At 43.6% G+C, this 243,793-nt stretch overlaps 3 protein-coding genes, 3 non-coding genes and 1 pseudogene across 17 annotated transcripts; 4 read left to right on the forward strand and 3 right to left on the reverse strand.

The window, feature by feature from the left end:
* The first annotated feature begins 65,309 nt into the window (after positions 1-65,309).
* CHD9 (chromodomain helicase DNA binding protein 9) lies at positions 65,310-178,575 on the forward strand. Of its 10 annotated transcripts, XM_036011814.1 has the most exons (40): positions 65,311-65,451; positions 81,511-83,127; positions 101,603-101,934; positions 112,125-112,236; positions 115,877-116,023; positions 116,865-116,933; positions 117,017-117,072; positions 117,798-117,915; positions 120,372-120,458; positions 120,665-120,802; positions 123,036-123,157; positions 126,287-126,530; positions 130,547-130,723; positions 132,379-132,522; positions 132,663-132,918; positions 134,014-134,224; positions 135,489-135,684; positions 138,088-138,255; positions 139,137-139,316; positions 140,987-141,097; positions 142,389-142,585; positions 143,033-143,232; positions 144,807-144,966; positions 145,405-145,494; positions 147,436-147,539; positions 148,027-148,144; positions 149,007-149,064; positions 151,855-151,897; positions 152,997-153,216; positions 155,698-155,900; positions 158,048-158,953; positions 160,108-160,271; positions 161,022-161,294; positions 162,035-162,203; positions 164,272-164,411; positions 164,690-164,911; positions 168,415-168,543; positions 171,241-171,345; positions 173,117-173,291; positions 177,083-178,575. In XM_036011814.1, exons 2-40 carry the CDS (start codon positions 81,673-81,675, stop codon positions 177,133-177,135), a joined length of 8,052 nt encoding a protein of 2,683 aa, XP_035867707.1. In that variant the 5' UTR covers positions 65,311-65,451; positions 81,511-81,672; the 3' UTR covers positions 177,136-178,575. The 10 variants fall into 10 exon arrangements, with proteins under 10 accessions (XP_035867704.1, XP_035867706.1, XP_028357525.1 ...); XM_036011811.1 differs by lacking the exon at positions 177,083-178,575 and having other exon boundaries at positions 65,310-65,451; positions 173,117-176,619; XM_036011813.1 differs by lacking the exon at positions 177,083-178,575 and having other exon boundaries at positions 65,310-65,451; positions 161,022-161,246; positions 173,117-176,619.
* LOC114488462 lies at positions 83,630-83,747 on the forward strand. Its single transcript, XR_003683779.1, has one exon. It is a non-coding gene; the product is annotated as a U5 spliceosomal RNA (small nuclear RNA).
* LOC114488097 lies at positions 86,852-87,507 on the reverse strand (annotated as a pseudogene).
* On the forward strand, positions 131,674-131,811 carry LOC114488483. Its single transcript, XR_003683799.1, has one exon. It is a non-coding gene; the product is annotated as a small nucleolar RNA SNORA42/SNORA80 family (small nucleolar RNA).
* A 2,933-nt stretch (positions 178,576-181,508) lies between the features above and the next one.
* On the forward strand, positions 181,509-239,866 carry RBL2 (RB transcriptional corepressor like 2). Of its 2 annotated transcripts, XM_036011817.1 has the most exons (23): positions 181,688-181,924; positions 184,131-184,261; positions 186,674-186,874; positions 188,104-188,168; positions 191,412-191,540; positions 194,176-194,336; positions 194,425-194,489; positions 195,599-195,776; positions 198,834-199,000; positions 201,001-201,110; positions 201,793-201,896; positions 204,000-204,137; positions 205,098-205,262; positions 205,947-206,064; positions 207,226-207,495; positions 207,700-207,980; positions 208,068-208,244; positions 211,597-211,668; positions 212,260-212,359; positions 212,944-213,152; positions 213,695-213,859; positions 218,490-218,661; positions 239,695-239,866. In XM_036011817.1, exons 1-22 carry the CDS (start codon positions 181,688-181,690, stop codon positions 218,658-218,660), a joined length of 3,414 nt encoding a protein of 1,137 aa, XP_035867710.1. In that variant the 3' UTR covers position 218,661; positions 239,695-239,866. The 2 variants fall into 2 exon arrangements, with proteins under 2 accessions (XP_028357632.1, XP_035867710.1); XM_028501831.2 differs by lacking the exon at positions 239,695-239,866 and having other exon boundaries at positions 181,509-181,924; positions 218,490-220,109.
* On the reverse strand, positions 219,979-229,331 carry LOC114488134 (AKT interacting protein). 2 transcript variants are annotated; one of them, XM_028501775.2, is made up of 10 exons: positions 229,173-229,331; positions 226,679-226,794; positions 225,091-225,296; positions 222,804-222,868; positions 222,626-222,726; positions 222,095-222,183; positions 221,920-222,018; positions 221,718-221,825; positions 220,937-220,997; positions 219,979-220,765 (listed from the first exon to the last, which is right to left on the reverse strand). In XM_028501775.2, exons 2-10 carry the CDS (start codon positions 226,718-226,720, stop codon positions 220,658-220,660), a joined length of 879 nt encoding a protein of 292 aa, XP_028357576.1. In that variant the 5' UTR covers positions 226,721-226,794; positions 229,173-229,331; the 3' UTR covers positions 219,979-220,657. The 2 variants fall into 2 exon arrangements, with proteins under 2 accessions (XP_028357576.1, XP_028357577.1); XM_028501776.2 differs by having other exon boundaries at positions 229,198-229,323.
* LOC114488489 lies at positions 223,988-224,156 on the reverse strand. Its single transcript, XR_003683804.1, has one exon.
* Positions 239,867-243,793: the final 3,927 nt, after the last annotated feature.

Genomic DNA, 243,793 nt, shown 5'->3' on the forward strand with positions numbered 1-243,793 from the left:
GCCTGAGCCGGGACAGCCCTGAGCAGCTTCTCGCCAGACACAGCCCTGTTGTGCAGGGTGAATTTCCACTAGGGGAGGAGGAGGGAGAAAAACAGAATTGTCTTTAAAAAAACTGAAAGCAGTTACCAGGGCTTGGCCTAGCCCCAGTGAGCTGTAGAAAGAGGCCGCAAACTTCCTGATCCCCAGCTGCAAGCCCAGGCGGGTTTCCTGGCTGGAGGCGAGTGCGCCACCCCCAGGGAGAGCCGGGCTGTGGGCCAGCCCAGGGGGCCCCACAACCCCCGCTTTGCAGGCTGTGCTGGAGCCGAATTAAACTTTGTAGCCAGTGTTCGGGTTGGGTCACTGACTGCTTGCCTTCCCTTCTTTCCTCCTCTTGACCCCCGTTGCCCTGCGGTCTCAGAACAAACCTATTCACTTTCTGGGGGTGATGGCTAAAAAAAAGGGTGCCTTCCAATAGCTTGCTGCCTCTCTCCTCCTCTCCCTCTCTCCCCCACCTTCCACCTCCCCCCACCCACCACCACAGTAAAAGTAAAATGCACCCCCCTCCTTCCCCCCCAGAGCATCGCCCAACCTGCAGCGGGAAGACTCCCAGCTGACCAGGTGCCTATCTCTCCGCAGGCAGGTGTGTTCGAGTGATCAGAGAGAAAGGGTCTCCTGAAGGAGGCAACGAAGGCTCTGCCACCTGAGGCTGCCTTTGGGGGAGATGGATTTTAAGCTGTTTATTAAGAAGCAAGGCTCAAGCCCTGGCTGGCGTAGCTCAGTGGATTGAGCGCCGACTGGGAACCAAAGTGTCCCAAGTTCGATTCCCAGCCAGGGTACATTCCTGGGTTGCAGGCCATAACCCCCAGCAACTGCACATTGATGTTTCTCTCTCTCTCTCTCTCTCTCTCTCTCTCTCTCTCTCTCTCTCTCTCTCTCCCTTCCCTCCCTAAAAATAAATAAATAAAATCTTAAAAAAAAAAAAGAAGCAAGGCTCAGAGAGAACTTTTCACCCCCCTCCCCCTTCCCTGCTCCAGAGATTCCGGCAGGGGAACCTAGTTCAGGAAGATCTCCGGATGCCGGCCGCCCCAGCCTAATTGGAGTGAAGCACAGTAAATGCAGGGTTTCAGCCCGGGGCCTGTTGGCTAGACAGCCCTGGGTCCCATTGTTTCTGAGTCGGCTAGCAAGAGCCGTCCTGCCCAGGTACATCCCCCTCTCCCTCCACTACCTGCAAACTGCCCACCCTCACTTCTGCACTCTGATGCCCTGGCCCATCCCCCCACTCCCACCCTTCCCTTCTGTCCAGAGAAGGTCTCACACACCCAGCGTGGCCTCCCTGTCTTCGAGATTTTTCACGGGATGATCCTGCCTACGTGAATGCGCATGCATTAAACTCCGATTGTCTCCCGGTAACTTGGTGGTGCGCCCAGTCCGGAATAAATTAGAAGGTGAGGAGGAAAAGTATGAATACGTGCTCGCCCTCCCCCGCCCCCAGTCCCCACCACACTCGGGCTGTCCTGGGAGCCGAACTTCCCTTTCTTCTTAGGAAAGACCCTTGACCCCACCACCTGGCCCAGGACTCCGCTATGGCGGAGAGCCCAGAGGTCCAGAGCTGCACCACTGGGGGCCCAAATGCTCCAAGAAGAGCCCCAGGCTGGGCTGACCACACTCAGGCAAAGTCCCCGAACCCCTCAGCACCTCCACTTCCTCATCTGTAAAATGGGGGTGGTCGTGGTGGTTGCACTGACCCCGTGTAGAGGTCCCCGTGGGAGGCCGGGCATGGGGGACAGGCAGGACCCACGGCCTCTTCTCCCACGGGTGTTCTCCAGCCCCGCACCCACTCCCCCCCCACCCCCTCAGGCTCAGACCCCCAGGCCTGTTCAGACTGCTGTCTCACTCATCCTTTATTTGCAAACATGTCTGCTGAATTTCCAGTGAAAATGCTTTTGAGTGGAATTAAAAACAAAACCCAGGCTGTGGGGTGTGGGGTGTGGGGGGCGGGGGGAAGCAGGGAGAAAGGCTGACAGATGTGTGAGTCAACAGCACAAGATTTCCGAAGGCTGGATTCAGAGCTCAGATGCTGGAGGGTTCGGAGTGACAGGTTTTTGATACAAGGAGAGACATGAAGATGAGCAGAGGGACGTTTTTGTGGGGATTCGAAAACCCCAGGAACACGGGGGCTGCCTCCCCACTTCCCGCCAGCCCCTTGGGGCTCCACTCACTGAATAACCAAGGCCTGTCACCTCCCAGCGACACGGTCACAGCCGACCCTGCTTGTCCCCGTCATTCATTACTAACTCTCCAAGTTCAGTATCCCGTTACTCATGCAAACCGTGGGGCGAGCTACAGTACACACAGCCTCCCCGTTAGGGACCTGGGCTATTCAGCCAGCTTTTGAGAAGAAGAGAAAAGCCACACACCCAGATGGGCAATAAGACCACAGAGCTTTCATGGTTCAGACAGGGAGGCCAGCGGGGGTGCCCACTGGACAGTCACAGCCCAGGAGCCAGCTGTCCCTGGGCCCAGGACAGTGTCCTTCCAGGGCTGGTCCACATCCGGACGCTGCGGGCAACCCCAGGATGGGCGGGCTTCTCCGGTCCTCTTGCTCCGAGAGCTGGGGAAGAGGGTCCCTTGTGGCCTCACCCATGGAACAAGGCCTCGGAGGGAAGGGCACTTCTGGGGGACGGGGATTTCTCTCTCTCCTCCTTCTCTTCAGAGCTGCTCAGGATGGGGCTCGTCTCCGACTCCAGGGGCCAAAGGCAGTTCCAGGAGCGAGGGGGAGGGTCCGGCTCAAGAAAGAAGCATCTCAGCTCTGAGGCTCGGCGGCCCCATCCTGCAGGCGGGTGTCTTTGCCGTCCACCGCCTCAGCGCCCGCCTCCAGGTGTGGCTCTGCTCCCGGGGGCTGCTCTCCGGGTTCCTGGGGCTCCCCCGCCACCGCCACCGTGGCAGTCTTGCTGGTGTGGCATCCCATCTCAGCTGGACGCGGTGGGCTGAGGGTCCTGGGGTGTTCCCAGAGGAGCAGGGTGTGTGCGGCTGGCCCTCCGGGACCGGAGTTAAATAACTTCCTTGGAGCACTGTCCAAAGAGACCCGGCTCGGTCTCTATGGTCACAGGGGGACGCCAAGTCCAATTTGCATAAAGAGCACCGGACACCCCATCCGCGGGGTGGGCAGGGCCTGGAGGGCTGCCCTTCCGGGTCAGCCGGGCTAGCTCCACGCTCCCCTCATTCCACAGAAAGGATTCCCTTTTGTGTAACCTTTAACTTTTTTTACAGGTGACAACCCGCCACCTAGCTACCTGTAAACACCAGCCCTTTTCTTTGCAGGTAAAGAAAGCCCCGTTACTATGCAACTGGTTGTGGCTGCTTCCCCTGTCCAGGGTCACATTCAGTTCCTGGACTTACAGAGCCCCAGGGTGGAGCCTGTCCCCAACCCTGGAATGTCAACTCCACCCAGGGAGTCCTAAAACCGTGGACGCCAGGGGTTACCCAAACACGTAGGTAACTAAAAGAACTAGCAGATACTGCGTGCTACTCTGTGTCAAGTGCAATGTCTGCTCGCGATCTTGTTGACCCCTCACGACAAACTGGACTGAATCCTCACTCAGCAGACGGAGACACTGAGGCACAGGGACTCAGTAGTTTATTTAAGGTAGTTCCTAACAGTCAGGAAATAGCAGAGCTGGGGTTCGAACCCAAGTCTGTTGTGCGGATCCCACTCTCTCTCGGCAACTATGCTAATCTCATCTCCTTTAAAGGTCCGGTCACACAGTCTCCACATACCACCACAGGTGCCTTCCGTGGGGCAGACCTGTCATTGCTCTTTCCGTCTGAGGCCGGTGGTGGGTCAAGGTTTTCAACGTTGTACATGAAGAATCTCTCATGCAAATGCCTCTTGAGCAAAGCCTGCAGCTTGTGCACAGCAGTCAAAGCTGACATCAGCCCTGGCAGCATGGCTCAGTTGGTTAGAGCACCGTCCCGACATGCCAAGGTTGTGGGTTCAATCCCCAGTCAGGGCACATATGAGGGTCAACCAGTGAATACATGAATAAATGGAACAACAGGTTGATGTCTCTCTCTCTCTCTCCCTTCCTCCCTTCCTCCCTTCCTCCCTCCAATGAGAAAATAATCTTTTTTAAAAATGACATCAACTCCTGTCCACTTCTGAGGGTGGTGCGTGAGAGCCTGCCACCTCACATAAGACCCTCATTTCCTCCTCACAGCCAAACAGTCCTACGAGGAAGCAGCATTGATTCCACTTTAGAGTCGACCTCACAGAGTCCACAGTGGTTTGCCCTATGGTCAGCTGCCCAAGGCCACTGCCTGGCAAGCAGCCAGTTCGGGGTGCTGTCCCCCAGGCCTGTGACCCCCAGGCTGCCCCTCCCGTCCCGCTGCCACTGCCTGTGGCGAAGGCGGTCTCTGCTCCTGCAGTGCTCTGCAGGAGTGAGGCACGACCCTCCTAAAAGTGGCCTTTCTCCCAGTGGACTTGCCAAACGAGCTGGCAAAGCAACAATGAAGTGTTACGAGGCTGTTAATTTGCCCCTCCCAGATGAACACCAAAGTACACTCTGGGGGTGTCAGCGCACCTTCCAATTAAAAAGCCCTAATTGAAGCAAATCCTCATCTGGCTGTTGGGAGCCTAGGGCAACCGTCCTCCTGTGAAGCTTCCAGCTCGGTCACGCTTATCCCGGGGCTGCCCCAGAGGCAGGCGGCGGGAGCCCACGGATCCGGTGAGCCCCTCAGGCCGGGCCTGCCTCGGGTTGGAGGTGTGGCCGATGGGCAGCCTCACCCTGCCTGGGACCCGAAACAGAATCCTCAGGGCCCAGTGCAAGGTTAACACACGAGCCCCTTCTTCCAACAGTATTAAGAACAGCAAGATGATAACATCAGGCTTTGCAACGAAGCACAGTGCCCAGGGAGCCAGCCCCGCCCACAGCACACCTGTTCCTCCACTCTCTCCGAGGTAGATTCGCTTCTGCCGAGGGCTGTTCTCAGCCAGAGGGCCAGAGCGGGAGCGGGCTCAGCCCAGGTCAGGGTGCCCTGAGCATGGAATGAGGCCGGAAGAAAGACAAGGAAAGAGAAACGAGGGGAGGTGGACAACCCAAAGAGGATGAAACCTCAAAAACATTTGCAGCGTGAAGCAGCTTCCTTAGAGCTCGGACTACCTGCAAACCACAGCCCACGAAAGCCCGTCCATGTAAAAGCCCACGGAGGAACACCGCCAACAATACCATGTGTCGGCGAGGCCGCAGGGTGCCGGGAACTCTGCTGGTGGGAGTGCACCCTGGTGGAGCCTCTTGGGAAAAGGAGTTTGGCAGCTTCCTGTCAAGTTACACTTACACCATTATATACCATCACATTATATACGTGTATATACCATACACTTGTACCATCGAATCATTCATCCGCTCGGGCTGCCATTGCAAAACACCGCGGACCAGCGGGCTTCACACAATGGGCTTCCTACGTCTTCACAGCTCTGGAGGCTGCAAGTCCATGTTCAAGGGGCTGGAACACTGGGCTCCTGCGGAGCGCTCTCTTCCCGGTCTGCAGAGGGCCGCCTTCCTGAAGCCTTTCTCCTCTGTGCTCACAAAGAAAGAGAGCTCTCCCTCTGGAATCCATCTCTTCGCTTAAGGACGCCGGTTCTGTACGATCAGGGCCCCGTCATTCTGACCTCATTTAACCTCCATTACCGCCTCCAGAGCCCTGTCTTTGAATGCAGTTCCACGGGGGACTGGGGCTTCTACATGTCCGTGTTGGGGCTCGGGGGAGGGAAACACAGGCAGTCCATCACCTCACCCAAGGGAACGGCAAACCCATGTCTGCACAAAAACCTCCACGTGACTCTTCAGAGCAGCTCTGCCAATCATCAAACACTGGAAACCACCCCCTGTGCGTGGAGAAGTAGACTGTGGTGCACCCACTCGGAGGGATACCACTCAGCAATAAGAAGGAACAAACTATCGATACATGCAACATGCATGATGGATTGCAAAGACATTAGGTGGAGGGGGGGCGGGGGAGCCAGTCTCCAAAGGTTACGTACTGTCGGATTTCATTTATGTGACCTTCTCCAAAAGACAAAACCCTAAGGATGGAGAACGAAATGTTAGCTAAAGGTGGGTGTTGGCGCTCTGCATTCTAATAGAGGCGGGGCTACACCAATCCGTGCGTGTGCTGAAACGCACAGGCCCGTACGCCGAAATATTAAGAAGTCAAATTTACTGTGTGCTCGTGTAAGAAAAGTTTTTCAAATTCTAAAGATCAGTCAAACACAAATATAAATAAAAGCTGTTTGCCAGGAGCCTGGGGGCTTATTCTGCCATCTGGTCCTGGCTTTTAAGCTCATTCAAAAAGGCTTTCTCTCCTGCGTCTCACGCAAACAAACAAACAAACAGGCGCACCTGCCCCTCATTTAGCTCAGCAGCTGTTTCTCCAGCCATGTGGTACGAGGTTCCATTTTGGGTGTTGTGCGGTTTTCCAGAATCTTCCTGAATCGCAGCGAAGGAGGCCTGGACATGGAGACAGAGAGGGCTGGGTGCAGAGGGTCACCTGATAGCGAGGGTTGTAGGGCACGACAGAGGCCAGCCCCGAGGGGCCCCACAGAAAGAGAGTTGGGCGCATAAGCACGCTGACCTCACTCTCCTCCCTCCCCCTGGTGTCTCCGGGGCTGCCACTGGCCAAACCCAATATGAAGCCAGGGGACCCAGAAGGTGTCACTCCATCCCATCAGCCTCCCAAGATGCAGAAGAGGAAAGAGGGGAGCGGACATGCAGAGGCAAACAAGGCTTCTCCCACAGTCCACGTGGGTCCTGACCTCAGGAGCACAAAACGTGTTGGGGACGGCAAATCCTCCCAGGGAGTTCAACCATGAGGCAGAATGAAGTAAGTGCTTTTTAAAAAGACATTATTTATTATTTGAGGAAGAGAGGCAAGGGAGGCATCGATTTGTTGTTCCTCTTATTGGTGCATTCATTGGTTGATTCTTGTACCCGCCCTGACCGGGGATTGAACCTGCAACCTTGGCGTACCGGGACGATGCTCTCACCAGCTGAGCTGCCGTGCAAGCCAGCGCTGGACGTTCTTTGTAATATAGGGAAATGGTCACAGTGAAAAGGGCTTCCTTGAGCTGGACCCAGAAGGATGAGCAGGGTACTGGCTGGCAGAGGAGAGAAGGACATCATGGCTACAATGAAGACATGTACGTCTCTTTCTAGCAGTTCAGTTGAATTCACCATCCGTGTATGGAGAGGCAGCTGGTGGTTGTGGTTAGAAGCAAGTGTTTCAGCATGAGAGGTGCTGGGGATGGAATAGAGCCATGCCCTGTCGTCCTTGGGGAATGCGTTCCAAGACGTTAGCAGGTGCCTGAGACTGTGGATGCTATAGAACCCTGTAAGTGCTCTGCTTTTTCCTATATGTAGGAATGTGTTCTGGAATGTGTTCTCTCCCTCTCTCTCTCTCTCCCTCTCTCTCCTTCTCCCTCTCTCTCCTTCTCTCCCTCTCTCTCTCTCCCTCTCTCTCTCTCCTTCCCTCTCTCCTTCTCTCCCTCTCTCTCTCCTTCTCTCCCTCTCTCTCTCCTTCTCTCCCTCTCTCTCCCCCCCCTCTCTCTCTCTCCCTCTCCCTCTCTCCTTCTCTCTTTCTCTTTCATAACTAAGATAGCTACTGAGTGCTATGGCAGGTAACAGACACCATGGATACAGTGGACAAAGGGAGTGTTCCTGCCCCAGGCAGATGTTGCAAGGTTTCATCGCACCCCATTCGAATAACATGCAATTTAAAACTTATGGATCGCCCTGGCCGGCGTGGCTCAGTGGGTTGGGTGTCGCCTGTGAACTGAAAGGTCACCGTTTCAATTCCCAGTCAGGGCACCTGCCTGGTTGCGGGCCAGGTCCCCCGGCAGGGGGTGTACACAAGAGGAAACTGATGATGTTTCTCTCTCACATCGATGTTTCTCTTCCTCTCTCGCTTCCTCCCTCTCTAAAAATAAACACATGAAATGTTTTTAAAAATAAAATGGAAGTTATGGGTTGTTTATTTCTGGAGTTTTCCGTGTAATGCTTTTGGAACACCGTTGGCTGCAGGCACTTGAAACTGCAGATAGTGAAACCTCTCATAAGGGGGAGATACTATGATAACTCTCCAGCGTGCACGCTGTGTGGCCTGCAGCAAGTTGCTTCACATCGCTGACTCTTGGTGTCCTGGACTTTTAGGAAGAGCTGATGAAACAGTGTATGATGAGGTCTGCCCAGAAAAAGTCCAGCCACTGTTGATATAACCAGAACGGTTTGTGCAGCATCGATGTCACCTGGCAGCCGAGGAGAGGGGACTGGCATGCGCACGTGTGAACAGTGATGACTTCACTGTACCAGTCAGTGGGGGCGGTAGACACTGTTGAGTGAGCATGTGTCCTGTGTGGCCGTCACATTCAGAATGACTGAGTGAGTAAAAGGACGAAACAAATCTGCATCAAATGTTGCGTTAAGCTTTCCACATTCCTCCGTGGAAACTATTCAGCTGACTCCGAAGGCCGCCGCTGTGGGCAACTGATGATTGGCAGCTTCATCACAACAACATGCCCGCTCATGCATCATGTCTCACGCAGGGTGTTTTGGCGAAACGTCAAATCACCCAGGTGACTTCTGGCTTTTCCAAAAACTAAAATCACCTTTTTATTTATTACTTATTTATTTATTTTTAGAGATGGAAGGGAGGGGGGGAGAGAGAGAGAGAAGAGAGAGAGAGAAAGAGAGAGAGAAAAACATCAATGTGTGGTTGCTGGGGGCTGGGGCCTGCAACTCAGGCATGTGACCTGACTGGGAATTGAACCTGCGACACTTTGGTTCGCAGCCCGCGCTCAATCCACTGAGCCACGCCAGCCAGGGCTTTAAAATCACCTTTTGAAAAGGAAGAGATTTCAGACGGTCAATGAGATTCAGGAAAATACAACAGGGCAGCTGATGGTGACTGGGAGAACTGGATAAGGTCCCAAGGTGCCTGCTTTGAAAGGGACTGAGGCGTCATTGTCCTGTGTGCGATGTTTCTTGTGTCTTTTTCAGTGAGTGTCTCTGCTTTTCATATTATGTGGCTGGATGCCTGGTGGACAGAGACCTTGCGTGTGAGACAGACATCCTGCTAGGACAGCACACAACATGGGCAGGGGTTGCGGATACACTTCATGACCATAAACCAACCAGACGTACTTCTGCCGTTCATAGATACACTGGGACCCCAAACGTCAAGTTGCCGTTCCATCCACAGGGCCAGCCTCACACAACCGAGCGCCCCTCCTGGGATGGGCCCCCCCCCCCTCTTTCCCTCTGGTCTCTTTGGCTTCCTGCCTCCTTCCTTTGCTACCCTTCCCCCTGCCAGGGTCCTGACACCACCCGGCCCGTGGCACCCCCCTTTCTAGCTCCACCCACTTTGGACAATAGAGTATTCTCATGCTTCCTAATGGAGCATCACTCTAGAAGCTCATTCAGCCCTTTCCCACAGAAAACAGGTTACCTCTCATAACACAAAGATGAACTTATTTTTTAAAATCCTCCCTTTGAAGGAAAGGAGGGGAAGAACAAACACGCAAAGTGAGGACGTCTTGCTCATCCTGTCCCGTCTCTAAGCCACAGTGTCCTGTACATAGTAGTTGCTCAATACGCAGTAGTAAAGGGCTCAGAGGCAGATGTCATGCAGTCGGGCCATCCAGGGTCAAGTGCTGGCCACACCTCGCTCTTTCACCTAGGACAGATTACATAAGCGTGACGCGTCTCAGTGTCTTCACCAATAAAATGGGAAAGACAGCAGTGCCCATCCCATAGGATGGCTGTGAGGATTAGACTGAATAATCAGCCTCCAATTATTAGTGCCTGGCACATTACTAATACTCATTAGCGCCAATTAGTGATGGCACTACTTCGGCCTGTCAAACACTACGCTGCTGTCCCTCAAGGAGGTCGCCCATGGCGAACCCAGGGAGAAACAGACGCGTTTCCAAACTGCCGTTTCCAAAACACGGTGTGCTCAGTGGAGCGAGCAAAATGCGGGGAGAGCTCAGAGGACAGAGTCCTTAGGAAGCTTTACCCTCGTCAGGTGACGCCTGACGTCAGAACCCCGGGAGGCTGTAACCCAGGACTTTGTCCAGGTGTGCTCTGGGGCACAGTGGGGTGGGGCGGCAGGAGGGAGCTCCAGCTGTGGCTGGGATGAGGGCAGCCTGAAAGGGACTTGGAGACACTGGGAAGTGACAGAATGGGAAGTGCCCCTTGCCACGGAGCTATCAGCATTTCTCTGACCTGTTCACCTGCACCAGGGCACCAGCCTGCCATGAGTCGGCTGGGGCTGGCCCGTCTCGCGCACACACAGACACACACAGACGTGCTGCCCTTTACCCTTCCGGGCACTGCCCACAGGTGATCCTCCTCTTCCTCCTCCTCTGCCCTTGTTTGACCAGATTACACCAGCACGGAGAGACCAACAGTGAAGTAGGCGCACACACAGGTGGTGGGAGGGAGGGTTGGCACGGGCCTCATTGCACACAGTGTCTCTAATCTGTCCACTGGTCCTGTTATCGAAGTCATCCCCGAGATAAACCTTCAGGGTGAAAGGAAGGCACTTCCCTGTGTAACTTTGCAAAACCTTATCACGTCACAAGGCCACTCTGCCTTTGGCGGACTATAAATGGATATTTTTGAAGATTTTACTTTTTTTTTTTTAGAGAGAGGGGAAAGGAAGGAGAAAGAGAGGGAGAGAAACATGTACAAGAGAAACATACATCAGCTGCCTCTCCCACGCCTCCAGCTGGGGACCTGGCCTGCAGCCCAGGCCAGTGCCCCAACCAGGAACCAAACGGGCGCCCTTTCGGTCTGCAGGCCGGCGTTCAAGGCACTGAGCAGCACCAGTCAGAGCTAAGTTGATTTTTTAAAAAAACCATAAATTCTGTATGTATCCTGTGAAGAGCTCAATTGCATTGCATTGCATTTGAGTATGTGTTAAGTGTTCATTTGCTACATTAAATGTGAATACGACAGAAGCACACACATGGGTTGTTTTGTTTCTCATTGTATCCCTTGTTTGTAGAAAAGTGTCTGGGTCATAGTAGCTACTCAGTTAACGTTTGTTATACAAAAAAACAAAATGTAAATACTTGAAAGAGTCCACTATTTTTGTAACAATATTGTGGCATGTCTTCATTAAAAAAATAAAAACAGAATTTTTTTAAAAAAAACAACAACACTGAAAGCCTCGGGAAAAGGTGGGGGGTCGAGGGGTCCCACGGCCCAGAACAAGCATGACAGTGGGACCCCCCCCCGGACATTGCACTTCATCGTCGCCTGAATCTTTATTAGCTAACATGGGTTCTCGACTCCTCAGCTGAAGGCAGTTCTAACACCCCTCCCCCACCCACCCGCCACAGCGACCGGGGAGGGGCTCCTGGCGTTTAGTGGCGAGGAGTAAGGGATGCTAAAGGTGGTGCGGTGCCAGGAGCGCCCCAGCCCAATGAAAGTCGGTGTTGACCAGGTGAGAAGCGTTACCCGGGTTGCCAGACCCTAAGGGACCCGACTGCGTCTCCAGACTCTACACAAGTTCTGACCCGCGTGTTGAATAGAGGTCAGCCAGAGACGGGAGGGCACACGGTAGGAGGGTGGGGGTGGGGTGGGGGGCAGGGAGGGAGGGGCAAGGGGAAAAGGCTGCTGGTAGGGGAAACGCCTCCCTCACTTGAGAGACACCCAGTCCCTTGAGTGCTCTCGTGTTCCCTGCGTATTTCAAAGAAAGGCTGTGCCAGCTTGGAGTGCGCTGAAAACTTGAGGGTGAGAGGAAAAGGCCAGCCAGGAAAATCCCAGGGTGGATCCCAGGCCGGGATCAGGGCCTTGGTTGCCCCTCCGTGCCCCCTAGAGAAAGCAGCACGTTCAGGTCCCAGCGCCCTCCAGAAGGTGAAGGTGTTCCCGCCCGGCTGGGATTTGCGCCCCGGGCTCCTAGCTTGCTGGAAAACCACCCACGTGGGAAGCCGAGGCTGCCTTTGCGCCCGGGACTGAGCGCTCACCTCCCGGCCCCCGACGCCGCACGGCCGCCCCGTGGCCACTAGGTGGCGATGCGCTCCAGCGGGCACCTCTCGGCGCAGGGAGAGACGACAGCGGAGCGCAGCGACACATAGAACCTGAGCGTCGGGATTCCGGGGACTGGAGGGCAGCGCCAGCAGCCAAGGTAGGATCCCTGAGCCCCGGGCGTTTCCCTTGAACTTGGTTGGGGTGGGCAGCGTGGCGGCCGCCGAGCCCAGCGTGCGGTCGGCCGTGGTAACGAGAAAAGTCGGAGCGGCCACACGTGCTGTTGCGGAGCGGGACCCGGAGACCGCAGTCTGCAAGCTGGGCCTAGGGGCAGAGCGAACACCAGGTCGCTCCACACAAACATCCTCTGGAAAGCATGCCCAAAGCGCCAGGCGGCAAGTCCTGGAGGGAGAAAAGAGCTCCTGGCGCCCGGAGCGACTCCAGCCGAGTGCTGAGAAGGTCCACGGCTCCATTTCTCAAACTTGGCTGCACACGGGAATCGCAGGGGGATTCTTTTCCAAAGTCTGAAGCCCCAGAAACTCAGATGGAAGTGGTTTGGGTCTAGGCCTGGGCATCTGGGTAGGTGAACGCTTCCAAGCAATTCCCAGGAGCAGCCAAGGGTGAGGATCCTTCATGGAAAGGGGTTGGAGAAAACCCCAGGACCTTTTGTGGCAGCCCAGAATGCTGATTCTTCGTCTTTTCTTCTTCTTCTGTAATGGGCCTTTTAAGCAGGAAATACCTCCGCCGTCTCTGAGCTGTCAAACCCCAGATAACAAACCAACACCCTCCCTCCCAACACGGCTGGTTTGAAAGGGTTGAACTTGAAAGTGGGCAGACAGCAGACAGACACCGATGTGGGATAACAGAAAATACTCATGGCGGAGCGTGTGGCGGGCTGTCTCCTTACCCCGATCATTTTGGTTAATGTTGCTGGGCAGCCGGAGCGAGGGCCTTTATTACTAATAAAGGGGACCCTGTATATTTCTATTACAGCCAAGTGGTGACCAGCATGGGCTATGTGTCCCCAGCGCCAGCCCTTCCTTTTCTGACCCTCCCAGAACTCACTGAGCCACCCTAGCCTCAGTTTCCTCATCTGCAAAATGGGTACGATAGCACCAGCTTCTTGGAATCGGTGTGGGAATGGGTAACAATAGAAGTTAATGTCTGCTAAGGGCGTACCTGTGCCAGGCGCGGGGCTAGATGCTTTCTATGTATCGTCACCTTGACTCCTCACCATCACCTACCAGGCGGGACTGTAATTACTGCGCTGGGGCCTCCCTCCGAGAAGCCAGGGAACTTGCTCAGGGTTGCATAATGCCAAGAGGCAGAACCTGTGTTTGAACCCAGGCAGCCTGACTCCAGAGCCACCACGTTCAGAAGCACCATCATCTGCTGTTTCTCTTGTTGGCTGAGGGGCCGCAGAGAGCGCTTAGCACAGGGCAGGCTCCTGGGGGGGGGGGGGGTGTCCTCCACAAACACCAACTCTCACGGCCGCCGGCGAAGCAGGTTCCCCAGACCGACTCATCTGTTCATTGTCCACGTGCTGGTCATTGAGCGCCCACTGTGTGCCAGGCAGCCTGCCAGGTGCTAGAGGTAAAGTGGTAAGCAAAGGACAGAAGCAAAGGCAAACCAGCACTCACTCTCCCGTGAACGGGAAACACCAGAAGAAGGTGCAGAGGGTCCTCGTTATCCATGGATTCTGTGTTTACAAATTCTCTGACTTGCTGAGATGTATCTGTACCCCCCAGATTAGTATCGGCAGCACTTTCACAGTCATGCGTGGGTGTGCACTGAGTGGCAGCCAATTCGAGTCACCCGACACGCATGTCCCCAGCTGAGGTTCGAAGGAGATGACACTCTGCCTTCTCTCTCAGACTGCACCAGGCCTTGCAGTCTCTTCAGTGCCCTAGTTCTCACTCTTCGGGGGCTTTTTGGTGATTTGGTTGTTTGAAATCACTCTCAGGCACAGGGCTGTCCAGGGTCTCTCTGCACAGGAAGGCAGTGATGTGCCTTACGTGGGAATCCGTGTCAGGGGAGTTTTGTTCAGGCAGGAGTGGTAGTTCGGTTGGCCGCGAGTTCAGTGTGAACGAAGGAACAATATATATTAAGTAAGACGTCTTGAAACAGAAACACACATGAAACAAGGTTAGGTATTGATCCGTTGATGAAAACATGACCCGAGACTTGCAGGAATCTAACCCTGTATTTTCCCGAAGAGCGATGAATGGTTCATTCATTATTTGCTAACTCCGTGTTCACGTCTGCTCTCTAGAGCAGAACTGCCGCGAATAATGAGAGGCACCTGTGATTAGACTGTGTGCACAATGAAAGAATGGAGTCTAAAGATGGAGAGGTTTCCAGAAGGGGTCTGCCTTGGGTGGAGGGGCCAGAAAGACCAGCCAGGAGCAGCCAGGCCAGGGTAGGATGAGGAAGGTGTGTCTCAAGAAGAAAAAGCAGCATGTGCAAAGGCCCGGAGGTAGCCAAAAGCGTAGCAAGGTCAGGTAACCGAAGGAGCATATGTGCAGGGAGTGTGGGGGGAGCAGAGGCGCAGTCATACAGTAACATTCTGGAGGGAGTGGCCGGGGCCGGGTGGCACTGGTGTTTTGTGGGCAGCTCTCATTTCATCCAATTAGCCCAGTAACCCTGGCAGGCTGGGCAGGATCCTTTCCGCCTTTGACAGATGAAGCAACTGATGCTCCATGCACTTAAATGACTTCCCGCCGGCTGCTGGTAGGCAGCCACCTTCCCCTCCCGTCTTCGTCGAGTGTTTTGGGTGTTGATCAGAGGTCTCTCAGGACATGGTCCTGGGCTGGAGGTTTGGTTCGGTTTGGTGGTTCTGGGGAAGAATGCGTAACTAAGCTCCTGCAGACGGACGCCCTCAAGCATAGATGGAATCCCCCGGACTTCGGGCAAAGTGCGGAGAAAATTTCTCGTGTCCTTTTAACAATAAACATATTCCTGGTAAAAACATGAATGTCTCAGTGAAAGGGTCCTCCAGTCCTCCGTACCTGCAGGGGGCAGGACTGATGCGGGTGGTCACAGGGAAGGCAGAAAAAGGAAATGTGAAGGTTTGATCCAAAGCACCCCCCTCCCCCGCAGTCCTAGGTGGCGCTGGGCCTCCCCATCCATGGAGCAGCCGGGTCCCAATCTGCCTCTTGTCCCTGCGCAATAATGATCTTGATCGGGAGCCAGCAAACGTTTTTCCGTAAGGGGCCAAATAGGAGATATTTTGAGCTTTGCGGACCATATGGTTTCAGCTGTAAATATTCAAAGCTGCCGTTGTAGAGTAAAAGCGGCCGGAGACATATGGAAACAAGTGAGTGTAGCTGCGTTCCAATAAAACTTTATTTAGGGATCCTGATATTTGGATTTCGTATCATTTTTCTGGGTCACAAAATGTTGTTCTTCTTTCAGTTTTTTTTTTTTCAACTGTTTAAAAATATAAACACTGTTCTTAGCTCATAGGCTGTGTAAAAGCAGGCATTGGGCTGGCTGCGGACTGTGGTTTGCTGACTTGATCTAGAATTGTGGGACCCAAGGGCCAGAAAACTACAAAAGAAAAGTCTACCTGGTTGGTCACCTGGTTCTTCAAACCCTATTGAAGCCGCCCAGCCATTGGTCGAATGCCCCAAGAACATGGAACCGGCTCACGGGGCATCTCATTCCATCGTCAGAACTTTAAACTATGCCCTAGTTGGGGGTTCCCCAAAAGCAGATCGTGAGGCAAGGATTTGGGTGCCAGGAACTTATTTGGGAGGTGATCCCAGAAAGCTCAGTGAGAATGACGTGAATCCAGGAAGAGAGGAAAGCCAGTAAAAACCGCGTTGAGTGAGCTACCAGTCCCTCTGAGGACCCTCAGAGAGACTGGGTGTCCCCCAAAGAGGCAAGGCCGCTGGGCTATTTCCTGGCCTCCTGGCCCTCCCTCGAGGGAGGGTCGCTCACCACACACAGGCACTCCTGATCTGTTCTGCACGCCGTCTGCAGTAAACACTCCGGGGCCAGGACGTGCCTTCAGACAGACAGAGGCAGCCGGCCCATCTGGAAACTGGAGGTGACCCCGGGGGTCACTGATGAGCGCCTGTGGGCTACCTAGTGTTTCTGTTTCTGACGGCTTTCTAGTGTGCCGCGTCACTGGGGGCTTTTTGAGGTGCTTGCTATGGCATAGAGTCCTGCACAGGACAGGTATTCCCTTTTATTTTTTTTAAGTTTCTTTTTAAGGTTTTATTTGTTTTTAGAGAGAGGTGAAGGGAGGGAGAAATAGACAGAGAGAAACATCAGTGTGTGGTTGCCTCAATGTGTGGTTGCCTCTCGTGTGCCCCAAACTGGGGACCTGGACTGCAACCCAGGCCTGTGCCCTGACTGGGAATTGAACCTGTGACCCTTTGGTTCCCAGGCCGACACTCCATCCACTGAGCCACACCCGCCAGGCCAGGCATTCCCTTTTCAAACCTTCTCTTTGATGCCCCTGCCCCGGCCCCCTGCTGCTCTCTCCCCAGCTCAGGGCTCCAGCCACACTGGCCTTTCACTTCCTTGAACTTGCCAGACTCTTCCTTCTGGCCACAGTCGACAGAAGGAGTCTCAGCGAAGCACTAGAATGTTCTCAGAAGACTTGCTTGTCTTCCTCTTTATAGGAAAGACAGCAGTCCTCCAACACAGGGCATTGGACCGACAGCAGGAGCTAAAATTCAGTAACATTGTTTTTGCTTTATGTTCATTTGCACGGTTTTCACCTTTCCGTTGGCAAGCATTACTGGCTTTGCACTCACAATAATGATATTAAGGTTTTTTTGGAAAAAAAAATTTATACAACTAATGTGTGTATTTAAAATACCATATGATTTCATTTATATGTGGACTCTGAAGAACAATATAAATGAACAAACAAGACAGAAACAGACTCACAGACACCGAGAACAGACTGACAGTTGCCAGAGGCAGGCAATAGGTTTTCTTAGGCTCCGCCAAGGAATAAATGCCAATCAGCCACAAAATTAGGCAGTATAGAGCTTTTTATTGGTCTTTGCGCTCCTGGGCGAGGTGGGCCCCCCCCCCCCCAAAAGCTGCGCCGGGTGGGGAATATGGCGGGTTTTATTCCGGTCAGCCCTCTTCCTGGGAGCTGGGGATTGGTCCCCTCCGAACAAAGAGGCAACATATCATTGGTGGGTCTCCTCGCGCCCTGGTTTGACGTCAGCCAGCCGTCTCTTCCGGGTTGTAGGTCAGATGCTATGTTTGTTTTGGCCGCCATGATGGATTGTAGTCCAGCCGCCATGTTGCCCTACCCCACCCATCCTGACAGCAGGGGGGTGGGGGTGGGGGTGGGGGTGGGGTGGGGAGCTGGGCAGAAAATGTGAAGGGATTAAGATGTATAAATTCGTAGTTACAAAATAGTCACAAGGTGAGGAGTCCTGGCCAGGTAGCTCAGAGCATTGTCCCGATACGCCAAGGTTGAGGGTTCGATCCCCAGTCGGGGCACATACAAGAATCAACCAATTGAGTACGTCAATAGGCGGAACAACAAATAGGTGTTTCTCTTTCTCTCTCTGTCTCTCTCTCTCTCAAAAAATAGTCATGGGGATGTAAAGTACAGCATAGAGAATATATCTGATAATATTGTAATAATCCTGTGTGGTGGGTATTGGGAGTGCTCAGGGGACCCCTTTGTAAAGTATATAATTGTGTAGCCACTATGCTATGTGCCTGGAACGGGTAGAGAATCTTACCGAATGCCAACTGTAATTGGAAAATAAAATTTAAAAAATGATGTGTCTCCTTAGAGAAAAATGTTAAACAGCGGAATGAGGATATAATAAAAAATAATAGTCACCACGCTTATTTGAGCACTAACTGTATGCTGGGTGCTGTTCTAAGCACTTTCCACGTGTCATTTAATTACTTCTCACCACAACCACGTAGGTCAGGCGCTCTTGGAGGTAGGTCCTGTCATCACCCGAGAGAACAGGCGTAAGGAAGTGGATCGCCTAACTTGCCCAAACGTACTAGCTGGTACGAATGGACGGAACCAGAAAAGGAACCCAGGTGGTCCTGCTCCAGAGTTCGTGCTCTTGATGGCAGGATCACACTGTTGCTCATAAATGTGAAAAAGGGGAAAAAGAGGTGAAGGTGATATTTGAGTTAGAGGAAAACTGCTTTAAGAGGTTCTTCATTTTTTTTTTATCTAGCCAAAATGTCCCCCTGGATCTCCTGCCTATTGATCGCCTGGCTTTCTTGTGCAGCCCCAGAGAACAAATCCCTTCCCTGGCCCCCGCTGCAGCCCCTTGGGTAGCTGATGTCGGGAACCGCTGTCCCACACGGATCTACGGATCTTCCCCGCTCTGCTCTGGATTAAACAACGCCAGCTCGGTCTCTGTCACATGTTCTTGGCATCTTCCCCCAAGCGTTTCTTTCTTTCTTCCTTGCTCTTTTTTATTCAACAGAACTTCAGAAGTTATTTTTGTTGCTGTAGCTTTTTTTTTTTTTTTTTGCTCGCAGGCCTCCCACAGCTCATTCTGGGCTCAGGGTAAATGGCTGTGGTTGGAGTGATTGACGTGGCAAAGAGCAGCTAGATAGTGATGTCCAGAGGGAGGCTGGTGACAGAGAGCGAACCCTTCACAGCCAGCTTCACGGGGCTGGAGGCTGGCAATGCTCACGCGTGGCTGGCTGGGGAGGCTGGGGACGGGGCTCCTTTAATGCACGTGTTGCTAATCAGACTAGAAGGGACAGGCTAACCAAATTCACAGGAGCCCGGTGAGGAAGCCAGACCACAGATATATTAAATCACGAAAGGAGAAGCCCTGCAAAGCAGCCTGGAAACTTTTATGTCAGCTCGTCAGCATATTCTTGCCCCCCTGCAGCAAAGGCCACATGGAAAGCCAGGTTCTAGTTAGAAGGTTGGTATTCATGGAATCTAAACAAGGTGAGCAAAAGGAATGATTTTTAGTAGTCAGGATGGGCTAGGACTTTTGTAGCCTCTGAGGGATCCAAGGGTCCAGAAAGGCAGCAGCATGCTGGTGTAATTCCCCATCTCTGTCCTCCTGGCAGACATGACTAACCCATTACCACGCCTTGGCCTTCCTGCTGCTCCCTGGACTAACTTTGTTGTCCTTACTGACTGGAGTAGCTCAGTTGGTTGGGCGTCATCCCACAAAGGAAAGGGTCACTGGTTCAATTCCCAGTCAGGGCACATGCCTGGGTTGCGAGTTTACTCCCCGGGGAAGCAACCAATTCATGTTTCTTTTATTTTTTTTTTAAGTATTTGTTTAATCAATCATGCTATCACAGTTTTCCCAACTTTCTCCCTTTATTCCTCCTCCTCCCTGCCCCTCCTTAGTTCATGTCCATGGGTTGTACATATAAGTTCTTTGAGTCCTCTGTTTCCTATACCATTTTGTATCCCCCCCCCCCCATGTTTCTCTCTCACACGGATGTTTCTCTCCCTCTCTTTCTCCCTCCCTCTTTCTCTCTAAAAATAGAAAAATAAAATCTTGAAAAATTAAATAAAGGAGTATTCTGGGAAGCTCTGGCCAGCCTCTGAGCTGCCTGTAGGACTCCGTGGTCCAGAGCCCCCTCTGCTCTGGACGCGGTGGGACCCGAGGCTGACTCTTAAAGACCTGCCCTTCCGTACTGCTTTTCTCTGAGCCCCTCTCTCCCTAATATCCCTTTTGCTGATGTTAATACAATTGGCTGGGTTTTTGGTGTTTTTTTTTTTAATTCATTGTGAAGTCTTGATTTGATTTCCAGGCCTTCCTCTTCCTGCTCTGTCCAGGAGCACATCCTGTCCTGGCCTTAAGAACTTCTGCAGATCAATAATCACAGACACCGTGTGTGCATTCCACCGATACGTCTCCCCACGTCGTGGGGTGCCTGGGCGTGCACCTCCCCGTAACAACTTCTTGCAACCAAGAAGCAGTGTGCCGGGATGTTGGGTTTCATTTCTTTACGGAATTGGCTGCATCACACTTGTACACGGTTACTACCAGTATCATTCAGGTATCCCTGGGGCCTGATGCCTGCGGCCTGGGGGACCAGGGCCAGGACAGGAAGCTTCAGATACTAGACCCAACAAGTCATTGAGTGTGCTGCTTATGAGCATGGGTTATGCTTAACTAAAGAGCTGGGAGTCTTGTTATTTTGGAGCAAGCAGACATTTTGGCTGTCTTAAAAAACGACATTTTGTATGTGGCCTCTCTTCCCACCTGTATAAAGAACCTTGACTTCCTACAAAGAAGATCAAATGCCTGCAGAGAATCCGTGGCCCCTGAGGCCACTGAGGGAGGCCCCCTTTGAGCTTCTCAAGAGGAAAAGTGGGCTCTGCTCTCAGGGGTCTGCCCAGTCGGACAGGGGAGATGCGGTTCTCACGCCGGGAAGGCTGCCGGTCTCGTAAGCGAGGCCCAGTCTCTAACCTCAGGGGGCCTGACGGAGGAGAGACGTACCCTCTGGTACCCTCGGACCAAGGACCAAGATGGGGTCCTTGGTGTGAACTGTCTTCCTCCCAGAAAGTATAGCTGGATGTGCTGATTCTCCGCACTCCGTCAGCAGGCTGGGAGGGGGGCCGGCTTCATTCACAACTGTTCCACCTGTGCAAATGCAAATCGGAGAGAGAGGGGGCTGAGGGGCAACCCAGGAATTCATTTGTTTTCAATAGAGTGGTTTCTTTTCTTTTCTTTTTTTTAACAAGTTAGATTTACAGAAAAGTTGAAACGATAGTAGAGTTCCCATACACCCCACACTGAGTTTCTCCTGTTATTAACACATGCATTTGTTATGATTAACCAACCAATATATTGATGCTGTATTAGTAACTAAAGCCCACCATTTATTCAGATTTCCTCAGTGTTACCCAGTGTCATTTCTTCTGTTCTAGGACCCCATCCAGGATAGCCCATCACATTATTTGTCATGTCTCCCTAGGGTCCTGTTGGCTGTACCAGTGTACCCAAGTTTTCTTGTGGGTTTTTTTTTTAAGATTTTATATATTTATTTTTAGAGACAGGGGAAGAGAAGGACAGAGGGAAAGAAACATCAATGTGTGGTTGCCTCTTGTGTGCCCCCTCCTGGGGACCTGGCCCACAACCCAGGCATGTGCCCTGATTGGGAAGCAAACCAGCAACCCTTTGGTTAGCAGGCTGGCATTCAGTCCACTGAGCCACACCAGCCAGGGCCCGAATTCTCTTGTTTTGGGTGACCTTGACAGTTCTGAGGAAGAGTCAGGTGCGTTAGAGAACGCCCCACTATTGGAATTTGTCTGCTGTTACGCTCAGGGTTGGCCTGGGGTTATGAGTTTTGGAGAGGCCAATCACGGAAGGAAGGTGCCACTTTCATCACATCGTATCAAGCGTACGTGATGTCAACGTGACTTGCCGCTGTTGACACTGACCTTGATCACCTGACCGAGGTGGTGTTTGTCAGATTTTCCCACCGTAACGTCACTGTATTCCCAGTTCCATACTGTTCTCTTGGAAGGAAGTCAGTATGTACAGCCCACACTTGAGGGAGTGGAGATTTTTATTCCCCCTCCTTTTGGGTAGAGTATTTAGGTAATTTATTTGGGATTCTTCTGCATGGGAGATGTGGCTTTTCTCTTTCTCCTATTTATTATTTTTTCTTCTTATTCATAATAGTATAGACTCATGGATTTTATTTTAGACTCTGGGTTATAATCCAATACCACTTTATTTTTTTATTAAATATATTTTATTCATTATGCTATTACAGTTGTCCCATTTTCCCCCTTCACTCCCCTTCCCCCTGCCTACCCCTTCCCACCTACATTCCCCCCCCTTTAGTTCATGTCCATGTGTCATAAGTTCTTTGGCTTCTACATTTCCCACACCATTCCTGCCCTCCTCCTGTCTATTTCTACCTATTGTCCATGCTACTTATTCTCTATATCTTTTCCCCCCTCTCCTCCTCCCACTTCCCTGTTGCTAACCCTCCATGTGATCTCCATTTCTGTGGTTCCGCTCCTGTTCCCTTTGTTTGCTTAGTTTGCTTTTGTGTTAGTGTGGTTGTTGCTAACTGAGTTTGATGTCTTTTTTTACTGTTCATATTTTTTATCTTCTTTTTCTTAGATAAGTCCCTTTAACATTTCATATAATAAGGGCTTGGTGATGATAAACTCCTTTAACTTGGCCTTATCTGAGAAGCACTTTATCTGCCCTTCCATGCTAAATGAAAGCTTTGCTGGATATGGCAATCTGGGATGTAGGTCCTTGCTTTTCATGACTTGGAATACTTCTTTCTAGCCCCTTCTTGCCTGCAAGGTCTCTTTTGAGAAATCAGCTGACATTCCGATGGGAACTCCTTTGTAGGTAACTATCCCCTTATTTCTTGCTGCTTCTAGGATTCTCTCCTTCATTTTTACCTTGGTTAATGTGATTATGATGTGCCTTGGCGTGTTCCTCCTTGGGTCCAACCTCTTTGGGACTCTCTGAGCTTCTTGGACTTCCTGGAAGTCTATTTCCTTTGCCATATTGGGGAAGTTCTCTTTTATTATTTGTTCAAATAATTTTTCTACATGTTGCTCTTCCTCTTCTCCTTCTGGTACCCCTATCATTCGGATGTTGTATCATTTAAAGATGTCCTGGAGGTTCCTAAGCCTCTCCTCATTGTTTTGAATTCTTATTTCTTCATTCTTTTCTGGTTGCTTATTTTTTCCTTCCTTCTGGTCCACTCCATTGATGTGAGACTCAGCTTTAATTCCATCACTATTGGTTCCCTGTGCATTTTTCTTCATTTCACTTATTGTAGACTTCATTTGTTCATCTAATTTGTGACCAAAATCAACCAATTCTGTGAGCATCCTGATCACCAGTGCTTTGAACTGTGCATCTGATAGGTTGGCTGTCTCTAGGTTGCTTAAAAAAACTGGTTGTGGGGCTTCAATTCTGTTTGAGCCATCTCCCCCCCCCCCCCCCCCCCCCCCGCCCCCTGCCTCGGTCTGGTCCCGCCTGATATGTACGAGGGGCGGAGCCTTAGGTGTTCACCAGGGCGGGGCACCGCAGTCGCTGGGTTGTGACGTTGTACGTGGGGGCGGGGTCCGAGAGGGAACAGTGGCGCCCACTCGGCTCTGCCCAGGACTCCAGTCCCCCTTGCCGCTTCCCATAAGCAAATTGGGCCCCTCTGGTGCTGGCTCCTGGGCAGGTGAGTTTGTGCACTCTCTCGGACTCTGTGGGCTTCCCCAAGGAGCCTCCTGTGAGGCTGAATCTCCCAACCTCAACTCCCACAGGTGTTTTCAGTCGGAGCCTTTAGGCCTTGTTTCCGGTGCTGGGTCCCTGCCTTGTGCAGTCTGTGTTGCTGCCCGTTTTCACTTAGTTTGCGTGAGAATTTGTGGCTGTGGACAGCCAGCTGCCTTGCGCGCCTCCCTGGGCCTGCTCCTTGCCTCCCGTGCCCAGGGTCTGCCACCGGTCGGTCAGCTGCCCCTGTGCTTATGGGGTCCCCCAACTGCGGTCTGCACCCTGCGGGCCTGCGTCTTGCCAGCCACTGATTTTTCCTGCCGGGACCCCTCGACCCCTCTCTGTAGGCCTCCAATGCCGCCCCTCCTTATCGGACGGATGTATGGTAGTCAGACTTCCACTCGGTTCATTCCTCTCTGTTCTGGTGGTTTTTTGTTTGTAAATTCTCGTTGTCCTTAGTTTTGGTTGCGCGAGGAGGTCCAGGGCGACCACCTATGCCACCATCTTGGCCGGAAGTCCGCTTTATTTTTTTTTATTGCTCGAAGTATTCCAGCTTTGGCCGCTGGGAATGAGATTTGTTTTAAACTAGTTCCTGAGGCACTTCTTATATGTGAGAGCCACGTCGGCTGGGCTCACGTCCCGGCTCCACCCGTTCCTGGCCGCCGTGTGTCCTTGACAAGTTGCTGAACCACGTGGGCCTCCGTTTTCTCAGCTGGAGAGGGAGCTGGTGTTGCCGCCTAACACTTAGGGTCACCGAATGCAATGCACATAATACACCCCCTAGAAATAGAAGTTGTTATTGCTCATCTGGATCCGGTTCCAGAAGGTTGACAGTCAAGACTGAGTTTGCCTTTACGCTCTGTACCGTCCCAGATGACAGGCTTCCGTGGCCGATGTTTCTGGCCCGTGTCACCCACCACTCCCTGGTCTCCTCCTCTCCCCTGCCGACCCAGCATGCTCTCCCAACTCCTGCCGCTCCGTCACACCGCACTCTAGCCACACAAACGACCCCCTGGGGTGCCCGCCCCCGGTTCACAAATGTGCGCACCCTCATTTCCTCAACCCCCTGAAACACCACTTCCTCTGCGACGTCGCCCAGCAGCCGAGCAAGAAAGAGCAAGAAGTCTCCTGTGCCCTGAGCGGCCAGAGCCCCCGCCCTGCCCACCCTCACCTGACGGCCCTTATCACTGCAGACCCTGCGACAAGCAAGGTGCACTGTCCCCTGCCCCGCAACTCTCCTTGTCTTGGTTCATCACTCCATCCCTCCTTCCTGCACTCGCTCGGCTCCCCACACCCAGCTGTGGTCTCGTTTGCACCTGCGGTGAGTCGCAGCAAGACAAAGGAAGTCGGGGAAAGGCCATATCCTGGGTGCTGACGGGGCCTAACTGGATAGCCTGTGGGGGCGGAGCCCCCCCGAGGTCAAGAGGGTAACCCTGAGTCACTTCCATGTGAGTGTGTGTGTGTTTATAGAAATATATGCGTATTTATGTATTTGATTATGGTAAAATGTACATGGCGCACAATTTATCATTTTGACCATTTTTAAATGCTCAGCGGTGTAAGCAGGCGTCTGCATGGTTGTACGAGCAACCGTCACGGCCATCATTGCCAGACTTTTCATCTTCCTGAAGTGAAACTCCGTGTCCACTGCACAGTGGGTTTCAATGTTTTGTTCATTTCCATTTCCACCCCGTTCCCTCCTTCCCATAGCCTCTGGCCACAGTCGTCCTACTTCCTGTCTCTATGATTTTGACTTCTCTGGGTACCACCGTATGTGGCATTGTACAATATTTGTCTTTTTGTGACTGGCGTATTTCACTTAGTATATTGTCTTTCAGGTTCACCTGTGTTGTAGCATGTGTCAGGATGTCCCTCCTTTTTCAGGTTAAGTAATAGTCTATTGTATTCATGTACAGCATTTAGTTTATTCATTCATCTGTTGATAGACACTTGGGTTGCTCCCACCTTTGGCTATTGTAACTAACACTGCTATGAACGTGGGTGTACAAATGTCCCTGCTTTTAATTTTGGGGCATATATACCCAGAGTAGAATTACTGGATCATAAGATAATTCTATATTTTATATCTTGAGCAATTGCCATATCGTTTTCCACTGTGGTTGCCCCGTTTGACATTCCCACCAGCAATGTGCAAAGGTTTCCATCTCCCCACATCCTTGCCCACGCTTGTTTTCTGCGTTTGTTTAGTAACAACCATTCTGATAGGATGGCGTTGTGATTGATTTGCATATTCCTAGTAACTAGTGATGGTGAGCATCTTTCATGTGCTTAGTGGCTAATTGTATATCTTCTTTGGAGAAATATCTATCAAGTTCTTTTGCCCATTTTTTTTAATTGAATTGAGTTGTTTCGTCTTTTGATGTTGAGTTGTCGGAATTCTTTATATCTTCTGGGTATTAATTGCTTATCAGATGTATGCGTTGCAAATAGAATCTTTCGTTCTGCCTTTCACTCTGTTGATATGTCCTTGGATACACAAAAGGTTTGGGGTTTTTTTTTTAATTTTGATGAAGTTCAATTTATCTAGTTTTTTTTTTCTTTTGTTACCTGTGCTTTTGATGTCCTATCCAAGAGATCATTGCCAAGTCCAGTGTCATGAGCATTTGTTTCTTTTATGTTTTCTGTGACAGGAGTTTACAGTTTTAGATCTTATGTGTAGGTCGTGGATCCAATGTAGGTCATGTTTGCATATGGTTTAAAGTCAGGGCCAGCTTCATTCTTCTGCACAGGGGTACCCGGTTTTCCCAGCGCCGTTTGTTGAAAGCACTGTCCTTTCCTTACGGAGTGGCTCTGGCGCCCTGTTGAAAGCCACCTGACAACACGTGCAAAGGCCTCCTTCCAGGCTGTCCCCCCTCTTCCGTTGGTCTACACGTCTGTCTGCCTACCAAAAGCACCCTGTTTTGATAACTCTACCTTTGTAGTAAGTTTGAAATAAGAAAGCGTGAGTCCTCCCACTTGGTTCTTCTTTTTCGATTGTTTTGGGTCGTGGGGTTTCTCGAAATGTCATATGAATTTTAGCATAGGTTTTTCTATACCTGCAAAAAAATATATAATTGGGATGGAGATGGCATTGAATCAGTAGATCACTATGAATAGTACCAACATCTTCATATTAAGTCTTCTAGTCCATGAACATGGGGTATCTTTCCATTTATTTGTATCTTCGAAAATTTCTCTCAGTGATGTTTTGCAACTTTCCATGTTCGAGTGTTGCATCTCCTTGTTTACATGTATTCCTAAGTATGTTATTCCTCTTTGCCATCTTCCACTTTTTGGAACTCCTGCTATATTGAAAAAAAAAACAACAAAATATATATAACAAGACAAAAGAAATACAAAAATCAGATACTAGAATGTTGGTCAAGTTATGCTATATGACCCTCTCAGCATTTCTTGGGGACAGCATATGTAAACATGAATAGGATTAAATGGTGTCAAAAGCCTGACTTTCAGTCCCCTCATGAATGTGAGGTCCCCTTGTCCACTCACCCCCACTAGGATGGGGGGACAGGGCCTGGTGATCTCTCTCACGGGGGTAAGAGGGGGAATAGCATACTATTCCCTCTGGTGGGTGCTGCTGAGGGCTCCAGCAAAAGCCCGAAGGCCACAAAGGCCCAATCAAAGCATCTCCCTGGACTGTGATGCTGAGAACATCAGAGCCCTTTGAAGCCTCAGGTGAGAAGACCTCAGAGCCCAGGGTCATGGAGACGTTCCCTCTTGAGCAGAAACGGTCACCCAGAGGTGCAGATGAAAGAGAACAGCCAGCGGACCCTCCGCCAGTCTCGCCAACCCCGCGGGGATGCTGCTGGCTGTGTTTCAGGCCCGCATCAGTCTCAGTCTGAGGAGCTGCGTGAGGACAGACGGTGACGCGTGCAGAGTGTGAGGTTGCAGCCCGTGCTGGGCATTTCCCTCGACCCCTTGGATGGCTCCTAAAGGGCATGCCCCTCCCCCATCATTCACCTGACTTAGGCCTTTCTTGGCCTACCAGTGAAACTCTGTTCTTTTGCAGGCATTGGGTTTATTTTGCTTCTTTTTTTTTTTGGCCTGTGGGGACACACACACAGTTCTGGATCACTCCAAATGTCTGCAGAGTTCATAGGCTGCAGTGTCTGCAGACACACTCTGCCTCCTTTTCTCTCTTCTTCCCTCCCCTTCCTCCTCCTCCCTGATAAAGCCTGTTGCTGTCTTGTCGCCAGCCGGAAGCCCCCTCTGTCACCGGGCCACCGTTCCACTCCAGCTGCTGCTCCTGCAGGTCCCAGCCAACTCCTATTTCCATAGCAACTGAAACTCACTTTTCCATCCTGCGTTTCCACTTTGGAAAGGAAACCCATAATAGTCTTTGAAAAGGAAAAAAAAAAACCCTGAGCTACATCTGGCACAAGCCAACTCAGACTATGGAGGATTCTCCCGGCTCCCCTGAACCCCCAAAGACACTCCCTTACTCCCCTCTGCCCACCCCCATTCCTCTAACACCCCCTGGCTCCCGGCCCACCAGCGGGTTGGAGGAGAAGTCTCTGGGGGGGGGGGGGCCCTCTCTCTTTAAATTAATGCCGGATGACCTTGTGCTCTGCCACCCCAAGCACAGGAGGCAGTTAGAGGCTCGGTCCCGTCCCATCAGGTGATGCTCGCCTGCATCACCAGGGGTGTCTATTTATTTATCGTCCTCCTGCCCAGAGAGGCCAGAAGTGGCCTGAATATGTCATTGTGTCATCTCTGAGGATGAGTCTCCCTGTCTGGGACACACAGGCAGTGGGACTCTGAGGTTGTTTCAGCACAGTTGGGTGACTGTGGCTTGGTCTGGTGGCCTGGACGGCCTCACACACACGGAAGCCAGGAAGCGTGAGGAGAGGGGGCCTGGGAAAGTTCTCCCATTTCCCAGCCCCAAAGACTGTTCTTACTGACCTGGCCCCTCCTGGGCATCTGAAATGCCACCCCTGGCTGAGATGCCATTGGACTTACAGGCCGCTTGCTGTTAAAAATGGAAAGTGCAGCGTGCTATGTTGGGTCGGCTTGCACACTTCTACCCCTAGCACAGTGCCCTGCCCATAGTAGGTGCTCAAGGAGCGTGTGTTGGGTTGAATTCGTCGTGTCTTCACATCCAGGGGTTCAACACCTAACTTTCTAATCTGGCCAGAAACACTGCCAGACGTGAACTTTGGATGGGCACGTCTGGGCAAAAAGGGATTGAAAAAAAATTATTATTAAGCACTTAAAAAAAAATCATCCTACTGCCCGGAACCCGGCCCGCACCGCCAGGGGAAGGGATGACCGAGGGCCGCACACACACGACGCGCGGATGAGTTTCTAGGAGAGCAGTTGTTCCTGCGGCTGCTGCGCAGAGCCCACTGTGTGTCAGGGAAAGGAGTGTCGTCAGACACCTCGAGGAGGAGGCACTGTTTGTCTAAACACGGGTCTTTATCGACACCCAGCTCCCCCCACCCACTCCTGCTGCCCGTGCGAGCCGGGCGTTCTGAGTTCCCCGCGATGTGTTTCTGAACGCGACGTGGGGGAGGAGCCCCCGCGGTCGGCTCGGCTCTGGCTATGAAAAATACAAGCTGCGTTTGACTGAATGACAAAAAGAAATCTGTTGAGCCAGGAAGCGTAGTAAATACCGTGACTCTGTGCAAATGTGCACAGCCCAAACAGCTTTTTCCAGTCTGGAAAAAAAAGGAAGAGATTTGTCTGTGCAAACCCAGCCAAGTCTCCACCCCTCCTCCCGTTCCACCGCTCCACCCCCCACCTCCTGGCAAGGCCTCCCACCCGGCCCCAGACGTGCAGTCATCAGCTTTCATCCTTTGTGACTCGCTCTGCCCCAGGAAATCACTTTGCCCGGGCTCTGGGGAGCTCCGGCCACCGGCCCCTCCCCAGCATCTCTGAGGGACCGACTGACTCACTGGGTTTGCCAGTCCTCGCAGACCTCGGGCAGACTGGGCTCCCGGCAGAACTGTGCAGGGGGACAAAGCTAGTGTCCTGTGTCTTCTCTTCCCTTGCTCACCCCCTGCTTTCTCCTCCCTTTCTGTCGGTCCCCTTTTGCTCTGAAAGAACTTTGATCTCCTCCCTGCTTTCCTAAAGCAGTGTTTGGAGGGAAGACTTGCAGAAGGTCAGTGTGTCACAGTATCTGCTCCAGGCCAGAACAGCGGGTGGAGGTGGGATGGGAAATCTCCCAGTGACTCCGAGAAACCGGGCCCTGGACAACCTTTGGTGGGTCCAGTTTCTACATGGGAGGGTCTTTCAGCAAATGTCTGGGTCTGCGTCTTGTCTGGAAGATGCATTTGCATAGCAACGATGCTGTTTTTTCTTCAAGGGTAAAAGTTTAGGGGGGATCAGAGCAGGGGGCAGCCAACAGTCGCCACTGGAGCACAACACAGAGGGGGCATAGTCCGCCTTGCAGGTCAGCGTATTGGAAAGGACACTGGGACTGAGACGGGGAGCAAGGCTTTGAACCCTGGCTCCTGTGAGTAGGGAGAGCAGCGGCTGTGTTATTCATCACCATGGCAACAGTGCCCGGCACAAGCCTGCCAGCAGCAGGTGCTCTGTTCGCGTTTGCTGCGTCAGTGAATGAATGAATGAATGAATGAGCCCATAACCTTGGATGCTTTTCCTTTTTGACCCTCAGTTTCCTCCTCTGTGAAAAAAAAAATAATATAACCTGGCTGGCATAGCTCAGTGGATTGAGCGTGGGCTGCAAACCAAAATGTCGCAGGTTCGATTCCCAGTCAGGGCACATGCCTGGGTTGCAGGCCACGGACCCAGCAACCGCACATTGATGTTTCTCTCTCTCTCTCTCTCCTCTCTCCTCTCTCTATCTCCCTCCCTTCCCTCTCTAAAAATAAATAAATACAATCTTTAAAAATAATAATATAAAAATACCCCAACACTCTGCCTAGTTCACTGGGCCAGTGTATGTGTGTGTGTATATGTGTGTTTGAGAGAGAGAGAGAGAGCACGGGCATAATTATGGATGTTCTTTGTCCTCTGTCAATTATAATTTAAAAGTCAGTTGGTCTTGGGTTCTATGCTTCGCCCTAGTGTTCGTGTCCTTTATCAGGAGGAAGGACTGTATTTCACAGTGTCCCCTGAATACTTAGTCCTCCCTCCCATATTCTGAGCTCCCTGAGGACGGAAGAGCATTGGCAACGCTTTTATAACTGAGCAGTTTAAATCTGAGAACGGTGGTTTTTAAGGGTCTCAGCCTTGACTTAGTGGCAACTGCCCCATGGGTCCTGTTAAGATACAACATTCAGGTACGTAAATGTGAGGACCTACTTGGCTTTATTCAGCAGCTCATGAACTGGGCAGCATCCCCTCTAGAAAAGCAGAAAGGAGCTCGCAGAACCTGTAGAAAATGGAAGGCTTTTGCAGGCAGAAGAGGGAGCACAAAGGAAGTTTCCAACCAAGCGTGGGTCGTTCTGGGCAAGGTCACCTCCCTCTGGGGGAAGGGCTGGGGTCTGTCATGCAGGTGCCCTCCCTAGGGCTGGCCAGGTAACTCCAGATGGACCAGCTGAAGGTCACATTCCCGAGGCAGCTGAAACTGCAGTTTAGGTCTCCACTTGCTGATGTGGGGCTTCGCACAGGGGGCTTCGCACAGGGGGCTCCGTGTTGGGCCGGTTCTTTCTTTGTTAACAGTTCCACCCTCGGTTCCAGAGCTCCCCTGGAGTCCGCCGCAGGATGGAACTTGCCGTAGCTCAAACTGCAGATTTTCATCCAATGCCGCAGGGAATGCTGCCACCTCCACATCTTTGTCCGTGCTGTTTCCTCTGCCCGAAACACTCAACTTCTCCTTCTCCGTCTCCAGTTCCCACTCGTCCTCCAGACCTGAGGTCTCCCTCCTTCCAGAGCAGGTTTTCCCCCCACCCTTCCCCTGCCCACCCCTCGATGCCCACTTCCCCTCTCCGAGCGCGTGCTTATCACAGAATTGCAGTTTGCCATTCACTCCCTGCGCCCCTCCTAGCCCGTGGGCCCCCCGAAGGTATGGGGTGTTTGTTGTCCATGGATGGAAGCTCAGAGCCTGTCCCAGTGCCAGATACTGAGGAGGGGCTCAATAAATATCCATTGATTCAGTGGAGAGCGGCAGTCAGTGTGCTGGGAAGAGGGGAGAGAGAGGCTGGAATCGTAAAGGGTCTCTTAGGAGACTGTCGTATTTACTGGAGTATAGAAACCATACTTCTCCTTCTACCAAAACGGCTTGCCACAAACTGAGCGCACAAATGACACACACACCCGAAGGTTCACGCTCACACTGGCCTGGTGGCAGCTGCCTGGGCAAGGCACTTTCTCTTCCTCTGAAAGGTCTCCTGCTGTGGTCCCCCCCTGCTTGCCTTTCCCATTCCCCATCTCTCTCTCTCTCCCTCTCTCTCTCTCTCTCTCTCTCTCTCTCTCTCTCTCTCTCTCTCTCTCTCTCTCTCTCTCTCTCTCTCGCGAGCTGCGAGAGGAAAGGAATCCAGCTGGCAGAGCCCAGGTAGAATGCTAGAGCAAATGAGTCGATTATCATACCTTGGCCTGAAACCTCCCTTCGTCTCTGTCCGCACTCTATGGCACGACTGGAAGGAAACTCGACTTATTTTTTATTATGTACAATTCAGGAAAGCACCCGGACTTTTAAAAATAGCTGAGCGCGTGGCTCTGCCAGCGCGTCAGGGTCCTGCCAAGGGAATGTGTTTTTTGGCAAATCACTCCCGACTCTTTGCCTTGGTTTCCCTCTTATCTCTCTCCCTCACACCGAGATGAGGAACAGAAGCTGCCTTCGAAGCACAGTATGTTTTGGGGGCAGCAAAAAACAAAAAGAGCTACTTCGCTGCACAGAGTTACTGGTCACGATTTTGTTGAGTGTGAAAGAAAAGCGGAGCCCCGGCCTGGTAGCTCCCTTGGTTCGAGCGTCACCGGGGGTGCGTGAGTTCGATCCCCAGCCAGGGCACAGAGAAGCATCAGCGGGTGGATGCAGGAATGGGTGGAACACCAGATCGGTGCACCCTTCTCTCTCTCTCTCTCCCCTTCTCCCTCTCCCTCTCCATCTTTCTCTAAAGTCAATTTTTTAAAAAAATGTAAAAGAAAAGAACAGGTGACTTGATTCTTGGATGGGCAGGTGAATTTTAAGTTGTTGGGAAAAACTTCTGAGCCGGCCACACGAACTGGCATTGGAGAAGAGGAGAGTTTCTGAAGGGCATGGGAGGGCGGTCGGTAAGGGCCCCGCTGGCAGCCGGCATGGCGAGATAAAACGGCAGAAGCCTGCGAGTGGTGTCCGAGCCCGGGAGCAGCACGCAGCCCTGGCTCCCCAAAGACCTGCACGCTGGGACCTCCCGTGGCCTCCCGGCCCGGCCCCGACCCCATCAGGGCTGCAAACGGGGGTGCCCGGCTGAACTCGGACTGCTAGACCAATTTGACTTAGCACATCACATCGGCCTTGGCGCTATTTTTCATTTAAATCTGTCCCCACATTGAGAGACCTCATGGATGTTTCTGACCTGCACTTACTTGGAAACATGGGTGATCTGGCAACCCCGGGGTCCCATTCTTCCCCGACAGTAGCCAGACGGCAGCGAGTTGGCTGCTGCCCCATTTGGGGAGGACTTGCCGTCTCCGGCTCCCACCGCTGCCTACCAACCTTTGCTCCTCGGGCTGAGGGCTGAGACCAGTGTCCACTGCCTTCTGTCACCTTACACACCCCCTCAGGCCGTTTGTGTTACCTGCTGGGCCCCTGAAGGTGCCTGTAGGTCTGTAGCCTCTACCTGCGTGAGGACCCTCTGTCCCCCAGGCCCCTGATGGTGCGTCAGACCGCCTTTCCTTCCTGCCCCCAGGTGCTGCTGAGGTGTCCAGTAGTTCAGGGCTGAGGGCTGGGCTCCTCCTGCCTGTAAGGGTACGTGGGTGAGATCATGAAGAAATACTCGGCCACGGGCTAAGGGGCAGGCACAGACCTGTTCCTCCCTTTCCAGATAGCACCTTCCCACGTCAGCAGTAACCTTCTGGGAATCATGCCCATGACTCTCCCTTTTTTCCTATTCTATGCGTGACTTTCAAGAAGGACATGGCAGCCTGCTAAAGGGAGCAGTGACCCTGTCGCAGGCCTCCTGCGGGATGCGTGCTTGGGGGGACCGGGCTTTCCTGCGATTTGTTCTCACACCTGGTGAGCTTTGATCTCCCAGGTTGCCGAGGTGCCTTCTCCTAAGGAAGGAACCGGGCCTCGCTTAGACCCAATCATGGAAATCACGGTTCTCCTTGCCCTTCTTTCATAAACAAGGAAATTGGAACAGAGCTACGAGAGGCTTTTTTCATGCACTTTAGGAAAGAATGAGCAATGGAAAAAGGAAATTGAGAGCTTTGGGGAGTTTATAGCTGAGGAGCAATTGAGTTTGAAATAGGAGCTGGGAATCCATATGTCGGGGAGGAAAGAGAAGAAAAGAACAGCCACACGCCCAGAGCTTCAAGGGGAGAGGAGGAAATAGTTATGGGAAAGGGGGCAGGGAAGCCCACGTGGGTCTCCCTTTATCAGACCCACATGTTCAGGCAACAGTTCTCAGGATGCCCGTGAAAGGGTCCAGAGCCTGCTGAGCTACACTCAGTGTTTTCTTAACCACCAAGGAGCTCATGAAGCTGGTGGCTGGGAGCTTTCCACTGTGCACTCAGTAACTTCCTGAGGCCCTTCGAGGGTCTGTGCCAGTGAGGCTTGGCTGCCTCCAGGCAAGACTTGGAAGTGGGCAGGACTGGCTCACCAGGTACCCATCCCTGCCTGTCAGCTCTCCGTCCAGCAGCAGGGGCTGCCTAGCCTGCTTCTGCTGCCCCTTGCACCTGACTCACCCGGGATGCGGGAGTTGGGAGACACAGGTTACACTCTCAAGTCTCCCTGGCAGAAAGGACTTCGCATCTCTGGTCCTCAGTTTTACCCTCTTTAAAATGGGGGGAAACCATTTGTGACGTGCACCTAAGAGATGCGTCAAGGGCTTTGCGGTGAATAAAGCACAAAACATGTTTTCAACATTGTTCAGCACACTTTTAAAAGTCACTGTGGGAACTTTCAAACATACGCTCGAGTAGACAAAATAAACCCTACACGCTCATAACCTGGCCTCACCAGTGATCGACTCGTGGCCAATCTTATTTCCTCTCCCTCTCCGCCCACTTTTCCCCTCCCCGTGTTATTTAGAAGCAAATCCCAGATAACTGTGTTGTTTTATCCCATTCTCAAACTTGTATGGCTGACTGGCTCACTTAATTGAAACTTTCCTGGTCCTCAGATGCCCCTGGTCCCCCTTCCAGAGCGTCACATCCACCATCCCCACCATGCATCACCATGCGTGTGCTGCCCCAAAACCGTTATTCCTGCAAAACTGTCATGACTGGTAGCGGCTCGGGTTCTAAGCCCTGTGGGGCCTGAACTGTATTTGCTTTCTACCGGAATCCAGTATCCTCAGAGAAAAGAGTGAGACTCTAACAGGGGGACTCTGACACATCAGTCCCTAGAAGGAGGGGACGATGCTGGGCCATTTTGAGCCCCCCCACCCCGGCCCTTGGCATGGAGTGTAAGCCCCGTAAGAGTTGGCAGAGCTCCTCTTCCTATTGGTGTTTTTCCTCCAGGCGGAGGGCACCTGGGGCAGAGAAGGGCGCCCTCCCTCGGCCTTGGGCTGCAGGGGAATGGGGCGCTTCACTCTCAGTGGACGCTCTGCTGCGGGCTGCAGTGTGCAGTGGACCTATGAGTGTGAGGTTCCAGGTCCTTCCCAAGCCCTCTCGGAGTGGGTTCAAATCCCACCTCCACTGCTGACATCGCCTAGCTTCTGTCTGCCTCCGGTTCTTCTCCTCATCTATCATGTGGGGGGTCGCAATTCTTACCTCGTAGTTCTTGGAAATACTGAGACAATGCCCTGTCCATTAGGATTTTCTTAGTTGCAAGGGATGGAAAGTCCAGCCTAAGATGCCTTTGATTAAAAAAAGAATTTGAGGTCTCACCTTAAGCTCCAATGTCTAGGGGTCCAGGGGTGAGAGGGTTCTGTACCCAACTTCCAATGTGCTCAGGAAGGGGGAGGAGCTCCATTATCACCAAGGAATTCTCTGAGACACCAGCTGGGTGTTCTGTGATTCAACACAATTCTGCCGGTATCTACCCAGAGGAAGTGTCAGATCGTACAGGTTAAGGGCTCAGTCCCACAACACTGCCCCCACCCCCTACACACACACACATACACACACACACAGAGTTCACAACCCAATTGCAAGTTCAGGTCGTCACCTGTGCATCTGACCGCATCAGCTACAAATCGGAGGATGCCACGATCCCACCTTCGGTTGGATTAATTTGCTAGCATCACTCACAGAACTCAGAAACACTTCGCCTACTAGATTACTGGTTTGTTATGAAAGGATCTAGCAGGAACAGCCCGATGAAAGTGATGCAGAGGGCAGGGTGTGGGGAAAGAGGGGAGCGTCCGCACCTTCCCACACCTCCATGTGTTCAACGCAGAAGCTCTCTGAAGCCCTTTGCTTTGTGTTTGTATGGAGGAGGCTCTGCTATGGAGCGTGATTGTTGACATCATTGACTTTGGCCATGGACCTCAATCTCCAGCCCCTCTCCCCTCCCTGGAGGTCGGGGGGTGGGACTAAAAGCTCCAGCCCTCTAATCACGTGATTAGTTCTCTAGGAAACCAGCCTCATCCTTTGGTGCTTTCCAAAATTTATCTTACTACCATAAGGAGGATTTGGGGAGCTTGAAACCAGGAACTGTGGACGAACATCAAATGTATATTTCTTACTATAAATCACAGTATCATAGGTAGACATGGCTGGGTTCAAGGTTCAGATGTCAAAATTGGAACTTGGTTTCTCTCCATCTTTTGGGTTTCAACTGTACTTTGGGGGTTCAGGTGGGAACAAGATAACAGCGTCAGTTTTAGCCCCTGTAGCCTTTCAGGGTGTCCAGACAGAATGTCGTTCTCAGAAGGCCTAGCAGATGTCTCAGAGACCCTACCCTGGTCACATGACCCCCCACCCCCGCAACGGCCATGGTCAAGAACAGTGAGGGGCACTCCTGTGCATCCTCTGTTGTCACTGATCTGCCTGGACTGAGGGGTCAGGGAAGGGCCGGTTCCTTAGAGGGACACTGCAGAGGGTCTGGGGCAGGGTCACTGAAATGAAGGTGGAACAGTGCTGGCGACAGAACTAATGATGCCCGCTCTACATGTTTAGTACGTCTGTGGGGCCGTTATTGATGCTCATGAAGTGGTAATTCCCTTTCTGTCTCACGGAGGACTTTTTTATTCCTTTTCAAATCAGTTGTATGTCCTTAACCTCATAATAGCCCTGGAAGACAGAGTACAGGTATTATGCTCCCATTTGACAGATGCAGAAATCAGCTCCCAGAGGCGGGGAGGACTTTGCCCCCAGCTACACAGCAGAGGAATGTGGGTTTGGCCTCTCGGCCCCCAGAGACGCGCTGGCTCGGACTTTCCTGGCCAGCACGCTGGAACTGGGAACCGGGTTGCGTGGGGCGTGGGTTCACGGCCTGACGTGGGGTCTGAATCCGCTGCCGGGGCTTGTCCCAGAGTAAACCGTCTAGCCCGGCAGCAGCCGGGGCGGGTCCGGCTCTCACTGCCGGTGGCCTGGCAGGTGGCAGGGGAAAGAGCTGGCACATCGGCCAAGACCTTGCCGCCCCAGGAACACCCTTGTGACTGATCGATTCCCTTTGCACCGAGAAGCCGGGTACATGATTTGGTGTTCCTCTTCCCAGAAAACATCCCAGTGCAAAAAAAAAAGGGGGGGGGGGAGGGCAGAGGGAGGAGGCAGTGTTAGTTGTAGGGCTGACTTTTCCCAAAGGACATTGGTCCCAGAGCCAAGGGTGTCCTCTGCCAAGATGGAAAGAGAGCAGAATCCTTGGGTCGGATGGGGGTGGTTTGGCCGGAGTGGGAGTGTTGGGATCGCCAAAGAGCTTTCCAAAAAACAGCACCCCGCCGCCACCACATCCAGGTTCCGAACACGGTGACAAAAAGGCCCGGGAACGGCAGAGAGTCGGAGCGCCCCCTGAACGGTGGCTGGAGCTAGCTGGCGTGGAGGCCGGCGCTCAGTGTGAGAACAGAAGTTGGCTTCCCACCCGGGCTGGAAGGCCGGAGGGGAGCAGGTCCCCCTGGACAGCCTTCCCACGGTTTCCAATCAGATAAGTCATCCCATCGCCATGGGCAGTGAGAGTAAAAGACAAAAGGCGTGTTTGGGGAAAGTCCCTCCTCATGGAAACCAGAAGCTGGGAAAACACGTGACCTTGGCAAGTTACTCCCCATCTCTCTCGGGCAGCAGCCTCTCCTCGGGTAAAATGGGCAGAATAACAGTGGCTCCCTCCCGGGGAGGCGGCGGGGATTCCAGGGGATGCTGGGTGTGCCGGCTCTGGCACGTAGGAATCGCTCAGGAAAAGCTGCCCGCCTCTCCGAGCACAGTCCGCGTTCGTGGCAGGTGGCCTCGCTTTTCCCTGCAGCACGAAGCCCAGGCCCCCGGGTCATGCTGTGTTTGTGTGCCTATGGCTGTTTCTCTCCAGCTGTAAAAATTCATGAGGGGGAGGGGGGTGGGGGGAGGGCAGCGGCTTCTCGGTTCTTGGCTTCTTCCCAGGTTGTGTTCTCCCCCTGGGGGGCAGGGGGGGATGGCAGACATCCTCTTCACAGCGGGGAGCGCCACCTCCCCACCCCCCATGCCCTGTTCCAGCAGAGCCTGGCTCAAAGTTCAAAGCCGAGGTGGCTTTGTTGAGTAATTCGGTGACACTGCCTGCCTGCCTGCCATCGAAGGGTGTCTCACTCCCACACACCCATTTGCTGAGCATCTGCCACCCCGTGTTTTGCGGTGTGGAGGCTGGGAACAGGCACGCCGCCCCAACTGACCGCGGCGAGGCTGTGCTTCCTTCCTCCCCGCGCGGCTGCCCTTGGGCTCTCCGGCTCACACTCGCCGCCCCCCCCCACCCCCTTCTCGGTGAGGTTTCAGATCCGCTCAGCTCCCAGGCTGGTTGGCGCTGACTACATCTGGATTCACACCAACCCCTTCCTCCTGGGGGTTCAGAGTGTTCTTGGAAGGAAGCCTGGGAAGGGAAAGGCCTTCCCCAGCATTCCCCATCCAGCGGTTGGCTGACAGCAGTGCGCCGGGCTGCCAAGAGCTGTGGAGTCAGGCAGCTCTGAGTTCAAATCCCTGCGTGACCTTGGGCAAGCTGCTCTCCCTGCTTCGGTTTCCTCATCTGTGAAAAATGCGACAGTCGCGGGATCCTGCCCCACGGGGTTGCTGCCAGGGTTCCAGGAGACGCTAACTGTGGGACACTCACCCCAAGTGGACACACGGGATGTGCTTAAGAAATGGCAGACCTTGACCGTCCGCGGGGCATCCCACCTTCCTGTGGGTACGCTCAGGGGGTGGAGGCTGAGCACCACTTCCTCTGGCCCACCCACCTCCCAGCTTCAACCCCTGTGGTCGTGACTCTAGCGCCACACACTGATGGGGTTGCAGGTGGGCTCCTCTTGGGTCAGGACTCGGTCTCATTTGTCTTGAAACTGCCGTGCTTAGTGTGGTGCCTGGCAAAGCACTCAATGTTTGGAGTCAGTAAGTGACAAGCAAGGGAGTGTCTGGCAGGTAGCGTCTGTTCCAGAACTTTCTGAACTCTATCTAAGCTGTTCTTTCTGCCCCCTTTTTTCCTCCCTTCCTCCCTCCCTCCCTCCCTTCCTTCCTCCCTCCCTTCCTTCCTTCCTTCCTTCCTCCTTCCTTCCCTCCCTCCCTCCCTTCCTTCCTTCCTTCCTGTCTCCCTCCTCCTCTCCCCCTCCTTCCTGCCTTTTTTTGACCTTCCTTCATCAGACCTCCCTTTCTTTTCTGTAAATGGAAATAGCTTCCTTCTTTCCCTTCCTTGTACTATCCAAGCTGCCAGAGCATCCCTTGAGAGCCCTTCACCCAGCCTGAGAGCTGCAATTCCTCTTTCAAATTGAGTCTGTCCCCTGACTCATTCATTAAAATGCATAGGGCATGTGACCAAACTGCATAATGAGCCTCTCCCGAGGAAGGCTCCCAGGCAGGGAGATGCTGCCAACTGCAAAGGCAAATACTTCCCCCACAGCTGCAGCTCAGGCTCATTGGCCGGCGTGCCCTTGGAAGGCTGGTGCGCCCCCCCCCCCCCTCCAGTAAATCAGCCAAGCCCTGGAGAGCTGCAGCCTGGCTCGGGCTGTGCAGTACTGGAAGCCGCGTTGCTTTGGAGAGTCCAACCCGTGACCTTTTTGCAACCTTCCCCCAACCCTGCTTCATGTAGTTGTTCATCTATTGAAATACACTATCTGAGAATATTTTTATAAACATTCAAACACACAAAAAAGCAAACCCTTTCGATAACTCCCCAGTACTGCGACCCCTACCCTTCTTGCCAGGGAGCTCTTTACCTTCCAGTGGCCTTCCAGTGAGCCCCACCCCCAGTGAAAGTGATTTGTGGGCCCAAACACCCTTTTGCCCTTCTGAACACTCTTTAGGCCCGTTCTCAACAAAACAGTCAACATGCATCTCAGATCCTTTCTCAGCCCCCTTCCTAGCAACCTCCCCCCGGCCATGTGTAACTCCCACTCACCCAGGCCACCCCCATTTGAACCTCCTCCCTGCAAAAGAGCCCTACCATCCACACTTGGGAAGCAAACAGATGAGCCGGGTCCTTCCCTGATTAGAAATGTAGGTTTCACTGTTTTCCAGAGGCATCTGCACTTTAATATTGGAGTCTGGAAGGGCGACAAGGGTGTCAAAACCCAGTGATTCTCACGGTGGCCTCTGATGCATGACTAACACACGAAGGTCGCCTGTACTGCACATCAGGGTGGGAGCCTCTCAGAACCTGCTCATTTGTACCGTGCGGGAAACAGCCTGTTCCGCTAGCTGTGCGGCCCTGGGGAAATCCCTACTTCCCCCAACCACATGGACCCACCTGCAGAATGGGACTAACACTAGAACCTCCCTCCCTCCCTGGGTTGCTGTGACGCTCGAATGGAATTATCTGTGTAAAGCCTTCAGCACTGTGCCTGGCACAGAGTGAAGATGTAATTAGTGTACGTAATTATCATCGTCGTCGTCATTATTTTTACTCTAATCTGTAGTGCTCCGTTCATTCAAGGGTGTCTTTATGGAGCACCTACTGTGTGCCAGGCACTATCCTTGGTTGCGGGAGTCGGGCAGTGCAGGCATCCGGCCCTCCCGGGGCTGGTGTTCTCTCACGAATGTGCTGCAGCTTTCGGTCTGGGGAGCACCGTGTTCCCCATCCTGTCCTGTGGTCCTCACTGATGCCTTGAAGTCGAGCAAAGGCAGTAAGATTGTCCCGACTGCATAGATAGAAAGCTGAGGTTAGAGAATGCAGCCAGAAACTGCTCAGCTGTGACCCCATCTGGGGCGTTTCTGACTCACTTTGTGCAGGCACCAGTGATTGTTTGGGCGTGGGGGTGGAGGCATGTCAGGGGGTGGAGCCCTGACCCCCAACCCCCACCCGCAGGAGCACAGGGAGAGCTGGGACTCCCCTCCACGTGCCTCTCAGAGGCCCAGTTGGTTCTGTCCACCATGGCCACCCACTGGGCCTCACCAAGCGTTCCTCTGCCTGGTGGTGCCCACCTCAGGGGCCTGCAGACCCCGGCCATGGTGGCAGGCAGCTCTGCTGTCCAGCAGCACTCCCCCTGGACTCCCCACAGAGCAGGGGAGAGGACGCCTAGGACGAGTGGCCCAGTGACCGAACTTCTCTGGGTGGCACCCAGAACTCCCAGCAAGAGCGGAATTCTCCGCTCACACCCAGCATCACCCCAGTCGGGCGGGGCAGGGCAGGGCGGGGCTGGTCCTGAGAACACCACACGCAGGAAGGAGCTGGAGGTCTGTCTGGGCGAAGTGGCCAGGGCAGGCCTGGCAAAGAGCCCAGCGAGAGGGCCCTGGGGCCAGCCCTGCACAGAGAGACCCACGATCGGAGCGGGGCTCCGCCACGGGCATTACCCCCGACCTCAGTCGGTGGCAACTCCCCGTTACCCAATGACCGCAGGTTTCGAACCTGCACAGCGACACGTGACTGATGGAGTGGTCTCTATCAGCTTTGCCCCAGCCTCGAGGGAACGCACACGCAGCCTCACCCTCCCCAGCATCTTTCACTGCCCTCCCTCGCGACACGCCCACCCCCGTGCCCAGAGGAGGGTTGCGTTGTATTTCTTGTTGAATCCAAGTATGCGAGGTTATTCATAGTCTTTGATTCATGACATTCTTTCCTCTTAGCTGACTTCGCACAACATGCATCCGGTTTTTTTTTTTTTTTTAATCTGTTTACTTTTTTTTTAAAGATTTTATTTATTTATTTTTAGGGAAGGGAGGGAAGGAGAGAGAGAGAGAGAGAGAGAGTGAGAGAAACATCAATGTGCGGTTGCTGGGGGTTATGGCCTGCAACCCAGGAATGTACCCTGGCTGGGAATCTAACCTGGGACACTTTGGTTCCCAGCCCGCGCTCAATCCACTGAGCTATGCCAGCCAGGTCTTTGTTTACTTGTTTATTAATAATGTAGTAAATGCTTATGAGCCTCCCACTCAATTCTTCTCCCGTGGTCCTGCCTTTCCCGTCAATTTGCCTCTCTCACTCCATCTTGAATCTCAAGTTTACCATTCCTTTGCTTTTCTAAAAAAAAAAATTGTATTTAACGTTTTTCTAAAGGGTATATTGTTTAGATTTTCCTTGCTTTTACCTTACTTAAGAGACCATCCTGCTGCCTGTAGCCTTCTGGAATGTTCTTTTTTCTCATGCTATTGTGTGGGGAGCATCCATCCACACCAGAGCACAGAGCCATGGTCCCTTGGCTTTCACCATGATGGTCCAGTCCCCTCCACTGTGTTCCACGAGTATTTATGCCTTTTCCTGTCAATGAGCATCTGAGTCGTGGCCGGCTTCCCACCGTTCTGCACGTGCTGAGCTGGGCACTCTTGCACGTGTCTCCTGGAACACAGCATGAACGTAACAATCTATTCATTTATTTTTGAAGATTTTATTGATTTATTTTTAGAGAGAGGGGAAGGGAGGGAGAAAGAAAGGGGGAGAAACATCAGTGTGTGGTTGCCTCTTAACTGCCCCCTACTGGGGCTCTGGCCTGCAACCCAGGCATGTGCCCTGACTGGGAATCAAACCTGCAACCCTTTGATTCGCAGGCCCGCACTCAATCCACGGAGCCACACCAGCCAGGGCCAAGCGTAGCAATTTATAATCCTGCCAACAACAAACATACAGGTCCTGTTGGTCCACACGACCTCCCGCACCTGGCATTGTGAGACTTTTTCATCGTTTTCCAACTGAAAGGTTATTAAATTGTGCCTCACTATGGTCTGTTCCTTTAAGTTGGCTCTCCAGTATGGTTTACAAGGGTCACCGGAGCAGTGGGGTCCCCCTGCACGTGACTGCCAAGTCTCTTCCAGTTGGAACCGCGTCATTGCCTTTTTCAGCTCTGGGTCCCCAATACCCAACACCGTGCTGGATGCCTCATCATTCTCATCACTCATCATAATAACAATCACAATAAAGAATATTTATTGAGTGCTTACTAAGTGCCAGGTGCTATGCTAACTAACACCTTTACTTTTTATTGGCTCATTTAATCATTCCGGAAACCCTGTAAGGCAGCTCTGTGTTACCCCCATGTAATAGATGGGAAACTGATCTCAAGTATCTTTCCCACAACCACACACGTAGTAAATGGGGGAGCCAGGATCTGAACCCTGGTCCCTGACACCCAAGCCCTTAACCACTGTACTCTAGGTGTCTAATAAATCCCGGTAGGAGGTACCTTTGCCCTCCCATAACCAGGGGCAGGGTCAAATGTCGTGATACTTTTACCTTTCAGCATCTTTGATATATGTTTAAAATGCACCTACATTTTGGTTATAAACAAAGCTTAGAAGATTTCTAAAACTTTGCTGTAGTCAAATGGTAATTCATGTTATGTATGGTGGGTTATAATGTCTTAGTAATCATTATACAGACTTGAGAACTCTCATTGTGAGAGAAATCCAACCTACAAATTGTTCTCAAATGTCACGAGATGTTTATGAGTTCCTTCTTTGCTGACAATCTCTTTAATCCTGCTCTTTTTTTCTCTTATCACACTTATTTCTAACATAACCATATAATTTACTTAATATTGAGTCTATTACTCACTCAGAAGGGCAGGAATATTTGTCTGCTAAATTCTATCTGTGTCTTTGATTGGTTTAGCACTTATGTATTCCTAGTGCCTAGAATTGTGCCTGGCACAAGGAAGCAGCTCAACAAACGTTTGTTGAGTGGATGGAATAAATGTATGCTTCCAGGAAGGGAGGAAGGAAAGGAGGGAGGGAGAGAGGAAGGAAGGAAGATGGAAGGAAGGGAGGAAGGGAGGAAGGAAGGAAGGGAGGAAGGAGGGATGGAAGGAAAGAGGGAAGGAAAGAGGGAAGGAAGGGAAGGAAGGAAGGAAGGGAATGAACCAGTGAATACTAAGTTGAACAGTTAATGAAGATTGAGTGTGTTATTTTAATTTCCTGGTTTCCTCTTGCATTTTGAAGCCCACTGTTTTTACAGGTTTCAGGTTTCAGACATTTCTGTGGGGCTGAGGGTTTGTGTCTGTGTGCCTCAAGTATGGAGCTCTCCCAAGGGTCCAAAGCAGTGTTTTGCTGCCTTTCTGTGTCTCCTAAAAACCAACATCAACAACGAGCAGCCTGCCTCCGATAAGACGGGCAATGAGGTGGGAGGCATTTCAAAACAAAGCAGAACACTCCTGGCAGCTTGCACGCAGCAATTTTTCTAGAGCCTGCGTCAGTGTCCAGGTCCAACACACCCGATGACAGATGCCAAACATCTGACGAGTGGAACCGGCCCGAGCTCTCCTGGCTGTTATTATTTCCAAGCCGGGGTGCACGAGGTAGAGGCAGGAATCAGGAACCGTGTCTCCTAGTCAAGCGTCTGGCTCCGATCTCAGAGCTGGGCCAAACGAGTAATTATAGCTTCCCTCTGCGGTGCACCGGGCGGGAGGCTGGTTTAGTGAAGGAAGCCTGCTGTCTGTCTGCAGCCTGGCTCTGACTCATGGAGCCAGGGAGTCCCAGAAGCGCTACCCGCAGAGGGCGGTGAGCAGCTGGGAGGTGGGCGGCCAGGGTGGCCTGCGAGCGGGGGCCAGAGCCCTGAGGTTCAGGAAACTCCCTGCTTGGCCTGGAGGAACCTGCAGCTGGAGCCAGAGGAAGTGAGGCTCAGACCAGCAGCTGCCGTTTGAGCCACTGCAGCCACGGCCGCACCCTTGCAAGGAGGCCCCTGCCGCTGTGCAGAGATGTGGAATAAACTGGGTTAGCCACTTTTGTATTCGAAATGAACTGGGGGGAAAAGAAACACGAACTGACTCGACTAGGGATGGCTGTGTTTGGTATGATGCACCAGTGGCTTTGGTTTCTGGGGGTGGGGGGATGGGCTGGATTAAAGGAGTGAGGAGCGATCTGTTCATTTGATTTCCCCGAATGTGCGTGTGGGTGGGTGGGGGGCAGGCAGCAGGGAGGCTAATTAGGTCTTTCCAGCCACAGAGACAGTTTGACCTGGGCGGGGCTTCAGCTACACCGAGGGTGATGGCCAGCTCCGGAGTGCATTTGTATTCCACCTTAGGTCACGGGAGGTCATTTTATCCTTCCTCTGTCTCCGGCAGCTTCTTCCCTTGACAGTCTGCCAGACGGAGACGACTTGACCTCCTCCAGGCCTTGTGGGCCAGGAGATTCCGGTTCCCACCCCTTCCCTTCTCGCTGAGTCACCCACCTCCCGGTCAGGTGATCCTCCCCTGGGCCCTTCTGAGAGCACCTTGACCTATATTCCGGAATCTCCATTTCAGCCGACTCGAATTGTCTGGGGAGAGGGCCGGCCAGGCCGGCCGGTATGGGGGTGCTGCGCGGTGCTGCTGGCACCCCAGGCAGTGGGAGGGGGTGCTCCCCTTCTGAGAGCAACCCCAGACAGGCCTGGAAATGGAAAGTTAGGAGGCTGGAGGCTGCGTGTGGGGTGGGGGAGGGAGGAGGTGGCGAGTTGAGTCAGCTGGGAAAGCTGACAGCCACTGAGAGACACACGCTTCCCCCCCCCCACCCCTCCAGGCTCCGCGGCTCCGAGCCAGGCCCTGACTGAGCAGGCTGCTGGGGACAGTGGTGAAGGGCAGATGCAACCCTGCCTCCAGGGCTGGGTGATATTGCTGCCCACAGGAAAAGGCGAGGCGAGGAAGCCTGCTAATCATGGGATGAATCTAGATGACTCACCGGGATCATCCCAAGCCCAGGACCTCCCTCGAGCCCCAAGGAACAAGTTCCTAGCCCCACAGTGTCCACAGGACGGCCTCTGCTTAGGCTGTCCACGGGTTCTTTGTGGGGCTGCTGCCTACCCAGTCTGAGACCCCTGGCTGTGGGGGTAACGGGGGTGCAGGGGGGAAGAGAGCAAAAAGGGAGGTGTTTGAAATTCAATTTTCAGCCTCGTCCTCGGGCTTCAAGCCTGTAAACAGTGACACGAACTGAAGATCACCCTGCTGTCGAGTCAGGCAGGGCTCTGAACTCGGGGTCCGCCATCGAAGCCCAGCTTCGCCAGCTAATGGCTCTGGGTCCTTGGCCAGTCACTGTAAGCCTCGGCTCCCAATCTGTCTAATGGGGATTTTATTTTGTTTTTGTTTTGTTTTGTTTTTTTTAGATTTTATTTATTTATTTCTAGAGACAGGGGAAGGGGAGGGGAAAGAAAAAGAAACATCCTTGTGCGGTTGCCTCCTGCACACCCCTAACTGAGGACCTAGCCCACAACCCAGGCATGTGCCCTGACTGGGAATTGAACCAGCAACCCTTCAGTTCGCAGGCTGGCACTCAGTCTACTGAGCCCCACCAGCCAGGGCTGTCTTATGGGCATTTTAATAAAGCCACCCTACATCAGATGGTCTGAACATTAGATCAGGTGGTAATGGGTAAAAATATTACATTAATTATATTTAATTACATGTGGCTACAGGGTATCTTTTCTGTAGATTGTTAAATACCTCCTCCTATCTGAGAAGATTACTTTATCTGTGGAATGTCCCAAACACGGAAGTGCCCGCCTCTGGGTGTGTGTCTAAATGGGAAGAGAAAACTGTAGCCTCTGGCTACGTCCTGGTCTACCAAGTCTAAGGAGGCCCCACACAGCATATTTACACACCTGCTGCCCACAGGTTACTTGTGCACCCTCTTAGTTCTTTCCCTGAAGAAAAGTGGGGGAGGGAGGGAGAGAAACATCCACGCATGAGAGACACAGCCATCAGCTGCTCTCACACGCCCCAACCAGGGACTTGGCTGGCAACCCAGGCACACTCCTTGACTCAGAATCGAACCTGTGACCCCTCACTTCACAGGCTGGTGCTCAGTCCACTGAGCCACACCAGCCAGGGCAAGTCCAGGTTTCAAATCAGAAGGTGATAACCTCATGAGGTTAACTGTCTGGTGCAAGTGAGATGCGTGGAAGGGAAGCAGGGAGAAAGACAGGAAGGAAGAAGGACATAAGGGACCTTTAGGGGCAGAGCTGGATTGATCAGGAAACTAAGTAGGTTTAAGCCTCTGAGCCCTTCTCTTGCGAGCATCTCTTCCAAGGCCTGGCACCTAATTTGTGGTTCACGTATTCCCCCAGTATTGTGTTCACTCTGGGCCCTCCACACGGAGGTCTGCTCCTGTCCCGGAAGTTCTTGGGAGAGACTCACCCTTGTTCTTGTGAAGATGCAGAAGCACAAAAGAAATGCAGGTGGTGTGGGGAATGTGGCATTTGCATAAATTTGCAGGAAGATCTGCTTGTAGGCCAGGCCAGGCTAAGGCCGCAAGGAATGGGGTGTAGAAAGAAGGTGGAGCTCAGGGAAGTGCAGGATTATTATGCCGATTGCAAATGACTTCCGGAATCCACTCTGGCCCTGGGACTCTTCCATTTTTCGAGTTTCAGTCTGGTCCTACAGCACAGAGCAGTGGAAACGCAGGGGCCTGGGATCTGGAACGCTCTCACACGCCCTGGCCCGTCCTCCCTAATCCTCTTTTCTGTTGTTGTTTTTTCCTTATTTTAGTTTCAGTTTTTTAAAACTGAGTTTAGGAGGGGAGAGAGAGAGAGAGAGACATTGATTTCTAGTTGTGCATCCTAAAGCAATGGAGACACACGGCCAGGCCTTTTTTTCAATTTTGGCTTTTAACCTTTAATACCTAACATTATGATTTAAGAAATGTCCCTCTACCCTGGCTGGCGTAACTCAGTGGATTGAGCACGGGCTGTGAACCAAAGTGTCCCAGGTTTGATTCCCAGTCAGGGCACATACCTGGGTTGCAGGCCATGACCCCCAGCAACTGCACATTGATGTTTCTCTCTCTCTCTCTTTCTCCCTCCCTTCCCTCTCTAAAAATAAACAAATAAAATCTTAAAAAAAAAATTTCCCCCTGAACCAGGAATAGAGTGCCAATTACATAAAAATATATATGTAAAAAAAAGAGATTCTCTATTTTCCTGGGGGGCGGGCAATGACTTACAGAATATTTCAGTGTTGTGTTTTACTTATCATTAAACTGTTGGTCATCTCATTTATTAGCTCTGTAACTTACATACTTAAATGAAACATTGTTAGGGAACCACTAGTTGGGTGGCTTTGGTGGAGTTAATTAACCTCTTTGGGCCTACATTTCTCTACATTGAAGATAATGGTAGGTGATTTCAGAGCACTGCACTTGAACTGCGCACCCCCCCCTCCACCACAGTAGTCCCACAGTCCAGTTTCTAATAATAGCCATTGTTATGTTAATAGGAGAAATTTACATGGTGCTTATGGATGAGAACACTGAGGTACAGAGGTGTTACCTGATTTCCCCGTCATCCCGGCAGTAGGTGGCAGAGCTGTGAGTCAAGGCCAAAGCGTCTGGCTCCAGCATCCCCTTTTCTCCATCACTGAGCTCTTAATAAATGAATACATATTTTGTAAATTAATAGGCTGTTTTTAGAGTGGCTTGGATTTATAGAAATAACTGAGCAGATCATACAGAGAGCTTGAGGGATGAAGCAAATCAACAAATGAAGTATCTTCCGATTGAGAGAGACCATGGTTCGTTATCCAAGGTGCGTGGGAAGAGAATGCATCCATTGCCATCTCTGTGTGCCCGGCATGTTATAGAGGTTATTCCATTCCATTTCCATAACACCTGGCTAAGCAGGTAGCATTAACCCCATTTTGCAGTGAGGACACCAAGGCTCAGAGAGGCCAGAGGACTTGCCCTGGGCCATGCAACAAGTGAAGGGTTGAATGTTCCTGTATGTCTGATCCTAAAGATCCCAGTTGCCACTCTGAAAAATAGCATAATGAGCATCAAATTGTGATTTGTCTTATAATTATTATTTTTAAAGATTTTATTTATTTATTTTTAGAGAGGGAAGGGAGGGAGAAAGAGAGAGAGAGAGAAACATCAATGTGTGGCTGCTGGAGGCCGTGGCCTGCAACCCAGGCATGTACCTTAACTGGAAATCGAACCTGCAATGCTTTGGTTCGCAGCCCGCGCTCAATCCACTGAGCTACAACAGCCAGGCTGTCTTATAATTATTAATCTAACATTTGTCTCTGGTACCTTATAGCTTTAAAATGTTTTGTACGCACTCTTCTCTGTTGGGACTGACTGGAGCCCAGGAAGGTAGGGAGGCAGCAATTCTGTTCTGTTTGACAGAGGCGGCTACTCGGGTTTACAAAGTGAAGATCATGTGATAAGTATTGATGTAGAATCAGGACTGAAACACACAGGCTGGTTTCCCCTTCTCGTTAAGCATCTCTCCTTGTCGAACCACCTCACTGAACTCTGACTCTTGCTAAACCCACATAGAGGAAATACTTGGTAACCAGTCCTCCAGGGGCTGCCCCTCTTTCCAGGAGTTGGCCAAGAGACTTTTTCCAAAAATCTGAACCTCGCCTGCATGGAAGTCCTTGTCCTCCACATTTGGCATTTTGTCTGACCTGTTGCCTGAGCCTGGAGGAAAGGGTTAATTAACTGTGATGTTTTCTTTCCTCCCCGTGTCTTTCACCAACACAAGGGAGAGCTGGCCTCGTCCTGTGGGAGCAGACTGGGTCCAATTCTGATGGCATCGCATGGCCGACGTCGGAAACCCACGTTATTTATGATGGTGGCTAGGCAGGGAGCCCCGCTCACACTCAGCTCTCGGGCCACTGTAGAGTAGACTTTCTCTGGAGCAAGCAAATGACCTCTGGCGTTTCCCCTTCCTCCACAGCCTCTCCTGGAGGCACCCAACTCATGAGCCCAAAGTAGAGTTCTTTTCTTTTTTCACTGTTCTTCTTATTTTGAAGAAAAATTTCAAACCTGCAGAATGGGTGCAAGAATGTGACAATGAACTCTGTTTTCTCTACTCCCTTGAATTGAGAAGGGCTGACAGGGTTTAAAATCGTACTTGACTTTGTTTCTCTTTAAAATGGGACTTTTGTTTGAGTAGGAAGGACACTTGTTTGGTTCAAAATTCCAAAGGGTATTCAGTGAGGAGTCTCCCCCAAACTTTGCCCCACTACAGTGCCCCTTTTTTTTAGAAGAAAGCAACGATTCAGTTGGCATGGGTTCTCTTTCAGACATTTTTTCTGTGTATACAAGGGAATATAGTTGTGCGTGTGTGTGACTGTTTTACTTTTCTCCCCTCATTGGGGCATATTCTATTATCCCACACCTTGGTTTTCTTATTTGGCATAATTCTAATTTAGATCTTTAGACCCTGATTTCATCACATTCCATGGTATGGGTGTTCCATACCTTGACGAATTAGGCCTCCCAGATGGCCATATAGGTTGTTTCCAAACTTTTGTCATGACTGACATTCTGCAGTAAGGACGCTCGTACACATGCTGTTTGATAGGCTAGCTCGCAGCTTTTACTGGAGACCAGAAATGAGACTCTACTATGCGATTGTGTCCAGGAAGTTTCCTAAGTGCAGGTGCTTCGAAGGTGGGGCATTCCTCGCCTCGGTGATGCAGGCAGAAGGATGGCCCATTGGAGTGTGGCTGATGGGGTGAAATTATGGGTGTGATCATGTGTGGTTTTAATGTCAACACTTCACCTAAAATGTCATAGGGTGTGCTTGAGTGCGATACTGGTATGTTACAGAATTACATGCTTATGATCTTGTAGTAAAATATTTTATAATAAAATAGGGGTGTTATTTGTGCCAGATCCTGTATATAGTTCCTTTGATCTGGGGGTTGGTAACCTAATCTTTCATCCTCTGGGTCTGAACATTTTACTGGTGATATTTCTGACCACAGTGGTGACAAGAACTTTCCTAGGTAGGTTATTTTCCGGTGCTGAAATGGGCTGGCTGTTTCTTAGTGTCCCCTGTGCCCACCTCTGCTCAGCAGGTGGCTGGTTCATGCACTACAGAGAGCACAGGTGTTGGCACCATGAATCTGAACGTGTCTGGGATCCATTAGTCAATTTTGTGTTCCGACCTTGGCGCCAGGTTAGAGAATGCTCGAACTAGAAGTTCAGGCCTCATAATGTTTGTATTTGGGAAATAAATCAAAGTTTCCCAAGGGTACTATTTGATGAATTCAAAGAACTATAACAAAAAAAAAAAAAAAAAAAGTAGAAATACCACCGCCTGCACCACTAAAACACCGATAAACAGCTCTTTCTCAAAGGCCAGCTGGAAGGCAGAGCTGCAGGATTAAGGAGCCAGGGGCAGCCTCTGCTTCTTTTTCAAACTAGGTCTTGTAGCACGAGCTTTCGGGGGATGATTACAGGCTTGAACTCCGTCCTTGTTAGCTCAGAGGGAAAGTGGAAGGGTTTTTCATCCAAAGTTGCAATGGCTACACCCCCCCCACCCCCACCACACACACATACACACACACACAACTTCAGATAAAGAACCAAATTCAATCACTGTTAGCTCAGAGGAAAAGAAGAAAGGATTGCACTCTAGTTGAAGACACAACTCCCCCACTACACATACACACACACCACCACACCATATAATTTACATATGGTGTGGTTATACTGTAGCATTTTGGAAAAAAAAAAAAGAAAGAAAGAAAAACCTTGTTATGCAGCATCCTGCTTCCCAGATGGGCTATAACCCGACATCTATTCTAGATTTAAAAGAAGACAAAGAAGAATGTATCTCATCCTTGAAAATACAGGGGTGAGCCAAAGCAGGTTAGTAATAAAAACAAATAACACAAGAATAAACTCTGTGTTTTGTGTACTTGCAACTGGAGACCTACTTTTGCCCACCCCTGTATTCAGGAAAGGATATTATGTATATTCATTCCAAAAGATACTTATAGATAAAGGAAAGGTGACATCAACCCTTCTGAGTTCCTTCCCAGCTGTAAAATATGTAGTCATTCTTATTACCAAGAACTTCTACTTTGTGAACTAAAGTACCTATCTCTACTTTGTGAGTGAGATAAAGTTCACTTATAAGCCCTGGCCAGCGTGGCTGTTAATCGCTGAAGGAACTGTCGCCCTGAGGCTTGGGTACAGATTTATTTATTTTATATTTATTTCTTTTTAGAGAGAGGGGACGGGAGGAGAAAGAGAGGGACAGAAACATTGATGTGAGAAGTTGCCTCTAGTACCTGCTGCGACCAGGGACCGTACCCGCAACCCCCGCAAGTGCCCTGACTGGGAATCCCACCAGCGCCGTTTCCCTTTGTGGACTGACACCCAGCCGCCTGAGCCACACCAGTCAGGGCCAAGTTCATTTATGTAACAAAACTTCATTGAGTGTCTACCATGGACCAGGCGCTGCCCCAGCACTGAAGATGTGGTGGACAGACAGAAATCCTTTTCCCAGGGAGCTTATGTTCCAGTAAAGGCAGAGGAAAATGAAGACAGAACACAGCAGTACATCATGATACTAAGTAATATCAAGAAAAATAAAGCAGGGAGCACAACTGGGAGCAAAGAGGGCCATCCTCAGCCTCATGGAGAAGGTAGTATTTGAACAAAGTCCTGGAGGAAGGGAGGCGATTTAATGGTGGCCCTTCAGGTAAAGGAAATAAACCTCCCCTTTTTGTATAAGGAGGGTAAGACTTTTTTTCTTTAATCGCCAAATGTTCTTTTCACCAACTAATCAGGAGCCCTAAACTTCTATTATTGGTAACACACACATCTAGGTTAAAATGCCAAAATAAAAATATACAGTTACCAACTCTGAAAGCCTTTTTGTGCATCTGTTTATCTGGTATTTCTGGGAGTCCCCAGGAGTGAGGAGAGGAAGGTGTGAGGGGATGGAAGAGTGAGGGGGGAGCATGCACATGAGGGACTAGGGGGGTCTGGGGAGCCCCGCTGCCAAGAGCAGGAGTGAACCTCGCTTAAGCTTCGCTCTCGTTTCTCCCACCTGCCCGTGGGGTCCGGTCCTGGGGATGGTCCAGCGGCTCTCAGCCCACTCCTCTTAACCTTAGTGCTGAGTGTCCGGGGACACAGGCCACAGGCTGCCGTGGTGTTTATAATGCATCTTCTCGGGGCTCCCTGTGTTTTGGAGCAGTGCTGGAGACCACAGTACTGAGGGGGTCACGGGGAAGCCATTCTGGGGCTTGTGGCTCTGCCAGTCTCTAGTTCACTTAACAGCCCTCAGAAAAGTGGACGACTCAGGACACTCGGGAAGTTTCCTCTTTAATCCCTGCAGGAGAGCAGCATTATTTGGGATGGCATTCACCTCATCTTTTGAAATTCCACAGCTGCTCCCCCCGCCTCCACATCTGTATACTTAGTTTGTTTGCCTTCGTTCCTATAAGTTCAGTTCTTGGAAATGCTTCTAGGGACATACACGTTTTAGACCATGTGTCACAGACTCAGAGGCAGACAGGGAGCCGACACTCACTAATAGACACAAGCAGGTGGGGACCGGGTCGCGCACAAGAGCGCCTGCCCCCACTCACCTCCTGGAAGCCTTACCTACTGGGGATGAGAGTTCAGCGCTGCTAGAATTTCTCGCCTTTTGATCGAAGCTGGAAATCCACGCTTCTCGGCAGACTCTTCTGGTTTTTAAATGTTGGCCACTACTTCAAGACAGGTGGATATAGCGTGTAGGCCCGTTTGTGATTTCTGACGTGGACAGGTAAGTTGGTTCGTTATGGAACACGATAGTTGGAAAGGGAGGCAAAGGAAGGACATCTGGTCAACCTGACAGTTTGAGAAGGTAAATATTTTAGGAAGCTGGCCTCTGCCAGGTTGATCCCTTTGCCAAGGTTCTGCCTCCTACATTTAACCAATGGGTTATTCTGGAAAACACTAGCAACATTTGTCTAGTCCTGGTGGAGCGGTGAGAAACGTACTACACTGAGAGGTCACGGGCCTCCCTGATTCCCCTGCTCCCTGGGCAACCGCGTATGCGTCATTCAGCCCCTCGGGGTTGCATTCCCTTATCTGCGGAATGAGGGGCTGGACTTCAGGGGGTTTCAAAATGTGCCTCTCCAGGCTCAGGAAATCTCGTCCCAGATACCTTTGAGGGGCGGGGCAGGGCGGGATCCCAGGGTTTACAGAAAGGCAGCTCAGCCTTTTGTTCTGTTTTCTCGCCCTCTCTGGAGCTTCTGCTTTTCTGTTTTAGGCCTTGACCTTCTGCCAAAAAAAAAAAAAAAAAGAATTCTATTTGAAGAAAGAGTTTCCCCACTTTCAAAAAGTTTCAAAATCTTCAAATTAGTTTATCAGCTCTGGTGTTATTGTGGAGGTTTGCAAACTCGAGGAAACCTACAGTTAATCTGAGTAACAGTCTTTGCTGCCTTTTGCCTGCTGATGTTCATCTGGTTAGAATTGCAGCGAGTTCCAACCTCGGGCATAAATCAAATCAACAAGTAGCCAGCAAATATCATGGGAAGACTCTGACACGTGGACCAGTTCAATAGCTTGTTTGGGGGGATTTTCTTTCTACGTTTTGGTGAACAGATGTGGGCCTTTTGTGATATTGTATTGCTCATATACAATACACTGTAGTTGTATTTGCTGCTTTGAGACCTTTCCTGGTTCATATGCTTTGAGAAATTATATTAACATTTCACCACTTGTACAAATCTGAAAATCACTCAGCTGACTTGTAAAATTAGTTTTAACTTATCGATAAACTAGTCTGTGCTGACTTTATGTATATCATACCTAAGCTTCAGATTACCAACCCTGCAAAGGAGGTCTCTGTCTTTACATATATTTCACTAACAAATAAGGAAAGTAAGGCTAGGGGAGGTTAAAGACTTACCTGGGCCACATAGGATGCTAACCCTGACCTGGCTAGTGTTCTCAACCAGATACCGTCTAAGGCAGCTTCTAGCCTTGGGAAGTTAGGAGGCAGGAATTCTACTGTTTTAAGTTGTCCTACCATCCACTGCAAAACCGCTTTCGCCTTTCTGGATCTTCTTCTCTATTGACAGCCTTGATTGGAAACTTGTTAACTCACAGTTACTTGAGCGTGTTGCCCTAATCTTGACTGATAGAGGGTCTCTGAATTTCAGTAGCCCCTTCCATGCCCTGGACATCTTGGGTGGGAAGTGAAAGCACTTTAGATCTGGGGGTGTGGAAACAGACTTTGGGGAATGAATAAATGGACTTTTCCCCGTTCCGTCTGCACGTGGCTTAGCTGTCACCCCTGCTGCAAAGGAAATTGCTTTGCCTGTGTGCTGACCTACCTACTGTCTGGTCTGATGGATTTAGTTTCCTGAGCGGTGGGTACATGCCAGGAGTGTGTTAAAAAGCAAGTCTTGATTGTGGACAGTTCTTCGTTCAGCACTTTGCTGGGCATATAGGATAGCTAGGTCAATATTTCTCGTTACTGTAACCAGTAGATTTTTTGTTTGTTTCTTTGTTTGTTTATTAATTAAAAGTTCTCCTACAAGCCTTGGCTGGTGTGGCTCACAGTTGGTTAGAGTGTCATCTTGTAACCGAAGGGTTGCAGGTTCGATTCCCAGTCCAACTGCATGCAGGAGGCAACTGAAGATGTTTCTCTTTCACATTGCTGTTCCTCTCTCTTTCCCCTCTCCTCTCTCTAAAAGCAATGGAAAAAGGTCTTTGGGTGAGGATAAAAAAATATAAAATAAGTTCACCTACAAGACAGAAAACCAGTCATTTTCTTTCTTTTTTTAAAGATCTTATTAATTTATTTTTAGAGAGAGAGGAAGAGAAGGAGAGAAACATGGACATGTGAGAGAGAAACATTGATCAGTTGCCTCCTGCATGTGCCCCAACCAGGGACTGAGTCTACATCCCTGACTGGGAATCAAACCAGTGACTCTTTGCCTTGTGGGATGATGCTCAACCAACTGAGCCACACCAGTCAGAGCAAGACCAGTAATTTTCTTTTGCACACTATAACATTTTCAGAGAATATTTGTGAACATTATATAAGAAACAACAACAATGTGAGACGGGTGGCCTAGGTATTAGGATTCTCATTCCATAGGCAAGAAAAATTGCTGATCGTTTATTCACTTGGCAAGTGGTAGAACCTGGACTATAACTCCGGTGTTTCCACCTCTCACCCTGTGTCTTCTCCATTTTACTATAATCATAGTCATTTAGCTTTTCTAACTGAGGGGGAACCAATTGACTTTCAGCATGAACCTTGTTTTTGTTAACATTTCTGATGGTGATTTTATTTTATTTTATTTATTTTTAGACAGAAGAGAAGGGAGGGAGAAAGGGAAAGAAACATCGATGTGTGACTGCCTCTCGTGTGCTTCCTACTGGGGACTTGGCTGGCAACCCAGGCCTGTGCCCTGACTGGGAATCAAACCAGCAACTGTTTGGTTCAGCACTCTGTCCACTGAGCCACACCAGCCAGGGCTCTGATGATGATTTTGAAAAAATGAAGAAAAAAAACCACTTATTAATGGCATGGTTTGAAAAAAATATCAATAACCATTATTTTTCCTTATAAAAACATAGAGGTCCTAATTATAAGTAAGGCCTTAAAGCTTAGAGTTTGTCATAACTGAGAAGACAGAAGATGTTTCTGAACTCACCACAACTGTGGCCTCTGTTTCCCGCAGGGCAGATGGAATTTGTATTCTACCCTCTTCTGGGTGCATTGTTTTTTTTTGTCTGCTTTGCAGCTCAGATACTTTGATTGATTGTCTCTAACTTCCACACCTAAATAAAAGGGTTTGTTGATGACTTTTTGTTTTTTAAACTAAGGAAGAAAGAAGTGTGCTGGAACTTTCCCCCTTTTAGTTTGAGGTTTTTCCTGGAACTTTCCCCCTTTTAGTTTGAGGTTTTTCTGAACAGGTACCTAACAGATGAACCTAGTTGCTTGGATGTGTTTTCTTATTCCTGAGAGGTTACTTTTTCATCTGGTGTGTGCATACTTCTGCCCTTTTGTGATAAAGAAGCAGATATGTAGATGCCACAAGAGGCATCTGAAGAATGCTTTGGGTTGTCCTAGACCAAGAGGATGTAGGAAGGACTCACCTAGAAGATAAGAACTTGACTTATCTTCTGTATTCTCGCAGTATTCTGTTCCCGGTCGCTTACAGCAGTACTCACCTGCCTTGGCTGCACAAGCAATTACACAAAGGTCTTCGAAAACAAACTGATGCCTGAGACCCATGGCCCCTCAGTCAGGACGGGATCCAAGCAAAGGGGATTTTTAAGTTTCCCAGGTGACTCTAACATCCAGGAAGGCTTGAGCATCTCTGATAGAGGCTTCCAGTGCCTTGTGCAAAACCAGGTGGGCTAACCCCCAATAGCAGCAGTTCTTTCTGCCAAACATTGCAGGTGTGGTGGGTGAACAGTTCATTCAGTGTAAGATACACATGCGTTAGACACCAGTGTGCTAGGGCTGGGGCTATTTCCAGGATCAAGACTGAGCCTGTGCATGCCTCCAGATGCTTTCTTTCTAATGTGAGGAGACAAATAATAGCACACAAACAGGCCTGTGCTGAGGGTTACGAAGGAAATAAACAAAGGGGTCAAGTAAGGCCTCTCTGAGGGGCCGGTTTTTGCAAGATTCGCAAGAGCGAATCAATGGTAAGGCAGCAGGACTAGAAGGCAAACAGGTCTGGAGACAGGGCAGTGGTTGGTGTGTTTGAGGAAGAGAAGAGACTGCAGTCACTTTCATTTATCTAGAAATAGGAGGGGCAGAGAGTGAGGCAAGAACGAGTCTCCTGACGCCTCGAGTGGTTTCCACAAATTACTCAGTACGTTCTTGCCAAGGAGTGCACCCTCAACAGCAAAAAAGAAAAACACAGAAGTAGCCACCAGCGTGCCGGACAAAACGGGCTCCACAAGATTTGCCCAAATTGCTGACAATTTGAGAAAAAGTCAGGCAGTCCTATGTGACACTGAAATAAACCATGAAAAGGGGGAAAAAATCAATTACCTATTTGATCTGCAGAAGACTTGGCCTAATTCTTTAGTCTTTGATTGTGTTACCAACCATCCCTTGAACAGAGCCTATCGGTGTGGCAGAGCTGACCTCGTTTTGGAAGGCATTCAGGTCTCTGACGTGCTGTTCCTGGGGTGTCCACCTAACCAAACTTTCTGGAAGGTGGAATGTTCCTCAGACATCTAAAATGCTGGAGAAATCGCATCTGTGCCTGGGGGAGACCTAAACATTTCTGTGACTTCTTGTTTTCAGAAACACCGACCCAGCTCCTTTCCTTGTTGTCATGTAAGACTTCTTCTACTTAAATTGTGCAAAGTCACTAACTGCTTAACATCTAATGGCAACCAGAGCAGCGGGGGGTTGGTGGGGGATGGGGTGGGGGCTATACTGATTTATTTTCAGTGAAACTGTCTAAGGTCCCTAAGCTCTTAAATTAAAAAAAAAATTTTAAATCATATAACCTGGAATTAATTTTCTGGGTTTGGCATGTTGTTACTCATCCTCTATAAAACAAACTATGGGGCTCAGGTCAAAGAAAAAAAAACTATAATCAGCATGCATTCTCAACCAAAATGTCTGAGTATTCCAATAACTCCCTAAATGCATTTAAGTTAGGGGCTATGTCCTGCTAAAATGGGAATGCTTTAAGAGATGACCTTAATAAGAAATTAAGTGCTTTGAAGCAGTCCATATCAGGCAAGGAAAAACTCACCCAGTTATTTTGTGAAAAATGGAAGACTATGGCAGTAGCTAGAGTATTTGTCTTATTTCTGACAACAATATATGGGTAGTATGAGCTCTTCCGCAGACATCAGTGGGGAGTGTGAAACCTGGGCGGTGGGAAGATGGTGGCCAAATCAGAGTCCTGCCCGTAACTAACGAGGAAAAAACAGGTCAAGAGATATAGAGGAAACCTGGTGCAATTTTCTTTTTTGAAGCTTAACCAGGACAAGATGGATTTAAATCGCACCAGGATGGATTCCTTCTTGAAATAAGAGGCCCCTAATGCCTAGAACACAAACGGGTTGATTAGAAAAATACGTGTCTACAGTTTTCCATCAGTTCGTAGGCTATGTGGCATCGATGGCATTTGAAAGCACCACAGTTACACTGCCTGCAAATTAAGGTTATTACCAAAATTAATAAAAAATAATTAGAGGGTATTTACGTCACAAAATACTTTGTTATGAGGCGAAAGGCCTCTGTCTGTCCTGTTCATCGTTGTGTTCCCAGAATCTAGCACTTTACCTGACTCATCACAGATACTCTTAAATATTCGTGAATGAATTTGTTCTTTCAACAGCCGCCACACTTCCTGCATTTGATCCCTCCAGACTTGATTTAGAAGTGACTTCCCCAGCAGCGCTTACATGATGCAAAGAGAAGCAGAGGCAGAAAGAGAGGGGATGAGATGCCCAGGGAAGTCTTTTCGAGGTAAACAACGAAAACCTCTTTTTCCTGAAGACCTCTTCAAGATTAGGACGAGCAACTGTTGATAAAAGCGGACCAGTGGGAGATCTGAACTGTCAAGCAGGATGGCGCTTTGAAGTACATTCCTGGCTAAACGCGGGGGATAAACTAGATACAACTTAGAGGCCCTAAGATCTGTCCCTGATTAAACAGGCCTAAGAGTGAGAGTCTGAGAGAGACGGCTGCCTGGCTGAACAGATCCTCTGGCTGTGGTTAAGACCAGCGGCCTCTAGATTTGAAAACAGCGCTGAACATGCTTTTAAATGATCTTTGAGGCGCTTTAAGCCACAGATGAAAGCCTGCCTAGCTCTCGTTGCTATTCGCTTGAACAAGAGCCTAGAAAGGAAGGCTGAAGAGCTTTCTAGTGATCTCCTTCACTCCTGTTCTAAAAAAGAACCTGTGTTCTTCACCGAGTTACTAGACCGAATCACGTACGCAGCTTGCGAATATTGCCTGTCATTCTGTGGGCGTGCCTTTCTCTGCACTGCCCTGAGGGTGTCCTTGGATGCACAAAAGGGTTTTTGTTTTGATGTTCAATTTATCTATTTTTTTCCTTCGGTTGCTTGAGTAAACGTTTTTAATTTTAATGAAGTCCTACTCATTTCCATTTTTTTTCTTTTTTTTAAACATATTTTATTGATTATGCTATTACATTTCCCCCCTTCATTCCTCTCCACCCTGCACACCCTCTCCTACCCACATTCTCCCCCCCCTTTAGTTCATGTCCATGCATAAGTTCTTTAGCTTCTACATTTCCCATACTATTCTTGCCCTCCCCCTATTTTCTCCCTACCATCTATGCTATTTATTCTCCATGCCTTCCCCCTCCCCCCACTCCCCTGTTGCTAACCCTCCATGTGATCTCCATTTCTGTGCTTCTGTTCCTGTTCTAGTTGTTTGCTTAGTTTCTTTTTGTTTTTGTTTTAAGTGCGGTTGTTAATAATTGTGAGTTTGTTGTCGTTTTACTATGCTGTTTTTTATTGTCTTTTTCTTAGATAAGTCTCTTTAACATTTCATAAAATAAGGGCTTGGTGATGATGAACTCCTTGAACTTGACCTTATCTAAAAAGCACTTTATCTGCCCTCCCATGCTAAATGAAAGCTTTGCTGGATAGAGCAATCTGGGATGTAGGTCCTTGCCTTTCATGACTTGGAATACTTCTTTCCAGCCCCTTCTTGCCTGCAAGGTCTCTTTTGAGAAATCAGCTGACAATCTGATGGGACTCCTTTGTAGGTTACTGTCTCTTTGTCTCTTGCTGCTTCTAAGATTCTCTCCTTCATTTTTACCTTGGCTAATGTAATTATGATGTGCCTTGGCGTGTTCCTCCTTGGGTCCAACTTCTTTGGGACTCTCTGAGCTTCCTGGACGTCTATTTCCTTTGCCAGATTGGGGAAGTTCTCCTTTATTATTTGTTCAAATAACTTTTCTACTTGTTGATCTTCCTCTTCTTCTGGTGCCCCTATCATTTGGATGTTGTATCATTTAAAGATGTCCTGGAGGTTCCTAAGCCTCTCCTCATTTGTTTGAATTCTTGTTTCTTCATTCTTTTCTGGTTGTTTTTTTTTTTCCTTCTGGTCCACTCCATTGATGTGAGACTCAGCTTTAATTTCATCACTATTGGTTCCCTGTGCATTTTTCATTTCACTTATTGTAGACTTCATTTGTTCATCTAATTTGTGACCAAAATCAACCAATTCTGTGAGCGTCCTGATCACCAGTGCTTTGAACTGTGCATCTGATAGGTTGGCTGTCTCTAGGTTGCTTTAAAAAACTGGTTGTGGGGCTTCAATTCTGTTTGAGCCATCTTCCCCCCCCCCCCCTTCGGTCTGGTCGGGCCTGTTATGTATGAGGGGCGGAGCCTTAGGTGTTCACCAGGGCGGGGCACCGCAGTCGCTGGGTTGTGACGCTGTACGTGGGAGCGGTTCGAGAGGGAACAGAGGCACTTGGTCCGCTCTCCATGGGACATTAGTCCCTTCCGCTGCTTCCTCCGAGCAAACTGGGCCCCTCTGGTGCCAATTCCCATGTGAGTGGGCTTGTGCACGCTGTGGGACCCTCCGAGGACCTCTCCTGAGAGGCTGGGAGTCCCTCCCTGCTCCTCAACCCCCACGGGTGTCCTCAATCAGTGCCCGAGGCTCTGCTTCCCAGCGCTGGGATCCCTGGGTTGCGCGCAGTGCCTTGCTTCACAATCGCCGCTTCGCCGGGTCTGCCGGTTGCCACCCCTTCGCCAGGGTCCGCCCGCTGCGGTCTTGCGCGCCCCGGATGCCTCAAGCGCCCCGTCCCGGCACTGTCTGCTCTCCGCACCGGACTGCCCGACTCCGCCCCTCCTACCGGTCTGTATGAACGCGTTCATTTTCTTGGTTGTCCGACTTCCATTCAGATCAGTTTTCTGTCAGTTTTGGTTATTCTGTTTCTAAATTGTCGTCGTCTCTGTCTTGGGCGTGCGAGGAGGCCTCATGTGTCTCCCTACGCCTCCATCTTGGCCGGAAGTCCTCCATTTGGTTACATTGTGTCACACCGAAGAAACCGTTGCCTAACCCAAGATCCGGAAGACTTACTCCCACGTGTTCACCTTAGAGTTTTACCGTTTTACCTCTTACATTTAGGTCTAATTTGTTTTGACTCATTGTGCATGGCATGGTGTAGAAGCACTTGTATATCCAGTTGTCTTTCTTGATTTAATTGTCTTGGTACACTTGTAGGAAATCATTTGACCCCAAATCGAGGTTTATTTCTGGATCTTCCTCAGTTGACTTCCAGTGCTCTAGGCATGCCTGTCCGTATGCCCATACTACGCTGTTTTGATTTCTGTAGTGTTGTAGTAAGTGTCGAAGTCAGGGACTGTGAATTCTCCGACCTTCTTCTCTTTCAAGGTTATTTTGACCATTATGTGGGCATCATGTCTGCAGGACTCACGGAGGTAGCGTTTAATCCTTTGTTTTACAGTTTTAAGATCTTGATTGTACCAGTTTGCCCCCAAAGTAAACAAGTATCAGAGCATTGGTTCATATTTCTCAAACTTGTAAAATGCCAAGCTTGAGGTATACATTTTAAGATACTGCTTTTCTGGTGACCTCAATCAAAATGCCTTTTACAGGGAATTTCTCTCTACAAGGTGCCAGATGAAATACTAAAAGGTTGCTTGATATACATGGAGCTGGAAACTAAGGCTGACGGCAGGGATATAGCATAATGGTTAAGACTTACAGGCTTTAGGTCCAATCAGTTCTAGGTTTGAATCCCATCTCTGCCACTGAATGGTTGTGTAACCAGGGTGTGACTCGGGACCCTTTTCACCTATAAAATGGAAAAAATAATCCCTGTCTCATTCAGTAGTTGTGAAGGTAAAATGAAATGCCGCATACAGGCCCTTAACACAGTGCCTGGGACTAGGCAGATTTCAGTAAATGGTGCCTATTGGATATGCTCGCAAGTGCTGTATTCAGGGTGTGGAGAGCCAGTCTCTCTCATAGCACAGGCTTCCTAGGGACCTGGTGAGCACTGGTGTCACTTGGCTATGGACACTGTTGACCGATGGAAAATTAGGTCAGTGTTGCTAGATTCTGATGCTGATGATGTAGAATCTTGTCAATTTAAATTTCAAAGAGTAGTGTTGGCTGTAAATTCTGGGATTTAGAGTCATCCTTTCCAGTAGCTTCTCAAGAAAGGCACATACCCAGAAAACTGTTACCAAGACTATCACTAAGCTTTAATAAGGGAAAACTGGTCACTGAGAGGTCAAAAGAAATATTGTAGAAACTCATCTCCTTAACACATAGGAGAACCCCACAGAAAGTCTTTACTTAAAACCTGAGAGTCTATCCCTGGCTGGTGTAGCTCAATGGATAGAGCATGTGCCTGCGAAGCAAAGGGTTATTGGTTCGATTACCCGTCAGGGCATATGTCTGGGTTGCAGGCCAGGCCCCCAGTGGGGGTGCGCAGGAGGCAACCACACATTGATGTTTCCCTCCCTCTCTTTTTCCTTCCCTTTCCTTTTCTCTAAAAATAAAATCTTAAAAATAAAAAAACCTGAGAGTCTAAACTAATAAAAGTTTATCTGTATCTAAGTTTATAGTAGAATAGAAACATCAAGAAAAAAATAGGAAAGAAGGTTGTTCGGTAGAAAACTGGACAAGTGTCAGCCCAGTAGTGATGAAAGAGATGCACGCAAACAAACAAACAAAAATGAAAGCCAGATATAAGTTTAAAATAATGAAAACAGCCTTCTAGAGGCCATTGATTATGGAGGACAAATAGATCTACATATTTTTGAGGGCATTCATTGATCATAATAGAACACAACAGTGTTGATAAGATGATGATGATGATTCTTTTTTTTTTTTTTTAAGATTTTATTTATTTATTTTTAGAGAGGGAAGGGAGGTAGATAGAGAGGGAGAGAGAAACATCAATGTGTAGTTGCTGGGGGTCATGGCCTGCAACCCAAGCATGTACCCTGACTGGGAATCGAACCTGCGACACTTTGGTTTGCAGCCCGTGCTCAATCCACTCAGCTATGCCAGCCAGGGCTTATGATGATGATGATTCTTAATCACCAAGTTTAAGTAATTTTCAAAGGGCTGTATTTAAAAAAAAAAACAACATTATTTTTGGGGGGGAGAAAAGTGTCCCCTAAAGTAGCTCAAGATTTCATTTTTATGAGGTAGCTTCTTCTCCTAGGGTGCCAGGTAAATAAGATGTTTCTGGCCTTCATTTTGACTCAACAGGTTAAATTTGCAAACAGCATTTAAGTAAGTAGTGCAGGGGGTTATTTCTGTACATTCTTACCCTAGTGTGTGGTTGTTACTAAGTATTCTTGGGGAGGATCAAAGCTGCAATTGTAACTTCTCTCTCTGCTGGGTTTCATCCTAGCCCTTTCTCTATCTCTGTTAAGAGCTGTGCCATCTACTCTGGTGGGGAACAGAAAAAATGAAATTACTCGGCAACTGACTCCCGTTCCGTTCTGGCCAGGCATCACCCAGCACAGGAACACTGCCCTAGGCTTCTTCCGGTAGAACAACATTCAGGAGATTTCTGTCGAGAGTACAGGTGAATGTTAAATATCAGCCATGCGAAGGTTTGACACGGTCAAGTTTCAGTCAAACTTAAGGTAGGCTGATTGAGGTTCCAACATTTCGTTATTGTCTTTTTCTTGTTTCTGTCTCTCATGCTTATGTGGATTTTCAAGTTTTAATTAAGTCCTAAAGCCAGCTGAGGGTCTGAAGGACAGACCCATAAAATTTTAGAGCTGGAAGGCTTTTTAGAAAATGTGTCCTGTCTCTTCATTTTACAGAAGGGAAAAACCGAGGCTTTGGCACACGCTAGGATTTAATGTAGGTCACCCAGTTGATTAGTAGTGACGGAGGGAGAGGGAGGCCAGGTGTCCCCACGCCTTCAGAGGACAGTGGTTTTCCAGTATGCCCCCTGCTCCCAGACCAGAATCGCCCTCTTCCTCGTTTTGTCTCTTTTCGTTGGTCCTTTCTCTGCCTTCATAGCTGTGCAATTTAGAACATGGGAAGGACGAGGTTTCGGCCCCCGGTCTCCAGCACTTGAACTGCCAGCGGTCTCTAGGTCAGGACTTGGGGGCTGGGTCTCCCCAGTAGCCTGGTAACTGTGCCCGGCAGGTGCTGGGCGCCTACACTGAATACCCGCATCACCGTGGCAGCAGTGTCCCCACTCTCGATTTCACAGCACGGGCGAGTCACGAAGGTCCCCGAGCGATAGGACAACGTGGGGTCGAATCTACGGCTGTTTGAAAAGGGAGGCTGTGAACCCCCTCGTGGTTCCTCGGCAGACACGGGCTCGCGGGATGATGATGCCCAGCACGTGAATGACCTCGAGATTGGTGCCCATCCCGCCGCGGGCCAGCTCGGGCCGGGGCGTGCCCGCCGGGCCTGACGTGGCGGCGGGGCCACGGGCTGGGGAGAGGCCGCCGCGAGGGCGCGGCCTGACGTGGCGGCCACGGCGGGGCGGCGAGGGGAGCCAGGCTGCTGCACTGCCCCGAACTCCGGCCAGAGGGCGCCCGGCCCCTACATTTCCCCGCCCCGAGGCCGCCGGGGTTCCCGGAGTAACCGCTCCGGCGATTGGGTCCGCGGAGCGGCGGGGCCATGTTGGAGCTGGGCGGCGACCCCGCCTCTCGCCACCCTCCGCCTCGTGTCGGGCCAGGTCGTGATGGGTGGGGAGCGGCGAAGAGGATCCTCCCTCCCCAGTCGCCCGACTCGACCAGAACGCAGGCGGGAGCTGCAGCGGTCAAGGCCGCCCCTCGGGGTGCCGGCCAATCAGAGGCAAGGGCACAAATATGCAAATGAGGCGCCGGTGCAGCCGAAGTGCCGTTCGCGGAGGCTGGTGGGGTCGCCGGGGGAGTGCACTGGGCCAATCAGGAGGGTGCGTGGCGGCGCGGGGGAGGCGGTGCCCCTTCACTCCTCCCTCCTCTCCCTCCCGGCCCCGCGCTGACAGGGGGGCCTGGCCGCGCCGCCGGTAAGTGCCACCGCCGCCGGTCGCTGCCACCCGCCGCCCCAGGCGAGGGGAGGAAGTCCGGGGGTACCGCGGGGCAGCGGGCGCTGCTCAACTGGTGGGGAGAGGCGGGGGCGGGTTCTGTCAGCCGGGTGGTCGCGGGAGGCCGCCCCCGCCCGGCCAGCCGCGCGTGTCAGTCTCGGTCGAGGCGGGGGGCGGCGGGGGCGCCTCAGTCATGGCGAAGCCCGACAGCCGGCGGGCGGCGGTGAGTACGTGCCGCCGTCGCTCGGTCGGGGTGGGGGGTGGAGGGTCGGGGCAGGCCGGGCCGCGCGGCCGGACCGGAGGGGCCCGCGCCCGGGGACGGGAGGGCGCGCCGGGAGGCCGAGGAGGGGGCGATGCCCGCACGTGCGGCCCAGCCAGCCCGCGGCCCGCCCCGCGCCTGTCATGGCTGCGGGCTGCTGCCCCCGCCCCGCAGCCCGCAGCCCCTGGGGTCGGGACCCGGCCGCCGCGCCTGTTGCGTCGGGAGGAGGTGAGGACAGAGGGTGGGCAGGGTTCCCCTTCCCCGCCCCGCGTGAGGTCGGGGCCTCCCGTCTGCCCGCGTCTCTCCGGAAAGCCGGGCTTCCCTCCATCCTGCAGGCGCTCTTCCCCCCGCCCGCCTGCTTTCTCGCCTCCGTGACTCATGACAGGGCGTCCCGGGCGAGCGCCGGGTGCCCTGGAGCCCGGGGACGCCCCCGGCGCTTTCCCAGGCCCGGCGTCCGGGGTGACGACCTCGCTGCCTGCCCCGGCGATCCTTCGCCCTGCGGGCCTCCCCACGTCTGCAGCCGGGCCGGACCCCGGACCCCGGACCCCGCCGCTGCTGCCGCCGCCGCGCTCTCGGCCTCCGGGAGCGGGACGTGATGGGTGGTTCCAGGGCTCTCTTCGCGGACATCCATCCCCAGGCCAGCGACCCGGAAAGCCTGGGTGTCTCATTGGCCTGTCGCAGTCGCCAGCTCAGTGCTTTGTGTTTGTTCCTTTTTTTTTTTTTTTTTTTTGGTTTGGTTTTGCTTTTTTTTTTTCCCCCTTTAAGAAAAATAAAACTTTTCAGAACAAAGTAGACAAGAACTTTAAAAACAAACAAACAAACAAACTCTGAGCCTGGGATTTGACACTAATGTGACTTTCATTTATGTGAACTACTCGTAACTACCTCAGAATTCCCCCGCATTAAATAAAGTTTATCGTCGTTAGCAAAACCACGATGACAATTTAGTTTTTCGGTTTTGCATGCCACCGTTCACCTTTTTCTGAACTCACATCTCCAGTTCTGTTTGACCAGCCACGGTCTCAGACTGAAAAGAGGGTTTGTCTTGTTTTAATGTTACTCCACTCAACTCTGCACGACTGTACGAGGACTTTTTTGGAGAACCACTAGTTCTACAAACACAGGCATGCGTGCAAGGTGAACTTTCCACATTGGGGAGGGGGGTTGTGTGGTGTTCGTGTGCAGAAGGATGAACATAGTGTGTCTTATTTTCTGTTGGATTTACAGAACTTGGAGCTAAATGTGACTTTTTCCTAATGGCAGGCAGCAAGAGCATATGACAGATAACTGATGAGCATTTTTAAGTGAAAACTGTCTATTTGTCCAAGCAGGTTTAGCCTTTGTTTATCTTTCAAGGCTTTTCTGTTTCTGCTCCTATTGCTTTGATACCTCCCATTAAATTTCTATTGTGTGTTACAAAGTATTGGTCTTAGACCTTGGGAAGTTTCGTATGAATTACAGATCATGGAATACAGTCATGTAATGCTTTGGGAACAAAAAGTTGCTCCCAGATTTGGTTCTAGTATCTTCGTCATTCTTGGAAAGTTTTTAGGAGAGTGGCTATTGTCCAGGGAAAAAACAAAAACCTTGTTATTGATTAACTAGAAGATGATGATGTCCTAAGGACATAGGAAATAGCATTAGAAAAAAAAACACTGCTGGTGCAACCAGGAAAGCAAGAGTGTCTAACCCCCGGCCCAACACAAAATTGCAAATTTACTTAAAACACGAGACATTTTTGTGTGATTACGCGTCACAATGTATTTAATGTATGGCCCAAAACAACTGTTCTTCTGGTGTGGCCCAGAGACACCAATGAGTTGGACACCCCTGCTGAAAGCCTTCTTGGAAAGGGTGCTTTTGGGGGGCTGGGGCAACTTTCTCCTTACCCCTTTAGTTCTTGCGGCCACCCAAATAATTCAAACAGGATACAGCAGATTAACATAAGAAAGTCAGGTTCTAATATCACATGGGGAAGTCACATAATCATGAAAATTTCCAAAGACAGTGAGGCAAATATAATTTTGGACAAGGCAGAAGGGGGAGGAAGCATCTGGGATTTCAAAGGGGAAATGGGCAATTCACAGGTAGCCCAGAAAGTGGCAAACACATTCTTTTTCTAGGCAACTCAAACAATGGGACAGAGAGGAATCTAACGATCAGATTTTTGCAGGGATCTTTCCTCTACCCATACTTAATTCATATGTGCTAAAGTGAATATGCGAAGGGTTTATGCTAAGGTTCCCTTCCTGAGGGTTTGTTTTTTTTTTAAATCCGAACCTCTTAAAGAAGGAAAGGGGGGAGGTAAAAAACTGTATCTGAATTTGTTATATTTGTTTTCAGTTCTAAATAATGTGCATGCCGGGGTGGCATTTCCTAGGGAGATTCTCCTGCCCCCCACTCCTGCACTGTAGCTGTAGTCAGGTTTCTTAACCTCTGTGAACCTTAGTTTTTTTCCAGTTTTGCAATTCATTGTTTCTCAGTATTCCATGAAATAATAGCCTCTGAAATACCAAAAAAAAAAAAATTGTATCTGGATTGAAGTGTAAGAAAAGGCAGAGGTTTTGAAACAAATAGTGGTGTAGATACATAGTTGGCCTAGCTTGAAAAGACCATTTCTAAGAGCATAATCTCAAGTGGCAGTTATGGATAAAGATAGAAAACAGTGTTGTCAATGGAAAAAGCCCATGACAAGATGAGATTAATGGAATTATAAGTATCTAGAAACTTTTAAATGCAAACCCCTTATCTAATGTAACTGAATGTTTTCCATAAGGCTTGAACTAGACCTTGGCACTTCTTCACCTATGAAAACAAGTTACAACTGAAGGGAAGATTTTAATGTAGACATTCAAGAGGCAGGAACTGAAGTAGCACTACAGCTTTAGTAGGGAAATCTATCGAAGCTTCTATCAATCGTAAAATAAAAACTTTGATATGTGTGAACACTTTAGATTTTCTAAAGGGTTAAATGTGTTAATCACTCATGTAAATAGTAGAAGGAAAAGATGAAATCTTGGAGAAGTTTAGATACTATAAAGGAAAAATAAAGAAAACTGAAATTAATAGATGCACTGGGGAGATTTCATCAGGTATCTACAGAGAATAAAGAACAGGTAAGGATGAAAACTTGATGCGTGCTTACAGTGAATATGAATTGTGAAAAAATAATTAGAAGAGGATGTCGGAAACGTTTGAAAACGTGAAAAACTCAAGATAGGTGTTCTGAGAGATTTATGGATAACTGAGGAGACGGAATGATTTTTTTTGTAACCTTTTAAATGTTTTGTAGCTGTTGTGGTCTTGACATGATTAACATGTCTTAACACAGTATAGATTTCTTACTTGATAGATTTGGCTTTTTTACTTATTTTGTAAATACATGTTACCACATACCAGTTTTATAGCTATGTTATGATACTTTGTGTCAGTTTACTTTCTTATTTGGACTTCACTCCCCTATATTCCACCTCTCTGAATTTTACCAGTCTGGAAATACTCAGGTCAAATTTTATCTCGTGAAGAAGATCATCTCTAATCATTGTAACCTTTAAGGATTTCTCCTTCCTGTGAGATCATAGCATTATTACTTGTCTCACTTATTTGGCATGTAGAACTTCATGACATTCCTATATTGTATTGCCTTAAAGTTTGCAGGAACACTCTTTGCTCTCCCTTAAAGCAGGTTACAAGTGATAATAGGAGACCTAGAGAAGGGGAAGCTACTTTCAGGTATAATTCATTCTCTGGACTACAGGTTATTCATATCCATTCATTCATTAAACGGTTTATTAGGTGATTCCTTTGTTTATTAGTCAATTTATTATATGTAATATAACATTTTAAAGTGAACCCTGCCTGTGTAGAATCTACAGTCTAATAATGGAAATTGGTAATGAACAAGTAAATAAACAGATGTAAAATTACAACTTGTGATGAATTCAATAAAGAAAGATAACAGGGTGTTGTGAGAGAGAAAAATGGGCAGAATTTTAGACTGTGATAAGCAAAGGCCTTTGTCAGGTGGTGCTATTTATGTCAAGGCCACGAAGAAGCTGCCAGACAGGGAAAGCTTTCTGGAAGAGACAAAAATATGTATGAAGGCAAGCAGTGCTTGTTATATTGGAAGAAATGAAAGAAGACCAGTGTGGCAAGACCTTAATAATAGAGGAAAAGCATGGAAGATGAAATGAGATAGGCAAGGAACGGACTATACAGGGCACTGGAGGACATGTTAAAGACTTGGGTTTTACTAACGAAGGACATTGCAGTCATTGAAGGTTTTGAAGCAAAAGGAGTAATGCTTTCGATTTAAATTTTGAAAGTATCACTTGGAGTTTGGTTTGGAGAAAGCAAGAGTGAAGGCAAAGACATTGTACTACTACAGTTGAAGTAAGACATGATGCTAGCTGGAACTAGGGTAGCATGTGTACAGGTGATGGAAAGGGATATGTGTCTGTCAGTGTAATTTGATTTGCTATAGAGAGAAAGAAGAGATCGGAATGGTAGTGGAATGACAATTTCATGACGGATTGCATGTTAAAGGAAAGGTGTCAAAAATGACCTTCAGGTTCCTCGCTTGAGGAACTAGACAGAGGGTGATTTACTGAGATGAAGAAAATGGGAAATAATTTTTGGCAAGAAAGCAAGTTTTGAACACCATCCCCAGACAAGTGCTTCAGAAGGCGGGGACTGCTTGTATTTGAGTGATAGGTGCCTCAGTATAACACCATTCTGTGTGTGTAACACCATTCTATGGCATACTACTCATTGTGTGCGTTTTGAGAGGGAGAAGCAAGTTTCCTATTTATGTTAGAAGAATTGGTAACTGAAATGGTGTTATCTGTTTACACTGCATTTCAGTTTTTGAAAGTTTGTGCATATTAATATGGATTATATGAGACACGAAGGTTTGAGATAAAATTAACTTGAATGTAGTGGTAGATGGGTTTACATATTGTTTGGGTGGTAATGCAGAATACAAAAGTCTTACAGTTTTGATGTTCTCAGAAAAGCAGCACCCTTTGTAGTCATTAGCTTGTAGGCAGCCAGATATTAAATTTATCATTTTTAATGAGATTTCTGATGCTTATGAGTAAAAATTATAGCTCAGGTCATTAGTAGCTATTATTTATCTATTAACTACAGATACAGATGTTTGTTATAATTTGGCATTATTAGCTGAAGTTAACTGAATGTTAAGGCTTTTAATTATACTTAAAAGACTTTTTTTAAACTAGTACTTTTAAACATTGTTATTGTAACAAAGGGGCATGGTTTGAAATCAGAAAAAAGAAAAGATTATTTTTCTTGTCTAGTGGTCATTTCAGTTTAATTTACCTGACTAAGCAGCAGCAGTATAAAACATTAAATTTTATTCTATTGGAAATCAATGGCTATGATTCTGAAAGATAACTGCTAATATATCTTATTAGTTCCTTTTATATAAGGAGAAGGAAATAACGGTTGGGATAATGATTGGGTGCCATATTTTGCATAAAGTTTGTCTTATTTTAAAGTTTTGCACTTTATCACAGTTTGAGAAAATTAAAAATAATTTTCCCCCTATGGAGGAATGGACTAGAATTCAATTTATTTCTTGTTTTTTTAAAGATTTTATTTATTTCTTTTTAGAGAGAGGGGAAGGGAGGGAGAAAGAAAGGGAGAGAAACATCAATGTGTGGTTGCCTCTTGTGCGCCCCCTACTGGGGATCTGGCCCAAAACCCAGACATGTGCCCTAGGCTGGGAATCCAGTGGAGGACCCTTTGCTTCACTGTCTGGTGCTCAGTCCACTGAGCCACACCAGCCAAGGCTTAGTCTATTCCTATATGTGTATTTTCCAGTTATGTTATCTTTGCAGTGTTTGTCTTTAAAAAGGCAATTAATTTTTTTCTTTTATTTCTGGAACTGTGCAACTTTACCTAAAACAAATCTGGTATTAGGAAATATTTTATTTCAGAGGATGCATAATTTAGTGAATTCACTGAATACCTAATATAGAATTACTCTTAGTACTTTTGTTTGGTAAACATGTTGAAATCAGTAGTATACAGAGTTTACTTATGTCCTTTCAGACACCAGTCTATATTTTTTACCAATATTTTCATGAGTGACATATACTCTAAACTGTGATTTATAAATATTTACTTAGTCATAGGCTTTATTTTATTCTAGTTTTTAAAATTTTAAGTTATAATGAATATTCAGAAACATAAACTGTAAGAATATAGCTGTCTGACTTATTACAAAATAAACACATCTCTGAATCCCCACCACCCAGGTCAAGAACTAGAATGTAGTTATTATTGGCACCCCAGAAGACCTCCACATCGTCCTTTCCAGTGATTATGTTATTTCAGCCTTCCCAGAGGTAAGCATTATGCTGCCTCCTAAAACCAGACAGTAGTTTTCCTGTTTTCGAATTTTATGGAAATGGGATCATGTATGTGCTCTTTATATTATGTGTGATACTAATATGTGTTTTTTCACTCAGGACTAATTCATTCTCATTGCTGTTAACTCTAAGGTGTGATGGACATGTTTTCAGTTTTGAGTTGTTATGAATAATACTAATGTGAACGTTCCTGTACTTGGGGTTTTTGTTTGTTTGTTTAGATTTTATTAATTTACTCCTTTAGAAAGAGGGGAAGAGAGGGAGAAAGGGAGGGAAACATCAATATGTGATTGCCTTTTGAGCACCCCCTACTGGGGACCTGGCCTAAAACCCAGGCATGTGCCCTGACTGGGAATTGAATCTGTGAGCCTTTGGTTTGCAGGCTGGCACTCAGTCCACTGAGCCACACCAGTCAGGGCTCCTGTACTTGTTTTTTGGTGCACATGTGTACACATTCTTGTGGAGTGTGTACTAATACAGGTGGAAAAGCTGGCCATAAGGTTTGCATATGTTCAACTTCAGCAATAATACCATATAGTTCTCTAAATTTGTTCCAATATACACTTCTTTTATCAGTGTATAAGAATGCCAGTTCCTCCATTCAATTCAACTCATTCACGTAATTCATTCAATTACATGGTTTGATTAAAATACCACTATATTTGAAAAATCTTGTGCTCTTATCCTTTTTTATTTTTAGAGACAGGAGAAAGGGGGTAGAGAGAGAGGGAGAGAAGCATTGGTGTGAGAGAAACATCCATCCTTTGCCTCTCCTACATGCCCTAGCAGAGGACTGAACTTGCCCTGATGGAGGACCTAACTGGCAACCCGGGCATTTGCCCTGACTAAGAATCAAACTGTTGTTACCATTCAGCTTGTGGGATGATGACCACCCAACTGAGCCACACTGGTCAGGGCCTATGCTCTGATTCTTAATTTTTAAAATGGAAAATTTGATGATAGCTAGATATTTCTACATGGATAAGACAAAGATTTTCAGTCCAAAGATGAGTACCCATGTTGTTTGTGTGTGTTGGATTACAGCACATCAGAATAAAACATAGTTTTATATTCTCAAAGTTATAGTCAAATAAGAGACACTGTATTTTCTTGATCCTTAAAAATGTTTGGTTTTTTAAAATAGAGTGAATAGTACACTATTTCAGAGGGTATGTTTTGGGAAGAACAAAAAAATGCATTTCTGTAACTTCATCAAAGACATCTTGAAGGAGATAGGTGCTTTTGGTCAGAGAATTCCAGGAGGGCAGTGAGATGCTACATGGTCTCATTAAAGTAGTGGGGAAATTGGGCTTGGTATCTTTATTTTATACCAGTAGTAAGAAAAAAATAAAGGAGTAAATTAATAGTATTCGAAGGAAAATGGAATTGGTTTGTCAAGTTCTTGAATATGAAATCACATTTTAGAAAATATGTTCAGGAAGATGCGTCAATATTTGACTGAATTTGAAATGCTAAATAAGTTGATTTGATAGGAATGAAATTGCTGCATAGAAACTGGTATCTATTAAACCATTTTAAATAAGAACATCAAGGAAAGCTGTAGGAAAGAAAGTCCAAGATAGTGTAGTGTCGTAGAAGCTAAGAATATCTGGAAGGCAAGGGGTTATTTGAATTGAGTTCAGAAAACATTTAAACAGCTTTATGATATTATGGGCCAAGCAGGGTGGTAGGTGGTACCTGAGATGAGTCAGTCAGTGGCCTTTTCCTTTTAAGCACTCAAAGGCTAAATAGTATATGATAGATGGGGATGCATAGACAATTTGGGGCTTCATACACAAGATAGTATTTGGGTTTAGCTTCTGCTTTGCTTAGTGATGGCAAGTGTTTCTTAGTGGTCAAAGATGGATCGAGAACATTTAGATTTGTCTAGAAGGTCATTAGTCATATTCAAAAGTATGGTTGCAGTGATTTTATGGGGTCAGAAACTAAAGTACAAGAGGCTAACAGACAAGTGAGTATTTGGAAAATGGAGGTAGTGGATCACTTATTTTCAATATTTGTCATTGATTGGAAGGATAGAAATAAAATGATTTTGTTTGTAGTTTTGTTCAGGTAGGGGAGGTCTGCCGATGCCTAAAGGTAGGAAGGAAGCAGGCAATTGCAAAGGGATGATTGAGAGAGATGGAATGTGTGTGGGTCTAAGTCCTTTCAAAGGGTAGATGGAATGGTATTAAAAAGTGAAAGACTGATCTTTGAAGAAAATTCATGCCTCCTCTTCTATGAAAAGCTAGAAGAAAAAGGGATAGATGCAAGGACAGATACATGGATTCTGCAAAGATGATTGGTGAAATTTCAAGTGGAAAACCTCGGAAGACTGAGGCGAAATTGTCCTTGGGTAAGAATGGGTAAGTTAGGATTGAAGGCCTTAGGAGAAAAAGGAAAATAACTAAAAAGAGATAGCCTAGAATCATGGGGAAATTAATTTAAACATTTCTAAACAAAAGCAAGGACAACACTGAAGGTCAAGGTTAACATTAACCTTGGATTAAGGTACTAGGCATATAATAAATGTTACAAGCATTCAGAAAATGTTAATTGAATTGGATTGAGGCCTGGGAGGTAAAATTATAATGGTGATGCAAATACTGTATGGTAGGCTGAGTGAGAGGAAAGGGTTGGAGATGATTAGCAAAAGAACCTGACTGAGGAGCTGAGCAGTGATGTGAGGGCTTAAATGAATGACTGCAGGCTCTTAGGAAGTCAGAAAATAGGTAAGTCTGAGAGGGAAAGCTACATTTATTAAGCACCTAACTATAATGTAGGAACTTCCGATGTATTGGGTTAGTCCAAAAGTTTTTTTCCTGTAAAATGGCTTTAGTAGCATTTAGTTGTATCTAACTTCATTTGAAACTATTTTGTTAGATTGTATTGTGACCACTGTTCCATTAGCACACATTGTTAAAAAACTTAGCAAGATTGGTGAATCTTTGTGTATCCATTTTAATATTGAAGATGGAAGAAAAGAAACAACATTTTTGGCATATTATGCTTTATTATTTCAAGAAAAGTAAAAATGCAACTGAAATGCAAAAAAAGATTTGTGCAGTGTATGCAGAAGTCTCTGTGACTGATGGAACCTGTCAAAAGTGGTTTGCAAAGTTTTGGGCTGGAGATTTCTCACTGGACAATGCCCCACGGTCAGGTAAACCAGCTGAAGTTGATAGCGATCAAATCAAGACACTGAGAACAATAAACATTCTACCAAGTGGGAGAGCCTACATACTCAAAAAATCCAAATCAATACAGTTATTGGTGAAAATGAAAAATGTGTCTTTCATTTTATGGAGAAAACTAAGTAGACTTTTTGGCCAACCCAATATTTCTAAACACTGCAAGAACCCTTCAAGTTAAATGGTGATAATCAAGCTGGTCTCAGTTTTTAGTGTATTTCAAACTATGGAAATTTTCACATTTAGATCAATTTCCTGTTTTTCATATTAATTGAAATTTACTTTGCTTCAGAACAGATATTTATACTTAATTTAGTTATGCCTGTAATTTATGTTTAGGACTGTTTCAATTAAACAACTTGACCTGATTCAGTAGCAACTAGGAAACTTGTAATCCGCTTTCAATATCAGCCCAAAATTAATTGTTCTCAAACATTTTTTACCAAGAATAGAGGTGACACTGTGTTTTAAAGATTTTCCTTTCTGTGAGATTCAAAGTAACAAGTTAAGTGTGAATGCCAACAATATGTAAGTAATTGAATTTAGTAAATGGCTTATCTGCATAGGGAGGTGTTAATAAAAGCATTAGATGGTTGCTAGATGAGTAGTTTTGATTTCTTAAAACCAAGGAATCCTTTGTTTTTTAAAAATCCTATTTGAAAGCTCAATTTGTAAAATAAGAATATTCCAGGTGGAATCTTTGATTGGGGAGGAAATGGGGATGGGGAGGTCTAAAGCCCTCTTCCTTCCCTAGCAATGCAAGAAGCACAATTTGCAAACAGTGTTTACACAGTGCTTGATATAGATTATGTACAGTAGTTGTATAGTCTCAGTACTGTTACAATCTCCATTTCACTGGTGAAGAAACTGGGCTTCAAAATGATTAAGTGATTTATGTAAGATTACATAGTTAATAAGTGATAAAGCCAGGATTCCAACTTACCCTGTCTGTTTTCAGAGCCTGTACTTTTCTCTGCTGTGCTTTTAGGGCCCTTTGTAGGGTGATTTGTCAATGGAAGCAGGGTTCTTTGACTGAAGGATGATGGAATTAAACTTTAAGTTGTGTCACTGAGCCTTTCTGTATCTGTGTTTGTGTGTGTGCATGTGTGTGAGAAAATATAGCATAAAATTTACTATTAACGTTTTAAAGTGTACAGGTCAGTGGGGGCATTCTTAAAGTAACAACAATGAAATACTGCTTAAGAATGCTTTGGAATCTAAACTTTTGGAGTAACTGTTAAAGATCGAGAGGTTTGGTTTTGTTTTATATTATGACATTTTTTAGTTCCTGGAAGCATTTGAGTACTTAGTATGTGCCAGAAATTATACCAGTAGATGTTAGAGATACAACAATGAATAAGAATCCGTCACTGCACTCATCGCAGTCAGGAGGGAGAACAGATACGTAGACCAAGAATGATAACACGGTGTCAAAGTGTGGAATACAAAAACGATTGCTTAACAGTCTGAGGGGCGTGTGTGTGTACAGGCTTCCAGGAGATGGTAGAGCTTTGGAGCTTAAGTGTAATCTCAAAGACAGTACTTTGTCAAATGAAGGAAGGCTGGTGGTGGGAAGTGATGTTGTAAGCATAGAGGACTTCCTGTACATATTAATGGAGATGTGAGAAAAATGGATGAATTTAGAAAAGGCCTCGCTGAGAAAGTTACTTTTAAGGAAAGCACTGAATGAAATGAAGGAAAAAAGCAAAAATCTTGGGGAAGGAGCACACCTGGCTTTCTGTGTGTGTGGGGGGGGTAAGTTGTAACAAAATTTGTCATTTTAACCATTAAGTGTACAATTCAATGGTATTTCCATTCACAGTGTTATACAATCATCACCACCACTCTCTGTTTTGAAAATTTCTAAATTTTTTCATCACCCAAACTCTACTTATTATATAACTTTCTATCTTCTCTTCCTAGTCCCTAGTAAACTCTAATCTTTTTGTCTCTATGAATTTGCCTATTCTAGATATATCATACAAGAGAAATTGTACAGTATTTTTCATTTTGTGTGCTTGTACTCAGCATAATTTCTTCCAGGTTCATCCTAAGTTGTAGCATTGTAGCTTGTATCATCAGAACTGCATCTCCTCTTTAGGGTTAGATAACCCATTTTATGTATGTACCAGATTTGGTTTACTCATCTGTTGATAAACACTTGGATTATTTTCAACTATTGGCTATTGTGAATGAGTGTGTTCATTCACATAAATATCTGGGTCCCTGTTTTTAATTTTTGGGGGGTATATAGTGTATACCTAGACATAGAATTGCTGGGTTACCTGGTAATTCTATGTTTAACTTTTTGAGGAATCATCACTTTCCCACAGTGGCTGTACCATTTTACGTTTCTTCAGTAGTGTGTAAGGGTTTCAGTTTCTGAATATCCTCTCCAATGCTTGTTATTTTTCATTTTTTATAGCACCCCCATCAGGTAACAAGTGGACATCTCATTGTGATTTTGGTTGTGTTTCCCTAATAACTGATAATGAGTTTCATGTGTTTTTTGACCATTTTTCTATATCTTCTTTGGAGAAATGTGTATTAAAGTCTTTTGTCCATTTTAAAATTGGGTTGTTTGTCTTTATACTAATAAATTGTGGGAGTTCTTTATAAATTCTGGATATTAAACCTTTATCAAATATGATTTGCATATATTTTTCTCCCATTTCCCATGTTGTCTTTTCACACTCTTGATAGTGTCTTTGATGTACAACTTTTTAATTTTTGTGCATTCTAATTTATGTTTTTCTTACGTCCCCATGCTTTTGGTGTTGTGTGTAAGGAACCATTGCCTAATCCAGTCATAAAGATTTGTCCCTGTGTTTTCTTCTACGAGTTTGTAAGGGTTAGGTTTGGTCACTTAGATTGCATGTGTATTTTATGATGAGCTTTTTCATTTCTACAAAAGCATCATTGCGGTTTTGATTAGAACTGCACTGACTCTGTAGATAGCTTTTGATATTATTGTTGTCTAACAGGATTAAGTCTTCCAACGCGTGTACACAGAATGTAATGACTTTCATTTATTTAGATGTACTATAATTCCTTTCAGCAGTGTTTGTTGCCATACGTGTCCATACCTTACTTGTCCTTCATTAAATTTATTTCTAAATATGTTATTCTTTTAATACTATTGTAAGTGAATTGTTTTCTTTTTTCTTTTTTTTAAAGATTTTATTTAGTTTGAGAGAGAGAGAGAGAGAGAGAGAGAGAGAGAGAGAGAAACATCAATGTGGTTGCTGGGGGCCATGGCCTGCAACCCAGGCATGTACCCTGACTGGGAATCGAACCTGCGACACTTTGGTTCACAGGCCACATTCAATCCACTGAGCTACGCCAGCCGGGGCTCGTGAATTGTTTTCTTAATTTCCTTTTTGGAATGTTGATTGCTTTCTTACAGAAGTACAGCTGATTTTTCCACATAGATTTGTATCCTGTAATTTTGATGAATTTATTTATTAGCTCTAACAGTTTATGTGTGTGTGTTTGTAGTTTTCTAAAAGATCTGTTATCTTTTAATAGCGAGAGTTGTACTTCTTCCTTTCAAATTTGGATGCTTTCCCTATTTTTTTTCCTGCTAGATCTTCTAGTACTATACTGAATGAATTAGTGAAAGTGCCTTTTTCCTGATCTTGAGGAAAAAGCTTTCATTCTTTTACCATTGAGTTTGATGTTAGCTGGAAGTTGTTCATACATGGGCTTTATCATGCTGAGAAAGTTCCTTTCTATTCTTTTATTGAGTGGTTTTATCAGGAAGGGTGTTTGATTTTGTCCTGCTTTTTCTGCATCTAAAGATGTTCCAAAAAGGTATTTCATTAATTATGGAATAAAAATTTGAAGTGGTATAATGTAATGGTTTAATTGGCAACACTTTTTCTTCGTGTCATATCGATTATTTGATGTTCCTTATATTTGGCCTATTAGATTTGATAACTTCCATTGTATTTCTTTTGATTTTCCTTTTGATAATCATTGTTATATGAAAACAGACATTGCTTTCCTAAATAATTCTTAGATATACATAGATGTTCTCTAGTCTGGAGTCTGAAGAGGAATAAAAGATGTGCTTCAGCCCTGGCTGGTGTGGCTCAGTGGATTTAGTGGGGGCCTGCTAACTAAAGGGTTGTCAGTTGGATTCCCAGTCAGGGCACATGCCTGGGTTGTGGGCCAGGTCCTCAGTAGGGGGCCCTCAAGAGGCAACCACACATGGATGTTTCTTTCTTTCTTTCTCCCTCCCTTCCCCTCTTTCTAAAATAAATGCATAAAATCTTTTATTATTATTATTATTTATTTATTTATTTTTAGAGAGAGGGGAAGGGAAGGAGAAAGAGAGGAAGAGAAACATTATGTGTGGTTGCCTCTCACGTGCCCCCACTGGGGACCTGGCCTGCAACCCAGACATGTGCGCTGACTGGGAATTGAACTGGCGACCCTTTGGTTCACAGCCCATGCTCAATCCACTGAGCCACACCAGCCAGGGCAAATGCATAAAATCCTTAAAAAAAAAGGTATGCTTCAGAGAAGTGATTTAGCCCACCTTTTTTTTTTTTTTTTTTAAGCTACTACTTTGTTTAGCTCGGACTGCATAGCCTCCATCTGCTTTGTCTCACAATTATAAACTCTGGAAAAATTCTTTTCTTTTTTTGTGTATTTCATGTTTTCTAAAATCACATTTGTTAAAGCTCTTTGATACCATTGTGATTGATAATAAATTCATTTCTAGGTAAAATTAATATAGATTTTGATAGTTTTTACTTCTTAGAATTTTTCAAAAGTATTTCTCCATTTAAATAGTGAACAGACATTTTGTTTAGGAAATTTATACTTCCTAATATAGACTCAAAAATAGGGAGTTATGAAAAAGAGTCTTAGGCCTTTGCTATTTTTTGAGTAAACTAATGTGGTAGACGAGCAATAACCTTCATTTGTTGTTTTCTATGCAAGACAGTGGGGAGCAAAACCCTAAATGCCTTTGTTAAAAATGTTTGGAGTGATACCAGCCTGGAACAAAATTGGTTAGCCATTTTATATTAGCAAGTAACCTATTAGATCCTTCCGACACATAGTGTATATGTGTGTATGTATCAATGTACTTATTTTTTCTCTTGAGACTATCATAAGACTAGTTTATTACTTAACTCGATCTTCTGTTTGTTTTTACCTCACTTGATTGTCATTACACATTTATTTGCATTGTTTAGTAACTATAATAAACACATGTTCACTCCAAATGATTCAGTTGTGAGGGGGGCATTTAGGGGCAGTGTCATGAATATAACTAGTGACAGGAAGGTGTTTGGTTTTGCTATGTGGATGTCTAAATTAGTTGGCTGTTAGGAAGGCTGATATTTCATGGTGGGTGAGCAAGAAGACCATGGTAGCAATATGTAGGGACATTCCAATATACCACGTGTTCGTCTCTTTGCCAATTTATTAGATTGCTAACTTTAAAAAGATATTATTTATTTATTTTTAGAGACGGGGCAATAGAGGGAGAGAAACATCAATGTAAGAGAGACATCAGTTGGTTGCCTCTTGCATATGCCCCGACTGGGGTCTGAACCTGCAACCCAGGCATGTGCCCCAACTGGGAATCAAACTGACAACTTTATGCTTTGTGGAATGGTGCCCAACCAACTGAGCCATGCTGGTCAGGGCTAGATGGCTAACTCTGGTTTCCTTGGGGTCAGCTAATCATGACCCCATGCAGTTTTTCTTCTTGAATCATTTTTGCATGCCCTGTGGAATGATAGACTTACCTGCTCAAGAGGTCTAGAGCAAAAGATTACAATGCTAATCTGAGAGGATCTCATGTCAGCTTTCTTAAAAAGACATAACTCTGAAGTATGATACATTTATATTTTATACATACTAGAGCTGCTGGGTAGTCACGGCCATTTCATGGTGTGGCATGAACCTGACATACCATTCTCAAGTTAAGTTTACATTCTGTTGTAGTATATGAACTTCAAAATAAAGTAGTGTGAATTATTTTAAACACATATAGCCATGTCCCCTGCACCAGCATTTTTTTCATTGTAGAAAATATTAATGAGCTATTTACAATAAATTATGCTACCAGGCAATGCTGTGCACTGAAATTTTGTTTTGCAAATCATATATAAACTTTATAGAACTTTAATGAGTACTCATTATTAAACTTCAATTGATTTTGTTCTTATTTTTCTAGGATTCCGACACTTCATGACGTCATTGTCTAGAGCGAAATGAACATAGACCTGTTTTGGATTAGTTGATGACCTTTGGAAATGATCCTATGATATCTACTACAGAGAAGCTAAATATACTTCATTTGGAGTGAACAGTCCAGATTGTTACTGAGTTTTTCAAGATGACAGATCCAATGATGGACTTTTTTGATGATGCCAATCTTTTTAGTGAGACTTTAGAGGGTTTGTCAGATGATGCATTTGTACAGCCGGGACCTGTTTCACTAGTCGATGAATTGAACTTGGGTGCAGAATTTGAACCTTTGCACATAGACTCATTGAACCATGTTCAAGGTACTCCAACACATCAGAAAATGACTGATTATGAACAGATAAATCAATTTGATTCAATGAAATTTCATCAAGTTAATCAGTGTTTTGGTAGCCCAGCGGAACATGTGTTATCTCCACACTCTCAGTTTAATTGTTCTCCCATCCACCCCCAAAACCAACCCAATGGTTTATTTCCAGATGTAGCAGATGGCAGTCCAATGTGGGGCCATCACACAGCTTCTAGCATTACAAATCAAAATGGGTCTCCTTTTCACCAACAAGGACATTCTCACTCTATGCATCAAAACAAAAGCTTTGTGGCACACCATGACTTTGCCTTATTTCAGGCCAATGAACAACACACACAGTGTACTTCACTGCGCTCACAGCAAAACAGAAATAATCTTAACCCAGGGCAAAATTCTCTTAGCCAGTCCAAAAATTTCATGGATGTTAATGTTTCTGGTCCACACAGAGTCACTGTCAACCACCCACCACAGATTACCAATGCATCTACTTCACAACAGTCTCTTTTGATGCAACAGTTTCCTCAAACATCAAATCCTCCAGCACACTTTGTCAAGTGTAACAATCGGCAAGAAGGAAATTTTAACGGACCTTCTCCAAATATGACTTCCTGTTCTGTCAGTAATTCACAACAGTTTTCTTCACATTATTCCTTTTCTAGTAATCATATATCACCGAATAGTCTTCAGTCCTCTGCAGTTCTTGCACCCAATCACACAAATCAGACTCTATCTGATTTTACTGGAAGTAACTCCTTTTCACCTCATAGGGGAATTAAGCAAGAATCTACTCAGCATATGCTAAATCCCAATACATCATTGAATTCAAGTAATTTCCAAATGTTGCATTCATCACATCCTCAGGGTAATTACAGCAATTCAAAATTATCTCCTGTGCACATGAACTTCCCGGATCCTGTTGACTCAGGAACTCAAATGGGCCACTTCAATGATCATGTGGAAACGAATGGCTTCTCATCTTTAGAAGAGAATTTACTTCATCAAGTGGAGTCCCAAACTGAGCCATTCACAGGACTTGACCCAGAAGATCTCCTTCAAGAGGGTCTCCTTCCCCAGTTTGATGAGACAACATTTGGGCAAGATAATTCAAGTCATGTTTTAGATCATGACCTTGATCGGCACTTTACTTCACATCTTGTAACAAGGCCTTCTGATGTGGCTCAAACTCAGTTTCATACTCAGGCTCGGAGTTGGCATTCATCACTTTCTAATCATCAACATTTACATGACAGAAATCGCCTATGTTTACAGCGACAGGTATGTAGCTCTTATTTTGGTAATTTTGGGTAGGGTGGGCTTTTGCTCACTGAAATTATGAGACATAAAATTGGTCAAACTCAGTACTATTAAATGAGTATGCATGGTTTGATGTAGATTTCTGTTGCTTAAATAGTCTTTGAAAGTGATTCATTTTGTACTCAAAGCAATGGACTCTGTGTTTTAAAAATTACAAGTTTTTTTTAAGATTTTTTAAAATTAATTTTTAGAGAGGGAAGGGAGGGAGAAAGAGAGAGAGAGAGAGAGAAACATCAATGTGCGGTTGCTAGGGGCAGTGGCCTGCAACCCAGACATGTGTCCTGACTGGGAATCGAACCTGTGGTGCCTGGTTCGCAGCCCATCCTCAGTCCACTGAGCTACGCCAGCCAGGGCAGGAAATTATAAGTTTTTAAGACCTTTTGAAACTTGAATTTATGATTGTCTTTAACAAAAAGATTATAAAACAAATGAAAACTTAATCATAATTAAAATGAAAACAATATACTCTGGTTTCTCTTCAGATTATATAAATCTTTTGCCTTTTACTAAAGATTTCCATGGAGAGAAACAAAAAGAAAGAAGAAAACAATAGATTGAGAACATTTTATTGCATACATGATGGACATAGGGTTAATATTCCTATAAAAAGCTCATGCAAACTTAGAAGATCTCAGTTGATAACTAGATAGAGCATATAAGCTGAAATTCACAAAAGAAATTGAATTAGTATACAACATACAGAATAATACGCACCTTTAATAATTGCAGCATGGTTTTATTTTCACCTTATAGAAAAAATATTTTAAATGTAAATGCTGAATGTTGGCAAATTTATGGTGAAATTGGAACTTAGACAGAAAGCAATTTGGCAGTGTATTTGAGTACAAAATACTTTATTACAATAATCCAAACACAGCAAAAGTAATATACACAAAGGTACTTGTCTTAAAGGGACAACTGATAACAGCATAATCTATTATTATATCCATATTAGATTTTAATTAGGCTTTAAAAAAGTTGAAGACTAACACTGAGAATGTTAGTAATAAGAAAAGAAAACAATTCAAAATTAAAATCACAGTGAAGTGGTTAAGAGTGAAGGCTCTGATACCATACTACTTGGGTTAGAATCTTGGCTCCTTATTACTTAGTAACTGTGTCACTTTTTTTTTTTTTAATTTTTTTAAAGATTTTATTTATTTTTAGAGAGGGAAGGGGGGGAGGGAGAGAGAGAGCGAGAGAGAAGAGAGAGACAGAGAGAAACATCAATGTGAGGTTGCTGGGGGTTATGGCCTGCAACCCAGGAATGTACCCTGGCTGGGAATCGAACCTGGGACACTGTAACTGTGTCACTTTTAGCCATTTATATAATTTCTGTGTCACTTGCTTCGTCTTTAAATGTGGAATAATAATAGGATCTAATGGGGCTTTGGTAAGTTATAACATGTAACATTGCTTAGAACTGTGTCTAGTATATAGTAAACAATAAATGTTTTTCATTGTATTTTTTTATGCCCATGAAAGTATGCATGCAAAAAAATATCAAAAGGAAGTAGATTGTTTTAGCATAGTGAAATTACACTTTCCTTTCCTTTGTGTTCTATTGTTTTTCTCATGAGAATATGTTATTTATATACTATAAAACTGTATTTAATATAATATTTTATCATTTTCCTGAGATCTTTTTAAATTAAGGATTTAAGGTACTTCAATACCTTGGTTACCTATGAGAATTGGTGAACAATGAAATATGCCACAGTTATTTAGGGACCATTTTCTCATTTCAAAGCCTTGAAGTATTTGAAAAAGATAAAATCTTTATCCTTTCCTTTGGGTTGAAATATTGAAATACCATATTTCAAATGGTATTTTTCTTTACATTTTAAAAAAGGTTTAGATAGATTTTAAGATACTTAAAAGGTACTTGTAAACCCTTTCTCTCCCCTTTTGTGGCCTGAGTAGAATATTATGATTTTGCTCCCTCTGCTGGAAGAGAATCAAGCATCTTAGTTGGACACTGGGAAAAAACTCTACTGATCTGAGGCTAGCGTCATCTGTTCACACTATTTATGTAGATTTCTGACTAATTTGACTTATCAATTTGTATAGCATATAATTGAAGTTAATAAATTTGAAATTTATTAACTTCTTTTTTAATTTTAATTTTTATTGAATTTATTGGGTGATAACTGATTGACAAAACTATACAGGTTTCAGGTGCACAGTTCTATAACACATCATCTATACACTGTATGGTGTGATCATCACCCCAATACTAACTTCTCTGTCAATTTTATTTTTCTAAGACCTTGTCATCATTTAAATTGTTTTTATTCATGTTTTTTAAAACATATTCTGGCTTTAAAAAGAAGACTCCCTCTAATCAATTTGGAATGAATGGAGGATAATTATAAATAACTAAGGTAGTCCTTAATACTAGCACAGATAGTAGTAACTGAGAAAAATTCTCTTCAGACCCATCATAAGCAACCTTTCACAAGTCATCTTATTCTGTACTGATAGATTCATGAGGCTTTAATTAAATCTCACCTTTTTGTTTCAGAGTTTATTACATATTCAAAATTCTGATAAAGGGCAATCGGTTTGGAATACTTTTCTGACTTACTGAAAGTCTGTTCTCAAGTTTTCTATTATTTGTATTAAGAGTGGTATTTGGGAGTTGCTGATTATAGCATTGAAGAGGAGAAATGAATTGGTAGAGAAGGTAGGGGATTATTAATTACAATTATGATGATTGTGGATTGCATATAGGCTTTACATGCACTGAATTATTGGTTATATATCCTAAATATGTATAATTCAAATGATTTAATGTGTATAATGTATGACACATTTTGGCAGAGCATATAAGTTTTTTGCTGATGTCAGTTTTGGCATGTTTTGGATGGTAATGGATACTATGTAGCCCAAATGTTATGTCAGTGAGTTATTGTATAATTATGGTGTTTCCCTATGTTCTATGCTGGGTGGAGGGGGGAACACCTTTTTTAGGTTAAAAAAACTCTTAATTGCAGCAATTTCATTTCAGATTAAATTAATATCATTAAATAATGTATAGAAGTTAAGAGATTAAAAATAATAAACCGGCAGCATTTTTGGTTTATCAGCATTTAAAAAATGATATATTTGGTATAGCCAAAACAATATACAGGGTGGGGCTAAAGTGGGTTTACAGTTGTTTTTATAGAAAATAATACAGTAATTAATAAAAATAATACAAAAAGCTGTTTGGGGCACTCACAACTGTAAACCTACTTTAGCCACACCCTGTATTCTTTAGTCTATTGTTTGAAAATTCATGAGGGCACACTATTTAGACTTTGAGAAAATTTCAGTTAGAATTTTGATTATGTAAAGAATATTTCTAAACCTTGCTATTTCTTATTCCCCAGTGGAGGTGGGGTAGTTGTGGATATAATAATTTCAGTATCTTAGAGTACCTTGAAATCTGTCATCAATCATAATAATAGTGACTATTGCTGAGAACATTTCTTACATAATTGACTCTAGAATTTTAGCACTTAAAAAAGAAAAAAACAGTGAGATGATACAAGTGTTTATAATGTAAGTAGTTAACAAACATAGAACAGAGAAAATATTAGATTATTTTTAAAGCAAAGGAATTTTGAGAGACTAATAGTATAAACTTTTCATTGGTCGCTTATTAAAATACTCTCCACTATTTCATATTGCAGAATTTTTTTTTTCACTTTTCCAACAAGTATTTATTGTTAGTTTAGCCATGATTCAGGATCCTAGGGCACGATGTACCCAAGTCTTCCTTCACCTCCCTAGGAGAAGGATGGCAGACAGAGAACAGGTGGGGAGCAGCCAGTTCAGATCTTCCCAGGAAACATGCCTTCTGCCCAGCGGTCATCCCAGGCCGACACCCAGGATATGGGGCAAAGGGACTTGTACACACACTGGTACCGTTTGCACGTGGAAACATCAACCTCTTCAGCAGTCACTGCCTTTCACAGAGGTGGGAGTCCCAGTTGTTCTGCCAGCCGTTCCTGGTCTGGTTCTGGTTGGGGAAGCAGCTGTCAAAAGGGGCGGTCTGGTAGCTCTTGATTTTGGTCTTGATGTCTTCTGCCATGTTGCTGACTACTACAGATGCCCTGGAAGCTGCTTGCAGCTCAGTGTGACCCTCAGCCCAAAATTTTTCATTTTTATTTTGCTTGTGAAATATCATGGAGCACTGTAATCTCAATGTTTATAAATTAAATTTAATGTACAAATTCTATAGCTGTGAAAAATATTATGTGGGATAGCTGAAATAGCAATCAAAACAGGAAATAGATTTGAAGAATTCAAAATAAAACACCCTGGAAATAGAATTCGGGGGTAGACATAATTATTTTTAAGAAGTTTCGGAATTCTTAGTTGTCTAAGCCAAAACACAAAATAGAAATTCTGTACAGGAATTAACTTTTTAGTTGCTTTTTCTTTTTCAGTTAAAGAGGACTAGTTTTTGGTTTTGGCATTTTTGTCAAATCTTCTAGATTAAAATATTCTATCCGAACTGGGAAGTGTATGGAACATGACTGGTTCTAATGATCTTCATGAAATTGTGTACTACTATATTGCAGAAGAGTTGAGCTCTACACTGCCTGCCAGCAATCCAAGTAACAGAAACGCTGGTTGTTAACAGTAGCTTTAAGGCTATTGACCTGTAACATGCATACTTAAAAGTGAGAAGTGGACAGGAAGTGAGTGCCAGGGGTGGGTAAGGGGCATCAATTGATGAGAAATTTGTGGGTTAGTACGGTATGTGAAGAGCATGACATTCAAGCCGGACTTCCAAGTAGGTCTAACAAAATTCTGTTATCTTTGATTGATGAAGTGTACTCCCAGGCTCCTTAGGAACCCTCAGTCACTTACTTATCATTATAATTTCTGAAATTGAAAATAATGCATTGGGGCTACTCAGCCATCAAACTTTATTCCTATAATGGTAACATGAATATAAAGTTGCTTTGGAATACTTGTATGGGTGATCCGGTTTCTTTGGGAAATTGGACTGAAATTATTTTAATACAATAAGGTATGGGTAATATGTGGAAAAATATAGTAAGCACATAGGAGGCTTGGACTGCAGTTTTCAGTTTAATAAAATCTGGTAATTTGCTGTAGTCAACTATGCAAATAATACCTTGCACATTATGCAAGTAACACCTACAAATTATGCAAGAACACCCTTTTAAGTGAGGTTTTTCCTACATGAATAGGTATATGTTTGTATATCTGAAAACAGTACAAATTTACTTTGACCATGTAATGAAATCACAGTTTTAGAACTGGACAAAATTTTACTCTATCCTCATATATAAAAAGCAGAAACAGTGTTAGAGAGGTCATGACCTACTTGCTGTCACATAAGTTGTTAGCAGATTCCTTTTGTAGTTTAAACTCTGCAGTAGTGTTTAAGGGTGATCAGAAGTGAGAGTAATACCACACTATAGTCAGACACATTTAATGTGCTCTGTTGTAAAATACAGTTATAACTGGTTGCCTTCAAATTGAGAAATACTTTTTCAAAAGTTCTTTTTTTTTTTTTGCATGTGTAGCTTTCAATGTCTTAAGGTTTTAACTGTACCTTTAGGGTTCAAAAATAAATAATTATGTTTGTCAAATTTAAGTTTAGACTGTGTATATGTGAATGATTGAATTTTATATAACATCTGTGTTTTGGAAATGTTGCATTTTATTGCTTTTACTTGTTCAGTATACTAAATGTCAATCAGGTGTAAGATTATGCTGGGCACTGAGGTTGCAAAATGAGTAAAATGAGATCCTTAGCCTTTGAAGAACTCAGATTGAAAATTGTCCTACTTCCCCATTGGTCTATATTAGAATTTCAGTGCTGTTCTCTTTGCATTTCCAGTACAATTTCAATTGACAGAGGTTTCCAGCACTTTCACTTAGCCCTCCAGCTTAGTAATTTTGAATGAGTGATTGACAAACAAAAACTTAATTTCCTTGACCCACCTATTTAAAGAAGGTGTTCTCAGTTTCTGGATTAGTTCTTCGTTTCATAATGTTTTGGTAGTCTGTAACTATTTGATTCTTCATATACGCATATTATATTTGTACATATAATATACAACTAAGGTTCAATTGCTTTTGTAAATGGCAGAGCCAAGAAAGAGGGTCTTTTCTTCTGAGCTTCTAATCTACTTAAATTTATTACAAACTAAATCTGTTGTCTGGGTCATTTCTGAGATGGATTTTATTGATTGATTTTCCCCCCTCAGTGTTGGTCAATATTTTTCTGATTTTTTTTTTTTTTTTTGCATGCTAGAAAATTTTTGAATGGATGGCAGACATTGTGAATTTTACCTTGTTGAGTGATGAAAAGTTTTATATTCTTATAAATATTCTTGGGTTTTGTTTTGGAACACAGTTCAGTTACTTGGAAATTGGTTTATCTTTATAGATCTGTTTTTAAGCTTAGTTAGGCTGGACTAGAGCAGTGTATAGTCTAGGGCTAATTTTCCCTCAGTACTGACACAATAGCCATGTGAGTTCTGTCCAGTGCCTTGTGAAATACAAGAAGATGGAAAGGAACAAACTATTCCTGGCCCTAGTGAGATCTTGGCCGCTTTCAGGTGTCTTTTTCTGGGCCTTGGGTAATTTCTTTACAAAGTGGTAGTGTTGATCAGTTACTTATCTAAAGTGTGCAGAGGGGACCTTCTGAAGATCTCTGAAGGTCTTTCCTGTGAAGCTCCCTCCTCTCTAACTGTTCCCTGCAAAGTAGCGTCCTTGGCTTCCCTGGATTTCCAGCTCTGTCTCTTCGACTCGGGTGCTGTGAGATTTCCACCTGGGTTTCTGCTCTCCCTGTTCTGCAGCTTAGAAACACTCCTCGTGTCAGCATGCTCATTTGTTTCCTTCCTTTCAGGATCACTGTCATGGGTTGCCCGAAGTCCAATGTCTAAAAACTATTGTTTTGTGTTTTGCCTGATTTTTCAGTTGTTTCAAGGATAAGGGTAAATCTAGTTCCTATTAATCTATCTTGGCCTTATTTGAAGAGTTATAACCCTGTGTTAATGACTGCATAGTAATTTTTAATGCAGAATACCATAATTTATTTAACCGGTTTATTATTTTGAGGTACTGTGGTAAACATTCTTTGCAAATAAATTATGTACCCATCATTAGACATATTCTTAGAAAATCAAGGTAAATGCACAAACTTTCCTTTGAAGATTTGTACAGTTATGAATAACAATAAAAGTACAAATAGCCCATAAATATTCAGCAGTTATACTCTTGTTTATGGCTTTACATATATTTCCTCATTTAATCTTCAGAACAACTTTGAGGTAGATCTTACTATCTATACTTTTTACCATAAGGACTTGAAGAATAAGATGGTTCAATAGCTTGCTCAGGGTTATACAACTAGTAAATGTCAGAGCAAGGATTCAGGAATAAGCAGTGGGACTCTGGAGCCCTCATTGCCCTCACTACCTTGCCTGAGAGCAGCTATTTTCAAGCCGGTGTGCTGTAAGAATGTTTACAACGTGCAGCACCTGACTGTTCAGTCAGGGGCACTGACCTCTTTTCCCTTAGATTGTCAGATTAAAAAGACAATAGCCAACACACCAATGCCTGTCTGGAGTCAAAATTAAACCACATTGGGAACCACATTAAGCCACATTTAGTCACATTGGGAAAAAATATATTTTTTTGTGTGTGCCCCAGAACTTTTGTAATTAGTTTATGTGTGCCACGAGATGAAAAGGGTTGAAAATTGCTGCCTTCAAGTATGGAAATATTGAAAATGGAAGTGACCTATAGCCATGTATCAGTTACTTATTGCTGTTGTAACAATTTATCACAAATTCTGTGTCTTCAAATAACACGGTTTTATTATCTTACAGTCCTGGAAGTCAGAGATCTGAAATGGATTTCACTGGGCCAACATCAGGGTGTTGGCAGGGCTGTGTTCCTTTTGAGAAGGTCCAGGGGAGAATTCCTTGCTTTTGCCAGTTCATGGAGGCTGCCCACATAGTGTGGCTTGTGGCCCCTTCTGGCTCCACCTCCAGCAGTAGCTGACGTCTGTCTCTTGCTGTGTGACTCGGCCCTGCCTCCCTCTTTTAGCTTCACCTCCAGTGACGGTTCGTATGGAGTCCTTCTCTCACTGCGTGACTGGGCTCTGCCTTTTCCCTCCCACTTACAAGGACCCTTGAGATTACATTGCGCCCAAGGACAATCTAGGGTGATCTCCTCCTATTTTAAGGCCAGCTGATTAACAACCTTAATTCTATCTGCAGTCTGAATTCCCTTTGCCGTGTAATTTAACACGCACGGATTTGGGGGATTAGGAAATGGATATGTCTGGGGCTGTTATTCTGCCTACTACAAGCCATGAGGCCAATTAGAAGATATTTAACTAAAGAATTAATTAACAAAGACCTATTTTATGATTTTTTGACCTCACATTATAAAAAACATGTTTGAGTGTCTTTTAGCAGAAAAATAATTTCTGCTCACTCTCTTCTCTCTGCTTCTGCTAAGAATTATCTAGTGGTCTAGTGTAAAATGATTCAAATTGGGCTATTTGAAACTTATGATTTCAGATTTTTAAATAATATATGAGTATACTTAAATTATTTAAATAAACTCAATAATTTTTTTAAAAAACAACAACATTTTCACTTATTCTACAGTTATTTAGTAAGCCCCAACCCTAGTCCAGGCATTGTGCTGGCTACTTTTTATATGTTATCACATTTTATCCTCATAATAATCTTATGATGTTACTGGTAGCATCTTAATTTATAAATGAAAAAACTGGACTCAAGGTACAGTAGCTTATAAGTCACAGACCTAAGACTTGAACACAGATTTGAGAAAAGGCATTGAGAAAAGATTTTTTAAAAAGTCATGATTTTGTTACATAATCCAATATTTTTTCTTGTTTTAATAACTATTTAAATAATATTGATTATAAAATAATTTTATATAATTTCAAATTAAATCTATAAGTCATCTCAGATATTGGAATATTACAGGAATCAGTACATTTAAAAAATCAGATAATCTGATTTCAAAAGTGCTAATTATGTTTCATTTTGTAAAAATGCTATGGACTTTGCTGCACTATATCATGTGCCTTCAGCACTTTCTTAATGTTACTCATGTGGTTGTATCACTTACTGAATTGAGACATAATGACTCAAAAGCTGAATTCATGAGTTTCTGTCATCAGACAAATGAGCTGTTTATGAAGGAGAGGAATTAGGTAGTTTTCATCTTTGTGTTTGGCATTAGTCATTTGTTTCTCAGTTCCAGTTTTGGACAAAATAACTCTTTTGGAAGTCAGCTTTCAGATGTGAGTCTCTTTGATTAAAGTGGGGAGAGCACTGGATTTGGAGTCAGGAGAACTGGGTTCAAGTCCTAAACCTGTCATCTACTGTCATAGTAGTCTTAGGCAAGTTCCCTTCGTCTTAGGCAGTTTTCCCTTCTGTATTATATGTCTATATTGCTGACATGCTGATTAATAAATATGATAATGAGCAATGAATTTAAGAGGGCTTTGTAAATTGTAGTCAGTTCGTTGTTTAATAATAAGTTTTTACTCTATGGTTTTGTTTTTCAAGTTTTAGAACTAGAAGGAGCTTTAACCATTAATCAAGTTTTAAAAAGTTAACAGTTGTAGAGGCCTGGATATAAAGTCTACATAGCTTTTTAGTGACATACTCTAAAAGAGATTACCTAATCTTATTTCATTTTTTAAATTCTTTTTTAAAAATCTTTTAAAAATATTTATTTTTAGAGAGAGGGGAAAGAAGGGAGAAAGAGAGGGAGAGAAACATCAGTCTGTGTTTGCCTCTCGCGTGCCCCATACTGGGGACCTGGACTGCAACCTAGGCATGTGCCCTGACTGGGAATTGAACCTGTGACCCTTTGGTTTGCAGGCTGGCACTCAATCCACTAAGCTACACCAACCAGGGCTTAATTCTTTTCTTACATAACTGTTCTTAACTCATTTTTAAGCAAGCTTGCCCAAACATTTGTGAGTCCCAGGAAAAGAGTACACATGGAAGCTCTTATACTCTGTGTCAAAGTATTTAAATGTATAATATATGAAGTCAGTAAACTTAAATATGTTCTATTCTTCTTCCTTGGCAAAGAGAAATACTGGCTTGAATTTAGAATTCTTAGACTTTCTGGAATTCCACATCCAGAGCATGGCAGAAGTGGGCCATTCTACACTCTCTTTCATCCCCGGTTCTACCCTGCACCTCCAGGGGTCTCATGAATGCATCTGAACTTCTCAGCCTACATACCCAAGCATCACCTTTTCTTCCCCATCTCTCTGGCCTAAGCGTGCATATACAGGCAATATGTGTTCCTTGCCGGACATGGACTTCCTTGAGAGAAAAACCTAGGGAATAGACCCTGGCAGCTTCTGCAAGTGAAGGTGAGACAGTTTTAGGTAGAGAGCTCTTGTGTACCTGGAGCGTCTGCTAAGAGAAGGGAGGGATAGTATACCCTTTTATCACCAGGGAATGGTGTGGCAAAGAAACTAGACCCTCTAAATTGTGCAGCCCAAAGAAGGGACCCCTCTTACCTGATCTAAAGGAAGCTGCTTTCTTCTTAAGCAGTGGCACAGATGTGTGAAGTTAGTTGGTAAGAACTGGTAATTTAGCGAGGGGTGTAGGTAGCCTGTCAGTGATGAGAAGAATGATTTTTCTGTCTGTTGAAGTCATTATCATTATCTAATCAATTAGATTCTGTTTCTACCAGTTCAAATACTGTTGATCTATGAAATACTTTAGGAGTTTGTGGGTGACTGTGTAGTTTAAAATAGTCTTGAAAACAAAGCTGAGTTCTTGGGATTCCAGACTTGAAAGTGAAAAGGACCTGCTAATGGGTATTGTGTGTTGCAGTCAATGAGTTGTTAGTTACTATGGCAGTTGATCAGGACAAGCTATTTTATTCTGTGTTTTTAATGAAAAATATTCAGTATCTACAAAATGAAATAAAATAATAGTAAATAAGTGTCCTTTTACTTCAATAGTTGTTAACCTTTTGCCATATTTGCTTTATTTTTATGTATAGATGAATACATAGGTTTTGTTGTTTTTGGCTGTATGATTTGAAGGTAAATTGCAGTTATCATGAGAACTTACCTCTAAATGCTTCATCATAGATCTTGTAAGACTGAGGAGATTCTTTTAACCACTATTCACCCAAGATAATATTTCTACATATCATCTAAAATCTAATTCATATAGTAGCTCCTCTTTATCCATAGTTTCACTTTCTACAAGTTTCAGTTACCTGCAGTCAACCTTGGTCCAAAAATATTAAATAGAAAACTCCAGAAATAAGTACTGTATTTTGCCATGTATAACACACACATTTTTGCCCAAATTTTTGAGGGAAGATTGAGGGTGTGCATTATACATGAGTGGTACTAATTCTGTACCTATATAAATATTTTCATTTATTTATTCTTATGAGTTAGAACTGTAACTCTAGAAAGCAATAATCCTATCTGTATGCAGAATACCCTGGAATATGATAATTTGTTTTGTTTCTAAATATAAATAAATAAATAATTGCATTAACAAATTAAAATGAAAGCCTTTTTTCCCCCCGAAAGTTTGGGCCAAAAACATGGGTGCGCATTATACATGGCAAAATCCGGTAGTCCCTACGTTTCGGATTGCACACCATTTAGACCAATGCTATCAAATCCCTCTCGGGCTCACTCTGTCCCACCTGGGACGTGCATCACCCTGTGTCCAGCAAAGGTGGAACCCAAGCAAATGCTGAAACTGGGATTAGAACCCAGGGCTGGCTGACTCCAAAGCCCATTTCCTTAATCACATGATTATGTTGTGAATAGCTTTCAGTGCCATGGGTAATTTAGGAACTGCTGAATTCAGTATATTTAGTGTTGTCAGTCAGTAGTGAACTTGGGTGAGGTTTTGTGGTTGTAAAAATACACTTTTATTTGGACTCAAAAGATGAGCTTTTGAACAATACAGCATTGAAAAAGCCACGCAAACCAATATAAAATAGTTTAATATTTCATATTTTTATATCACATATGGCCTTTTTATAAATAGCCATTATGAATTCAGATATGTTTATTGAAGTCACTTGGCAACCTTAAATCTAAAAATCTGATCCTGTTACTTCTCTATACAGAATCATTTATTGATTCCCTAATTCCTTCAGTGTAAAGTCCAGATATCTTAGCATGATTTATGACACTTGATAACCCATTGCCTTTCAGTCTTTATTGTTTGTCATTCTTCCAACATGCATCTAGTTTTCTTGTCATGCTAATCATCACTTCCTCTGTAAATATTTCAGTTTACGTATCTGATACACAATGATGTTGTATTTAAGCAATTGCAAAATTAGTTTGTCACCTAGAAATTACAGTAATTCCTTTATAATCAGATATCCAGTCAAAGTTAAAATTTCCTTAGTAGCTTAATAAATGTATTTTTACAGTTAATATTTTCAGGTCAATATCAAAAGAATGGCCAGATATTACAATGGATTGATAAGTATTTTAAGTGTTCCTTTTTTTTCCTCCTCTTTAAGTCTCTTAAGACACTTAGTCTTAAGTCTCTTTTAATCTGTAGTTCCCCTTCCTTGTTTTGTTTCTTATAAATTTTTTGCTAAAGAAACTAAGTCATTTGTAGAGTTGCTCACATTCTGGATGTTGTGGATTATATTCCCATGGTATCTTCTAACAAGTTCTTTTCTTTGTGTTTCCTATAAGTTATATAATAAATTTTTATTTTAAAAAATATAGAACCTTTATGAATATCTACTATTTTCCTGCACTGCTCTGTGGGTGATTAAGATAAAGGCAATACTTTTCATAGTATTACCTTTTTAATGTAAAATTCAAGATTTATGACACTAAAAAAATGAAGGTCCTGGTTGTCTCCAAGTAGAAAGCTGAGTCCTGCATGCATCACAAGGTGAAAGTAAGCCTTTTACAGTGGCAGTTTACAGATGTGAAGAAAGTGAAGTAAAACGATTGTTTCACTTTTATCAAAAACTGTGAAAGCAAATCTAAGGGTGAACCTCAGAAGACTGACAGATTATAATATGCTCTTGGATCAATTTTTGCCCCTTATTTCTCTTTAAAAGCAAGTCTTTATTGGTAACTTGTGGAGAAAAAAATTACGTGCAATAAATAAAAACCAAAAGAAATCACCACACTAATGTTTCAGACAATCCTGAAATTAACTACAAATTTATTATTTTTGCAAGGTTGGTTTGATAAGAGTTTTTAAGTATGTAATTATTCTTCCTGAGGAGATTAAAAACTAGCACACTGGCTTACTATCAACAATCTAAGGGAACTACAATGCCTTATGAGTTAGTTTTCTAATACCACATTAGGATGAGGTGCTTTGCTTTTGACTGCAGAGAGTTGAACCCTTTCCCTTTAACACTCTTTCTTGACACTCGTCTCATACATTCTCGTAGTGTCTTTTGTTTTCCATCATTGCCCTCCTCTTCGTCTGGAAGCTCCTTCAACTTGGTGTTTGGGGGTTTCACTAGTGGTTCTTCCTGCCACTTCACATCGCAAGCTCAAGGCACGCTGTTTCTCTTCTGTTTTATACTCTCTTCCAATGCAGCCTCCATCTACTTGGTCCTAGGCCTGAAGCCCAAGAGTCCCGTCTCCTGAGAAAGGTTGGAAGATTTTTGGCTACAATGCAGTTTAAACTATGTTGCTGAAAATTCCTTGTTCCATGTTTTATTCTTACTAAGGAATTATATCTGTTGGATCATTTGAGACCTTTTATTCCTTAATATTGTATATTTTTTCCCCAATGGAGGAACCTATGCTCTATAGTGGTTGTGATCATTCTATCCTTTGTTTTGGAAGTTTATAATTTCCACTTAAGTCCACATATGGGTGATTCAATAATTTTAAGTATTTGTATAAAAGTATTTAAAATAGATGATTCCTTAATGTGCATGGGTGGGGGTAGTATATGGGAAAATTATTTCACCAAGAGGGAAGAGAATTGAATCCCCACTCAGATTTTAACACTTAATTTCTTGCCAGAATTTCTTTGCTCCCTTCTCTCATGAAGAGAAAGAGGAAAGCAGGTGGTATGAAAACTTTCTAATTTTGTAAAAGTTAACATTTATAAGGACTAGATGCCATTCCTTTTCATTCTGTTCTGTTTCACTTTTATTTTAATTTTTTTGTTTGTTTTTTAAAAAGATTTTTTATTTATTTTTGGATGGGAAGGGAGAGAAAGAAAGGAAGAGAAACATCAATGTCTGGTGGCCTCTCATGTGTCCTGCACTGGGGACCCCCCAGCCTGCAAACCAGGCCTGTGCCCTGACTGGGAATTGAACTGGCAACTCATTGGTTTGCAGTCTGGCACTCAATCCACTGAGCCTCACCAGCCAAGTCCTGTTTCACTTTTTAATGCTAGTCTGGATCCACTAAATATATATCACGTCTTGCTATTAGGTCATGACCTGTGGTTTAAAAACACTTATATACCATAAATCCTTGAGTTTCCTCAATATTGTAATATGTCCAGGTCTTCCATATATCCCTCATGGTTGCTATCAAAATAATTAATACATCACGATACCATCTTTACATTTTGCTATAATTTCTTTTCCTTAGAAATTTTGGACATGATATTAATATATGTGCTTTTGCCTTCTTTTGTATTTTTTTCTTATTTAGCATATTATTTGGCATATAGGTTTTTTGGGACTAAGGCCTTGCCTTTATTTTTCATTTTTAAAAAAACTGGCATTTTGAGCCTGACAAACTTACAGAAAAATCAAAAGTGAAATAAAGAAATTCTCTCACTTTGCAAAAAAATTGGAGAGGAGAGTGCAAGGCTTACAGTCCATCGTCCCCAAAGATATTAATATATATTTTCTATGGATAGGGAGAATATTTCCCTACATAACTGCAGTGTAATCATAACAAGTGGGAAATTCAGCAGGACTGTTGTGACTGAAAGGAGGAAAACAAAACTAAACACAACTAAGTAGCTTTGACAGAATTTGATGATTGCTTATATAGAAGGAAAAAGGAGAAAGAAATGTAACATTGAAAAAACCTTTTTGTATGTATGTGTGAATTGGGAAATGATCTTCATGTAAAATGTCTATAGTTACTTAACTCCTCATTGTTGATGTTCTGTGGGAACATAGTGTTAAAATACTGTGTTCTAATGGAAGAAATATTTGATCATAGATTATTGTCTACTGTTAAGATTTAATGTCAGATAATTAGGGTTTTGAGTCAGCTGATAGAATCTATTGGAAAGCCTTACAGAAGTGAGGTATTTTAGAAATCGTCCTATATTCTGTGGATAGTGTCGGTGAGTTAAGGGTTTTGAATGAGAACAGCTCAGAAATCCACATCTTAAATTTCTGGCCTACCCAGGTTCCAGTCCCAAATTTCCAGTTACTAAAGCTCTCCATTTCAAACTCAATGTAAAAAGAATTAAACTTGTCATGCACCCATACACACCCTATGTCAACTAGATTTCCTATTTCTTTTCCCTTCTGTGCCGATACTTATTCCAGAAACCAAATATTGACTCTTCCTGTTCTTCAGCCATACCCCTCCATATCTAGTTGATTTCTACATCTTGGAAAGGGAAAAATCTTAAATTTCATCCGAGCTTTATTGATAGTATCTCTGCAATTTGAGAAAGTTACTTTCTTTTGTGTTCAAATTACTCCTTGTAAATTATGGTATTTGAACCAAATATGATATAATGTTTAAGAGCATGCTTTCCATAATAAGACTCTCTGCCCTTTTTTTTTCTTCTCTCATATGAGGACATGTTCATTGATTTTTTTTTTTAATAGAAAGAGGAAGAGAGAGAGAAACATTGATGTGAGACAGAAACATTTATTGGTGGCCTCCTGCACAAGCCGCACACGGGGATCAAACCCACAACCTAGGCTTGTGCCCTTAGGCGACTTAGGTGTACAGGACAAAGCTCCAGCCCGCTGAGCCACACCAGCCAGGGCATGTTACTTCGTTTTGGGATCTTTGATGCCTAAAAAGAAAGAAATATTTTAAGGATTCTTTGATAAGAGGTATCAGATGACTTGCCATGACCAAATGAAAAAATAGTATTAATGAAAGAGGTAAACTTATTATGAAGCAGTGAAAATTACGTTTTGGCAATTTAAGGGCACTGCTCCCTAAAGTCTCATTTTTATGAAAGAAAAAGTTGTGGACTTGCTACTTATTTACTTTTAGCAAGGAACTAAAGCTAAAATTTTATCTGAAAAAATCAGCTGTTCCATTAAAATAAGAATTGAGGAGTAAAGGTCAGAAAGATTTTATGGGATTTTTATTTTAGGAAAATTAATGTATTCAGGTTTAAGGAAAATTTTAAGTGTAGTTAGTAATTCCTTATAGCAGCTCTCATGTATTCATTTAAAACCTGTTTTCAGAATTTAAATGAAAAGAGTTTAATTTCTTTTAAAATTAACACTGTTAGCTTATTCTTAGAAGAATCATAAGAGACCTTATCTAATTTCTTAAAGAGAAGTCACTTGTTTTGTGTTCATTTGCATGACCTGCTCTTTAACCCTTCACTCACCTTCAGCTATTTTTATATTTTGAATATTTTAGAGTATCATGGGGGAAAGTGTTGTTCTCCAGTAAAAATTGAGTTGGATTTGGTTTTTTAATACTAATAGCTACATAAAGCCATTTTCCCAGCATTTTAGTTTTCAGGTGATTTTTAAAAGTTAGGTTTTTAATGTATATTTTTAAACACTTGGCTGCAGGAAATGGCAGAGTGAGGGTTAATGTGCTACATGGAGGGAAGAACAGTCCATTGGGGGTTAAATTGCAGAGTCTAATGGAATAATAACTGGTAGCACCATCTGCTGGCCTACTTCCGCAGAAGGAGTCAGTATTTTTAACGACATCTCTAATATTCATGCTGATGCATTTTGATGCTTTGTGCATTCATTTCTTTCTCTGCTTTGTTGGAATCTGGCTATCTGCTTATAGCTGTTGAGGGAACTCAGCTCTTTACGAGGAGTTTACAGCCTTTTTCATATCTAAATAGGATGAACAGTGGAGATAAACTTGCCAAGGCAGAAATGTGTTGATCAATCACAATGTGTGTTTGTGGAGGGTTGTGCATCTCTTGGTTGCAGCTTGCTAAATAGGCCATTTAGGAATCTTCTTTCAATGCTTTTTTCTTGAGCACTGCCTGGGGTGGTGAAAAAGCAGAGGGCAAGCCTTTGTCTGACGCCAAAAATGTCTTCAGTGAAGAGGCCAAGAGGAAGGGTAAGTGAAAGCCTGAATGAGTGGGAGGAGGAGGGGTTCTTTGGGCTAAAAGGCTAATGGGATTGAATAACCTTCCTTATTACTGGCTGCTGCTGCGGGAGTCGTACTGCATCGCCATCTTGAGCTTGTTGCTGTTTTCTCGAGTCTTGGTTATTTGTTATAGCCTGTAGGCCTTAAGGTGGCATTTTAGTGAGCGATTCTAAACCCTCCTTCCTTTCCCAGTGCTGCAGCACTGCTCTGAAACCTTTGATGAGGCAGGTATAGAAAAGATATCCAGTGGAGCACACTGGAATCAGCATGAAAATGTGTTTGGAAATTCCTGGTGGTTTTTTCCTTTGCTATATTCAGAGGCATGTTTACGGGTAAGAACATAACAAAACTGTGATCTAAGTATATGTGGATGAATGCGTGTTTGAAAAGGGTATTCTTTTAAAAATGCTGTTGATCTGCTTCCTGTGATACTGCTAAAATATTAATAATTTTAACGGAAAACTATAAAACTTGTTTTTTTTTTTCAGAATTGCTTGAGCAAAATAATTATGATATAGAAAGAAATACATTTAACTCTTTCACAGAAAAACTAAAACTTTCTCTAATTTTAACTATGGGAATGTCTGTTTACTAACTAGCTATGTTGCTGCATAGATTGCACATTAAAATGATTTTGGTGAGTTCAGGTTCTAGTTCTAGTTTCTTGTAAAGCAGGGGCTTTATTATTCTAAAAATCATAAACTATAAGGAGTAGTCATTCTATATTAAAATTGCTATTTTAAATGTATTGATAATTTTCAGAGTTCTGGAGTGAAGAAGAAAGAAAAGACCTTTTTTTAATTCCAAATACTTACAGGATAAAATCTGAATCAGTTGTATTTACAGGGCAAAATTTGAATCAACTAACTAATCAAGAGTGCTATGAAAATATCAGTGAATCTATATAATCCTTCTTTAAACTTCATTTTTAAAGGCAGTATTTGAGCTTTTTATTTTATACCTACGCTAATTTCTAGACTAGCAAAAATGTTTTGATTTTAAATTTGTCACACTCATGTATTGGTCATATATTTTGCTTCTTTAAGCCTAATTTAAAAATTTCAGATGTTTATGTTAATTGTTTTTTATGTAATCTGGTATGTTGTATAAATAATATCTTGGTTTCTCTAGCCTCCATCTTCCAAGAAGAATGATGGTTCTGGGACATATACTAAGTTGCAGAATACCCAGGTGAGGATCATGTCTGAGAAGAAGCAGAGAAAGAAGGTGGAATCAGAAAGCAAGCAAGAAAAAGCCAACCGTATAATATCAGAGGCCATAGCCAAAGCAAAGGAGCGTGGGGAGCGCAATATTCCACGAGTCATGAGCCCTGAGAACTTTCCTAGTGCTTCAGTTGAAGGAAGAGAGGAGAAGAGAGGTCGAAGGATGAAAGCTAAGCCAAAGGACAAAGAGAGCAAAAAAACAAGAACTTCTTCTAAGTTAAAAGAGAAGACAAAAATTGGGTAAGTTGTTGGAATCAAGTTTAATTCCTTTGATTTGTATGTGATGTGTTTTTTCCCACTTTGGAGTTTTCAGTTGTTAGACACTATGTACACTCTGTTTCTTTTTTGAATGAATTAGGTAATATTCCAGGATCTACTAAATTTTACCATCCTGTGAACATAGCTTTTTTTTTACACTAATATTAGTAAAAAGGAATTTAAAAGGAAAGTGTGTGTGTGTACACATACACACACATATAAATAAATAAGTAAAACAGAAAAAGAAACTAACAAAACCAAACCACACATATTGCTGTTCCAGTTTTAAGTGTACTTTACAGAATGTGCATTACATTTTTTTTATAAGATTTTTTAAATGCTTAGTTGTACTCCACTGGGCACCTTATACTTTGGAAACATGAGTTATAATATTTTCTCATAACCTTGGACTAAATGGAATGGCAAGAAAACTGAGACTTATAAGCAGCCCTTTGCTCTTAAGAGTCTTTCTGATTTAATTCATGTGATAAAGAGGCCAGGTGAGGATTGATGGTCCAAGAGAATTATAAGGACAAAGAATTGCCCTAGGAGGATACATTAACCCTAGGTGTTTTTATTTGACAAATCATCTACTACATTTAAAAAAATAAAATGTTATGTTATTTGTTCTGTATGAAGTTTGTTTTGCATGCAAGGATAAAAATAACCTAAGGCCAGTATAGTTTAGAATTGTTTTTATAAGAAAATTTGGTCATTTTGCAAGCTTTGTATGAAATATTAGGGAAAGTATTTACTTCTCTTTTTTTCCATACAAGAAAGGACCCAATAAAGGAAGAGTTCCCCATAATGAAAATCTTCATTTGCTTAAGCAGTTATTAATACATTATGTAGATATTAAGAACTAAAACAGTTTTATAAAATAAATTAATTCTCAGCATTTTAAATACAACCACTAAACTGAATTATATTGTTAGGTCCTGATACCTTTCAGTCCAAACCATTAAATAACATGGTCTTTCTTGTAATAATAGAGCAATAATTAATATTATTGATTTTATATTTTATTTGTAGGCAGCTAAAATGAAATTTGAAAGATAACTTTTTACTTCTTTTATATTTAAAGGTTTTGTTATGAAAATATCTTATTTTCCAATATTATATCTAATTTTAATTTATGAAACCCCGTATTTAACCTTTTACTATATTGAAAGGTAACATAATTAAAGTCAGAGATATAGACAAAGTAGTGTACTTTTAAAAGGGTATTTAAAAGCAACATATAAAACAAGAGGAAATTTGTAGTAAACTTTTTCAAGTTTAAATCTGAGGGTTGGGAGGATAGCTAGAGACAAAAGAAAGCAGAAGTGAATTGGGTTCAAGAAAATAATTAATGTACATAAGGGAAAGTAGAAATAATTGAAATTATAGTAGAGAAACATGGATTTTTGAAAGATGTAAATTGATATGGGAAGGAAGAGTAAATTATTACAGTCATATCTGATTCATTCTGTGATGTGTGTAGTTTTGCTAGAAATAGATTGTTAACAGTGAATTATTTTAATATTGCCCAGCATTGATCAATTTAGCATTTGTTCCAGAAACAGCATTCTTGAGAAAATGAGGTGAAAATTGTACTGGAAAGATAACATATTAATATTATTGACAATACATGTAATATATATGGGAAGATACTGAACAGTTGCTAAAAACTATTGTTCAAGGGCATAGGACTTTCTGAGAGAGGACTTTATAAATTGTAGGCAGGTAAGTACAATTGAACTTGCCTATATGTTGTTATTAGGCTGTTAGAATAAAACAGTTCATTCATCATCTTTATCAGGCAAAGGTTATCATTTTGGAGGAAAATGTAGTATACTTGGAATTGAAATTAATATACAATCTAGAGTTGCTGTATTAGTTGAAATATTTTATGTCTGTGCTTTCCAGTAAGCCACAATTTAAATTTCGAATTTGACAAGTTTTTAATTTTTGTGTGAAGAGTCATCATTTAAATAGCTTAGTTCCATCATTTTAATTAGTAGCATTTTGTGATGTAGTAAACATTTTCTTGTAAAATTTTGGATGAATTGGGCTGTTGCTAATCTCAAATAATTGATATCAGGTGAAATTGAAGGGAATAAATTCTGAAATTTAGCCATCAATAATAATGTGAAACATAAATTTTAAAAGTAACTAAATTTCTAAACAACAAATTATGGTTGGTACACAGTCAGAGTTGGTATTTAATTAACCATATATTTGATTTGATGTACTCTAGAAAGACTAATCTGAAGACAACCACTACTGCCTCTGTCACTTAAAGATGAATGTCTTAACCGTTCAGGGAGCAGAGTGCCCTTTTCAGAGTGCTTCGGTCTAGTCGCGTGTAATCCTTACAGCAGTTCTGCGAGTTAGATCGGGCATGCAGTATGGTAATGTGGTTAAATGCTTTGACTTTGGAGCCAGTTACATTTGTCCAGTTGTGTTGCCTACAAGAATTGTGATCCTGGACAAATACTTAACCTCCTTAACCTTTAGTTTTTTGTAAATGAAAATGGGGATAATGATACAACTTGCCTTGTAGTATTATTTTTGAGGATAAAATTATTTAGTAACATTTAAAGCAAACAGAACAGTACCTGTAATGCATTTAATAAATGTTAGCTATTGTTATTTCCTGAAAACAATACATAGCATATAGCTGTTTAAGGAAAAACCCAGGGCCAGGAGCCACACCCCTTCTTCTAGCCTAAACTCTCACTTCTCTGCCTAGGTTCTCTTTTCATTAAAGCTCTGTTCCTAAATAAAATTAGTTTTAAAAATCAGACAAACAAATACAGTTGTTACTTGTTAAGAGGGATAGTAAGTTAACTTTTTTCTTTTTTTAAGATTTATTTTTAGAGAGAGGGGAAGGGAGGGAGAAAGAGAAGGGGAGAAACATCATGTGAGAGAAAAACATTGATCCCTTGCTTCTCAGATGTGCCTTGACTGGGATGCAACCCGCAACACAGGCACGTGTCCTGACTGGGAGTCCAGCTGGCGACCTTTCGCCTTGCAGGATGATACCCAGCCACCTGAGCCACACCAGTCAGGACGATAGGTTAACTTATTAGTGGCTTCTTTTTTATATGAGATTGCCTGTGTCTGTCAAGTTAGTTGGAGTAGCATTTAGAACAGGTAAATTTTGTTTGAAATATACCTGGAGTTTGAAAGGATTGCCCATGGTTATGTAGAGAGGGTTGTGGGTTGAAATAGAAGTGGCAGGTGTAAAGTAAAGAGGTAGGACAGGAAACAACTCTTTTCTACTTTAATGTTTTCATGATATGGCAGTCAGGTTCTTATAAGCTGCCTTTCAAGTGGAATAGCAGGAATTTATTAAGTAATAGTAGGTACATAATAGATGCTCCATGAACAGAAGGGAATGAATTTTATGGAATGAATGCATAAATAAAGGAGTGGAAGTTTAAGTATTAAAAGATAACAAATGGTTGAATTTGATTTGTTAAATCAAAAACAAATGCCCAGCTAAGCCTTCACGAAACCACAGGGACATAACTATGGTTTAGTGATAGTAGAAAGTTCTAAAATAACATTTATTTCAAGAGTTCTAGTAGAATTTTCTTAAAGCTCTCTTCAGTTTTAGATTATGTAATAGAATATTACATGATGAAACATTTTTAAATATATGGTTTGTAACTTTGACAGTTAAATTATGTTTCCATGTTGTCAGTTAGAATTTACTTTTTTGTGTTATAGATTATCAGACATAGGTGGAATATTTTTGATTCTTAATGTTCTTGAGTCCCCATAAATGTAATCAGTAACAATCCTTCATGATTAACATTTTTGTGAATTTATTGATAATTATTATATTTGTTATAGGAATGCTAGTTATTAGGTGCTAGAAGTAGCTTTTAAAGCAGAAACATCTAAATGAGGAAATACTTATCAAACTCAAGTAGAAATTAAGGATGTCATATTATAAAGAAAAACAATGAAACATTGAATCATCTCAAAATTATATTGTACCCTTTCTTTTTTTCTTTTTTTTTAAGATTTTATTTATTTATTTTTAGAGAGGAAGGGAGGGAGAAAGGGAGAGAGAGAGAAACATCAATGTGCCTGCAATGTGCCGTGGCCTGAAACCCAGGCATGTGCCCTGACTGGGAATCGAACCTGCCATGCTTTGGTTCGCAGCCCATGCTCAATCCACTGAGCTATGCCAGCCAGAGCCCCTTTCTTGCCATAGTCTTTTTGAGCCCCCAAGAGGGAAGAAGGAAAATAACACTTGTTAATTAGCTACCATCATATATGCACATATATCTGTGTATTTCTTAAATGAAACTAACATGTATGTTCACATGCATATCTATAGAGGGGCATTTAGTCTAAATAAAATATCAGGAAAATAATGTAAATAAATAAAATCTGAGGGAAAAATAAGATGAATTCAGAAATTGGAAATGATTACTTTAGTTCGTGTTAATAAAGTGATAAATGGGATCCTGGTTGCAAGTACTCAGGATAACAGGAATTGAGTATCTATTAGGATACACTGTACATGTAGTAATTACTTAATCATTTCTTGGCATATGATAAAAAAGCAGTTTGAAAAATGTATGTATGAATTTGTTATGTATTTTTAATTATTAATAATATGCCATTAGTAGTCTGTATAAGTTCTATAATTTTTAAATTCCCAGCAGACAAAATGTTTCATCAATTTCATTCCTAACATTTAAACTTAAACTCAGTGAAAATCTGAAACAGCGGAGAGAGGGAATAAGGTGACTAAATGGCAATGGGAAAAAATATAATAAAGATGATATATTTAAAAACATATAAAAAGAAGGAAAATCTGAAACATTCATCTACAGAAAGTATTTACACATACATTATTAATATAAATTTAAGATGTTTATAGTTCTGTTTTCAAGATGCATATGTTTACATAAATTATATTTGTAAGGTTTATCATTAGCAAACAATGTGCTTTATTTTTTTGAATCTAAGATGCCATTGATTATAAGACAATTATTTTATGTGTTACCAATAAGGAAAAAATATTGGCAATTAAAACCATGTTATATTGTTGATTATTAGATGAATTTTGATATTGTAGGTGTTAATATGTGGAAAAATGTATATCTTAGAAGGATGAGGTGTGAAGGACTTGATTTTAATGTTCCTATTTGTCAGTAATTTTTAACATAAACACCATTTTCTTTTTTTAAGGAAGAAATGTTTTTAAGAATAAAAATTAAACTTAATATTGAATGTCAACTGTAATGGAAAAAATAAAATTAAATAAACTTTAAAAATAAAAATTAAAAAATAATTAAACTGCTGATAAATATATTGACTGTGATTAATCCTCAGTAACTTTATATGAAATAACTAAGTAAATTCAACTTTTTGGAAAAAATGATGTCTACCCTTAAACAGGACGTAATTTATTATCCAAGCTACCAAAAACTTACAATATAAAGTTAATTTCACAAATTTAAGGTTAACTACAATACAGAGCTTTTTTAAAGCTTGGTTGCTTTTTCCAGATGAGTTGAAGCTGGAGTCTGAGTTGAACCTGAAGCAAGAGTAATCGTACCAAATTAAATGTTTCTTTAAAAAAAAGTTTTAATTTGGTAACTTCCAAAATAGTCCCAGTATTTTTCACTTGGCTTGCAAACAAAGAAATTATAATGTGCATATATTTTTGCTTGTTCCTTCACTTATGATCAATTGGATGCATTAATTACAACAAATGGACTCATTGGATAAGATTCATTGTTTGTCCAATTATTGCAGTGAGACAATCAACAGGGGGCAATTACAGAATGACAGTGTAAAGTGCAGCTTGTTATACAGACTTTACTAATATCGCGGGCAGGAGTTAGATGAGTGCATAAATTACATTTGAAAATCAAATACCAATATCAAGTATAAACATAGAGGTTGTCTGGTGCCTTAGACTTATCAAATGAATTCACATTTCAAATTTATAGTTAGTTTGAAATTGTTCTTTGCTGTATGAAACAAGGCATGTTTTGAAATTTAGTTATTTTTAGTAGCTTGAACTTGTTTTGTTGAAGTTTGCCAACATATCCCTTCAATGTTTCAACAAACCAAAACTTGCATGAAGCCTTTATTATTAATATAGTCTGTATTGCATTTTTGCTTTACTTTGGTGATATTTCTAGGAATAGCAAACCAGTGGTTTATTTCAAGAATAAATCTATGAAATTTTAGTTTCATTTATAATGAAAGTGTATTAGAATTAATGTAGTAAACTTCATGATCCATGATGGAAGAATGGAGTGTATTTTGGTAATTTGGTATTTTTACCCACATGTTTGTTGGTTTCTTTACTTTTGGATCATCTGATTTCCTTCAGTTAACATTTATGGCTATCATCTGTTGTTGTACAGGCAATAGAGATTTCTGGTTGTTCAAAAGTCAGGTAAACTTTCACCTTAATTTACTAAAAGATAATATAGTTTCATATTTTTCTTTATTCATTCAACCATATTTATTGATATCAGTGTCTATTGCCTGGTTTAACTATAGTGTCATTTTAAAATTAGTAGGATTTTAAATGCAGTATACAGATTATCTGTCATAGAAAAGTACACTTGGAACTTGTATCATCTTATTAACTAATTTCACCGAAATAAATTTAATTTATTTAAAAATAAGTAAATACAATAGACAAAAATAAAGTCAGTAAGATATGTTAGAAATAGTAGACTAGGAATAAAGAGACCATATTGTCTTTTACTAAACTGGTGACTTTGATAGTTTATTTTGTCTTTTAGAGAGGAAGTGTTCTACTAGTTTAGTGGCACTAATACCTGCCTTGCCTGTTTCAGAGTTTTTCTTAGGATCAACTGAGATAATGTAGGCAAAAGCACTTTGATATTTTAAGTGTTCTATAAGTAATAGTTTTATTATCCTGAATGTTTGTTCTTTAGAATATTCTACACTAACTGTCCTGAGAAAATTGTTCTAAAATCTGATGGTGTATCAGAATCTGTTAGGGAATTTTTTAGAAGTCTGATTGGGTCTTACCTGCTAGGTGACCTGAAAATTGGAAACAGGAATGTGGCCTTGGAGTAGTCTGGAGCCAGCTTGGTTCCAGCAGGCTCCAGGAAGATCAACCAATCCCACACAGAAAGGAAAAAAAAAATAGAATAGATTGGATTAAATCTCCTAGGGACCATATATAGAGAGGGAAGAAGGCTGGAGACAGATCTTTGAGAAATACCAAAGTTTAAATGTTGTCACTGATTGAATCCTGCTGAAAACCAACATACTAAGAGAAGGTGGAGAAAGGAGCTAAAGAAGTTTTAGCAAGAACCAGAAAAATAAATATAGTGTCATGGAGCTAAGAGTTCAGAGAAGGAAAAGGGGATTAGTTATTTTATGTTACTAAATAAAAATTTAAATTTCCTTTGGGTTTAGCATTACAAAAGTCATTTGTGTCCTTAGACCTAAAGAGTTTTAGGTTTTGGAGAGAGGTATTGATTTCTGTCTCTATTCTTAATATCAATGTGACTTTGACCAAGTTATTTAACTCTCTAAGCTTTAATTTCCTCTCACATAAAATATTATTTGCCTTTCAGATTGTAAGAACATCATGTGAGATGATTGTATGTAAAGTCCAGATTATAGTGAGTTGAGAAATGAAACTAAAACAGTTAGTAAACTTTTTTGACAACTATGGATGAGAGGAAGGGAGAACAAGATCATGTGGTATCTAATAATAGATATGGCCTCAAGGGAGATTTTCATTTTAAGAAGGAAACCAGGGTATGGACAGGACCAGAAGAGGGAAGAAATGGCCAATGAAAGATGTCAGAGGGAATGGAGCCGTAACTGTGGTTGATTTCTTGATATCATTTCATTATATCTTTTTGTACTTTTATTTCCTGCTTCCAACATGAGCTATATTTTTACCCTTTATTTACTTTGCTCACATACTCAGAAGGGTGCAGGTGAGGCACCAAATAAGAATTAATCTGTTGAAGGTGGTAATTATACCAACACAACAATAACCTGTGAATAAATCATTTTTTCTTTGCTCACGTGTAATCATCTAGTCAGTAACCAAGTCCTACTTGTTCTGCTTCCAAAATAAAAAATTGTGTCTTTTTTTTAGTACTTCACCATGGGCCCAGCATGCACTCTTTGTCACTCACTTTAATTGTCCTTTGTTTGGTCCCTGGTTTTCCTGCCTTGCGTTTCACTTCCTTCTAGGCGCATTGCTCTCTTGCTTAAAAGATTCTTTCCCCTCCCCCAGTTCTATTGAGAAATAATTGACATATAACATTGTGTTAGTTTAAGGTGTACAACATTTGATATATGTATGTATTGTGAAATTATTACCATCATAAGTTTAGTAAACATTTATCATGTCATGTAGTTAAAAATTTGTTCTTGTCATGAGGATTTTTAAGATTTACTGCCTTAGCAACTTACAAATATATAGTATAGTATCGTTAACTATAGTTTCACCCCCAGAACTTCCTCTTTTAAAATCTCATATTTTTCACTTGCCTTATTTTTTTTTAAACTCTTTCCATGTTATCTCAGTGCCATTTATTATTGTGGTCATATAACAGATTCTTCTTAAATTCTTGCTCTGTGGAGCTTAAAAGCTAGCCTTCAAGCAAAACGTTAACTCCTTGCGTGTCATTCAAGGCCTTCCGTGATCTTCACCCTGTGCTGATGATCATCTCTGTTTTCTTCCTCATGCAGTACTCTCTCTGTGTTCCTGGCATGCTGTCTCCTGCATATTCCCAGTCTTCTCTGGTACCCGTACCTGGGATGTACCCTGTCCCTTTTCTTACTGCCTGTTGAACTCCTTTGGACTCCTTTTTATCATTCAGATCTCAGACGGCAGACTTCTCCTTTTCTCTAAAGCCTCCTTTACTCCTCAGTAAACATGAGCACTTCTTCCTTTATGTTTACATTACATTCAGTGCTGAGCTCCATTTTAGCATTTTAACTGTGATTGTATTCTAACAATAAGGTTAGGAACCATGTCCACTTTCTCTTCAAATTCTAGAACCGAGGAAAGTGCCTGGAATATAATAATTAGACATATAGTGATCATTAGTTGAGAAGTTCCTATATGCCATGACTTTCCTAAGATGTGCTATGCATTATCGCCTTTAATTCTCCACAGTGCAGGTAGCTGCTATAATACCCTATTTTCCAGGCAAGGGAACTAAGGCTGAAAGATATCAAGTAATTTACCCAGTGTCTCACAGAAGGTAAACGGTGGAATCAGGTTTTAAGTCTTTGTACCATGTAATTTCAAGCCACTGTCTTAACTTCCAGGTTCTCCCACATAAGTAAATAATTGCTGAAAATTCTAAGTTTTCAGTGTTTGGAATATAGATAATCTAAAAGAGAATTTCCCTGATTAGCTATTAGCATGGTTTGTGAATAGCATGGTACTTTAAGATCATGTCCTCTCATCTGTTGAACCACATTAGGAAATGTGGGAGCTCTGAACTTCTACCTCTGATCAGGACCAAAAAATGAGAAAAACTCTTGTTCTTTTAGACATTTGTATGTCATGTGTATGTATTATGTGTAAATATCAATGTACGTATATATACATGTACACGTATATTAGAAAGACAAACAAGCAAATTGTTAATATAGAAAAAATAAAAGAACTTACTCCTTAGGAATTTATAGTACATCTAGGATAAGCCTTAATGTAAGTGAAATTTAAAGAACAGCTAGTTTTTAAAGTGTTTTATGTAAGGGAAAAATTACTATGGGGAAGAGGTGGGATTCGAGGACATTTAAGTGTAATTTGAATTTAGCAAGAGGTGGAAGGGATAAACCCTCATTTGAAATCTACAAGATAAAAAAATAAATGAATTATTTTCATTATTAATTTATATGAACTGACATTTCCTCCCTTGAAAAATAATCTTGAGCCTAAGAAAGGAGTGATAGAACTTGACCATCTTTCTTATGCTTAGAAGCACATCAGTTCAACATTAATTAGTGTTTGCTCCAGTAGAGCACAGTTTTTGTCTTGAAAATGTCATTATGGTTTTCATGATAATTATCACCTTTGGTTGAACATTTAAGTGAGATAAAATGACATAATGCTTATTATGGTGATCTTAATTTGACTAAAAATGAAAAAATGTGGAAAGATCTTACTGTGTACTCTTTTCTTTTCGAAACAGCAAACTCATTATTACATTGGGTAAGAAACAAAAAAGAAAGAACGAGTCTTCAGACGAAATATCGGATGCAGAGCAGATGCCACAGCGTACATGCAAAGAGGAAGACTCTCAAGTGAGTATTAATTTTTTTTCTGAGACGAAGCACTGGTAGAATTATTTAGATAGCGTAATAATTGCTTTATAGGTATTTATACTATAGCTTAGTAGTAAAAAATGCATTTTATTGTATAGCAGAACTTCTGTGATAGCATTACTACAATATGCTCCTAGCAGTATTCCCATAGAATGTTAGATCCGGGGTGAACTTACATATCCTCTCATACCCCTCATTTTTCAGGTAATGAAACTGAAGCCCAGAGAGTTTGAGTAGTAATCCAAAGTCCGCACTGGCTTTGAGCATGGAGAAGTATCTAGTGATAACCTGTACTTACAGAGTGATTTTGAAAGAACTTACTGATGGAGATATTAATTTTAAAAATCACCTACAATGATAAAGCAAATGAATTGAATCAATCATAATTCCTTTGGTCTGCTTCTGTCAAAGAGAAAAATAAACATTTATATTAAAAATCCCCTAATGTAGACAAAAATACTGTGCTTTTTGCCTTTTTATTTTTTTTGAATAGGTGGATATTCAAAATAACCTTGTAAAGTTATAAAAATATGTAGATAGTGAAGGTCATAATAATTCAGGCCACCCTCTGCTCTCTTAATAATTAAAGTATTACTATAGGCCGTAGGGGTGGTGGCAGTTGTTGAATTATGGGGCCAGAAAGCCCCTGAATGGCCTTTCTTCTTCCTTATGCAGCTTCTTATCCAATGGGAGAGTAGTGGCTCAAGGCTCCTGGGCTGCTGCAAGAGTTGAGGTAAGGGCAGTGACCGAAGCTCCTAATATTTACATGGCCTGGCTTTTTCTTCATATGTTATCCTTAACTTAGGTAAACATAGTTAACTTATTCAACATGAGAAAGTTTAGTTTAATTTTCACTAGAATAATGCTGGCCATTTTTCCATTATGTAATTACCAAGCAATGAAATGGTAGAATAGGTTAACGCACACATTTCTTCCATACCTTTCACTCGAGTGTGAGTTTCCTTTGATATGTGTTGCTTTAACACAGAAAAATTAAATGGGAAAGGAAGGAACTGTTTTGTAATAAACACTTATAAATCTATATTTTTGCTATATTTAAATGTATCATTATATAAATGATGGAGAGATCCATATAACTTTCAACCAGTGGATTTGAAGGCCTGAAAAGTAATTCAAGTTTCAGGTTTGGAGTCAGGTGGAAATCTAAAAATATAAACATGATATTTAATTTTTGTACCTTTAATCTCAATAGATAGTACTTCAGTAGTCTGACTATATCTAGACTTATTTTAAAGCCCTGAGCAGAGTATATTAGGGTTATAGGTAACAAGTAATATTATATCATAATGAAGTCATTTAAAAGCATAATGTTCCCAAACTCTTAATGTAAAGAACTATAGACTGATCTGTTGTAACCATTAAGACATAAGAAGAAAAAGGTTAGAGAAAAGAAATTTGAAGAAAGAATTTGTCATTATTTTAAATTGTGGTTTGAAAAAGTTATGGAGGAAGAAAGTTAGAAAAATCACACCAGCCAAAAATGTGGACATCAAATTAGTTTTCATATTTTTAAAGAAGTAGGACTACACAAAGAAAGATAATTGATGAGAGTCACACCTTGTTTGGATTTACCTGATAATGTCACTATATAATCTAGTATAATATAACTTATGAAAAATCAGCTATAACCTTGTAACTCAGATATTCTTAGAATAGAATAGTCTATTCTTTTAGACTAATGAAGTCTTCATAGGATTGGAGAGCAGTTTATAATAAAGTGGCCCTCATTCTGTGTTGAAAGGGGTTACCTGAATGTGTACTTCTGTTAGTTCAATGGATTCTTTCCGGTCACTTATTTACTGTTTGCTAAAAACAAAGTGAGGAACTTCAGAGTACTAATAAATGCATCATAAGTGACTAGAAATGAAACGAATGCTGAAAATTCCTGACAGCACCTTCTAAAAGTATACTGAATTATACTCAAACCTCACTATTTAGAAGACTTGTGCCTAGTGAGACATAACATTGGTAATACATGTTGTTAGAATAATAAATGTCACTTTGGTTATTAATTAAAACCATTCTTGAACATTAAGAACTATTATGCCCATAATACAAGTCTAAACATTCCTTTAGCCTACTATTAAATTAGAGATCCTTAGAATTCTGCACCACCACCACCACCACCACCCCCCCCCAGGAAATAATAAATAGATCTTTCACAGCAGGTTGTGGGAAAATTGGGTTTCTAGAAATCCTTTTATTATAATTATTTTATGTTCCCTTCTTGTCTCTGATATTAACAAAGTGGTACTTTGAGTTTTGGAATGTAAGTAAATGTCTTGTTGGCCAGAAGGTGGTGATAGAGGCACAGAATTGTGTATTGCATTTGGCTGAGCTCACTCGCTGCATTGGTTGCTCTTTCTCTAAGTATAGCGCTTGTCTGAAGAGAAAGAGGCAGAGGCATGCTAAAGGCCCCTGGATACGAATTAGTTTGTCCCCATACTGCTCATGATTCAGCCATCTTTGTCATGGCTGGGGGAGTATGGATGACCTACCAAAGTGAAGACATTGTCAGGAATCAAAGGGAGAACACGTGGTATATTTGCTGGCTATATTTTCGGAGGGTATCATGGAAGTTACTAAATATACAAGAGAAAATGGAATAGAAAAAGGAAGAAGAGGGATAGATTTACCAAATATTGGGAAGTAGAGAAGTTGGCTGAGATGCCTCTACCCACGAGACTTCAGGGAGGAAAATAATCACAAACCTAAGTCCTTGGGGTTTCCATGTCAATGTGAGAGTCTTTTTATAGTGGGAACATCAATTATTAGGTATTTAGGGAGGTAAGTAAAGCCATGCGTATTTGATACCTAATTTAAAATTACTTAGATCATTTAAGAATTGTGTTACTACATGTAATACTTATTTAAAGTTTTATTTCTGTTTTTGATAGTGATGTTCTTTATTGTTAAGGAAAGGTAGTAAAGTTAGTAAAACACTGGTTCCTCCTTCATTCACATTTAATTATTTCATAGATTTACTACTTAATTATTTCGTGTGTTTTTAAAAACATGTTATATTATTTTGTTTTATTCTTTTTTAAATATAACTTCATTAGTTTTATGGCAAATATTTAATTTCTTCTAGTTTTATGCCCCTAATTACTGGTTAAAACCAGTATTCATCTGATGGACTTTTTAAGATTTTGGGCAAAAACTGTGAAAGTATTAATAGTTTAACATATGTGTTTCCTGAGGTATGAAATAGTTAAATAAAATTGATACCTTTTTACTCTTCTTAATAATAGTTTCTAAAGAAAAGTAATAAAGTAGTTACTAATTACTAATAAAATATATTTTGCCTAAGCCATGACATTTAAATAAAATAAAATGTTTTCATTCTTAACAATTTCTAAAGAAAAGCAATGAAGATATTACTAATCCTTATTTGAAACTTTAGGAAATAAATCTAAAGATTATAAGCCGGTGGCAAAGGGCAAATGATAATCATCCTTTAATAAATGAAAGAATGAGGAAAAATGAAGTAGCATACAATTTTGAAAATTTAATGTACAAAACTGACATACTGGAGTGATTATTTTAAAATCTTGCCTTTAAAATGCCATATCAATATGATCCTCATGGTTCATTACAGAAAAGAAGATCAAATCGACAAATTAAAAGGAAAAAATATGCAGAAGACGGAGAGGGAAAACAGTCTGAAGAAGAGGTTAAGGGCTCTATGAAAATAAAAAAGAATTCAGCTCCTTTACCTGGTGAACAGCCTTTACAATTATTTGTGGTAAGACACCTTTGGGATTATGATGGTAAAACATTTTAAACCAACATAAATTCTTTAAAATACTTGCATTATTTTTCCTCCTAAAACCTGCTCTGACTTTTCCTCCTGGATTTTTTATTATAGTTAATGGAACCATTAATCATTCAAATCAGAAAGCTAGGGATTAATGTAATGCACCTCCCAAATATATGCAGACTATTCCTAAGTTAGAAGCCTGATTATAGTACATTTCTATTGAAAATTCTAATAGTTGCCTGAGTCTTACAAAAATAACTGCCTTCTTAATACAGCATATGAAATGTTTTGTATGGGTTTTCTAGCCTTATCTTCTTCCACTTCTTTACACGTAATCTATCCACTGGTTTTATGAACGTAGTAACTGAATGCCCTGTTTTGATACCTCTGTTACTGCATGTGCATTGTCCTTTTTGTATAATTTTTTAAATGTCTGCTATTTGGATTGTGAAAAACCACAGCCTGCTGCGTAATGTGGCACCTTGGGCAAGTACTTACTTACCTTCTCTATGCCTGAGCTTCCTTTCAAATCTATAAAACAGTGGTGATAATAGTACCTACCCTGTGATGTAGTTGCAAGGATTAAATAGTATATACACAAAGTGCTTAGAATAATGCTTATTACGTTAAAAAGCATAATGTCTTCACTATGCAGATAAAGTTGAGGACAGTAACAACAATTTATGTTTCTGTTTGTGTATTTCTAACATTTGCTGCCTGGGGTATGTGTGATGTAAATGTTGAAGTTTCATGTTTTCATAAACAGATGAGGTGAACCTAAAGGAATTTTAAGAATGTGCCATTATTTTCCCCTCCTTTCCTACAGGAGAATCCAAGTGAAGAAGATGCTGCAATTGTGGACAAAATATTATCTTTTAGAATTGTGAAAAAGGAAGTAAGTGATGGGACATTACACTTTATACTTTATATTCAATGGTCTGATAATAAAAGTTATAATTATTGATTTTATTTTCTTAGATATCACCTGGAGTGATGATTGATACAGAAGAATTTTTTGTAAAATACAAGAATTAGTAAGTATTTCAGTTAGAAAAATAATAGAAAGACACTGATTTAAGTATAAATTAATGTTTAATATTTATATTATGTTAAATTGATTTTTATCTGCATTATAAAAGTTTTATTTATTTCATGAAGTTAAACATTAACAATGAGAAGACTAAAAGTCTTTTTTTTGTTTTAATTTATTTTAATCATTGTTCAAGTACAGTTTTCTCCCTTTTACTCCCAATCCCGCAAGACTAAAAATCTTTTATGTTAAAGTTGAATTATTTTTCAGAACACAATTAACGTCAAAATGCAGGAATCTATGAAATGTGCTTTTACAAATTATAGAACATTATTTGTTAAGTTTTATTATATTGTATTTTTGAACTTTTCACAATTCCATAATTTCAGTGAAAATTATTTAAATAAAATTATACTGGTTTCGAAACAAGTTAGCTTTCTGATCATGCCAAAGCTGTTAACAATGAAGAAGTATACTGTGAATCACATCTTGTTACCTGTATGATTCAGTGTACCATTAATAGCAAATTGCAAACATTAGACTGCAGTCTAAGACTATGTCTTTTTAGGATATAGTCACCATGTCTGTTGACATTGAATGAAATGATGAACTATGTATTTGTAAAGTGGAAGATACTATTTTCCATTCCATACTGTGATTAAAAATAAATCTAAGAAAAACCATGGTTTTCTGTATTATTCTAATATGTTGCCTTTATGAAAATTATAGCTCCTATCTTCACTGTGAATGGGCCACAGAGCAGCAGCTTTTGAAAGATAAAAGGATCCAGCAGAAAATCAAACGATTCAAACTGAGACAAGCACAAAGATCACACTTTTTTGCAGACGTAAGAAAAATAAATAAATGAGACTATTAAGTGTTGAATTCTGAACACATGTAGTATTATTTATCGAAACTTTAAGTGTTATTCATATTGTTTCTTAAGCTTTAAACTTTGATACTGACTCATATACTATCTACATATAGTATTTTCCTTTTCCCAAATTTAGCTTGAAAACTAGTTGAAACAGGAACACAGATAATTCATAATATTTATATTAGCATGTATTTCAGGAGAGTTGAATGTGAGTGTGTTGATACGTCAGAATTTTTCAGTGAAGTTAGTCTAGTAATAGAAATGGTAATTTACAAAATAAATGGAAAATAAAATTTTTCAGTACATGAAATATATTGCTTATTTTCCATACCAGCTTTCAATATATGAACAGAACATCACTGGAAAATTCATTTACCTTTCAAGGCTTTACTCAATAGTCTGATGTCCTTTCCTGGTATAATTTTTTTTCTTTTAATAGACTTTTTTTTAGAGCGGTATTAAATTTAAAAATTTTTAAAGGATTTTATTTATTTATTTTTAGAGAGAAGAAGATGGAGGGAAGGGAGGGAGAGAAACATCAATGTGTGGTTGCCTCTCACATACCCCCCACTGGGGACCTGGCCTGCAGCCCAGGCATGTGTCCTGACTGGGAACTGAACCAGTGACCCTTTGGTTCCCAGGACAGCACTCAATACACTGAACTACACCACCCAGGGCAAATTTAACTTTTTTGAACTTTTTAATTGGAAAAATTTTTAGACTTTTTATTTTGAACAATGAAGTTGCCAAAATTATACAATGATTTCCCATGTACTTTTAAACTAGATTCCCTAAATGTTAACACTTGACCGTTTTTTGCTTTATCATTCACATTCATTCTCCATGTGCCTTTTTCACATGATATACATTTTTTCTAAACCATTTGAAAGTGAGTTCAAACCCTTCAGTATTTATTTTCTAAAAACATTTTCTTGTATTTATAACAGTATAATTAACATTGATGTAGTACTGCTGTCTCAGCTACAGACCTCATTTATATTTCATTATTTGTTCCAAAAGTATTTTTACAACAAGAGCATGTTTCCTTATTCTGATTCAAAATCCAAACCAGCATCCCATTGCATTTAGTTGTCATGTCTGTTTTAATCATCTTACTTTGTTTCTCACTTGGACGATTTTGAAGAGTATAGGTGATTTATTTTGTAGAATGTCCATAAATTTGGAATTGTGTGATGTTTTTTTTTAGTGTTTAGGTCATGTGTTTTTGTTTTTAATGCTCACGTGAGGAAATGCTTATTGATTTTAGAGAGAGGGAAACATCATTGTGAGAGAGAAACATCAGTCGGTTGCCTCTCAAATGTGCCCCAACTAGGAATTGAACCTGTGACCTTTTGGTGACGGGACGATGTTCCAACCAACTGAGCCACAGTGGCCAGGGCAAGTCATGCATTTTTTTTTTAAGAGACAATCACAAAAACAATGGTATATTCTCCATGAATCACATCAGAATGTACATGATACCTATTTCAGTAGTATACTCTCCATGTAAGATGTGATGAAGCGGTGAGAATGAGAAAGGAGGAGCCAGTGTGAGTTATAGTTAAGTAGAATCTGTACGAATTGATGACTTATTAGATGTAGGAGATGAAAAAAATGAGAAGAAATCTAAGATGACTTCTCCATTTCTGGCTTGTGTAACTGGGAGGAGGTGTTGATGGGGTGCTGTGTTATCATTAATCCTGTGAAAAATTACAGGAAGAAGTATAGACTGAAAAATAAATGGGTGCAGTTGAGTTTAGGTTACTGAATTGGAGAGTTTGAATTATTAGGTAAGTGTTTGAGCACGGGAAAGGGTGTTTGATACAACCAAGAGATGAACCTGCAGGTGGATGATTGATCTTCAACTCTTAGACCTGAGGAAAGTGGCAAAAGAAAGGTACAGAGGCTGCTTTTAGGAGAATTTTAGCCTTGGCTTTTGTAGCTCAGTGGATTGAGCCTGTGAATCAAGGGGTGACCAGTTCCATTCCCAGTCAGGGCACATGCCTGGGTTGCAGGCCAGATCCCCAATAGGGGGTGTGCAAGAGGCAAACACTCATTCATGTTTCTCTGCCTGTTTTTCTTCCTCCCATCCCTTCTCTAAAAATAAATAAAATCTTTAAAAAATAAAATAATTTTTCTAAAAAGAAAATTTTAGAGAAAATGTCTTTTGGAGTAACTTGTCTGCAGTACCTTATTTTTTTAGTGCTATTTGGTTGGATTTATTATATAGAATATGGTTTTTTTATAATACAGACAAATATCCTATGTATCTTTTGGAACTTAAAATGGAAGTATTCTAATAATTGGAAATGTAATTGAAATCAAACTTATGTTTTTGTTATATAGTGAATAACTAGCACATTTGTCTTTATTTCACTTTTATCTTTCCACTTTTTTGTTACATATTGTTATTTTTTTTATTTTAGATGGAAGAAGAACCATTTAACCCAGACTACGTTGAAGTAGACAGAGTGTTAGAAGTTTCTTTTTGTGAAGATAAAGATACTGGTGAGGTAAATACTTGGTAAAAATTTTTTTGCCTGAGTAAGAAAAACCTAAAACTTTCTAATGTTAAAACTTACAACTTTTTAAAGTTTAACCATCTGAAAACACAAAAAGTGTTTCATCAGTTTTTATTAATGTAGGTTAATAAATATATTTAAACTATTTCTAGCTCTTCTTTTTCAAAATGGTAAAATGAAAAAAATTCTTCTTACAGCCTGTTATTTACTACTTAGTAAAGTGGTGCTCATTACCATATGAAGACAGTACCTGGGAACTCAAAGAAGACGTAGATCTTGCAAAAATAGAAGAGTTTGAACAACTGCAGGCTTCAAGACCTGACACAAGACACTTGGTATGAACATGTGTTACTGGACTTCATAAAATTTTCACACTTATTTATTTGGAGCATTTAATGTAGTTTTTGAATTTTTAACTTAGTTTTTGGTATATGATTAATATAGTGTTTTAAAAATGCTTAGTACAATATATATTAATTTAGTTATTCCTCCACTAGTGGATATTATAGTTTTTGCTCTTATAAACAATGCTACATTGAACAGTGAGCCCTTGTACAGTTCACATAAGACAAACCAGAATTGTAATTGTTTTGTCAGAGCATATATGTATCTAAAGTGTTGATGAGTTTGTCCTTCCACGTTTCTCCCTAGAAAAATTTTGAATGTTTTTACCTCATCTATGAATTTTATTTTTTTAAGGATTTATTTATTTGTTTTTAGAAAGAAGAGAAGGGAGAGAGAAAGAGAAATATCAGTGTGTGGTTGCCTCTTACACGCCCCCTACTGGGAACCTGGCCCACAACCCAGGTGTGTGCCCTGACTAGGAATCGAATCTGTGACCCTTTGGTTCACAGGCTGGCACTCAATCCACTGAGCGACACCAGCCAGGGCCATCTAAGAATTTAAAAACTTCCCACTACTCTTTCAGGTCACTTATAGAAATATTACAATTATATGTTTCAGCTCTAAGAAAAGTTATTAATTCTCTACTATTTCTCCATAGCTAAATAACTAAATAGTTCACCTACTTCCATAGTAGCTTTATTTTTGTAACCTTTTGTACTGAATATTGTTAAAAGCCTACAGAAGTTAGCTACATTGATTACTTATTGACTACATGTGACTCTTTCCTGCTCAAAAACAAACACACAAACAAAATAACCTTGTAGGTTATTCATACTTCTAGAACAGAAACTGTAGAATTCTAGAAGGCTATGGTTAAGTTGTGATTTTAGCTAATAATTATATAATTTCTTATGTTCATTTCTTTAAAAGAGAATGTTGTCATGTGATTCAAGTTTGGGGATCCAACTGAAAGAAATTCACAAAAAGGGCACACTATGATTTTATTAAATATTTTGGCCTGTCCTCTTTCAAATATAATTTGGTCATAGAAAGTTCTTACTTCACTACAGGAACAAATTTAAAGGACACATGGACAAAAACTAGGGGGAGGGTGGTAATGGGAGGGAAGTGAGGAGAGATGGGTGGGTGGGCTGGAATGGGAGTAAAAGGGAGAAAACTGTACTTGAACAGGGATTAAAATTAAAAAAAAGGAAAAAAAAGAAAGTTCTTGCTTCACTTAAGGAGTTTATACATTAAAAGACAGGAACAGATTACTTGGGGATTAGCACCAGAGTGAGGAAGCTGCATGAAAAATTTGTAGATGTGATGTAAGGAAAGAAAAGGAATTCATTATTCCGTGGAAGAGATCATATTGTTCTTACAATAATTTTTTTTGGCATTCTTATATTCTGGTCTTATTTTATCTCCCAGTAATAATTAGTTTATTATTAAGGGAACAGCTTTTCACCTCCACTTTTATTGACTTGCATGTGTTTCCTTGAGCTAGGAAACAAAAGCATTAACTAGCTTAAGGAGGAGTGAATCAAGGGATATTGTGACAGGGAAAGATTTTGTTTTGGGGATGGAAACTGTCTTGAGTACAGTGTTGAACGGTCGGTGGTGACGGTGAGCATCATTGCCTTTCCCTATCTCAGGGAGAAAGCTTTCAGCCTTTAACCATTACGTAAGATGTCAGCTATGGCTTTTATTATAGGTACACCTTATCAGTTTGTGGAAGTGCCCTTCTGTTCACAATTTAAAGAGAGGTTTTATGACGAACAGATGTTGGATTTTTCAAATCCCTTTTCTGCATCTATTGAGATTATCACATTTTTGTTTGTTAGTGTGCTGATCAACATTGGTTAATTTTCAAATTTAAATCATCTCAATTCCTGGGAAAACCCCCACTGGTCACATATTGTTAACATTCTATTTGCTGAATTTCAGTATGTATTATTGCATCTTGGCTCATGATGGATATTGGTCTGTAGTTTTCTTGTAATGTCTGCCTGAATGTGGTATCACTCATTGAATACGTATGCCTTCCACTTTAGTTTTCTGTAAGTTTATACAGAACTAATTTGGTTTTTAGATGCTTGTAAAATTTCATCAAAATGCCATGTAATGTTCTGCTTCTATGATTATTTTAAAAGCATTACGTATAAGATGTACAGAAATGAAAAAATGTGAAATGTATCATTCATTCTTTGTTTTTCCATTAAGGATCGTCCTCCCTCTAATCTTTGGAAGAAAATAGATCAATCCAGGGACTATAAAAATGGTAATCAACTCAGGGAATACCAACTGGAAGGACTCAACTGGCTCTTGTTCAATTGGTACAATCGGTATGTAATGTATCTTAGAAAAAATTTTAGTGTGTTATTTTTTATATGTGCCAAAATATGTTAAATAAAATAGGTAGAGATGTTGTTATAGTATTACTTACTCTCTTGAAGTAACTTGAAGTTACCTCAAGAAAATTTATGTTAGCATTTTGACTACAGTTGCTTTTTTTAAAAAATACATATCAACCAGAATAGAATAAAGTTGATATGTTGAATAGTAATTGAATTTGGAATCTCTTAACATGAAACATCTGCTATGTTTTAGAGTGTTTTTCAACTTGTCAGCGAATGCTACTGTTCGACAATAATTGTATCTGGCTAGTAAGATGTGAGCAGTTGTGTCTGTAAGTGTTAGATAGGTCTGTTGTTTAATGTAAGTTTTCACAGAAGCAGGTTGTCAGCATGATAAGGAACAGAATACAAAGTATGAGAACCTAATAATCATTATTCCCTTTTATTAATTATTTTTATAGTTCACAATGCTTTGTTGAACATTATCTCACTTTTTAAATTGAGATGAAAAGATAATTGCAAAGAAGTAAAAATGGTGCCATGATTGAGAGAGAAGTCTAGTAGTGGATACAAAGGAGCTGATGAAGGCATTATGCGTAACAATAGCAAAGTTTGATGACTTTTATTCAGAATCATTCTTTTGTGTGTTTTTACTTCTCACATGATTTTCTTGGGTGGCTCCACTTTGTAACAGTGAGATACAAGACGCAGTCAGTGAAGTCAGGTTGGCCTATTACCCATGCAATGAATGCTCTTTCCCCTGGTGTATAGTTTGTAAATCTTTATCATCATATTCCCCAAGAGAACCTTCCAGGTAAAATAAATAGTCAATAAAGTATGGTTTTGCTATACCTCCCTTATCACATTCCTTTCCCATTTCCTAAATTGCTTGTTTAAAACACTCATCATTTTCCTCAAGTCCATATCATAACCCTTCCCCCTTTATTTTCCATATGTAACTACTTCATAGAGAAGCCTAGGGCCAGCCAGTAGGTGAACTTGTTCAAATCCTTGCCTGCCGCACAAGCCTACAGTTGTATCTCCAGCCATAGTTGTTCTTGTCTCTGTCTGCATGTATCAGAAGACACAAGGTCCCTCCCTGAGACCAAGACTAATGCTACCACCTCAACTCTTGACATGTACCTCATCCAGGCTCCATTCACTCATCATCCTTTGCTCTTCTATCTTTAAGCCACCTCTGAAACTAGTGCTGTACCTTCCATCTGTAAACAAATTCGTGTTTAACCTATCTATAAAAACACTAAAGAAAAGGATAAAGCTTCACGCGGCTCTCTTTCTCCTTCTAGCTCACACAAGTCCTCTTTGTAACTTCCTAGGCACTTTTCTAGGACGAGGAGCTGGCCCGAGCTCTTCCCATGCACTCCTTTCCAGTTCTCCTTAGGCCTGTTATCTGGGCTTGATTCTGTATCATCTCTGAACTTTTAATTTTCCGGTTCACAGGATGCTCCTCAGCCTTAACTTGTTGTCCTTGCTACATTGGATAATAGTGGCTACTACTTCTTCCTTTACACTTTTCCCCAATTTGCACCCCAGCAGCTTCCACAGGGTGACTCTCTGCTAGATCTGTAGCACCCTGGTGCTTGTTCCTTTCCGTTGTCTCTACTGGTTCTTTTTCGTCTGCCTGCCCTGTTAATGTTGTTTTTCTTTTTTGCCCCAAAGTCTTTTTCCTCTCTTCTCATATTACATATCTGTCCTCCCTATATTCTGTGCCCCTCTATGCCTTCACATATCAGTCAGATGGTCATGGTTTCATACTTTTACCTCTGAAGTCCTTAAATCCCAAACCTGTATTTCTTTTTGCCTCTTGCTGCCTTAAGATCTATCTCAGTGATTCTTTAAACTCAACAGATTAAAAATTAACCTCATCATTTCCTGTTCTCTTCATACCAAATTTATTCTTCCTCCATATTTTGTGTGTCAGTTAAGAGTAATACAATTCATTTACTCACCCAAACTGAGAGAAATCTGGTTGTCATTCTACACCCTGTACACTTGGTTGGTCACTCGGTCCAAATTGTTCTCACTCATAATTAATTCTGGAATCAGTTCTCCTTCCTTAGTCCCAGGATCCACCCACTCTTTCCTGTGTTACTGCAGGACTTTCTCAATTAGTGTCACAACTTCTAGTCACTTCATCTTCTAATATCCACAGTGACATTGGAGCAAATGTCAAAATACAAACTTAATCTCATCAAGTTGAAAAATTTTTTAATTTATTAGAGTGATGTATAATGTTACATGTTTATGACTCTTGCTTATCTTAAAAATATCCCCTCCATTTACCCTTCTCTCAAAACCACATTAAATACCGTGAAATCCCACGGTGGGTCGTGTTCCTTACACTTCTCCTTGGCCGTGTTCTCTGGCAAAACACCAACCTCCTCTCTGAAAGCAGTCTTCTTGTTTCTGGTCTCCTGAGCCAGAGGGGGGCACTTAGTCCTCTGAACTTCCAAAATCAAGCTAGTACTGACCATCCTTAATTGGCCACATATCATAATCATCAGTGGAGCTTATGTGAAAAATTGTAGCTACTTTTATTCTAGTCCACCTTGAATCAGAATGTATAGGGAAGGGCCCTGGGTACCTGGGTTTCTTTCGAACACTGTAGGCTCTTCTAATGCACAAAGCTGAAGTCCAGTGCTTTGTTTGTTCTTCTGTGATAGCACATCGCATGACCGCTTACTTATTTGTTTGCATGTCTGCTTCTCTAATAGATACAAGCCCCTGGAAGGCAGAGAACATGTTCTATTTCTTTTGTACCCCATCTTCTCATACTGTCCCTGAGATATAGAAGGTATTTAATAAATGCTTCCTGAATCAAATATTTAGTCTGCCTTGTGCTTGCCATTTCACTCTTTAAAAAACAGTCTGCCGGGTGGTATCATTATTTTGGAGCTACAAAAACTTATAGTTTTCTCATTGCAGGATTACAACAAAATTGTAATCTTTAGCTTATTCTGCACTTCAGCAACTTTTACATTTTTATAAATGCCAGTGTTTTAATTTGATCATTGATTATTTTTGTATATCTTTGAAATTGTTGTAGTATACAGAAAAACCCAATGTCCACTTGGATAATATATTTGTTTATTTCAGACGAAACTGCATTTTAGCAGATGAAATGGGTCTTGGCAAAACAATTCAATCAATTACATTCCTCTACGAAATCCTTCTGACGGGTATAAGAGGACCTTTCCTGATAATTGCTCCACTTTCTACTATTGCAAACTGGGAGAGAGAATTTCGTACGTGGACTGATATTAATGTTGTGGTTTATCATGGGAGCCTGATTAGCAGACAGATGATACAGCGATATGAGATGTACTTCAGGGATGCACAGGTGTGTTATTGGTCATTTGATTTGTTGTTTGAATGCTCAGGTTGTAACATGATAAGCATTACATAGCGATTCCATTCAGATTTAGGGTAGATTTCAATTGCCTACTGAGCTCTTACCTTAGTCTCTTTATTCATCATATGTATTTGACAATAAGTTTCAGTAGCTAAAAACAATGACAAAAGTAGTCACGTTCGTGCTGTAGTTTATTGTAAAGTAGTATTCTAATTTATAGAAATGTACAAATCTGTATCCTTAATTTTTAAGCTAACTAATTGTTTTACTAGTTGTTTTAAAATACACATTTAATTTAGAATTATAAAGGTCTCTTAGATCATCCACCAGTTTTTTTCTCTTCTTCATTTTTAAAGTTTAAATCTTCAGCAAACACCATGGGTTTAAATGCTTATTGAGGTGAAATGAAATCTCAAATAGCTTTTCTTTCGGGTTCATTGGATTTGATTTAGATATTTAAAAAAATTTGGTTTGTTGTCCTTGGCCGGGTAGCTCAGCTGGTTAGAGTGTCACCCCAATAGGCCAAGGTTGCAGGTTTGATCTCCAGTCAGGGCAAGTACAAGAATCAACTAATTATTCATAAAAAAAGGTGGAAAAACAAATCGATCTTTCTCTTTCTTTCTCTCTTAAATTAATAAAAAATAATTTGGTTGGTTTGTTTTATATTCAGATGCAAGCATACTGCTATATATTTTTTCTTTTTGGATTGGTTATTCTACTGCTCCAGGGATGCTTATGGCTTCGTTCTCCCCTATATCTTACAGGCACATTTTTCATTTCACGTTGGCAATATACTGTTGAGGAAGTGATTTCCTGTTTTTCTGCTACATACACAGGTCATAAAATCAAGAGATGACATTATAAGACAGAATTTCCTAGCAGAAAGTTTTGAAGTTTTGAGTGGTAATACAACTCTTTTCAGATAAAAACTTTTGTTAAGAAATAAGAAACAAAATTAATAAAAACACATTTCACACAAAATTGTACTTTTTAACTGGAAAAGGTTTATTGCCTGATGCTCTACCTCTTCTTCAATAGCACCATGATTTTTCATTTTTCTTTTACTCATTTTTTTTGTTTGTTTTTATAAGGATCATTATAATTTATGGTCAGGTCATGTGACAGGATGTGGGTTCAAGTAAGATTACATACAAAGCTTTGTACTTTCACCTCCCAATTATAATGGATTTTATACCTTTTTGAGGCTGAAAATGAATAAATTAATTGATTTTGTTCCTTTAACCTCATTTTCCCTCCTACTTCTGTATTTGAGACAATTACATTTCTGTCACATTAAGCATCTTTAAAATCCTTTCATTATTCTTCAGTTCTGTGGAAAACTGTTACCTTTGCTCCTTTGGAGCCTGTGACCTTTTAGTTAAGGTATTGTTAGATTTTCTTTCGTAATGTTTTATTATTCTTAATCATACATTTGTGGAATTTTAGAGCTATATGACATTCTAGAAGTGAGTTCAATCTCACTTTTTTATAGAGGGTACAGTTAACATGTTGACTGTAAGAGATTTTTAACAAGGTTACAATTTTAATATGTCTCATGAGTTTGGTATTAATATGATAGCCAGAAAGCATAAAGATTCTTCATATCTTGTAAACAGTGTTATATATTAAATGTTATTTTTTATGGTAAATGTTATACATTCTAGAAAAATATTTGAAGGGTGTAAAATTTCAAAAGATAAAGACTTCTCATGTAATGAGATAAATAGATCTGTACTTCATATAGAGAAAAAACTTTCCTTATCTCTTTTAAATGTACTTTAATATAAATTAATTGAATATTTAACTGTTTTTTTCAAGTTACTAAATAGCTTGAAATCACAGTAATAAAGTTCTGCTCAAATTTTCTGAATTGCCATTAGAAGAATGACGCTAATAACCTCAAATATTTACTGAATATTACCATGTGCCAGGCATTATGTTAAATGGTTTACATATGGTATTTCACTTAATCTTTGCAGTGGCAACCTAATAACTAGGCAATAATATTATTATTCCCATTTACAAATGAGGAAACTGGGGTGTAAACAAGTTACTTAGCTTCCCCCAAAGACACAGCACAAACTCGGGATAATAAGCTCAGCTGAATTAGACTTGAGAGCCCGTGCTCTTAAGCAATGTGGTATCCATTTAACTTGATACATCATATTTTGGGTTTTTAGAGCCATATAAATACTATAGACTTATACTTTATACTTATTTTCTACTAGAGCTATTGTCCAGCCTAATGGCCAGTGTATGCAACCAACATGAATTAATCTAATAGGAAATAAAATCCTGTCATAACACATGATCTTCATCAGCCTTTGTTTCTCCCTAATGCCTAATAGTGCGTAGTTTTCAATCCCACTTAAACTTTCTCTTCACTTGGATGCTATTTCTGTAGCACCACCTGTTCCTCCTGAAGCCCTCCTTTACTGGTTTTTTCTTATTTCTGTCTAAGTGTGGGGTAACCCAGGGCTCTGTGTTTCCATGTGTTTATATCTATTCTCATTCCTCTAGGGATCTCAGTAGCACAGTTTAAGAACGATCTATACCACTGGACATTTTCAAATCTGTGTCACCAGTTCTAACCTCTTTTCTAAATTCAGGAGTCATATCCAAATGCTTCTTCAGTACTGTACTTGGGTATCTACCAGGTGCCTCAAACATAACATGTCCAAAAACAGAATCCTGAATTTCCTCATTGTACTGAGCAGCAACACCAACTTCTAGTATTCAAGCTACGAATTTTTAGAGTCAAACTTGAATCCTTTATGCCATTGCACAACTATCCATTAGCATGTCCTTTAGCTCTGTTTTCAAAATACATCCAGAACTAGTACTTCTCATGACCTCCAATAATTATCTCTTGCTTCTTCGATTACTATGACAGCCTCTTGACTGGTCTCTATAATGCTGTCCTTGGGGCATTTCACTCTTTTATTACAGTAGCCAAAAGGAATTCTTTTAAAATTATGTCAAATCATGAAATTTCTTGACGAAACCTTCCCCTAGCTCCTTTCTCAGAGTAAAAGCCAAAGTCCTCACTACGGATTGTAAGACCATGTGTAGCCTTATTCCCTCCACACACTGGAAGTCAGCCACTCTGGCTTTCTTGCTACTATCTGAACACTGCCAAAGATACTCCTGTGTTAGGGCTTTTACGCTTGCTACTGCCGACAAAAGCACTTTCTCCTCTAGATCTCCAGGCATTAACAGGGCTTCTTCCCTCATCTTCAGCACATTCTGCAGTGGTCACTTCTCAGTAATGGCCTCACAGCCATTCTTATATAAAAAATTACAGTGGTTACCTCTGACCTCATGCTTCCTGATTAATTTTATTTTATTCCTCATCCCTTATACCATTCTAACTTAGTTTTTAAATGTTCTTTTAAAAAAAATTGTGGTGTTTATTTTTTCCTAAACGGCTGCAATCTGCATTTGTTAACTAGAATGTTAAAGTCCACTTGGATCATTGTTTTTGTGTGTTTCACTTCCTGCTATATCTCTGGCAACTAGAACAGGGTCTGGCACATAGACACTCAGTAAATATTTGCTGAATAAAATGACTTGGGTGGTTCATTTTGATCTGAACTCTGTATTTGCCATTCTGTGTATGGACTCATGGATGTAAGTAATTAACATGAGTATTGAAATTTCATTGGCCAGATTGTGTGTGGCCACTTCTTTCTTTACCTAAAATGGTTATAACTCTTAAAAATTATTGTGAAACATTTTATTAAGGAATACTTACTTGGGTATAATTATAAATTATGTAATTGTGTTGCCATAATTTTTAAACAATATTCTTAAAAACAGCAATCTATTATAGTTTTAATACTAAAACTCATTTTCAGGGAGTGTATGAATATATATAAACATTTCAGTGGAGAATAGTTTATTGTAGATGTCATTAGATATAATTTTATGCAATTTGGCAGGCATTTAAAAAATTATGGTCAAGGTATTCTAACAAATTACTGTATTTGATAATAAATTTCTAGGGGCGTATTATTCGAGGAGCTTACAGATTCCAAGCCATCATCACCACTTTTGAAATGATTCTTGGAGGTTGTGGAGAGCTTAATGCAATTGAATGGCGCTGTGTAATCATTGATGAAGCACATAGGCTAAAAAATAAAAATTGCAAACTTCTAGAAGGTCTGAAACTCATGAATCTGGTAAGTAACAGCATTATTATGATTTAATTCAGTTTCTTTTTTTTTTTTTTAATTCAATTTCTTAGCTACATAGTAAAAGACCAGATAGAGAGAGCTAATACTATACACTTAAGCCTTTTTTAAATTGTAGAGTAATTTCTATCTGTGGTGATTGAGGGTTTTTGTTGTTTTTGTTTTTGCTCTAAGTGAGGGGTGTCTAATCACCCACATGCAGCCTAGGATGGCTATGAATGCAGCCTAACACAAAACTGTAAATTTGCCTAATATATTATGAGATTTTTTTTGTGATTATGTGTTGTTACACGTTTTAATGTGGGGCCCAAGACACCTCTTCTTCCAGTGTTGGCGCAGAGACGCCCAAAGGTTGGGCACTAAGGAAAACATCATATTTGTTTTCTACGACTTAAAAATTTTTAGCATTTTTGTTTCAAAATGCTTTAAAAAAGAAACCTCTGTAGAAGGTACTGTTGAAAAGAAAATATGATTGTTTCAACCCATAATTTTTTAAAAGCCCCGTTACCAAAGTTTCAGTATTATTCAGATCATTTACATTAAAGGGATAAAGTTCTTACATGATTGCACGTGCTTGGTATATGTTGGTTATAGTGAATAAATATTATTTTTAAAAGTCATATTCTTTGTGTGCTTCTTTCAAATCAAAATGGTTTGCTTTAAATTTTTTTTTAAGGAAGATCCCAAAATTAGTACATGAGAACTTGGAGAAATGATGTACATGTGGTGAACAAAGTGCTCCTTTTCACTTCTCCATCCGTGCCCACCCCGATTCCTTACCCCTGATTCACAGTTGGTGTGTGTCTTTCTAGACGTTTACTAGTTAGTGCACATGCACAGATACATGCATGCAGATGTACAGATACATAGACAAATATTTAGCTAAGGAATTCAGAAGTATTGTCAAGTAAAATTTTAAATAATTTGTATAATTTTGAGCATGGTAATGGATTTATGGTGGGCCCTCCCCTGTGGGCCTCTCATAGTGTGCCCATGCCAAGAGTAAATTGCAGCCTCGAACCATTGCCCAGCCTCCTTATCTGTGGGCTGTGAGCACTGAAGGGGGTTGTACACTGTGAGAAAAAAATGATAATTTGTATAATTTCCAATAAAACTGTTCTGTTAAGTTCATTCACTATTATATTTAACATGTAATGCATTTCTAGTTTAGAAACATATTCCAATCAGCCCTTCACACTATTGGATTGCAGCCTTAATGATTTGAGAATTTGTTCTTTTGTGCAGTAAGTCAAATGATCTATGAAACTGCAAAGAATGTTCAGTTTTGTATACAAATTACCATACCAAGAGTGGTTGAATACAAAAGAAATAAATACCCTCTCTGTTCTTAAAAGTCCATTTAATTGGACTTTTTATAGAAAATCTAAAACGTGTGCTTCATTATTTAGAACTTTTAACAGCTTGTGAAGTGAGATATTACTAGAAGGATACAGAGCTTTTAAAAAGTGATTGAGAATTCAATTAATGGAGATTTGTGGGTAGAGATGTATTTTGAATTGACTTGATGATTTTCATCAGAAAAATATTTGCTTTTCAATTATTGAATATTTGATAACCTGTGTGAACTTTCATATAACTTTTGTATTGTGGTATTCGATGTGAATTTTTCTTGCTTTACATAGGAACACAAGGTGCTTTTGACTGGCACGCCTTTGCAAAACACAGTTGAAGAGCTATTCAGTCTTCTCCACTTTCTAGAACCTTTAAGATTTCCTTCTGAATCAACATTTATGCAAGAATTTGGGGATCTGAAAACAGAGGAACAGGTAAACATTTGGTCTTTTGTTGCATAAGTACATCAGCTCTTTTATTATTGTAATTATGTGTATTGAATGTGCATGTAGGTTATATTTTCTTTCTTCTTCTTCTTTTTTTTTTTTTTTTTTTTTTTTTTTTTTTTTTGCAGGTGCAAAAGCTTCAGGCTATCCTGAAACCAATGATGTTGAGAAGATTGAAGGAAGATGTGGAAAAGAAGTTGGCACCAAAGGAAGAAACCATTATTGAAGTGGAACTCACTAACATCCAAAAGAAATACTATCGGGCTATTTTGGAGAAGAACTTTTCGTTTTTGGCCAAAGGAGTGGGGCAGACTAATGTGCCTAACCTGGTCAATACCATGATGGAGCTCAGGAAGTGCTGTAACCATCCCTATCTTATCAAAGGTAGCAAAAATGATGGCACACAAATACTTGTTTTTTCACGAAGTACCCATGCATAGAGCACACGCACCAGCAGTGTAGCTGCGGCGGCAGTCACAAGGAAAGGCACTGATTCTGCACCTGCACTCCGGGGTTCAGAGGGATTACAAGTCATTCAGAGTCAGGGGCCCAACACCAGCCCGGGCGCCCACACTGCCACAGCAGTTTGCCATATTGGGACTTGAGTTGAGTCTCATGTGGACTGGATTTCTCTTTCACTGTAACCCTTCTCAGACACAAACACAGCAAAGCCCAGCCCGTCTTTGGGCCTCCACACTTAGATATTTTTCCCGTTATCTTTCCAGGTTAGGTAGTGTCTCTCAATTTTTGCGGTCTCATGTTACTTTTTAAGTTCTTGTCAGGTACTGTACTGGCGTTCTCTCTGTACGATGTTTGGGTCCTTTCACTTATTTCTGTGAATATACTTCTTATCTTTACCCAAGACAAGTTATTTCTTAGCCTGGTAATGAACTAACTTGCAACCCTGGTACTCTACTGATGATAGGCTGAGGGAAGGCAGAGAACCTTCAGTGCTGATCCAGACGCTCTGGAGCAAGTATTCATCAGTGACTTATGTGTTTCTTGTTTCCCTGTTTTGATGACCAGCAGCATTCCCACTCAGATTAATTATGATTGCCTTTCAGTGATGGATCACCATTTTATTGGTATTTAAATACTAGAAGTTTGTTTAAAAGTATATGATTGTCACCTAAGTCAGGACCACATTTTCATTAATTTTTTCCCTTATAGTATTAATAAACCTTCAGTGATCATAAATTTATATAAAACATTACGCCAGGTGTCTGGGGAGATAAAACGATGCTTAAGACATTTTCCATATACTCAACCCAATTGTCTATATACTCAACGCAATCTGGTGTTGGTAAGGTTTTAGTCATAAACAAATTCTAATAAAAGTGATTTATTACCTACCATCAAAAAAAATTTAGTATATTACAGCAAGGTAGAGGAGCACTAATTCTGATTTTTGAAAAAAATGAAAGCAATTGGATGTCACGTTCATTTATTCATTAATGCTGTCTTATGTTTTTTTGACAGGTGCTGAGGAGAAAATACTTGGAGAATTTAGAGAGACATATAATCCAGCTGCTTCTGATTTTCATCTTCAAGCAATGATCCAGTCTGCTGGTAAATTGGTCCTTATTGATAAATTGCTTCCCAAAATGAAAGCAGGAGGTCATAAAGTGCTCATCTTCTCTCAGATGGTACGCTGCCTTGACATCCTGGAGGACTATCTTATACATAAACGGTAAGGCATAGAATTCATCCCTGGAGTTATTCTGTGATTATGCTAAGTGTTTGTCATACACAGGGCTAAGGAGATTGATTAAGAAAACTTCTCAAACTGACTATTTGTTGATTTAGGAATGGATTTATAAGTGTACACGTTATTTGATTTCTAAACTTTGCAGCAATGAGATTTTAAATAGACTTATAACCATCTTCAAAATGGGAAAAAAAATGACTCAAGATCCATTTCAGATCTATCTCGTTGTTACGGTTAGACCCTGAACTTTCTGCACTTTGATGCCTATCATACACTGTCTACAATTTGTTAGGCTTTACTCTTACTAGTTTGATGTGGGGTTTTTGCTTTGGTTTTTTTGGTTCATGATAGATAGTCCTAAATATTGTCTGGTATAGTGATTTAACATGCAGTAATATCTGACTATTTAGTCAGGGACACTAACCTGTTTTCCCTTAGATTGTCAAGTTAAAAAATGACAACAGCCAACACAACAATAGCTGTCTGGTGTGAACGAATCAAAATTATACCTGTTATTTTTGTCAGATTGACAAAAAAATATATTTTTTGGTGTGCTGCAGAATTTTAATCATTAATTTATGTGTGCCATGAGATGAAAAAGGTTGAAAATCTCTAGTTTAGTCACTGTGTAGTTATATTTACCAGAGCATTGGTGGTATAATGAGATATCAATATATTTATATAAAAAGGAATCTGAAGATTGACCTGTAGGTTTTAGTTCAGTGGATTTTGAATTGAATAGATAAGTAAAGGTCCATACTAGTTTATATTATCAGATTATTTTTTTATTTCTAGTGCCTTTTTTAGTATCAGTGTTGCACTTTTTTAGTGTCTTTCATAAGGTGTATTATTCTCACTTTTATACCATATTAAGTACAAGAAAGATTAAATTGATTTATAAGATAAATTTCATGGAAAACCCCAAATTTCTTCTTTTTTTTTAAAAGATCTTATTTATTTATTTTTAGAGAAAGGGAAGGAAAACAGCAGTGTGTGGTTGTGTTTCTCACACCTCCTACTGGGGACCTGCCCAGCAGCCCAGGCATGTGCCCTGCCTGGGAATCCAACTAGCAACCTTTTGGTTCACAGGTGGAGCTCAGTCCACTGAGCCACACCAACCAGGGCAAATTGCTTTTTAATTTTATAGGAAACTCAAGTTGCAGGAAAACATACTTTACATTTGACAGAATGTGTCTTCATTTTTATTATATCTCTCTATCTAAACGTATTGCCTTTCTTTTGATAGATATTTATATGAGCGAATTGATGGAAGAGTCAGAGGGAATCTTCGGCAAGCTGCTATAGATCGGTTTAGTAAGCCTGATTCAGATCGATTTGTTTTTCTGCTGTGTACCCGAGCTGGTGGGCTGGGCATCAATTTAACTGCCGCTGATACATGTATAATTTTTGATTCTGATTGGAATCCTCAAAATGACCTTCAGGTAAATAAATTCTTCAAGTAAGAGAATGAAATTTGTTTTTAAAATTTTATAACTATTTTGATAATGCACTTCTTATATTTTTATCTGGACAAGCTAACATGTATATATCCCTAAGTAGTATCTATGCCAAATAAAATAGGTGAGTTATTTTAATTTTAATTCAGTAACAATAAAATATAATATACTGTACATATATATCGTACTAACTTCTTAAAACAAGTTTACCTACTTGAGTACACTCTTTAATTGTTTAAAGTGTAGTATGTAAATTTGAGAGAGGCCTAAGGCTTAAAAATAACCTATTTATATTAAATAACATTTTCTGTTTCATTTCCATAAAAATAAATATTTGCTTTTTCTCAATCATTATATAAGATAGTATGCACAGAACTGAAATGTAAGAGTATTTTTTATGAAGTACTATAGAAAATTAAGGTATTCATATAAGTTAAGACTGAAATGATTTTGTAGAAACAGGAATATTAATTGGAGTGATAAAAGAGAGTCAAAGGCTATAGAAGATCAGCTTTGTAGGAAAGATGACAAAGTGAACTATAAGAGAAATTAATCTTTTTTATTAAAAGTATATATATTTTAGAGGGAGAAGGGAGGGAGAAACAGGGAGAGAAACATCTATGTGCAAGAGATATATCCATCCATCCATTGCCTTTTGTATACCCCCAACCGGGGCCTGATCTACAACCCAGCCATGTGCCCTAACTGGGAATTGAACCGGTGACCTCTTTATTCACAGGCCATGCTCAATCCACTGAGCCACACCAGTCAGGGCAAGAAATTCATCTTTTGTTGTCCTCAATAGTAAATTGTGTTGCAGTTAATATTATTACTTTAAACAGATAAAAGGCCAAAAATAGTACATTGTTATGTAAATTATACCTGCCTCAATAACAAATATGTTTTTAACCTCTCGTTTGTGTAACTGTATGTAATCCAGTTCCAAATATGAAAGGTTTATCCAAAATTAATAGAGTAGAATTCAATTAGTATTTTAGGCTTTCTGGGACACAAGGTCTGTGTCACACATTTTATGCTTATTTGTTTAACAGCTCTTTAAAAATGTAAAAACTATTCTTAGTAGCAGGCCAGATTTGAGTAACAGGGTATGCCAGTCCTTAGGTTAAACCCAAATGATAATCGCTTGCCTTTGGAATGCATATTTATACTTATAGCTGACCACAATGCATGTAATGTTCTAAAAGTTAATCTAAAATAAAATAATAGTCACATTTGAGAACTGGAAATACTTTCAGATTCCCCAAGTTCTCCCTCTCACTTGGTTTTTCCTATTATAGACTAATAAAATACTTGGCCTTTTATGCTTTCTCTAGACCTGGAGCAAAGTTGTTCATTCACCGTTCTGACTTCCAATGGCTACAAAGTGTATGAGGGTAGAATAAAGATGTCTACAAAGATAGCATCAATGCCACCTATAAATTATAAAGTCACAATTTATATTTCAATCTTTTTAGGATCATGCAAAGGGGGATAATAATTTGGGAGAAAGACCATTGCTACTATTGAAACTTTAGAGTCAAAATTTACTATGTAGATTTATAGCAGGAACACATGATAAATATTAAGCTTTTCACCCACCACTACCAGCACCACCACTACCTCCCTACCATCACACACACCTAGTGAAAAAAAAATTAATCTCTTATGTAGTCTCTGGTTTCTCTACTTTCAATATGTCTACATATTAGATAATTACTCCTTTCTGTTTAAATACAATTTAGGTTGCCAGAGTTACTCACCTTAGGTTTTTGTCCCCTGATTAATTTCCCAATTTAACTAAAATATATTGAAAATGTCAATAATGTAGGTTTAAAGGTTGAATTGCCAAACAACTAAAATAATTATTCATAGAATTGACATTCATCTAAAGTTATACTGATGGCACCCTCTTTTAAAAATAATCATTCTCACACTCAGTGGATTGAGTGCGGGCTGCGATCCAAAGGGTCACCAGTTTGATTCCCAGTCAGGGCACATGTGGTTCAGGTCCCCAGTAAGGGGGCGTGTTGAGAGGCAACCACACATTGATGTTTCTCTCCCTCTCTGTCTCCCTCCTTTCTCCCCTCTCTAAAGATAAATAAAATCTTAAAAATAAATTAAAATAACCATTCCTCAATGATTTATAGTCTCTGAAATACAAGATTAAATTTTAACTTGTAGCTGATTGTGGAATAATTTTTTAGTAAGCTCTACTTTCATTATTAGAAAACATTTATTTATAGATAATTCAGTAGCAAATGGGTCTAAACATTCTTACATGCTTTTATACTCCATCAAGATATTATACTATTAAATGCCTTTTATGTGATGTCTGTTGTGCCATTTTGTGAAATAAATTAAATTTATGACTTTTCATTTTTTTTATAGGCTCAAGCTCGTTGCCACAGAATCGGTCAGAATAAAGCAGTGAAAGTCTATCGACTAGTAACTCGTAACTCATACGAAAGAGAGATGTTTGACCGAGCCAGTCTGAAGCTGGGTCTTGATAAGGCCGTGTTACAGAGCATGAGTGGCAGAGAAAGTAATGTTGGTGGCGTATGTATCACTTGGAACTTTTGTTTGCATTTACTTTTAAACTCAGGCTGTTATTTCATTTTGATCCCTACTGAACACTAAATAGATGGGTTTTTTCTATGGAGGCACTTCAGAATAGTGTGACATTTAGTTAACTCTTTTGACCTTGTTTTGTTTGTATAGCTCCAGTGCTTGTGAATTGTAAGAATATGTTTTCAAGGGAGCTTTTTGCTCTGCTTTTAGTATGTTTGCATCATGGCATAGCAAAATGGAATTTGTAAATTTTTCTGCATCTTTCTATACATTGTTTTTCAGTTTTTAGTGTCAAACTACTAGTATTAACTTTGTCTTATACTAAATAATGTTTTTTGTCACTTCCTCCATCAAAATTCTTTCTTTTTTTTTTTAATTTTATTTCTTTCTTTCTAGGAGAGAGGAAGGGAGAAAGAGGAGAGAAACATCAATGTGTGGTTGCCTCTGAATACACCCCCTACTGGGGACCCACACTGCATGTGTTCTGACTGCGAACTAAACCAGTAGCCCTTTGGTTCGCAGTCCCCCCCGCCTCAGTCCACTGAGTGACACCAGCCAGGGCAAGATTATTTTCTTGTATCTTGTGCTTGTAATAACTCTAGAATCCTAGTGCCAAAAAATCCAGGTACTTTATAGGTAACCTGACCCATAGGCTTTGTTTTAACTTCAGATATTTTAGGCAAATGGCAAATCACATTTTAAAGATAGTAAAGAATAGTCGATAATTTCAATGTATTCTTTCAGAGAATTCTCTCTTATGTACATCCAAAACCCAACTTACATATGACCTTGTGTTTGACATCTTTAGGAATATTTTCTTATTTTATGAACCTAAAAAAATTTTGTTCCCAAAATTACTTTCTCCTTAGATTCAACAGCTTTCCAAAAAGGAAATAGAAGATCTGCTTCGAAGAGGTGCTTACGGTGCCATTATGGAAGAGGAAGATGAAGGTTCTAAATTCTGTGAAGAGGATATTGATCAGATTTTACTACGTCGTACAAAAACTATTACCATTGAGTCAGAAGGACGTGGGTCAACTTTTGCTAAGGTAACAATTTGGAGAGGATAAAACAAAATTTGTATATTGTCAGGAAACATTAATAACTATAACTCTACCCTATTTGGGAAAATAATTTAAAACTTTACTAACAGCCTTGATATCTTCCTCTCCTTTTCTTCTTTTCCTTTCATTTCTTTTCTCTTCATTTCTTTCTTTATTTCTCTCCTTTCTTTCCTCATATGCTAAACTTAAATCTTGCATTCATCTGAAGAGGTTTTTATTGCAGTATTCTGTCCCCCCTGCACTGATTCCTGCAGATTTCTCCTTTCCACATTGTCTCCTGTCTCCATCCCCCTCTGAGCTAACAGGAAATCTTTCTTTATCTTCTCAGAGACCACTCTTTTTTTGTCATGTAGTATAGGTGTTATACCAAAAGAAATGATACCAGTCTTTAAATGAAAATTTTTCTCTTGCATTCATTCAGCAAACTAATGAAATCTGGTGTCAAGGACTTATTTGCTGGAAATACTAAAATGTCTTGCTAAAAAAAAAGTAAAGGAGGAAATGATTGATTCTGTGTAAAAAGGAGCATAAAGATTCAGGAAAGCCTTTGCAGAGAATATAACATTGTAGCTAATTCTTTAAGGAAGTGTGCATTTCATTGTGTTTCAAAAAGAGAGGGAAAGGGACATAAATAAATCATATGTGATTCATGAATCAGATTTCAAGGAACATGGTATAGGAATGCATAGATGTTCAGGATGAATTAAATGGTGGTGAAAATGAAGGGTTAGAGAGGTTGGACCCAAATTGGGAGGGGTACAGAAAAATTCCACTTTGAAGAATTTGAATGTGATCTTGAGGCTTTTAAAAAGCTTTTAAATCCCCTCAAGCAGAAAATGGATATAATGCAATCTAATTTAGTAATTTAACAGTAACATCAGAGAACTAGTTTGAAAGGAGAAAGACTGGAGGCAGGGAAATGAGATAAGAGGCTTATGTAGGAAATGATCATGGATGAATTAGGGATGTGGAGAACCACTTGAATCAACAAGAGTTGATGACTAGTTAGAAACATAGAGAAGGAAGAGACAAAAATGACTTAAATTTCTAGCTCAAGTAGCTAGGAGGGTCCTGGTGTCATTAAATAAGAGAGAATGCAAGAGCAGGAAATTTCATATGCAGAAAATCAAGTATGGGAACTGTTGTATTTGTGGCATTTGCAATGCATCTAAGTAGAGATGTCCAGGAGAGTTGCTAGGATACAGGTGTAAATTTGGGAGTTAATAAATAATAAATTAGAAGAAAGTAGTGTAGCGGAAACAGAAGTACTACTGCAAAAGTATACAGCCGGGGACTAAAACCAGTCACGACTGGGGAGACATACCTGGGCTGTAGCCTGTTTCCTGAGAAATCTTGTTTACTTTGGATTCCTTGGCTCTACCCAAGTTGTCAACACACTGTGTACAGGTGTTTTTCCTTTGTGCCTAAAATTACCTGAAATGCGGTTAATTAAAAAAAAAAACAGTCATAGAAATCACCTTTTCTTGCCTTAAGCAGATGCTGTGCTCTTTCAGATCACTGCATTTAAGGGATTGTTTGAACATATGTGTGCATGCTAAATTCCAGACTATTCACAGTAAATGTTTTACTTATGCTTTGATATAGTTTTCCTATAGCTTCAAAACATTTTGAAAAACTGCTGTTCTGTGTTTCAGGCAAGTTTTGTGGCATCTGGAAATCGAACAGATATATCCTTAGATGATCCCAACTTCTGGCAAAAATGGGCTAAAAAGGCAGAAATAGATATAGATACCATCAGTGGTAGAGTAAGTATTTCTTTTCCTTTAAGAAACTATCAATTGGGATAATTTTATATTATAATAGTTTAAGGTATTAAACTATGTACTTAACAAAATAAATTTATCTATATAAATAAATTGATGTAGGGTGGTAGACTGCTTCAGTTTCATACTTGTGATAGATGTCATGATAGGTGGTAATACAAGTTTAATTTGGGGTATTATTTATATCCTTAACATTATAATGTGTGTGTGTGTGTTTTACGATTTTATTTATTTTTAGAGAGGGAAGGGAGGGAGATAGAGAGAAACATGAATGTGTGGTTCCTGGGGGCCGTGGCCTGCAACCCAGGCATGTACCCTGACTGGGAATCAAACCTGCGACACTTTGGTTCGCAGCCTGCACTCAATCCACTGAGCAACGCCAGCCAGGGCTCTTATAATGTGTTTTAAAAACATTTTAAATATCTTTAAGTTGTGTGTTTTTTCTTTTTTGCTCTTTATCTTGGTGTCAGATCCCATTAATGGTGATCCATTCAATTGTATCCATCTTGTATCACAAAGTACTCCATCCTGAATAGTATTTATTTGTTTCCTCATTAGTCTAACCCTCAAGACTACAGATTACTTATGAGCAAAAGCTGTCGTACTTGCCTCTGTATCTGCAGCCCATAACATAGTGCTCAACTTAGAGAAATTTCTCAGTAAAGAAAAAAGCATGTTAACTTAGGTTGCTTTGAATGAATTAAAACTAAATTGAGCATAGTGTGTTCGTATACTTATTACCTTGCTTTCTGTGTATTAGAGTAACTTTTGGAAAGCACTGAAACAATTTCTAGATCTATAAAAAATACTTATATCATTTTACCAATACTTCTAGTCTTAGATAATTTCCTCCTTTTGAATTTATCTGTAGAATAAACATTAGATCATAAAGACTTACTTTGTTTTAAATTTAAAACAATCTACCTTAAATTATGAATTAGGTGAAGAAAATCATAATCCATAAATCTATCTTAAAATATATTATGGTTATTGCAGATGCATAATACAGTAACTTTCATATTAATATAAAGTAAAATGCCTAAATATTTTAATCCTATTACTGTAATAAAAAATTATGTGTGGTAATAAGGATTAAAAAGGAATGTAAACATTTTTAAGTTTATTTGGTAGGTTGGTTAAATTGTTTGTAATTTCTTTTTCTCGCTTTCTATAATTACTAACTTTCTGTACAATTTGAAAGGTGAAAATATAAGACAGCGTTATAAGCCCAATAGCAAAAGGGCCTTCAAGTAATAGCTGTTAAATTTTACAGAACAGCTTGGTTATTGACACTCCAAGAATTAGGAAGCAAACAAGACCCTTTAGTGCCACAAAAGATGAATTAGCTGAACTATCTGAAGCTGAAAGTGAAGGAGAAGAAAAGCCCAAACTCCGGAGACCCTGTGACCGTTCCAATGGCTACGGAAGAACTGAATGCTTTAGAGTAGAAAAAAATCTACTGGTCTATGGGTAAAATATTATTTTTAACATTTACTTTTAGTAGTGTGCTGTGTAAAATTACAGAAAACATACTATATTCTAGTATATTTTTTACCTTATTAAAAATCAATAAAATATATTTTTAAAGTTTCCTCAGTTTATGTTTAACATGTTCAATAGCAGAATGATGGGGCCTTCTTAAGTTTTAAATTATAAATGTATCACTGAAGTCAAACTCATTGTCCTGAGATTTGCATATTTACTAATACAGAGTGAATAATGTTATACCTGAAGGAATAAAATATACTAGAAGTTACTATGACATGGCTCAGCATTTTACTCATGGGGAAAAACTATTAGGTAAATCCTATTAATGATGAAGTGTGTTTTTTGTAGTTTTCATGCCTTTTATCTATGAGATATGGTTTTCTTTAGACCTTGACTCAACAATAATGTAAATATATCTTTTTCAACCAGATGGGGACGATGGAGAGAGATCCTATCTCATGGTCGTTTTAAAAGGCAGCTAAACGAGCATGATGTAGAGATCATTTGCCGAGCACTCTTAGCCTATTGCCTCATTCACTACCGAGGAGATGAGAAAATTAAAGGCTTCATCTGGGATCTCATTACTCCAACTGAAGATGGACAGACACGGGAGCTGCAGAATCATCTAGGTAAGAACATTCTTTTTTTTTTTTTCTTTTTTCTTTTTTTTTTAACTTTTGTTTATTTTCATTCTATTTATTTATTTATTTTTTAGAGAGGGGAGGGAGGGAGAAAGAGAGAGAGAAACATCAATGTGTGGTTGCTGGGGGTCATGGCCTGCAACCCAGGCATGTGCCCTGACTGGGAATCAAACCTGCGATGCCTGGTTCGCAGCCCGTGCTCAGTCCACTGAGCTACACCAGCCAGGGCACAGACAGACCTATCTTAAATTATAAGTTACATTGTAAGTAGCAGAAATGAAACAATAAATAGGATTTAATGATTCGTGTGAGGTCATTTTGTTAGGGAAGGGTTTAAAAATATGGAATGTCTACTGGTTTTATTAGAAAAATCTAAGTATGAATGTTTTTAAGAGGGCTGGAATGCAAAATAATAACAGAAAAAATGCAATTTTAAGGTGGTAGTAATTGACTAGTATTAAAACAAAGACACTACACAATAAAAAATGGACAAATCCATAAAAGAAGTATGAACTTGAATGCATGAGACAATATGGTTTCAAAATATAAAGAGAAAACCAGCAAAATGTTAAGGAGAAACAGACAGGTGGACACAGTGCTTCTGTGCATGACTGCGGTAGGACTTCCAGCTAGCAGAGCACATGGTGAGGAGAAGACACACAAGGTGTGGATCGGAAGGAATCCGACCTTCTTGAGTACTAATTGAGAGAAATTATACGGGAAATAACTCAAGTGTCATTGAAGATTAATATGAGGTGTGTAGTCATAGACTTTACACAGCAATTACAATGGATGGATTAGTCTCATGAATTACCAAGTATAAATCTCAAAAAAAAAAAAAAGTAAGTTGCAGGATTACATGTATAATATGATGTGTGAAAACTTAAATACTGAATATGTCTCAGCATATGAATATATGCACGTAATAATGCAAAAACAAATTCAGGGTAGTGAGCCTCTTTGGGAGGAAGGAGTGGAGTGGATTTCAGCTATACGTTATTTCTCTCAATAAAACTGTCCAGATACAGGATACATTAACATTAAGAATACATTAAAGGAAATCCTTTATTGTATCCTTGAAATGTTTTACAAGAAAAATGTCAAAGAAATGAAATGAATTTAGCTCTAAACAGGAACCCACAAGAACCCACAATGGCTAAATGTAATCCATGTTATTTGTAAAATCAGTTTTGAAAATCCAGGCCAAAACATGATTTTTGTTACTAGGGGAACAAAGTAAAGCACAGGGAAAGGTTTGATCTTTTGGTTTTTACATTTGAAAAAAATGTGTTTTGGAACAAAAATAAAATGAAATTCACTCATTAAAGATAGAAGGATTGTTGGGGGGGAAGTTGTCTTAATATCTGTTTAAAGTAATCGTGTCGACCCATCGTCTTGTGATTGGATCAGTATTGTTTCCCGTAATATTTCGAAGATCTCTGTGTGTAGCCTGTGCAGACCTCTGAAAGTCTCCAGAAATTTCTTACGTTGAAAAAAATCTTTCGCATTGCAGAACTTTATACACATTTCCCTGATTTCACATGTCCACCTCATTTTAACAGGCCTCTCAGCCCCAGTACCCAGGGGCCGAAAGGGGAAGAAAGTAAAGACCCAGACGAGCTCATTTGATATACAGAAAGCAGAATGGCTTCGAAAATACAACCCTGAGCAGCTGCTTCAAGATGAAGGCTACAAAAAACACATCAAGCACCACTGTAACAAGTAGGTAGTGGGGGATCTAAACCACAGCGCATTAGCAGTTTATTTTTGTGAATTTCTGAACAACCTGAAAGCATACTGATTTTGAGTACAGAGACAGTGTGGTCTAGGACCAGTCCTAATCTTAATCTCACAGGATATACTTCCTCAAATCCTGGTACCTCTTGTGTCACTGTTTCATCAACAGAGAGAGAAATAAAAAGTGGCCTCCAAATGATCTCATTGTACATTACTTAAATAATGATGATTGTGAAGATTTCAGACAAACCTATTTTGTGTATGTGGTACTGATGAGATTTATCTACTAATCAAGAAGTAATTGTTGTTATTTCATTATAAAAAGTCTGTATATACATTTTTTTCTAATTTAAACCCCATGTATGGATTTTTTTTAATGATTAATGTCTTTGTGTCTTCTGACTTCTTTCTGCTTATCTTTAGGGTTTTGCTTCGGGTAAGAATGCTATATTATCTAAAGCAAGAAGTCATTGGAAATGAGTGTCAGAAGGTTTTCGATGGAGTTGATGCAAGGTAAATGAAAAAACTTGTTTATATTTTTCAGTAACATGAAGAGGCAAAAAACTGTATAATTGTTCTGGTGGCTCGTTAGTCAGTGAAATTCACAAGAAGAAAAATACACCAAATTTAGAGAATGAACCCATACCAATTTGAAGCCTTCTATTACTGTCATCTTTGCTTTTGTCACTAAGTGATAACATAATAAGAACGACAGTAGTGTAGTGGTTTCCTACCGTGAAATCTGAAACTTAACCTTCCTGAGCTTAGGTTTTTCTGTACTCATAGTGGAAGAGGGTTTGTACTGACTGACTTTTATGCCCATGCAGGATCCATCCAACCCCCTGGCGCCTCAGTTCCTTCACCTTCGTCTGCAGTCATCTTTTTCCTCCCCATGGTGGGCCCGTGCTTGCACAGTCGTGTATTTCATCTTGCCATCCTCAGTAACAGCACTACTCCTAAATTTTGAACATTACTTCCGTCCTTCCAACTCACGTAATTCATGTGCTTTCTACTCTGATTCTCTAACTTCATCGCAGTGTTTTCCATCTTATCACTCACTGTCCATCACCACTTTCACACCCCTTTCCTCATTACGAAATCTGTATGCTGTCGTCCCACAATTTAATCACTAACTCAGATCCTTTGCCTGCTTTTCCGTCTGTTCTACAAATGTGGCTCAACTCCAACTCAGGATAAACCCAAGGGTCCACTTAGTTCTTGTTGAACGTTGCTGGAGAAGATCAAGTAAACCCTGCTTAAGTGACCCATTTCAAATCCATGGTCATGGTTCCCAAATGAGAGTGATCACAAACCACCGTGACTAGTAAATTCACTTTTCTCTTCTTTAAGAGGACCATTCTACACCTCACTCCTCTGCCACCACTACTCTGCAATAAAATCTCGTATGGATTTTATTTTTATCGCGCTGCTTGCTGGTTTTCAGTGCCTCTTCTACCTGTCTCTTAAATGCCTTCACAGAGGACCTCTCTTCTTGTCACTTACTCTTCTTGGGTACCCTTGTCTTTTCTGTGGCTTTAGTGTTTATTTCTGTACTGACACCTCCCCAGTCTATCTCCAGCCCCCATCTCGCTTCTGAGAGTCAGATCCACGTCTCTCAAATGTGCCTTCATTGCTGACGCCTCCAGGCCTTTGCACTCTTTCTGGCACATTGATTTCCCCCTCTTACTGCTCAGCTGACGTCAACGCAGCCTTTCCTAACCTCTCAAGTCTGGGTGAGGCACATGCCCAAATGTAACAGGAAATTATGTTTGCAAAATTGTAAGTGCCAGAGCTGTTTCATGTTCAAGAAAATAGCCAAGTTACCAAAGCATCGTGGGCGGACATATTATGGTTCTTGGTACTTACTGTATTTTCATTTTATGGTATGGTATTATGTATATACAGCATAAAATAGCACTTTTGAATGTTCTGATCAAATTATGAATCAAAAATTTGCCTCTTGTAAACAATTCTTAATTTTTCAATGTGATTTCTTCGCAAAAGCAATCTAGAAGAGGTCAACTCCTTTTGTAGCCTAATAATTTATTTGCCCTTCTAGGGCATCAGTCTCATTATATACAAAATGAAATATTTAAAGCAGATGATTTCATAAAGTTGTTTGCTGACATAAGTCTCTACTTTCCAAAGGGGCCCCTTATATATTATATATCTAAGGGAAATCAGTGGAAAGAATTATGATTACTTAAGAGTAAAGTAAACCTTGTTGAAACTTATTTCTTTTGTTGAACTGAAGGTTATTAATTCATTTTATGGTAACTGTTGATTTGTGCAGTTTTATGATTTTAATTTGGTGATTATGGAATATAAAAAATCAGTGAAATAAAATCATATCCCTTTTTTAAAAATCACAATCTATTACAAGCCAGGTAAAAATTTTGCCTCCCTTTTGATCATTTGCAGTCATTCATAATGCCATATTGTGATTTTTTTAAGTGACATCGATGTTTGGGTCCCAGAACCAGATCACTCAGAAGTTCCTGCTGAATGGTGGGATTTTGACGCCGATAAGTCACTCCTTATAGGAGTTTTTAAACATGGTGAGTGAAAATAATGTTGGTGGAGTCTTTATCCTATGTGTAGTGTTATTCAGCTAGTTCTGTTTATTGATTTCCACTTGAAGCTTTAGTCCCATCACATTCATGTTATTATGTATCATATAAAGCATACACTAGCACACTGCACCTGTCAGTCACAGCATTTCCTTAGGAAAAGGGCGGCGCATGCGAACCATCCCTCCTGGATATAAGTATCACATGACTTCACCTCTTACAAAGAGTTCTTATATGAAGTGTGTTGTGTGTGATCAGTTTTCCCTATTTTTCATTTTAATAGATAAATTTAATCAAAATTCAAGTATACATAATACCATGTCATGTGATATTTGTGATAATTGCTAGAAAATGTATCATTTTAATATATGGTCCCTTTAGTCCAGGAATGTCGTCCACTGTAAACATGAGGGATGACTATAGTTATATATCTCTCTGTTATCTTTTTTACTTTGCTCATTGGTGATCTCTCCAGGTTATGAGAAATACAACACTATCCGAGCAGACCCGGCCTTGTGCTTCTTGGAAAGAGTGGGGAAGCCTGACGAGAAAGCAGTTGCTGCAGAACAGAGGGCGAATGATTACATGGATGGGTATGTGCGCCTCAGAGTCACGGGTTCTCTGTGCCCCTGTCAGTGTCCAGCAGGGACAGTGCCCCTGTTTGTGTCACTGGTGGTTACCTTGAATGATGTAGAATAGCAGAATTGGAGTTTACAGCTTAGAAGAGCTAATGATTCTCTTGTAAGTTAGCGCTTGTCTGACTAGTGAAATCAAGGAAGAGACTGGACCTGCCTCATACCCTTTGTTTTGATGAGTCCTTTATTTTTTCCATTTTCTTTTCCTTTTCAGGGTTTGTTTCATCGGCTAACATTCATTCTTGCCCTAGACAAAAACAGTTAGATGGTTATAATTTCTTTTCCATCAACTCATTCTTTGTTTGAGTAACCAAAAGATTTCTTCTCCATACTTTTTAAAAATAAGAAGCTATTAAAAAATAAAGCTTTAAATGCTCCTGGGTTCAAGTTAAACACTTCCAGTTCTAAAAAAAGTTCACAGTGTTTTGCCATTCTTAACAATCATGGCCATTAAGGCCATAAAATTTAAGAGGCCAAGAAGCTGCAAAGGAAGAGAAATACAATGTTGTTCATTATACCAGTTATAGGGCCCTTGTCATCTTACCAAAAGAGGAAAGTAAGACTATGTTAAGGTTAATAATTCTATATTTAAAGGCTAACATAGGAATATGAGTAAATTAAACAAGATTTCTCCCGACCTGCCATATAATAGTCTTTGTCCTATAGCATGGTTTCCCTGGTTGAAGAGCAGAGACTTCAGTCTGATTTTTAAAGCACACTGAAAAGTCATCCCCACAAGGCTCCATTTGTTTGTCTTGTCAAAAGAATGTTAAGTCCAGTACAGTTACAATTGCTTTTGTTGTTGTTGTTTTTTTAACAGAGATGTGGAAGATCCAGAATACAAACCTGCCCCAGCTATCTTTAAAGATGATATAGAGGTATGCTTTGGATCATATTTTAAAATCCTCAATTTCAGTTATTCTTTGATTTCTTTGCTTTGCTTTCTTTCTCTATTGTGTGCTTTTCCTTCATATGTTTTCGTTACACATAATTCTGTACCTCAGAAGGTTTGTTAGTGATCAGCTTAGTCGACAGATACCACAAATAATCATTCAGACTTTGCCTGATCTCCCCTTCTAGACAAGTTGGAGGCTGCTTCCAGCAGGTCGAGGAAATGGGGCTCACCCACATGCTACGGTTCCAGGAGCTAAGAAACAGTGTCCAGGCTCAGAATTCCAAAGCAGAGTAAGAACAAGCTACTCAAATTACACAGCAACAGATAGAAGCAGAGTAAGAACTGGATACTAACACTACACAGCAACAAACAGGAGCTACGCCTCCACAAATAGGTTTGCAATGCAGGGTGGAGCCCAGAGGAATCCTGAGCGGCTGCAGCATAGTTCTGAGTGCACTATGATATCAAATCAAAAGGAAGGACAAGGGTTGGGTGAAAGTGCAGAAAACAATCTGTAGATGGGAAGGTGATGTTAAAGGAGATGAGGAAGCTCCATGATATTTGGGAGCCTGGTAAAAGACAAGATGATGCTGTAGCTGCCAGGGAGGATCTGCTGTTCTGAATCGCCACCAGGCTTCGGATATTAATTGTGTATATTAGGACAAGAGATGAGGCTGAGGCTGGTGTGTGTCAGTGAGAAGTAAAGTCCTGTATAAAGTCAGAACTCTCAGGTCAGTACTTTCGAACCAACAGCACAAGCAAGTTCATCTTACCGTGGACTTCAGGTGGAGGAAAATTGTCTCCCCTGAGAATTCAGAGCCATAGGCCTGCCCTCTCTTCAGTTTACAGTGTGATTTTTCACCCCATCTCTGTAGTCCAGGGACACTCAGACCAAAAATGTAATATAAAATGGGGTTGAGTACTGATGAGACTTTATGGATGAGAAAGCCCTCCATAAATGAGGTTAAATCACAAATATTTCAATTATACAAGGAATAATTTATCATGAGTTATTGTTAGAAAAATATAAGACCAAGATTAGACAGAACTCAAAGAACACCTGATGATAGACCTGTTGAAATAGAAAAAAAGTACATGTTTAAATGATTAAATTCATGGAAGAAAGAAACAGAAACCAAAGAAAGATAAGGTATAATTTTTTAGAACTAGGGACACTTGAAAAAAATTATATAGAACTTTAGAAGTAGAAAATGTAGTCAATGAAATTTAAAACTGGAGAAGCAGATTAGATACAGCTCATCTGAAATGATTTAGAAGGTAGATATGTGGAAATTATCCATACTATAGTATGATGAATCACTTTGGACAAATCAGAAGCGAGAAACAAGATTAATTTGATGGTAAAAGTTTAACGTAAAACTTACTGATTGTTTGTGGGGGCGGGGTTGAAGTCATGAGGGATTGGCTAGCAAGAGTGAAAGATCTAAAGAATTAGAGGAATAGCCACTACTCCTAGGGCTGATGCAAAGCACCCACGGAGGAGCCCTATCCCTTGGAATCCTGGCCTTTTTGGTAAGGGATTGGCTACAGTTCACTGGATGGCAGAAAAGTTGCTGTGCCACTGCCCTCGTGCGACTTGGGGAAAAGCCATCCTCTAAGGTTGCCAAGGAAGCTTTTCCTGGGGGAGTGTCTCAGTGGAGGTACTCCACTAGGAAACCACCCAGGGCGGGAAGCTCCTCTTCAGCGGGTGCAGAAGAAGCTGCCTGAACTACAGGAGGTGGCGCTGGGAAGGGGGCATGTCCCAAGGGAGCTGAGCAGTGAGGGGACTCACAGTGTCTCTGAAGCATGCGCTACTGACAGAACTTCTCAAGCTGGCTGGCAAAGAAAAGATAGTTAAAGAGCCCAGACCCATTTTGTCAGGGCTAGCAGGAGGCGTGAGAGAGGCAGTAAATTCAGAGCTGAGGCAAAAAGTCAATAAGCAGCGCAGTGGAGACATAAAGAGATTTAGAGACGGAGAGAATAATGGTGACATCTTCACAGTGTGTGTAGCAGGCACTGCAGCAGGAGGGGCTGGAGAGTGCGCGGGAGAAGCCCTGTTTCAAGAGAGACCAGTGGAGAACTCGTCCCAAGTAGATAAAAGACAGGGATCCTCATTCAAGCAATAAAGGGAATCTTGGCGGGATAAATAAAACTATAAATCCACTCCAAGAAACATGCTGGTGAAACGGATACACCAAACAAAGAGGAGATGTTAAAATCAACCAGAAAAAAAAAGACGCTCCTACAAAGGCTGATAAATCAGACTTTAGGCTTTTCTAAAACAATACAAACTAGAAGTCATTGGAATAAAATTACCAAAGTTATAAATATGTTAAGTTTATAATAATGTTGCAATACCTAATTGAAGATGCTTTGTTGACAGATATAAATCGGGCATACAACAAAAGGAAACTGTTGAAGATTGAAAAAGAAAAAAATTGAAGGTGTGCTAATAACTGTGTAGGAGAATGAATAAATTATGTGAAAGTTGGTATATAGAACAATAAAAAAATCAGTTGTCAATAAAACCTGAGGCGTATTTACAGGCAGGTTGGAAGAAAAGAAACTGACCTAAATGTAATCATAGAAAAGGAAATAATTTTAGTAGTGATGGGTCTAAATGTGAAAGGCAGTAGAAAAATAGGAAAATATGGAAAACAAGAACAAATAAAAGTTTAGCATAAAGTTCTGTTATAAAGAAGTTTGATACTCTTTTTATCTTATCTTTATTTTGACCCAATTACCCTGTGACATTTTCTGTTTTCTTTAAAAGGATGATGTTTCCTCACCAGGAGATCTTGTTATAGCAGATGGAGGTAAATCACATCTAATTATTTATTTATTATTATTATAAATTAATACTCTCATGATATGAGATCAGAAGCTAATAAATTTTCATAATTCTTCAAATATATATGAACTTTTTATTGAAGACGGTTGCAGTCATTGTTGAATATACTAATTGGGAATTTCACAATGTTTTTAGCTGCAAATCTTTTATTCTAGAAAAAGAAGCTGGTATTTTTATGGTTTGATTATTAAACTTGAATGTTAGAGCTCATCTTTATTGTTAATTCAATAATCAATTCTTTCACTTGGTTATTCATTCCAAAGGCCCATTAGGGACCATTCTTTTCATTCAGTCTCTACAAGGCTTAGTTCTGTACAGGGTCTCTCCTGCTTTTTTGTGATACCAGGAGAGCAAAACACCGTCACTGAGTACACTCAGTGCCTTACGGGGACCCAGGGGAGTCGTGCTTCATCCTTCCGTAGTTCCGCTGGGCACTGAAGACATTTGCTTGGCATCAGTAATTACTGCTTGATTATGGTGGATATAAGTATAATATTACATCCTGGAAACAGTTAGATCCTGCACTGCAGTGGGTGTCTAAAAGCTTAAAAGTTGCAGCATTGTCTTAATGAATTTTAAAAATTAATTAAAACTAGTTTAAAAAAATGAAACTCCCTAATGACTTAAAAGATGTTTTGATTCCAATGAAATTGAGATAAATTTAATACAGATCACTTAGAAGAGTTTATATTTTTCTCATGGATTTCAGTTTGACTTCTAAGTTGAGGCATTTGAGTATTCACCAACTAGTAAGATATAAGACCTGGTGATGTAAGAGCTGTCTTTTCTGTTCAAGTAAATGTATATGGATAGCGTTGGGGTTCTTTATTCCACTGTGACCTACTTATTTTGACTTGCTCTTAAAGTTTGTTGTAAGATTTTTAGAGCTATAAACTTTTTTGTGATGAGAAATTTGGTTTGGTTTTTCACGTAATCAAATTGAAAGAAAAAATTGAAGTAGAGAAATTTTGCTGCTTTTGTAATCTTCATTGCGGTATGTTGAATTTTGTTTTTAATTTTATTTCTTAGTTTCTTTTAAATGACATGAGTTTCTTTAAATATAGATGGCCAACTGATGGAGGGTGATAAAGTTTATTGGCCTACTCAGTCGGCTTTAACCACACGCTTGAGGCGTCTCATCACTGCATATCAGCGTACTAATAAAAACAGACAAATCCAGCAAATACAGCCTGCTTTCTCAGTGCCTGCCAGTGCAATGCAGCCTCTTTATGAAGAAGTCACTCTCAATCCGAAAATGGCAGCCAAGATCGAAAGACAGCAAAGGTAAGACAACAAATAGCACCAAATATGTAATATATTGTATCTGAATACAGTTCTTCTTTCCGAAGGCTGTTAGGATGTGATTCATCACTTTGTGAAAAGCATATATAGGTAAAGGAGTTGGTCAAACCAAAATGCTTTATGTTCATATATACATGTGCATAAATACATAAACAAATATGGTAAAATTAATAGACATTATTGCATTTTGTGGTCACTAGCCATACTTTTCAGTTAATCATTCTTTTGTCATGTTTGTGAACAGTTTGGTATGAAGAAATGAAGGTACAGAGCAAGCTCAGGAATTATCAGTGAAACTTTTAAATTACATAAAGTAAATTCCATTCTATCTTATTTTACATTGAGACTTTTATGAAATATTATATTAGAATCTTTGAAAGACATCCATCTATGCTTTATCCACAGCATAGCAGAACCCTTGGAACTACTATGTGGAAGGGGAACAAATGGCAGTAGAACTTCTTACAAGAGACCTTGTTAAGAGAACAGGGAAGCTTCTCACATCCCAAAAGCTTTAACTTCTTAGAAAGGCAGAGTTCCCAGAAAAAGACTGGAATGTTCAGCAGTAACCAGCCCTTCTTGTTAAACTTGGGTCCTTGGATGTTCTCTGGGAGATGAGTCTTTTTTTTTTTTCCATTTACTTAGTCTGAAACTTTAGATTTTAGCTATTCCAGATATAATCTTTAAATTCAAATATCTCCATAAGTGGATACCTCTACTACCACCTCTGTAACTGTTTCAGTTATCTTTCATTGTGTAACGACTCACCCCAAAACATGGTCCCTTAACCCCCCAACATCAGTTTTTTATTTCTCACATTTAAGTGGTTTGACCGGGTAGTTCTACTTTCCATGCTGTTGGCTGGAAGGTCCACAGTGGCCTCACTTCCATGGCTGGTTACAAAGTGTCACTTCTGCCACCTGTTGTTGGTCAAAAAAAAGTCACAGGACCAACCAAGATTTAAGGGAAAGGGAGATAGATTACAACTCTCAATGGGAAGACTGGCAAAGAATTTGTGGGCATTTTGCCTCCACCACCTAACATTTCCCCTCAGTCTGTAGGTTCTGGATTAATCTTCCTAAGATAACTAGTTTTATCATGACATTCAATGACTCCCTATTTCGTGTATGTGTAAAGTTTAACTTCCTGAGCTTCATTTCAAGAGTCTCTGCAATTTAGGCATCAGTGTGCATTTCTAATTTTATTCACTGCTGTTCTCTCATCCAAACTGTCCTCCTAACATTGACTCAACACCCTACCTTATGTTGTTCTTATCACCTGGGATAATACCTGTTCTCCCACTTTAGTTCATACCTAGTCTGTCCTTCAGAGCTGAACACGTGTCCAAACCCGCACTAATTTTTTTTCTCAACCACTTCAGCTGACGGTATTCTTTTTACTGCACTCTTAAGGCACTCGTTTAAATGAACTACTCCTTTGTCAACAAGATACTGTAATGACATTTATCTTTTCCTTTCTATGTCTGCCTAAGTTGTAAATACTTTGAAGGTAGGAACTGTGACTTTTTTGATTGTGTGATCTGTGTGGTCTTTGAATTCATTCTTTTTTCACCTTTCCTAGTTTTTTTTAACACTCAGGTGTAAGGTTCATATGACTTGATTGGTTTCCCAGACTGACAATTTTTACATCATCATTAAATTAGTCTTCTTAATGTATCTCTATGATACATTATTTAAAAATCTCCTGTTAATGTTTTTCAAAGGATTTTCTCATATGCTTTTTCTAATTTACACAACAGTTGTATGAGTTCAATATTACCCCTTTAAGGATCTTTTAGGAGCTCTTAACTTACTACAGACTATTTCAAGCCAGGCATTTAGAGCATTTCATAATCTGACCCCAACCCTATCCCCCACTGTCCCTACTATGGGCCATCTCCTTGTCAATCTGGAATACTCGTCACCCCCCACCCCCGCAAAATGTACTTTTCTTCCTGCTTTGCTTGTTCTCTGTCCACTTCCTAATATGCCCTCCCTAATCTTAGCCCGTGCCCTCTTACCTGCCACTCCGCGATGCCATTCCTGATCACTCAAGTCTGAACTAAGCCTCCTTCTGTGCTCTCTTAAAGTTCTTGGTTTCCATCACTCCTGAAGCTCTAAAATATTATGTTGTATTATAAGTATAGTTGAAATGTTTTATCTTTTTCCTGAAGGTAGTATCATCGTGTCTTATATAATCTTGTAGTTTAGGCATATTTTCTCACATAGTCAGTGTGCAAAAAACTATTATTGTCTGAAGGAAAAGAAACATGGTTAGATGGATGAGTCAGCTAGTATTTTAAATGTATTTACAAGGCAATAACAACCCTGGATTTATTTAATCCATTAAAGTGTTAGTTACTTTCAGTGTTTTAAATGTTTACTATAGTCATTCTATTCAGCATTAATAAATGTTTATTTCAGTAACCAATGTAGCTTTTTTAAAAAATCTGATTCAAAACAGATGGACAAGAAGAGAAGAAGCCGACTTTTACAGAGTCGTATCTACATTTGGAGTGGTGTTTGATCCCGACAGAGGCCAATTTGATTGGACAAAATTTAGAGCCATGGCTAGGCTACATAAGAAAACTGATGATAGCCTGGAGAAATATTTGTATGCATTCATGTCTATGTGTCGCAGGGTTTGCCGTCTTCCCTCCAAAGAAGGTAGGTATAAAATTTCTTCTTTTCCTCGTTTTGGCCAAAATCATTAAAAAACATTAAAATTTTGAAGATTTATTTTTCTTACTATATTTTTAATAGAATTTATCGGTGTGACATTGGTTAATAAAATCAGAAATTTTCAATACTGTCTTATTCAATGTTAGCAGTTTTTCAGAATTGTGAATAAACCATATTTAAAAATCTCCTATTCCTTAAACCTGTTAAGATGAAATCTAAAGAGAATGAGGGTACACATTGAGTTTTTGAGAAAATGACTGTGTTTTATTAGATTTATGGTTGGGGGAGGTGGAAGATGAAGGATGGCTTTTGGTGAACAGCTATAACTTATATTTTTAGTCCGTCTTTTAGGAGCTATGCTGGAGGGCTTATTTATATGAATAATTTTGCAGACAGGCCTTCACTCAAAAAGACATTTTAAAGACTTGTAATAAGATAAGGTCACTCGGGGCCATCAAAAAAAAAGAAAGAAAAACCACTAATCATGGGTGCTCACAGCCCTGTAAGGAGCTGTTCTGAGGTGAACCCCACGGTGTTGGAAGCTGTGGGCAGGTCCTCCTCTCAGGACTACACTGTCAGGAGCAGCTGTCTTCACTCTTTGTGGAGTGTGATTTCTGACTGCTAAACCCAGTGGCTTCCTGCTCTTATTTCCTAGTAAAAGTCTAAGTGTCTGATATAGAAGGACTTAAATTCCATGTGAGTTTCTTTCCTTGTTTTATTTCCTTGCAGATTTGTTGTCAGTCCACTGAACAGAGTAGCCAGTCACTTGATTTCCCAAATACCAGATAATTCAGAGTAGATTTTAGTCTACTTTAATGTCTGTTGTAACCATAGATGAGTTTTAAAAGACAGGTAAGGCACAGTGCTGTGTCTCCTACTATTTACAGTTGCCCAGAGGCCCCTTGCCCCTTTTTTTTTTTTTGGTAGTTCTTAGTTCCCATCAACGTTGTAAAGCTATGTGAATAAATCCATCAATTTTGATTCTAGTTTTAAAAGAAAAGTTAATTACTAAAAGATGACTGAAAAAGTAGCTTTTTCTTGTTAGAAATGTGAGTGAGGGTTCAATTAAGATCAATTTCCCAAACTTCCTCAGTTCACAGTGCCCTTAATGTCTCGGGAATTTTTCACAGACCTCAGGCCTTAGAGTTCTGTTTAATGAATAATTAGGTCCAAACAACTTAGTGAGTTTCTGTGTTTTAAATTTAATGTGACCCCAATAAAAATACACTACAAAGTTGCAAAAAAAAATTCTAAGTCCTTAACCATCTAGTAATAGTTTGAAAATATAGCATAAATTGAATGAACAATATTTGTATTTTTCAAATAACCATAGTTACTTACTAATTAGATGTGTGCCTCTGTTTGGCACTGTACAGCTTCTCAAATCTTGGAAGTAGAATGGACTCCCACTCTTATTGCTGTTCCGTATTGATTTTTGCATAGCCCATGATTTCTTTTTAACTTGTTATTTTGAGTTACTTTGAGATTTTTCAAAAGAATTCCAGAAACCATTCATGGAATTTCCATATCTCTCTTGCTTTGCTTTGCCAGTATCTCTGCTCACAGAGATATGACCTCATCAAAAAAATAAATGTATCATGTTAAAACTGAACCACCTAAAGCTAGTTCATAGGGTGTTTGAGAAATGTCCCTTGATTCCCTCCAATTTTAAGAAAGATTTTGGTGTTCCTATGAGTTCATGGCAATGCCCTGAGTTGCCTTGATATGGTTAAACAAATGTATACTTCCATTTGTTTACGGGGCATTGTTCAACAGTTTTAATTGATATTTATAAGTGAGCTCAAGTAAATTTTTCATGTTAAGACACAGAATAGTAAGACATGGTTCATAGGGAATTTCATAAAAATAAATTTCCTATTTATATTAACACTGAATGCTTCTAAAAATTGGTAATGTTTTACTTACTTTGTGTAGATCTAAGTTATATATGTTATATGACTTTTAGTTTCTCATTTTAAAACACATTTCTCCTTATTTAAAAATACTTAAAAGAAATTACAGGAACCATACAGTGATATTCAATAGAGGTACATTTTAGAAGTTGCATTATTTGTTTTGAATTTCTAATGCAGTACCTTTTAGGTTAATGCTTTTGTTCTATTTCAATGTAGAATTGGTGGATCCAAATATTTTTATTCAGCCAATCACAGAAGAGCGTGCTTCTAGGACTTTGTATCGCATTGAACTTCTAAGGAAAGTAAGGGAACAGGCCCTCCGCCATCCACAACTGTTCGAGCGTTTGAAGCTTTGCCATCCAAATCCAGACCTACCGGTCTGGTGGGAATGTGGCCCTCATGACAGGGACTTGCTCATTGGAGCCGCTAAACACGGGGTGAGCCGAACAGACTATCACATCCTTCGTGATCCTGAACTCTCATTTATGGCCGCACAGAGGAACTACAGTCAAAGTAAGATGGCTCATTCAAGGACCTCCACCCCACTTTTACAGCAATACCAAGTTGCACTTTCAGCTTCTCCACTTGCCCCTTTACCTAAGCTCCTAGACGCTAAAGGAATTCTAGAGGATATGAAAGTTAAAAGTGAAAACCTTAAAGAGGAGCCTCAGTCTTCTGAAGAAGAATCCATGTCTTCTGATGAAACCAGGACACTAATAAAGTCTGAGCCAGTAAGTCCAAAGAATGGTGTTTTACCACAGGCTGCTGGAGACCAGAAATCTGGCGGAAAAGGCGAAGCAGACAGACGCATGGTTGCAGCCAGAACAGAACCCCTAACTCCAAACCCGGCCTCTAACAAACAGCGCGTCCACAAAAGAGGGTCGGAATCTAGTTCCGATTCTGACTCTGACTCCGAGAGGTCCTCCTGTTCTTCCAGATCGTCTTCCTCCTCGTCTTCCTCCTCCTCTTGTTCCCACTCTCGATCGGGCTCCAGTTCTTCTTCATCCTCCTCTTGTTCTTCAGCATCATCTTCATCCTCCTCCTCCTCTTCCTCCTCCTCCTCATCCTCTTCATCTTCATCAGAAGAAAGTGACAGTGAAGAAGAGGAAGTTCAAAAGCAAGGTATCTGCATAAAGCTTTGTTGCTGTTTTAAGACAAGATCACAAGTGAAAAAGAAAAGAATTGGTTCCAATCACTTAAGCTTGTTTAAAATTGTTAGCTGAAATTTTGTGTCTACAGATTCTTAGAGAAGCACTATTTGAAAGGAAACTAAAATTATTAGTATAGGCTTCCTATTTACCGTATTTTGCCGTGTATAATGTGCTCCCATGTATAACGTGCACCTACGTTTTGTGCTCAACATACACAGGATTATTATGCCCATGGTGTGTAACCATTATGCCCTTGCAAAATGTGCATCCTTGTTTTTCCCTCAAAAATTTGGACAAAAAGTACTAATTATACATGGCAAACTATGGTAATATTCAAGGCATTGCCAAATGAATTCGTCGGAAGAATTAAGAGATTTTACACAAAATTTTAATTTTTGTGTGATTGCCTTAAGTTTAGTATTTTAGTTTTACTGGAACAAGTTGGTTAGTGAACAAATGAAGACAATATTCTATAACAGCCACCAGGATTATGTGATTAAGCAGTCAGACCAATAAGAATGTCATAGGCCCTGCGTGGCAGCTGCTCCTCGGGAAGTACAGGATAGCGCGTGCAGCTCGTCAGCAGAAGAGTGAGGGCGGTCCTCTGCCGCGGGCGTCCTTGGAGCAGCAGTCCAGTTCCACGGCGGGCGAGTTACCGCCCAGTGGGCTCGCTCTGCGCTCTGACTTAAGGAGCCATCGTGCCTCCCAGGTGCCAGGATCCCCTGTAACACTAATAGGCATAAATTTCAGGGTTGCCACATGGAAAATGCCCAATTAATAAAAGTCTTCTACCTGGGGAGTTACAGTCTCTCATCAGGCATTTATGATTGTCTCAGTCCGAGGCATTCTGTCAATCAGAGGGTTATCTGTTTCAGGGAAATGGACCTAGAGAATCAAATTGTTATGCCTAAAAGGATGTCCTGTTAACCATTTGTCCTCAGACTCCTTGATGCCATTTATTTTTCTTTAATGCTGATTTTTAAAATAGTGAGTACTGTATTCTAGGTGAATTTTTCTCTTTTTTTTACCTTTTTCATTTTCAAATATGTCGGCATAATTACGAGATTTGAAGTGTATGTGAAACCGTTTCGTGCAGCCTGTTTTAGCAGTTACTGTTGTTTCCAGCAGAAGTTACCCCGCACATGAAAGCCTATGACGAAGAAAGTGTTGCGTCCCTGAGCACGACCCAGGACGAGACCCAGGACAGCTTCCAGATGAACAACGGGACCCCAGAGTCAGCTTACCTCTTGCAGGGAGGGTACATGCTGGCAGCTTCGTATTGGCCGAAGGTAAGTGAATAGTTTCTTGGTGAAATAGGTCATTTTTGAGTATTTTTCTACATTGCCTTCTCATGTAGAAAAACAGGTCACTGTAAAATGTAGGATAACATTTTGGTGTTGGCATTAAAAATATCAATTATTACTATCGAATAAATTAGATCTACTTAAATGTATGTATTTCTCAAGAAAACCTTATAATGTTTAGAATAAAGGATAATGAGTGTTTATGTTCACAAACAGATTAATATTCAGTGCTTCTTTATGAAATAAGTGCTTTCAACGGAGTCTCCCTGGGGAAATTAATCATAGCAAGCTGTGACCTGTGGTGGGTGTGGGGAGGTCATTTAAGTGCATTTATATTTAGTGGTGGGAGTTCAGATTGGAGTAATACAGTTCTTCTACTGTGTGACTGGGCTAGTATTTACCTTTAGGGGTAAGGTTGGGAAACGGTGGAATAGAGAACTCTCTTTTATGTACTTGTGTGTTGTTTGAATTTTTCACAAGGAACCTGTATTCTGTAATTATAAATACAAAAGTATAGAAAAGTATCTTTATAATATTTTTTTAACTTCCACCAATGGGAACTTATACTTGATAACTCCTTATAGAATTGTAATATGTGTGTGAGAATGAATACCTGTACCTACCAAATACACACATATTGTTAGGGTTAGACCCATCAAGGCTTGGAGCCTGTTTTGCTCTCTAAAGGCTGGCCTAATTATTAAAATTATACTTTGATGTGGTGTGCCTTTCCAGGATCGTGTGATGATCAACCGGTTGGACAGTATTTGTCAAACGGTTCTGAAAGGGAAGTGGCCTTCAGCTAGAAGAAGTTATGACGCCAACTCAGTGGCTTCTTTCTATACCACAAAGCTGCTGGACAGCCCTGGCGCAGCCACAGAGCACAATGAGCCCAGTGTGCCCGCTCCTCCAGGTGCTGGTGTGAGAGAAGAGCACGATCAGTCAGCACAGATGTCAAAGGTGAAGAAGCATGTACGAGAAAAGGAGTTTACAGTGAAAATCAAAGACGTATGTTTATTTTTATTGCCCTAGGGCCTGATTGCGATTGTGGTGTTGCAGCATGCTTTTCCTGCAAATGGCTGCCTGCTCTTACTCTTACTTCCTTCACATACTTGTTTTCTGGTATTTGGAATATTTTCCTTTTGATATCCAGGTTATTAAACTTGAATATTCTACTAGAGGGATCATGAAGTGTGTTTCTCTATACTATATACCTGTACTTCTGAAAAAGTCCTTCTCCTGATCAAGATGCTTTCTTAAACAGTGTGACAGTTTCTAACTGTTTGGGTTCTTCTGTATAATCTTTCAATGGTATGTCAGTGCACTTTCTGTTTTAAAACACTTAGCATGCCCTGTTCTCAGTAACCTTTCATTTTTTCTCTATGATTTTTTAAGCAAAACTGATTACTCACTATCTTAAACAAGGGTGATATTGTCTGAAATGTCATTTGAATAATGTACATAGGGATGAATTTCCAAAGGTGAAAGTGTTACAGTATATTGGTCATGTGAAAAACTTCGTTTTGCTTATGAAAGTGTGTGTTCTACATGGATATTTCAAAATTTAAGATAGAAATTTTAATATACATCATAGACATTGATTTAATGTTTTCTTCAATTGATTCATGAGCAAACGAGAACTTAATGATTCAGGGTTTTTACTTCACTTTTCTAAATAAAACATTTCATATCCTGCAATGAGGTTTTTAACATTGTTCCTTTCTTATATAATGTTGTTTGCTTCACAGGAAGGTGGTTTGAAGTTGACATTTCAGAAGCAAGGGCTCGCTCAGAAAAGACCGTTGGACAGCGAAGACTGTGCTCTGGGCCAGCAGCAGTACCTCGCGCGGCTCCGGGAGCTCCAGAGCGCGTCCGAGACCAGCCTCGCCAATTTCCCAAAATCCGTGCCAGTATCAGGTGAGGGTGCTGCTAATAATTGCCTTCGCATGAAATATATTCCTGTCATTTCCAAACCTCTTTGATTTACTCTTGTAATCAAAACTCATTTGACCTTTACTGTTGGAATAACCTCTCTTAAATCTATAGTTAATATAACTTTTAATGTAAATACTGGGACTTTAAATATGACATCAAAGCACAGAGGCCCATTTAGCTTTGAGATTTTTTATATTTGGGTGAAAATAACACTTTACCAATTAGCTTTATTCGGATAAAAGTTCAAATAGCATTTAAATATAAAAACAAATTTAAATTTAAAGAAAGACATCTAAATCACAAATTCACGCTGATTGATAGAGGAAGCTAAAATGAGCAGTTTAAGAAAGACTGTAGAGACTGTGTAACCCAGGCAGCCACAAGATACAGTTTATGACTGATCCCTGAAAGGTAGCCTTTCGTTCCCATGGACTGCTTGCAGAAACAGGATTGTTACTAGAGAGAATTGGTGTGAGTTCAGAGCCTGCTTAGGAAAAGTGGGTCTAGATTATGGGCGGTATGAAAACCTGAGCTTGGGGGCGGGGGGGTTAGTGGTCATGAAGGAATGGGAATTGATGTAAGACATTTCATTCATGTTAGAATAGGAAGTCATGAGAAGTTCTTATAAAACAGAATAGTATTTTTAAAAGTGATGTGATAACTTTAAGAAAGTGTATTATTACAGCTAAAAATGTACAGAAGTAATTTGAAAGAATTTTAAAATCATGTAATAATTCATTGATTATAATAAAATTTACTATGTGGACATAATGAAAGCTTTTATATGCAAAAAATGAGTTTAATCATTATAATTAGTTGTTCCTCACCGTATGGATTAAGGTTCCTTTTTGGAACTGAGATGTGGGAAGGTGCGTGTTTTCTGTACGGTTCCACAGCCAGCCGCAGTGCAGCGCTTTTCTCAGGGATACACAGGACTTGCTCGAAAATTGTCCTTGAATGAAAAATGTGTTTTATACTACAGCTGTGAATCATTTTAAGTAGAGCTCATCCTTAGTGATATTTTCTTTCAGGAAGAGAATCCTAGAATATATAGTACTTGGAAAGGAACTATGTCCGACTCATATGCGAACAGTTAGAATAACCTGTACATAGCTATTGGATAAGTATTTATTGTCGTGACTGAATGCATGAAACTGTTTCATTCATACATCATTTTTTAAATTGGTTTTAGACAGAGAGAGGGAGAGAGAAATTGAGAAAGAAATTGGGAGAGAAACATAGATTTGTTATTCTACTTGTTTATGTCACTGGTAGATTCTTATATGTGCCCTGACTAGGGAATCGAACCCACAACCTTGGTGTATTGGGATGACACTCTAATGAACTGAGCTACCTGGCCAGGGCTCATTTATACGCCTTTCAAACATTTTTAAATTTTTTTTTATATTACTGAGTGCCTACTGCCATGAGCAATGAGAAACGTCAGTTTAATCTGGTAACTAAACAGTTAGAGGTGATCTTCAAGGAAATACGTCAAGTAGGCTGGGGCAGAATGGACTATGGGAAACTGAGGAATGAGTTCATTGTGATAAAGAGGAACACAATGGAGACAGACCTTTCAAACATTTTAAAAGTTGTAGAAAATCCAGAAGAAGTTTAATTTTATGTTCATTTGAGTTAGGCCATGTTGTTAAGTTGAGATGAGTCTAAGATAGAACAAGACATTTTGGCACAAGAAAGCAAAAATAAATTATAAAGCAAACTTTTAGAAAAGGTAGGAATAAACGGGTTCAAAGGAAAGGGAAAGGTTTATCTTGTACATGAGAAAGGCATGCTTCTCTCTGTAATAGGGGAAGTGAAGATAAGTGAATATGGGGGTGGGGGAATTGAGAAAATAAAAGTTGAATGAGGCCTAAATTATAGTTCTCAAAGTTTTTAAATGACAAATCAGTGGAGTTTTCTGTCTTACAATTTGCTTGATTAAGACATGTAAAACAGAACTGATACTTCCATATATTTAGAAAAATGATTGCTTTTACTGGTTAAGAACTAGCTTTTTATGACTGTTTTGCATTTTTAATTTGATTAGGTACTTCCATTCAGTCTACCCTCGGTGCCAATGGAGTTATATTAGATAACCAGCCTGTAGTGAAAAAAAGGCGAGGGAGGAGGAAGAATGTAGAAGGTGTCGACATTCTCTTTTTTAACAAAAATAAACCACCTAATCACGTAAGTAAAACAGTATTTAAAAACTACTGATCGTTAAATGCAATATTCAACATGTAAAAATATATGTTACTGTTTTGTGAATGTTTTGTGGAGTTATAATAAGGAAATTAGAAGTACACTACATCACTACCACTGGCCAGGATCCATGAAAATTTTACAATTGAAAGATTTTGCAGATATTTGAATTTTTTTTCCTCTTCAGAAAGAATTCCTTTATTGGAACAAAATTAGAATAATAAAGCTTGCATATAAAATTTTCATTTGGTGTTTTTCTCCAGGTTACTTTGGGCTTAACCACCTCACAGGTCACTGCAGGGATACACCCAGCACTGTCATACTCTCAGCCTCAAGGAGTCCCTGACACGGAGAGTCCCGTCCCTGTCATTCACCTGAAAGATGGAACAAGACTCGCAGGCGATGATGCACCGAAGAGAAAGGATTTGGAAAAATGGCTTAAGGAGCACCCAGGTTATGTGGAAGATTTAGGAGCTTTTATTCCTGTAGGTATTCCTTTACAAATCTTGGTATATGTTATTTCTGTGGTTTATCAGATATATAATGATAAAGCTTAAATTCTCATCCACTTATATTAAATATGTATTCTGCCAAAGACTTAGAAAAATTAGCCAAAAATTTGTTACAGTCTTTCCCATGATATAATACAATGTCATTTTCTGTTTTTCCATTCCGTATTCAAGTGTTTAGCAAGAAAAATCACCTTTGATAATATAGAGTACTGTGTTTGATCTAGTGCAGACTGTATAGGTATAAAACTTCCAATCCTTCTTTTTCAAAGAGATTATTTTAAAATAATAATAATGGTTATGGTAAGCACTTACTGAGATTTAGCTGTGCACTTGGCATTATACTTCACACACATTATCTCATTTAACACTCAGCACAACTTTATCAGACTGGCACTGTTACAACTATCTCATAGACAAAGAAATTTCAAGTGGCTAATGTCTTAATTCAGTACTTAAACTACTACCCTTAAGCTCTTTGTAAGGTTATAAGAATACAGCTTCTATGTCTTTCCAGATGTACAGTTAGTTACATTAATCAAAGCTGAGAATCATAATTCATTTGCATTTTCCTTACATTCTGAAATACTATTCCCTATCTTATGAGCATTTGGCTTTTCTCACTCATAGAAATTTATTATTTCATTTTGTAATACTTTACTATCAGGTGCTATTGTATCAAATTTTGTGGCCATTTCCCTTTACGTTTCTCTGTATAAGGTATTAAGAGAGTAAATCTCTATGTCATGACATTGACAGGTCTATGCTGTCTGCCTCCATTATGAATATTAAAGGGATAACTCAGTGAAGCTGCCTACTACCGTGTGAGCTGCTGCTGCTGCTTCTCCTTCTCCAATGTATAAATGGCAGGGCACTTTGTATTTTCTTTCATCAGAAAAATAAGTCTTGTGTATCTGGGAGATCACGCTGCCTGGGGGCAAACCTCCACAGGGCCAGTGGAAGCCAGGGTCCTCATGAGCAAATTACCTTTATTTAGAGTGAAAGCAAAATGCACGCCCTCCAGTGCTTAGAAGGGGACTGTGTCTATAATGCACAGAGCCCAGCAGAAGTGAGGCCTGCTTCAGTGTGGCCGGGAGGGCAACAATACAGGCATAATCGTTTATAGTTTTATTTTGAACATTTCACCCAAAATTTTATATGGAGTGCTTGAGTGTGATATTGTTATGTTACAGAATTGCATGCTTATGATTTTGTAATTAAAAAGAGGGGTGTTATTTGTGCCAGACCTTATATATTTTAATATATTTGTGTCTAATATATATTTAGTTTAGTATTTTACAAGAAAAAACCTGCTAGTCTAAAACAGAGACCCTCCATCTTAGTTTCTGAATTCTCATACCCTAAGTTTCCTCAAAGGGTGACACAAACATTATTTTATTCCCTTTGTTTAAAAAAAAAATAAAGCTCTTAAAATTCTGAGGGGAGGGTTTTCAGTAATCTGATGGACAATCATGGAATGAACTTTACAATTCTAAAAATAATGAGAATTGTTAGTTTTAACACAGTAACTTCTTAACAGGTTATAAATTAATATTCATTTAATCGGTAAATTTTTACTGCGTAACTGCTGTGCGTTTGTTGCTATTTCAAGGGACTGAGGATAAAACAGTGAACAATGTAAAGCTCTCGCCCTCGTGGCACTTACACTGTCCCTGAAGGGTTCTCACACCTTCCTTTTATCATTGAAAAGGGGTCTTTATTAATTTTTAAATTTATGTCTGTTTATTATTTTCCTCTGCAAATAAACTTTATTTCATCATGTTTTATATAACTTTGTTACTAAGATTTTCATAACATTTTTTAAGGATTTTATTTATTTCAGAGAGGGGAAGGAATGGAGAACGGGGAGAGAAACATCAATGTGTGGTTGCCTCTTGTGCACCCCACACTGGGGACCTGGTCTGCAACCCAGGCCTGTGCCCTAGACTAGGAATTGAACCAGCAACCCTTTGATTCGCAGGCCTACACTCACTCCACTGAGCCACACCAGCCAGGGCTTATATTAATAACATTTTTAAAGGTAGTATTTATTATAGTAAAGAATATGAAACTATAATTAGTTTGATTTCCCAAGGATACTTTACATTAACAATTTCTTGGATCTCATGTTATATATAAATATGACATATTTATAACTAAATAATTATAGCATGGTATATATACTGTAACAGAAGTGTATATAAAATGCCATGGAAGCAGCTAAAAGAATAATTACTCTGTGTAGGCAGAGTAAAGTATTTGGGATAAGATGGAAGAAAAACAGCTGACACATGACTGATGAATGATAAAGAACTAGTGGGCATTTGACCAGGTTATCACAAGACAGGGATATTCTAGGCACAGTAAAACAGTCATGAGGGGACTTAGATGAGGATAGGAGTGCCAGGTAAAACAGTGACTCGTCTGAAATTCCAAATTATGTGCACCAAGTTGTCGGGTAATAGTAACTGGATAGAAAAGGTTGGCTTAGGTCCTGGCTGTGATGGGACTGGTATGCCACGCTCAAGTTTGAGCATTGGTCTCTTGGAATGTTCCAACTGATTGGAAATAGCTACAAATGTCAGGCCTTGCTTTGCTGACAATTGCAAAGGTAACCAGCATAATTTGATGGAAAGAATTTTTATTGTCAGAAGTAAGCACTTGTTGGCTGCATGACCTTGAGGGAGATAAAAGTCTCTGAGCCTGGACTCTCATTTGTAAAATAAGAGTGAGCCCTGGATGGTGTTGCTCAGTGGATTGAGCTCTGGCCTGGGAACGGAAGGGTTGGTGGTTTGGTTCCTGGTGAGGGGACACACCTGGGTTTTGGGCCCCAGTAGGGCACGTGTGAGAGGCAACCCACATTGATGTTTCTCTCCCTCTCTTCCTTTCTCCATCCCCCTCTCTCTAAAAATAAATAAGAAACATTTTTTAAAGAATTAAGTCTTTGAGTATTGTGAAGATTGTGAGAAGAGATAAGAAAGCCTGTCCGTGAGATGAATTAAAACATGAAAGCCACACATACAAATTGTGTCAGAGCCCACGGAAAACCTGATGTTACAGGTGCAGTTTATCAGAAGACGTGAAGACCTCTTCAGTTCAGAGGAAGCTGCCCCAGCGTCACTGGTGACTCTTGGAGCCGCACCGTAGGGGCGTAGTCGTCTTTGAGGTCGTTTAAAGAAGCACCTAGCAGTGTCTGCGTGGCAGGAGCCTACTTTTATCCGGAGTAATTGTTACGCAGGATTCATGCAACAATTTTTAAATTACTTAATATTTTTGTTATATTAAATATAAAGCTATTTAAAGGTTAACTAATGGGTGGGTTCTTTCATATGACATTGAAGATACCATGTGTAAGATAACGTTATATATAATATAGTGATTTACCTTCATTATTCCTGGACTAAATTACCTTAATCAGCTCATTTGTACTGTGTGCCCATGTGAAGACTTGAAGGCTGTTTCTGTGTCCTTTGTTTTAGAGAATGCAGCTCCATGAAGGGAGGCCCAAACAAAAAAGGCATCGCTGCAGGAACCCCAATAAACTAGACGTTAATAGTCTCACTGGGGAAGAACGCGTTCAGCTGATTAACAGAAGAAATGCCAGAAAGGTATTTGTACTTGTTGTTGTATACGGAGTCAATATTTAGAAGATCTCTAAAACAGCGTTCATTATGCAGTATTTTCTAACAGGCCTGAAAATGGTTACACCCAGAAGATCCATAGGAGAAGGCGTGGACTCAAATTTCACATAGTCTAATTCACGCAGTCTGTTTGGCGTAGCCGTGCCTAAGCACTGGCAGGGCAGAAGAGCACTACATCTAAGGCAGTGGTTCTCAACAGGGACACTTTTGTCCTCAGAGCCATGGGTGATGTGTGGAGACATCTTTGATAGCTACACCTTGGGAGCAGGGAGGTGGGTGCGGAGGCGATAGGGGCAAAGGGCAGGGGCAGGGTGCCGTTGTCCTCTGGTTGGTAGAGGCTTAAAGATGCCGACAGACTTTGTACAGTGCATAGGACAATGCTCCTCACCACAATTCCAGAGTGTCTGCAGTGCGCAGGTTGAGAGACCCTGGTGAAAAGGGGCAGCACTCCCGTCCTAGCTGTGACATATTGTCACTGCACTTTTCCATCAGACGCCTGCCCGGTGCCGTGTTCTGTCAAAGCTGGCATATTATGTGATCTCCTGGTAGACGGAAATAACATGTCTTAGACAGAGGTCCTGTGGACTAATGGTACTTTATAAAGTTCCCCTTCTGGACTTCATAAAGTCTATAAATGAGTCTGTAAGTCTAAAACGTACTTGTCTTGCTGTATTGACTGAATGGTTAGACAGGCTTCCCCACTCTATTTTGAGCCAAGTGTGACTCGATGTTTGTTTCCCCACATTGTTTTAATGTTTGGATTGGTGCACAACTCTTACCTCACCCAGTAAGTGATAGGACACGGTGGTAACATTTTTAAGTTTATAGCTCTGATATTTTTATCCTGATGGAGCAAGCAACAAAATAAGAAAAACTGGCCTCCGAGTAAGAACAGCAAATTTTGCATGGAGGTTCTTGACTCACAATTAAATTACCTCACATAGTTCATGTTAATTTCCTAGTTATCTTTTGCTCTGGGTTAAATGACCTCACTGCTGGTATAAAAATACATAAAATTCCATTAATTTCTCAGAAGAAAGATTGGAATTGGAAGAAAACTATTTTTTAAGTGACAGTTTTAATATTGTATGTACCAACTCATTAAAATGAATCCTATATTTTTCTTCACTTTTATAGAGACAACTTAGCTTTGTTAGTACTTTAAAGTGATGTCATAGATGCCTTAGGGAAAGAGCAAAGTGACATTTTTAGTAGCATTTTGTTAATTTCATGCTTGCATAGGTTGTGTTACAAATCTTATTTATAATGAAAATTAGCATTACTAGGTATGAATAAATTTGTTTAGCCAGTTTTAAGGAAATGGTACGGTTTTGTGCTTTTACTTGTCATGTTTAATATTAAACACTAAATTTTATTTTTAATGTGGTAACCTGAGAAGGGGCCTGTTCATTTCCCTTAATTTGAAGAGTTCTTTATTGTCCTGGATCTCTGGAGTGTACAGGCTTCACGACTCATGGAAAAGAATCTACCTGCTAAATTCCCCATCAGCTACCCAGAGGGCCTGCGTTTAAATTGGAGCTTAATGAAGGGGGTTCTAAAAAGGGATGGGAACAGAAACTAATGACTATAGGAAGTACTAGAGAAGAATACTTACAGGTATTTTAACTGACCATATTAAACTCTGTATATCCTATCAAGATATGGTATGTATTCATTCAAAGAGATGTGGAAGATAAAATTACTCAAGGAATATCTAGACCTCAAAGGAACATTAAATCATTGAAATTGCAAAATATTTTGTTTCAATTTTATACTAAGTATATATATAGTTTTTATTTTTTCAAATTTACTTATGATTAGTTGGTTATATCACTTTTCACACACAAAGGATATGTTTATTTTTATATTTTGGGAGAGTCACCTTGCACAGTATTATGGGTGAGAGCATGGGTTTTTGAGACCTGAGTGTGAACCCTGACACTAACACTCACTAGCTTTAAGCAACATAAAACTTCAACAAGGCTTTATTCCTTCATTCGAAAAACAAATAATTCTATCTCAAGTGTGTAGTGAGAACTAAAATAAATTGCACACTTGAAGTCCCTTGCACAGTACTTGGCATCTAAAATAATAGTAACATATTTATTATGTGCTAGAGACTCTGCTGAGGCACTTGAATTACATCATTTTGTCATCAGACTCTACGAAGATAAAAGGTTGTGATTCCTGCTTTATAGATGAGAAAACTGAGGCTCGGGAAAGACACATATATTGGCCTCAGTTCACTCTTAACTAGGTATGCTGCCTACCCAGCACAGTTAGTGCACAGTAAATGGTGATCATTTTACTGTTCTAGTTGCTGGACTTAAAACATTAAAAATATCCATTTCCAGAAGTTTCTACAAGGGTGGGCAAAGGTAGGTTTACAGGTGTGAGTACATGAATTACAGAGTTCATTCTTGTGTTATTATTTATTAATTGTTGTATTATTTTCCATACGAACAACTATAAATATACTTTTGCCAACCCCTGTATAGTATTTTAATAGAGTTGTGGTAGTTCTTTTTGATATAATAAAGATTGTCAAAGGTTCAAAGAACACGTGTTTTAAAGATGTAAATTCTGTATAAACTGAATAAAACCAAGACATGTCTCTGTATTTAATAGTGTTTTTAAGTGTCTGACAGTCTTTTTTGTTTACAGGTTGGAGGTGCATTTGCTCCTCCTTTGAAAGATTTGTGTAGATTCCTGAAAGAAAACTCAGAGTATGGAGTCGCTCCTGAGTGGGGAGATGTTGTCAAGCAGTCTGTGAGTATTTCATGAACACCAACTCAGACATCATGTAAAAAATTAGGTGCCACTTAGTCATGTCTCAGATTGAATTTATGATCAACTAAATAGTATTTGCACATGTAATAGAGCCTTTTAGTTCATGATTTTTATTTTGCACATGTTAACAGATTTCTCAGATGCTTTTTCTGTTAGAATGCAATATCAATATACACTGGTCTGTTTTTATTTTAACTTCTAAGATACTATTTGAACAATACCATAAAAAGTGATCACAGATGTGGGGAAAGAAATACATAAAAGGGTATTTGCCATGATATAGTAATGAAAAACTGGAAATATGCTAATGGTTTACCCATATGTTTAGAATACTATGTAACTATTTTGAAAACTGTGTCTTAGAAGACCGTCTAATGACAAGGGCGGGAAAAGTCACAGTACGTCACATAGGGTGGTAGTTAAGCTCTTGGAATAGCGAGGCCTGACCGTGTGGCCAATGCTGAGTGAGAATAGCCACTGTTTCTATAGGTGTCTATGTGACAAGTACTGGATAAAAAACTAAAAGCTCTTTTCTAAAAAACACCTTTTAGAAAAGAAGGTGTGGAGAATTATAGAATTTGCATATATATACAAAAGAAAAGTGGAGGCACGCATCCTGAGACATTAGTAGTGGTTATCTCTCGATGGTGGGATTATGGATGAGGTGTTTTTTGTGCATTTTTTTTATTGTCTTGCTTTCTGCAGCAGATCCTAAAGCTTATTATGTAAAGACGACAAATACGTTGTTCCATTCGAAACAGAATTTCAGAATACGTGCATGAGAGTGCTTGAAGCCACTGTCTAGAGCTGAACTGTCACAAATGTAGCCTCTAGGCCCGCACGGCTACTGAGCACTCGAAATGTGGCCAGTCTGAATTAAGATGTGTTGTGAGCGTACAACATTGGCTTTGGATTTGGGAGACTTCGTTTGGGAAAAAGAATATAAAATATCTCAGTGATTTTCACAGATAATATATTGAACTGATGATACTTTGCTTATGTTAAATAGACTGTTACTAAAATTAATGTCACCTATTCTGTTTTACCTTTTAATGTTGCCACTAGAAAATTTAAAATTATATCTGTGACATATATTTCTGTGGGACAATGGCTGGTCTGGAGGTTCTAAACTCCTAAAACTTCTAATGGTTTTAAGTCCGAGAAAATTATGGGTGGACGATAAGCAAGTAGCATAGGTTGTTCTCCATTGTCCTGGACTTGATGCTTGCCAGTCTTCAGGTGCTGCTGCAGATGTGAGCCAAGTGATTTTCCCCGTGCAGTATCTGTTTCAGCTTGGCTGTACCCTTTATTCCCAAAGTGATAGGCAAAAGATTCATATGAAGCATCTTATTTAAACCTTACCTTCTTACTTCCACTGCCTTTTCCTTATTGTTCTTCCAGATTAGAAGGGGGGCACTTCTTTAGTTTTCTACAACAGTTGGTGACATAAAACATGTAAGGGTGTGAGGGTAACCCTCATGAAAAATTTTCTAGAAATATTTTACAAATGGATGCCTACCAATATGGAAGAAGGCTAGAAGCTTCTTTTTGCTTTCTTACGATAAAATGAGAGGTGGAAGAGCTATTTCAAGCCATTTCTTAAAATAATATGAAATTCCGGTATCTCTTGCATAATTGATTATGTTATATCATACAAAGTTTTTAATAATTACCTATTTTAATAGTTTGCTTGTATCACAAGTTAATAGCTACTGATTTTAATATGGTTGTTATCCATGGTTTTTTCCAGGGGTTTCTTCCAGAAAGTATGTATGAACGTATTCTCACTGGTCCCGTCGTGAGAGAGGAAGTAAGCCGGCGGGGGAGGCGGCCTAAAAGCGGGATTGCGAAGGCCACGGCGGCGGCGGCCGCGACTGCCCCCAGTGTCGCAGGCAATCCTTTGTTAGCCAATGGATTACTTCCAGGTATGGATCTCACAACTCTTCAGGCCTTACAACAAAACCTACAAAACTTGCAGTCACTGCAAGTAACCGCAGGGTTGATGGGAATGCCTGCTGGCCTTTCTTCTGGAGGAGAAGCTAAAAACGTGGCCACCATGTTCCCCATGCTGCTGTCAGGAGTGACTGGATTACCAAATCTGTTGGGCATGGGAGGACTCCTGACAAAGCCTACTGAATCTGGAACGGAAGAAAAAAAGGGAAATGACTCTAAGGAGCTAGATGGAAATAAAGAAAGGACAGAGAGCCAAAATTCAGAGAATGGTGGAGAAAACTCTGTGTCAAGTTCTCCTTCAACATCCTCTACTGCTGCTTTAAATACAGCTGCAGCTGCCAACTCGTTAGCTCTTAACCCACTGTTACTCTCTAATATACTTTATCCAGGGATGCTTCTCACTCCAGGCCTTAATCTTCATATTCCAGCTCTGTCCCAGCCCAATACTTTTGACGTACAGAAAAGCAAAAGCAGTGACTTAGGCTCCTCTAAGTCTGTCGAAGTAAAGGAAGAAGATTCCCGAGTTAGCGATCAGGAAGACAAAGGGGGGCCTGAACCCAGCCCTCTCAATGAAAACAGCACAGACGAGGGTTCAGAGAAAGCCGATGCCTCCTCTACATCTGACAGTGCGGCGTCGTCATCCGAGGACTCAGACTCTAGTAACGAAGACTGATGCCCAGACTATGCTTAAATTACGAACTGGTTTTGGGTTTTTTCTTTAACTATTAATTGTAAATACCCCAGTGTGGAGTGCATCCATACCTTACTGACCGAACATTTCAGTTACCTGTTTAGAAGTACAGACTCCTTTCAGAGACGTTTTGCATGTAATATTTCTTAAGATCCATAAATTTCTGAACTCGTATGTACTATCAGATCCATAAAGGTGTAAAATTACAACAAAAGGCATTATAATTTTGTTGGGGGTTAATTTTATGAAAATTATGCTCAATAAGAGTTGTATATTTAATATATTTGCAGTGAACACAGAATACTTTATGCATATTACTGATTTAATTTGAATATAGTTTTACAGCCTCCTTGACACCTATAATTTACAGATCAAAACTCAGCAATAATTTGGGCAGCTAATGAATGTCATGAAAGCTGTAGAATCTACATCACCATTCATTGCTTTAATTACATGAAAATGCTCTAGTGTTTTGATGCACTGCTGATGTTTCCAATTCAGGTACAAGTGTGTTTGAAAGAAGAAATAAATTTCCCAATCAGCCAATTTAACTGGCTACCTGTTACCTCAGCTGAGTTAGTTTAGGAAGTTTACATTCATTTCTAATTCTATACTTGTTTTCAGGGGTTTTTTAAACACATCCTCTATATCATGTTAATCTGGCAAGAAATATGACTTGCTTTTTGCTAAGCTTAACTATGATATTAGTAAAATCGAGTCATAAAATAATCCTGTGTCATGTGACATTGGCACCCTCTAGACATACTTAGTTTTGAACTTTTCAAAGTCTGGCCTCCTATTGGAAATAACTATGTCTCAGATGAGTAATGTCTGTTTCCAGGGTTCAGAAAAGGCAAACTCATGAAATGCCACTGAAAAGAACTTTCAACAAAGCATACTTTCTGTAAAACAAATTGTGTGTTTGCTTTATTTGTGTAGATTTCTATTTGTGTTTCACATTATGGTAATATTCCAAAATGAACAGATGATAGTGGTTAAGTAAGAATGAAAATAGTTTAAATTTATCTTGGGTTTCTTCTAGGTGTAATCAGACTAAATGTTGCCCAGAATCAGTGTTGGGTGTTCAGTTTATATTAAATATACTGAGTCGCCCATGTTGAAAATGCACTTTGAATAATCTCAGAAAAATTATATGAGTTATACCCCTAAAACACAAAATGGAGCCCAAGGCTTCTGATCAGTTTCTTAGAGCCCTTTACCATGTAAAATTTTCTGGTCTTTGATTTGTGATACAATTTCTCCTTCTAAAGCTGCTATTATTCTGACAAGGTAGAGGTCCAGGTTCACCTGCATATACATACAAAAACAATTAGAACTGAATTGGATGTAAAACACCATTTACATCCTAAGAAAAGATAAATGTTAACATTCTTCTGCTACTTGAATAAATCAGTGATAAAATTTGCAAGAGGATAAATTTAGCGGGGAAAAGGGTACTCCACCTCTCTTCCACAGAAGAAAATAACTCTCAGTGTGTTTTGATGATAGAACTCGGTTGCTTTGTTATGAATTAAGCAATTATATTGAATTTTATAAGACATTTACCAGTAAATTGTTTCTGTATGTAAAATAACCAACCCCTTATTAGAGAGACAGTGTTATATGTATTTACAAAATTATGTAAGTTCTATTGGGATGGTATTGATTTTTGTTTTTTTCCAAAATAGTACTTTGAATTGATCGTCCTTTATGCAATGTCTTAGCAATAGTCACTATAATGCCCATCCAGGAGAAGTGGGTAGTAATCCTTCATCATGAAAATGATGTATTACATATTTAGTCTCTTCCCTTTGCAGTATTTATTGCACTTTTGTTTAATCAGATACACCTATGAGATAGCCAAAGTTTTCCAGACACAGTGAACTGAGGTTGCTGGTGGAGTGTTTCAGCACCATTCCTATTTTTCTTCCCTCGCTCTGCTTCTACCCACATGATCTTTATTCCTTTCTTTCCCCAATTAAAAAAAAAAGAAAAGAAAAAAAAGCCCAAGATTTTGTCACTAAAATCTAATTTATATCAAATTTATGAGATAAAGTATTTTCCTAAATACTCAAATGAATTTGGTTAACATCATCTTAGTGATTCTCTTTCTATGTAAAAAGGCAATTGCAGTTTTAAAAGTGTTAAGGCAAATAATAACTTTAAACATCCTCTTGGGTTTCAAGATACTTCCATTTATTATTGATTAGGGGAAAGTTATCCAGATATCAGGTTAAAAAATGCCAATATGGTTGTATACAGTTAAGGGTTATAAGGAAAAAGAATCAGTAGAATTACACAATACTAAAGTTGCCGTTGAAAGGAGATCCAAGTATGTGTTGGTAGTTACTGAAAGAATTCTAGCTGTTATTGCCTTGTGTTTATAGCCCTTGTTTCAGGTTTCATGATGCAAGTCCTAGTCCAATTTTCCTTTTGGACATTTGCAATATTTACCAGTTGTGTTTTGTGTAGTCTGAATTTGTTTTCTGTAGTTGAGCAAACGTCTTAAAAAGTCATTTGTAATTTATTAAATTACTTTCTATGATGTTCTATAGAGCAAATGGAAGTTTAATTATTTTTTATTAAACATATTCTTTGACTACCCATGATGTCAGCCTCTGTACATGACAATACTTCTTATTTTAATTGAGTTTTTACATAGCTAATTTATCTTGAAAGTTATGAAAGAAACTGCAGTCCTAAATCTTTAAATGGAAAGTATACTTGGTAGGAATTTTTAAGAGATAGAATTTGGCAATAATTATATTCACAATATTACTATTTCCTTAAGTGTTCTTCTCTGAAGCTTAAAAATAATCCAGAAAGACTCAGAGATAACCTAACCTCTTAGAGGGGTTGATATAGAAATCAGTCATTATTTTTTCACGTGGTCTTATGAGCTTCTCAAGTCATTGCCATTGTCGATAGTGTTTCTTATAAGCATGAAAAGTTTGTTTTTCCTCTAATTACCAAAGTAAAACTGGAGTCTCATTATGCACTCATTTAACTTGAACACATTCAACTATACTTTTATGCTTAGAAAAACTCTTTTTCTTTTTTCGTACAATATAGCATGTAAACACAAGCCAACTACTTCATCTAGTGCTCACGCAGAAGACCAGTAATCTACCCTGATGCTGGAGGAAGAACTGCCCATGGTGGATGTTTTTGGGAGAAGATACACTATAAGCTTATGTGTTCTGTATTTTGTGAGCTGTAGGAGGGAAAAGAGTGATATTTGACTACAGGTAATCTTCACCTTCTACAAGAAATCTAGAACTTAATTCCTATGTAAATGTAACTCCAGTACATAAGCTATTTATTTTTAAGTGCAGAAAACACGAAAGTATTTAAATCATTCACGAACCCACCGTGAGATGAAAATACTGTCCGTAGAGATGTCCCATCTTTTTTATATGTATGTTATATACATGTGGTGGGTTGACGAGTGTCCTACAAAAGTTTGTGTCAACGGGGAACCTCAGAATGTGACCTTATTTGAAACCAGTCTTGACAGATGTAACTAGTTACAATTCTGTCACACTAGATTAGGGTGGGCCCTAAATCCAGTGGCAGGTATCTTGAGAAGAGGAGAGGACACACAGGGAGGAGTGCGTCCAGACTGCAGGCCGAGCCCGGAGTGATGCGGCGATGAGCCGAGGAGACCGCCAAGGGTTGCCAGCCACCGCCAGCCGGACGAGAGGCGTGCAACGGGTTCTCATTCAGAGCCTCCGGAAGGAGCCACCCTTGCCAACACACTGATTTCGGACTCCTAGCCTTCAGAACTGTGAGAGAATAAATTTCTGTTTTAAGCCACCCTATTTGTGGTGATTTGTTATGGTAGCCCTAGGAAACTAACACATTTTCCTATGAAGTCAGTATTATATGGGGCTTAATATTTACTCTTCTGCCCTTGACGTACTGACCTATGTCAATAAGTATCCTGCAATGTGATTTTTCATCCTGATGATTTACTATTGGCTCATACTGATGTAATTTATTTAACCAAGTAAAGATAGACATTTGGGTTTATATATGCATTTTTTTGCATCTATCCCTAATGATTTTTCTTTATCCCTAGGAGTGAAAATACTTCCTCAGTTTTTTAAGGTTTTTGATTTGTGCTGCCAAATTTATAATGATGCCATTAAGTAGCAATTTATATTACTGTTAGCAGGGTACATTTTGTGAATGTTCATTTACCCCAAATCCTTACCAATACTGTGTATTGTCCTTTGAAATAACATTTGCCAAATTCATAGGCAAAATAACATCTTGATGAATTTTTAAATTCTTTTTCTTAATAAAAAATAAGACATGCATATTATGGGAAATCTGGGGGAGGGGGAGGGAAGTAGGGAAAGCACAAAGTAAACCACATCCCCCATAATGCTGTACACTCAGATCATTGTAAACTGTCGGGTCATTTTTCTTTGCAGATACATATTATATATTATTTTAATAAGAATGGAGTTATACTGTACATACCATTTTGTAACCTTTTTTTTTTCATTTACTATATCATGATTATCTTTCCATGTCATTAAAGGATCTTCCAAAACATTTTCAAGGACTTTCTGATTCTAATATGTAAACAGTATAATTTATTTAATACCCAATTATTGAGCCCCTACACACACACACACACACACACACACACACACACACACACGGGCTTTCGGTCTCTCACAATGCACTCCTACACCTCCCTGAATTTCTTCTTCTTCTTTTTTTTTTTAATTTACATTCGACAATAACTTGTTCTGGGTGTTTTACCCATGAGCTCACAAGCTCTGTGAAGGCAGAGAGCGTACTCAGCTCATCCACTACTCCATCCTCAGTGTTTGCCAAAGTGCTTGACAGACGGCAGGCCCTGACCTTTGTGGAGTATTTGAATGGGTGGATGCGTAGCACATTCTGTGGCTGAATGAATGAATGAATGAATGAGAGAGTGAATAATCAGGACCCAAGAACCAAACCTATGAATAATCAATATTGACTTTTTTCATTGCGATGATTGACATTGTATTAATTTTAGGTGCAGAACACAATGATTTGATGTATGTATACCTTGTCAGAGATGATTACCATAGTAAGTTCAATCAACATTACCACACGGTTACAATACTTTTTCTTGTGGTGAGAATTTTTAAGGTCTACTCTCTTAGCAACTTTCAAATACACAATCCAGTACAGCATGGTGACTGATAGTCATGCTGTACATGCTGTACATTGCATCCCCAGGAGTTAATCATTTGGGCAGTTTGTACCACTGGACCACCCTCACCCGTTTTGCCCCCCACCCACTCACTCCTCACCCCCCAACTCCCCCGTCTGTTCTCTGTACCTATGAGTTTTGGGGGGTTTTTTGTTTGTTTGTTTGTTTTAGATTCCACGTGTGAGATCGTACAATAATGGTTTTTCTCTGTTTGAATTATTTCACATATATATAATGCATTCAAGGTCACAAATGGCAGGATTTCCATTTCTATGGCTAAATTACATTCCATTGTGTGTATATATTTGTTTTCTTTATCCATCCATCCATCCATCAATGGACTTGGCTTGACATCTCTTTGCTACTGTAAATGATGGTGCCGTGAACCCAGGGGTGGTTTTGTTTCCTCCGGATAAACTCCCAGGAGGAGAAATGCTGGATTGTGTGGAGACTTCTGTCATGCAAAAATATACACAGGAATGTTGTTAGTAGCTTTTCTCATAATCACCAAAAAACTAGAAACAACCTGGCTGTTTTCCACTGGGGAATGGATAAATAAACATCAGGACATTCCAGTAATTGATAGGACTTAGCAACAACAAGGGACAGACGGCCTACACATGCAACAACCTGGAGAAGCCCAGTCACAGGTTACATAATGGGTTTTACATTTGGAAGATAGGGAAACCTTGGGAACAGAAAACGTCAGTGGTTGCCTGGGGCTGTGTGAGGAGGGGCTCACTACCAAGGGGCACTTAGGGAACTTTGGGGGATGGAAATGTTCTTTGTTTTGGCTGTGGTGGACATGACTGTATTTGTCAAAATTCACACAACTGTACACTTCAAAGGAAGTTTCACTGCATGCAAAGTACTCCTCAATGAATCTGACATAAAAGAATAAACAGAAGGATACTGAAAAATTAATTTGTACATACATTTTTGATGACAGGAAATACAAAAGATCAAGAACAGACTTTCAAAGCACAGAACAAGACAAAATTGTGTAGTGGGATACAAGAAGGAGAAATAGGAATGATATAAAAATTCTAATAAAGTTCTGTAAATGTACTTTTAAAATGGAAAACAGTATCAAACTACCAAGACATTTAGAGTCTATTGGCTTTGAAAATATTGGTATTGACAAGCAAAGCATTTCGGTTTATTACCATAAATTTTACTTCAATTACATTAAGTGTTACTAAAATTGGTAAAGAGAATTTTACCTCTAAACAAATTAAGTTTTTCACCTAGGAAAGTGTTGATGGTGTTTAACATAAGTATTATCATTATCCTAAAATGTATTATCCTCCATCTAAATGTAAGGAAAGCACTGGACTTTCTTATACACTCACAAATACTAACAAGGCAGTTGAACTCGACCTCTGTGCTTGCCCTGGATCACCTCGTGTCAGCCCAGAAAAATCAAACCCAACTCGACTGACAATTCCACTGCAGGACTCAGGCACAGGGTTTCGTTTCCCCTCGTCCTCCTCTCTGCCTGCAGGCGCCCTCACCTCTCTCCCGGCTCCTCCTGCTCCAGTTTCCCGAAACTGGCTTTCGTCCCAGAATGTCTCCTCCTCAAGTGTACATTGCCTTCCCGCTCCTTGAGCATGAAAATGCTGCACACTATACCCATTTGTTAACCAAAGAGGACTGGGAATAAACTGGTATAAGCGTACCTACAGGAAAAGAGAAGGCAAAGTAAAAATAAAGCAGTAAAGTTAATTGGGTGACTGAGGATAGTGCAAATAAGTCACAGTGAACACACTCTTGGCCTTGGGGTGGGGGTGGGGAGAGGGAATTACAGCTTTAAAAAAACCCAATGTTTATTTAAATGCTTTATTTTATTTATTTATTTTTTAAAGATGTTATTTATTTTTAGAGAGGGAAGGGAGGGAGATAAAGAGAAACATAAATGTGCGGTTGCTGGGGGTCATGGCCTGCAACCCAGGCATGTGCCCTGACTGGGAATCGAACCTGCGACATAAATGCTTTATTTTAAAAACTAGAAATTAGGAGAACGGCCAAAAATGAACTTCGGTAGACAGTCCCTTCCTATTCTTATTCCTTAAGAACACCAAGGTGATGGATGATGAGTCTCTGCTAACAGCTTGGATATTAAACAGCCCCACGTCAATATTTTCTTATGAATAGAGCCCCGTGGAATGATCTCACGTTGGGGAGGTACTTATACAGAAGCCGCTTTTTATTTCAGCCCAGGTAAGACTGCACGAACCAACCAAAAAAAAAAAAAAAAAATTGGACCCTCTTGGGCCTCTGGACCGGACTACATTTCCCGGCAGGCCGTGCTCCGAAGTACGGGTGCCTACGTGAGGTCACGCGCCGTCAGCGCGGCGCAGTTGTCTTATAAGCGGCCGACGGGCGGGCGCTTCGCAGTTTGAATGGCTAGGTGCTTAGCTGTTCTGTTCACCTGAGGATCGTTCGTCCGAGAGTGCGATATGGCATCCGCAGGCGACGAGTCGCCGCCACCCCCACCACACCCCCCGGCTGTAGCCAGCTCCGAGGAGGAGGAAGAAGAGGGAGAGGCGGGGGTCGCCGCGCCGCGGGCCCTGTCGCCCACCCCTCAGACCCTGCAGCGGTTCGAAGAGCTGTGCTGCCGTCTCAACATGGACGAGACAGCTCGGGCGGAGGCCTGGGACAGCTACCGGAGCATGAGCGAGAGCTACACGCTGGAGGTGCGCCTGCGGGGAGTTGGGGGGGACTGGGGAGGCGGGAGGCGAGGGTCTTTGCGGGCCGAGCGGTCGCGCCCGCCGTGGGAACGGGGCTCCTGCTGGCCCCGGACCGGGCGCCGCGCACGGACTCTCCCACGGGCCCCGGGGTGGGAAGGAATCCGCTCTGCGCACCCCAGTCCTGGACTCCCGGCTTCCGAAAAGCTCTTAGCGGCCCTGGAGGCGCCTCTCGCACTCCCGCTGTTCCCTTGGGGGGGTCCGAATGGGGAACACCTGTTGCCCTGAGGCAGCCCTGCCAGGCTGACGTTGTGCTGGGGTCGTGATTAGTCGTTTACGACCACCTGGTTGGCAGCACGAACAGGTGCCGTGGTCGACACCGCACGGAGACGGGGAGGGACTTGCTCGGGAGCGGAACCCGATTTCAGGGCTCTGGTGGTCTCCGTGTCCAGTTGCTTGCCTGCCGCGCCGGACCGCCCGTATGCAGGCATCGCCTCTGTTCGAATAAACGCGATCGGTTTCGGGCTGCGCTTGTGTCGGTGTGTACTAGGGGAGTGTTTTCCAGGGCGCGTGGGGTGGGTGTTCCGCCCACCTGGGCATGAACACCGGACCCCCTTTGTCACTAGGCGGGGGGGGTGGGGTGGGGGGGGCAGTGGACGACCTTGACCACCTTTTGGTAGCCGCAGGCGCTGCTCAGGACTTGCGAGTCTCGGTGATGATCTAGGCCTGTTGTGTCCCAGCCTCCGGGCAGGGCCTGCGGAGCGGAGGAACGCCGCTTCCAGCCAGTGAGGGTGCGCTCTCGCAGGCCCCGCCCCCGAGCCGGCCAATGGGAAGCCACGCGGAAGTCGGGGTTGTTTATCAGCTGTGCCGCTGGCCGCGGCGAGCCTTTAAACAGGAAGCCACGTGACTCTCTGAAGTGGTTTTGCAGGTTGTGGGGAAGAGCTGGGCAAGTAGGCTCCTGATGGGGAGGCCTAGCAAAGGTATTTTACCTGAGGGTCTGTTTGCCCCTGAGCCACTAAGGGTATTTTTTTTAGTTATTCTTCCATTCGTCGGATTTTAATTCAGCCCACTCCCCATTGTTACATGCATAAGAAAAAAAGGAAAGCTAGTACTCCGGTGGCTTTAGACAGTTTACTTAACCACCGCAAAGCTCAATGTTGTGATGTGTCAACTTGAGATACTAGGTCCCGGAGCTGTCCTGAAGGTCATGTGAGGCGGTAACATGTGGCTGGCACAGGGCGCACCCGGGAGGACGTCGCTGGAGCCCCCAAAGCTCTTTCCTATGCTTAGGTGGTCCGGCCGAACAGGCCATGCTCCCGCCCGTTCCCCAGTGGTGCCTGGGGTCTGGCACAGAGCGAAGACCCTCTGCTGGTGGGCTGCTGGTGGGCGTTCAGTGCCTCCCGATGCGCCCCCGGGTCGCCCTCAGATAATCCCATAAATGACACAGAAAGCAGCCTGCAGTCGAGGTGTCTCAGCCCATAGAGGTTAAGTTGTGAAGTCCAGTGGTGTATTACAAGCAAGTGAGAAATAATAAATGGTTAGTCAAGTATTTCGCGAAATGTGTTTGATTACTTAATTTTCTTATGACTTTGGGCTCAGATTCTTAGCTCGGTTTACCCAATAAATGGGCGAGTGTTTATTCATGTATCACATATTTTTTTATCACTGTTCCTTGCTAGGCCCTGTTGTAGGTGCTGGGAATAGACCAGTGAACAAAACTTACCCCCCCCACCCCACCCTGTGGCGCTTGTAGTCACGTATGCTGTGTAGGAATGTGACATTTGATACAGAATACTGGTAACAGAATTTTATCTTTGGATAAAAATTTCTTGTGTTTTCTGTGCCTCATACTTGTAATTCTTCCCACCCTCAGATAAGAAAACGGAGTGTCCGTGGCTCCTGAGTAATTTGCCCCAGGTGTTCTGCTCCTGGGTCTCCCAAGGCCTCAGCCCCGATGGAGCCAGGTGGAGCCTGTATTGTGTATAGTGATTGCAAATATTGCTTTCATCTGTGTTGTTGGTGAACCTAGTTCAAAGCGAGGGAACTCAGATTCCTGTCTCCAGTGAAGAATGCCATCATAACAGCATGAGCAATGGGGCCATCACTGGAAATGCAATTCCCCACAAACTTACAAATATCACTAACAGTTTCAACATAAGAACTTTTTATATTGAAATGTATAGCCCATTAACTACATGTCAATTTTCTTTTATAGGGAAATGATCTTCATTGGTTAGCGTGTGCCTTGTATGTGGCTTGCAGAAAATCCGTGCCAACTGTAAGCAAAGGGACAGTTGAAGGAAACTATGTATCTTTAACTCGACTCCTGCGCTGTTCAGAGCAGAGGTAACTATGTTAGTGTGTGAAACACAGTGTGACTAATGTAAAAGCTCACACACCATATCATAGTGGTTGTGAGAATTTTCTTGATCATCTTCTGCGCATGTGTACCTATGGAGTGCTGAATGTCGGACCCAGGTCACGGTTTCCCTTTACCACGTCTAAGTAGTATCCATCGTACTTGGGGGGTGAGCGACACTATCATACTCAGTTATAAAAACGGTCAAATAATGCTTCAAAGAAAAGGCAGAAATTGCTTTTTCTATCTGTTGTGTTACTCAATTGATTACATTTATTTGTGCCTTTTGGGTGAATTTTCTCTGTAGCTTATTAAAGATTGATGGCAAAAAAGATGCTTGGCACTTTGGAGACTAAATACCATTTGTCATCATTTATGAACCTAATGGTTTTAAAAGTCACTATTAAAATAGCTAACAAGAAATGTAAGAGTTTAGCTGTAGTGTATTTATCGATGTGGAGCCTCATCCTGAGTTATGTTTAGGCCTGAGAACAAGCGGCAGTGCTTACAGAGTTGAACACCGGGCTGGAAGCTGGAGAAGTGGCCTTAAATGAGGTGCCAGGTTGTAATCGTTACGAAGAAGAAAGTGGAGGCAGATGAATCCAGTTACGTGACAAGGAGCTTGAGAAACAAAGGTCAAAGGACAAAGTCATCATTATAAATTATGGTTAATGAAACTCATCTAACATTAAATGCAAGTAATACAGTCTTGGGCTTCAGTTTATTTCCCCTTTGAGAAATTCAGTTTCACCTTTAAATTTTTACCTATGGGTTCGGATTATTGACGTTTTGGCCATAGTGGACTACATGGATTAGAGACAAAGAGCAGATTGGCAGAAGACAGTTGCAGTGCATATCACTGAGGAAAGATTAGTATCCAAAGAACCAGTAACAAATGGTTAATTGACAAGCGGCTACTAAAAAAAATTGGTAAATATGTTTTCACAAAGGACAAAACTCAGCCAATAGACATAGACAAGATGTTCAGTCTCACTACTAATCAAGGAAGTTCAAAGTAAAGACAGGATAACATTTCATTCTCATTAGACTGGGGAAATTTGAAGTCTGATAATACCCATGTTGGTCGTTCCGTAGGGAAATAGAAACTCTGTATTACTAGTACGCACTGCTGAGAGTATAATCGACACAACCGCTTCCGTGGAAATTTGGTAGTTACCTAGTAAAGGTGAAAATGCACATTTCTCTGACTCGGCAATCCTACTTTTTGGGGTAGTTGGTAAAGAAACTCTTACATATTCAGGAATGTATTCGTTACAGCATTTTTAGTTATAATAAAAAATTAGAAAACTCAATTTCAATTAATTGGGGAATGAATGCGAAAAATGGTTCATATAAAGGAATATTTTTTGCAATTAGAATGAACAACTGACATCTACAAGTATCAACATTAATCTCAGCAACATTACTGACAAAAAAGCAAGTTGCAAAATGCTACTTGAAGTAGGATACTATTTATACAAAATTGTAACCACACATGCAAAAGATTCTGGGTACTGTTATGGATACAAATATATCCGCATAGTAGCGCTGCTGCTAGTAAGTACAAAAGCACTGATGGGAAACATTCAGACCAACTTTAGAACAGTGTTTATCTCTGGGGAAGAAGAGTGGGGGGTGAGGTGGAGGAGGGAGGAGTACAAATGGAAACTCGGGCTGTTTTGTAGAACCCAGCGCAGGTGTGGCAAAATTTATTCACTCTGTTAGTATTTGTTAAATCTGGCAATTGAATACATGAACATTGGTTGTGTTACTCTGGTTAATTATTTTTTAAATTTGTAATTTTTTAAAGATTTTATTTATTTATTCCCAGAGAGGGAAGGGAGGGAGAAAGAAGAAGAGAGAGAGAGAGAAACATCAATGTGCAGTTGCTGGGGGTCATGGCCTGCAACCCAGGCATGCACCCTGACTGGGAATCGAACCTGCGACACTTTGGTTCGCAGCCCGAGCTCAGTCCACTGAGCTACACCAGCCAGGGCTTAAAATTTATAATTTAAAAAGTAATTTGAGAAAAAAATTGATTAGGAAAGCAGAGAAATCAACCTGTAGGAGATTAAGCCATTCAGAGGCATGAGTTTTTGTTTTGTTTTTAATTTTTTGAGAGGGAAGGGAGAGAGAGAGAGAGAGAGAGAGAGAGAGAGAGATCAATGTGGGGTTGCTGGGGGTCATGGCCTGCAACCCAGGTATGTGCCCTGACTGGGAATCGAACCTGGGACACTTTGGTTCCCAGCCCGCGCTCCATCCGCCAGCCAGGGCTAGAGGCATGAGTTTTGATGTTATAGCACTATCTGAAATATTTAATGAGTTAACTTTTATTTACTTTTAGTTGCATTTGTGTACTTGTGTTAATTTAGAAATTTTTTCTTTCTTTTTAATATTAGCTTAATTGAATTTTTTAACAAGATGAAGAAATGGGAAGAGATGGCAAACCTACCCCAACATTTCAGAGAACGTACTGAGAGATTGGAAAGAAACTTCACTGTTTCTGCTGTAGTTTTTAAGAAGTATGAACCCATTTTCCAGGAGATTTTTAAATATCCTCAAGAGGAGCAGCCCCGTCAGCCACGAGGAAGGAAACAGCGGTATGCTTTTATCTCGCCCCTCAGGGGCACGCGCCTGTCCGTCTGGGCCACGGCTCTGATTCCTTGGTTCTTGTCCTGCGGTTTATTTTGCTAGTCTTTAAAAAAAAATGGATGTGATTTCATAACTAACTTATTTCTCTGATAGCTTTCTTTTAATAATAATTTCTTATTTTTCATTATATGTCAGCCATGAAGGGTTTGGCTTTCATATTGCAAAACGTATGGGATTTCTGTTCACATAAACTTCCACTTTTCATGTAAGCAACCAAAAAATGCAAAAGTCAGAACACAGATATTTTCACCAAAATAAAAGGGTATGGAATTTGACTTCTTGATTTTCTATTACTGAGTATTTCTATCATTTTCTCTGTATTCTAATACATACTGGTTATTTCTTTTTATTTTATTTTATTTTTTTATTTTTGGAGAGAAGGAGAAAGAGGGAGAAAAATATCAATGTGTGGTTGCGTCTTGTGTGCCCCCTGCTGGGAACCTGGCCTGCAACCCAGGCACGTGCCCTGACTGGGAATCAAACTGGCGACCCTTTGGTTCCCAGGCCGGTGCTCAGTCCATTGAGCCACACCAGCCAGGGCTGACTATTTCTATCATTTGAATTTTATGGCCAAACTGAGTACTAAATAATCCCCATGAAGTGGTTTCTGTCTATATTTAGATGTTTGCAACCAGTGAAAAGTTGAGAAGCTGGATTGGGGGAGACAATGGGAAGCTGAAACTGCTATGAATTTGTGCTTTCTGGTCATGTCTGCAAAGTCTGCAGGCTTAACTGACTCGATGCTTTTCATTAATAGACAATTGTTAAGAATTTTCTTTCTGCCTTGGCTGGTGTAGCTCAGTGGATTCAGCATGAGCTGCGAACCAAAGGGGCGCCAGTTCGATTCCTAGTCAGGGCACATGCCTGGGTTGTGGGCCGGGTCCCTAGTGGGGGGAATGTGTGAGAAGCAGCCACACATTGATGTTTCTTTCCCTCTCTTTCTCCTTCTCCTCCCGTCTTTCTAAGAATTTTCTTTCTAAGAGGAGCTCATCTCGGGCCCCCAGCTAACTCCTTACCTGTATGTGGTTGCAGTGCAAATCCTTGCACGTTTTCCCACTGAGGGGAATCTGCTCCGCCTTCCCCTAACTGTGGGTTTTGTTTCTCATGTACTGTATAGTCATTGGTAACGTCTTTCTCTAATTCTCCTGTTATCTCTTGGCTTTTTTCTCCCCCAAAGGCGACAGCCCTGTAACGTGTCTGAAGTTTTCCATTTTTGCTGGGTGCTTTTCATATATGCAAAAGGTAAGGGAAGAGCAGCGTCGCTTTAGGTAGTAGTTTGTTTAAATGTTCAGGTGCTACTTGTGCCGACCGGGAATGTGTCTCAGGGGAAGCTGCTTACTGAAAAATTTCCCAGTGATCTTATTCACAGGTTCTTTTTTTTTAAAGTGTTGCCTTTTTATTTAAAAAGTCTTTTACCCTCTTTACAAAATCCAAAACTTCTCTTATTAAATGAGAAAGTTTTAAATTTTGTTCTTAGGCAGTATCTTTCCCACCCTCATGCATTTTCTGCATTATGGGCTGGAAACACATGAGTGTTTCCGTGATTATGATCATGAGCTGTACATTTTCATGAGACAAGTCTTACTTAGTTGGGTTGGAGTGATCATCCTCAGTAGTTCCGGTTGCTTTCTGCATCTTGTTCCGATAAATGTGCTTGACCAAATGCCTTGAGATATAACTTTATTTTCTCTCCCTGTTTTCTCATTTCACTTAACCTACTCAAAGTCTGCATTCAGTGAAAGACGTTTTGGGGGTTCCCCCCACCACCGTCTGTACTTCTCTGTAGAATTCTTGGTAATCTAAAGAAGAAAAGAAAGTACAGTTGCATACTGATACTTTACATGGCTTTTTTCCTGGAGACTGTATAGGATGCTTTTGCCATTAAGATAGCCCGATAAAAAAATGCAAAGTTAAAATTTTTAAAAAACCATAGAAAGGCAAGGAGTTTCATAAATAAGAGATTCTCATTATTAGGTCAGGCAGCCCAACTGATTTACACTGGAGATGAGGCAGCCGAGGCCCAGAAACCGGCTGCTGCAAATGGAGAGAGGGTTGGAGCCCAGATCTCCGAGGTCTCGGTTTCACGTGGGGTGCGAAGGCCCTCCAGCGAGAATGCGTCATTCCAGGGGCCTTGCTGTTTCGTTCGTCTGATTAAAACTGCGTCTTTCTGGCTAGCTAGTCGAAAGGTCATCCTGCTTCCCCTGGGCTGCATGCTTCACTGAAATGAAAGGTTTTCCACGAAAAATAAGCAGTTAGGTATTTGGCTTCCCGTCGCACTGACGTGTTTGTTTAGTGGAGACAAGGTGAGGTGGTCACAGCAGGAAGGAAGGGCTTGGGGGCGTGTGAGCTGTCTCCACAGCGGCGGCTCGCTACCGCCTCCGGCTGGCCGGGGCCGTGTTCTGCGTGTGTGACGCTGATGCTTGTCTGTCCTTTGTCTAGGCACGTACCCGGCTTCTAGGGTCTGTGTTTCATGTGTGTCTTCTATGCTGTGTGTGTCATTGGGAGTGAATACCCTGTATGAGCTAGTTTAAAGGGATTTTATTGTCCTCCCATTGATTCTGGTCTCAGTTGATAAACTGGGGTGGCATGTTTTTTTGTGTGTTTTTTTTTTGTCTCTGCCGTGAGCTGTTGCAGTTTTATCTCACTACTAATTTGGTCTGTAAGAGCTTGATCCGAGCAGTCCCTGTCCCCTCACAGTCCAGGACGAGGATCTTCTAGAGCTCTCTCGGGTCTTTGCTGAGAGGGCAGTCGATTCGGTTTTGCTCAGTTCCTGACGGTAGGGGCTTGGTAGAGATGTTCTCGGTGGGCTTCTTGTGGTGCGTGCACCCCGCCGGGGCTTGTCCTCGTGAGGGGCTCTGAGGCCCGGAGACCAGCTGGCGCCACTCCCCGTTTCGTGTGAGGACCCAGATCTTCCCACCCCCCGGGGAGTGAGCCGACCCTGGAGGTTAAACAGGTTGTCCCGTCCACTGAAAGATGAAATATCACACAGTGAGGTTTACTTCTAAAGTTAGGATTGGAAATGCGAAGTATGTCACGTAGAGGCAGTCCTGGAGTTTAACTTAGATTCTAATCTTCAGGGGCATCTCAGCTTTCTGCTGGGAGTTGCAGTGCTGTGGGCTTGCTCTTGCCTTCTACGGCAGGCGCGCGGCAGGGACAAGTCTAGGCTTGTCCGGGTGACGGGCTCTGCAGCCTGAGACCATTGAGTGCCACCGCTTCCCGTTTCACATTTGAGGAACTGAGACTATTTTAATATTAAAAATACTTAGAGTAGACCCACGTAGGTTAGTGTGGCTATGTCAATGCAATATTTAACCTGTTAGTCATCATTTGCCTTTCTGGCAACAGAAAAATATTTTTTCTTGTGAGTGTATTTAAGTTGATTTATTGAATGTTTTTTATCTCTACAACATAGAATTATTCTAATAGGCTGAGGTAATGGGGACTTTCTTTGGGGGAAAGGAGAAAAAAGCCTGAAGCAAAGCAGTGTGAGTGTGTGTGTGTGTGTGTGTGTGTGTGTGCGCGCACACGCTTGGGTGGGCATTCAAGTGCGCAGATGTTGAGGTTTGGAACGATTATTTTGCATGTGTGTTCGCTATTTCAGTGGGACTCATCTGGTGTTATAAGAAGGTAAAATCAATATGAAGTCTACACATGCAGTGTTGAATGAGAAGGGGGATATCCTCGAAGTTATAAAACTAGAAATACTTCTTAATTTCGAAGAACAATAAAACCGGTTAGCTGCCTGAGAAAACTGTTTCCCGTGCTAGACATGAACCAGCACTGCAGACCCGGCGTGTTTGTGGGTCTGAGCTTCGGTTTCTGTGTCCTTCGCTGTGGGGCATCCGCAGCCTGTGGGCTGCCAGCTCTGGGTCTTAAGTACCCTCCATTGTGACCCCGTTGCATTAGTCTGTATCGCCTTGTATTCGTAGGTGGAAAAGTATTTAAAATGCCGTTATCAGGAGTCTACTCGGAGGCTATGGTCTTTTGAAAGTACATGCATGAAAAAGTTACACATGAGTAATTTTTAGCTATCTACATTTAAGTATTTCTACTAATTTTCTTGACAGAACTATTTTTATATAAAACAGTTTCTTACAGTTTGAGATAATTTGTAAAGTTTTATTACCAAATTTTCAGAGGAAAAAGCAGTGACGATAAAATTTTGATCAGCTACTAGTCATCAGCTACTAGTTAGCTACTAGTTTATTTAATGAGTACTGAGTGAACGAATGACATTTTTAGTAAAGTTTTACTTTTTGTTAAACTCTTAGTAATTTATTAAAGTATAAGAGTAGCATTTCAAAATGTAAATTTGCCAAAACTCGTTAGCTCTTGAGTCTGCTTGGTAACAGTGTTGTATGATGTCATTTTAATGAAAGGGAGAAATTACTTTTTTTTTTTCCCCCCTCCCCGGGAGAAATTACTTTTAACGTTACAGAGTTGACACACATTGACCTCTCTGACTCCTCGTAATCCTTCCTGTAGGAAATTTCCCCATGATCAGCGATGATTTGGTCAATTCCTACCACCTTCTGCTGTGTGCCTTGGACCTGGTGTACGGAAATGCCGTTCAGTGCTCCAACCGCAAAGAACTTCTGAACCCCAATTTTAAAGGTAAGTTTGTCGATCAAAGATTATTGGACAACTCGCATTTCTACATTGCGTTTACCCTTGGGAGTTTTGTGCGTAGTACAGGGGTCTTAGCGTTAAAGACCGTCAGTGCTTCGAAGGCTCCATCATTGTTGCTCTCCGCAGCACTTATAACTGGGGGTCAAGGTCTCTGTCACAATACTGATGGAAAAAGCAGTTGCAAACACCACAAAGTTTTAAGTCTCACATGACCACTGGAAGTTTCTGAAATGCACGCTCAACCGGAAGAAGGAACCGTCCAGAACATCCTTGGTGGGACTGTCTTCTGGGGGCCCAGCATCTGCAAAAGCACCCCACGTTGTCCCTGTCTGGACCACCCCCTTCGCCACTGGCGGGCACGCCCATGGCAACCAGTAGAAGGCAGAGACTTCGTGGCCAAGCAGGCCGGCCCTTCAGATGGCCCTCGCCCTGAAGGACAGCAGCAGGGCTGAGGAGCGGGAGGGGTAGGAGTCCTCCGTGGAGGTGTGGGCACAGGCATGTACAGCACAGACGAGGCCACCTCGGGCTTTGCACACAGCCACTTGTAGTAGCCAGGCAGAGGTGGCCGCTGTCCCTGAACACCAAGAACAGCACTCTGAAAGCCCAGGGCGGGTGCTTCAGGGATGTCTTCCCGGAGATCTTTGGGAAGCGCCGTACGGCCCAGTTAGGCAGCCCTGGCTGCGTGGCTCAGTTGGTTCGAGTGTCGTCCTGCTGTGTGGGGATCGCAGGTTAGAGCCCTGGTCGGGGCAAGTAGAGAAACCAGCCAGTGAATGCATAAGTAAGTGGAACAGCACATCGATGTTTCTCTTTCTCTTTTTCCTATCTCTGTTTTTCTCTGTCTTCTGTCTCTTTCCCCCTCCCCCCATCTCCTTCATCCCCCCCCCCTTCCTCTCTCTCTACAATCAATAAAAATTTTTTAAAAATTTAAAAAAGACCGAGTTAGGCAAGACTGTCATTTGGTGGTAAGAGTGCTGGCTCGTTGGTAGCATGGTGGCTCAGGCCCTCCAGCGTGTAGGCAGCCTTGTGTGGGCCTGCCAGAGTGATGGCGAAGGTTTGCTGTCGGACCTCCTGGTCCGGGGCTGAGGCTCCCTGGGGCCAACGCCATCTGTGCTGGCCTGCCCAGATGGGAAGACCATTGAGGCCGAGGCTGCTCATGGGACAGTCACCTGCCACTGTCAGGAGTGCCAGAAGGGCCAGCCTACCAGCACCGACCCCATCATCAGTATCCTTGCCCTGACGTGTGGCCGGGAACGCCAGGGGAGGCTGGGCAGGAGCCAGGACCTCGTTAGATTTCCCAGGTTCTGGAGGAGATGTGCATTTGGACAGCGGGGGGTGGAGCCATGGCCAAGGACCTGGCGGGCCGTCTCCACGGTCTCAGCCACGTGCAGCCGAGCCAGCACTTCCCAGCACCTCGGACTCCCTGGGTGCCGTCCAGAGCAACCTGGGGAAGCCCGGGGCCGGCAGCAGCGAGGCGGGGAGCATTGCCCAGCCACTGTGGGGGACACCCGTCCCGTGACACGCGGTGGAGGGTGAGCCTCACAGACCTCAGTAGGTGTTTCAAGCGGACATTTTTTACCAGCAAGATATTTTGAAAAGTGGCCGTGCCTCTCCTGTCATGGTGCCGTGAAGGAGGGGCACCGTGTGTTCACCTCCGCCAGTCAGCGCGCTTGCACAACGTAATTTATGTCCCGCTTGGAACACGCGGTGCCGCGTGTAGCTACGGAAACCCCTGCACGCACAAAAAAGCCGCATGGGAATAACTGGTTTGGCGATGCACTTAGCAGGCTGCCGTTTGTATGGGTGATAAACAGGAAGAGACCGAATTGTTATTTACGAAACAAACTAAAAAGTACTTACATAAATAGAAGCATTTATTTAGATAAAAAGTATTTGTACTATAACTAGTGTATAATGGTGCTGCCATTTGAATAATGCCGTGGCAGGATTGTGAGTGGTGGTCGGTTTGGGGAGGTTCCATTGTGTACAGTTTCAGCTTGTCTGACTCGCAAAGTAGGTTTTTGAAGTTAGTGGAGTAGTTACTTAAATTGCTCCTGGTTTAGTAAATTTATTGTTCTTTGTATTCTGTCTTTTCTCCCATAGCCTCTCTAACTCCATTATGTATTTCTGTGTAGCTGCTTTCCTTCGTTTTCCCTCTTTTGTTTTTTCCCCCACCGAGACTAGGCCAAGATTAGCTGTAAGTTCATACGGTAAACACATGTAATTCAGTGAAAGTATATAAACAGGTTGTGTACTTTGGATAGCAATTTTTTAAATGGTGTTTTTTTAGTTGAACATGAGGCTCACTTGCAAAGTTATATATTTGTAGGTTTTAGATCTTATAGCACGATACTGAAATTACTTTTTAGTTTTTTAACCACCTCTAGATACATGATTGAAAAACTTAATCTTTTGAGTAGTGGTACCCTTTACTTCCATTTGCTATTTTTGAGGTATATTTAGAGTGAAATTCGGCCCCTCTACACTAATTGCTGTATACGCATTACATATGCATGTGGTAAGTCATGCTGATTGGACTCCGCACTTTCATATTTTAGTTCAGTACAGTTTGGTCTAACGAATGCTACCTGACCCCTGTGTTCTGTGACTCTGTGCATCGCAGGCCTGTCGGAAGACTTCCACGCTAAGGACTTTAAACCTTCCTCCGACCCGCCGTGTGTCATTGAGAAGCTCTGCTCCTTACACGACGGCCTCGTTTTGGAAGCGAAAGGAATCAAGGAGCATTTCTGGAAACCCTATATAAGGAAGCTTTGCGAAAAAAAGGTTTGTAATTGATAAAGAATAATATGAACACCTTTCTGGGGGAAAGATTTGAATATGATGACTTAAGGATCTTTTTTTTCATCCATAGCTGCTTAAAGGAAAAGAAGAAAACCTTACTGGGTTTTTAGAGCCTACGAACTTTGGAGAGAACTTGTGAGTACTTTTGGTTAAAAAAAAAAATCTTAATATTTAACTGTGTGCTTAGAAAAACCTCAGGGTTTAGTGTTTTTGTAGTTTGTACCTTGGACATTAAGAATGTACTTTGTGGGAGATACAAGGAAGCAATAAAAATTTCTGTCAACTCTTACTCTAAGATCACTTTTTAATTATTCATGAAAAATTGTACTGAGCCCTGCCTGGTGCGGCTCAGTGGATGGGAGCGCCGTTCCCCAAACCCAGGAGGTCACAGGCGTGCTTCTCAGTCAGGGCGCATGCCCAGGTTCCAGGTTCCGTTCCCCGGTAGGGGGCAGACGAGAGGCAACCTGTCGGCATTTCTCGTTCACACTGCAGTTTCTCTCTCTCTGTCTCTCTCTCTGTCCCCCTCCCTCTCTAAAATCCATAAGCATGTCCTCGGGTGAGGATTAAAAAAAAGGTGTATCGCTGTTCTCGAAAGCTTTAGTAGTTAAGCTTTTGGACCGTCATTTTTGCAACAAAGAAATGCTTGTGGAGCTGTGCAGGCGGAGAATGACGTGGGAGAACTGAGGCCTCCAAAGGCGCCTGGCGCGGCGCGGAGAGAAAACCTCGCTTCCCGCCGGCAGCTGCGCTCCCCCGGGGGCGTGGCGCGGTGCCCCACCCAGGCCCCGTCCGCAGAGTGTGCTTCTGCTGGGGGTGGGAGGGGGTCGCCCACAGTGCGGCCGCTCCTCGGTGTTTATGCCCAACAGTGATCCCGCTAACGTCGAACTTGCACTAAATCAATAGAGCTTGTAGTAAATAAAAATATGGAATGATTACGCGGATCGCCCCGGTTGGTGCAGCTCGGGTGGTTGGGCGTCACCCCGCGGAGGGGAAGGTCACGGCTTCCATTCCCAGTCCTCCCAGTCCGGGCGCATGCCTGGCCGGCGGGTTGGGTTTCTGGTCGGGGCCTGTGTGAGACGACCAGCCGATGTCTCTCTCTCAAACTGGTGTTCCTGGCCCTCTCTTCCTCCCTCCTTTTGCTCTAAAAATAAAAAAAAAATTCAAAAATAATAATTAAGTGGGCTACACCATGAACGGAAATGCCGGTCCTGAGTGTGTATTTTGCCTTTTCTTCCCCCTTCCTGTAGCAAAGCCATCAACAAGGCCTATGAGGAGTATGTCTTGTCCGTTGGGAACTTGGATGAGAGGATATTTCTTGGGGAGGACGCTGAGGAGGAGATCGGGACGCTCTGCCGGCGCCTGAGTGGAGCCGAGGCCGCCGAGAGGCCGCAGATGAGGAGCGTCCTGCAGCAGCGCTACGACGAGGTGGGCCGGCCGGGGCGGGGCGGCCGGGCATGTGGGGGGGGGGGCGCCGCCGAGGTCCCGGCGTGTGCGGAGTTGTGCGCGGGTCTTACCCGTTTCCGTTGTGAATAAGAAAATCCCCCTTCAGTGGGAAGGTTCTCTCAGTTTTTGTGTGCTGATTTAATTATTGTCGACGACATTCACTTTCAAAGTTTCTGGCTGGATCTGAGAGAAAAGAGAATTTCGTGCAAATTTAAGTGACCATTTCATGCTGATGATTGTTGGTTTGGAGACATGGGGCGGGAATTCACAAACAGCCTGTACACGTTGGGAGAAAGAAGTAGGCGTGTAGACGATGTTGGTTGACCTGAGCAGGTGCCTCTGTGTAAGAGACTGGAGAAGCTGAGGCTCCCTGGGCCTGGGAGTCCTGGCAAACCGAAGTTTGGGGTCACGTGGCGTTGGATCATGCAGACAGACACTCAGGGTGGCGGAGGCTGAGCGTCCCCCTTCTGGTGCACGGTCTCACGGAAATCGTGCGGCTTCTGACCGGGGCTGCCAGAGGCAGTGTGGGTAATCCTGCGGGGCAGCTCACCTGTGAGATCAGGCTGGAGGCTGGTTTGGTTATTCGTTCAACGAATATTCTTGACGTACTCCGTGTGCCGGCCAGGTTGTGTCCTGCACCCTGGGGACACTGAGGAGCAGAACAGCCAAGAATGCCCTGTTTTGTATTGTAGTGCAGGAGGTGGACGGTGCGTGACCCACAGGGTAAATAAATACACGGTGTATCAGGTGGATGCTGTTTATGAAGGAAAACAGAGAAACAGCACGAAGTGCTGCACGGAAGGGAGACTGCGTGGGCCTCAGGCTGCGCTAGGCAGGGCGGCTGGGAACGATGCCTTCGTGGAGGCCGAGGGAACAGACCTGAAGCGAGGGAGTGAGTCCGTGAAGAGCCGCAAACCGTGTCTGGAGCCAGGAGCACAGCGGGCGCCGCGGCCCCCGGTGGGGACACGACGGGCGTGCCGGAGGGGTGGCACGGAGCGGCTGCCGTAACCGGCTGCTGTGTGGGCTGGTGGCCAGCGTCCTCCGCACCCCTCAGACTTCCTTTCCCTCTCTGAGCATTTGTCACAGTCTGGTGGCAGGCAGGCAGAAAGAAAAGAATTGTTTGTCTGACAGTGGGGGGAGAGAGAGATGGAGGTAACTGTTTGTTTGTCTCCCTGCATGAGAATGTAAGCTTCACAGGGCAGACTGTATTCAGTGCTTGGCCCGTAGGCGTTCCACGAACACTTTCTGTTAGCAGTTCTTGAGGGGGAAGGGCAAGTCTGGGGGAAGAAATCGAGAGAGTTAGGGTTAAGAGCATCTTAAGTTTGAGATGTCTTTTAGGCATCTCAGTAGAGAAGTTGAGTAGGCACTTTAGATGTGCAGGAATGAAGTTCTCTGCAGAGGGGAGGGCTGTGTGTGTGTGTGTGTGTGTGTGTGTGTCCTGGGGCCCTCGGGCATGGTGGGACCTTGAGGACTGTGGTCCTTGTACCTCGTTTCCTTGGTGGAAGCACTGCCACCTGTAGGCCGGGCGGTGAAGTGCTGCTGGCTGCTGTTGCTTCTGGAAACGCCCTCCCCGCGAGGCCTGGGCTCCAGGGCAGGGCGGAAGCTGGCAGCGAGAAGAGCTGTCTGAGGCTGGGGGCAACCTCCTGAATGTGGTTCCTCTCCCCAGATCATCGTACTGACCTAGAAAATGTGTAGAATTAATTTCTTTGAAACAAAGTGGAGGTCTTGACTCTACTGTTTAAGTGACAGAGAAAGCATACGGTGATCCCTCACCTATCGCGGGAGTCACGTTCCAGAGACCCCCGCGATCGGTGGAAACCCGAGAAGTAGTGGGGTTATATTTATTTTATTATTTGTATATATTTTAAGGTGTTACAGACCCTTCCCACACTCCTATAAACTTTTCCCACTCTCTTACTAACCTTTCCCACGCTCTCATAAACACTTCATATGCTCTTAAACACTTTCTACGCTCTCAAACCTGCGTAATTTTCACCACATAGAAAATTCTGCACTTACCAGTGAGGTGTACAGTCGTCCCTCGCTGGATCGCTGTTCACTTAATTGTGGCCTCGCTGTACTGCGGGCTTTTTAAAACAGTGAGTGAACTTACAGTAAGTGAACCGCGGTATGGCGAGGGACGCCTGTGTTGACCGACGTTTGTATGGCTAACTTCTGTGCTTCTCTGTGTTTCAGGCCTGAATGGTCCTGTTGCCAGACGAAATCTTTGCTAGGTGTTTTTACATCTGTCTCTAGAATAAAAACATTCAATACATTGGGAAATGTGCTTTATCTTAAATAGTAAAAACACTCTTAAGCTATCTTAACCTTTAAGAGTTTGTTGGAAAAATTAGAAAAGATATTTTATTAACGTATATAGTGCTTAAATGTGACATGAAGTCATATATTTCTCACGCGTATATCCAAGAATGTTGGCGTAAACTTACCCGAGGCGTCCGTCGTCTCCATGGAGGGCAAGCACCGCGGCAGGGGTTGGGGCTGCGGGTGCCGGAGGGTCGGGCCGGCCCCTGCGTCCAGCCGGGCCCTGCGTCCGGCTGTGTGTGTTCTGCCCCGTCTGTGGAGCCGGTCTGATCGCCCAGATGGACTTTCGTTGAATCATGGGTTTCATTTGGGCCAGGCTCATTTTAAGCTTTTTTTTTTTTTTGTCGGCCTTCAGGCATTTACAAAAATAATAGATGCTACCTGTTTCTTAAAGATATTCTTAAATTTTTAATGCTCATTTTTGCTTCATGCTTACGTGTTAAGGGAGGGAGCGGAGGGACATGCGCCTCACCTTAACGACTCGACTTGGAAGAGGCGAACATTTAGGGAGCCGCGACACAAACTGTCCGTTCACGTGTCTTCACACGAGAGCGGTGGCTCTTCGTGGCGTTGCGTTTCACTTCCAAGAATGGCGATAGTTGAAACACTGAGGTTTGTTAATAGTATACGCACAGAGTCTGATCGCCTTCGATTCCCATTTGTGAAGACACTGAAAGTCTTTCTGGCCTAAAACAGTGTTCTCTTCTCCCCCCGCAGGCCAAAGCACTTCGACTCTCCGCGCCACTCGCCGGCGGGCGGCACGCGAAGGACGGCAGCCCCTGCGCGGGCCCGGGCCCCACGGCCCCGCACAGCCTGGGCCGCCTGCACAGCCTGCTGGTGGGCCTGCGGGGCGTGCCCGGGGAGAAGCTGCAGCGGATCCTGCGGTGAGCCCCCGCCTCTCCTGCCCGCCGAAGTTTAGCTGCGGCCTGCTCCCTCTTTTCTCATTGCGGTCTTTCACTGTCAGTGCCGCCGTTTACTCGTTAATGACTTTGTGTCCGTTGAGTGCCGGACGGTAGTCAGTCCGCAGGTGACACAGCGATACGGGGTGTGTGACCAGAAGGCGACCGTTTTTCCTCGGCGCCTTCGTCTGTTCGGGCTGCTGTGACACACTGCCGGAGACTGGGCGACCTACACACCACAGAAATGAATTTCTCACAGTTCAGGAAGCTGCCAGCTCACGGTCAGGGTGTCAGCAGATTCAGTGCCTGGTGGGGACCGCTTTCCTGCGGCCTTTTTCCTGTGTCCTCCCATGGCTGAAGGGGACCAGGAGTCCCTCCAGGGCGTCGCTCGTGAGGGCACCAACTCCGCTCGGGGGGCCTGCGTACTCGCAGCCTAGCCACTTCCCAGATGCTGCAGCCCCCTCCCACCGGGGGTTGGGTTTCGACATGAACTTGGCCGCTGGGCAGACGAGCCTTCAGCCCGCAGCGCTCAGACGTTCTGAGCGGAGTGCAGGGTTAGGGTAACTCCTGGCACCGGGCACCGGACAGTGAGGCACTGGACTGTCTGTCACCAAGTGCTCCGTCCTAACGTTTCCGGGGAGGGGGACCAGTGACGATGGTAGTTGTCAAGGGCGTTTACGGAGAGGACTGTACCTGAGCAGATGTCTGGAGGGTGGGTCGTGTTTCAGAAGACGGACAGTTATATTCATAACCAATTTAAAACCACCGTAACTTTTGTAAACTCTGTAAAACACCCTTATCCTATTAATGCACCTTTGAGGCATTAGTCCTCAAAGTTTGACTTGATGGCACGGTCCCCATGGGAACCCGTTTTATCTCAGCTGATAATGGTGTGTGAAGGCCCTGTCTACACGTGTTCATGACGCCCCGCTCACGGGTGGGCCCGCTGCACACCGAGGCTGACTAACCACGCCCCATTCCCGTGAGGTCTCCCTTTCCCACAAACTTGGCTGTGATGGACACCCCACGGGCTGTGTCTGTGTGGCCTTTTCCTAAGTCATGTTTTTAAAATGGGCCTTGTTTACCTAGAACACAGAAGCCCTTTATGAATACATTTTAGAAGCCTGATATAGTCTCTGTATCTTGCGAATCTTTTTACCATCTCTAACCAGATGTAGCAGCTTCTTTAACTTTAAATGCCATTAGTGATATTTAAATACCAATAGATACTAGGAAAAGCCAAAAGGTCCTATTTTTGTAAAAAAGCACCTGTGTAAGTTAATAAATAAAATTGTGCTTGTATATGATATTCAGTAGCTATCTCCAGCAGGATTATAACTGACTTTTAATTTCTTTGTAATTTTCTAAACTCACTACATTTTTACAATGAATGTGTGTGTTTATGATCAAGATAAACATAGTTGTTACAAAAGTCCACGTGGTGGCAATCTGTGTAATACTTCTGCATTGAACATAATTGCTTTTTGAGTTAAAAAAAACAACAACAAAAACACCAGACAAAAAACCCAATGAAATAAATCTGGTTTGGCAGGAAAAGATACAGAATACCAGTAATGGTCTATATGAGCCTATAGTATAGATCGTATCCCCCTCCATCCCACTTTGTTCCAGAGTTTCAGTGGGAGTTGTGCTGCCCCTGGGGAGACAGTGGGGAGCGGTTTTGTCCTAGGTGATTGCAGATGCGTAGGGTCAGGGCCAGTCCTGGACACCAGGTGGGCACCGGTTGGGGCTGCTCAACTCGCTGCGGTAAAAGGGGTGACGCTACACAAGAAATTTTGCTCACTGAAAGTGGCGATCCCAGCGCCTTAGTTGAGATGGTTCGGGGCCCCTGGATCAACCTGGAGCGTGTGCAGTTTGTGTCGTTATGTTTTATATTCACAGGTTAGTAAAAACAGAGTCGTAAACAGCTTATCACTTCGTAACTTGGCAAGACCTTTACATTAGATCATTTCTTATTTTTTTAGGACATGTTCTAGAGATCCAACCCAGGCTATTGCAAACAGACTGAAAGAAATGTCTGAAACGTATTCTCAGCATCCCCAGCCAGACGAGGATTCCAGCAACGCTGCCAAAGGTGAAGGCTAACACGGTCTCCGTTGTTCTCCTCTTGAGGGTTAACTGCCCGGAGCCCTTTCGTGGCAACTGGGTCAGAAACACGAAGGAAAGATCTAGCTATGCTTCTAGATTGAGGGCTAGAATGTGGCTGATTGTTTTTGTCAACCAAGTGGTTTCTGTGTCCTTCACAATGAGAGAAATTTTAGACTGATAATCTTTATTATGTTGATCTTCTGGTACTTTTTTTGTTTGGAAAATCTTAGTTTTCATTTGTAGACTGGATATTGAATATAGAAGTATAGTGATTCTTCCGAGTATTAAGAACAAGAACAGAGGACAGATCTGTGCTAGGAGCCGTTTGGCGTCACCGGTTAAAACCACGAGTATGAGTGGCACGGTGAGCCTCCCGGCCTGGAGTTCCTCTGTTCAAACATACCCTCCCCCAAATGTGCATCTTAATGGAATGATATTATAGTTTTTTATGTGAAAATTTAATTTCACAGTCTTAGAAAAATAGAGCTTATCATGAAAAAAATAATGAATTTCAGAGGCGATTGAAATGGCAGCAGTACAAAGTGCATGCACTACGTTGTGTTGGTTTTAAATTTTATTTTGTGGATGAGGGGATGAGATAAACCCTCATTTTTTTACACTATTTCTTTTCTTTGCATGTAATTATTGTTTTTTTATTATCCGTGCAGAAGTTGCCAGCAGACAGTTTCGTATCGCAGAGATGCTTTACTATAAAGTATTAGAAACTGTTATTGAGCAGGAACAAAAGAGACTGGGAGACATGGATTTATCTGTGAGTAAATAACCGGCGTGTCGATCAGCACAGTGCCGTGTAGTTTTCTGTGGGCCCTCGCCACCAAAACCACCCCAAACGAAACAGGCCTTTACTGAGGAAGGGCGATGATGCGTGGTTCTGAGGGAGTAAGGGTGACTGGCGCCCGCGGAAGCCTGTGTCCCACGCTGTCACTGCCTGTTCCCCCGGCACGCGGAGTGCCACCACGGCAGGCCGGGCATCCTAGCGCAGCGGCTCCCGTGGGCCACGGAGCGCTCGTCAAGGACTCAAGTACTCAGGGTTTTAAATGGCAGAGAGATTTTATTCAAGCCCTATGTAGCCTTAAATTGAGTATTGACTATTTATTCTTTAGTAAGTATTGAATATTTGTAACAGATATTTAGGTAGGACTTTAACAAATAGTCAGCCATTCCTCTTTGGCAAAGGTAATTATTTTTTCTAGATTTTACTAGTCAAGAAATGTAAATTGATTTTAAACAAGCGATATTTATTTTTAATTGGATCAAAGATTTATTTTTTCTTAAATTTTTTTTTTTTAGACAGGAAGGGAGGGAGAAAGGAGAGAAGTATCATTCGGTTGCTCTTGCACGCCCCCTACTGGGGACCTGGCCCGCAGCCCAGGCCTGTGCCCTGACGGGTATCGAACCACTTGACCTTTCAGTCTGCAGGCTGGCTCTCGATCCACCGAGCCACACCGGCCAGGGCTCGAAAATATTTTTAATTAATGTTTTAAATAACATTCTAAAGAAAACTATAAAATTGACCAATAATTATTCTAATTCTTTGTACCTGTTTACATTTGTGTGTGTGTATATATATATATATGGGGCTGTAGAAATTTAAAAAGCTATTTTACGATGAATTTTATAACACATACAGAGGGATTATAAAACATAGCTTTAGTTTAGAAGTTGATAGTAAATGGATACCTGTATGCTCACCTAAGAAAAAAAAACCTTATTGTAGTAAAAGTTGCATGAAATTTACTGTCTTAAGCATTTTTAAGTACAGAATTCACTAACACCATTCACAATGTTGTGCAACCCTCAACGCTCACTAATTGTCTTAAGAATTTTTTTCATCTCCCCGAACTGATCGTCTGTACCCATAAACAGTGACTCCCAATCTCTCCTCCCTGCAGCCCCTGGTAACCTTTGTTCTGCTTTTCTCCCTCTCTGAATTTACCTATTTTAGGTACATCATGTAATCACACGACATTTGTTCTTTCGTGTCTGGCCCATTTCACTTAGCATATTTTCAAGGTTCATCCATCTTGTAGCATGTATCAGAATTTTATTCCTTTACAAGAGTGAATAATATATACACACATACCACATATATGCACGTTACATTTTGTTGATCCATTCCTCTGTTGATGTGCATCTGAGTGTCCTCCCCCTTTTGGCTACTGTGAACAATGCTGTGAACGAGGCTGTTACGAACACTGGCGTACAAGTATCCATTTGCATCTCTGCTTTCAGTTCTTTTGGGCACATGCTCTGGATCTTGATCCCTTACCAGAAATACGATATGCAAATATTTTCACTTCATTGATAGTATTTTCCGATACACGAAAGGTTTTAATTTTGATGAAGTCTACCTATTTTTTGTTCTTGTTGCCTATGGTTTTCGTGTCTACATAAATTTTTTAATTCAAAAATAATATGTACAATTTTGGAAAGTATATAAGGGGAAAACAAGGAAATGTGAAAATCATCTGTGATTGTGTTACCCCGAGTAAACATGCTGGCTTTTGGTCCGCGACCGTCTAGCCAGGTCACCTGCCGTCCTCCCAGCCGTCTCTGTACGCCAGTGGCCTTTCACTGCGAGCACTGTCGTGAGACGCCTTTCCGCATCCCTCATCCTTCCTCGGGGTGCCCGAGCATTGTGTTTTAGTCAGCGATGCGATCTCTTGTGTCAGCTGCATTGCATAATATGTGAGATCTTTGAAAGTTGCTGAAAAATGGACTTAATGCATCAAGTTAAGAAAACTTTTGTAAGAAAATGAGCACATACCTCTCACGAACCCAGAGAATAACTTGACTGGGTATGAAGCGTTTTGTTCGAGTAGGCTGATATTTCCCAATGTTAACTGTTTTACAGAACATTCTGGAACAAGATGCATTCCACAGATCACTCATGGCCTGCTGCCTAGAGGTCGTCACTTTTTCTTACAAGCCTCCTGGGAATTTTCCGTATATTACTGAAGTATTCGATGTGCCGTTTTATCACTTTTACAAGGTATTTTTAAAAATCGGATACTAAGTAGGAAATCGTAGATGAGGCTAACGCCTGTTGTCAGCCATCTAGTTCATTTTGGTATCTGAGTGCATTTCTTCTCCGTTTAATTACATGTTTGATAACCTCTGCTCTCCGGGGAGCAGAGAAGAAGCAGAGCCTTGAGAACTGAGTAAACTCTCCTACAAAGACCTGTGCTCAGCGAAGCCTCACGTGATTCCCTTTATTTCATCGAGGCTTTTAGAATGTTTTCATTTTATGGGCTTAAGAAGGGTTTTAAAAACTAGCAAACGTATCACTAGCTAATCTTGTATCGCAATCTCTTTTTTTTAGCTTTATGGAAACTAAATAGTATTGAATGTGTCTTTCAGAAACAAAAATTCTCTTTCACGTGAGGCACAGTGAAAACTATGGCATTGGTTGGGTAGTTGTTTCCTTAATTTAGTGTATGAATTTAATTCAGATTCAGCCGTCAAAACATTTTTATAGTGGCACATATTGAATGTTCACAGTTTTTTTTTAAGATTTTTATTTCTATATTTTTAGAGAGGGGAAGGGAGGGAGAACGGGGGAGAGAGACATTGAAGTAGGAGAGAAACCTCCACTGGTTGCCTGTCCTACGCACCCGCCCGGGACCAAGCCCGGGACCAAACCCGCAGCCCAGGCGTGTGCCCTCGCTGGGCGTGAGAAGGGTGACCTTTGGCTTCGCGGCACAATGCCCAACCAACCGAGGCACACCGGGCAGGGCTACAGTTTTTAAATAGGAAATTTAAGGAGTTTATAAAGGAGAGGAAGAACAGCCGTTTCAAAATAGCACTATTCTTTAAAGTTGTAATTTTTTTATAAATTGTTGTACTTACATGTAAAAAATCAAATTTACCCATTTTTTTATACTTAAACAATTTTTGTAAAAAAAAAAATAGTAGTAATCCCGATGACCCGGGGCGTTTCCCCGCCCCCCAGGTGATCGAGGTGTTCATCCGTGCGGAGGACGGGCTCTGCAGGGAGGTGGTGAAGCACCTCAACCAGATCGAGGAGCAGATCTTGGACCATCTGGCCTGGAAGGCCGAGTCGCCGCTCTGGGACAGAATCAGAGACAACGACAACAAAGTTCCTACGTGCGAAGAGGTGCGTGAGAATGTCTTATGGTCTCTCTGCAGCGCAAGTCCATCGGTGCCCAGTCTCTTCGGGACCCGAGTTCACAGGGACGGTTAGAGTCTTCTTCCCTGGGCGGGGGGGGCAGCATCGGGGTTCACACGGTCCGGTCACCCCCGAATCCGCTCGGGCACAAGAGTCAGAAAGGACCTGTGATCGCCCCAGGTTTCCAGCGACAGAGGGAAACTCGGGTTCTGGCTTGATTTCTTAATCAGGTTCATGGATCTTAGAACGCTTGCTTTGCCGATTCTCCAAGTCAGTAAGGAGCGTTGATTCACGTTTATTATCTACTTACTAGGTTTTGAAATGTTTAAGCCTTCTGGAATTTACTTATTTTTTTAAGATTTTATTTATTTTTAGAGAGGGAAGGGAGGGAGAAAGAGAAACATCAATGTGCGGTTGCTGGCCTGCAACCCAGACATGTGCCCTGATTGGGAATCGAACCTGCCACACTTTGGTTTACAGCCCGCACTCAGTCCACTGAGCTACACCAGCCAGGGCTGGAATTTATTTTAACTTTAGTGTGAAAGTGGAAAAGTCAGGCGATACATGGAATAACTGATGAGCCGAGATAGTTTTTTTGCCTTATATTATTATTGCACTTTTGTTACGATGCTTTTCTGAATGCCGGCATTCCGTGTGAACGGTTCCCTGCAGGTCATGCCGCCTCACAACCTGGAAAGAGACGAGCACGTCCGCGCCGCCAGCTCCCCTGCGAACCCGCGGAGAGGGGGCGGGGGTGACGGTCGGGCCGACGCGGGAGCGCTCGGGAGAAGTGAGTTCTGTTTAAAACCGCAAGGCATGTCTTTGGAAGCCCAATACCTGAGGGTATGAAGCCCATCTGAATCCGCAAGTGAAGTTCACAGGGCCTAGACAGGAGAACACGTCCCGAGTATTACAGTGCCATATAATGCTTTTGAAGACTCTTAAGAACACAGGGAAATGCATGATATTACAAGTGTCTTTGTAAAAGGCATACTCTATGTTATTGTTTCTTATTTTTAAAGGGTATGTTTTTATATTTTTAATTATTTTACCACAATTTAAACATATATTTTACCAAAACCATTGAATTATTAGTTTTGAATGGGTGAAACATATGAGAATTCTATCTCAGTAAAGGTGTTTAAAAAAACAAAGCATAATTCAATCTAAAACATGTTATGTCCATTCTTTCTGGAAGACATTGTTGAGTTTTAGTAATTTCCTTTTTTTTTTTTTTTAATTTTACTTATTTATTCCTAGAAGATGAGGGAGGGAGAGAGGGAGAGAAACATCAATGAAGCAGGAGATACATCGACTGGTTGCCTTTCACACGCCCCCAACTGGGGACCTGGCCTACAACCCAGGCACATGCCCTGACTGGGATTCGAACTGGCGACCTTTCAGTTTGCAGGCTGACACTCAGTCCTCTGAGTCACACCAGCCAGGGCGAGTTTTAGTAATTTTCTGTGTGTAGACAAAGACAAAGGTTCATAAAACTGGGGGGATAAATGCTTGCAGATGGTACCACAGGAATATCAAATCCATCAAGTCCCCTTCTCAAGTAGTGGGTTTCTGGTAAGGTCTCCTTGTACCTGAGTGTTAGGTAGAAATTGAATACGGTTGGAAATAATCATGAAGAAACAGAATATGTCAAAGTGCCCCCACCCCTCCAAGACCCTGGAGCAGTGGAGGACAAAGCCAGGTTCGAATTAGCAGAGGGCGGAGTGAAGGAGGGAGCACAGTGAGGCAAACAAAGTCTCTCTTTACATTTCGCTGCTAATAGCGTTCACTTGAATTTTTACTCCTTGACTGCAGCTATGATGGGACTCCAGTGATTTTCGTTCTTACATTATGAAGCATTTCACACACTCGGTAACGCACACTAACAGCAGCTGGGTGGAGGGCAGCTCTGCGTCCCCGAGTTCAGTGGGTGGCGTTTTCTCCGCCCTAGGCGTGGCGCCGGCAGGCGCGGGGTACGAGCGGTACAGCGGGCCCACGCTCAGCTCCACCAGGAGGCGGCTGTTTGTGGACAACGACGGCCCCTCCGACCGAGGGACGCCGGCGCGCGCCCCTCCGCAGCCCCTGGTCAGCACCGTCCCTGTGCAGAACGTGCCCGGGGAGCCTGTTCCCGTCACACCGGTTCCGGGACAGACTTTGGTCACCATGGCAACAGCCACTGTCACGGCCAACAATGGACAAACTGTGACCATTCCTGTCCAAGGTGAGCAAGGCGGTGTTGGTTCATGAGTTTTTTTGTGGAACTAGACATGCACTAGGAAGTTACCCGAGATTTGGCTGGAGCGAGGCTATGAAACAAGCATTTAGCCAGGAAGGGTGTTGGGGGGACAGGAAAGGGGAACCCCTGCCCGGAGAGCCCTGTACCGTCAGCGATCCCCTGTGCTGTTCTCTCCGTGGCCAACTGCAGGCATCGCCAATGAAAACGGAGGGATAACGTTCTTCCCCGTCCAAGTCAACGTGGGGGGACAGGCCCAAGCCGTGACCGGCTCCATCCAGCCCCTCAGTGCTCAGGCCCTGGCTGGGAGCCTGAGCTCTCAGCAGGTGACAGGGGCAGCCGTGCAAGTCGCAGGGCAGGTGACCATTCAGCAGATGCCCCCAGGCGGACCGCAGCAGAAACAGGGGCCGCCTCCGACCAGCAGCAGCGGGAGGCCCCGGAGGACCAGCTCGTTGTCACTCTTCCTGAGGAAGGTAACTGTCCCCGTACCTCTACCAGGTCGTGAGCTCGGGGACTGTGTCAGATACACCAAGTTCGAAATGTGTTTGTTTCTCCGCCAGGTGTACCACTTAGCAGGGGTCCGCCTCCGGGATCTCTGCATTAAACTGGATATTTCAGACTCGCTGAGGCTGAAAATCTGGACCTGCTTTGAATTCTCCATAGTGCAGTGTTCTGGACTCATGATGGACAGACATCTGGACCAGTTGTTGATGTGCGCCATCTACGTGATGGCCAAAGTGAGTACTCGGGGATAAAGAAAGAAGATGCCACCGCCTCACTCTCAGAGCACTTGTAACAGCCTTGCTGGGATAACAGGTGCCAGCCCGTGTAACTCGCTCACTCACACGGACTCAGGTGACTTCAGGGCATTTGCAGTCTGTACAGCCATTACTGCAGTCGGTGGATTTTCCGTTATATGACTGCATAGCATTATTATCCATTTTCCAGTTAATAAACTATTTCCACTTTTTGGCTATTTGTGAACATTTGTGCACAGGTTTTTGCACAAATGTTTCCATGGACGTGTGGGTCTAGGGGTGGACTGCCAGGTCATAGGGTAGCTCTGTGTGGGCCACTGAGGAGCTGCCCGACTGTCAGTAGTCACTGCGCCGTCTACACTCTCACCGGCTGTGAAGTCCCGACTGCTCTGGTTCTCATCGGCACGTTGTCATCAGACTTTGCTTTTTAAGTACTCGAGGTGTAGAATGCATGTTAACAGAGTAAGCCATTTTTAAATGAACAACTCACTGGCATTTTGCACGTTCAGTGTTACATACCCACCACCTCTATCTAGATTCACACATTTCCACCCCTGCAAAGTGAAACTCCTTACTGATTCAGTGACCTCCCTCCATTCACGTCTTCCTCATTCCTGGCGACCTCCCTCCTGCCTCGTCTGTGCACCGGACGGTTGTAGGTGCCTCACGGAAGAGGAATCGTGCAACATCGGTCCTCCTGGGACTAGTTTGTTAGTAGCATGTCCTCTAGATTCACGTATATTGTAGAATGAGTGATGGTTTTCTTTCAAGGCTGAATACGCCTTCACCGTGTGGATATATTTCATTTTGTTTATCCATTGACGAACACTTGGGATGTTTCCACTTTTTGGCTATTGTGACTAATGCTACTATGAACATGGGGATGAAAGTCTTCAAGTATCTTTTTGAGTTTTGGTGTCAGTTTTTTTGTGTATACACCCAGAAATGGAGTTGCTGGGTCCTACATTATTTCTGTGTTTAATTTTTCGAGGACCGCCATTCTGTTTGTCACAGCAGTGCATGAGAATTCCAGTTTGTCTGCGTCTTGGCCAACTTGTTTTCCATTTTCTTTTTAAAGATTTTATTTATTATTTTTAGAGGAAGGTGGGGAGAAAGAGAGGGAGGGAAACATCAGTATGTGGTTGCCTCTCACAAGCCCCCTACTGGGGATCTGGCAACCCAGGCATGTGCCCTGGCTGGGAATTGGACCTGTGACCTTTTGGTTTGCAGGCCAACGCCCCATCCACTGAGCCACACCAACCAGGGCACCGTATTTTTTTATTTTAGCCATCCCAGTGGGGTATAACTGGTACCATGCTATATTTGGTTTCTATTTCCCTAATGACTAATGGTCCTGTCTTTTTTTGTATTTGTTGGCTGTTTTCTGAGTTTCTGGGGCTGGCTATCCCAGTGGGTATGAACTGTCTCACTGTGGTCTTCCCATTTCTCAGATGATGAATGATACGTGGAGTGTTTTTTCATGTGCTTACTGGTCATTGGGATGTCTTTGGAGAAATGTGTGTAAATCCTTTGCCCATTCTTGAATTGGACTCTTTGCTTTTTGTTGTCAAATGGTAGGAGTTCTTATATATTCTGGATGCAACTGCCTTATGAGATGCATGTGATTTGCAAATATTTTCTCTCATTCTATGTTATCTTTTCACTTGACAGCATTATTTGAAGCATTAAAAATTTTAATTTTGATTAAAATTAAATCAAAATTTTGCTGCTTGCGCTTTTGGTGTAATGTCTGAGAACACATGGACAGATCCAAGGTTATAAAGGTTTATCCTGGTTTTAAGAGTCTTGCTGATTGATTTTCATTCATTAAACCAACCTTGCCGGCATTCCTGGTGTAAAGCTTCCTTGGTCATAGGACCATAATACACAGGGAAGGGTTCCTTCTCTATTTTGAAGGAGTTTGTGGAGGGCTGGCATTAGTGCTTTAGATGTCTGGTGGAGTTCGGCGGCAAAGGCTCTAGGGCCCACGTTTCTCTTTGTGGGCAGTTTATTGATGGGGGATGCTTTTCCTTGTCCTAAGTCCATTCACATTGCCGGCTTCTTCTAGAATCACTTTTGGTAGTTTGTGTCTTTCTAGGAATTTGTCTATTTCCTCGGGGCTAATTTGTTGGAGCACAGTTGTTCATAATATTCCCTTATAGTCTTTTTTTTCTTTATCAGGTTTTCTTAGTAATTTGAGTCTTCTCTCTTTGACATTTTATCAGTATGAAATGTCCCTCTTTAGTAACTTTTATTTTCCCTCAGCAGCGGTCACTGTGTATGGCTGCCAGTGACAGTCACAGTGGAGCACGCTCTCCGCTGCGCTCTAAGCCCTGGGCTTGACTTACGACCGAAGCTCCTACCCTTTGACCCTCTCCCCACTGCCCCGCACCCCTACATACACGTACACCTTCAGCTTCAGTTTTACGCCAACTTAATTCCAGTGAGACGTTCAAGTGTTACTTCTAATAGCTGTTTCCTCTTCCTCCTTTTGTGGCAGTACTATAACACATATAGTATCCACAGACGTCATCGGTTCAGCAATGCGCGTCATTGTGTGTGATCTGACTTTGAGAGGAACAGAGAGGGAGTACGGTGTGACAGTATAAATATTTATTTAAAGCGTCGTTACTTGAGCTTACCATTTCGGACTCTCGTCATTGGTTGCTGTGGCTGTGAGCTGTCGTGTGGAGGTGTCCCTGGGTCCCGCCCTCTTGTTCGGGCGGTGTTTGGGGCACAGTCCGCACTTCCAGGTGACAGGTCCGTCCATGCGTCCCGCACATACTGCTCCGTGCGGCTGCGAGAGGAAAGGAGACGTTCTGTACTGCCTCCAGAGTTACAGAATTACCTTGACTGGCGCTCTGCTTTTTCGTACTTGAGTTACCATCTGGAGTCACTTGCTTTTAGTTTGAAGAACTTTCTTTAGTATGTCCCTTTGCTGGAGACGACGTTCCCCAGCCTTTGGGCACGTGGGATGTCCCCACTGCTGCTTGGCCGCCCCGGTTTCTGCTGAGACGTCGTCTGTCATTGCACTGGGCCCCTAGTAAGTGAAACACCGTCTGTTCCTCCGGTGAAGTTTCCGCGTTACTGTCTGCCTGGTCCCAGGTCCTGGCGCAGACGCGTGACCCCCTCTCGTGCCGCTGCACGTCAGTGGGTCTCAGTAGAATGTCTCCATCTGTTGTGTGCCCCCGGGGCCGCTTCCAGAGACTCGGAGGGGCTGGTTCTAAATGTAGCTTTCACCAGTGTCACCGCGGAGCAAGGTTCTAGTGTTCTCGGGAGTACTCTGCTGAGAGTCAGTTCCTCTCACCGACGCTCCTCCTCTCTTTTCCAGGTCACCAAAGACGACAGGTCCTTCCAGAACATCATGCGCTGTTACAGGACGCAGCCTCAGGCCCGGAGCCAGGTAGGACATCTCCTCTCGGGGCTGCAGGTAAAGCTTCAAGTCCTCGACGGGTACGAAAAGTTAGAGCTGATCTGCAGCCTCCTCTCCAGGCTGACTGAGTGAGACTTGACTCTAAAGGGAGTCCTTAGTTTAAGTCCTGTGTTCTCCGAAGGGTAATGCTATGAAGTGACTGACATCTAATTAAATCAGGAAGTTGTTTGGTTTCTTGGTCATCTTTCTGTCTGCTTTAGGAAACAGCATATTTCCTCAAATTTTAAAACTGATTTTACCTCTAATGCTATTGAAGAGGTAGGTGGGTAGGTGGGTGAGATCTTTGTATCTGGCTCAGAGTGCCCTCAGGTCACGGCTGGGTGCCACGACTGCTCTGCCGCACTGTGGGCGGTGCTTGGAATCCAGGCCAGACAGCCCCAGGTGTAAGCCCCGACTCTGTCACTTGATACATGACCTCGGCTGCATTTATTGACCTCCCCGGTGGAGGATGACTATTAGACGTGGGGTCGTTGTGAGAATTAAATAACATGTCAAGGCCATACAGCCTAGGATGCACTCACTAAATACTGATTTCTGTCCCCTCGTCCTGCCTCTCTACAGGTCTACAGAAACGTTCTGATCAGGGGGAAGAAGAGAAGGGACTCCGGCGGCAGCGACAGCCAGAGCCGTCAGGACTCTCCGACGGAACTGAAAGACAGCAGTAAGTGGGACCCTCGGGGAGGCGCGCACCATGCAATCAGGGGCTTCTCTGATCTTTCAGGCCTAGAAAACCAGGGATTACTAAATGGAATCACAAAGGAAACTATTTTATTGGCAAAGGATTTGCTGCAGTAATAAACAGAATTCTGAATTTAGTGGCGAAGTTGTCTGTCCTCCCATAGCTCTGAGGCAAACCGTGCAGAACACTTGTTCCCCAGGGGTTAGAGAAGGTTTCGGGCAGGAAGGCGGCTCGTCCGAGCCCGGCGTGTGGACTGAAACCACGCCGTGGAAACGCCACCCCTGCCTGTTTCTCTGCACCGTGTAACGCAGGGCTCGGGTCCCAGGAAATTGCTGGGACTGGCTAGGGAACACTCTCGGTGTGCCCCCCCCTCCCTCTGTGGCCTGGGCGTGACATACGTACTTACTGTCACGCCTGTGCTCTGCCCCCTCACGTGAGGAGTCGAGTGCCCATTTGCTGCCGCCGCACAAGCGAGCCAGTAGCCGTTGGCCCGTGTGCGGCCGAACCGGTCTTGGAAGCAGCCGCCCTGCGGCCTCCCGTCTCACGCCTCTGCTCTCCCGCTGCAGCCAGCGGAGACTCCAGCCCCGTCATCGTGAGGTCCAGCAGCACCCTGCCCGTCCCGCAGCCCGGCAGCGCGCCGCCGACGCCGACCCGCCTCACGGGCGCCAACAGTGACGTGGAGGAGGAGGAGAGGGGGGACCTCATCCAGTTCTACAACCACATCTACGTAAAGGATATTAAGTCGTTTGCCGTGAAGTACTCACAGGCGAACATAGTAAGTCTGAAGGGGATCGTTTCCTTTTTTCCTTCACTGAGAGGGAAGGGGAACGCTTCTCTCTGAGCCGCCTCACCTGTAAGCTGCTTTTACAAACAATCCTCTTGTGGAGTCCGACAAGTGATTTGACGACTACAGTCCGTATTGCTGGGTAGCACCAGACAGGAATACGATGGCGGTTGGGTCCCCGCAGAGGAGAGGACAGTGCGAGCGAGAAGGCGTGGGTCCCAGCTGTCCCGCAGCTGTGGTGCCTGCGCAGGTTCACTGGCTCCGTGCGCCCCCTGTTCCTCCCACGTGAGAGGGGCGTGGGAGCGGTCCCCAGCTCACCGGGTGGGTGTGAGGTTTGCACCACGTACTGGACTGCAAACGCCCAAGAGTGACTGGCACCAAGCGAGCACTTACGTGTCTGCTGTCGCTGTTCACCATTCAGCAAGCTAATGATTCATTATCTCTCACCTCTTGCAAGGAAAATGACCATTTCACAAAACACCTGGCCAGAACTCCCGTTCAGCTTTCTAAGAAACGCTGATTTTTTTCAACAGGCGGACGCGCCTCCGCTCTCGCCCTATCCGTTCCTAAGAACAGGCTCCCCTCGCCGGATCCAGCTGTCTCAGAACCATCCTGTCTACATTTCCCCACATAAAAACGAAACAACGCTTTCTCCTCGAGAAAAGATTTTCTACTACTTCAGCAATAGTCCCGCAAAGGTGAGCCTGACCTACACTTTGGCTTTTACTAACTCCAGAGTGCTTAAGACTCTAGAAGCAGGATTGATGGGAAGTGCCAGGGGGAAACGACCAGTTAGGCCCTGGCTGCTATGGCTCAGTGGATTGAGCACTGGCCTGTGAACTGAAAGGTTGCTGGTTCGATTCCCAGTCAGGGCATGTGCCTGGGTTGTTGGCCAGGTCCCCAGCTGGGGCGATGTGTGGGGGGCAACAGATCATGTTTCTCTTTGTCCTTTTCTCCCTCCTTTCCCTACTCTCTAAAACTAGATAAATAAAATCTTAAAAAAAAAAAAAAGTGACCACTTAAGTCCTAATGGAGCCAAACCAGGTATGTTCCTTGACTGGGAATCGAACCCGTGACTTTTTGGTGTATGTGAGGATACTCCAATTGACAGAGCTCCAGCCAGGGCAGGCCTGTGTTCTTAAGAGATGTTAATATTGTGAAGGAAACTATAAAGACACATGACAGCCAAATGCAATGGATGCTACATAGAAAAACTCAACTACAAAGGGCATATTGGGGACAAGTGGAAAAACTTAACATGGACTTCAGTATTAGTAATTCTACATTTTCTGTTAAGTTTCTTTGGTATTGATGATGGTACTGGGTTATGCAGGAGAATATACTTGAAGTGCTCAGAGGTGAACTGTTCCAATGTCAGTAACTTACTTTCAGATAGTTCAAGTAAAAGATTACGGAGAGAACAAATAACATAAATGTGGTAACTGTAAATGGGTAATCAGTATACTATTTGTCCAACTTCTCTGTAAGCTTGAAATCTTTTAAAACAGAAGTTGGGAAAACAAGTAAAACAAAAAATCTGTTAGAAAATATAATGGGCCCTGGCTGGTGTTGCTCAGTGGATTGAGTGTGGACCTGCAAACCGAATGCTCACTGGTTCAGTTCCCTGTCTAGGGCACATACCTCGTTTGCAGGCCAGGTCCCCAGTAGGGGGCGCACAAGAGGCAACCACACACTGATGTTTCTCTCCCCCCCCCCAGTTCCCCACCGTTTAAAAATACATAAAATCTTAAATATATATATTTATATATAATGGAAAAACTTTTCATGAAATAGCAGCAAAGTATCACATGCCTTATAATTTATCTTTGCAGAAAAATTATTTAACCTGAATTAGATTTTAAAAGACTGGAATAAAGATATGTAACTCATATTTCTGAATAGGAAGATAAAATATTAAAAAATGGAATTTCTTCCAACTATTGCATAGGTTTACTCTAATAGTCCCAAAAAGCAATTGGAGTTGGATGAAATGACTGATACTTCCTCTAATATTAGATTTTCATCTGATAACCACAAATTCCACCATCAACCACAAGTAGATTGAAGAGTTAAATGAAAAATACTCATTTCAAAAGAAGGCTGAAAAAGGGAAGAACATACAGGAAAAAAAGCAAACAAATAGCAATTAAATGTAAATGGTCTAAATATACCAGTTAAAAGGTAGAAACTGTAACATTGGGTGAAGACCTATTTGTTGCTTGTATGTAACACTTAAGTATAAAGACACGTAGTTCAAAGGGTTATAACACGAATGTCCCATCAAACGAACACGTAAAATGCACACGATGGAACGCCACTCCGATACAGAAGCACCGCCACGTGCTGCGAAGTGGGTGAGCCTTGGAGACACCCTGCTGAGTGCGAGAAGGCAGGCACCAAGGGTAAAGGCCGCACGGTTCCATTTGCAGGGGACGTCCAGAGTGGGCGCACGCACTCCACAGAGGGCAGACTAGTGCCGGTCTGCTGTCGGGGGGAGTGAGGGTTCCTGCCGACGGGGACGGTTCCCTTGTGGGGTGACGAGGAGGTGACGGGTGTGGTGGTGGTGGCAGGACTCGGGGAGCGCGCTGAAAGCCCTGGGTTTGTGCACTTCAAGTGGTGGGGTCACGTGGTACGTGAATTATATCTTGTTTCCTTTTAAGTAAAAGGACAGAAAAAGTTGTACTCCACTAACCCTAATCAAAAGAAAGCTTGGGGTGCTATATTAGTATCATTAATATTAGTATTTGAAGAGTAAATATTTTCACTGATAAGAAGGGCATTTCCTAATGATAGAGAGGATATACAATCCTAAATAGAAAAGAAAAAAAACACTTCAATAGTCAAGAGTTTCACATGATTGATAGAACAAGGAGAGAGAAAATCAGCGTGAGGTTCTTCAAAACATGACCATCATTGACTGACCGACCCAGGGACACCTGCGGGACACTGCAGCGGCACCAGGGGCACCTGGGATGCTTCACCAGCACAGACTGCGCTCTGGACCGTGACACATGTCTCGGTAACTGTACAGGGTTCAAATAATGTCTTTTCTGACCACAGTGGAATCAAATTAGAAATGAGGCATTTGGAAAGATATCTGGAAAACTCCCAAATGTGGGGGAACTAAATTGCATAATTCTATGAGTCTAGGAAAAGAAATTGGGAAGTATTTGGAACTAAATGTAAACCTAACATAGTACGCTTGCTGCATTCCACAAACTGGGCTAAGGCAGGAACTTACAGCACTGTATTAGTGCCTCTATTAGAAAAGAAGAAAGGTCTCAAATTATGACCTAAGCAACTAGAAAAAGAGTAGGCGTCGATAAAAAATACCTTAAAGCAGAGAAAATTAAGGCCATTGAAAGTTAAGGGTTTTTTTGTTTTGTTTTCAGAAGATAAAATTTGCTATGTCTCTGTACAGACTGAGCAGGAAAGACATGTTATCAGTGTCAGCAAGGAGAGACACCAGTACAGGCCCTACGGACACGAAGAGTCTGATGACGAAAACCGCCTCTGTTCCAGTGAATGTGATAAGTTGAAATGTACCCATTCTTTGAAAGACAAACTTCCAAAACACTCAGAAATAATCTTACTACCCCCATTATTTTTTAAACAATCCAACATTCCTTCATGATAAAACTCTCAAGGGGATTTCCTCAACCTGATAAAAATGTGTATTTGAAAAACCTATGGCTAACATCATACACAACGGGGAAAGACAATGTCCCCGCTGTGAGATCAGGAGGAAGGCGCGGGTGGTCTGCTCTCACCACCCCCGTTCAACACGTAACTGTGGGCCCAGGCACAGAAAGTACGACAGGGCACGGCAGGGAAGACACAGATGTCTGCGTAGGAAAATCACAACACCTACAAAGAGGTACTGGAACTATAAGATTATAAAGGTTGCATGATTGATATGCAAAACCCAAATGATTTCTATAAACTAGCAATGAGTAACTAGAAGTAAAAGAATTTTTAAACATTGTAAACAGCATTAAAAAATGAAATACATGCAAGTCTGATGAAGGATGTGTCTAAGGCTTGTGTCCTGAACACTACAGAGTCTTGGTGAAAGAAACTAAAGACCAAGAAAATGGAGAGATACAGAGAGTCACGAATTGGAAACAATATCAAGATCTCCATGTTTTCCCACTTGATCTATAAATTAAACCTAATTCCTATCAAAATTCCAGCAGATTTGTATAAATTAACTGGTTCCAAAACTTACATGAAAATGCACAGGAACTAGAATAACACAATTTTAGAAAAACTTGAAGCATTCACACCGATTTCAAGATTTCTTGTAAAGCTGCGGGATTCAAGACAGTGCGGCGCTGGCGAAGGCGGACCTCCAGGTCGGCCCGGCCGCCTGGAGCCCGGGCGTGGACCACACGGGGTGGGGCAGAGGGCGTCGACAGTTTGAGTATGCCAACAGTTTCCTCCTGTATTAGTTATTCTTGTGGTGTTACTTTCTATTGAAACTACTGTCGACCTCCTTTGCCCCACCCCGTATATGGCCGACTGGCTTTCAACAAAGGTGCGAGAGCAAGTCCCCGGAGAAGGAGCAGTCTCCTCAACAGAAGGTGCCGAGGCCGTGACACAGGCGCGCTGTGGAACGCTGGTGGCAGGCAGCGGCGTGGGAAGGTCTGAGACACGTTCTCGTACCAGTGCGTGCGGCTGCTCCGCACGCTTTCCCACAGAAAGTGCAGACAGTAAAACGGCACATGGGGAAATTTTCTTAACCAAAAAAAAACCTACCAGGAAACAATGTAACAAACTGGCTTGTGGGGCTCTGGAGGAACTTCACGCTGAAGGCACTGAAGACGCCGCGGTCTCCCGCTCTCGGCAGCGTCTCTCGGGTCTCCCAGGGACACTCTGTGACTGCCACACTCTGGCCCACACTAACAGGTCACGTGCACGGATGCTGCCGGGAACTCGGGCTGGCTTCCCTTGTGCAACTCCAGTGGAGAAAGGCTACTAGACTGAAAAAATTGGAACTGATTCAATGTGGCATAGAGGTGTCATGATCTGTATCTTGTAAAAAGGAATCAGACTGGTTCCCTCTCACGTTCTGGAAAAGCACATGCAATGACCCCCGGGGCGTGCCAGGACAAGGAAACACTCTTCCTCTGCCCCAGCCAGCCAGCCGGCAGTCTCTGCCAGCTGGGCAGTGAGACTGGAAGGCTGCGTAGTTTAGTGGTTTTCTTCACGAAGATGTTCAGACTCGTCGAGGTAACCCTTGCACTTGACTCACCTGCGGTACTTCGCCGTAACACTGAGTGTACATGTATTAGCATCTTAAAGTTCGTGTATCTGTTTCCCCTGTAGAGACTGAGAGAGATTAACAGCATGATACGGACGGGAGAAACTCCAACCAAAAAGAGAGGGATTGTTTTAGAAGATGGAAGTGAGTCGCCTGCCAAGAGAATTTGCCCGGAAAATCACTCCGCCTTAATCCGCCGTCTCCAAGACGTAGCTAATGACCGAGGTGCCCACTGAGGTTAGTCTGCTGCATTGACCCTCTTTTCACAAACTGTTTAACAGCATTTAATGCATGCTAGATTGTGGGGCTCTTTTTCTTCATCTTTCCAGTATCCTTATTTTTACTCATCTCGTCTGCCTTTTTTCCTACCACTCAGTGCTTGCCATCAGTGCTGCTTAGAGTCCAAACTGGGATCTTTAACTCTTTGGCAGAGCTTTCACAGGTACCGTAGAGCACCCAGCATGCTGGCGCAGTGTGCGAGGTCTCTGGGGGCCTTGCTCCGGCAGTGAAACGTTTCAGTTCATTCCCACCTGTCGTGTGGTCTGCTCTGGCTCTCATGAAAAGCAACACAGAGACTAGGTATCTCGTTCCAAAACACCTGGTAGGAGTGTGAGAAGTTTGCATTTCTGAAGCATTAACAAGGGAGCCCAGACCCCTGGCCCCGCCCCCGTGTGCCCTCCCCTGTCGTGGCAGGTGTGGTGGTGCAGTGTGACTGTGCTTGGCTGTGTGGTGTGTGACGTGTGAGTGAACGTGTGTACGAAGTGGCACTTTAGGGCTGAAAAAGCATGACTCCGTAACCCAGGTTTGCTGTGTATTGTGATGGCACTTTCTACAATGTGAACTTTATATTAAGGACAAAACTTCTAGGCTACTCAGTATCTTCTTTGATGCTTTTGTACTTTTTTAAAACGACTGAGCACCAGTAGCCACCTTTGGGGCATGTATTTTAAATTCTCCAATTCCCGCCCCCCGCATTAATAGGGATCAGCCGGCTAAGTGAAGATTTTAAATCAAGTTGAATTAAGGGAATTAATATTAAAAATTATAGCCTCTTATAGGAGGTAGTTATCCAAAAGACGTGTGTCTACTAAGGTGATACATTTTAAAATACCTTTGGGTGTGTTCCTGGCTTTTCAAAGTTTAGGTTGGACAGTTTAGGTTTTCATGAGTATATAGTACCACTCATACAAATTAGAAAAGGTTATTTAACAGCTATTGAAAGTATCTATATATACCTTTATTAGTCAGTATTGTTCCAGCAGTTTTTAAGTTGAATGAATAACCTTTTTAGGGAGAAAATTCAATTGTAAATTGAATCAGTATAAACAGAGTTACTAGGTAACTTCATATTTGCTCCAAAAGAAATATGGAACTTACACTGTTCAGTTAGAATAGTGTTCTGCAAAAATATTTATAAAACCTCTCCAGATATTTACTGCTACTGTAATTTTATATGAAAATAAGTGTATTTTTCAATAAAGCATTTATAAATTAATCTTTGTTTAGTTATACTGAGAAAAGGGTATTTAGTTTCCTGCATAAATGACAAAGAACCATCATTTATTGGTTTATTTTGTCTCTACAAAACACATTAGTCATTCGTTGCTTAAATATTTGACTTCATTAGAAACCGTTTTAACACTTTTCTCCCTCCTGCCACAAAAATACAGTAAGTAATTTGCTTTTAAAAAACAAACAACTATGAACAAACGTTCTGGTCTCTTCTCACTCACCTAATGCGCACCTCAGTGACAGCAGCTTGTAAAGTAGCGAAACAGCAGGCTGGAGACTGAGGTTCAGACGGTCTTCCACCTGAAAGTGCTAGTACGCTCTGGCCCTGCTTCCTCCGGGCCTTCCCTCTCCACACCCCAACGTATGTACAGCTGACACCACTGATTCGAAAGTCATTAGATAGCGCTAAAGTCTGTCTACCTCATTAGTTTTAAATGAATGCCACTTACCTTTAGCTTTACATTCAGAAAAATACTTAAGCCTCAATGTCCCCAAGAATCTGGAGTACTGAACTAGATCACCACCCTAAGACACTTCTGACAGAAGTAACGCGTTACCGGAGAGGTCTCTAGAACTTGCCGTTAGAACCTAAGCGCGCACGGACCACACCGGTGTCAGTCCCGGTCACACAGTTTTACTCCGCGGCAGTCCCGGCCGCTGGTCAACTTGAACCGGGCCCAGGGCCGCGGGAAAGTGCACGGTGCACCAGCCTCTCCAGCTCTTAAGTGGCTCCTGTTTTCTCTTCTTTGCTGAAAGGCTGCACTGAGCCGGGCTTTACCCACGACAGGCCGGCGACGTGAACACTTTTACTGTGCTGTTCTTCAGGTTTCTAGGCACAATCAAAATGAAAATCAGAAAGTGACTGATGATGAGATGCCAGCCCTGTACGAGCGTGTTTCCCAAAACGCTGGCTGTGTAGAGTGAGAACTCCCCAGTGAAGACACTTTAGACAGCAAAGAGAATAGCGAGTTAACTATTTCAACAATGGCTATCTACTTACTTTCTGAGTCAGCATCTTCTCTCTGGCTTCGTCGTGCACAGCAGGATTCCACGGGGAAAAGCTTAAGGAAGAGGAAGATTTAAAAACTCCTTGGCTTATTAAATTTGTGTAGCATCCATTTTTTAGTGCTTGGGTTTTATTACGGCAGCTGTCTTAACATTTTAGGGTGTAGAGAGTAGTCTTTAATCAGCTGTCGATGTGTAAGTTTCAGACGCTACCTACCTCCCCACATGCCCGCCCTTCCTCGCTCAACCCCCCCCCCCAGCTCGACTCAGCAGCGCCACCACCTGGGAGGCACTGGTATTTAAAATGAAGGAAGCGAGGCAGAGCTGGACTAAGGAATGGCTCCAGGCCTCCAAAGCCAGTGAGTGCACGAGCCCCCCAGTCTCCACACGGCCCCCCACACTCGCCCCAGGACCAAGTGCCATAGCCCTGCGGGAGCCTACTGCTCAGCTTCCTCCTGCCGCTGGGCCGGGGCCATTCCAGAGAGGCTCCAGCTAAAACTGCCCCCTGCAGAGAAAGCCCTGATGCTTGGCAGAGCGCCTTACCAGCACCCTGCAGAAACCACCGTCCCTATAGAGCCTGGTACCTGGCACGGTGGGCCAGTCCACAGGAAGCTTTCTGTTCAGGGACGAGCCCCCAGAGGTGTTGGGAGCCTTGTTGGCAGTCAGTGCTGCAGGCTGGCAGATCCCATGCTTCCCCTTTAAAGCCCCATTTTAAGACCAAAGCATGGCAACACGGGACTGCAGAGGGCAGCGTACGCAGAAAACAGGCCACTTACTTAATGGCATAGGGGTCTTCTATTTTGGGCTGCTCAAACAGCTGGGCCGTGCCTGCCTTGACACTGTCAACCACTTTACTTTTGAACAGGTGAACATCTTTTTCATACCTGTGTTAAAAGTTTAAAAATCAGAACGTTACTAACGTCATCTACTTCGCTACACCTTCAAATTTACCTTCAGTGACAAAGCAAAGGGGCGTACAGGACAGCGGCCTCGGGGTTGAGGGGGCTCGCGGTGTCGATCTTGTAGAACACCCTCCTCGCGTACATCAGCACCTGCCAGATGTGGTTGTGGTTGCGCCTGCGGGGAGACGGGGCCGGCTGCTGAGGCGTCCTCTCACTGCCGGGCGTCCCGGGAGGGGCCCCTCGTTACTCACCTCCACTTGGCAAACGCTCGCTTCACGTCCAGCTCCCCCGAGGCGGGGTCCACCAGCGGGTGAAAGACAGGCATGTCGAACACCAGGCGCTGTGCGGGGAGAGGGCGCACTCTTGACTGGAAGCGGTGGGGTGCGGGCCCAGGTAGACGGCGGTGAGGAGTGCGTCAGGACGAGGTTGGCACCCCGTCAGGGAGCTAACTCAGGGCGGGGCTTAACTGTGTCACCACTTCCCCATGGTGTTTGCTTTTGCAGTGAGGGGGTCCCCACCCCAGCGCCTGGCACCCACGCCGGGCTGCAGTGCAGCCTCCGCACGCCCCGAGCAGTGGGGCACGGAGAAGCTCCTGGCGGAGGCAGGCAGGGCCAACGATGCAGCCAAGCCCGGAGGTCCCCCCGGGAGACTGTGCCATAAACAGACGCATTAGGGGACAAACCGTGACAGTGGTCAGTTCGGGAGAGGGCAGGGAGGCTTTAAGGCCCTGTGCGCACTCCTCACTGGCCGGCGCGTGGAGCCAGATGGTGGCTCCTACTTACCGGACAGTCACCGTCAGGGTAGTTATCAGGGATGTAAACTGTAAATTTGAACACGCCATCCTGATAGAGGCCGTGCCGTATGAATATTACTCCGAACCACACTGCGGGGAACAGAAGCCGGTCAGGGCCCGCGTCTGTGTCGGAGGGGCCCACAGGCGAGACAGGGGCGGATCCTTACTCAGTGCCGAGCGGTAGGACGGCTGCACGTAGACCCCGGGTAGCCGCTGCTTCACAACCAAGGTGCTGAAACGGAAGCAGCACGACAGTGAGACGCGTGGCTGCACGTGACAGACAGGTCCGACCACCCCACACGTTTTCTGAGACGGGACGGTCCCGTCGGGCGGCTGCCGCCCTAACTCGACAGGCTGAGCCATCACAGCCTCTCACGTGGCCTGCCTGCCGCCCCTCTCCTGGCCTTGCCGCCAAGGGCCTCGGATTAAGAAATTCAAGCCAGCAGGGACACAGGAAGAATGAGGTTTTCCTCCCAGAAATCCACTTCCCCAAAAACGTCACCTTGGAAACCAACGTGGGGGTAATTCAGAACCATGCAACCTGATTTAAGTTCTGGATGTTGAGTTTGAGGCAAATGAGGGTATCGGTCAAGTTGCTGCTTCTGTGATTGGGAGGACAGAGCCCACCCACACCCCCCCAAGGCCATCTGAAACACATCTGTAGGTAATTAAGAACAAAATGCCACTGAAATGCCCCACTCAGGTGTCCAGATCCTCAGTTAGGTCACCGTCCGGGTGGCGGAGGGCCGCGTTTCGCTTCCCTTGCAGTGTGGACGGTGAGGGGGGGCACCGGCGCGGCGTCCTGCCCCTAACTCTGCCCGGCACCGCAGACACCTGGCTCCGGCCCAGGTGTGGGAGGCGGTAGGCGCCGAGACCGGGAAGACCAGGGTGTAGGGCAGGAGGGCAGCACTGGCTCTCTGGGGACCTGGGCCCCCACCCACGGCCATGCTGCGCTGCTCCTCGCCACCGAGCCACTAGGCTCAGTGAGCCAGGCCGTGACCAGACCTCGGGGAGAACGAGGTTGGGCTGGGGCCCTAGAACGCACTAACCTGCCAATCCTGAGTTTTAATTGAGTAGTTTATTGGCCCTTAGTTAACAGTTTTTACTACCTACTGGCCATCACACTTATTTTTAATCACGTTAAAGTAGTCACCCCATTTTTAAGGCCCTAAAGTCGGCACGTCAGCAGCAGCACGCTGGGCAGATGCAGGTATAAAGGGGCCACCGCCCCCGCGCTGCCGCAGGCCCCGTGGGGCGGGCCTCAGGCCCTCTGGCCGGCACAGCGTTAGTGCAGGCACAGAGCGCTCAGGCTGCCTTCAGAAAACCGCAGCTACAAGGGAACTACTTTTCCCGGTGTGCCACTGGGTTACAACTCAGAGTGTGTCTTTACCCCCTGGGCTCAAAAGACGCGTGGCTCTGGCTGCAGTGCTGCACTTCGTCAAGCACTAAACTAACATGGCACGTAGCGAGCCGTGGACGCAAGGCTGGGACGGAGCTTGCTGGACTGATGTCAAGTGCTGTGCACAAAGGAATTTCAAACTAATTGGAATTCAGAATGCACCACACCTCCAGCCCTTGTAACAGGTTAATTAAATCAAATGCCATCGGCACTCAGTCATTCGTGGAGCCCGTGGTGGGCCAGGTGCCGTGCCGTGACGACCAGCATTCTGCAGGTGTGCTCCTCCCCCTCTAAAGACACGTGCACTGCCGTCCACTCGTGACCTCTGTGACCAGTCAGCCTCTTCCTGCAGGGAGCCCTCATCTGTATGACGACCTATAATTGCCTGATTCGGCCCTGGGGGTCCTATCAGCCCTGGGGGGTCCTGTAGAGCAAGTCAGATCGGATCCCCTGTCCAATGACAGTCCTTCAGGTGCATCACGTCCCCCCATTACCGACTGACCCCCAAAGTCCGGCTTTCTGACCTGCTCAGTCTGCCAGGAGGCCTCTCAGAATGAGGACCCCAGAAAGGAGCACAAGCCTCCGGCCGGGCCTGCCCCAGGAGAGAGCGGCCCACCACCCTCCCACGGGCCCGTCCTCTGCGGCCACCTCTTCAGGAGGTGGGTCCCCGCTCCACAGAGAGACAGTGAGGTATGTCCCGACCTACACGGTCAGTGTTTCATCTCCCTCTCTCCCTGCTCCTGCTGTCCAAGCAGACACAGAAATCGAAGCACACATTTGCTTTTAAATATTACTTACCCTTATTCAGGCTCTGAATAAGAATCATTACATTTCCTAGATGATATCTATAAACACTGCTCAGACCTCGGTTAAGAAAACTGACGTTGCCAGCGATAGCCTCCATCTTTCTATACACATCAAGGCTGGGCGGGTGTGAATTTGAACTTTAAGAGTAAGTGGCTGATGTTTACTGAGTCTAGTCCATCAAAGTGACTTTCATTCTCTACCTTCAAGAGGCATTGGAAGGGTAAGCGAGTAGTCTGTGAAGAACTTACAACTCTGCGAGGAGCGAGTACTCCAGGTAGAAGGGCCCGTAGGAGGCATGTGTGCCGTTGGCGGACTGCGCGGCCGGGGCGGGGGAAGTCGGCTTGGTTATGGGCAGCGCGTTTTTAGGGATGGAAGGCAGCTGTTTCTTGGGAGCAGTGCGCGGAGGGCTGGCCTTCCCGTCCCCTGTCAGTGTCTTCTCGTCGCCATCAGACCGCTGTTCCAGGGGAAGTGGAGAGAACTCCTGTTAGGACGACTCTTAAATCTCAACAGCGCATGTCATTGTAGTCCTTGACCTGAAAGCCAGAATACTCTTTCTTTTCAAGGGTATTCTAGCACCACGATCAAGGGGGCTTGAAAGGCCTTCCAGTAGGAGGGCCTCAGAAAGAGCAGGCTAAACCCGAAGCAAGACTAAAGCACTAGAAAACGCTTGTTAGCTGCGTCCTATACCAACGAAGCCAATGTTTACAAGATTTCAGTGAAAGAAAGAAATTGGCCCCCAAAAGAGCAAGGGGTTAGTACACAATTAGACTCCCAGACAGGCTACAAAAGTCCCTGGGCAGTTAGACGCTGTAGGAGGTCAGGTGTACGCAGCTCTGAGTCAGTAGAGCTGGCCCTGACTGGTGCGGCTCCGCGGGTTGGGCACTGTCCCGCAGAGCGAAAGGTCACGGGTTCCATTCCTGGTCAGGGCACGTGTCTGGGTTGTGCGGGCCGGGTCCCTGGCTGGGGCCATGAGAGAGGCAACCGATCTTTTGCACATCAATGTTTCTCTTTCCCTCTCCCTCCCTTCCCCTCTCTCTAAAAATAAATAAAAATCTTTTAAAACTTTAAAAAAATCAAGAGATGACTGAAATCAGTCACTCCCTAATAGCACCTGGGTTAGAAACAAAGAAGGAAGCTAGTATCTCCCTCGCAACGGGTCTAATTTTGATCTTGTCCCTAATGGATACGTTTCGACACTCGGACTCTCCCCAGCATGAGCTGCATCCACAGCAGAGATGACGGTCTAAACGAGTCCGACGAGACGCCCCTCTGACAGGTGCGTCCTTGGCTCCAGGACAGCACAGGCTGCTCAATTAGCTGCACTAAAAATGTATGTCACGTGCATTAAAAAAGATGATTAATAGTGGTGTTCTCATAGAGGTGGAATTATGAGTTATATTTCTTTTTGTCTACATGTGTTTGGCCTTCCTACAATGTATTATTTTTGCGATTAAAAAACATTTTATTTAGAAAAACCAGTGCCTTCAAGTCTGACTTGACCACATTGGACTGACCTTTCCCAAGGGTTTTTGAACCATAGAATCTTGCAGTTTAGTAAGAGCTACTCTAGTAACAAGTGACAAATTCCACGATATGTAAATATCACCTGTCAAAACAGTCTTAGAATTGTGATTACTGGGACGATTTCTATTTCAGATGTGATGTCAGTCTCAGAAACTAACTGTAATCGACAAAATAGTCACTTCTCAAAAGTAAAACCTGAACTAGGAAAACAAAATAATCTTGTTCAGATTCCAGAGCAACCTCAGTAAGGATTATTTTGGCCTCTCCTTGGATGCACACAGTTTCCTCACTGAGTCTATCCACTAGACTTACTTTGCGTCCAGAGCTTGCAGACATGCTCCAGAAAGGGTTCATAACGTGTGCTCCACACACACCAGTGCAGTAGTCTGTGTGTCATCAAACTCGTCCGTCCCGCAGGCTCGCTCTCCCTGAAGATGAGACGGGAAGCACAAACACCCACACCGAAAGTTAAGATGACAAAAACGATTAGGAGCTAAAGCTGACACTATCAGTAGGGGCACAGTATAACATTATATAATACATAGTTTTAAGAACCTAGAGGGAAAAGTGTTTTCAGAAATAGTCTCCTTGAATAAATACCCTCTGTCTTTGACTCCAAATTCTTTCCCACCTTTAAGTGTCTGCAGGAATGTGGGTGCCCAGTGCTTGGCTAGGACTCAGAATATTCGGTGGCACAGCCCGGCTCTGGTGCCAGGAATGCAGAAGGTATGGACTGTTAATAGTTGCCAGTACCATAATACCGAGGCATTTGACTACCAGGAACACCAGGTTCGGAAGGCACTCTACCCACGTAACACAAAAAATCTAGTGCTGTTCTCAGGGCGACAGGGAATTAAAGATCCATTTTTAAGTGTGTATTAAGTCACCTGTGTCAGGAACGCAGTGATTCTCTCTGCCAGGAATAAAAACGACGAGGGAACGGGGGGCATGCAACAGAGAGGGCTAACGGGGCCCTACTGGGACCGTCCTGCCAAAATGGCCTCTCCGCTGCTTGAAGGGTGGAGGCTGCGGGGTTGGGCATTCCCGCGTTTTCCAGCCAACATTCACAAATGCGGCAGAGGAGTGTACGAGAGCTTTCACAAACACAGGTCTTCCACTAGAGCCTCTGATCAGTGGGTAAGAAAGCATGTCCCTAAGGTCACAAAGCCAGTGGGTCATTTACTAGAAATACAAAGGAAGAGAAGCAAAGGGAAAACAGCAAGCCCGTCTGTAAGAACAGCACCGCCTCTGCTCTGGCGATGTCCCCCACAAAAGGCAGAGTTCCTTCTCTTAATTCCGATTTGCACCAATCAGAAGGCTGGAGGTGAAAAGTGTCAAAATTTAGCAACATCTTAATAAATTCATAAGAAGTTAATCATTAGAGGATCATGTGCCAGATATGTCCCTAATCAGCAAAAATGTGTTTTCCGACAAGCCTGTGCCACCCACGGAGGACAAGACCTCCTGTACCTGCCAGCGCCCATTACCGCTGACCTGATGCCACCCAGTAATTAACCCCAGGAATCTCCCACAGACTGCTGACTTACATCCTGTAAACAGCAACTTAGTACTAAAAGGTTTCTGCAAATTTGCCTTTAAAGAGGACTATGATATGCATGAAAGTACTTGGAACATCAAAAATGTGTCCTGGTTGGCTCAAACGAACACAGCACTGGTTTCCAGAGCCAGACAGCGCGCAGCACCCCACTGTCATCCAAGACAGACCTGATTTCACAGGGAGGACACCCGTCCCCTTGGGACCCAGCGATCGCCTCCCATGTAAAGTTACAGGTGACTGGGGTGGGCCAGTTACCTGTAAGGTCCCCTCCAATTCTAACACGTAATGGTTCTGTAACTTTGCCTTTAAAAAATAAAAGCTGCCCCCAGTTCTTCCTATGTTTCAGCAGGAGGTATACTGTCTACAGTAGCTACATAATCACCTGGAAACAACACCACCATTCATTAGCTGTCTAGTCTATCTCAGGCGCAGTACAGCGCTTTCCAACAGGAGTGACATAGGTAGACGAAAGACATAAGATACGTCCTAGTCATTAGGAAACAATTTTTAAATTTCCGGTTAGGACATACAAACACGCCAGGATGTTGGACCTGTACGAGTGTTACGTACATGGCGTGAGCCAAAACTCAAAGACGGGGCTGCTTTCTTCCTACGCGCCACAGTCCCTACACAGGCACTACCTTAATCCATCACCGGAACAGCCGTAAATGCCATGATAGGAGACCACGGAACAGTGCCCACAAAACAGACAGGAACGGCCTGTGTTTGGCCCGGCTCGCCGGGGACAGTCAGACCGGCACCCAGGAACGGGGCGGAAACCCATCTCCGCGCACCCAGAGAATCTGGTCAAACCTGTCTTGATGTGAAGTAAGGCAGGCGCCATGCCCCAGTTTCATGGCTACCTTGAGATGGCCCGGGCCCACAAGCCCCTCTGGGTGGGAGGCTGAAGGTCTCCAAGGATCGCCCCCCCCCCAACTAGGGTGCAAAGACAGCGGGTGCGGGGTCAGAGCCAGGGAAGGCGGGACCTGGATGGGGCAGGCCAGCTCGGCCCAGCCCAGCTCCCGGACGGACAGACCCCAGCGCCCCCAGCACCGGTTGGAGCCCCACCTCCGCTGCAGGCGCAGCAGGTGCCCGCAAACGCGGACAGGTGCCCAGCCCCGCCCCCCATGTACCAGAGCGGCTGCCATCGCTATGGAGGCAAAAGCACCCAAAAGGACAGAAAAATGCCGGCCCGGCCGAGGACACTGGCGGCCACATTTAAGGACTCCGCGGCCCTCACGGACTTACCCGCCTGCCTGGCAGCGCACCTCACCTCAGTGCCTTCAATGCAGTGCTCCGGCCTGCTGAGCGCCGTCGGGAACCCACAGCATCCCCGCCGCAGCGCCAGCCCGGCTCCTGCCCGCTCCCCTCCCCGCCCGCCCCGCCCTACGCTCCGAGTGGAGACCCACCCCCTGCCCCACACCCCTGGTCTCCGAAGCTTCCGCCCAGCCTCCGGACATCAAGTGGCTTCCGCACCTGTCTGTCAAGGACGTTTTTCCGGGGCGTTGGGTAGACCACACTCCGTCCTGCCAATGAAATCTCCTCTGCTGGGGTGGGGCACCACTTGGCCCACCCCTTACGTAACAGCGCTCCGAGAATTGTCAAATCCGGAGAGTCTACACCGCGCTAGACGGACAAGCGACTGTACATAATTGGCCACAGCGTCAGCCAGTCACCATTGAGACCCGCCCACATTATTTGTGTGTGGCCGCTGCAGCCATTCAGAAAGGTTGTGACTGCGGGTGTTCCAAACCTGGGCCGGGGCGGGGCCTGGCACGGGGCTGAAGTCGCCAAGAGACTTGCGGGGCTATGGGCCTCTGGTGCGCGTGACCGTCCCCGGTCCATCCAATACTTGACTGCTCCTGGCAGCGCCACCAGGCCCCCGACCGCCGCGTTGACCAGGAACGAGAGGGTGTGTCGAGTGGAGAGAACCCGGAAGACAGCTTTACGTAATATCGAGGAACACCCGTTTTCTACGTCAAAGGGTAGAGGCGCTTGGATGCCGATGATGGGAACCAAACTCCCGAGTCATCCCGCGAGAGTAGCGCTGCCGAAGGAGCTTTGAAAAATGTATGTGTGGACCCCGAGAAAGAAGACATATATATGTCATGAGAAGGGCTGCTGGCGGCTAACTGGGCTCTAATGTATACAGGGACCCCTCAACCCAAACCGCACTTCAGGGAGAAGCCTGGACTGAACTGCCTTCCCCGTGTTCCAGGCAGCCGAGTCAGCTCTTCCAAAGGAGGTTCTGAACCTATTTCACCCATCAGCCAAAATGACTCCGTTCCGACCAATCAGGACAGTACCTTTTGGACCAATCAAACTGTAAAGACTTGGAGTCCTCATTTGCATGAAGACAGACCAATCAGAGACCATGGGCGGGATTCCTGTTTACCATATTTTGCTGTGTATAATGCACACCCACGTGTTTGTGTGCGTTATGACACCGGATTATTATACCCATGTGTAATAATCATACCCCTGTATAATGCGCATCCTTATTTTTCCCTAAAAAAATTGGGGCAAAAAAAGTACGCATTGTACAGGGCAGAATATGGTATATAGGTCAGCTCCTGTCTCCTTTCTGTCCAAGACTGAATGAAGACATTTCACCACCTCGGGCCAGATCTACCTTGCTCCTCAAAGCTCTGCAGTATCACAATTGAGACGTTCCCTTTTCCGACACATCCCAAACTGGTGATTCCTGTTGGCATTGAATTGGCACCAATGACCACTGGTTGATTAACAGACTGGATCCAAAATGTGGGATGGGGTTAGGTAGGGCAGTGATGAGTACTAGAAATTTACATTTGTCACAGATTCCGGTGCATACTCTGGAGTTTGAGAAGGCCTCCTATGGCACTCTAGCTTCTGGTCCTTTCGTCATTATTATGTATTTCTACCTCACAAGCCTGCACTTGGATGTAGAATGCCTTTACCAGCACTAACACTGCTCAAAAGCTTTCCACCAACTCAAGAGCCATTTCAGACCGAGTCAGGCCTAAACTCCGCGAGGTACGCCCAGTGCCGACCTCATTCCCGTGTTCCTGTCTCATCTCCCGCACTGGTCCCCGGGCTCCTTCTGAGACCGCTGCCCCAGCGTTGGCGCCTCCGTGCCTTTCCTTACAATGGTGCCTTCTGGGAGGCTTGTCCAGCCTCCACCTAACTCAGTGCCTCACACTCTGACCAGGTGGTTCAGTTGTTTGGTTGCTTTGGAAACCCTGGTAAAATGGCCGTGTTAAATGGCAGGCAGCCGAACCCACCTCACGTTAATCCCAAGGGTAGGTTCTGAAGCCCAACTTCCTCTCCTCGTTGGAAACACTCCTAAACCACTTCCTTTCATCCAGTTCGAATACACTTAGGTGTATAGGTCTCAGTCAGTGTTAAGAGGCAAGCAGAAAGTATTTTCTGCTGGCCAGAGGTGGTCTTCCTTGGCACGTCTGGTTCGCAGGCTCATCACCCTCTCCAACACTTTTTTCCATCTCTCTCTACTCTGTTCTTGGCACTCTCACCCCTTCCCCAAGCTGTACTGGGGACTTGTATTTCTGCAGTTCAGACCTCGCCCCTGAGCTTTGTGTGCGTGTATCCAACCGCCCTCGAGGCCCTGGTGCCTCAGACACATACCAGTCAGAATCCTTACAGCTGCAAATACCAGAAAACCCAACTTAAATTGAGCTACGTGACAAAGTGCTTTCTCTCACAGGGCAGGACAGGCCCCCGGGGTGGCGCCCCTAGCTTTAGGCACTGCTCTACTTGCTATTCCCGGATGCATTTCCAGGCTGGTAGCAAGATGGCTGCCGCCATGCCAGGCACAACAAACAAAAGGTCTTTTTCTTCCTGTGGTTTCTTTGGAAGAGCTGGCAGACCTTTTCCAGCAGCTCCCTAGAAGCAATAACCATGTGTCAGGAACCATAAATGAGTCACTGAGTCTCCACCCATAATCCATCAGGGGCGAGGGGACCGAGTCTGCCACGCTTGGCTTGGCTGGTCAAGGTTTCCCCAGGACCACTGGACTTCAGGCGGGCGAGGGGCATGGTCAGATTTGTACCTGGAAACAGGGACTGTGTGTGGAGAACAGGTCGTAGGGCCACGAGAGTAGGAGAGCACTGGGGAAACCACTGTAGTTGTTCAGCAAGAGACAACCGCACGGATACGATGGTGGAGATGGGGAGGTGAGTGGCCTCCAGAGACGGGCAGGACTGGGCTGTGGACGAGATATGGGGCAGTGGGGTGACGACAACAGGCATATCATGGGTGACACCTAGATTTTTGGCTTGAGCTGCTGGATGAATGATGAGGCCATTCGCTGAGACGGAACAGTAAACCACGTGGATTACGGGGGGTGGGAGAGGGGAACTAGTCGTCTTGGATGGGTGATGTTTGGGGTGTTTCTGTAAGTGCTGCTGCTTGTGTGCCTGACACCCATTGACCTCTTCGTCATTGCTGACACAGCCTCGGTTTTTGCTGAGTCCGCCCCTTCAGTGGGTCCTGTCACTCTTAGATCAGAGACCAAACTCCTTACCGTGGCTGTGGGCCCAGCATGGCAGGGCCAACACCTGCCTAGGCCCCTCTGGTCCCAGGCTCCAGCCACTCTCAATTCCTCGGAGGCATGACGCTCTCCCACCCTGCCCCATCCCTAGAGGGCGCTTTGCACTGGATGTTTCCTTCGCCTGAAACATTCTTTTCACTCCCCTCTCCCCCCCGCCCCCCACGCTCAGTTCAGACACTGGGCTTCCAGGAGCCCTTTTCTGTTTGCTTGGGAGACGGCTTCGTGTCTTTCTCCTGCACTACACTGCACACCCCACGGTTCTGGAGCCATGTCTGTTTCGCTCTTGGTGGTTTCCCCAGCATCCAGCCCAAGGTCTGGGTGTAGCAGGGATGTGTGGGAAATATCCCACAAAGGAAAGACAGAAGCAATTTAAAGAGTATTTAAAGCACCTACCCACCTGCATGGCCCCAGCTCTGCACCAAGAAAGTAGCTCAGCATGAGGGCGACCTATTCAAAGGGAAATGAATGAGGAGGCAGCCTGGAGGCACCGAACTCTTTAAGACCAAAATATAAAGCTCTGAGAAAGAAAGCCACCTGACCCTAAACTTTCCCTATAAGACGTTCTCAGTCGCCTCGTGTGATGCTCCTTACTCTAAGCTTTTGGAGCATATGTGGTGTCTGGGTCTGAAGACGAACCCTTCTTGCAGCCAGCTGGGCTGAACAGCTATGTGATCTCTCTGAGCGTTCACCGCCGGCTCATTTCCAGTCGCGGGAACCATCACTGAATCCGCTCTCCTTTCGGTTTCTGGGGCGTCGACTGTGCAAAGTGGATCTCTGACTCACGACCAGAGGGAGGCCTTCACAGAAGGAAGGGGCAACATTATGGCGAGTTGAAATGTTTGTGTTTCCGATACGAGCAAACACGTACAAGCCAATATTTTCGTCTCGATCCGTTTGCCCCCGACGCCTTCTGTGAAGGGGAGGGTCCCAGACAGCGAGGCACCTGTATCGCCGGTTGCGCGTGCTGCCCGAGACCCATGCATGAGATGACTGACTGCCCAGCTGCACGTTCACATTTTAACGTGTCAGGAAAAAATAACATCTCAAAGCTGTGATTTGTATGGCTAGCGATGTCTAGGATGAGACCACAGTAGGCATTTAAGTTGTTCTAAGTGAATGGATTTAGGGGATCTTAAGCGACACTTCTGTAGTTCACAATGACCCTCAGGCGTGGCAGAAGCCCTGCATTTCTGACAGTGGTAGAAGTCTGAGAAACACTGTGCAGAAGGTGGTGCGGCTTCTGTCCCGTCCGCCTCCCCACTGGTCACTGCCGCTCTTGCTCGTCAACACCTGAAGCGTGCGTCTGCTTTTTGGTTGTACCCCATCTTCCCCCGTAGTTCCTGGCCCTTGAGGGAATCAGTGAATGGGTGATTAGCTAGATGAAGGGATGGAGTTTGCAGAACACCACATTTCAAATCTAAGTCAGAGGAGCTGATGGGCTGCTGTGAATATACTCATGCCTTAAGGAAAATTAACCAGTATACAACGTTGCAGCTCCTAGACGGCCAGAGAGAACTGATTTCCTGTATAACTGAACAGCACTTTGAACGTGGCACAGAGCTACAAATAACCGCCACTCCCTGAGCATGCCCATAATGATCCCACCGGCCGGGGGAACAATCTTCTCCTCAGTTGCCCTTATTTCTGCAAGACCACCTCCCTCTGTGGTTTTAGAGCGTCTGGAAAGGCGGTAAAGGCTTCAGGTTGGCTGTAGCTGGAGTGGCAGGCTCAGACTCGCTGTGGGAGGGCAGTGTGCCAGCCATGCACCCCTCCTTTCTTACAGCAGGCAAATAGCGATCCTGAGAAGACAGGGCGTCTCAGTGAGCTGCAGAGTCTGCTACCCAAAGCCAGTGACATGGCCACTGTCATTTATTCCAGCTTTTCATTATGGAAATTTTCAGTGATGTGAAAAAATAGAGTACAGTGACCATCCTTACACTCGCCACCTGGATTAACAATGCACAATGGTTTTGCCATATTTCCTCTTCCTAGTTTTTTCCTCCTGAGTCACTTGCAAATTAGTTACAGCCATCATGACCTTTGTTCCTGAAAATTTCAGCGTGCATCTATCCGCTAAGGACAAAGACGCCCCCTGGAACTCCAGTTCCACCACACTTGAGAAACTTCCCTGAATTCCTAGCCTCACTGCACTGTAGGCACCTGTTTAAACTGTCCTAATCGTCACATCATATAAAGAAGCTTTTGTGGTTATTATCTTCCTAAGCCAGGAGCCAATCAAGTTTCATTGTCTGCATTTGGTTGTTTTGTCTCTTTAATCTGCTTATTCTAGAACAGTCCTTTCCCACCCCTGCCCACATGGACCATCTGAACAAGTCAGGGTGTTTCGCATCGTGGATTTCTTGTGGTGGTGTTTAGCCTGACCCTCTATCCCTGTATTTCCTGTAACCTGTAAGGTCTGAAGACTTGGTTAGGTTCGGCGTTTCTGGCGGGGTGTCTGATGGGGGAGGAGGCTGCGACTCCCTGAGCTATCGCTGTAGTGGGACCGCACCCCAGTGGTGACGCGTCCTGGCCCGTGCTGACACAAGTCACTCGAGGGTCTGCTCCCGTAAACATTGCACTGGAATGCAGGCCCCGCTGCCGGCCACCACGACAGCCAACAGTCGAGAGGCAGGTGCTGATGGCAAGGACAGTGGTTATTCTTAGGGCCGGCCACCAGGAAGATGGGGGACTCCTGTCTCAGAGTCCTTCACCTACAAGCCACGTGTTCGAGCCCGCACTTTACAGAAACCGGGTCGGAAGAACGGTGGGGCGGTTCCGCCTCCCACCATTCCAGTGTTGGTGAATTTGTACGTTTGCAGAAACGTACAAATGGGTGTTTTGGCTGTTCCTACCCCCACCCTGGAGGCTGAGACTCAGTGCCGATGGCTTTGTTGAGGCTGACTTGCGGCCTGCAAGTCCACTTGCCGGGTGCGCGCACACAAGTCCACGTGCACTGGGTGCAGAGGAGACGCGTTCGGAGGACACTAGGTGGCGAGCTGCGGCCGCCATGCTCGCAGACAGGAGCTCGGGCAGTGGCGGAGCCTCAGTGCCGCTGCTTCTTCCGGTCAGCCCCGCCCCTGCTGCCGCCCCTGCGGCCAAGCCCAGGCCTCAGGGCCCCGAAATGGTGCATGTCAACTTTGACAGCGTTCGAGCGCGCTCTCCCTCTCCCTGACGTGACAAGTACCAAACGTCCCTTCACGTGTGGAGAAGAGAAAAAGACTCTTTAATGCTCCATCACCTGAAGGAGCATTAAAGCCAGGTGCACCCTCACAGTCCCCGGGAATGCGACTGGGCAAAGGTGACAGCAGGGACCCTTCCTGTCTGCATTTCCCCTGGCGACAGGCAGCAGTTTCTCCTGACACCCTTTAAAGGGTGCTTGCCTTTCAATAAAGGCGTCGAGACAAACCTCTCCCCACCCCCCACAGCGGCTCCAAGCAGGGAAGGCACAGGGAGTTTGAATAACTCAAGGGGAGTCCACCAACACCCCTCCTAGTGGGTGGTCGAGTGCCCTCTGGTGGGCAGTGGGAAGAATGCATGCAGCAAAGCAGAAATTAAACTTTCTCAGAGAATATATGGACATTTATTTTTTTATTTACTCACTTTTAGAAACGAGATGGGAGGGAGAAAGAGATGGAGAGAAACATTAATGTGCAAGAGATTTGGTTGCCTCTTGCACGTGCCCAGCCGGGGACCTGGCCTGCAACCCAGTCATGTGCCCTGACCGGGAATTGAACTGGCCACCTTTTGGTGTGCAGGCTGCACTCAGTCCACTGAGCTGCACCAGCCAGGGCGGTGTATGGACATTTTAAACAAGTCCATGCTCTTAAAGCAAACCCTAATCTGCATTCCTGGAAAGGCTCACTCCTGGAAGAATTTTAGGGTTCTGTCAGACAAAGTGCTTGGCGGTCCCCAGCAGGGAGCAGCCCCTCAGGGTCCCAGAGCACAGGGGGGAGCGGTGGACGCAGGAGACACATTGTCGCTGAGCCTTGCATCTAAGATCCTGAAACACCCTCCCAGGGTCATCTCAGAACCCTTCCCTCGGGCGGCCTCACCTTTGAAAGGTCCTGCCTTTAGCGCCCAGCCCCCCGCAAGTGTCTGTCTCGCACCAGCTTCTCCCTCCACAGCCACATCCACATCCCCCGCCCCCCCCGGCCCCGCCTCCATCAGAAGCAGAACTTGGAGTCTTCCTTCCCTGGATCAGAGATGACTAGCGACCCTGCAGCCCTTCACACACACGAGGCTCCAGGCCCCAGGGTGGCGTCTCCAGCCCTGGCCATCCTGGCCGGGAGACCAGGGGGTGGTCGGGGGGAGGAGGGACAGGAAGCCATTGGGAGAGGCCTCGGGCTGAGAGTGCCAGGCCATGGCTGCACCCCTCCTGACACGGCCCAGCTATCAGGCCCCCAAATGGGCCCGCCTGACTAGGGATGAGGTTGGCCAGCTGGGGCCCGGCGTGTCTGGCCTGCCTGTGTGGGGGTAGGGATGCAGGGGCGGCGGTGTCCCTGGGCAGCCCCCCGACTCCTGGTGGCCCCAGGCCCCCCAGAGTTAGCCCGTTACCGAGGGCCACTCGGGCCGCCTCTCAGGAAAAGTGCTCCCTGCTGGCACTGGGCCCGCCGGGCGGCCCCGGCCATGCCAGTCTGGCTGTAGCCAGCTCCTGCCGGAAAGCCGGTGACCACAGGCCAGGAGCCTCAGGGGTCAGGGCGGGGAGGGGTGGGCAGGCTCCCGCTTCTAAGGGGGTTGGGAGGAGACCACGACCCAGACCACCTGCCACCCACACCTTCACCTCGGAGGCTGCGCTGCATTTCCCGGGGTCTTTCTGCCTGAACCCACACGGCAGGGGGGGCAGGGGGTGCAGGGGGAGCGGGGAGGCCCCATCTGCCACAGCCATTAACTCTTAGCCGGTTTGCAACAGGAAACGGGCTGATGAGGGTGTGTCCTTGTGCTTCCCCGGCAGTAAAACTCAAGGTCGCCGCGCAGAGAGAAGGGGAGCAGGAGGTTATGTCAAAAAACAGATGACCCCAAGGCATTCCTACGCCTCCACTGTGACCACCATGACCTCTGACCTCTCACTTGGACGACAGTGCCAGCCTCCCCCCAGTCTGTTCTTTACGCGACGGTGAGAGTGAGCACAGTAAGCCTCAGTTCAAGGCGTGCCGCGCTCTGCTTGGACCTTCCAATGGTCCCTGTCTCACGCAGACTGAAGGCTAATGAGACCCCCCAGTGACCTAGCTGCTGCCGCCCACTCCACCCCCCCACTCCCTCCCCAGGCACACTGCCCCTCCTCACTGCACTCCAGCCTCCAAGGACCAGGCAGCTCCTGGAACGTTCCAGGCACGCTCCTGCCTCAGGGCCTTTGCACTTGCTGTTCCCTTGGCCTGGGACACCGCCCCCCACCCCTTCACTCTCTCACGCTTCAGCCCCTCCCCATCCACACACGCATCGGTCACACTGCGGGCCTCCGATGCTGACACAGGACCCAAGGTCCGGCCAGTCAGTTCTCACACGTGCTCGGAAATCTGCCCAGCCTCTGCTGACACCAAAACACCGCAAGTGCCAAAACACAATTATTGTTGCAACACGTGAATTTCATTTTCAAATGATAATATGGTTAGCTAGCCAAGACACAATTGTGAGGGACTGGGTTCATTTTCTCACTGTAGGATCTCACCATACGGGGGCCTAGAAATTGGTACGTTCACAGCGAAACTTCCACGGCCATGTAGGCGGCAAATGTAGTTCTGTGATTTCTTTTTATGTTCTGTCGTTTCCTTTTAAGAAACACTACTGGGGTGTGATGGGCAGATAAAAGGCTGCACCTAGTTCATGAGCACGACTTGAGTTTGGAGATAAGTATGCGCCGGTGAAACCGGCACCACAACCCAGGCCGTAAACAGACCCGTCGCCTCCGCTAGTTTCTTCCCACACGACTTTCTATGGCGCGAACACTGGCCGTGAGCGCCGCCCTGTTGGCGAGTGTTCGCATGTGCGGAGTTATACTCAGAACCGCGCTGTGCCACTGGCTGCAGGCGCCAGCTGCCCGGGGCCCCGCAGGGTGCACTGGTCTTGGAGAGCGGACTCTGCGCCCTTTGACTGACACCTCCCGCTGCCCCCTCCCCCCGCCCTGCCCCCGGGAACCACCCTTCTGCTCTCAGCGTCTGCAAGTCACGAGCTGGGCCATTTCGGATTCCGCGTGGAGTCAGCTTTCTCCGGTTCTGGCTCACTGCACTCAGCGTGACTTCCAGGGTGCAGGCCTCGACCCCAGCTCCCAGAGAGCCAGGACTGGCCAATCAGAAGCTTCCATTTCCTTCCACGCTGCACCGCCCCATTGGGGCAAGGGCTGCCGAGTGGTACAAATTAGCCTAAGGAGCCTGCATCCTGGGGTTTTGGCCTCTGGCAGAAGTCTTGGGGCCCAGAGACGGGGTGATTCCTCCCTGGACATCACCTTCGGCGAGACCAAGTCCTTCCCGTCTCCCCCAGCAGCCCGCTCCCATCTGGCTCCCAGCGGGCCAGGCCTCCGCCGCGTCAGCTGCCTGGGGCTGTGGGGGGGCGGGCGCCGGGACCACCACTTCATAGCATCACAGGTGCCAAGAAAACAGGAAACAATCCCACGAAAAGCCTACGCTCTCCAGGGGGAAAACTGGGCCCCGTGTCTGTGTGGATTCTGGGACCCATTTTTGCTCAGTGTGTCGAAGGCGTTAGCAGAATTCCCTGAGCGCGGGGCTCGAGGCGAACGTGGACGTGGGGCTCGACCCGGGCAGGAGCCCACGGCAGCCCCGGGGCCTCTGGTGTGCCGGGCTGGCCGCACGCCTGCCCCCTAGTGTTGCCTCCACAGCTGCGCAGGCCGAAGCGCTGTGGCAGGAGGCGGCCCCCAGGCTCATGGCTGGCAGCCCCCGCCGAGCAGCCCAAAGTCCACCCAACGGTGGAAAGACAGGCAAGGACGGGGTCAAAGGAGCTGAAACAGGGATGTGGCCGGCCCGCACACCCCGGCCCCGAAACCGAGGGTCCTCGTGACGCGGACGGAGTTGAACCATGGCGTGGGATTGGCCACTTTCCCTCCACCTCTCTCTCGCACGCCCCGCTGCCGTCCCCCCCCCCCCCACTGCTCCCTGCCGGCGAGGGGCCGTGACCCCAGCGCAGAAGGCAGCAGCCAGGTTCTGATGGAGGGTCAGGGGTTCCCGCCCCAGGCAGGCTAACAGTAACATCTCAATCTGAATTGTGTTTCAGCTCCTGAACCTCAGATGGATGAGGCCTGGCCACTGCTCCTTGACACCAGTTCTGGCCGCAGACACCGACCTCGGAATTCTTTCTCCTAAAGCCCTAAAGCAATGATTTCCTACTTTGCTCACCCCTGACCAATCAGCTCCCCGCTCAGCGCCCAAGATCTCAGCACTTTCTCAAGCCCTAAAGAAATGATTTCTTACTCTTTGCTCAGCCCTGACCAATCAGCTCCCCGCTCAGCACCCAAGATCTCAACATTCTTTCTCAAGCCCTAAAGAAATGATTTCTTACCTTTTGCTCACCCCTGACCAATTAGCTACCAGCTCAGCGCCCAAGACCTCAGCACTTTCTCAAGCACTAAAATGATTTCTTACTTTTTGCCCACCCCTGACCAATCAGCTGCCAGATCAGCACCCAAGCAAGACCTCAGCAATCTTTCTCCTTAGGCCCTAAAGATGTGATTTCTTCCTCTTTGCCCACTCCTGACCAATCAGCTCCCAGCACGACCCCCGACCCCTACCCCTGTGATTTTGTGATTTTGCGCTACAGATTCTGTAACCCCCAGGCCACGGAGGCTCTTCTTCCAGAGCTCGGGCTGGCCCGCCTCCCGACTGGCCGATCCTAATAAATCGATCAACGCCTTTCTTTACTGCAAACCGGCTCTTGTGCATTTTTGGTGGAACTCCATCCCTGGGGTTTGGTGCCGTCTCCACGGGCAGAGGGCCTTGGTCGCTCCCTGCGAGCGAGACTCGGGCTCCGCCGCTGCTTCGGCTGGGCTGGGCGGCATTCGCTTCACAGCGCGGGGCCTCCGGCGGGGCGGGGCCTCCGGCGGGGCGGGGCCTCCGGCGGGGCGGGGCCTCCGGCGGGGCGGGGCGGGGCGGGGCCTCCGGCGGGGCGGGGCCTCCGGCGGGGCGGGGCGGGGCGGGGCCTCCGGCGGGGCGGGGCAGGCTCTGTAGGCGCGCCGGTTCACCTCGCACGTGCAGAGGCACGACCTGGGTTAGACCCACCTTGCGCCCGCAGCTCTACCCCGTCCGGTTCCTGGCACCCCACGCGTGCCCCGATGCCCCCACACTTTCAGGAACCCCGCAGGGTTGCAGTTCCTGCCCCACCTTCACCCGTGGTGACTCCCTGCACGAGGGGGTACGGCCACCGCCCTCTCTCGCTTGGCTCACCACTCGGGTCTCCCCACCCAGTCCTCCTAGCCCCGCCCCTCCCCAGTTCCAGCAGCACCGGGAGGACCCCTGCCAAGGCGGCTCCGACAAAGGCCTCTGCCTCTGCCACCAAGTCCTTCAGCTCTGGGGAAAGACAGGAAAAGGGCCCCGGGGGAGGGCTGCAACCCTCCGGGTTTGCAGGGGGCCTGAGGCCTGGCGAGGCAGCGTGAGGTTTCTGGCCTCACTGCTGGTTAGCTGCTGGCTGGCAGGCTGCGTGGAGGGCAGGGAGTGGGGCGTGCGTGTGCGTGCACGTGTGCGCGTGGGCACGAGTGGACAGGGGCCGAGAGGGTGGGAGGGGCCGGCGAGGTGCAGAGACAGACTCTCGGCTTTCACAGTTCACCCCAGAGAGAGTTCTGGGCTTCATAGGCGGAACCGAAGATAAATGGATTAGCCAGGTAAATAAACCTGGATTAAAAACTTTCTGAAAAATCAATCTGAGAGAACATTTGGGCCAACAAAATACGGTCGGCTGTGTCAGACGGCCTGCAGAGATCGATGCCTGAGAGCCCGGGAGACCCTCTCGGGTCTGCGGCTGCCCTGGCCTGGGGTGGGGGGGGCGGGGGGCAGGCTCCTTGGTAATTGCACCGTGGGGTGAGGCCAGGCCAGAATGCACGGCGGCGTTAGAGATGACGCTTCTTCCACTGAAAATTAATTTCTTTGCTGACCAACAAAGACCAAAGTAATTTCAGGGTTTTAAGGATGGCGAGACATCATAAAATTGTTTACACTTTTCTTGCCGCCCTGACATTAGACACAGAACCTGCTTGGAAATAACGGAGAAACGCACCCCCCCCCCCGCCCCCCGCCCCCCAGGCAGGAGCTCCAGTCCCAGGGGCAGCCGGCCGACGGTCAGAGGCCCTGGCTGCCCAGCGCCCGAAGCCTCGGGAGCAGAGGGGACGGGAGGGCCAGGAGAGCAACGTGGCAAGTCCAAGGGCTTCTCTTCTCCCCTCCAGACTCCCTACATGCGAGACACCAGGAGGGTTGAAGAGCAGCAGCTCTGGCACCAGAGCGAATCAGCCTCAGGAAGAGACCCAGCCCGAGGGGGAAACAAGGGAGGACCCAGCGCCCCAGCAGGAGCGGGCAGCTGGGCGGCAGGAGGCCCTGTGGTTTGAAGGACCCAGAAAGGGCCACGCAGCAGCCAGGATAATCTTTCTAATTTTGTAAATTAATTTCTTTTGGAGCATCGGGGAGGGAGGGAGAGAGGGAGGAAGAGAAACACTGTGAAATCTGAACAAGACAGGGAACGACTCCTAATCTGGGTGATGTCCGTCCCACTGCCGGCCCCCTGGCCGGTCTCCCCACGCGTCCCTGGCCTCAGCCACGGGACCTCCTCCCCTTCCCGTCCACACCCGCTCACCGGGCGACCTCGTCCAGCCTCCCATGGCTCCCGTCTGAGTATCCAGCCTGCCCTCTCCCCAAACTCCCGACTCCCACCACCCACTGCTCACTCGACACCTTCCCTGGACGCGGTCACCTCCGGCACCGTAGCCACCTCCTGCACCACGCTTTTCCTCCACGGGCCACCCCCCTACGGGTTCAGTGGTCAGAACCTTGGAGTCACCCCGGAAAATCTGGGGCACCCCCACTTCCACCATACCCCGAAGGCAGCCACTTCTCACCACCCAACGTGCTTCCATGTGGCCGGGGCCAGCCACCCGGCCCCCTGGGTTCCTGTGGAAACTAACGGGTCCCTCCCCATCTGCCCTGCGGACACGCCTGAGCAGGTTCTCATGAAGTGCCCACGGCGGGGGCTCAAGGGGCGCTGGCGAGGCTGGGGTCTGCTCCCACCAAAGGTCACCCTGGGGTGAGCGTGTGCAGAGGGGCTGGGCTCTCGCTCAGCCGGCAAGCTAGAACTCCTCCTTGCTTCCCTCTGCTCCATAAAACTCGGGTCAGCCCCATGATTGTGGGGCAGCCCCAAAGCCCAGCCACAGACAGCTTCCCCGGTAGCGGTAGGGGTGGCTTGTCCCAGCACCTCCCCCCTTCCCCCGCCGCAGATGCTGCCTGCTTTGGGGGTGAGATGGCAGCCCCCAGGTGCAACGCCAAGTCTCCCGCAGAGCCTTCTCTGCACGCACGCCTCGCCCAGCCCGTGAGCCCACCCGTGTCTCTCCGGGGGCTGACAGCACTCACATGCAGGTGCTGAGGGGCCTGCGTGCCCACCTGCGGGGCCAGCCCCCACCCAGGGGACAGAGAAGTGCTAATGCCGGGCACCCTCCGCCCCACAAAAACAGCCACCGGGAGCCCCTCTGACTTGCAGAGACGTTGGGGCATCGACCCGCACCCCTGTCAGGCCGGCCCTTTGAACCCGCTGGCCCCACGATTCCGAGTTTGAATGTGGTTTTAAATGGCAGTTAAAAATTGCATGTGGCACTTCACAATGAGATTTAGCTTGACAGCTTGGACATGAAACTAAAAATAAATGACTTCACATCCAAATAATAAGTAATAACAATGTTAGCCTGCATAGGGAGAGCAGGGCCGGGCTCGGATACAATATTAATTTTAGGGAGATGAGTGACTGGGGAGAGACAGAGGCGCCGAGACAGCCCTGCACGCCGCCCCGTCTCCCTCATCCCCCAGGCAACGGGCTGCCTTCCTCTGCCGCCGCGCGGCAATTATGCGGTGTAATGGAGGCAGCGCAAATAAGCAGGAAGATTTTATTAAACCAAATGAGCAAATCATCTGCGTATTATTGCGATTTGATTGACACTGACAAGTGCCGAGCCAGCGCAGAGGTGAATATGATAAAGCAGCTTGCAGCAAATCTCTTGATAATGTTACTCTTGATAAAGTTGCTGGGCCACCCTCTCTAAGTAAATAAAGGGGAGAGGAGGGTGACGCATATTAATCTCCCCCGTTTGCCGCCCTCGGGAGGGCCCGGGCGGGGGAGGGGAAGT

The sequence above is a fragment of the Phyllostomus discolor genome, chromosome 12, assembly GCF_004126475.2.
Source record: "Phyllostomus discolor isolate MPI-MPIP mPhyDis1 chromosome 12, mPhyDis1.pri.v3, whole genome shotgun sequence".
NCBI lineage: Eukaryota > Metazoa > Chordata > Mammalia > Chiroptera > Phyllostomidae > Phyllostomus > Phyllostomus discolor.

What these genes read in the sequence shown, in the direction of transcription:
- CHD9 (XM_036011811.1), top strand. Translation starts at nt 81,673, where the DNA reads ATGACAGATCCAATGATGGACTTTTTTGATGATGCCAATCTTTTTAGT. An exon ending in TGTACTTCAGGGATGCACAG is followed by an intron (nt 126,531 to 130,546) that starts GTGTGTTATTGG and finishes ATAAATTTCTAG; the next exon opens with GGGCGTATTATTCGAGGAGC. An exon ending in AAAAATCTACTGGTCTATGG is followed by an intron (nt 142,586 to 143,032) that starts GTAAAATATTAT and finishes TTTTTCAACCAG; the next exon opens with ATGGGGACGATGGAGAGAGA.
- RBL2 (XM_028501831.2), top strand. Translation starts at nt 181,688, where the DNA reads ATGGCATCCGCAGGCGACGAGTCGCCGCCACCCCCACCACACCCCCCG. An exon ending in GGAAGCTTTGCGAAAAAAAG is followed by an intron (nt 194,337 to 194,424) that starts GTTTGTAATTGA and finishes TTTCATCCATAG; the next exon opens with CTGCTTAAAGGAAAAGAAGA. An exon ending in TTCCAGCAACGCTGCCAAAG is followed by an intron (nt 201,111 to 201,792) that starts GTGAAGGCTAAC and finishes TTATCCGTGCAG; the next exon opens with AAGTTGCCAGCAGACAGTTT.
- LOC114488134 (XM_028501775.2), bottom strand. Translation starts at nt 226,720, where the DNA reads ATGAACCCTTTCTGGAGCATGTCTGCAAGCTCTGGACGCAAA. An exon ending in ACCCTGACGGTGACTGTCCG is followed by an intron (nt 222,184 to 222,625) that starts GTAAGTAGGAGC and finishes CTCCCCGCACAG; the next exon opens with CGCCTGGTGTTCGACATGCC. An exon ending in AACCCCGAGGCCGCTGTCCT is followed by an intron (nt 221,826 to 221,919) that starts GTACGCCCCTTT and finishes CTTTTAACACAG; the next exon opens with GTATGAAAAAGATGTTCACC.